We start from the raw sequence: 286,358 nt of genomic DNA, 5'->3' as shown, positions 1-286,358 counted from the left end.
AGGCCTGGATGCAGCACCTGCATCAGCCCTGTCTGGGCTGGAGCTGATCTCTGCAGTTATAAACAGAGCACCATGTGCTCCTGATCTGTGCAGAATGCTTTGCACCAAGGGATGGGATTCTTAATTTGAATCTTTGACAGAACCAGTCTCTTTCTTTCTCCAGATTAATCAAGTGGTTGGGAATAAATCAAGGGTCTCCTGCCCAGAGGTGTGTCTGCGGGTGAGGAATCTTTGCTTTCCACTAGTCTGTTTGCCAGGAATGGGAAACTTCATAGTAGGTGAGGATTTGGGACTTCATTTGCTATTAATACTTCGTCATCCAAGTCAAGTTTATTTGAACCCAGGGCTTCATCCAGCTGGTGTCTGCCTGAGCTTTGGAACCTGGAAAAGAGAGAAGCAAGGGGTTGTGAATAGGCTGGGGAAATGAAGAAAGCCTGATGCAAATAGCACTCCATTCATTGGCCCCCCCAATCCACAAGCTCACAGAACTATAGCTCCAAGCCACAAACAGTTAATATTTCCGCATCTCTTATCCATTTCTGGCCCATATGCTAAAAGCACCAGAGACACACATAAAAAGATATATGATAATAGTAATAATAACAATAATGATAATAATAGAGAAAAAGGAAGAGTTTCAAATTAAGTGATTTTATATTTTTTTAAATATTTATTATTTATTCATTTTTGGCTGTGTTGGGTCTTCATTTCTGTGTGAGGGCTTTCTCTAGTTGCGGCAAGTGGGGGCCACTCTTCATGGCCACGCCCGGGCCTCTCACTATCGCGGCCTCTCTTGTTGCAGAGCACAGGCTCCAGACGCTCAGGCTCAGTAGTTGTGGCTCACAGGCCTAGTTGCTCCGCGGCATGTGGGATCTTCCCTAGATTGTATTTTTACGTAACAGCAGCCCTGAGGTGTTAATTTCACACATCTGGTTTGAGATTAACTTACTAATATTCTTATCAGATATCTTTATCCTGCTTTTCATTTTTCCATTGGTTTCAGAATTCAGTCCAGGAAAGAAAGGGGTTTCACAGACCTCAAATTATTATTATCTTGCATAAGAAAAAACAGTTACCTGCAGATACTAGGGTATGGCCTCTACAAAGTTAATCCTTTCATCACTCAGATTGTGCAGAGGCAATTATCCTATTCCTTATTCTTCATTCAGTACCTTTATTGAACACCTACTATGTGCCAGTCAGTGGAATCCATAGTAAACAGACAAGCTTCCTACTGACATGAAGCTCACAGTCTAGTAATATAAAAAACAAATAACAAATAAACAAATGTCAGATAAAAGTAAAGTGCTGGGCAGGTAATTAAAATGGAGGGATATGTTGTGAGTGACTGTGTTGCTCCTTTGGATTAGGTGGAAGAAGGTGACATTTGTTATGAGAAGTGAATGGCAAGAAGGAACCAGCCACAGAAGGACAGGGAGCAGAGCACTCTGAGTAGAGGAAATGCTTCCCAAGGTAAAGTATTGAGAAATATCACTGAGCCCAGCAACGCTCTGTCTTTGTAAGGTGCATTTCAAGCCCTAATTACCAAAAACCATCTCTCCCTCCCCCAGATCGTAAACACCAACTTTGGGATCAGTGCTACCAAATTTGGAAATGTCCCAGCTATTCCCAGTTTAGTTTCCTCCCTAGCTGTCGCTATACTTCAAACAGGACATGGACGGTTCTATTTCATTCTCACACAATAACAACCCATATGGATCCTTCTTATAGATGGCTACACACTAAAATCAATGGTTGGTAAGCTGTCTTTCAATAACTTAGAGAGTCTTCAATGAAAGCACTGAAAAATAGTGATGTAAATTACCCTCAGTCAGGCTTTGAGGTCTTCCAGGGCCCTTTTTTACAGGAATTTAAAAACAGGCGCATTCCATTTTGCTCTTTGTTAGAGAGCTATTGACAATAAACAGAGTTCAGCTTAGAATTTGTGCTGTAAAACAGAACACTGAACAAACCAAGCTTTCTCACCCAGGGTGACATTTCCTTGTATTCTGCTAATACTTACACAGGGTTTAAGCAAATACATTTGGGAAGTTTATAGGGGACTAAACTCTCATAGTATTAGTTTCTTGAATTCTTTGTTATTTTCACTGCACTGGAGACTGTCCCACAAGCCATTATCAGAATCCACCCATCTTCAGTTCCCATAAATATTATGTCTGCACAGAACTATGTGAACTATTTCAGAGCTGGAATACGAACCAGACTGTGAAAACCTGCTAATGGGAATGACAGAAGAAGAGCGTTAAAACTTAAATGGGAGAAAATTCAGTAGCAAAGAGAAAAGTGGGCTAAAGGATTACGCGTGTGTCAGGGGAAGAGAGTAGCTCAACCCTCAGAGATTGATTATTCAGCCCAAGCTTGATTATTTAAATCCAGCAGCAAACACATGCTGACACCTTCCTGGGGGCACTAGGGTGACTATCATTACAGCAAGTCAAAGAAGCGGAGTTCAGTTCTCAGAGGTCATTCCTGTTGTAGTTGGTACTAATTGTTCCAGGCAATGAGACCAAGGGAAGCTGAGGCAGTGACTGTCAACTATCAGTGATTCCCGGGAAGGAGCAAACTATAGGCAGCTGCTGCTGTGCCTGCTGAAACTGAGAGCTAAATTCAATCTGGAAGCAAGCTTCTGATGCAGGGACTGTCTCCCGATTTTGGCAGTCTCAGCCTCTAGAACATTTGGGAAAAGGCATCATAACATGGAAAGCATGAATTAAATATGAGTTACTAGTATTATACATATGTTCTCTGCCCCCATCTCCCACTCTGCTCCTCAACTGGATCTACTCTTATCCAGATCTCCAATTTAAAACGTCATAACCTCATAGAGAATTTCTTTGAGCATCCAGGCTGAACTAGGAACCCTTCAGAAGCCCTCATTCCACCCTAGGCTTTGCATGTATAGCACTAAACACCATTTGTAATAATATATACTTATTTAGAAAGCAATTGGGGGACTTGCCTGGTGGCGCAGTAGTTAAAAATCCGCCTGCCGATGCAGGGGACGTGGGTTCGAGCCCTGGTCTGGGAAGATCCCACATGCCGCGGAGCAACTAAGCCCGTGTGCCACAACTACTGAAGCCCGCGCTCCTAGAGCCCGTGCTCCACAACAGGAGAAGCCATCGCAATGAGAAGACCATGTACCGCAAAGAAGAGTAGCCCCCGCTCACCACAACTAGAGAAAGCCTGCCCGCACCAACGAAGACCCAACGCAGCCAAAAATAATAAATAAATAAAATAAAATAAAATGAAAGCAATTGGGCTAATATCTAAAAAATAAGTTCCGGAACTTCCCTGGTGGTCCAATGGTTAAGACTCCATGCTTCCACTGCAGGGGGCACAGGTTCAATCTCTGGTCAGGGAACTAAGATCCCGCATACTGTGTGGTGCAGCCAAAAAATTAATTTAAAAAAAAAACAGTTAAATTCCACAAGGATAAGGATTTTTGTTTTCTTCACTGATGGACCCTCAAGCATCTAGCAAAGCCCTGGTAGCTGTTAACTGTTGATTGACTGTTTGGTGTCTAGCTCCCCATTCGAGGAAGACAGAAATCTTGCCTGTTTACTCATCATTGACTCTCTAACCCCTAACACAGCATCTGACAGAATAAATGCTGCTCAAAAAGTACTTCTTGAATGCATGGAAATAACAATAGCTAATACTTATCGAGTGCTTGCTCAAGAATTATGTTCAGTGCTTTAGAGATATTATGTTATTTAAGTCACCAAAATTCAATAATATAGGTATATTATGCCATTTTGGTTGACTAGGTTCAATAATTGTTTAAAAAAATGATCTTATAATTTTCTAATCTGCAATAGATAATAATTGGACTAAATTTTCTCCCCAGTGTCGTAAGTAGTATCTTGGGACCTGAATAAGTGCATTTATTTCCCTAGGTGTCTACTCTCTGGTGGCTGATGAGAGAGAAACTCAGTCTCAGTGCCTTAATTATGCTTAAATTGCTTAGAATTAAATTATAGTCTCAGCTTCTATTCACATTGGGCTTTTGAGGGAAATATATATATCATACATCATTCATAGATAGATAGATACATACATAGATACATACATAGATACATAGATAGTGTTGGGGGACTTCCCTGGTGGCGCAGTGGTTAAGAATCGCCTGCCAATTCAGGGGACACAGGTTCGGGCCCGGGTCCAGGAAGATCCCGCATGCCACGGAGCAACTAAGCCCATGAGCCACAACTACTGAGCCTGTGTTCTAGAGCCCGTGAACCACAACTACTGAAGCCGGCACGCCTAGAGCCCGTGCTCCACAACAAGAGAAGCCACCGCAATGAGAAGCGTACGCACTGCAACAAAGAGTAGCCTCTGCTCGCCGCAACTAGAGAAAAGCCCGTGAGCAGCAACGAAGACCCAACGCAGCCAAAAAAAAAAAAAGATAGTGTGTTGGTTGTATTAGATTAACATGCAACCACAGAACACGGAGAGTTCCCGCTTCTGCCAGAGGAAATTAGAAACAGGAAAAAAGTACTGGCCAAATCTTGCCCAAGATGCTGGTTAAACTGGCTCTGCCAGTGTTTCCTGCACCTGCTTGTGACACCAGTTGGAAGGCAGGCTTGTTCACTCCTCTGGGAACTTTGCCAGTCTCCACCATTCAGCTCCATCTGATCTGGCTGAATCAGGTATAAGACAGTCACTAATCTCACCTCCCCGAGTAAAACCAGAAGTATTTGGGTGGGTGAGGCATGGTCCAAGCAAGGAACAGACCAACTAGAAACAAACTGACCTGTCCCAGAGTGGAAGTAATTCCAAGGGAATTACTCAATATGTTATATTCCCACTACCAGGAACCCATCTGGTGAGATTATTTTACTCTCCTTTACCAAAGAAACTGGTGACCCAAAGGTGCACAATGCAAGAAGTAGTCAGTTAGGGACTTCCCTGGAGGCACAGTGGGTAAGACTCCACGCTCCCAATGCTGGGGGCATGGGTTCGATCCCTGGTCAGGGAACTAGATCCCACATGCATACTGCAACTAAGAGTTCCCTTGCCACAACTAAGGAGCCCACCTGCCACAACTAAGACCCGGTGCAACCAAATAAATAGATAACTAAATGATAAAAAAGAAAAAGAAGAAGTAGTCAGTTTGATCGGGAAACTCAAATGGTTCTTGAATCAGATTTTTACCTCTCCTTGGTTTCTCTGTCTGCTCTTCACCACTATCAATACCACCCTATGGAGAATGAAGAATGAATAGAACTGTCAAAGGAAGATAGGAGAAATAAAGACAAAGCAAGGAGTTTTCATAAAGCTACATATATTCAGGCCTTCAGTCTATGTCCTTTCGACTTTTTGAGTATTAAAATGCCCTCTCATTTATGAAACGATGGTGATAATACGTGGTAATTGTTATCATTTGGTAGAATTAAAAGTTGGCAACCGGGCTTCCCTGGTGGTGCAGTGGTTGAGAGTCCGCCTGCCGATGCAGGGGACACGGGTTCATGTCCCGGTCCGGGAAGATGCCACATGCCGCGGAGCGGCTGGGCCCATGAGCCATGGCCGCTGGGCCTGCGCGTCCGGTGCCTGTGCTCCGCAACGGGAGAGGCCACAACAGTGAGAGGCCCGCGTACTGCAAAAAAAAAAAAAAGTTGGCAACCTATGTCAGTTCACCAACTTTTTAAAAACTTTGCTGGCCCTTGACATCCAACAGTGCGGGAAGCCCTGGGTTACTGTACAATAGTGTCCTCCGAGGTTTCGGGTGAGGATGGGGAGAAAAATCTCCCACGCCTGTGTGAGTAGAGCTATAGGTCCGCTGGGTGGGCTCTGAGGATCCTCTATCAGCAACCAGCACAACTGTGACAGCTGGCTTTGAACAGGATGAATAGTCTTCTCTAGGCTCCCAGCATCCTCTTTCTCAGACTCACCCAAGAGCGCAGTGCTCCTGTGTGGTACCATCTGATAACTTCACTTATGTTCAACTTTAGGAGCTTACTACTCATAAAAGAATCTGTATTCCAAAACTAAGACCTGAAGAGAGAGGCAAATGCTTACTCCAAAGGCATAAATTGCTGAAAATGGATAGTTTTAGGGACTGTAAGGGAGTATGCCTTGATATAGGACGTATCTAATCACACAGGTGGGGATTCATCTGGCCTGTCTGTGAATTACACCCCTCAAGCCCACCTTGACACTGATCCATTTACAGGTCACTCATCTTATAAGACATTTTTAAACTTGAAAATGCCTTCTGCTTTACAGTTGTCAAAGCCCTTTCACAAGAACTACCTAGAGGGCTTCCCTGGTGGCGCAGTGGTTGAGAGTCCGCCTACTGATGCAGAGGACACGGGTTTGTGCCCCGGTCCAGGAAGATCCCACATGCCGTGGAGCGGCTGGGCCCGTGAGCCATGGCCGTTGAGCCTGCGCGTCCGGAGCCTGTGCTCCGCAACGGGAGAGGCCACAACAGTGAGAGGCCCGCGTACCGAAAAAAAAAAAAAAATAGAATTACCTAGAGTGAGCCTCATAACAGTCCTAAGAGGTAAGCAGGGCAGATAGAAATGTCTTAATTTTTACAACTGAGGAAAGCCAGACTTGAGGAATATGAACTGCAGAGCTGAATTCTGTCATGGCTGGAGTTCAGTCATGGCTGGGGTGTGCAAGAGGCCCAGTGTGCACTTGGGCCTTGGAAGACAATGTAGGTCATTGCTCCTATACCTCCTGGCCTGGGCCAAGGCCTCGTTGCTGTGGAAACCTGGTGGGCGGAGGCTCCACTCAGCACTAAAGCAGGAGGTGTTGGGGGAAATCGTACCCATTAATAGTAATCAAGTATTTATATACCATTTGGTATTTCCACAGTACCAACTAATAATCACTATATCATTGCAATGCTCTTAGGTCAAAGCAAGCATGTGGGGTCAATGAGTTCTCCAGACCGCATTTTATAGACGAGGAAGTAGGCTGGGGAGATTAATTGTCTTGTGGTTTGAAGAAATCAGTAGCATAGTAGGACATCACAGTCCTTAAGTTGAACTTGGTCAGCTAAATGGAGCAGCTCAGCCAAACCACTGGGCAGAAAGGGTCTGTGCATGTGTGTGTGCACGTAAGCACATATGAAACAAACTGCTGCTTTCAGCACCATCAAAACTATAATCTATTTGGTGTTTCCTGGGTTAAACACTCCGTGGGCCGCACACCATGGCCCACGACCATGTTTGGGTCATGGTCCAAAGAACAAAAAGAAAAAGAACTAAGAAAAAAAGAGCCAAGTCTGGGAGATGGAAAAAGACATGGAAGCTCTAAGGTTATAACCGATGCCCTTGGACAGAATCATAAAATCCAGTTTCTGTGTTAGAGTCAAAGCTAGGCACTTGGAGACTGTCGTCTTCCGTCTTCCTCCCCTCTTCCTCATCCACACTGGGAAAAATGTCCTCAGCCACCTCTTCCAGCTTTTCAGGTCATTTTCAATGTACAATGCAAAGAGTGCCTCATTATTCCTCTTTTCGTAGGAATATACCCAGATATATTGGCTCTCAGAGACCAAGACACTCTGTATTCCTGGAAACGTGAAGAGAGATGATAGAATTAGAAAGGGATGTTTGATCGTTTAAAAATGATCTTATATCAGATTTTCAAATATTCCCTGGGAGTGTCAGGACATGAAGGAGACTTGCCTGGCAATTTAATATATTTACTGGGTAAATAGTAAGCACTTGCAGTCCCTGTGACTTAATCAGAATGAAGTTCATTATGATAAAGGGCTGTGCCCTTTGGTCCTATTTGCATTAAGCATGCTCCCGATTTCACTTAATTTCACTCTCATCTCTGAAGGAAATTATAGGCTATGAGGCTGGCCTAGGGGTAGGGGGAGGACAGTTAGCAAGGCTATTCACCAGAGTAGATAAAGGGGAAAAGGAGGTAGTAGGTTAAGATTAGAAAAGAGAATAGATACCCTCCTTACTCCTTATCGATTCCAATCTACAAAAATAATTTTACTTTCTTGTTTTTAACTTGAGGTTTGCACCAGCATCTCTCTCTCTCTTTCTGGGTTTTGAAAACATATTATCGGGTCATCTAAACCTTTTATGAAACATCTCAGACTTGTATGCGCATGAGCTGGTAAAGATTTATTATATTTGACACCATAACTTAAGATTTTAAGGAATTCTTTTAGGCACAGCTTGACTGAAAACCCTGAGGCTAGATCACTATCTCTTGTCAGATGTTAACTTGGTTTCGCTGATGGGAGCCCAGGGTAGGTTAAAACTGTTTCTGGAGACATTTGCGCCTCAGAATGTTTAACTTCATCAGTATACTGGTAATATACATCAAGAAATCGGGGGTTTTAAGACCAGAATTCTCCCCCACCCACTCCCCCATCTCTGTCCTCGATTTACTTCTATCTCTTTTGGAAGTCAAATGGCCCCCTGTTTTGAATTAAAATGGGCAGAGAGAAAAGCATAATATTCAACTAGCCCACAAACTGCTCAGGCTGCAGGAAATCTGGGCATATAGGGGTGGGAATACGGATAAATGATGTCATTCAACAGAATTAAGACCAGACGGGAAAATGTAGCCAAATCCTGCAGGGAGTAGCACTGAATCCTGGTATTATTTATGAAAGCCGCCCCCCGTCTGGATTTGCGAGCATAAACAAATGTAAGTGTGAAGGCAACACAGACTCTGGCATGAGGCTGAAAGGGTAAATAGCCTCAGATGTGATGCTGGTTGGGGGGGGGGGCGGGGGGGTCAGAGGGTGAAACGCCAAGTATTGTGCTGTGACTGATGCTGGGCCTGAGGGCCGGGACTCCCAGAAGGGACTTGGTCATAAGGGAACTATGTCATCTGTTGGGTTGTAATCGGTAGGCGCAAGCTGCACGTTGAGCACGTTTTCTCCTGGATCCCATACTCGGCGATAGATCCAGACCTCAGACTCCAGGATCTGTTAGAGAAATAAACAAGTGGGAGACAACAACCAAAACAGCAACACAGCAGAACTGAAGCGGGAGATGAAGCTCCGCCTTTAGAAGTTCCTGGCCAATCGGAAGCCTGTTGCTGGGGCCGGTGTTTGGCCGCCTGACGTTCCCATGGAGACGGAGGAACATTACACACTAAACACTGGGCGACGTTGACGTCTATGCATTATATCCATGGAGACGACTGAGTAAACGTCATCCACCCCCCGCCCAAGTCTCCCCGCCCTCCCGCAGCGCCAGGGGCAGAGGGAGCGACGCCGGCGTCGCCGTCACGTGCTCTATGCCGGGAGCCAGGCCTGGTGGGCGGGGCCTGTTGCTGTGGCTGCAGCCGCGGCTGTTGTTGTTTGGAGCTGGAATTAGAAAGCGCTGAGGCGGCAGTGGAGCCAGAACCGATTCTGGAACAGCGTCTCCCGCCCCCGGGCCAGAGAGGGTTCCCCAGACCCTGGAAAGCCAGGACACCCCCTAGGCTGTCCCAACACGCCTCAGCCCCAGGTCCTGAGCCAAGATCTCTCTGTGCCGCCTGGGACTCCAGACTGAGGGCCAAACCCAGACCACTCCCTCCACCCTTAGTTGGCCATAATTGTCAGGGTGACCTCCGAAACCGCCGTCTCCTCCAGACGGCAGCCCACAGAACAACCACTGACCAAACTGCCTTGCCCAGGAGACAGGAACAAAACCCAGTGTAGAAAACTTCCCCACTCTTGGAGTAAGCCCCCGAATCAAGCGGAATCATAAAGAAGTTTGGATTTATCTTTTATAGTTTAAAAGCAGCAGTACTTTAGACCTTCATTCCTTAGAGCTTCGTTGAAGAACTTGAGGGAGGGGTGCCTGTTCAAGAAGAGTTCTTCTCAAAGGGACAGAAAATTTAGAAGCCCCTGAGGACTGTGATACTGAAAAATGGGAAGGCCTGAAAAACCTAGGTCAATAGGAAATGAAGCTTTGATTTCTACATTGCTTAATTTTGTCTTGACTATAGCTGACAAGATAGCTGAGTGTGAGAAATAGCCTGCCAGCCTCCTTATTCTTCACACAATTCTGGAAACAGTTACAGGAATGTTGCAGCAACAAATGGTAAGCAAAACCAGATCAACTAACAGAGTGAAGGGTTGAGATGACCATGTGAAGGCAACCACCCGGAACAGAAAGTAAACTTTGAATGATATGGCACAGCTGAAGGGTCCAAGACTTTGAATTTTCTCCAGATATCATAATCTTCAAGCTTAGCTGAATTTAAACTATGTCTTTTATTTTTGAGGGAAAGCAAAAAGGATATGAGTTGCTGGAATTAAAAATAAGCCATGGTGGTGAGCACATAGCATCTATTTCTGATGGCAGAAGCATAAAGAAGAAGGATTTCATTAAAATGAATGGTGTCTGGAGTTGTTCTGGGATTCCTCCATTCCTCCACCAACACACATCCAACCCCGTTTTCCATCTCTGACAAATCAGCACCTCAGGATTCCCTCCCTGTTACTCCATGCTAGCCCTCCCTGTGCTCCCATTCAGATACTTACTACCTTCCCACAGAGCATATCTGTTCCCTTTCAACATTCCTTTGCTCCATCCTCTGACCTACCTATTACTCACTTCCCTGACACCCTTCTCTAAACAGTTCTCCCTCAACTCCCTTAGCGGTCTGTTGCCTCTCCCCAGCTGTGTACCCAGTTGACCAGCACTCCCCAAACCCTTGTCCCACCCACCCATCTCCACCATGATGTTTTTCCTGTCTGGTCCTTACTTAAAAGACTGCATGTTATAAAGCAGAAACCAACACACCATTGTAAAGCAATTATACCCCAATAAAGATGTTAAAAATAAATAAATAAATAAAATGAGAGAAAATTAAAAAAAAAAAAGACTGCAGCCTTTTGCAGATGTAGGCTAAACACAGGAGAAAGGGCATAGTGAACTGAACAAAGCCATCACCTGCACTTTAAAAAAAAATCCCCAGATAATAGTTGAGATCCATGACACATATTCAAGCATTATGCAGATTCCGCTTGTCACCGAACTGTGGGCAAGGCGGCAATTTACTAATTCTGACATTTTCAGGGAAGTAATGATAGTTTCTACTTTTTTCTGTCAACCGATGGCCAAACTAGACCCCTTTGCGAGTATCAGTTATACTCCCCTCTACCTCCCTGCAATACTCCACCTAGAGCATAAAGCATATGGTAAAGGGAGAAACCTCAAGTTAGGTTAATGGGAAGGCCCGACTTGAGAGTAGATTAGATTGAATCAGTTTGGGAGTGGGAGTGAAGTGGTTTGTGTTTTGTTTCAGATGGGAAAGTAAAGCATTGATATGATTTACACCCAGACGTATAAATAACCTACCTTACCCTCTAGAAAGAAAGTGGAGTAGCAGTCCTTCTTATCTTCCTTACTTTAAACTCAGAGTTAAGTTAGAATAAGACAGTTTTGTTTACTGTAAGATTCTATCTCTAGATCTCTTTTCCAGTTCTTCAGGCCAATCGAGAACCAGCAAGTGGGACTTCCCTGGTAGTCCAGTGGTTAAGAATCCGCCTTCCAATGCAGGGGATGCAGATTTGGTCCCCCGTCAGGGAACTAAGATCCCACATGCCCTGGGACGTGCGCCACAACTACTGAGCCTGCACGCTATGGAGCCTGCGCACCACAACTAGAGAGAAGCCTGCTCGCCGCAACGAAGAATCCCACATGCCTCAAGGAAGATCCTGTATGCTGCAACTAAGATCCAATGCAGCCAAATAAATAAATATTTTTAAAATAAATAAATAAATAAGAGCCTAGCAAGCCACTGACAGAGAGTGTGAAGTGAGGGAAGAAAACAACTGAAGGCAAGATTGATCTAGTCCTTTGATGTGCCAAACTATATAGAATGTTCTTTGCTTTCATATATGTGATCTCATTTTATCCTCCCAACATCTCTGAACTAGGTCTTCTTGTGCCCATTTTGACAACCAAAGGAACTGAGGCTCAAGCAGTTAAGCAACTTGCCAAAGGATGTGGTACAGAACCAGGTTTCCAACTCAGGTGTCCTTTTTCAGAGTATCTGCTCTTCCTACATCCCAATGAGATGAGGTGAAATGCACAGAAAACCTCCACCTGGGTCACTTCACAAGTTTACCTTTCCACGGGGAGGCTCTAGCCCCTTTTCACAAAATTTATTTATTTATTTATTTATGTTAAATAAATATTTTATTTTATTTATTTTTGGCTGTGTTGGGTCTTCATTGCTGCACGCGGGCCTTCTCTAGTTGCAGTGAGCGGGGGCTACTCTTCGTTGCGGTGCGCGGGCTTCTCATTGTGGTGGCTTCTCTTGTTGCAGAACATGGACTCTAGGTGCGCGGGCTTCAGTAGTTGTGGCTCACGGGCTCTAGAGCATAGGCTCAGTAGTTGTGGCGCACGGGCTTAGTTGCTCCACGGCATGTGGGAACTTCCCGGACCAGGGCTTGAACTCGTGTCCCTTGCATTGACAGGCAGATTCTTAACCACTGCGCCACCAGGGAATTCCCACAAAATTTATTTCTGTAAAATATTTTGCAATATTTTTTACCTATGTTTCCTCATTGGCTCAAAATCCAAGAGGCAAAGAGAGACATGCCCCAGAGCACACACAGCAGAAAGATTTGGGCAAGTTCTGGGAGACTCTGACCTGCCCCAGGTTAGGGAGGGCACCACCTGAGTTCACCAGCACCTGGAGAGCTCTGCCCAGATTTATCTGAAGCTGTCACTTAGGCCTGGCCCCTCCTTCTTCCCCTCTCTCCTCCCCCATTCCTGACCCTTCAAAGAAGCATGTCCAGCACGAATTCCTCCAAACCTCAGATGCCTTTAGGATTTCAAAGCGTCTATAGAGCTCCCTCCTTGGCATTTGTCAGGTCAAGTGGGTGGGAAGTTCATTTCCTGGTCTAGGGCTTGGGGGAGACCCTCCTCCCTCCCATCTTGGCAAGCAGCTCCTGGACGGATCACATAAGCCAGAGGGTTTCTTGCTGGACAGGAATGCCCATGGGCCACACCTTCTTCAGCTCTTGGAGCACCTCGTGTCTGGGCCCCCGAAGGGGGTGGCAGTGCCAGGAGTGGGTTCTTCTGTCTCTCCCTCCAACAACTGGTTTATTGTGACGATGCTATTTGTGTTCTCTGTGTTCTGTTTGACTTGGCAGCTGGGAAGGGAAAAGGCAGCAGGTTCACTCTAGTTTGTACTGGGTGGTTCCTGCAGCCACACCCAGACATTAAAGCCAGAGGCTTGTAGTGGGGATGCCTTTACCTGGAGGCCTTCGGTGTGCAAAAGCAAGGTGTGGGAAGTATTTCCTTTTTATGGGCCAGCCAAGTGTGGCTGGCATTTCACCTATTCCTGTATTACTAACATCACCCAGATTCAGGTCAAAGGGCAGACTTACCAGACTTCCCTCGCCCTAGGATGCGGGACCAGGGGATGGTTGATCATGTTCCTTTGGGCTGGATTACCCGAAGTCCCTACAACCCATAGGCACTTTAACTTCTGGATATAAAACAAAAATCCAAGGTCTGACAATTGTGTTCTACTTTGGGGTACTCATGTTCCTGAAGTTGAAATCTGGACTTTCTTAGAGCATCCAAAGTAGGGATTCTTCTCTTACACGGGGGTAGCATTCAAAGAGAGTGGACTTCAAGACAAATAGACTTAGTCTAGAACTCTGGATTTGCCCTGTTACTTATCTGAGCCTCTATCTAGAACTAAAATCTTTAGCACGTGGGAAATAACAGCTAACACTTATGCTACTACATGCCAGGCACTGTTCTAAGCATTTTTATGAAAACTCATGTAAGCTTCAAAACAACCTAAAGAGGTGAGGAGGTGAGTATTAGTATCCTTTTCTACATATGAGAAACAGAAGCACAGAGAGGTTAAGGAAATTGCCAGAGGTCACCCAGCTAATAAGACAGTGCCAGGATTCCACCACAGGTAGTCTGGCTCCAGAACCGATGTGCTTAACCACTGTGTGGTAGTGCCATTCCTAGAGAACCAACACCATGGCAGTGGCTAGAGATGCCATGGGGAACAGGCACAGACATAGTTCCCAGTTCCCACCCTGTCATCTCCACACTTTACTTTCAAGGTTCCCAAGTCAACTTGAAAAGGGCCTTTCTACCAAGTCTAGAAACTGCCCTTGCCCTGGACCCTTGGATAGCCTTTTGTTGAATGCAGGCATTTCCTAAGTGAAGGTGACAGTCATGGTCATCCAGCCAGGTCCATAGAAGGACCTACAGAAGCGCGCTAGCTTCCATAGGAGGCTCACCTGCCCCAGAGAGCCTGGCATGAAGGAGCATTCTACTGGGCAGGTGGTGCGTGCCTCTCCGCAGGCTGGGGGGCGTGGCAGAGCCAGGCTAGGGTGCTGGGCGTAACCAAGCACCAACCTTGTCCAGCAGACAAGGCCACAGAGCCCTTCCCTGAAGAAAGTGGCCCTGGCCTAGACAGCGGGTGATGAAACCATTTCCTCTTCAAGAGAGCCCCAAGCACATGGCTGCAGGGCCTGGCAAGGCCACAGGCTTTGTTCACCAGGCCGCTCCCTGCAGGGTGTGATAATGTACACTGTGAGCTTGAAACAGTTAGAATTACTTCTTAAATGGAGACAAGGTGTAGCTTATTACCACTGCCCACATTTATGGAGTGCTTAGCATGCCTTATGTGGCTGGTACGGATTCATTTATTTAATCCTTGTAACAACCCTATGAAGTAGGTTCTATTGTTATCCCCACTTGACAGATGAAAGAATGTAGGCACAGAGAAATTAACTTCTCCAAGTCTGCAGAGGTGGTGAGTGAAATTCAAACCCGCGCTGGCTGACTTCTGAGACTGTACTCTTAATTACCCAAAGCAAAATGGAGGTCCTTCCTTCAGAGCCAGTGGAGACATGGGCCCAGGGTGAAGTTCTGAGACATTTCCATATTGGACTGGGGGGTTCAAAGCCCCAAAGTCCGGTTTACCTGGGGATCCTCGGGACTACTAGGTCCACACCTCAAGAAGGGTCATCTGATTCCAGCCCCCAGGCTCTCACTAACCTCTCTGGAGCTCCATGAGCCAGGGATGGCTCCAGTAATTCCCTTAGGCTAACTAGGTCCCATGCTAAAAGTCTAAAACTGGGCTGGAAACTGGCTGACCCTACAAGAGCAGAAAAGGATAGGGGAAGAGACTAGGTACAAAACTATGTCATATTTCTGGGTATTTGTCTGAATATGCCCTTGTCCATCTGTTCAGTGAGTGGGACAGCATCATACCAGGCCAAAGCCAAAGCCCAAACCCCTAAGGCACCCTTCTATTCCCGGCATTTTTATAGCGCTTCCTCTTCCTCCACCTCTTCCCAATAAAACACACACACCTTGGAAACGTTTAAAAACACCAGCCCTGGAGCCAGATTCCCTGGGTTCTAATCCTAGTTCTGCCACTCATTTGCAAAGTATTTATCTTCCAAAATACTTAATTTTTCTGTGCCTCAGTTTCCTTATCTGTAAAATGGGCATAACAATAGTACCTTCCTTATAGTGTGGTTGGGAGGACACTGAGATAATAAAAATGTGTGGCAAATGCTCACTAAATGTTAGGCATTATTACTGTTGTGATAGTTTATTATGTCTTTGCATCCTTCTTTCTCTGGATACGTATTTGTTGAAAACTGACTAAACTAACACTCACTAAGCTATTGTTTATACCCCTCCTACCCTTCCTGAAGAGATCCAGGAATGAGTACTCTTAGAATGAGGAGAAAGGCCCTTTAGACTAGGTCAGGGGTCTTTGGGAAATTCCTTAAAGCCAATTTTCTTGAGAATTTTAATGGGTCAACTTGGGAAGTCAGCCAAAGCTATTAATTTGTAACAGCTGCTGAGAAATTGTTGCCAACACCTCGGTATAGATTCTCCCTGTTGGGCACAGGGGTGAGGCTGAAAGTCATGAAGCCTAAAATAATTGTTGAGCAACAGCAATGTGGGCGATTACTGATGGAAGAATAACTTTCTTTTAAATCTAACCTTCCCCCCCTTGGCTGTGTCCCCAGGAGACTCTCACCTTCCTTTTCTTAGATTATTATCTCAGTCTGACTACAAACCATGTCTTAATAGATTTAACTTCTAACATAAGGGCAATACAAACCCACGTGCCTATTAAATATAAGCTGATGATGATATGGGCCCAGGATAGAAAGTGAGCCACTTAGTGGGTGAGTTAATACCCCAAAGGAGAGTTAAGGTGGAGGGGTACCTTATCTCAAATCTGAATAAAGGAGTGTATTTCCTGTGAAATCTGATGAGAAAAAGAAAAAAAAAAATGTGGTTTGACTCCATCACAGAGTAAGTTACAGTGGGTCTCGCCCTGCTGTAGAAGTTCAAAGCCCGGAGCAGCACATTTGCGGTTTAGTTGTGTTATCCGATTCTAGGGCTGAGGCATGCTGCTTTCAGTTCATGGCTGTAGACTTTCCAGTCCTCTTTTCGGCTCTTACGTTATGGTTTCGGGTTGGCCACACATCTCTCTCCACTCTTCAGATGGAACGGCCGCAAGGTACCCCCACCAAGAGACCATATTCATAGTAGTAGCTGCCCCTGAGGGCTCGCCAGGTGCTAGGCACTGCTTAACCTGCCTCCTTCATTCACGATGCCCACTTCACAGGTTAGGAAACTGAAGCTCAATACAAGTAAAGGAATTGATCCAGGATCACACAAGTAGAAAGGTGTCAATTCCGGATTTCACACCCAAGACCACATCACGTGACTGCCCAAACTGAGCACTTACACACCAAAGGGTGCAGCCTCACCATATCTTTCCTCCTTTGCTTATGCTGTGCCTTGCCCTTTTCTACCGCACGCCTGTGTGTACTGCGTCCGTCTCCACTCTATCCATCCCTCAAAGACCGTCTCCTCTGTTCCACTGCCCCAACCATCCCAGCCCGAAGGAGTCTTTCATCCCTCTGAGTTTTTTCATCTGGACCATCTCCTTTGGCACTTCATTATGCATTATATTATTATTCAAAGGTTTTCTTGCCTAGGCTCTGTCTCCCCAACTAAACTACAAGCTTCCAAAAGTCAAGGTCAGTGTATTCCCCCAGCACTCAGCCTAGAACTCTGGACACAGTAGATACTCACAAAGTGTCTGAACAAATGAAAGAAAGATCAAGATCAATATTCCAAATGTGGCCTCTACACAGAGGTCCTTTTCTGCAGGTGAGAATCATTTTGAGCTTAGATGCTTTCAGTCATAAATATTTTTGCAGTGCCTGGCTCACTAAATAGGTGACCAATAAATATTCAAGGAATGAAAGAAAGAATGAAACTCCAGCTGCATCACTTATGAGTGACTTGGGCAAATTATCTTAACTCCTCCAAGCCTCCTCCAACTTTTCTTGTCTGTAAAATGGGGATAATTCTTGGAGAGTTTATATGACATTAGAGACATGCAAGGAAACTCTCACAGTCGTTGGCACACCATAGCTACTATCATTATCATTATCACCATTAATTATTTTCTAAACCTTTTGAAATGTTTCCATAACTCGAACATAGAGGACTTTGGTCACTGGTCTTATGAGCGTGAGACGCAAAGTTGCTGCAGGTGATCAAAACAATCCTACGCAACCGTACGACCCACAGCTCTCCTGCATATTGTTATTTACCGGGTTTCGGGGGGTTACGTTTTGTTTTTGCTTGTGGCCAAGTCGGAACCCCCATGGTGTCTTCCTATGGAACTCAGCCTACCGTTGCTGCGGGGGCCGCTTTTCCTTTATTAAGAAAAGGAAACAGGAAATCGAATGTAAAACCCTCCGACCGTTAGTATCACGTTGAAGTTGTGAATGTAACCACACCCCCGCCAGGAAATGAAAGTACAGTTCTCACAGTGATGTTCCCTCTCCTTTCGTGGCTGACACGGTGTTTTTCAGATTTTAGTTAGATAGTGCAGATGAAAGGGCTGAACTGTGGGCAGTGGGCTGTCACTGGGCATTTGTTGACTTGGACATAGGTTGACACACAGATTCAATATTGCACAAACAGAGAAGGGATTTTCATTCGCTCATGACACTATGGCTCTATCAGATGTCACAAATTGGGGGTCCACAGGCAGATTCTGACCTATGGACATGTTTTTCTGTTCCAGCCCACATAATGTATTTTTAAATGTGATTCCTTGCCAGTGTTTAGAAATAGTTCTCACGTGTGTGCACATGCATGTCCAGTCTGGGTTTACAGCTTCCCTTGGGGGAAAAATGGTGATAGTGGTGACAGCTGCCCCCTTCAGGGGTGCACGTGTCGTTGGTTCCGTGCAGTAGCCCACCACACTGGTTTGTTTTACCTGCCTGCCCCGGGGGCATTTGAGATTCCAGGCTTGCATCCTGTGTATCTGAAAGGCAGTCGAAAAGCTGGCGCTCTGAGGAGAAGGTCTCATAGGCTCCTGACACCTTGAGTTTGGCCTTCCGTATATTCAAGCCTTCACTTCTACCTATTCCTCCCTGCCCGAGGCTCCTAATTTCCAGGTCACTAGTGCTGGCTACCCCAGATCTAGACAGTTGTTCATCATCTGCCTGAGCAGAAGACAAGTGTGTCATTTCTTTGCTCCACTCCAAGGTAGGTCTGGATGGGAGAGGTACTGACAAGGAAACTCTCAAGGCAACAAATCAGTTGAGGTGATATGGCCCCATCAGATCTTCCTCTGAACTATACATCTTCCTAGGTTCATGTGGTGGACCTCTTGTTTTGCCTCCCAACACTCATTCCTGCTTCTCCTGGCAGCTGAACTCTCATTTTCCTCCAGGGAGTCACACCTCCCTGCTCGCAATCCCTGTGCTTTAAATGGAGTTGTCTCTACCTCTCACTCCACAGATGAGTCCTAGAGCTCCTAGATGAAGCCCTGCCTGACACAGACTCCTCTGGACTTTTCAGTTCCATGAGCTGCTCCCTAGAAACTAGTCCTAAACCTTTCTATATATTTATTCTATATATTTTATTTAAACAATGCATTCACAATGTCACACATTCTGCTTCGCAGTCATCTGTCTTGACTACCATCTTTTTTTTTTTTTAACATTTTTTAACACTATATTGGGGTATAATTGCTTTACAAGGGTGTGTTAGTTTCTGCTTTATAACAAAGTGAATCAGTTATACATATGTTCCCATATCTCTTCCCTCTTGCATCTCCCTCCCTCCCACCCTCCCTATCCCACCCCTCCAGGCGGTCATAAAGCACCGAGCCGATATCCCTGTGCCACGCGGCTGCTTCCCACTAGCTATCTACCTTACGTTTGTTAGTGTGTATATGTCCATGACTCTCTCTCGTCCTGTCACAGCTCACCCTTCCCCCTCCCCATATCCTCAAGTCCGTTCTCCAGTAAGTCTGTGTCTTTATTCCTGTCTTACCCCTAGGTTCTTCATGACATTTTTTTTTCTTCTTAAATTCCATATATATGTGTTAGCATACGGTATTTGTCTTTTTCTTTCTGACTTACTTCACTCTGTATGACCGACTCTAGGTCTATCCACCTCATTACAAATAGTTGACTACCATCTTTGACATCATTCCATGTCAGTTCCCTAATGGGAACTTCAAGTTCTTGGCAGAAGGCTAGGGAAACATTTCTGGACACAAGTGACTTCCAGGGATGACAGCCCACTTGGCTGGTGGTTGAGCTGACCCTAAGGCCTCCAGCAAACAAGGATTATCCACACATCTGAGGCAAGTAACAAATGGACAACAGGATCAGCCCTTAGGATATTGTTGCACTTCTAACCTATTGGCCATTGGTTGAGAGATGTCCACGTGTTACATGCTCCTTGAGGGCAAGGACTGTGTCTTAGTCCCAGTTTTATTTCCAGAGCCTAGTACAGTGTGCTAAATAAAATTTTATTAAGTGAATAGATAAAGGGATCACTTGTTGAATGTTTTGGGGCAGGGCGTCTAGAAATAAGACTCACTTTGAGTCCTCTGTGGAGTTGCTGCTAAGCCCTGAAGGTGACGTGACTGACCTAGTTCCATAAGCATTTATTAATAATGATGTCATGCTGTCGTCTATACAAGATTTCCACACCGTTTCCCGCATTCTTTTGCACTGAGGTAAAACACACACCTTGCATACCATCAACAGCTTTAAAAGGGCACATGAGCTATTACAAATATGGTATAGAAGAGCAGTTATATTGCAGGGCAGAAATTGAGACACAGGTGTAGAGAACAAACGTATGGACACCAAGGGGGGAAAGCAGTGGGGGGCGGGGGTGGTGGTGTGATGAATTGGGAGATTGGTATTGACATGTATACACTGATGTGTATAAAATGGATGACTAATAAGAACCTGCTGTATAAAAAAATAAATTAAATTCAAAAAAAAAAAGCAGTTATAAGTTTGGGATCTGGAGTCAGACTGCCTAAGTCCACATCTTAGCTCTTCTATTGACTAGCTTTGTGGTCTTGGGCATGTTACTTAATCTCTGTGGCTTTATTTCCCCATCTGTAGAATGGGAATATTAAGAATACCCAGCTCTGGATGAATCAGACTCCCTGACTTCAGACTATACTACAAAGGTACAGTACTCAAGACAATATGGTACTGGCACAAAAACAGAAATATAGATCAATGGAACAGGATAGAAAGCCCAGAGATAAACCCACGCACCTATGGTCGACTAATCTATGACAAATGATGCCAGGATATACAATGGAGAAAGGACAGTGTCTCCAATAAGTGGTGCCGGGAAAACTGGACAGCTACATGTAAAAGAATGAAATTAGAACACTCCCTAACACCATACACAAAAATAAACTCAAAATGGATTAAAGGCCTAAATGTAAGACCGGACACTATAAAACTCTTCGAGGAAAACATAGGAAGAACACTCTTTGACATAAATCACTGCAAGATCTTTTTCGACCCACCTCCTAGAGTAATGAAAATAAAAACCAAAAATAAACAAATGGGACCTAATGAAACTTAAAAGCTTTTGCACAGCAAAGGAAACTATAAACAAGACGAAAAGACAACCCTCAGAATGGGAGAAAGTATTTGCGAACGAATCAATGGACAAAGGATTAATCTCCAAAATATATAAACAGCTCATGCAGCTCATATTAACAAAACAGACAACTGAATCCAAAAATGGGCAGAAGACCTAAATAGACATTTCTCCAAAGAAGACATACAGATGGCCAAGAGGCACATGAAAAGCTGCTCAACATCACTAATTATTAGAGAAATGCAAATCAAAACTACAATGAGGTATCACCTCACACCAGTTAGAATGGGCATCATCAGAAAATCTACAGACAACAAATGCTGGAGAGGGTGCAGAGAAAAGGGAACCCTCTTGCACTGTTGGTGGGAATGTAAATTGATACAGCCACTATGGAGAACAGTATGGAGTTTAAACTTACATTTTAGTTTAAAAAACTAAAAATAGAATTACCATATGATCCAGCTATCCCACTACTGGGCATATACCCAGAGAAAACCATAATTCAAAAAGACACATGCACCCCATGTTCATTGCAGCACTGTTTACAATAGCCAGGTCATGGAAGCAACCTAAATGCCCATCGACAGACAAATGGATAAAGAAGATGTGGTACATATATACAATGGAATATTACTCAGCCATAAAAGGAACAAAATTGGGTCATTTGTAGAGACGTGGATGGACCTAGAGACTGTCATACAGAGTGAAGTAAGTCAGAAAGAGAAAAACAAATCTCGTATATTAACGCATATATGTGGAATCTAGAAAAATGGTACAGATGAACCTGTTTGCAGGGCAGAAATAGAGACACACAGATGTAGAGAACAAACGTATGGACACCAAAGGAGGAAAGCCGGGTGGTGGTGGTGGTGGGATGAACTGGAGATTGGGATTTACATACATACACTAATATGTGTAAAATAGATAACTAATAATAACCTGCTGTATAAAAAATAAATAAATATTTTAAAAAAGAGTACCCAGCTCATAAAGTTGTGAAGATTACCTGAGTTGATGGACGCAGAACATTTAGAAGAGCAACAAACAAGCATGCAGCTGGCACTCAATAAACATTAACTAATATCTTCACTAAGGAGAGTCTTGTTATGTGACTTTTAAATAGAAACTAAAATAAATGAGAGGGAATTCCCTGGAGGTCCAGTGGTTAGGACTCAGCACTCTCACTGCTGAGGGCTCAGGTTCAATCCCTGGTCAGGGAACTAAGATCCTGCAAGCTGTGTGGTAAAGAAAGAAAGAAAGAGAGAGAGAGAGAAATGACAAACATGAGATTCTCTACAATTTCTCCCTGAAAATGCCCCATGAGGCCAAATGTGCTACCGATTTCTAAATATCTTACATATTGAGCACAGAATACATTGTTTTAATTTGTTCTCATCCCTGGAAGGTGTTCCATTCATTACTGGTTTCTTGGCAGTTAAAGTACAGGCCTTTCTGGGTGATGGGAATAGTGCTTAATATACATAATCCTTTAATACCCACCCACTGTGTAAACCAAGTACCTCTTCTCCTTGTCACCGTCATCAGCAGCAGAATCTTCTTTCTTTTCCTTTCTCCTTAGTGGCCCAGCGTCATCTCATTCAGGGGGAGCTACTCTAACCTCCACAGCTGTTCTAAACTTGTGAGCATGCTCACAGCCACCCTCCTTTCCTCTCTACTCCCCCGGCTCCCATTCACCCAGGCTCTCTCCACTCCTTCTCTGTCACAGCAGGGTGACTGTCTGGCAGGATTCATCAGCCTAAAAAAAGGCACTGTTTAAAATTCTGAAAGTTTCCGAGAAAATGCAGGTTATGTTCCTACCTTCCCCGTCGCCAGTTTCTTCCTGGGTCCACATCATTATTATTCTATTATCATGAGGCAATTCTGAGAACAGGGACAAAGGACTCAGGAGAACGCGTGTGCACACACATACAGAATTGTCTTTGGAAGATCAGTAGGCAGCTTCCAATTCAGTGTTAAACGGAAATATTTGGGGTAGTGATGCCTTGAGAATGTAGAAAATGTAGACTCTAATAAAGCCCAATAAATGAAAATGGGAATATTGAAACAGATGAACTAAGTGGTGATTACCGTTGCGGAGCACGGGCTCCGGACACGCAGGCTCAGCGGCCATGGCTCACGGGCCCAGCCACTCCGCGGCATGTGAGATCTTCCCGGACCGGGGCACAAACCCGTGTCCCCTGCATCGGCAGGCGGACTCTCAACCACTGCGCCACCAGGGAAGCCCTAACCATCTTCTAAAAAAGTACTTCCTACGTGAAGGCTGAATCAGGGATTTAATCAAAGAGCCTGTCTCAGTGCATTTGAGATCTGATCTATAGTATGCGGCCACCTCCAAACTTGTCTCCACTTTCTCATAATCTAATTTGGTCAAGTGCGAGGTGCTCAGCATGCTGGCTTCTCTCCTATGCCCCAGACCAGCCTCTCCAGGGTGTGACATAGCAAAAGGAGCACCCAGTCCAGTGGGATGGAGCCATGAGGTTCCAGTGGTTGTGGTGGAATCACAGCTGCCTCGATGGTTCTTGGTGTGTCCACGGGGAGGGTGTGGCTGGAGGCCTGGGTTCCTCCATGAGAGTCACCGAGGTCCATATGCAAGTCCCCTCCCCCCACCCCACAGATGCATGGCAGAAAAAGCAGAGCCTGTGTAGACCGTGGGAGAGATGCTGATCAGTGATGGCCGATCATCATGGGGGTACCGGCATCACACTAACTGTTCTACCCCTAGCAACAGTCCCACCTGCCTGACACAGCAGTGGGGCAGGGCAGTCCTCTGTCTTAGGCTTCAGAGACAATCGCGGGCTCACTGGTACTGTTCATGGTCAGATTTCCCAGGACCTGGCCTTTCCTCTTCAACTTCATCGGCATTTCCCACCAACTTTGTCTCTCATGATGTTTGAGGAACTTTTAATTCTGAAGTGTGGCTTCTGCTCAAATTCAGTAGTTCATTCAACAAACACTGTTGAAGACCAAGCAGCAGGCCAGGTCAGGAGCTGCAGAGTCTTTGTGCTCTAGAAACCCATAGTCTAGGCAAGACAGACTGCAGAGTATTTAAGTACCAGGGTAGAGGTGAGCAAAATGCCAGAGGAGAGGAAATTGATCCAGGCATGGAGGGGTTAACACAACTTCCTGGAGAAGTTGATGCTTGAGTTGAGGCCTGAGGGAAGCTCAGGGGGAAAAAAATGACTGGAAGGGCATTCCAGGTAGATGGAACAGTCCATGCTAACACATAGAAGGCAAGAGGGTTTAGCACATTCAGGGGATTAGAAGTGTTTCGGTAATGTGTAAGGGTCAGGGAGCGGAATGAGGCGGGTGGGAGGAGGACCACTTTGGGGAGGGTTGAGAGCCTTGCTATGTGACCTAAGCCAGAGAGATAACCAGGCCCCAGGTTGGTGTGCTCATGCATTTGGGTTTTCTCTGGAGAGAGAAATAAAGAGTCTTTGAAGAAGTTTATGCAGTTGGGTGACCAGATTTGTGTTTTAGAAAGGTCACTTTGACACCAGTTGTGGGGGGCGTGGGGGGCAGGTAGGGGGAGTTGGAGGTCATCGAGGAGACCACCAAGGAGCCAGAGCAGTGAGCTTGTACTCACAGGCAGGGGTGGGAGGAGGGGCATGAGTGTCGAGATTCTGCTTAAGTCAATTATGAATAAACTAAACACACAGTGATTCATTTATACCTTCCCCATTCCTAGCTTCATTTCCCTATCCGGCCCCTACAAGCCCTGTCTTTGATTCTGGTTGGGTTCCCTTTCCTGCTTCCCTTCTCTGGAAGGCTCTGAGGTGCCGGTTCTCTTCAGCCCATGTTAGCAGGCTTCTAGATTCTTCTGGTTTTCTTCAAGGAGAGCTCCCGAGTTCTTCTCTCTAAAATCCCTTAGAAGGGCCTTGACCAGTGGAAGAGAAGGGTCTTCAATGCCTTTCAAAGAGCAGCTAAGAAACAGTGTCGCAATCACATTACTAGTAATGGGAGCCCCATCTGCTGTGGTAGCTGCCGGTGATGGAAGAACCCAAATCAGAAACACGAGCGCCAGCCTGAGACCTCACGTTCTGTTGGGCTCCGAGAGCCAAGCTGTATCCATGTCAAATCTTCACTCCCCCGGGAATTGGATGCCTTTTGGGCTCCATCATGTCAACCAGAATATACCCTGAGATTATATATGGGAGACACGCAGTTCACCAAGTAAAATACATCTCCTTTCCCCTGCTTTATTGAGGGACAGGACAAATACCTGTGTGACAAGCTCATCAGGCTCTGTTAGGCTTGTTCTGGGTGGATAATTTTATTTTGGGAAAACTGGTTCTTTCATATCCATAGACTAATGAGCTGTAGTATGTTCATCCATCAAAATTTACATATTTAAAAATATTTATTAAGATTCAATACCGAGGGAGACAAAGATAAATTAGATATCATACATGACTCAATTAGCCAGCACCTAATTTACACAGTAGTCCCGGGACTGGCACTATAAGGGTTTTTTGATCTACAAGGAAAATTTTCCCAGTAAGATTTGTACCCAGTGATGCAGGAAATGCCATCCTCTGCCATCAACCCATCCCTAAACTCGGGCTCTCACGTTTGTTCATCAAGCTGCTTGCTCCTAATTCCAGAGGGGAAAAAATCCCTGCCATTCAGAGGCAAAACCGTTTGTGTATAATTTATGAAACTCTCGGGTTCCTTCAAAATGAAAAGAGTTACTGAAATAGAAGTTATTCTTATCCCCATGCCAACAGCAGACCCACAACATCATCTCACAAACACGTTCTGTCCTAAAGCTCAAAGCACAGCACACTCACGTTCCTCCATCAGAGAGATCTTTCCGTTTCCTTCGAAAACAAACCTCCTTCATGTACAATCCCCCCTCCCTGGCGTATAAGCAGGCCTCCTCCCCCAGTGAGCTGGCAGGAGCATGCACACACACACACACACACACACACACACACACACACTCCCCCAGCACACACCTCCCTTCTCATTCCCCAAGAGCTCTGGGGGGTGTGTGTGAATGTCTGAACTGATGACATATTGTGACAGAACGCACAGAGTGAGGCACAGCCACAAAGCAATGCAGGTCACAGCAATGGGCTTTATATAACCCAGAGCCACGGAGAGACCCAAAATAGCAGCCTCCCTGCTGCTCAGTTAGTCTCCTCCATCAACCAGGGATAAAATTAGAGCAGGCACTGACGCGCACCTGCGTCTGCGCTGGGACTCCAGGGAGACAGTGGGAACAGGCTCAACACTCTGCCATCGGCCATGCAGACTGCCAGATTCTTTGGGCCCAGTCTATCACCAGACAAAGGTGTGTGTGTGTGTGTGTGTTCCTGTGCATGGGTTGTAGGTGTGCACCGCGTGGAGCCCTGCTCTAAGGAGAACATTTCAAAGGAGTGGCCGAGAGCTAGTGCAAGGAGCTTGGCTGTACTGGGCTTTGAGAAGGATGTTCCAGGCTTTTCCGGAGGAAGTCAGTTCCCACACTAGACCCCATTTTACCTCCCAGTTCCTCTTCACTTCCTTCCATACCACTTCTCTCTGGCCTATATGGGGTCAAGGTTGACTGGAATGCTCCCCCCACCCCCCACCCCCGCTTAGAACCCCACTCTTCAAAACAAACAAAAACCAAAACCAAATCCCACTGTGTTTATTTAAGCCCAATCAAACACACACACCTGGATATTAAAAGGTTGTACCAAGAAATCAAAGGAGGGACAAGGCTGGGTAGATCCAGTTGACCATTCTGTAGACCTCGGGGCCTTGACCTCGTATGGAAGACATGATCCCTGCTCACAGTTGTAGTGGGCAGAAATGCTGCCCAGCTAAGACTGGGTCATTTCGTTTTCTTTTTTGCTTGAGGGAAGGCAGGGCAAAAGATTCATTTCAACAACAACAACACCAGCACATAGTTATAAGTTTGTTGTCTTGATCACTGAGTACCAGACATAAACTCCAAGGGAGGAAACACAGCTGACCCCAAGAACCAGAGACCAGAGAAATTACATGGATAGTACAGATGAGACAACATGAAACTGGGTGTATTTTTTTGAAGAAAGAGTCATCATCCTATACCATTACCTCTGAAATTCTACGAGTACACATTCATTTCCTAGGGGTGGTGGTGGGATAGTTTTCTGTCCTTGGAGTTCTCTTTTAAGTAAATACTTCACAGAGTGGTAACATATTAAACTATTTCACAAGGAGGTATCAATGATTTATCAAATCCCTTTCCTTTCCTGTTTTTTGGCTGCACAGTACGGCTTGTGGGATCTTAGCTCCCCTGCCAGGGATTAAACCAGTGCCCCCTGCAGTGGAAGCATGGAATTCCCAGATCCTTTTCCTTTTAAGGTAACCCAAATAAATCCTGAGCTCCCATGTGGCCCAGGCTCTGCACAGTATCATCTTCCAAAACAAAACAAAACCACACATACATACACAGGAGAAATAATCTAAACTAATTAAAAACTATTTTTAAAATTAATTCCCATTTTATTTAAATACTGAGAAGACAAAAAAAAAAAAAAAAAAGAAGAAGGATCTGATCAGTAAACATAGCCACCCTTCTGAAACTTTCTTCTCCTTCTTAAATGTTATGGCTGCTCTGAACCCCCTAAAACTTCCAGACACAAAGCCCTCATGGATATTTCTCACCCTCTCCCAGCTTCTTCTCTCTTAACTCTTTATTTTGGTGTAGATTGACTAGCATCTCTGACTTCTTCTAGACTCCCCAGTCTGCCCACTGTTTGGCCTCTCCACCCACAGAAAAGGAGGATAAAGAAGCTGACTCAGTAAGCAAGAATCTGTTCCCCCTTGGAAGCCTGGACATAAGGGTCTGGAAGAGTGTGCATATCCATCTTTTTAGACGAACAGAACTGTGGTGCACTGATGGGAGAGATCAGGAATCCCTGGAGAGAGACCTCTGGGGAAAGGACTTTCTAAAGGAGATGGGATGGTGGAGATGGAGAAATGCAAGTGGAGGGAGCTTCAAAGTGAAATTTTCGTCGTTTGACGGTTTTGTCTCTTGCCTACCCTGTACAGTCACCAGGAATTGAAGCCAAGAACTCATTGAAAGAACAGGGTCTTCATGACTTAATATTCTGTCTACCTTTTCTCAATCCCCAAGACACACACCCCAATCTATGGCCCCACTGAACGATTCCATTGCCACTGAACAGGTTTCTTCAAGACTGTGGTCTTCTGTCTTTCCATAATGCCCTTTCCACCCTTCCTGCTTCCCTCCCTACCTTGGCAGCCTAGAGCACTCAGATTCATTCTTCAACACTCAGCTCTAAGGTTACCTATCCTGGCAATTCCCTCTTCCTTCCCCCTCCCCCACCTTTGGTAGGCAGAATTCTGAGATAACCCCCAAGATTCCCACTCTGTGGTGTACATGCCTTGTATACCTTTGTATACCCTTGAGTGTGGGTAGGATCTATAAAGATGATGTAATATCACCTCCTTGATTACAACCAAAGGGATTTTGCAGATGTCATTAAGGTCCCTAATCAGTTGATTCTGAGTTAATCAAAATAGAGAATATCCTGGGTAGGTGACCTAATCAGATGAGTCCTTCAAAAGAGGGATTGGGACCCTCCCTGAAATCAGAGAGATTCTCCTGCTGACCTTGAAGAAGTAAGCTGCCACGTTGTGAGAAAACCTGTGGAAGGAGCCATTTGACAAGGACTTAAGGGCAGCCTCTTGTTGCTGAGAATGGTCCTCAATGACAGCTACAAAGAAAACAGGGACTTCAATCACACAGGCACAGGAACTAAATTCTACCAACAAGCAAGTGTGCTTAGAAGAGGATGCAAGCTCCAGGAAGGAATGCAGCCCAAAAGACACCTTGATGACAGCCTGATGAGAGCCTGAGCAGAGAACCCAGCTAAGCCATGCCAGGACTACAGGTGCACAGAAACTGTGAGGTAATAAATATTTGTTGTTTTAAGCCACTAAGTTGGTGATAATTTGTTATGTGACGATAGAAAACTAATATTAGCCCCCACCCATGAACTAATTAATCACCCTCCAGACTCCACAGCATATTGTACTTGCCAGTATCATAACCCTCCTCATACCATATCATAACAATCCCCTGCACATCTGCCGTCCCATTATCATTGCAATCCTAGTCCCAGTATCTGTGCATGCACACACACGTGTATATGAGGGTGGGGTAGCATTTCGGCAAACCAACCTCATAGAACTGTCCCATGTTTCTTTGGTATAAAATACCTGCCTGACACCCAGTATCTGGAAGCCAATAGGTAGTGATAGTAGGAAGTAATACGTTTGTTGAATTCATGTCATGCAAAAACAAAAATCACTTTTATCTCCACTCACTGGCTATTTTAAGTAGAGGTAATCTTTTTTACCTCATTGTGGGCAGGACTGGCTCAATTCTCCATGACATTTTGTATGTATATAAATAGATGCAATTATTAATGGAATGCATCCCATAATACCCCTAAACCAAGATATTGTTTTAGATCTCCCCTCCAGCTTTAGACTATAATGTTTCTCTTGAATGTTCTGGGAATATCAGATGCTCCATAACAGCGTCTTTAAAATCACATATAATAATGCTGACCCTTAGGGCACTGTGAGCTGCTAGAGAGCCTCTACTTACATATATCCAGGTCTCAACCCTTATTCAAACCTTGTCTCTCCCAGAGGCCTCTAGGACATCCCCCAGACACACCAGAGCATCTCTGCTGAACTGTTAGCCAACAGCCTATATATATCATGCGGATGGTACCAGTTTCATTGTTGCTGTGTTTTCCCCTCAGAGACAATTATACCAGCCGGTCCATACGTTCTGACTTTTGGTTTAGAAAATGCAGTCACTGAAGCCACATATGACCAAAGAAACATGGGACAGTTCTATGAGGTTGGTTTGCCTAAATGCTACCCCACCCTCATATACATGTGTGCGTGCATGCACAGACCTAGACCTGCATGCACACATACCCCTTCTTTATTGGCTCCACCGGTACATAAAATACCTGTAGCAGGGCACAGAGCTTTTTATTTCTCTCTGTGTAAACAGATTTATGGAGTAAAATCTCCTGAATGGGACGCTGGGTACACCCAAGGCACACATTTCCTTTGCCGCCATTGTGCACCGCTGGTCAGCATTCCTTGGCCTTAGAAAAAAAGGAAGAGAGATTTCTCACGGATGAGGGAGTCTAAGCCAGAGGCCTTGGGGGCAGGGACAGAAGAGGAAGTGAGGGTGACGGGTCAGGCACCTCTCTGTGCCTTTTATTCAGGCATTCCTGATGCTTACTGGGTGAACACACCTTTCTCTGAGCCTGCTCCCTTGTGTGCAAAAGGATGTAATAATCATATTTACCTCATGGGGTTGTTTTAAGGATTATATGAAACAATGCATGTAAGGCACACAGCTCACATCTCGGCACATAGAAAGCCACCCAGTGCCCTTTAGCTATTATCATGATTTGATTGGTAATCAAGCTCAAAGGGCGTCTTTCAGGGTCTAAAAAGTTGGGTGGAAGGCCTGCCCCCAGAGCCACTGGTTGCTCAGCAGGTCTCTGGAAGGTAAGTAGGTCTGACAGGCTCCTCACGACAGCCTGTTCCCCAGTCACCTCACCCTCAAACTGGGAGTGGCAAGGAAGGCATTTGGCAAGAAACCCAGGAGTGAGACAATAGGTGTGAATGATGAAACAGGAAGTCTGGTTTGGAAGCAAGCACCAGCAGTGAACCACTCATGTAGAACACGGACCTCAGGCCACTGATCGGGCGCTGAGCCATCATTCAGCTCAAGCTGCAACGGGAAGGTTTGTATCAGTGGCCCCAATAGGAAAGAACGTGGCCCTTCGGGTCACCAGAGGAATAGATTTAGTTGGAGATCAAGGGCTCATTTGAAACAGCACAGGCTTTGGCCTTCTGGGTTCAAATCTTAGATCATTAGTTATTATGTGACCCTGGGCACATTATTCAACCTCTCTGAGCCTCAGCTTCCTTATCTTTGAAAGGGGTAGGGCTCTGGAAGGGTTAATTGAGATAACATACAAAGAGCCTAGCACAGAGCCTGCCCCATCCATAAATGTGCGCTCCCTCCCACTTCCCCTCCCAGGCATCTGCGACACCCCTCCACCCCTTCCTTGTTTCCTGGCTGAAGACAGCTGACCCCTACCTGCTAGCTGGGATGACGCTGGTTCTTGATTATTTGATATTGCCACACATTCGGCCTTATCACCGGTTATTGACTATAAGACTGTCAGCTCCACCTGGCTCCTTCCTGCCAGGTGGCTTCTCCTGACGCAACTGAATAGGAAAAATTCTAGAAAGTGATTTGAAACACTATGAAAATAGGAATAGGGAAAACTATTTGAATTAACTTGGATTTGTATCTCACACCAGACCCTACAAAAAAATTCTGGGTGGGTTAGAATTAAATATGAAAATAAAAATTTCAACAAAATCTAGAAGAAAATAGAACAGCATATTTATAACATCTAAAAGGGGGTAAGGTAGACTTAAAAAAGTGACAAGGACAAACATGCTATATTTTGACACAAGAATAAAGGAAACTTTTGCATAATAAAAGGGTGGCTCTATTTTGGGGAATCTCTCTTCTAACCTATTGATTTATGCCTCTATCCCTTCATCAATACCACACTGTCTTGATTACTATATCTATATATTAAGCCTTAGTATCAGGTAGGGGTGATTCCTTCCACTTAACACATTTCCTTAAAAAAGGTTGTTTTAGCCATTCTAGAACTTTTGCCTTTACATAAATTTTAGAATAAGTTTGTTTCTGTCTACAAAAAAGCATTGCTGGGATTTTGATAGGAATTACAGTAAACCCATAGATGAGTTTGGGGAGAATTGACATCTTTATTGAGTCTTACAATCCATGAACACAACAGTCTCTACATTTATTTAGGTCTTCTTTGATTTCTTTCATCAGCATTTTGTATTTTTCAGCATACAGATTCTGTATGTGTTTTGTTAAGCTTATACCTAATCATTTCATTTCTTTAGAGTGATTGTAAATGGTCTTATGTCATTAATTTCAGTTTCCATATGTTTGTTGTTAGTATATAGAAATGCAATTGATGTTTATGGACGATAGCAAGTTTTGATTAACTATTGGCAGATGTTTGTCTCTGTGGGTGGATGAAGATATATTTATTCTCTCAAAGTCCATTTAATAAGTGGAAATAAGAATCAGAGTAAATAATCATATTTATATGTATATTTTGTAGGCTGATTAGCAATAAGTGAAATTGAAATTAAAAATGACAAACATAAAAGCAGCAAAAAACAAATAACAGTTAAAACGACACAGGCAGGTACATTGAGAAACAGATACAATGTTGAAAGCTCTGTGCACATGGACAATGGTGAAGGGTTGGGCCAGGTTACCCAGGTTACCGGTGGCCTCAGGGTTGATGTGAAAAACTTTCTGCTTAATATTCCAAATGTATGGGAAGCAATTACTTTGAAAATGCATATGTATCTGTGTGCCTATAACACCCCCCTTGCCAAGCCTACTTCCTTAGGGTGCCGAGGCTCCATCCTCCTTATGAATGCCCCGCCTGGTCCTCCCTCCAGTATCTTTGTGGTTCCCAGGCTTCTCTTCAGGATTTTCTGTGGGTTCCTCTTCCTCAGTTCATCTCTTAAGTGCTGGGATTCCAGGGGTTCCCCCCTCAGCGCTCTTCTCTCATCCTCCTCCCCATGCTCCTTGCGTGATCTCATCCAGTCCGTCTGCATTCAGCAGCCTACCTCCCCTGCAGTACTGCAGCAGTTGCCTGATAGGGCCCCCTGCCTTCAGTCTTCATTCTCCGTAATTGCCCCTAGAGAGATCTTTCTAAAATGTAAATCTCTTCTTAAAAATCCCTCAAGCCCTCTCTATCAGTCAGGGTCCAGCCAGGGAACTGATCTAACAGAGCCCATTTAAGATTTAAGATTAATTTCAGATCAATTGTTCACTAAGTCTAAAGTTGTCAACTGAAAAGACAGAGAGAAGGTCAAGGTATCGCTGAGGCAGCAACTCTAGGGAGGAGTTACCGCCCACCCCCAGGGCTGTGGGAACAAAGGGAAGAATATGGGATAATCAATTTCCATTATCGTAATGATAAGAAACAAACTAGTTTGATATGCAAAGCCCTCACTCTGTCTCCCTGTCGTCTCCCTGGTCTTGTCTCTAGACCCAGCACCAGCTTCCCCATCCTCAGCCCAAGTCTGCAGGCATTCTGCTCTTAAAGCTCACGCTGTGCTGCCCCTCCTGCCTGAAACGCTGCTTTCCACACTTTTCCAGTAACTCATCCCTCTAGAAAGACTCAGAGAGGCTTCATGTGGTTCTGAGAACCTTTCCTGACCACTGCCCCCACTTCAGGCAGAGTTCAGTGCCCCCCCTTCTTAAGGGTTCCTTTACAGACTGGTCAGGTCACTGTGTCACTATGTATTATCATTGTCCCTTTACCCATCTATGAACTCGGTGGGGCAGGACAGAGGCAATCCTTTTGTCCTCTTTGCATCTCCAGCTTTCAGTTTGATGACTGGCACGTAGTACGTGCTCAATAAATTGTTGAGTGTTAAAGCTGGACCCACATTGCCTATCACATCCATAATCTCTCGCCTGCTTTCCCTGTCAAATCCATCCTTCCCAAGGGCAGCTCTGATCATATCCGTCCGATAATCAAAAAACTCTTCCGCAGCTCCCCATTGTCTAAGGAATAAAGTCCAAACTCCTTTGCCTATCGTGTCTGGCACTTGTCTCTGACCTTCCTGCCTAGGCTTATTGCCCTCTACACCCCTGCATGCACCTGTGCCCCTCCCATGCCAGGCTACCCACTATTTCCTCAGGACCTTGAACTCTTTCCCTCTGGATCAGAGTTCACTCTGTTACCTTCACCAGGAATGCCTTTTGGGTCTACCTTTGCCTGTCGCAATTGTTCGCAGGCTTCAAAGCCTAGTTCATAGGTCGCCTACTTCAAGAAACCTTCCTGCGTGCTCCTTCAGTGGTAGAGGATAAAGTCCCAAATGTTCAATAGGACCCTCATATCCCTGTGGGGTCTGTCCCTGCTCACTGGCCCAGCCTTCTTTCTTCCCACTTGCCTCCGTGCTCTGTCTGCTCTAGAATGCTGGCCTTCCCTGGTTCCTGGGATGAGCCACGCTCTCTCACACTGCTGAGCCATCGTGTAAACTGTTCCCTCTGCCTGAGAGGCTGTCCCTGCCCTCAATTTCCTGAACTCCAAGTGAGTGTTCCCCGTTACACACTCTCCCCGCACACTGTGTTTGTCCTTTTATGCAGCTCCTGTCCCCATGTCTGTAGGCTAGACTGTGTGCTGCATGAAAGCAGGCCCCACGTGTCTCATTTATCATTATATCCCTGGCACTTAGCACGGGGCCTGGCACACACCAGATGCTTGGTCAATGTAATAAGTGTTCATCCACTGACAAACTCCCTCATGTATCCAATTCTCAGCAGTCTGGAGCAAAGTAGTTATTTGTGTACACTTCTCCCATCTTGATCATAGTTTCTTGAAAAAACCAAACCAAACCAAACCCTTCTTATTTTGGACATCTTCAAAGATAAACAAAAGTCAAGAGGATAATATAATAACCACCCTTTTCCCATCATGCTGCCTCAGCAGTCATCAACATTAGGCCAGCTTTGTTTCATTTGTTCTCCCTCTTTTCCCCACCCTAGATTATTTGAAGGTACATCTCAGACAAGCATCATAAATCAAACACTTCTTGAGGGTTGATGTGTCTTGTTCATCTTTACTTTTATTGTAATTTTTTTTTTTTTTTTTGGCTGTGTTGGGTCTTTGTTGCTATGCGCGGGGCACTACTCTTTGTGGCAGTGCGCGGACTTCTCATTGCGGAGGCTTGCCTTGTTGCAGAGCACGGGCTCCAGGTGCGCAGGCTTCAGTAGTTGCGGCGCATGGGTTCAGTAGTTGTGGCTCGCGGGCTCTAGAGTGCAGGATCAGTAGCTGTGGCGCACGGGCTTCGTTGCTCCGCGGCATGTGAGATCTTCCCAGACCAGGGCTCGAACCCATGTCCCCTGCATTGGCAGGCGGATTCTTAAGCACTGCGCCACGCCACCGGGGAAGTCCTTTGTTCATCTTTACTTTTCATATCGCCCTTAGCTAAACATCTGACCCCTAACAGATGATAAATGTTCATTTCATTAATTAATTAGAGGAAAATGTCATTCATTCGTTCACAAATTTATTGAACAAAGACTAATTGAGCAACCACTATATGCCAGGCACTGTTGGCACTGGGGATAGATTCTAATTGACAGGACACAGGGAATGAATGAATGAATGAAATTTTTAAAGGACCCCAGAGCGGTAAGTACTATGCACATCATTAACACAGAATGATGTGACAGCAAATGATTAAATGGCTACTTAGAACAGGTGGTTGGGGAGAACCTCTCCAGAGGAAGTGACCTTTAAGCTGAGTCTTGCGTGACAGGAAGGAACCAGTCACATGGGCAGCTGAGGGGAGAAAGAGTCCAGAGGTCCAGATGTGAACAGAAACAACCGTAGTGTCCCTGAAAAGGGAGCCGGCTAGGCTGCTGGAGGAACGGGGAGATGGGCAGCGTGGCAGGAGCAAGCAGGCTACATCCTGTCGGGCTTTATAAGCCAAGGCAAGGAGTTTGGACTTTGTTGAAGGCTTGTTGCGAGTCTATTAGAGGCTTTTAAGCAGGGTGATATGATCTGGTTAAAAGATAGTTTGGGCCGTGGTGTGGAGAATAAACCTTCAGGCAGCAGGGTTACTGCAATCGTTTAGGAGAGAATGGGGGTGTTTTGGGAGCAGTGAAGACGGAAGGATGTGGAAGACACGGGAGATGCTTTGGAGCCAGAGTCCACAGGCCTTGCTGGAAGCCTGGAGGTGGAGTTGAGGGCGTCAGGGACACTCCTGGGAGAAGAAAGGTCGCTCTTACTGAATGAGGGAGGCCGTGGCAGGGGAGAGGTGGTCAGGGAGTTCCAGCGGGTGAATAGCAGTGCGCTCATACGTGACACCAGGTGGAGTCAGCTTTGCTCACACAGTTTTATTTTAGAGGCTGCAGCATCAGCCTCAGTTTCCTCTTCCGTCCTATGGGCATGATGATACAATCCTGAGGGTTTGTTTTGAAGGGTAAATGAGAAAGTGTGTGAAGGGCCAGCAGTGTCTGGCACAGAGTCAAGGCACAGTGAATGAGAGTTCTATCTACTGCTTCACCAATGACACATCCAACCCACCAGCCAGTCTGTCTGAGGCTCCCTCCTGGGGAGTGGGTGTACATCCCTCCCTCCCCTGGGAGTGTCCCAATTCCCAGGGAGAACCCATTCACCCACTCATTTCTTGGGTAATTCCTGTACTTTTTGTGCTTCCGGTAGGAAGGGCTGGGGCAGACAGCAGGGAAATTGTCACCCCAGGGCTAAGGTTTTCTCCGGATGAGTGAGACCCAGAAGTCCTGGGGGACCTAGACTTCCCCCTAGAGGGGTAAGAATGAGAGAGAGGAGTAAGAGGGGGCGACTGTGGGCTCTGTTCCTCTGTCCTACGTTGGACCCAGCGTCGCAGGACCCCAGGCACTCACAGTTCTTTGCTCAGGGTCCCTCCCCACCCATCAATGACTCAGTGAGCACAAAGGGCCCCAGGAACTTGCCTCAACTTGTCTTTACTGGAAATACTTCTGGACCTCCCATAACCAGAACCTTTGAGTAGTGCCCAGGGCGTCCAAGAGTCGCTCCTCCCATCTCCTCCTCCCCCACAGAACACAAATGCTAATTTTTTTTTAAGTTATATATGTATGTGTGTGTGGGAGTATATATACATAAATGCATATATGTCATATTTTATAAGTATGTATATGCATAGAAAGACTAAAAAGATATACATTAAAATATTAAAGATGAATTTTCTCTGGGTGGCTAAACTATGAGTGATTTTTATCTTTGTGCTTTTTTGTATTTTCCACCATGCAGCGTTTTCCAACAAGGGCAAAATATTATAAAGAATCTCTAAAATATCTTTCACGATTCTAGTCTGTTCCTGAAACCATGGCCAAGGGGACTGTTTGTGCAGGAGTGACAGAGAACATTCATTCACTCACTCATTCGATGCATTCATTCTTTTGTTTGACAAATATTTGAGTGCATAATGGGTATGATTGCTGGACCCTATGATAATAGCAGACATATAAGATACAATTCCTGTCCTCAGGAGCTTTTAAATTCAGATTTTAAAAACTTAAAGCACTTTGTGACCACCTAGAGAGGGGTGGGATAGGGAAGGTGAGAGGGAAACGCAAGAAAGAGGGGATATGGGGATATATGCATATGTATAGCTGATTCACTTTGTTATAAAGCAGAAACTAACACACCATTGTAAAGCAATTATACTCCAATAAAGATGTTAAAAAAAAAAACCCTTAAAGCAGAATACTCCAAGGAAATGAGTGAGTAATGAGGAAAATAAAGGGTCCTGAGGAGGATGAGATGACTTGCCTCCCATCAGAGGCAATGCAAGAAATGGGGTTTGAACTGGGCCTTAAGGGGTGGGTCAGACTGGGATAAGGGGAGCAGGTGGTAGGATATTCCAGGCAAGGTGAATGGCATAAGCAAAGGCACAGAGGCAGCAAAGGATAAGGGATGTTTCAAAGTTAGCAAATGAAGCACACAGTGTGTCTTGACCACCCATGGCTAACAAGTAAAGGCTTATTTTATACACTCAAAAGTTTTGCTCAGAGTAATCCTGTGAAGTAAATGGGGCAGTAGTCGCTCGCATCTCATAGGCAGGGAAACTAAAAGTCTGAGGAGATAATGGCTTCTATCCAAGGCCTCCAAGTAGCAGTGGAAGACACGGAAAGAGACATTTTTCAGATCTCCTGAAACCATGGGTGCTCGCATCTGGGAAACAACCTGTGGGTAGAGATAGAGGGTTTCTCATCAAGAGAGAAACGAAGTCACTGCGCTTCCCTGGTGGCGCAGTGGTTGGGAGTCCGCCTGCCGATGCAGGGGACACGGGTTCGTGCTCCAGTCCGGGAAGATCCCACGTGCCGCAGAGCGGCTGGGCCCGTGGGCCATGGCCGCTGGGCCTGCGCGTCCGGAGCCTGTGCTCCACAATGGGAGAGGCCACAGCAGTGAGAGGCCCGCGTACCACAAAAAAAATAAAGAGAGAGAGAAACCAAGTCACTAAGAATACAGAGCAGCATTCCATTACTCATAAACAAGTGGCCAAATGAATCATCCTTCTCTGTGTATGTAGACTGTACATCATTGCTTGGGGATAGAGAAAGGTGCAGAATATATATACCATGCTGTCAACGTTCATGTGGGTGGAGGAGGGTGCAGGAAAGAGAGAAGGAAGGTGGAAAAAAGAAGAAAGAAAATGAATTAAAAGTTTTACAAAAGGCAGGGACTTCCCTGGCGGTCCAGCGGGTAAGGCTCGGTGCTTATTTGATCCCTAGTCGGGGAATTAAGATCCCACATGCCACGTGGCATGGCCAAAAAATTTAAAAAAAAAAAAAGTTTTACACAAGGCAGTTGGGAAAAGCATAAGAATGGACAAATACTTTTGTTTCAGGCATACTTTATAATGGCAAAAACGTGAACAACTAAAATGTTTAGGTATAGATTTTACTTAAAATAGTTATGGCATATTTGTACCATAGAAATGAATTTTTTAGTCTTTAAAAAATGAAAAAGAACATACATAATTATTAACATGAAATAGTGTTTAGAAGACATATTTTTCAGTGGGAAAAAATTAGGTAATAGTATGTATAATATGAGCCCAGCCCTTTATGTTAATTTGCTCATGGAAGGGGCTTCCCTGGTGACGTTGAGAATCCGCCTGCCAATGCAGGGGACACAGGTTTGAGCCCTGGTCCAGGAAGATCCCACATGCCACGGAGCAACTAAGGCCGTCCACCACAACTACTGAGCCTGCGCTCTAGAGCCCGCGAGCCACGACTACTGAAGCCCACGCACCACAACCCAGAGTAGCCCCCGCTCGCTGCAACTAGAGAAAGCCCGCGCAGCAACAAAGACTCAAAGCAGCCAAAAATAGATAAATAAATTTATTTTAAAAAAAATTTGCTCATGGAAGTTACTTCAATAATGGCTGTCAATGGCTGTGGGATTTTTTTTTTTTTTAATAAAAATAGATTGGTTTTAGGATGGGGAAAATTAGCAAGAATTCTAATCGGTTTTTAAACTACTTTTTCTTATTTACTGGATTTAATTTCAGGCATTGTCCTTCCTTTATTTTCCTAGTTGATCAATGGTCCCCCTGGAGCGCTGTGACAAGGCTATTTCCTGAGATGCCCCACGTGAGGGGAGACTTGTCCTGCTGCCCATCCTGGGACTTATTCACAACAGATCCTTAGTCCCAAAATAAACAGCCAGTGTGTTTCCTCTTCCTAAAGGGGAAGCAGAAGCTCCTGGTGAGCAGAGGGAAGCGTGAGCCCTGTCTAGACCATCATCCAAGGGGAATTCTGTCCACACAGTTCCCCCTGGAAATCCCCGAGGCCCAGAGCAGCTCCACTGACTCAGGCCACCCATTCTGATGGCATCTCGGAGCCCAGCCCTTCTCCAGCACCCCACTCCATCCCATCCCCCTAAGGAAAGGCAAATTATTCTAGAGGCACTTGGAGCGGGGTGATCTTACAAAAGAGAATTTGCTCAGATAATGAGTCCAATTAGAGCCTCCTAGATTGATAGGCCTGTCAAGTCTAGCCTTGAACCTTGCCTGCAGAAAATCCACTCCTCCCAGCTCTGGGAACACAGCTGGCTGGGACCTGGCCCGAAGGGAAAGAGACGTTGCAGGGGTGCAGGCTAACAGGCCCTGCTTTCATTTCTGAGTAAAAGAATCAAGGAAAGGGATCCTCAACCATGGGCAGCTTGCCCCCAGGAGATATTGGCAATGTCTGGTGACAATTTTGGTTGTCACAACTGGAAGGTGCATGTGTGTGTGTGTGTGTGTGTGTGTGTGTGTGTGTGTGTGTTGCTGACATGTGGAGGGTAGAGGCTTGGGATGTTGCTGAGAATCTCAGAATGTATAGAATAGCACCCTCCCCATCAGAGAATTATCCAGCCCCAAATGTCAATAGTGCCAACCTTGGGAAATTCGAGTCTGAGGGTTGTTATCTGAGTTATAGATGCAAAGAAAAAGGACTCTGGGGAATCCCCGGACTTGGGGAAAACAAAGACCCACTGGAAGGAGGATTTTCCTAAAGATAAGAGCAATGTTTCCAAGCTGTTGGCCCCCCTCAAAATATGGTATAGCTCGGGCTTCCCTGGTGGCGCAGTGGTTGAGAGTCCGCCTGCCGATGCAGGGGACACGGGTTCGTGCCCCGGTCCGGGAAGATCCCACGTGCCACGGAGCGGCTGGGCCCGTGAGCCATGGCCGCTGAGCCTGCACGTCCGGAGCCTGTGCTCTGCGACGGGAGAGGCCCCAATAGTGAGAGGCCCGTGTACCGCAAAAAAAAAAAAAAAAAAAAAAAATATGGTATAGCTCTATTTCAAAAGTATGTTTTAAATAAATGATTGTCTTGAATGGATAAAGAAGATGTTGTACATATATAGAACAGCATACTACTCAGCCATAAAAAAGAATGAAATAATGCCTTTTGCAGCAACATGGATGAACCTAGAGATTATCATGCTAAGTGAAGTAAGTCAGGAGGAGAAAGACAAATACCATATGATATCACTTATATGTGAAACCTAAAAATATAACACAAACGAACTTATCTACAAAACAGAAACAGACTCACAGACATAAAGAACAGACTTGCGGTTGCCAAGGGGAGAAGAGGTGGGGGAGGGATAAATTGGGAGCTTGGGGTTAGTAGATGCAAACTATTGTATACAGAATGGATAAACAACAAGGTCCTACTATATAACACAGGGAACTATATTCAATACCCTGTGATAAACCAGAATGGAAAAGAATATTAAAAAAAGAATATATATATATATATATATATGCATATGTATGTATAACAGAATCACTTTGCTGTATAGCAGAAATTAACACATCACTGTAAATCAACTATATTTCAATAAAAAAGATTATCAGGGCTTCCCTGGTGGCGCAGTGGTTGAGAGTCTGCCTGCCGATGCAGGGGACACGGGTTCGTGCCCTGGTCTGGGAAGATCCCACATGCTACGGAGCGGCTGGGCCCGTGAGCCATGGTTGCTGGGCCTGCGCGTCCGGAGCCTGTGCTCCGCAACGGGAGAGGCCGCAGCAGTGAGAGGCCCACGTACCGCCAAAAAAAAAGAGATTATCAGAAAACATGAAATTATAACAAAAAATAAATTATTACCTTATAAATACTTTTTTTTTTTTAAGAAGAAAAAAGAATGTGGGAAAGAGCAGAGGACGAAGGAGAAAGACCTAGATTCTGGCCACTAGCTTCCTCTGGTTCTGAGCATTTGGTAATTAAAGGCAGACTTCTTTGTCAGGAACCCAGCAAGTAAAGCAAAGGAATAGAATCTATATGTGTCATGTTAACATTTATCATTGTCTGGAACCTTGGAAATATCTTTGAATGTCCCTGAAAAATATATCAACATAATACAAAGTGAACTAGAAATTTAATAACACTTGAGTTAACTCAATTAATAGGTGGTCAAATGTCTGTCGTTGAAGTTGCCTCAGTGAAGATTTGACTAACTATGTCTGCAGGGACCACATCTGCCAGATCTTTGCTTGGCTTCTCCCTGGAAATCTTGGGTACTTCCTTAGATATCTTGAGCCTCTGGTAGGATGCTATGACATGTCCTCCTCCTTGGACTCCTTTCCCAAGATCTGATTTGGTTCACCAAGCATTTACTGAGTCCCTCCAATGTGCCTGGCCGTATAGTATCTGCTGTGGATACATAATACAGTGCATGCATGCTAATTTGGGATTAGCATCTTTAGGATTTGAGACTGAAGGCTTGAAGAGAAGTTTTGACACCTTTTGACTGTCCCTTAAAAAAACAATAAAAAACAGAAAACCAACTACATCAGTGCTGCACTCTCCTGTTGCTGCTTCTTCTTCTTCTTCTTTTTTTTTTAATTGTTAAAAACAATTTATTGTGGACAGTTTCAGACATATACAGCACATGAAAATAACAATGTACCCATCACCCAGCAAAGGACAAGGACGCTGTTGCTTCTAATAGAAGAGGATACTAGGTGAGTGAGTGCAAGCTGGATGGGGCTGGAAGATGATCAAGGACGTCCCAATGGAAACTGTTCGTGAAATTGTTGGAGCTGGAGGGTTCGATCTCAAGTAGGACTATGAGCTCAAGATCTATATGTGGAAATCTTCCACGTAAAGATGAGTCCACTGAGACTCATGGGCAGAAAATAGAACAGAAGCCTAAGGGCTAGACCTTGAGGTGCAATTCATAGTTGAGGGGGAAGGGGAGGAAGTGAAGGCAGCAAAGAAGTTGAGTAAGAGCAACTAGAGAAATAGGAAGAAAACCAGGAGAGTGCAGCACTGTTGTAGTTGTTTTTTTGTTTTTTATTATTTTTTTAAGGGACAGTCAAAAGTTGTCAAGACTTCACAGCATGAACCCTGAGAAAAGGACCTTGGGGTGTAGGGTGACCAGCTGTCCTAGTTCGCCCAAATCTGTCCCAGTTTTAGTACTGAAAGTTCTACATCCCAGGAAACATCTCAGTCCTGGGCAAACATGACAGTTGGGATGTGCAAAGCCTTAAGCTAGATACTAAGTTGGGGCATCAAAAATGAAGAGTTCAGCAGTCAGTCATGTAGACACATACCCCCTAAGAGACCACATCTTAAAAAAATCACATTCTGTATTTGCCACATCCTCTGAGCATCCTCTAAAAACCCTGGCTTGGACACAGGCCAAGGTTAATAAACTGAACTAGTTGGATCCAGTCTTTGAAAACCTTTGTTCACTTTTTGAGGTTTTTGGCCTGGAAGCATTTCCTATCATAAAATTTCGTTAGCCAAACACTTATTTGGCTCCCGTACTGTTTCTCTAAATTGCCTTCACTCAGGTAATTGCTCTTACTCGAAACACAGCTGTCCAGATAGAGTAGATGGCCTTTCAGAAAAGAAAGTAAACTTAAAAACTGATATACCAAAACAAACAACAAAAGAAAACCTGGTGTGCCTGAGAGAAAGATGAAAGAAAATTAGCGCATTCCATCAAATCTATAGGTCGAATTTTGAGAAAACTGCAACAGATTTGGGGAACTACAAGGTACTTCTCTGGCAGAAGCCCATAGCTTTCCAGAAGCCCATAGCTTTTCTGAAGACCAAACATATTGTGGTTTTGTGAGTGGCTGTCTCAAAGCTCTTCTTCTAGTAGTATCTTGTGGTGTTTGGAAATCAGGGGAAACTATGAATGATTTTCATGTTTTCTGGTTTTGTTTTTTACATGTTTTTGTTTCTGCCCATTTCCTTTAAGCCGGAGGCCCAAAGCTGGCAGCCTGTGAGCCAGTTCAGACTGTGAATGTGTTTTCTTTGGCCTACAGGCTGTTTTTCAAATTTTTGAATTAGTTGCCGGCATTTAAAAATCAGGAGATTTCACTCCCCCCTGCCCCACCAAAAAGAAAAAAAAAATCCGGATTTCCTGCTTTTCTTGAAAAATTGGAGGATCTGAAGACACTGGGCTGTACGTCCACATTGCAATGATGTGCAGGAGCTGAGCAACAGCTGCCCCCTTTGGACAGGGTGTGTGCTCATCCTTTGGCCCCATCCCCACCTGGCCTGCTACCTCCCCTTCCTTTACCTACCAGGCCCATCCCAAGACTCCACAGAGAATGAGGCTTCCAAAATAGCTCTGTCATTAGTTCTAAACCATTTACCTTGAGCTGCTTCCTGTTCTACATCCCGACATGTTCCCAGGACTTGAAGGTTCTGATGTGATGACTGACTTCCTGTTTGTGGATTCTACTCATCCCTCTGGTTTGACACCTGGCACCATTCCCTCAGGCTACCTGTGCTTCCTGTCCACCCTGCCCCTGGCCCTCTACACCAGGAAGACCCACCCATGTTCCAAGCTGCTGGCAGCCACAAAAACCAAGCCAGAGGCATCCCGCTTGGTTGGCTCTCACCTCGTATCTGTCCCTGCTCTAATTCCCCACTCACTACTTCTTTCAGGGCCAACCTGGTGGCTGACCATCCGACTTTGTCTTCTGTTTCCATCCTTGAAATCATTCCTTGGACTCGACCATAGAATTCAGCTCTTGTTTCAGCTCTGGGCCTCTCTCTCTTAAGCTTTGCTTGTGACTCTTTGTACTTACAAAATCTTCAACTAAACCCAGTGCCAGGTCTTGGAAATGTATTAGAGTGGTGCTAGCTGCTGCAGCAAACAAATCCCCAACATTTCAGTGGTTTACACCATAAAGGTGTATTTCTCACTCACATAACAGTCAAAGGGGAGTTTTCCTGGCCTTAAGGCAGGACCAAGCCTCCTTCCAACTGTGGCTCTGCTATCCTTGAAGGTCTCAGAACCCTCTTTATCCAGCTAATGAGCAACAAAAAGGAGAGAATGGTGAGGAACCCCTGCTTCTTCACTGCCTTCCAGCCTGGAATTGACACATGTCACTTCCACTCACATTCCCTTGGTGAGAGCTTACCATACGTTCCCACCTAAACGTAGGAGGAGATGGGAAGTATAGTCTGGGTGTGAGGTGCCAATCCCCCAGTGACAGTGTCTGCAAGGGAAGGGAGAGCCTGAGTTTGGGGAGGGCAACTGGCCTTCTCTGCAGAGGCCCACAGAGCTGTCTCCCTGGCTGAGCTGGTACTAGTCCCCATTAAGTGTGGGAAGGAAATTGCACATTTTTCTCCAGGATTATAGAACTCTCCATGGCAGAACTCTCCATGGCAACTGACAAAAACCCAAATCAGCCTAAGGAGAAAGGGCATTTGTTGGCTCTCATAACTGGGAAGTTAAGGGAATGAGGTGGCCTAAAGCGCAATTGGAACCAGACCCTTAACCATGGATATTAGGTTTCTTTTTCTCTTTGCATTTCTGTACCTTGACTGAGGCCCCTCTATCCTTCTGTAGATTTTCTCCATGTGACAGGGAAGGAGGCTGACACCTGCCCTTGCATCACCTCCTCCCAATTCCATGCTCTAAAAGGCAAAGGCCACTTCTCCAGCTTCAAGCTGTAAAAACCACAGAGAAGTCTCTGATTGGACTGGCAGGGGCCACAGGCCTACCAGGGAGACAGACAAGTTGTGAGTTCCTTTCCTAGCACATTGGAGTGGGAGCAGAGCAGCTTAGTTAGGGAAGCAGGTACTGCAGGACAGACAAAGCAATGCATACATAAACCTTTGACAGCACAGCATCTGACCATACCTCTGTGGCCAGCTCAGGCCCTGGGCCTCAGTGCAGATCCCAGGGAGCAGCCCCTTGAGACCAGAGCACACTCATTCTACACTGTTCTAGTTAAAGCCATAGTTTCCATAAGAGTTAATAGGATCTTCTTGACTTTCCATGAATTCACCAGAGTTGGAAAAAGGCCTGATGATGTTTCTTTACAAGACCTGAAGGCCTTGCAAGTTTCATCAAGTTCCATCAAAGGGATATATTTACATAATGAAATATCATTGGAAAACTTGTGTTTTTCAGGCAAGAATTCACTTCAAGTGCTGAAGCATCTCCTTTATTCATCCATCCAACAAATCATTATTTGCCCAGTTAAGAGTCACGTGCTGGACATGCAATGATGGATCAGTTCAAGTCTATGGCCTCACCAGGCTTAGAATCTCTGGCATATAAGCAAACACAGTTGAGGCAAAATGTGATACCATGATCAAGTCTTTAAGGTAATAGTGTTACACAAACAAACAAAGATACCCTGAATCCTGAGTGTAGAATCAAGAGCTTCTCAGGAATGGAAGAAACTCCTGATACGCTGAATAAATGAAGGTAGGAATCAGGAGCAAATAGCAGTCAGAATATCTTGGAGTCATGACGTACGGCAAAGCAATTTGGAGTGTAGGTATCACTGGTATGCTGCCTTGCAGGTGTGCCGTTGGGACCAGCCATCCTCTAACTCTTTCCTTGACTGCCACTGAGTTTTAGTTGGAGATTTTTTCCCATGAACACACATTTCCAATTTTTTATTGTTAAGTCAATGACAATTGTTTTACATTTTCAGAAACTTATAATACCATTATGCAAAGTAAAGAAAACCAATACAGTCTAGCTCTTGATTCTTTTAATAAACTTTTTATTTTTGACTAATTTTTTTTCTTTTTTTTTTCTTTTAGAAATCCTTTACTTAGAATTCTCTTAATGTTTATCCATATTGGTAAATTTCTCTTATAGCAGTTCAAATATCTAGGTAGGAGAAGGACATTTCCAGGGAAAACAGGGAATTTAAAACTTTGTTATTTAAGAAACAAACACATTATCTTCCCCAGATACATCAGAGGGCATGCTAGGATTGCCATTTCAAGAACAATCACTCCTCAAACAAACTTAGAAATAATAGCACTATTAAAATGTTTAAGAGGCTGGTTAACTTCAAAGCATAAATCATATTATTGGAAAGCCAATCTCTACATCATTGTTTCCTGGGAAAGTAGTATGAAGATCATAGCTTTGATAAGCTTCAATAAGCGTCAATATACAGTCCACATCACTTGCTTTAGTTTGTTTGGACCTACTAATTGGTCCAAGACTTCTCCTGAATGGTCTGTTATCAGGGGGCATCCATGGAAGAGTAATATACATATCTGAGGACAGCAAGTAAGGACAGCTTCTACAGCCTTATCAGTCACATTCACACAATACCCCGGATGAGTTTCCTCTAATTTCTTGGCACAAGGTCCACTAACAAGCACAACCACACCACTGTGAGATACCTGAGTAGCTGAAAAATCAACTCTGCAAAAATGGGCAGCTTTCTCCTAATGTCTGCAAGTACACATCAGTAATATCTAAGCAGCCACCTAAGTCAATGATCTTTTTTTTTTTTTTAATTTCGTTTGCTTATTTGTGGCTGCGTTGGGTCTTCGTTGCTCTGTGCAGGCTTTCTCTAGTTGCTGAGAGCGGGGGCTACTCTTCATTGCGGTGCACGGGCTTCTCATTGCAGTGGCTTCTCTTGTTGCGGAGCATGGGTTCAGGCATGCAGGCTTCAGTAGTTGCAGCACGCGGGCTCAGTCATTGCTGCGCACGGGCTTGGTTGCTCTGCACCATGTGGGATCTCCCCGGACCAGGGCTCGAACCCGTGTCCCCTGTATTGGCAGGCAGATTCTTAACCGCTGCGCCACGAGGGGAAGTCCCTAACTTTAGCAGCCGGCAATTGAGTGCAAGAGCAAGGACTCCTTCATCAGTGAGATTGAAGTATCTTTTCAAAGAAGCTTCGTGCAGGTAAGAACAAGGTGAAGCCACAGCTTTGATTCCTTTTGAAGTTATGGAAATTCTGTTTTCTTTTGAGGAATTTAAATTTAATTTCTTCAGTTTTCTGCAGTTACATAGGTGCAGGAGAGCAGTATCTGAAATATCACAGCTTCGTAGATCTAGAGTTTGGACTCAGGATGTAAAATCTCACTGATATTTGAATCTGTTATCTGCCCCTGCACGCTCATTATTTTGAACAGTCTATCTTTTATGTTGGGTGGCAAAGGCTTAATGTCTGTGATATATCTAGAAACATTCTTCATGAAGCACCAAAGTCATCCACTGTGGGCTGGGCATCGCGGCCACCCTCAGGAGCCTCTTCCGCAGTCCCGGCCACCAAAATCCAGCCAGAGACCGTCTGTCAACGCCTGCCCCGCGCGAGACGTTATTTTTGACTAATTTTTGATTTACAGAAAAGTTGCATAGATAATACAGAGAGTTTCTATATATCCCTTGCCCAGTTTCTCCTAACAGTACATTTGTCAGAACTAAGAAACTAACATTGGTACATTACTATTAACTAAACTCCCTACTTTATTCTGATTTCACCAGTTTTTCTGCTAATATCTCACTTCTGTTCCAGGATCCAATCCAGAATACCACATTGAATTTTGTAGCTCTTGTTTTTTAAGGATCATTATTTGTTAGGCATGGGTCAACTCTTCCTCTTTTCTTCCTTGCTGCCAATGCTTCAGACATTTCATGGTTCATTAGCACCTGCTGCAGAGTGTGAATAAGGGAAGGAAACAATTTTGAAATGCAAATCAGCCAAATGTTGTTATTTATTGGTCTGTGGCAGTTAGCTCAGTTGTTAATAAGGCCAAGGTTATTGGCTCCATCTCTGTCAATGAGTCAGCCGGCTTAGCAGTGACAGGGAAATTTTTGTCCTGTGGCCATTATTTGCACCCTAAACCTCGTTCAGCTTCTCTCAAATGCAAACTTTTTGCCGCAATGGGGTAATGGTGGGAGTCTCTACCCTATCTATTACCTTGCTACTCAAAGTGTGGTTCACGGACCAGCAGCATCAGAATCACTTGGAGTTTGTTAGAAATACAGAATCTCAGGCCCCACCCAGATATAAGAATCAGAATCTGCACTGTAACAGGATTCCCAGGTGATGAAGAAGCATGGCTATTCTGCAAATGTTTATTGAGAACCTATCCTATAAATGTGCTGGAGTCACAAAAGAAAAAGGGAAGCATATCTCACCGTCATAGAACATACAACCACCTAGCAGGGATTTAAGACAAGCCAAATGACAATTACAATGTCATATTTAAGCTGAGAGCTGAAAAATAAGAAGATTTAGCCAGTTGAAAGAGGGAGGAAGGTACAGGGGGTTAGGGCAGAGGAAAATCAGGTTAGGGGTGGAGGAACTCAGGGGCAAGGGAGACCATGGTGTCTCCTGGGAACTGCACATAGCGCAACATGGCTGGAGCACCAAATGCCAACACTGGGAACGTATGATGGGGAAGATCCAGAGATTTTCTTCTCTCTGTATCCACCAGCATCATCGACAATATTATTGAGCACCAACTATGTGCTAGGCACTGTGCTAGGTGTTGGGCATATAGGTAATAAATATCATGGTCTCATTAGATATGGGACTCTAGTCCAGGTCAGTTAAATGTTGCAATTACCTAAACAACTGGAGGGAAAAGGTGCACAGTACACCAGAGGCCTTGCAGGTACAGCTCAAGGATCCCCCAGATGGAACAGTCCAAGGGAGGCTAGACCTGCGTTCACATAGGGTCAGTAGAGTGTGACAAATATGGAGTGGGTAAGAAAAGGGGTCCCAACTAAATCATCCTGTAATAAAAGGATGCATGAGTCCCATAGGGCCAGAAGGTGATGCCGAGGTCAACATTAGGCAAGGGACAGGAAGTGTGTTCATTTTTTACCGCTTCATAACAAATCACCACAAACTTAGTGGCTCCAAATGAAACCCGCGTATTAGCTGACAGTTCTGTAGGTCAGAAGCCCAGCAGGCTTGGTTGGGCTCTCTGCTTAGGTCCTCGCAAGGCTGAGGTTAAGGTATCAACCAAGCTGGGCTCTTATCTGGAGGCCCTGGGGAGGAACCCACTTCCAAATTCATCCAGGTATTGGCAAAATCCAGTTCCTTGTGGCTGTGGAACTGAGGTTCCAGTTTCCCTGCTGGCTGTCAGCCAGGGTCGACCACTCTCTGCTCCTAGACACCACCCAAGTGGCCTCTTATATCTTCAACGCCATCAACAGTGTATCAAATCTCCCTCATGCCCTGAATTTCCAACATCCTCTTCTGCTGCCGGCCGAGAAAACTCTCTGCTCCTAAGAGACCATGTGATTAGATCAGGCCCACCTGGAGAATCTCCCTGTCTTAAGGTCAACTGTGCCATATAACATGCCATAATCACAGGAGTCATGTCTCATCATAGGCAGAGATTAGGCTCTCTGTGGGGGGTGGAGGTGGGGTCAGGGGCCATTTTAGAAATTCTGACTACTACAGGAGCTAGGAATCAGATGGAGTTTTGGAATCCTAACTGGCAGGTCTTTGTTCCACCTGAGGCTTATGGTGAGGGTGGAAGTGGAGTCTGCCTTCTGATGAGCTCCCGGGAGGTGTGCCCTTGCACCATTCCGATTGCACACAGTCAGCGGTTGCACACACATAAACCCCATGGTTTATCTGATCTCTTGAAGGATTCTGGTTGTCATGGTTACTTCTGGGGCCAAGCTCCCCCTTCCCCTGAACTAAGTCAGTCTGTGAATCTTCTTGCCATCCCTGTGAAGGGTCTCTGTTCTGTTCCATGACAGCCCAGATCTGGAGCTCAGTCCCGCTTCAGTCTTGGCCCAAAAAGACACTCACTGTGGCCTTGGTGGGAGCAGCAGACCTTACCAAGGTTTGAGACATGCACCCTATCATCCCCCCAAGAGCACTAAGCATTTCTTTCCTTAGAGGCCCTTCATGATGACTGGCTCTCTCTCCTCTCTCCAGCTTCCCATCCTGCACTACTTTACCTCTTCCTGCCTCTCAGAAGCCAACCCCATGTCTCCCTTTATCATATGCAGAGCAATTCCATTTTCAACAGCTCCAGGTTTTCTTCTGCACAGCTGATGATTTGGCTAAAGCTTTGGTGTCACCACTTGTAAAGATCTACCAGATTCAGTCCTTAAGTCAAGACCACCCTCCTCCCAAGTCTTTTTCTTTCCAGGGCAGTGAAGGGGGAGGTGATTTCACATGCTGTGGGTGGATTTGCCAAGTATAGGGAGAGCACAGGGTTGCAGCCCTTCCCCTAGTGGGTTACAGGGAGCGGAAGACTGGAAAGGGAGCCTAGGAGGGTGGAAATCAGGTCCCAACTGAGGGGAATCGTTTTTACTAAAGAAGGAGCAGAGAGTGAGAGAGCAAAGCCTGTTTTAGAAGGCGAAGAAGCACAGAACTGGACCTTGAAGGAAGATTAAGATTCAGGTAAGTAGAGAAGAAGAAGAAACTGCTTTCCAAGCAGAGCCCTGTTGACAGGAAAGGCAGGGAGGAGGACGGTTTGGGGCTTGTTGTCAATTACCAGACCTTTTCGACTAGAGTAGTGTCCTGTCACAGAACATGCTGGGTGTCAAGGCCAACTGATAAAAGGCATAGAACAGGAGGCAATTACGGGACTTCCCTTCCACAGGCGGTGAGTAGCCATTGAGGTTTTCGGCATGTCAGTTTGTGCTACCAAGGTCACTTTTTATTGACTTAGCCAGTACGTTTGCAAATGTATACTTTCAGATTACACAAACCCCGCCTTTACACACACACACACACACACACAAACACACACACACACACACACACACCCCTCCAATTCACAAAAGAGCAACTGTTTGTTAACAACCTGCATTGATCTTGGTTTTTTTCCTTGGGCTTAGTGATTCCTTAGTTCACTGGGAATCCGCAGCAGAGCTGCCACTGACAGGTAATGTATTAGGTGAGATTAACTGGCTTTCAGCATCCAGTTCCACTTTTTATTGAGTCTTCTTAAAAGTGAGAGAGCTATAAACTTTGTTTCTCCGAATCCCTTGTGGCTAGGGTTCTGGTTGATGCACATTAGGCTCCATCCATTAAATGCACTCATGAGAGATGTAAATGGCAGAAGAGAGGAAGGGGGCACCTTTCTGATGCTTTGGCTATGTCTGCTGAAGAGCAATGTCAAAGCCATGTAGACATCTACAGCAGCATCAGTCCAGTGTTCAATTTCCAGATCCATGAGTGTCAAGTGGAACTTGGGGCAGAGGTGGCAGAGATGGTACCTGATCCCTGGATTACAGCCATGGTGGTATCTCAAATCGAGCAGTCTCATTAGTAGCCTTCTGGTTATGGAGGAGTCATGGTTCCCCCAGCAGGTCAGTTCTGCAGTGCTCTGGTTTTCATCCCAAGAGGGAGCTCAGTCCTCCAACCCTTCAGAAAATTATAAAATTATTAATTTTCTTCTGGTTTGAAATACCTTGAGTGGCTTCTGTTTCTTGCTCTGAACCTTAACTTCTGCAGCAAGAGGATATAAAAGCATAGTTTTTCACTAAATAGACTCAAAAAATATTCTTAGGGTTGACGTCCAAACTGTGTTGAATTGAGGGGTCTGGAATGACATGTCTCTTAGCATATGGGCTTTTCTAGGATAACGTTCCCAAGGTGTGATGCGTATACCTCTAATGATACGTAGACCTCCCTCTATGGGAGGATTTTAGATAGTACATGAGTGAACATTTACACAGTTTTAATGGATGCATATTTATTTTTAAATGTTCTAGAAGAAAATGGACAGGTAGTACATCAAATCTGATTTCATGAATCACTGACTTCATGAATATCTTGCTTATCGGAAGGTGAGAGTGGATTGTGAGCGCTCCAGCAAAATATATTAATTAATTTAATGAAAAACAGGAAGGAAAAATAGACAGATGGCACACAGATTTGGCAAAAACCACGGAGACGGTATTCAAGCGACTGAGGTTTGGAAAACCCTTTCCTAGTAGCTCATTCTTGAGTCCCCTTACCGTATGAATGAGGGGAAGCAACTTGAGACCATAAATCCTGTGCTCCAACCTATACCAGGCCCCATCCCAAAGATCACCATTCTCTTTCACTCCAGATATGATGGAAAGTCTATATTCCTCTGGAACGTCACAGAGAGAACACCCAGAACCTTTGGGTTATCACACGTCAAGGCTGGATCAGCCCATCAGTGGAACCAAAGGGTGGGGTGGGGAGGAGAGATTGCAGAATGAGCCTGGCTCCAGGAACAGCATGTATTCAGCACAGAGCCATAAGTTCAGAAATACCAGACTTGGGTGTGTTTGTTATGGAGACTTACTACAGTGAGAGGGAGGGTAAGAACCCAGGATTATTCTCAAAGGGAAAGCTGGCAAAGTCATCTCCCGAGAGCCCCTGTCAAAAGCCACAAACCCCAGACACACTAACAAAATAAGGGGACATCCAGGAGCCACCCTACTTCTCTGTCCTTGTTTTCATCCCTCAAACCTCAGATACTGCAGATATGTATGACGCTAAATGTAATGAGTACAAATTGCAACTACTCAAAAGCTATACCTTGATAAAGCTTAACTGCACCAGCAGAGAGATAAGACAAGAAACTGGATTAGAGGACATTTAGAAAAAAGGGTCTAATAGGTCAGTGATTTCTAAATGCTGGTCTATAGACCAGTGTGCAGCTGGCTACAGAATGATCACCTAAATGGGGGATGGATGAGTGTTTCAAATATTTTTTCCAGCTTTATTGAGATATAATTGACATATAACATTGTGTACATGGAAGGTGTGCAACATGTTCATTTATATACTTATATATGGCAAAATGAAAACCACCATAGGATAGGTGGGTGCTTTAAGATTGTAGATTCCCAGTCACCACCCAGAAAGCATGCTGGTTCAGGTCAGAGATGGACTCTCGGGATTGGTGTTTTTAACAAGCTGCCCTGACAGTTCCGATGTTCAGTCAACTTTTCAAACTACTTTTTTGAGACCTTGTGACTCGTGTCTCGTTGCTTCCTTCCATTCCCCATGGGCCCAGCCTGGTTCATTTCTTCCATGTTGGTTGACACTGAAAGCTCGCTAACACATTCCCTGCCCCTCTCTTATCTTAAAACACTTTAGAGCCAAACCAATGACTCCAAAGGACAGGAAAATCATACAGTAAAGAGAAATAGGATTTAGTGTCTAGAAAGAGCTTTCCTTCTTGGGAAAAGTCATCATGTAACCTCTCAAAACTGCACTTTTCCTCATCTTTAAAAACAGGGGTTAATAAATGTGCCCACATTACTGGTTTGTTATAAGGATCAAACAAAACTATTGATTCAAACACCTAGTGACATGCAATCTAAGCTAATCACATTATTTCTGTGCTCAGAAGCACTCAATGGCTACTGGAGCCTACATGTCTTGTCTGGTCTGTCAAGCTGGCATCTCTTCCTTTGGCATCTCTTCCATCTCTCCCTTTCCCTGTTCTGCAGGATTCTGTAGGACAGTCAGTCCCAAAGCCTCTGCGGTGAGCACATGACCCAAGCTAAGCCAATCAGACTCTGTCCTGGGAATTTAAACTTTGAGTGGGGATTCAGGGATGAGAGGTTTGAAGTTGAGTCATAGATTCATCCTCTGGAGATCCCCTCTCGCTTGGTCAGCTCTTCCTTCAATTCTGTAAACTCACCCATGTCCTTCCAACAGATTGTCCTCTTTTTCATTTCAGCTAACACAGAGTCTTCTGAAGCTAAAGAGCCCGAAATGATACAGCTCCCCATCATCTACAGAATGAAGCAGGTTAACTTCTCATCCTGTGTTACAGATTCTCCACATTGTGCTTATATCTCACGTAATGGCCCTTCCCTAACTAAGCTTAAGCCCCTGTGTAACAATCCCCTGGGAGCTAGCTATGTGACTGTTGGCATTTTATGGACAAGAACGAGGTCTAACTCATATGTGTCCTATGCCAGATGGCTTGACGTATTTCGATCAGATTTAATTGAGAACTAGCTCTGACATTTAAAAGTAAGAGAAGGCATCCTGTGGCTCAGAGCAGAAATACTTCCCAGACACTAAGATTACAGAGGATCTGGGTATCAACCAAGTTCTGGGGATATTTTTAAAAGTATATACTAAAGGACATATCCTATTCCTTTGGCTAGGAATTAGCTTTGGAAGTTTAAGATAGAGGGCCCAACTGATGCTCAATGAGGCCAAATGCTCCTGGATTTATATATTATAATCCTCTGAGTTATGCCTTTGGGTATTCAGAAAGGTTATTTGTACCATCAAGACATCCTGATGACCCACGAAATCTTACTCATAAGTGCTCAGTTCTGGGAACTTAAATCAAGATGTCTATAATTTTTTTTAAAACAAAAAATTCTTAACTGATCTTAACAAAAAATAACTGGTGACAAGACTATCAGCAAATTCTCTTTCCCTTCCTTATCTGTCCTGGTCCCTCTGCTAACATTATTAGCTCCAGTCACCAACTAGCCATTGCTATCTGGGGCCACGTTCACCAGAGATTGTATATTCTCTGATAGTGGAGAGAGGTAATGATTAAGGTAATTTCTCCTTCAAGAATGATGCAATGAACAAGACAACCTTGGAGTCCAGTAAACTGGGGTTTATATCCTACTCTGGCACTTGTTAGTAGTTTAACTTCAACCAAGTTATTTTCCCTCCCTAAGTTTCAGTTTCTTTATCTGTGGAATGGGCACAATAACACTGTCCCTCATCTCCAAGATTCTGATTCCGTTGGTCCGTGGTGCCTGTGGATCATTGGAATTTTGCTATGAGGATCAAACGTATGAAAAGCCAAGCCTAGTGCCTGGTTCTGAGTCTGTGCTCCATAAGTGTTCCTTCCCCTTCTCCTCCAACGCCCTCTTCCCTAGTAACATCTGTTAATTTCCACTCCAGACCTCTAATCACCTTATATACTGGTATATGTACATAAAAACTAGTGATTTTAATATATAAACATATTCTATCTACATATTCATTCATTTGTTCAACAAATAGTTATTGAGAATCCATTTGCGCCAGGCACTGTGATTAAACCAGTTAGACAAGTTCCCTTTTCTCATGGGTCCTACTTGGGACCCATGGGGAGTGATGTGACAGGGAGGCGTAGGTGTGGCGGAGGAGTGCCATGTGGACTGGGCAGGTGAGGGAAGACTTCTCTGAAGAGGGGGCCTGTGAGATCCAGAGGGCAAGGAGGAGCCAACCTGCAACCAGACCAGGGAAGAGCACCCCAGGCAGAGGGCAGAGATGTTGAAGTGGGAAAGGAATAGGATCCGATTTTATGTTTAAAAAGTATCACTGTGGCTGCTGTGTCTCAGTGGATTACAAGAGGCCAGGATGGAAGCAAGTCCACGTGACTACAGCACATCACCCCGGACACGTGGACTCCCAGAGTTAGAAAGGAGGGCAGAGGAGCTCTGGCCCAGAGATGCATATGCAGGAATGACTGACTGGGGGGGCTCACCAGCCTGGGGAACACAGGTCCTCATCCCCACCTGCACAATCAGCTGGGGGCATTACTAACAAAATTTCAAGGATCCACAGCCACAACTACAGGCCAAGAGAATCAGAATCTCAAAGATGGGGCCAGGTTAATGGAATTTTTTTTTTTTTTTTTTTTTAACAAAACTCCCCGGGATATATTCAGAGTTGACAATCATTGTGGCTGGGTGAACTCTCCAGGGCCCAAGCTCTCTCTGCTCCCTGAGACACTTTTCCAGTGTTGGACATCCCATTACTATGATGTTCTTTTTCAGAGCGGGCTAAAAAGCAGCCCCTGGGTAGCTTCCCTGTACCCCCACTCTTGGGGGGCCAGTCAGCAACTCTCTTTCTTCTACCCAACCCCCACCTTCACCCCCATTGTTGCACGCCACACCCACCATCACCCAAGGCAAATTTTGGCATAGGGGAGTGAAGGAAGTACGGAAACCTTGGATAGGAAAGAAGGAGTTGTCAGGCTTCTGGGCACCCTCCCTTCCCACCCCTGCAGGGGCCCCATCTAACAGGCTCTTGCACCCAGGGATACTGTGTAGGCTGCTCAGAGCCCAGCTTTGTGGCAGCAGTGGCGAACACGTGACCAGGAGGTGAACTGATGACTGTCCTCTCCCACCCAGTCCACACGTGCTACCAGAGAATTTGAGAACTGGAAGGGGCTTTAGCATAAGTAGCTTAATTCTAACTTAACTACCGGTGGGTGGGGGAGGGAGCAGACACTAAATATAGTTAGTTTTGTATTTCTGGGGCATTCCTAGAAGCTGGAGAAGGGGGAAGGGAACTTGATCAACTGCATTCTGGCAGGCTTTGTGTTCTATAATTTACAGTCCTCACAAAAGCTCCATGGAACAGATGCTGTTCTTCTCATTGAGAAATTAGGCAACTGAGGTTCAAAGAGGTAAAGTAACTTGGCCAAGGTCACACGGCAGATCAGTGCCCAGGGCTCAGCCTTCATCTACCACTGTACCATGCTCCCTCTTGGTGTCCTTCTCTAAAATCTTCCTTCGGTAGACGGATAATCAGCATCACCTTTCCCCCAAGTCACCCAATTTGAGGCCAGGAGCCAGCTCTCCAATTCCTGCTACCTATGGCCCATCACTCTGGGGCCTCTGCTCCCTGGGTGCCCTCTGCCAGTGCCCAGCCTCTTCTGGCCCCTCTTTCCTCTTCCTCGACCATATTTCCAGAGCACGAAGAAGCCCTAAAGTATTCAGAAAAAACCCAAACATATGGAGGTTGAAAATGTGTCCATTTTGCTTGCATGTTTTGATGCAAGGGCTTAGGGAGGGAACTGGTTTCACTCCTGTTTTGACATGTAACCCATCGCTTTACCAGCATTGCTATGATTTTGCATGCTGACTCCTCAGCCGTGGGAAATTTCCCAGCTGCTCCAGGCCTCCAATGATCTCTCCTTTAAAGGCTCTGCCCACAGTATTAGCACTTACCTAGGAAATCAGCTTATCCTGTAATGTTCTCTTTCTTTTTTTTTTGAATTTATTTATTGAATTTATTTATTTTTGGCTGCGTTGGGTCTTCGTTGCTGCGCACTGGCTTTCTCTAGTTGCGGCGAGCAGAGGCTACTCTTTGTTGTGGCACGGTCTTCTCATTACAGTGGCTTCTCTTGTTGTGGAGCATGGGCTCTAGGTGCGTGGGCCTCAGTAGTTGTGGCATGCGGTCTCAGTAGTTGTGGCTCTCGGGCTCTAGAGCACAGGCTCAGTAGTTGTGGCTTGCAGGCTCTATAGCTCAGGCTCAGTAGTTGCGGCACACAGGCTTAGTTGCTCCACAGCCTGTGGGATCTTCCAGGACAAGGGCTCGAACCCGTGTTCCCTGCATTGGCAGGCAGATTTTTAACCACTGCGCCACCAGGGAAGCCCCTGTAATGTTCTCTTGTCGTTGCATATGGACATGTTATGACCAACCACTGCCACCAACTCATGTTAAACTGAGGGAGGATGTTCTATACTCCATCTGTGTTCCCCAACATCTGAGTTACTATTGAGTTCTTGTTGACTAACTGATTGGCTGATCTGTATACCAGGACCACTCAAATGAAACCTGAAAGGTAGCACCACACCTATTCCTAGACCTCAAAAGAGCAGGGACTAGAGAAAGAAGCCATTCTTTATGCTGTTTTGCTTTCACCGCAGAACTCAGTCCCTGGAGGAAGCCATTCCTATAACCACGATCCTCTCCCACCTGAAGGAAGCCTCCTCCAGCTCCTGGCAGAGCCTTGTCACCTCCCGCGAGAACTCAGGAGCTAACGTCATTATCTCAGGGGCTCTGCCAGGCCTTTTTATCTTAGTTAATTCCCACAGCCAGCCTAGGCAGCATTATTCCCATTTCACAGCTAAGAAAACTCAGGATCACAAAGGGTAAGTAGCTCACTCCAAGGTACGTAAGGACAGCTAGTAAAGAGCAGAAAAGGGATCAGAATCCAGGTGTGCCGGGCCACAAAGCATCAGGGCACCTGATGCTCCTGTGTGTGCTTCATCTTGACCAGATTCACAGCTCTTCAAGGTGGAGACCAGGTTGGGGTTCCCCACAAGCCTTAGCATAGAGCAGGGGCGTAGTGAGTGTTTGCTCAGTAAATTGTCAGAGGAAGTTTACCCTGATTACCTATTGTGTGAGAAACAGCATTGGGGGAAAGAGGAAGTGTTTGCGTAGTGATAAGGCCTGTGTGCCTGATGGTAGCCCCAGGCCCTGGGCCAGGGACAAGAAGTGGGCGGGTGGGCAGCAGAGTGGAGCCTGGCGAGAGGCGCCTCCCTGACAGCGGCTGAAGGGAGTACAGTGGGGGAGGCCAGAGACCTAGGATTTAGTGGAGGACGGGAGCAGCATCCCAAAGGTTGACTGGCTTTGCTTCCCTGGCATCCAGGCCTACAGGTTTCCACCACCTAAAGGGGCTACAGAGACAGGGAGGGAAGAGGGAGGCATGCTCTCAGTGGACACCAGGGCCACCTGGGGGTTGAGGGAGTGGCTGTGTGTGAGGCAAGGGATTTGGGTTTGGGAGCTGCTGGGGGCAGATATAATGCTTTGAAGGTACTCCCCAGGAAGATGCAGGAGAAATATGGTTTGATCCAACACCTCTGAGGAGAAGATATTTTCTTGGAGGACCCCAGACCAAGGAGGCAAAGCATGGAAAACCATGGTTTGGAGGGATCAGAGAAGGTGGAGCTTGATATGGGGAGCTGGTTCCGAGAGATGGCTGGGCCTGATGAGGGCACAGGGTGTGCCTTTGGGGGGACCACAAAAGTAGAGGTGCAGGGGAGCAGAGGGAGTGGGGACCCGAGCGGATGCTGCACATCCTGGCCTCACCGTTCACTGACTGTGGGACTTTGGGCAAGTTATGTAACCTGCCTGACCCTCAGTTTCCTTATCCATAAAATGGGAGATAATAGTACCATCTGCCTTATACCATTGTTGAGGGGGTAAAATGAGATATGTACTGAGTTTAGCACTGTGCCCAGAAAAGAAAAAGATTCAATAAATGTTAGCAGTAGTCGGTGATGGTGAGGTATGTTCCCGGGAGGGAGGAAGCTAGGAATACAGTGAAAAAATAAGCCACTGCCAGCCTATTCTGTTTCAAGACAACTTAAATTTACTGAGTGTATACTATGTGCCAGAAACTATTCTCAATGCTGTAAATATTTTATTTCATTTCATCCTCATCACAGGCTTAGGAGATACTATAATTTTCCTCATTTACATGAGGAAGCAGAAGCACAGAGAGTTTGGGTAATTAGACTGAAGTCACACAGTTAATGGGTAACAACTCGGGAATTCTGATTCCAGGACCACACACTTACATCCTGCCTCTCATCTGCTTAAATAAATGTAAGACATCTAGAGATACAGCAGACAACTGGTCATGGAGTACACAGCAAGGCATGGGGCTTCTCAAACCTCTACTGCGCCAGAATCTCCCAGGGAGGTGATCTAAATTGTGCACACCGGGGCGCCATGCCCAGAAAACCTGACTCTGGCAGCAGTGAGAGTGGTAGGGCTGGGGCAAGGGAGACTCCGTAGGTGATTCTGATGCAGGTGGTCTAGAGGTGGGAGGGGAACACATAGACAGTGCAGCGAGTGACGTGGTGGCTTCTCCTTTGCAAGCCTGCGAGTTCTCCACTATGTTTTGGACGCATGCTTATAAGAAGTCAAAGAAAGGCTCTGTTCTCAGTCTCTGGCTTCACATTTTACAAAGGATGAAGTCAACACCTAGATGGTGTAATTTCTAGCCCCAGGTCGCCCAGTGAGTGGGTGGCAGGGCAGAGCCAGGACCCCTATCTAGAGCACACACCTCTCGTGGGAAGCCCAGTTCATGGCTCTCAGTGTGGGCTTGCCAGGAAGCCCTGGTTATTGTAATGCTGGAATGTTGTTACTTTAATTTCACTCCCAAAGAGTCGATTCTCTCTAATGATTGTCCTTGGTGGTCAGTCTCTTTGCCCCTGACCAACATGTAGGTAGTGGCTTTTGACCTCTGGCTTAGAGACTCTGATGGTTCCCTTCCACACTGCTGGGTCTTCTGCTTTAGGGATGCAAGTTGAGCTGTCTTCAGAAGCCGCTATCTGAAATTGCAGAAGTTGGCCATCTGTAGAACTGACAGCACTGGCTGTGGTCTGTGAAACACCAAATCTTGGAGAAGTACCTCTTTAGAAAGGTTATTAATACTTCCTTTGCCCACGTGCCACAATGATTTTGTGCAAGAAAGAAAAAATAAGAGCCTCCCTCATGTGCCTGCGGAGAGAGCTTCCTCCTCATCTGAAGCCCTGGCTTCCCATTCCTCCCTCTTTGCTAACACTTGAGCTGGCAGAACGTGGCTGGCCCAGGAATGAACCTTGTCCCCAAGCTGGTGTTCCAGATACTCTCCTTACCAGAGGTCTAATTTCGTGTCGTGTTCCAGGAGAAAGGACAGCAGTGCTTGAGCAGGAGAAACAGGGATGTAAGTCAGACTGAGAAACATTTATTGAGTGCACACTGCTTGGAAGGCGTGGAAAGGTTAGATATTGAAATAGGAATGGCCACGGGTTAGGTGGAGCATTAGTTTTCAACTCTGGGTGCATGTTGGATCACAGAGAAGTTTTAAAAACTCCAAGTGCCCAGGTTGCACCCATACCATTTACATCAGAATGTCTGGGGGGGTGTAGTGGAAGTAGCCAGACATCAGTGTTTATTAAAGATCCCCAGATGGTTCCAGTGTGCAGCAAAGTTAGGGAACCACTGAAATACGCTATTGCCCTGGACAAGACCCAGATATTCTGTTTTCAGTGGTCTGCATTGGGTCCTAGGTGGGTCCTAGGCACTGGCAGTCTTTAAAAAGCTGCCAGGTGATTTCAGTGTGCAAAGGTGATTCAAGTAAATAATAAAGGGAAAGGCATGTGGGCATTATCAAGATGCCCACAGCTGGTGGTCTTTCCCCATCTATATGGTCTGTAATCGCTCACAAGATGGAGATTTTGCGGAGGGAGAAAGAGTTTTGGTGGATTTCAGAGACAGCTGGTGATGTTAGACACCAGATGCTGACCACTTAGTAGCCTATCAAGGAAAATGCACTGGAGAGAAAACAAAATTTCCTTAGAACCAGGAGTGAAGGCCAAAAATGGTGTAATCCTCTACTCTAGGTCACCAGGCTTTAAGGTCTCAAAACAGTTTTGAAGTAAGCCCAAGTGCTCTTAGGATCTGCATGTGTACAGGCTTCAGGCATGGCTGTTTCCAGGGGTTTGGGGGTAGATGCCATTTGGCTCTCTATTAATCCTCCTTTGGAGCGCCTCAACTCTGGGGCTACTTCCACAAAGCACTGAGCAATTTCCCCATTTCTTTCTTTCCTTCTCAATACTTTTATTTCTTCTCAGAAGCATAAGTGGCTACAGACATAAGGTAAACATGGGGTCCCTGCAGTTCCCATCTTACCTCCCTGATTCTACCTCCTTCCCCCACTAGAGTCTCATCTTCACAGCTCTTCTTTTTTTGTGCCTAGGTTCTTCCACTCCAACTGGTCCAGTGGATTTCTTTTCATCTCATTCCTGTCTTGGGATTCTGCCTTCCTGGCCTCCAGGACTTCATCTCTCTGCCCTGGGCTCTGGGGCTGGTGTTCTCCATAAGCAAACAGTGCTGATGGCGCAGAGGTGACACCTACCTTCTATTCCTGTTCTTTTCAGCTTTGGTTTGCTCTCAAGACATGTGGGTAGTGGTGACAGTTCATGTCATGGTTCTTAGGTTTTCTGGAACTTCTTCTTTGGGGACATATTTTTTATCTTTTGCTTACATCATTTCTAAAATTCTTCCTCGTAATTTTTTGTTAAATCCAGACTTAATGTTCTCAGCTCATATATATCACTAGAAGAACTTTGATCCCGGCAATAAGGATTTACAGGCTGTAACTTAAAGGCTGGGTCCTGATAGTTTAACTCGACAATGTTCTAGAGACAACACTGATGAAGGGCATTAATTGTGATGGAGGGTTGGTGAGGAGGTCATGCTTCCTACTAGGAAGATAAAAATTCAGCATCATGGGAATCTGGAGAGGAAGATAAATCTTGTTTTTTCAAGCAAAGTGAATTGAGGGGAGACGCTAATTGATGCTACAAGTTTTGCATTAACTATTAACATCTTTATGGATTTTCTGAAAGACTTAAGTTTACTTAAACCCCACAAAAGTTGTATTTTGAATATAAGTGAGGGTAGAAAAAGAGAACCCAGATGAATCTAAAACTTCTTAGTAGAGTGGGAACTAAATAATAAAGATCATGTTTTATCAAATGTAATTATGTCTGAAAACCGGTCTGCAGTTAGGAGCTCTCATTTCTATTCTCAGCTCTAACACTGACTCATCATATGGTTTGAAGCAAGTCACTAAACAGCTTTGGACCTCAGCTTCTCCAGATGAAAAAATGACAAAATACTAGATAGAGGAACTAGCATTTATGGAGCAACTGCTCTATGTCAATGTGCTAAGTGCTTTATATTATGTTGCAGTATTTCATTCAGCAAATATTTGTTGACCACGCAGTGTGTACAGGACATTGTGCCTGGCCTCAGGGAACAAAGCAAAGACCTTGCTCTCTTAGAGCTTAAGTTCCATTCGGGTTGGGTGATAATAAATGAAAAAGAAAGAAAGAAAGAAAGGAAGAAAGAAAGAAAAGAAAGAGAGAGAGAGAAAGAAAGAAAGAAAGAAAGAGAGAGAGAGAAAGAGAGAAAGAAAGAAAGAAAGAAAGAAAGAAAGAAAGAAAGAAAGAAAGAAAGAAAGAGAGAGAGAAAGAGAGAAAGAGAGAAAGAAAGAAAGAAAGAAAAAGAGAAAGGAAGAAAGAAAGAGAGAAAGAGAGAAAAAGAAAGGAAGGACAAGATACTCTCAAATAGTCACAAGTGCTATATAGATAATAACACCAGATCATGTGATAGAAAGTAACCTGGGGACAGGGTTACTTATGTAAGGTGGGAGGTGACATTGGAATTGGGACCTGAACAGCAGAAGCAGTTTGCAGAGCCCAGAATCCATGGGACAAGATGTGGAGAAGAGAGTTCCAGGTAGGCATTAAGTGCAAAGGCCCGATGCAGGTAGGAGCTTACATTGTTTGGAAGGCCAGGTGACTGTAGGAGAGTGAATGGGTGGGTGGTAGGAAGAAGTGATCACTGGGTAAGATGAGATTAGAGAGGTAGGCAGGAGCCCGACTGCAGTGGCTTTGGGGCTGTGGAAAGGTATTTGAGCTTTATTCTGATTGGCCTGATTTATATTTTTTAAAGAAAATCACTTGAGGTGTATTAAGGAACATGATTATAGTGGTGCAAGAATGGAAACAGAGACAACAGTAAGTAGGGAGGCTGTTGTCTTATCTAGGTGAGAGAAGAAATGTTTCTGTAAAGGGTCAGATGGTACATATGTTAAGCTCTCTTGCACACATTCTGTTTCTCTTCCTCACTCTCCTGATCCTCCTCCTTTTTTTTTTTTTTTTTTTTTTGCGGTATGCGGGCCTCTCACTGTTGTGGCCTCTCCCGTTGCAGAGCACAGGCTCCAGACGCGCAGGCTCAGTGGCCATGACTCACGGTCCCAGCCGCTCCGCAGCATGCGGGATCTTCCCGGACCGGGACATGAACCTGTGTCCCCTGCATCAGCAGGCGGACCCTCAACCACTGCGCCACCAGGGAAGCCCCTCCTCCTTCTTTTTTAACAACCCTCTGCAAATGTAGAAACCATTCTTGGCTCTTGGGTGATACAAAAACAGGAGGTTGCCTGCTGGATTAGGCCTGACCAGCTGGGCAGTAGTATGCCGACCCCTAGCTTAGAGAGAAGTAGAAACTGATCAGCATATATTTAGGACACAGAACTGGTAGGACTTGCTGATGAACTGCTCTGTGTGGGGTAGAGTTAAGAGAAAGAGGAAACAAGGATGGCCTCAGTGAAGAAGTAGAAAGTGGTGTCATTTACTAAGATGGGGAAGCAGCAGATTTGGGAATAGGGGGAGAGGGGATATCAAGAGTTAAGTATGAGTTGCCTATTAGTCATTCAAGTGGAGATGTCAAGTAGGGAGCCTGATATAGACTCTGGAGTTTAGGGGAGAGGTCAGGGCTGGATATTCACATCTGGGAGTTATCGGTCTATGGATGCATTTAAAGTCATGGACTGGATGAAATCACACAGAGTGCAGTGCAGAGGTTCCAGAACCAGCTCCTGGGGGACTCTAGAACTTAGAGGACCCATAGAAAAGGTCCTTGGAATCACTCTCTGGGTCAAAGAGTATGACACATGACAAATTGTTTTCCAAAAGGGTCTTTTGCCTCTTCACAGAATGCATCTTGTTTTAGCTATTTAAATACACCCTGTGAGTGGGACTGTACAGACGAATGGACGGGGGCACTGGAGTTAGGAATCCTTGACAGCTTTTGCGTTGGAGCTGGGGATCCTCAAGCCACACCAGAGGATTAGGCTGGTTAAAGGAGGCATCAAAGGGCCATAGCTCTTCCAGGGACTTCCAACCACAGAATTGCCCAGCAAGGTTATTACAAATGCAGATTTTTAATAAGAGCTTCTGATTCACTGTCTGGAGTGAGGTGTGTTTTAAACAAACTCCCTCTCATACAAACAAAAGTTTGCGAAACTTGTGGCTTAAGGATAGACTGGGTGGAGGGTGTGTCCTAGTGACATCTCTTCACGTCCACAGTCTGGGGGGTGGGGGGGTGGGGGTTCAGGAATCTTAGGTGAGACTGGCTGGGGAAGTTTCAGGATGATGAGATGGCAGAGGACTGTTAGGCCAGGAAAAAACAGTTTCTCTAGTTGAGGGACACTTTCCATTTGCTCTCCAATTCAGAATGAGGCCTTTTCCCCAAACAGATGTAAAATGGTACCTTGTTTAATGCTGATGCAGAGTTCAAAAATTCTAGTTCCCTAGGAATATCTACTCTGCCCTCTAGTTACACAGCACAGAGGGTAGATTTTTTTTTCCTCTGTCCTTATATGGAAACAAGATCACATTTTTTCAATTAAAAAAAAAAGATATGAGGACTTTCCTGGTGGCGCAGTGGTTAAGAATCTGCCTGCCAATGCAGGGGACACGGGTTCTAGCCCTAGTCTGGGAAGATCCCACAACTAAGCCCGTGTGCCACAACTACTGAGCCTGCACTCTAGAGCCCACAAGCCACAACTACTGAGCCCACATGCTGCAACTACTGAAGCGCGTGTGCCTACAGCCCTTGCTCCATAACAAAGAGAAGCCACCGCAACAAGAAGCCCGTGCATGGCAACGAAGAGTAGCCTCCACTCGCCGCAGCTCGAGAAAGCCCGCACGCAGCAATGAAGACTCTACGCAGCCAAAAGTAAGAAAATAAAAAAATTTATTTAAAAAAAAATGCTCATTGTTGGTGAAACTGAATTAGTACCTACATTTTGGATACATTATGGATTAAATAAATTTGTTTGAAAACAGCTAAGGAATAATGGAAGAAATTTGCTGTTAGACCTTCTGCTAGGAGCTAAGGAATTAATCTTGCATTCATTGAATCATTATTTATTGTGCCTTCTAAGTGCCAGGCACTATTTTAGATTCAGGAAATAAAGCAAAGAATAAAATAGACAAAAATTCCTGCCCCTGACAAAACAGATATCCTAGTTAGGGAGACAGATCAATAAGTGTGATAAATAAGTAAAATGTATGCAGAAACTAGATAGTGATGAGTACGAAGGAGAAAAATATAAAGGAGGGAATGGGGGACAGGAAAGAGCTGGGGGCCAGGATAAGCGAGAATATAGAACAGGAAAGGACTTAAGAGCTGTGACTGCGGAAAGTAACTCAATTTCCCTAAGTCTCAGTTTCTTCATCTGTAAAATAATATGTAATAGCACCTTTCTGAAGATGGTTCAGGCCCTCAGACTGACTCTGTCACTTTTAAACTATGGGACTTTGGGTACAAAATTTCTCTGGCCTCTCAGAACCTCAGTTTCCTCATCTGTAAAATCAACAGATTTCCCCAGCCTATGTCCCATGGGTTTTGAAAATGCCAAATGAGATCATTAATATTTGTGAAAATATTTTAAAACATATAAGCTATTATTTAAATGTAAGAAATTTAAAGAAAACACACACACAGGTATTTTATGGGTTGCAGATCTCTTGCTGATGGTCAGCAGAGCCTCAGGACTGAGAGTAAACAATGAATTAGATAACGGCTTGGTTCTGATTCCCTGCACTGGCAGGGAAAATGCCAGTGCAGATTATCAGGATGTAGTGAGTAGATGAACAATCATATCTTAGATCAGATATAAAATAATCAAACTAAATGTTCGTAAGTAGACACCTCATAAGGTAATTATTATATGACATTTGTCAAATTTTAAAATGCTTTACAGCTCCTTTATGTTTGTTCTTGTTTTGTTTGTGGGACTTCAGTTCCAGGAAAAGACTGAAAGAAGTTATAAATACAGAACAATTATTTAATTTACTAAGAACAGACAGTCCATCTTCTGGGTATTTCTGTAGATGCTCAATAAACATGAATCAAAGTAGATAATTCTAAACATAGGCTGTGGAGTACTCCTTTTTTATCTTCCTATTTTCTTCAGCCCTGAATATTTGATAGCATCCCCATAATGGTTTGTTAAATCAATAAACATGTCGGTATGCATGCATGCTATAGTGTCTGGCACACAGTAGGTAGTCAGTAAATATGTGTTAAATGAAAGCATGAATGATTACCATGTAAATTTTCTTACTATAGACTAGTCAATTTGATCCCTAAAGTAATTTAAACATTTAAAACACACCAATACTTGCTTTCCCTGCATAACGCTTATCTGGTAAACTGCATTAGGTTCATCTCCCACAGTGGGCTAAAACAAGGTTTTATTCAATTTAAATACAGAATCCAAATTTAGCTTGAATAGTACCTAGCAGAGTAGGTGCTCAATGTTTGTTAACTAAGATGCACATTCAGAAATCAGTTATTCCAGGGGGACTTCCCTGGTGGCGCAGTGGTTGAGAACCTGCCTGCCAATGCAGGGAACCCTGGTCTGGTTCGAGCCCTGGTCTGGGAAGATCCCACATGCCGCGGAGCAACTGGGCCCGTGAGCCACAACTACTGAGCCTGCGCGTCTGGAGCCTGTGCTCCGCAGAGCCGAGAGAGGCCGAGACAGTGAAAGGCCCGCGCACCGCGATGAAGAGTGGCCCCCGCTCGCCGCAACTAGAGAAAGCCCTCGCACAGAAACGACGACCCAACACAGCCAAAAATAAATAAATAAATTTATTTTTAAAAAAAGAAAAGAAATCAGTTATTCCAGCCCAAATACCCGGCTCAGGAGCATGAACTGGACACCTCCAGCTCACATTCACCAGGTGACCTCTACCCCTTCTCCGAGGTTCTGGCCCCCGCTCGTCTAATAGCCAAATTAGAATCTTTTCTCAGCCTCTCGAAGTCTTCCTCTCAAGTGCTCAATGTCCCAGTTGTCTCCAAACCGCTGGGACAACGCACCCTCTGCCCCACGTCCGGTGCGCCTGGGAGGTTGGTGGGCGGGCCCAGCGATGGGCTTTGTGGCTGTTTCCTATTGGGGCTTGGTTGCTATGGTATCACCGACCTTAAAACTCGCGGGCGCTACTTCCGGATGTTCGAGGAGAATTGCTTCCTGGGCTGCCCGTACTTGCTATGGTCGACTGTGCGGTCACAGAGCTTAAAAAAATGAAACTTTTTCCGGAAGCTTCTAGAAAACCTCATTTAACCACTTTAATTTGAAGGCATTACGTGGTATCATACGCCTTCTTCCCTTTAAAAAGATTCACTATACATTTTTCATCTATTTGCCAGCCTCCAAAATGGCGCCGACGGCGTTAGAAGGTCAGAGGTGAGCTACGTGATCCCTCCCGGTTCCGGCGCGATAGAGGCCCAGGGTGGTGAACGGTCTCAGGCACGATGTCTGGTTTCTCTGGCCCACAGGCCCAGCGAGGCCCTTGCCCGTTAGCGTTGCTGCTTTTACTCCTGCTTGGCCCCACCTCGGTCCTCGCCATCTCCTTCCATCTGCCTGTTAACTCCCGCAAGTGCCTCCGCGAAGAGATCCACAAGGACCTGCTGGTGACGGGCGCGTACGAGATCACCGACCAGTCTGGGGGCGCCGGCGGCCTACGCACCCATCTTAAGGTGAGGTACTGGGTGGGGCGGGGAGAGAAGACTGAAGGCGTCGGCGAGGTAGCTGAGGACCCGAGAGTCCGGCGGGCGGAGGCCTGGAGGGCGGTCTGGCCTCCCGGAGCGCTAAAGGGCGAGCTGTCGAGACCGCCCCCTCACCCCGCTTGTTGGCTGTCGCGGGGCGGGGCTGGGCGCCAAAGCTGGGAGCCCATTGAAGGGCCGCCCGGCCTTGGCGGATGTGGTGACAGCTGAGCGGCGACGGCCTTGACTTTGGGTCCTTGTCACGGTCCTATACCTGTTTTGGTCTTAGGTACCTTGAACTGTAACTAGGGTCTCCAAAGAAGTCTTTGTATGCTGATTATGTGTAGGGACCGGCATCTTAAGACACATGGATGCCTGCAGGAAAACGACGGAAGCACTGAAGCTTACTGTGAATAACAAAAAGCTGTTATTTCTTGAGCATCAGCTGTGTGTCAGGTCCTGTGCTACTGTACACATATTACCATTTAGTTCATACACTACCCTACGAAGTAGATACTGTTAGCCTCATTTTACACACGAGGAAACTGAGGCTCAGAGAGGTAGTAGAACATATTGGTGTCAGAGCTGGAATTGATTCTTAGTTTGGGAGTTAAGTAAGGTGACGGAAAAGTGCTGCAATCTTATTCTCTTTTTGTTTTTTATTTGTAATTCCTGTGATTGATTAAAGTCGATTACTGGTCACAAAACGGTTTCAGTCTCTAGTCCTTTCCTTTTTGGTACCCCAGAGTCTGGACTTGGCCAAGTTTTCAGTAAATTTCAGTGATACTCTTGGATGGTGACAACTACTACTATAGTGCCGTTTGGTCCCATATTACATTTAGGATGACCGGGCCTGATCTTTGAAACGTTAATATAATTTGATATGTGTCAAGATTCGATTGTATTTTAGGTAATTTTATTCATTCACTATAAGCACGTGGTTTTTGTTTTTAACAGAATGGGTCTTGAACTAAACAGGAAGAAACATTTTTACATTTTAATAGAGCTTCAGGTATAATAAGACCATAGTTTATTTTTAAGGTATTGGAACCCAGTAGTGGTAACAGATGCAGTTTATATAAACTTTATTTGAGAGATATAAACTATTTTCAGTGCTGTTGCACTATGAGCCAGCCTTTTGTTATTCTCTTCAGATACCAAACACCTTTGGCCAAGAAAGAGATGATGGCATAATTTTATATGCTTAGATACAACATTTTGGGGGTCGTGCTTCTGGCTCTTCAAAGGATGTGTAGTGCATAGAATCAGAGAATTTGAGCAATGAGAGTTTACTCTCATCTTTAGTGTTGCCCCCTCTGATTTGTACTTATGTTTTAAAACCCTCCCGTGGCTGACTATTCTTCATCTGGTAAAATGTAAATTTCCCAGCGTACTCTGTAGCGTTCTTCATGACCTGTTTCTGAAGCTTTGTATGCTTTGTCACTCCTCACTTTGCATTTTACATATGAACCTCCCTGAACGGTACCCTAAACTCACTTATTTTCATCTTATATTGTAATTACTTATATATTTATATCTTGTCTTCCTCATTAGACTGTTAGTATCCTGAGGGCAGGAATTATTTTCATGTTTGTATTTTTCAGAATGTCAGGCATACTGCCTTGCTTCTAGTAAGCACTGAATACAGAAAGCATATAGTGTAGCATAGTCTTATGGGAATTACATCTGTATCCAAGGCTGCTGAAGGGACCTTGACAGCAGGACTCTGCATCTACGCACTAGCATTTTACCATCACACAGTTGCTCTCCCCATGTCTGCTCTGTTCTCTTGCCACTAGCCAGCTTAATCGGACTACTCCTGGCGTCCTTAACCTAAACGCCAAGTAGGTGATGTAAATGAATGAATTGGGCCAGCTATAAGAAAAACAGTGGTGATGTTAAATGGGAGATAATTGGGAGTAGTGGAAACTGTCAGTTTGAAGTAGCCAGTACTCATCTCTTGATGAGGGCCTGTTGCCACATCTGATTTTTCAAATGAAGTCAGAAATCCAGATTTTTATGTGAAAGCTCCTGATTTTAAAATGTCACCAACTAATTCAAATCAATTTTGGCATTTGTTTATTTTCAGTTTTATAGAGAAGAGTGCAGTCAGTCCAGTGTGTACACATTACCCAGATTCAACAGTTATCAGGTTTTTGTCACACTTGTTTCATCTTAACTATTTCTCCCTTCTCATTTTATGCTGAACTGTTTTAAAGTAAATCCTAGATATCTGGTATTTCAGTCCTTGATACTTCAGGATGAATCTCTTAAAAATTATGAACTTAATCACAATGTTATGTGACTATAATATACCTCGCAAAGGTAACAATAATTCCATAATACCATCTAATAATACCCAATTCATATTCAAATTTCTCCACTTGTCTCAAAAATATCTATTTAAAATTAATTTGTTGTATCACTCAAGTCTCTTTAATCTATAGCAGTCCACTCTCCCTCCCCGCCCCCGCCTTTTTTATATGCTTGAAATTGTTGGAGTCAGAGGTCCTTAAATCACGTCCTACATTTTGGATTTGTCTCTGCTTCCTTGAGGTGTCATTTAACGAGTTCTTTCCCCCATATTTCTTGTAAAAGGAATCAGCTGTAAAGATGTAACTAGATTCAGGTTTATCTTTTGGTGAGGTTACTTTAAGGGTGGTATTGTGTACCTCATGTGGCATCACGGCAGAGCACACAGTACTTTTTGTGCCCCTTAGTGCTGCGAAGATAGATCAGTGGGTTCAGTTGGGTGTATTAGTGTCCAACTGCTGCTATAACAAATTACCATGAACTTAGTGGCTCACAACACACATTTATCTTACAGTTCTAGAGGTCAGAAGTCCTAAAATCAAGGTGTCAGCAGGACTGTGTTCCTTCTGAAGGTTCTAGGGGAGAATCCATTTACTTGCCTTTTCCAACTTCTAGAGACCACCTGCATTCTTTGGCTGGTGACCCCTTCCTCCGTCTTGAAAGCCAGCAGCATAGTATCTCCAAAACTTTCTCTTCCTTTCTCCCACCCAAACCTGTCTCCCTCCTCAGCTTCCATCATCTCATCTACTCTGACTCTGCTGCTTCCCTCTTTCCCTTATAATGACCCTTAATTTAATCCACATCTGCAAAACCCCTTTTGCCACGTAGGGTAACATATTCACAGGTCTGGAAATTAGGCTATGGACATCGCTTGGGGGGTGGGGACATTATCCTGCCTACCAAGATGGTAACAGCCCGAAGCCTCCAATGTAAAACTTCCAATTAATCTTTCACTTAGGAAGCCATTGATGACTTATGTAAATTACTTGTTTCATTAAGGTTGTGAAATGATGATTTTCTAATTGTTGTTCCTTTCATATTTATTAGCTGGAATTATTAAAGAATTCATCACTTGAGGCCATTTGGTTACCCTAAAATTTATAATTCAGGAAGGAAAGTCGGGGTAAGTGCAGAGTTTATTCCTTCTTATTGACAGTTTTCAGAGTAAGGAAGTTGCCCGTGTCATTTCCAGTGTAGTCTGAAGAAGGTTGTTTTAAGTATTATACTGAGATCATTTTTTATTGTTGTTTATTTCAATTTTTGGAGTCATTGTTTTAGTCATTTGCATTCGTTCTCTATGCTCACTTGTCTCTTCGGCTCCTGTATCCTTTTGACACAATCCTATTAGACTTTGATAGCTGCCCTGTTGTGTGGAACAACTAGGTGCCGAAGGCTCATCTTTTGTATGTCAAACCCCTGACCTGGATGCAGCTATTCCTCCAAGAAATTGTGGTCCCTTTTTGTGAGAAATGGTATTTTAGAGACCGTTAAGTTGGGTGTCATTTTTAACAGTTTAATATATTGTGCAGGCCACAGACCTATCTGTGGTTTGATCCCACTCCTTAGCATAGTTTGCAACTTTTTCATAGCCTCTGTCCACTTAGTTCTGCTTTGTCTTAAATTTTGACCACTCGTGGCCCAGACTCTGCCTCAAGGATTCTCTCTATGCATCATTTCAGCTTCTGAGTTGTGACTCCAGAGTGCAAGGATCTCATTGGTTCAGCTCCTTTTTTATATCTAAGTCTCTGAACAGCCTGTTGCTTATCTTCTCTTTGGTCATATATCCACCCCTGGTTTAAGCAGCTGTGGTTTGGGTTGAGGTTTGGAGAACTGGACACTTTCTGAAGTGCAAAACTTGGCCAACTGGGCTTGGCATTTAGTTATTGCTCTAATTGAGGCAGTCTCTCTTAGAAGGATCTTTGTGAGTGTAGTGCCTTGATAGACCTGTCTCGTTCATCATCTTCCTATCAAGGAGCACCTTAATGTCCAGTGAATACATCAGTGTTATCATGTATCACACTGTGTTGTAGTTTTGTATTTACCCATCTCCTCAGGTAGACTTTAAGCTCCTTGAGCAGAGGCTGTGTCTCAATCATCACTGAAATGCCTGTGTCTAATACAGTGCCTGGTACATAGTAGGACTTCAACTTAAGGAATGAATGAACAAATGAATTGACACTGTCCTAGCCTCATCTCTGATCTTTACCTCTTCCTTCCTCTTCACCTCTCTCCTCCTGCCTCTAGCTGTTCTGAATACCTTGCAGTTCTTTGAACACAGTGTTCTCTTAACCTGGACCAGTCTTTGCCTGTACACCCCTCTTGTGTGCTTCCATTACATCCTGTTTGTCACAGCTTACTTTGTGAACTCCTTGCTGTCTTATTCATCTTTGTGTCTTCGGTTTAATATACTACGTAGGCATTGTTGTACAACTGAGTTAAATATCTTAGTCTTACTGAGCCTGCATCTGGAGTCAGACAGATTTGGGTTCAGATCCCATCAGCTCCACCATTTAAAGGGTGTATGATCTTAGGGGAATTACTTAACCTTTCTCTTTGGGTCTCTTATATGTAAGATGGGGATGATAGACTTCATAGAATTGTTAGAAGGGCTAATGGAGGTGGTTTCTTTAATTGTTCAGGGCCCATTGTGGTGGGCCATAGATGTTGGTACTCTTCTTTCCTGTCTAGTGAATGAAAATTGAATTGCTTATCTGACTCCCCCACCCTATGTCATTGCAGTGACCAGATAAACAATATTTTAATGAGAGGAATTCTGAGTTTTTATGATTCTCGCATTCATTCAATAAATATTTATTTAATACTTAGTATATGCCATACATAGCTGGGGTTATAGCAATGAATTGCAGACAAGGTCCCTGAGCTCTAGTGGAGAACAAAGACAAAATACAAGTTAAAAAAAATACACACAATGTCAGGTAGTGATAAGTACTATAATGAAAAATCAAGCAGTAGGTGGTAAGGCGTGATTAATGGGGTAAAGTATTTGAGTGGCCAGCGAAGGCCTTTCTGAATAGAGAGAGAAATGGATTGAAATGATGGGTGGGACTCTTTCCGCAAAGATTTCTCCTTCAGGCCCATGTTGGGATGTGTTTTGTGTTAAGATTTCCAATTGAGGTTATCCCTTCCCTACTCATTTCATAAAATGAGGCTAAACCAGGCTAAATAGTTTCAGATTTAAAGACTGCTGCACAGAATTGAAGCAGGAAGTACCAACTCATCATTCATAGTGAATGTAGTTTCCTCATTACTTCAGGTCCATAATAAAAGCCCGTTGTAGGGACTCAGAATCTGTGAATTGAAAACCACATTTTCATAAAGACTAGATGATACCATAATAATTTAATAGATTCCAGTACCATTTATTATTTAGAATGCTTGTTAATGGTGAAAATTGGAGGATGAATTAATTTTAGGGGATGAGATGAGTTAGTTATTGCCTAAGGGTGATTTATGTTTTGGAAATAAAGAGAGAAAGCAATTGTGAGGAGATGTCATAATCATCACTGGAAAGGAAAGAAAAGCCTACTGGTAATTTAGATCACTTATACTTTTTTTAACCTCTTCCAAATAATCTTATTGGTCTAAGGTTTATTTTCATTGTCATTCTTCAAGAGTGCTGTTGCTATTAATAATTCATTTTGCTAAATGAGATTATCTTTTATTTGGATATTACACTCAGTTATGGTCCCTGTGTTTCCCAACTAGCTTACAGATGAGAAAGCCAAACAAGATCATTTGGAGAGTTCAGCCTTGAGTCGTATGCTTATCACAATTTAAGCATAAAAATTATCAGGAAGGATCTTGGCAGTTGGGAAACCATTGGCTTATAACATTTTTTCACACTAAAAGCTGTATGAAAAGAGTGTTTGTGTGTGTGTATGCTATAGCTTTTTATTAAATATAAATTTATTTACTTATTTTTGGCTGCACTGGGTCTTTGTTGCTGCACGCGGGCTTTCTTTAGTTGCGGCGAGCGGGCTTCTCATTGTGGTAGCTTCTCTTGTTGTGGAGCACGGCCTCTAGGCACGTGGGCTTCAGTAGTTGTGGCACACGGGCTCAGTAGTTGTGGCTTGTGGGCTCTAGAGCGCAGGTTCAGTAGTTGTGGTGCACAGGCTTTGTTGTTCTGTGGCATGTGGGATATTCCCGGACCAGGGATTGAACCCATGTCCCCTGTATTGGCAGGTGGATTCTTAACCACTGCACCACCAGGGAAGTCCCTATGCTATAGCTTTAATTGATTTTATTTGGAACAGTTACACTTCAGCTCATGATTACTGTTGTCTGTACTGAGGGCTGATCTTTTTCTGTTAGGAAAAATATGTCTTTTTCAAATTTACATTTGATGTGACTGTTGTCCAGTGGGTTAGAAACAGGTCAATAAATAGATGGTTTAGTACAGAAGGCTAATTGGTACATTAAAATTTAATAATATTAAAATCTAGTTTATTTTTGTATTATATACAGATTTCTAGCTTTAAATTAAAACCTGACTGTGTTTCCTTCTCCATAAAAGTTAAACAATATGTTACTTTATTTATTTATTTAGTACAAAAAGCTTCAGCGTTTATTAAATAAAGAGGAGGTAGAAGATAGATGTGGGAACAGGCCAGGATCCCCTCCTCCTAACTACACATATGCAGACATACAGACACAACTGAGAAAATGACAGGGACAATTCAGGGGACAGACTGAAGGGCAGAGGGAAACAGCATCCTCCGAGAGTGGGCCCGGACCCAAAGGTGGGCTGAGGCCTGGGCCAGCGGTAGGCGTTCTGAGGGTTTATGCTTGAGCAGCTTGTAGATGAGCTCCTGGGCTCCTGCAGGCATGGAAGGGGGGAACCTCAGGTCCACCTTGACGATGCACCGATGCATCTTGTTGTGGGAAGCACTCTCGAAGGGGGGGTTTCCCAACAGCAGCTCATAGCAGAACACTTTGATGCACCACAGATCCACCTTTACATTGTGCATGCGCCCCTCAGTCATCTCTGGGGGCATGTAGTCCAGAGTGCCACACATTGTCTTCCTCCTTAGGGAGGGGGCATGCACAGACCAGCCGAAGTCGGCAACCTTCGGCTCTCCGTGGAGCCCCAAGAGCAGATTCTGTGGCTTTATGTCTCTGTGAATCACCTTCTCCCTGTGGCAGTATATCAGAGCATCTGCCAGCTCCTCCATGGTCGTGGCTGTACACTGCTCAAAAGTGCAGCTCTGGGGGCTTCCCTGGTGGTGCAGTGGTTGGGAGTCCTGCCAATGCAGGAGACGCGGGTTCGTGCCCCGGTCCGGGAGGATCCCACATGCCGCGGAGCGGCTGGGCTCGTGAGCCATGGCCGCTGAGCCTGCGCGTCCGGAGCCTATGCTCCGCAACGGGAGAGGCCACAACAGTGAGAGGCCCGCATACCGCAAAAGAAAAAAAAAAAAGTGCAGCTCTTCTGCATGTTCTTGTAGAGCTCCCACCGGGAGGGCATACTCCAGAATCAAGGAGATCCTTGCCAGTCATAGAAGTAGCTGTAGAGACGCAAGATGTTGGGGTGCTGCAGTTGGGCCTGGATTTCAGTCTCCCTGCGTAGCTGGTGCTCCACACCCTCCTTCTGTACCTGAGACTTGAAGAGGACTTGGAGCGCCACGATGAAATGGCTTTTCTTCTCCCAAGCCCAGTACACATTTCCAAACTTGCCTTTGCCCAGAGGACTCCCAGTCTCAAAGTCGTCAATTGGGAAGGAACGCATTGAGAAGCGTGGGGTCCCACTGCTGTTCTCCACCACCTTCTGGACAGGGGCACCTGTGGGCTTGGCGTTGGAGTGGCTCATGAGGACAAGTGCAGATGGGGTTACAGGCTCCTTCCGGAGGACTCTCTGAGGCCAGACTGAGCTATCTGCTGGCCGTAGGGCCATGCATAGACAGTCTCCTTATGGATCCTTAGAGGGAAAAGGGGAGGGAACTGGAGCCCATGGCACAGCCCACGCCCCTGGCCACTGGCAAACTGGCAAATGACTGAACCTGCCTCTGTTACTTCATTTAAATTTCTCTTGTTCAACAGTTGTCCCCAGCCTTCTCTCTTTTCAGCTGGTCTAGAGAAGGGGGCTGCTTAGAATTTGAAATTGCTATACATATCTTTATGATGACTTCTGAAGACTGAGCCTAGTTTCTAGGAAAAGGGAACAGATTTATAAAGGTAATCCAGTGAGGTGCAGTGACTTCTGTGTTGTTTCTTGTGTGAATTGCTAACTGGTGGTTGATCCTGAGCCATGGCCCCCAAATGCATATGCAGCCTGGCATCCTGGACAGTAGAGCCCTCTGTGAAATCAGCCAGCTGGCCACAGACCAGAATTCGGGCTCTGAAACAAGCCTCCGACTTGAGGGAGATTGATGTCATCTGCTTTATTCTGTGCCCCCAACCTCATTGTTCAACACAACGTGTGGGAAATCAAGGGACTAGTTGTTAAGAAAGAACAAGGCTTTGTTTGTGCCTGAAAGGGTCACGCTGGAGGTTTTACCGTAAATAACTTTGGAACAGTATGAAAAAAAACATTTGATCTGGCTTCACCCCCGCAGCAGTATTGTTAGGGCAGCAACTGGTCTTTCCTTCTCATTCCCCTCCCTTCCTCCCTCTCTTTCTCCAGCTCTCTCCCCCCGCCCACCCCCGCAACCCCCCAGTTCCCACCCCCTAGTCAAGTATGACGTATTGCCTATGTTGAGTTAATGTCGTAAATGCTGATAGAAGCAGGAGGAGAGCATCTATCCTTTATCATACCAGTACCTGGAAATCTTCCATGTCTAGTTTTCAGTACTTCTGTAAGCCTTCTTAAACTACTTCTGTGCTGTGCTCTGCCATTGCTGAATTGTGTTGGAAATTTGAAAGAATTTAGTGTTGCTAAATGCTGCTTATGGCCTTTCTAAGTTTGACTTTGTTCTGGGTAAAATCTAGATGTGATCCTTTGATTTCAGGGGTGCTGTTGGTAGACTTGGTACTTGCTCTTGTTTGAAAGATCAGAGTAAATTTGTTTTCTGCCCATTAAATATAGCTTCTGGGCTGACAGAGTCGTCCATGTTCTTAGTGTGTAGTACTTGTGGTAGTCTCTTGCAAGTATTTCTGATGCTATTTTTCTAGTGTAAAACTACAGCATCTTCAGTGATTTGGTGTTCTTTCTGATTGGACCCCACAGTTTAAGATTCACCGTGAACTATTACCAAATGAAGCATATAGACCCACAACCCCTGATCATTATATATGCACCCACAGTCCTCTCTTCTCCTCTCCCCACACTTAATGTTATTGGGTCCTTCATGTAGTTTATTACTTATTGGGTAAAACACTTGCAGGAATTGCTGAAGTCATCTGGTATTTCTTTCTATCCCCTGTTAGCAGCTAAAATGATTCATTGAATACCTGCTTTGTTAGGCATTTTGTATTTCTTCAGTTTCTAAATCTTACTGCTGCTTCCTTAAGGTTTACCTGTCTGTCTTTTCCTGTCTCCAACCATTTAGGCCCTAGTCACCCCTGGGTTTAGTCGATGCAGACTACTTTATCTAGTTTGCCATCTATTAGCACTTTTAGATTGAAAGTATGGTTAGTGACCTAATTGTTTGTGGAGTTCTGAGTTATCACTGACAAGCAGTTACCATAATAGCAAAAATGCTAACAGTAACAACAACAATGCTAATAATTACACTTATTGAGTGCTTGCCAGCTGCCAAACACTGTTCTAGGCACTTTACCTTTATTAAATTTAATTTTCACAATAACCTTGTAAAGTACATACTCTTGTTCTTATTTTACATATGAGGCACAGAGAGGTTAAGGAACATATCCAAGGCCTTACAGCTAGTAAGTGGCCCAACTGTGATTTGAACACCAACCTGAGGCCTGACTCTAGAACCTTCAGCCTAACTACTATGCTGTACTATCTCTCAAAAGGAGAAAAGGGTAGGTGTTTCTGTTTTGGTTCATTTTTGTTCAATGTATAGGGCTTCTCCAAGGGACTTGGCTGTTTCTGAATTCCTGAGTTAGTCATTCAGGAGTTACAAGGTTTATGGTTAGCCTTAAAATAATATGTGCACATTGTATACTCAGTATTATACCCCAGATTGGTCATAAACCTGAGGAAGACAGAGTGTAGGAGCCTGTGTGAAGGAAATTACATCTTCAGAGTTTCACTAAAGCTGCAAGCTGATTGACCTCTGCTGCTATGGTAGCACACCCAGAAAGACGTGGATTTGACTTTTGGTTTTTAACATATTCTTGGACTGGTGGGGTATGGAGCTGATTCAGCAAATGAAAGCAATGTGTGACCTGTGACATTAGAAATACACAGACTTGCCACCTCCCCCGTAGATCATATGTCATTTTATAAGGGTAGGTATAGACTTGTCCAAATTAACTATTTGTATTTACAACATAAAAAGTATATGAAAATGTTTATTTATTTGCTTGGCTTTGATTATAAATTTCTTGAGCATCTGGAGGTGTATGTGTATATGTGTGTGTGTGCGTGTGCGTGTGTGTGTGTGTGTATGTATATGTATGTGTTTGACTTTATCTTTCTGAATAGTATTTTTTTACATAAGCTTTTTATCTTAGAACAGTTTTAGATTTACAGAAGAACAGTGAAGATAATACAGTTCCCATATACCCCACAGCCAGTTTCCCCTATTGTTAATATCTTATGTTAGTATGATACATTTTGTCTGTCACAATGAACAAGTATTTATACATTATTATTAACTAAAGTCTATACTTTATTCAGATTCCCTTAGTTTTTACCTAATGTCCTTTTTTCCTGTCCCAGGATCCCATCCTGGATATATTACATTTAGTCGTATTTCTTTGGGCTCCTCTAGATTATGACAGTTTCTCAGATATTCCTTGTTTTTGACAGCCGTTTGAGTTTTGAGGAGTACTGGTCAAGTATTTTGTAGGATACCCCTGTATTGGGATTCGTCTGATGTTTTCCTCATGATGAAACTGGAATTAAGGGTTTTGGGGAGGAAGACCACAAAGGTAAAGGGTCATTTTCATCATATCATGCCAAGGGAGCATATTGTCAGCATGAATTATCACTGTTATATTGACCTTGATCATCTGGCAGAGGTAGTGTTTGTCAGGTTTGTCCACTGTAAAGTTACCCTCCCCCCCCTTTCTATGCTGTGCTCTTTGGAAGGAAGTCACTATGTGCAGCCCACACTTGAGTGGGGAGTATGCTTGACCTCCTTGAGGGTGCTTTTTCTAAAATTTCATAAGTTATCTGTGAGTATTCTGCATGGGAGATTTTCTTCTTCTCTCCCAGCTTGTTTGTTTGTTTGCTTGTTTAATCATTTATATCATTATGGATTCCTGGGTATTTATATATTGAATTACAATCCAATACTGCTTTATTTTGTTGCTCAAATTGTTACAGCTTTGGCTGTTGGGAGCTCTTTCATTTGGCTCCTGTGTCCCTTTGACAAACCCCTGTTGTTTTTTGTCTTGTTTTGTTTTCCAGCGCTTCTTTACTTTCTGGCACTACAAGATGCCCCAGGCTCATCTTGTGTATTTCTTGTCCCAGTCCTGGGGTCAGCCATTTCTCCAAGGAGCCCTGGTTCCCTTTTATTGGAGAATGGTATTAGAAACCAAGATCTGGATGGGTAGTATTATTTTTAAGGTATCTTTTCCTGACACTTTTTTTTTTTTTTTCAAACACACTTGTGGTAGCAGCAAGTGGCCAAAAGTAGTCCCAGCCTTCTTGCAACTTTAGAGTAAGGCTGAGAATTCCCTGAGCAGCAAGAGGAGCTAGGATGGGGAGAGAAGTGGTGCTAAAGAGCAGAGGCCCGCGGTTCGCGAGCGTTCATCCAGTTCCTTCAGGTCCCACCTCTGCGTTATTAGGTCAGGCAGATTGTTATGGAGGGTCACTAAAAGCATCCATGTGAATTGTATTTCTATCTTTAGCAAGGCTGTGGTTGAAAGTGGAGAGTCTAATATTGGTCACAGTCCTTTCACAAGAACCTTCCTGATAAACTGTTCTTGTTTAGTTCCAGGAAAATTATCTCTGAAGATAAATTTGTGAGCTTTCATCAGGAAACAAATGATGTGTAACCCAACTTGTTTCTCTCTTAGTCTCGGCTTCCAGAAAACTGAGAGCCAAATTTATTATGCACATACCATTTGCTTAGTTCAGGTTCTTGATAGTGCCTATTAGTTTCTTCCTCCAGGTGAACTGTATTCCTTAATTCCTAATTGCTTTATTTGCCTAGTGTTTGGGCCTAAGCTACTTAAAGATCCTTTTGAAGTAGGCAGGGTATTACCTTGAATGTGTGGTCAAGGAAGGGGGGCAGGCTTCAGGAGCAGAAGAACTGCTCAAGAACCTGTTTTCTCTGGCCACTGCCTAGAATCGTCCAAGAAAATCCAATTCTAAATAAGTCTTGTTTTCCCAGTGGACCTGTATTCTCACTTATTTGATGGTTTTGGTGTGAGTATTCACATATTCTTGACATCAGCTACTGTGCATATACATACAATTAACACTTTCTTCCCTACTTTGTAAGTTGTGAACTTTGGTTTGCTTTTCTTCAGAAGGTGTTATCTAGAAAGAAATCTTTATTACTTCCCATTCCTTGATGTCATATGGGCAAATTTTATGCCTTGATATTACCTTTGGTTAAGAACTTTACAGTAAGTTTTATGTTTTTATTGTTAAGGGGGAATCCTTTAAGGGTTTGCTGTTATAGTAGGTGAAAGTGGCAGTTATCATATTACCAAGGTGGTTCTCTAGTAGAATTTAAGAAGAAAAAATAAAATCTCTTAATTTTTGAGAAACCAGATGATCTTTTAAAGTGATCTGTAATCAGAACATTTTAATTAAAGAAATTTAAAACCATTATTTTGGCCTATTAGACTTTGCCGGCTCTGGCTAGTCACTGAGATTTGCCCAGTTTTTTTTTTTTTTTTTTGCGGTACGCGGGCCTCTCACTGTTGTGGCCTCTCCTGTTGCGAAGCAAGAACCCGTGTCCCCTGCATCGGCAGGTGGACTCTTAACCACTGCGCCACCAGGGAAGCCCTTTTCTTTCTTTTTTAAGGTCAGTGGCTTGGCTGCTTAATAACTGCAAAGTTATGAACTACGTGGGAAACCTACTGATTTTCAGAAAAATTCTGGGATCTGTTAGAATCCCCAACTGTCTATAAGAGCCTAACATGAAGGTTAAATTGTCAAGTTGCCTGTCTGGATTTCCAGGTATCTGGATAGATACCCTTATATAGTTGTGTCATCTGAAGGTCATAGGGAGTATAGAAATGTGGAGACACTGATGGAAATGTGATCATTATCACACACTATTTCCAGGAGGTAAATTTCATGCTGATAAATGGTATAGGCGGTGATGGGTGTTTTGCCTTCAGCCTCTTGTAAAATATTTGCGTCTTTAATACATTTTCAGATGTCATAGAAAGAACCAGCAATGCAAGTGGTTCTACCATGACTATAGTTCCTCAGTACAGTGTAGAAGAAGACAATTTAAACAATTTTTACTCCTTCCGAGAACCAGCTGGAAGTGTGGATTGTATTCGAGTCTTTCAGAAAAACATGGCAGACTTCTTAATTCATTTTGCAAAGTACTCAATGAAGGATTTTTGCCACTGCTTAATAAGAGTTTTCTGACCTGTACCTAGGATCCTTTGGCATCTAAAGAGGCTCCTGTCCTTAAATAATTTTTTTGAAGAACCCTTTTAAAATCTTAGGAGAGGGGCTTCCCTGGTGGCTCAGTGGTTGAGAATCTGCCTGCCAATGCAGGGGACACAGGTTCGAGCCCTGGTCTGGGAAGATCCCACATGCCGCGGAGCAACTAGGCCCATGAGCCACAACCACTGAGCCTGCGCATCTGGAGCCTGTGCTCCGCAACAAGAGAGGCCACCATAGTGAGAGGCCCGTGCACCGTGATGAAGAGTGGCCCCCGCTTGCCACAACTAGAGAAAGCCCTCACACAGAAACGAAGACCCAACACAGCCAAAAAATAAAAAAATATAAAAATAAATAAATAAATTTAAAATAAAAAAATAAATAAAAGTATTCTAGGGCACAGGTATTAAAAAAAATCTTAGGAGAATGCAAAGAGATCATAAGCTATTCTTCTAGGAAATAACCTGGTTGGGCAAATTTATGCCAAGTCTTGTAAGTCTGATTAAGTTGAATTGTCCTTTGTTTGGCTTTTTCTTTTAGTTGATAATTCAGGAAAAGTATCACATGAACAAGAGGCCTTTAGGAATTTTCAGGGCTAAATATTCCCATGCAGATTGTTTATTTATTGCTGACTTCAAGGCCTCTACCTTGTGGCTGCCTGCTAATCCCTCTAAGGTGGAGAATGCAGACTGAACAGTGCCAAGTCCCACTCAAGAGGACTCTCAGACTCTCTGACTTGTACCAACCCAAAGAATCCATCAGATTCTGTTAGTCTTTCTTGGCTTCTGTGCATTCCACTTCCTTCAGCCATTCCTGCTGTGGGGCTATAACATGGAATGTGGAAAGAGCATAGGTTTTAGACCCTGTCTTCAAATCTACCTACACAATTTATTAGCTCTGTGATAATGAACAAGTTACTAAGTTTCTGCCTCAGTAAAATGGGGATAATAAGACTGGCCTCTCTGGGATTGTTGTGAGGATTAAAGACTATGTAGGTAAAGTTTATAACATAATTCCTTAATCCCCGTATCCTTCCAAACCACTCAGTTGTAGACCCCAGACCTAAATCATATAATACTTTTCTTTGCTCCTGCATCCTGGCTGCTAGGTGCGGCCACTAGAAATCCATGGTCCCTGATCTCAGCTCTCACCTCAGTGGTGCCCAACAGTTCTTTTGTGTGATTTTAGCCAGCTTTCTTCCCGTCCTATGCAGAGGTCAGATATCGGTGGCCCAGAAGTTGTTTCTATAGACATTTTTTTTTTTTGCAGTACGCAGGCCTCTCACTGCTGTGGCCTCTCCCGTTGCAGAGCACAGGCTCCGGACGCGCAGGCTCAGCGGCCATGGCTCACGGGCCCAGCCGCTCTGCGGCATGTGGGATCCTCCCAGACTGGGGCACAAACCCGTGTCCCCTGCATTCGCAGGCGGACTCTCAACCACTGCGCCACCAGGGAAGCCCCTATAGACATTTTTTGTTTGGCCTTGAGATAGTTTTTCAAATGTTGGGATTGGTTGTGAGGATTTAAAAACTAGGAGATTTCAAATAACAGTTAAAATGTTTAGGTTCTTTTGGAGAATTAGATTGTCTGAAAAGCTGGCATGCCATGGTAGTAATTGGTTTCTCCCTTGAGACCGGCCTGTCTCCTGTCTGCCACATTGTTCACCACACCCCGTGGACTCGTGCTGGCCCGTTAGACTCAGTGTATGCTGCTTGCTTGGTCTTTGTGGGCATTCACTTTTTGGTCTTGTCCTGTGGGCTCTCCGGTTTTTTTGTTTGTTTGTTTTTAAGTATTTATTTAGTTATTTAGCTTGCGCCAGGTCTTAGTTGAGGCATGCGGGATCTTCGTTGCGGTATGCATACGGGATCTAGTTCCCCGACCAGGGATCAAACCCGGGCCCCCTGCATTAGGGGCGCAGAGTCTTACCCACTGGACCACCAGGGAAGTCCCTGGGCTCTCCGTTTTTATTTTATTTATTTATTTATTTATTTTAATTTATTTTTTTTCTCCATTTTTAAAATTCCTCAGATGTGGCCCCTTCTCTCCATACACAAAGCCTTCATCATCTCTAACCTGGAGTACTGGGTTAGTGTCCTAACACATCTTCTTATCTCTAGTATTGTCCCTCTTGAGTCTGTCTTCACAGTGTTATCAGATTTATCTTTCTAAACTGCAAGTTGAATCGCATCACTCTGGTTTCAAATTCTTCATTGCCTTTTCCACTTTGTGCGCAATAAACTCCTTAGCATGATGTTGTAGTTCTACATGATCTGGCTAGTATCTCTCCAGCCACTTAACCTCTCTGTGCCTCAGTTTCCTCCTGTGGAACATGGGAGAAAAAATACTTCTTACCTGTAGGGTTATAGTGAAGATCAAGTAAAAAATGCATATAAAGGCCTTGGCACAGTGCTCAGCATTTAGTAAGTGTTTAATAAATATTCGCTATTAGTGTTACGATGATACCATGTTTTTGTTCTGTTTTGTTTTTCTGGACCTAAGCCTTCATACTTGCTGTCTCTTTTACCCTGAATGTCTTTACTCCTATTCTTCCCTTGATTGCAACTCATCCTTCATGACTCAGCTCCTGTGTCACCTCCTCCACGATACACTCTGTGACCCTCCATAATCCCATGGCACAGACACACTCTCCACACTGCAGCAAAGTTGTCTCATTTCTTATTCTTCTCCTATTTATACTCTTAAGCCCTTCGAAGATGGGAACCATCTTCCACATCCTATTTCTCCAGTGACCAGTGCAGATCCAGGCATCTTAAATGTTTGACAAATTAATGAATGATCAACATCATTCATGGCAGAAGATACTTGGTTAATATTACTGCTGTTACTCTTAGGGAATTTAGATGTGCCATAAAACCTTTTTTATTAACCCATCATTTCAAGTTTGTCTATTAGTGGTAACTATTCTTTCGTTATGTTTTTCTTCACAAAACTGAAATAACTTTATTTCTGACCATAAGTGATACATGCCTTTGTAGAAAAAAAAATTATAAAGAAATCTCACTGCTCAGAAATAACTAGTGTTATTAAAGTGCTTTAAATATATAGGTTTATATGTATACTATTCAATTTTTATATTTAAAGTCTCATCTATAATTGAATCTTGTTTTACAAACAGCATTAGAACGTCCAGTTTAATATAATTAATCCACTATTTTTGTGTTCTACATTTCAAGTAGCTTCCTGTCTTAGGTCATGAAATGTGCCTTCTGCCAAGACAACCATGTGCTCTAGAAAAGAAGCCTGAGACCCGGTCTGTCATATTACTGTGTCAAGCCCTTGCTTTATATGCGACCGTTCACTTACCAATATATGCCGCTTCGTCTGTGCTTACAGGCCATTCATTCTGTAGGAATGGAGCGGTTTAAGTTTGGAAAACTAGAGGCAACAACCTGGAAGACAGGAATTATCATTTGTGGAAGCCAAAGATGTCTTTTTTAGGAGTAACTTCTTGTTTATCCCCCTGCCTTCCCCCACCCCTTGTAGCCATTAACATAATCCACATAAAATCTGCAGGAATAGCTCTGCCAGATTTTTCCTCCGGGCATGCCTTCTTTTCCTTCACTCCTTGTGTCAGGTGCTCCATTTCCGCTCTCCACCCCTCCCCCCAACCGTGTGTCAAGATTTGTTTTAAACAGGAAATGTGTTCTTATGTATCTTTCTCCTTTTTGTATATTCTTTCAGTAATTATCCACTTCCATTTTCCCTTTCTAGGAAATGATACTGATCTACATTCTATAAAGTGAACTTTTGCTAATAAACCCACTTTATATCAACTATTATCAACTGTGTGAAATTTGCTGTATTTGGGTTTCACCTTCTAATCCAATTCCTGTCTTTGGGAATGGTTGGACCATAGTGATCATAACAGACTGTCTTTTTTTTTTGATAAATTTATTTATGTTATTTATTTGGCTGCATTGGGTCTTCTTTGCTGTGCACGGGCTTTCTCTAGTTGCGGCAAGCGGGGGCTACTCTTCTTTGTGATGCGTGGGCTTCTCATTGTCGTGGTTTCTCTTGTTGCAGAGCACGAGCTCTAGGCGCGCGGACTTCAGTAGTTGTGGCACGTGGGCTTCAGTAGTGTGGCTCGCGGGCTCTAGAGCGCAGGCTCAGTAGTTGTGGCGCACGAGCTTAGTTGCTCTGCGGCATGTGGGATCTTCCCAGACCAGGGCTCGAACCTGTGTCCCCTGCATTGCCAGGCGGATTCTTAACCATTGTGCCACCAGGGAAGCCCTAGACTGTCTTTTATAGACAGTGTTTCTTTCCATTTCTCCAATTTCTATAAGTTCTCTTCCCAAGTATTATTTGCTGCCTGTTCTTACGTACTTTTTACTTTTAGATTACAGATTCTGCTGGCCATATTCTGTACTCCAAGGAGGATGCATCCAAGGGGAAATTTGCCTTTACCACTGAAGATTATGACATGTTCGAAGTGTGTTTTGAGAGCAAGGGTAAGTAAATCAGAGTATTTTCCCTGAATTAAGCATCATCTTCTAAGCAAGTTAGAGCATGAACTTTCTCTCTTGGTCTGGGCAAGAAGAGGAAATGAAAACTACATTTGCTGGAGTGCACACACATATAAGTGAAAGTTGGCGAATTGGTAGAGTTCTTCATGTGCAGGAGAAGGCATTTCTTGAATCCTGTGATATACTTGTCTTGAATGATAGAGTTGAATTTGGTATAGATGCTAGAAAATAGTGCATTTATATGCTAGTGACATGTTTTCTTTGGGATTAGAAGTAGGGTCTGTCTGACAAATAATGTATCGTCAGAAGCAGTTTCGATCTCCAGGGCACTTGCTATTTCCTAGTCCTGATAACTTGCTGTGGCTTCTTCTGTGCATCTCAAGGCCAAGAGTCCTTAGTAACTTTTAGGCTGATTGATTACCTGATGGCTTCTGTGCTCAGTGGTTGGGGACTTTTTCACTCCCTATTCTTCAGCTTCAAGGACACCAGACTCTAAAAGCTGTATGCATTTATACCTGTTATATTACTTGGGACCCTTTGGGGCTGCAGGACACAAAAACATAACTCAAACTGGCTTAAAGAGGAAGAAGAGAAAGACTATGTGACTCTCTGAACAGGGAGGTCTACAGTGTGGTACTGACTTCAGGCAGGGCTGTATCTTGGGGTTTTAACGGTATCATTGGAACCTTACATTGTTTTTAGTGCTTCCTCTTTTTGCTTCCATTTGACTTTATTCTCAGGCTTTCTCCGTATGGTAGCAAAAGGACTCCTGGCAATTTTACATTTATAGAATGTTCAGAACATACGATCCTAGAAGAAAAGCAAGCACCTTTGCCAACACCTCCAACATATTCCCAGGAATAGCAAAAGAACCAGCTGCTTTTAACAGTTAACCAGAAATTGACCCCTGATCTAAAGTGGGTCAGTTTAGCCTAAAAGCTAAGGGAGTTTGCCTGAAGTAAATGGAATAATAGATTAAGAATAGAAAATTAAAAGACTGTAATAGTGATTTCATGACTGATACCCTTCTCCCTGCTCCCACCCCTGCCAGTTCCAGGATGTCTCAACAGTATTCTAGACATTTCCACATGGTTGTGCTATTCTTACCTCAAAACTCAGACATCTAAGACTGTATTCATGACCTACTCTTTCAAATTAGTTCCCCTCACTCATCAGTATTAACACCATCCTTCCAGTTACTTGGGCTCACATATTTGAAATTACATACTTTTGTCTTTTCCAGTCTGTCATCAAGTTATGCTGATACTTCTTTCAAAATACCTCCTGTATCTGCCACCACACAGATCTGAACTCTAATCTTTCAAATCATGGATCTTGTCATTAGCCTTCTAACTGATATCCCTGCTTTTAATATATCCAAATACTGCCACCAGATTTATCTCCTAAAACACATCTTTCATTATGTCAGTCCTTTTTCAAAAGCTTTCCCTTCTTTGTAGTGGCAGTAATATTCCTGTTCTATAGAATGAAACACAGAATCATGAAATTTTCAAGCTAGAAGGGATTTTAGGCATCATGGCTTTTAATAGTCTTTATACTCTTGCTCCATCCAACCTTATCTTCCTCTGCCCATCAGGCCCCAGTCATTCTGGTTTGCTCTGCCTTCTAAACATGTCACATTTATTCATTTGTTGGAATGCTCTCTTCCCATATGAACATAGGTTTACCTTTAGTTTTGGGGGTTTTTTGTTTTTCTTTTTTAATATTTATTTATTTGTTTGTTTCGGCTGTGCCAAGTCTTAGTTGCCCCACGTGGGATCTTTGTTGGGGCGTGTTTAGTTGTGGCATGCAGACTTCTTAGTTGCAGCATGTGGACTCTTAGGTGCGGCATGCATGTGGGACCTAGTTCCCCTACCAGGGATCGAACCCGGGCCCCCTGCATTGGGAGTGTGGAGTCTTACCCAATGGACCAAAGGGAAGTCCCTACCTTTAGTTCTTTTAGAATGCATCCCTCAGCCGTTCTAGTCTGCTTGATATCTCAGTCAATTGATTGATTCATCCATCACTGTTCTAGGTGTTGGGGATATAGCAGTGAATAAAACAGAAGTCTCTGTTCTCAGTGGAGCTTACATTTTCATTGGAGCAAGCAGACAATAGACAAATATAAGTCAAATGGGGGCTTCCCTGGTGGCGCAGTGGTTGAGAATCCCTCTGCCAATGCGGGAGACACAGGTTCGAGCCCTGGTCCAAGAAGCTCCCACATGCCGCGGAGCAACTAAGCCTGCGCGCCACAACTACTGAGCCTGTGCTCTAGAGCCCGCGAGCCACAACTTCTGAAGCCTGTGCGCCTAGAGCCCATGCTCCGCAATAAGAGAAGCCTTGCGCACCACAACAAAGAGTAGCCCCCACTTGCCGCAACTAGAGAAAAGCCCGCGTGCAGCAACGAAGACCCAATGCAGCCATACATTTATTTATTTATAAAAAAAAAAAGAAGTCAGATGGTAGAGGGCTTTGGAGAGAAAGCAAACACCTTAAGATGTTGAGCATGTCTCAGAAACAGCAAGGAGGTCAGTGTGGCTTCCTCTGAATAGTGCATCACTTACTGATTGGATTGTTTATTTAAGTATTTGAATATATATATATCTCACACACACAGCCTTGTGTTGTTTAAGTGTCTCGTGTATATATCTTACATTCCCAATTTTGAACTCTTTGAAGGCAGAGATTATCCTTTGTTCTGAATTTCTGATATGCTGATGCCGTGCATGTAAATGCCTAGGAACTAGTACAAAAATGTGTGTGTATGTATGTATAAATGTATGTGTACACACACACGTTATAGCCAGCGCTCAATTTCTAGTTTCATTTGTGTTTATTCAGCTGTTTATTCTGATGTGGAGACCTGATACCTTATAGTCTTTGGAGCACCTTTAAAAGACTGTCTATTTGTCAGGCAGAGAGAAATTTCAAAGGGTGTTTTTACGAAGGAGACCCTTTATGGCCATGATGTCAATTAAGGGGATGGGCTGGCTGTTCTGTGCAAGAAATTGTATGGTCTGGACTCAGATGGTCTGTGGTTTTGTGGTTTCATTCGTGTTTGAATAATGCTAAAGCTGTGCTGTGGCAAACAGAGATAACGAGAAGAGTCTGTTAGGAAGAGAATATCTTGATCATTCCGACCAGGCGGAGCTGTGAGCTGCTTGGATTTCACAACTTTTTAAGTGAGGAAGGAGAAGCAAATATTTGCATTGAATCTCTTACGGGCAGTGCTGTGATCAGGATTGCACATTAGATTTGGGAGAAGATACCTTTCTGGGTGTCACTTTTTGTTTTGATTTCTTTTTTGGAAACCTAATTGGTTTAATGCTCAGAAGGTATCTGTGACTTGGCTTAGTTTCTTTCTTTTTCTTTTTTAAATAAATGTATTTATTTATTTTTGGCTGCGTTGGGTTTCCATTGCTGCATGCGGGCTTTCTCTAGTTGCAGCAGGCGGGGGCTACCCTTTATTGCATGTGCAGACTTCTCATTGCAGGGGCTTCTCTTTGCTGCAGAGCACGGGCTCTAGGTACGCGGGCTTCAGTAGTCGGGGCGCACAGGCTTAGTTGCTCTGCGGCATGTGGGATCTTCCCGGACCAGGGCTCGAACCGGTGTCCCCTGCATTGGCAGGCGGATTCTTAACCACTGCGCCACCAGGGAAGTCCTTGGCTTAGTTTCTTGATCCTACCTATTCAGTCTTATAAGCTTTCAAATTGATCTTTCTAGTCTATCCAAAAGAACTTCTTTACTGTCTTTTAAACATGCCACAATCCTTTCAATAGCTGTCTTTGTTCATGTGTTCCCTTCTGTCCAGATACTTTGTCTGCCGTCAGGTGCTACCTCTCAAGTGAAGTCTGTCCACAACTAATCTCTTCCCTCTTCTAACCTTTGCTCCATAGCTGGGATTGTCTGAACCATTTTTGTTTTTTCTTTAAAGTTTTATATGCTTTGCATTTTTACTGTAGCTGGTATGCATATTTATGTCTTAGATGCCCATAGAATTATTTGAAGGCAGAGATTGCAATCTCTGTTCTAGCGCCTTGTGAGTTCTCAATGAGTAGTTTTTGAATTGACGTTTCAGAAAATCTCCAGTGTTTCTCAGGGTACAGTACCATTCTCTATGGCTTATGGTCTCAGGAACCACGATGCTTAACTGGCAATATTTCCCAAAACTCCTAATTTCATGCAGGCAGTTTTTAATTATACAAGTAATCAGGTGAATTCCAGGAGATTGAGACTGAGCAGTTTTCTGGGCCTCTTTTGAATCTTTCCCTTTCTCCTACTTGATGATGTAAGACTAGAATTAATTCCTTTTTTTTTTTTTTTTTTTGCGGTACGCAGGCCTCTCACTGTTGTGGCCTCTCCCATTGCGGAGCACGGTCTCCGGATGCGCAGGCTTAGCGGCCATGGCTCACAGGCCCAGCCGCTCCTCGGCATGTGGGATCTTCCCATACCGGGGCAGTGGACTCTCAACCACTGCGCCACCAGGGAAGCCTGAGTAGAATTCCTTTTGATCAAGCTGAATCAGATTATATTTTCTAATATGAACATTGCTCTGTTGGTCCTACTATCCCAAATAGACTTTTCTGTTTGTAAGAAGTATCCCTGAGAATTTTACTCTTACTGTTAAGTTTCTTCTTGGGCTCTTCTAAAGGCTTTGTGGGAATAGTCCCATAACACTTTATTTACCTATTGAAATGGCCTTACATTGACCAAAATGTTTGAAATAAGTGGAATAGTAGACAAATCCTGTGTACTTTTCAGTACTCATATTTGTATTAAGTAAATTCAAGCTTAGCGTATACCGAGTAATCCTTCTCTCAGAATTTCACAGGTCAGCCTTTTCAGATGTGGAAATGTTCCTTTTCAGCCTAAGTTGGTGCCCTCTACCTATTGGTCTATATGCCACTCAATTGTCTGCTGTTGTGACTTTCATTTCCTAATCCAGTGAGCCTGTGTGTTTTCTCTTCCCCTGTTCTGTTCCTCTGTAGTACCAGCTGCAGTATCTTGTGTCCTGCTCCCTCAGAGATGTTTGCCAGCAGCATGTTCTTGTCACTTTCTGGCACCCCACACAGATAGAGGCTTTGTCTGGAATGCTTGTGATTTTTAGCCAGAGCCAGGAATTTTCTGCAGCTGAGTAGGGGGAGGAGTTGCCGCTGTTTCCCTCTATTGAGAGGGTAGGGCTTAGGGAGAGGGAGGGTGGGTGGGTGATTTCCCGGAATTTTAAACATTCCGCACAATGAATCCTTTGATTTCTTTCTCAGGAACAGGGCGGATACCTGACCAACTCGTGATCCTAGACATGAAGCATGGAGTGGAGGCGAAAAATTACGAAGAGGTATGTCCTGCTGTAACAGCCAGTAGAGGCAGTAGCTTGCTGTCTGTGAGGTTTCTGTGACCTAGTCAGGCCAACAGGCTGTGCTTTGCCCGGGAGGCTGTGGTTTTCTCAGCAGTCATGTGATAACCAGCTTGATATAAAAAGTTATGTTAACAGCCTTGAATAATAATTCTGGCTGTGCTGTCAGCCAAATGACTGGACCAACTGTCCCATAGAAATGTTGGTGTGGTAAAACCCAAGCATATGCCATTAGTGCTCTTGAGACGTCTGAAACCAGATATATATTTATAATTTTTAAAAGCTGGAATTCATTTATGTTAATGTTCAAGGTTAAGAAAAGTGATTTTTAAAAAAATTCCTATGGCTTTTATTCCCCGACTGACAGCTACGTATATAGCTAGGGCATAGATTCAGTGCTGTTTTAGACTTGAACAGTTGTGCTGTCTTTGAGAAACACAATAATCAAAAGTAGCTTTTAGTTAAAATAATTTCAAAGAGAGAGCAAGATGGAAGAAAAAACTGCAAGAGACTAGCAGTTTTGCTGACAGGAAGTATTGTAGAGAATAAAAATAGGCATTTATTTGGGTGGTAGGGAGGTGGAAGTGTGCATAGAATTAGGGGAAGGGAGACCAAGCCCTTTTAATCTCAATTATTGTGAGAGACTCTGGGGGCAGCACAAAATGGTTCTTCAAATGAAGAGCACCTTTGAAAAACCACAAGAACTATTTAAGACTGGAGGATTGATCTTTACAGAAAGATAAGAGTGTTTGTACCGAGATCAGTCTTTTTACAGCAGTACCTGAAGGCATGAAGAAGAGGCGGGGTACAGGAAATGTAAATGGCTTTTGAAGAATGTAAACTGAATAAACAAAGGAAAGTTGTTTTAAGTGATTTAAGAGAATTTTCTAGGAATGTTGGAACAGGAGAAGTTATTCTATCTTTGGTCAGAACTTGGAAGGGAAATAACCTAAAATGGAAGATTGGAAGCGACTGGCTGGTTCTACGACAGGAAGTAGTACTACAATGATTGCAGCTCTCCAGGTCTTTCCCCTTTTTTTCCTAGTTCATGTGTGTGTTCAACTGAACAAAACTAGACTGAGTTATTGGTAGGGAATAAACAGGAGCAAGTGATGCAGTTGTGAATGGAAGACAATTCCTAGTGGAGACTTTGATTTGCTTGTTTCTGTCTCCAGGCTAGTTTAAGTAAAAGAAATAAAGCAAGAGCTTCTTTGTTTGATGAACTTAAGAGTAAACTGAAAAATCGGAGAATCCTAATTATATCTAAATAAGATCATGTAAGTTAAAGCACTGTTGTACGGTATAAAACACTAAGAAAAATGTTGTATTATCTTGAGGTAGAAGAATAGGTAAAATGATTTTCAGTTTTTGAGTACTGCTGCTATATTCTCAACCTCAGATTGCATATTAGACATAGCTTGTTTTTCTCTAAAACAGATGGTATTGTGAGTTCACATATAGAATGATGTGGACGTCACTATCGTATGGCATTTTACTTTTTTATTATTTTTTTAATATATCTTTATTGGAGTATAGCTGCTCCACAATACTGCGCTAGCCTCTGTCACACAACAAAGTGAATCAGCCACGTGCATGCATACATCCCCACGTCCCCACCCTCTTGAGCCTCCCTCCCACCCTCCCTATCCCACCCCTCTAGGTCATCACAAAGCACCGAGCTGATCTCCTGTGCTATGCAACTGCTTCCCACTAGCTATTTTACATTCGGTGGTGTATATATGTTGATGCTACTCTCACTTTGCCCCAGCTTCCCCCTCCACCCCGTGTCCTCAAGTCCATTCTCTATGTCTACGTCTTTATTCCTGCCCTGCCACTAGGTTCATTAGTACCACTTTTTTTTTAGATTCCATCTATATGCGTTAGCATACGGTATTTGTTTTTCTCTTTCTGATTTACTTCACTCTGTATGACAGACTCTAGGTCCATCCACCTCACTACAAATAACTCAATTTCGTTTCTTTTTATGGCTGAGTAATATTCCATTGTATATGTGTCACATCTTCTTTACCCATTCATCTGTTGATGCACATTTAGATTGCTTCCATGTCCTGGCTATTGTAAATAGTGCTGCAACGAACATTGTGGTACATGTCTTTTTTTGAATTATGTTTTTCTTAGTATATGCCCAGTAGTGGGATTGCTGGGTCATATGGTAGTTCTATTTTTAGTTTTTTAAAAAACCTCCATACTGTTCGCCATAGTGGTTGTATCAATTTACATTCCCACCAACAGTGCAGGAGGGTTCCCTTTTTACCACACCCTTTCCAGCATTTATTGTTTGTAGATTTTTTGGTGCTGGCCATTCTGACTGTTGTGAGGTGATACCCCATTGTAGTTTTGATTTGCATTTCTCTAATAGTGATGTTGAGCATCATTTCATATGCCTCTTGGCCATCTGTATGTCTTCTTTGGTGAAATGTCTATTTAGGTCTTCCACCCATTTATTTTTCTTTCTTTTTTTTTTTTTTTTAAGCAGAGGTCTTCTTAGAAGCCCATATGATTTAAATTTATTTATTTATTTATTTATGGCTGTGTTGGGTCTTCGTTTCTGTGTGAGGGCTTTCTCTAGTTATGGCAAGCGGGGGCCACTCTTCATCGCGGTGTGCGGGCCTCTCACTATCATGGCCTTTCTTGTTGCGGAGCACAGGCTCCAGACACGCAGGCTCAGTAATTGTGGCTCATGGGCCCAGTTGCTCTGCGGCATGCGGAATCTTCCCAGACCAGGGCTTGAACCTGTGTCCCCTGCATTGGCAGGCAGATTCTCAACCACTGCACCACCAGGGAAGCCCCTTCCACCCATTTTTTAAAAATTTATTTAGTTATTTTATTTAGTTATTTTTGGCCGTGTTGGGTCTTCGTTTTGATGTGTGGGCTTTCTCTAGTTGCGGCGAGTGGGGACCACTCCTCATCACGGTGTGCGGGCCTCTCACTGTCGCGGCCTCTCTTGTTGCGGAGCACAGGCTCCAGACGCGCAGGCTCAGTAATTGTGGCTCACGGGCCTAGTTGCTCCGCGGCATGTGGGATCTTCCCAGACCAGGGCTCGAACCCGTGTCCCCTGCATTGGCAGGCAGATTCTCAACCACTGCGCCACCAGGGAAGCCCCCTTCCACCCATTTTTTAATTGGATTGTTTGTTTTTTTGATATTGAGCTCCATGAGCTGTTTGTATATTTTGGAGATTAATCCTTTGTCCGTTGTTTCATTTGCACATATTTTCTGCCATTCTGAGGGTTGTCTTTTCGTTTTGTTTATGTTTCCTTTGCTGTGCAAAAGCTTTTGAGTTTCATTAGGTCCCATTTGTTTATTTTTGTTTTTATTTGCATTACTCTAGGAGGTGGGTCAAAAAAAGACCTTGCTATGGTTTATGTCAAAGAGTGTTCTTCCTATGTTTTCCTCTTAAGAGTTTTATAGTGTCTGGTCTTACTTTTAGGTTTTTAATCCATTTTGAGATTATTTTTGTGTATGGTGTTAGGTAGTGTTCTAAATTCATTCTTTTACATGTAGCTGTCCAGTTTTCCCAGCACCAGTTATCGAAGAGGCTGTCTTTTCTCTTTTGTATGTTCTTGCCTCCTTTGTTGTAAATTAGGTGGCCATATGTTCGTGGGTTTATCTCTGGGCTTTCTATCTTGTACCATTGATCTGTATTTCTGTTTTCGTGCCAGTACCATACTGTCTTTTTTTTTTTAATTTATTTTTTTATACAGCAGGTTCTTATTCGTTATCCATTTTATACATATTAGTGTATATATGTCAATCCCAATCTCCCAATTCATCACACCACCACCCCCGCCACTTTCCCCACTTGGTGTCCATACGTTTGTTCTCTATATCTGTGTCTCTATTTCTGCCCTGAAAACCGGTTCATACTGTCCTGAATACTGTAGCTTTGTAGTATAGTTTGAAGTTGGGGAGCCTGATTCCTCCAGCTCTGTTTTTCTTTCTCAAGATTGCTTTAGCTATTTGGGGTCTTGTGTGTTTCCATATGAATTGTAAAATTTTTTTTCTAATTCTGTGAAGAATGCCATTGGTAATTTGATAAGGATTGTATTGAATCTGTAGGTTGCTTTGAGTAGTATAGTCATTTCCACAATACTGAGTCTTCCAATCCAGGAACATCGTATATCTCTCCATCTGTTTATGTCATCTTTGATTGCTTTCATCAGTGTTTTATAGTTTTCTGAGTACACGTCTTTCACCTCCTTAGATAGGTTTATTCCTAGGTATTTTACTCTTTTTGTTGTGATGGTAAATGGGATTGTTTCCTTAATTTCCCTTTCTGATTTTTTGTTGTTAGTGTATAGGAATGCAAGAGATTTCTGTGCATTAGTTTTGTATCCTGCAACCTTACCAAATTCATTGATTAGTTCTAGTAGTTTTCTGGTGGTATCTTTAGGATTTTCTACGTATAGTACCATGTCATTTGCAAATAGTGACAGTTTTACTTCTTTTTTTCCAATCTGTATTCCATTTATTTCTTTTTCTTCTATGATTGCTGTGGCTAGGATTTCCAAAACTATGTTGAATAAGAGTGGCTAGAGTGGACACCCTTGTCTTGTTCCTGATCTTAGTGGAAATGCTTTCAGTTTTTCACCATTGAGTATGATGTTTGCTGTGGGTTTGTCATATAAGGCCTTTATTATGTTGAGGTAGGTTCCCTCTATGCCCATTTTCTGGAGAGTTTTTATCATAAATGGGTGTTTAATTTTGTCAAAAGCTTTTTCTGCATCTATTGAGATGATCATATAGTTTTTATTCCTCAGTTTGTTAATGTGGTGTATCACACTGATTTGTGTATATTGAAGAATCTTTGCATCCCTGGGATAAATCCCACTTGATCATGGTGTATGATCCTTTTGATATGTTGTTGGATTCTGTTTGCTCGTATTTTGTTCAGGAACTTTGCATCTCTGTTCATCAGTGATATTGGTCTCCAATTTTCTTTTTTTGTGGTATCTTTTTCTGGTTTTGGTATCAGGGTGATGGTGGCTTCATAGAATGGATTTGGGAGTGTTCCTCCCTCTGCAATTTTTTGGAAGAGTTTGAGAAGGATCGGTGTTAGGTCTTCTCTAAATGTTTGGTAGGATTTGCCTGTGAAGCTATCTGGTCCTGGAATTTTGTTTGTTGGAAGATTTTAAATTACAGTTTCAATTGGGAGATTGGGATTGACATGTATACACTGATGTGTATAAAATGGATGACTAATAAGAAAAAATAAATAAATAAACAACAAAAAATTACAGTTTCAATTTCATTGCTTGTGATAGGTCTATTTATATTTTCTAATTCTTTCTGGTTCAGTCTTGGAAAATTGCACCTTTCCAAGAATTTGTCCATTTCTTCGTGGTTGTCCATTTTATTGGCATATTGTTGTTTGTAGTAGTCTCTTATAATCCTTTGTATTTCTGCGGTGTTGGTTGTGATTTCTCCTTTTTCATTTCTAATTTTATTGATTTGCGTCCTCTCCCTTTTTTTCTTGATGAGTCTGGCTAACGGTTTATCAACTTTGCTTATCTTCTCAAAGAACCAGCTTTTAGCTTTATTGAACTTTGCTATTGTTTTCTTTATTTCTATTTCATTTATTTCTGCTCTGATTTTTATGATTTCTTTCCTTCTACTGACTTCGGGTTTTCTTTGTTCTTCTTTCTCTAGTTGCTTTAGGTGTAGGGTTAGATTGTTTATTTGCAATTTCTCTTGTTTCTTGAGGTGAGATTGAATTGCTATAAACTTCCCTCTTAGAACTGCTTTTGCTGCATCCCATAGGTTTTGGGTTGTCGTGTTTTCATTGTCATTTGTTTCTATGTATTTTTTGATTTCTTCTGTGATCTCTTGGTTATTTAGTAGTGCACTGTTTAGCCTCCATGTATTTGTGGGTTTTTTGGGGTTTTTTTTGGCTGCATTGGGTCTTTGTTGCTGCGTGCAGGCTTTCTCTCGTTGCAGCGAGCAGGGGCTACTCTTCGTTGCGGTGTGCGGGCTTCTCATTGTGGTGGCTTCTCTTGTTGCAGAGCACAGGCAGGCTTCAGTAGTTGCGGCATGAGGGCTCAGTAGTTGTGGCTCGCGGACTCTAGAGCACAGGCTCAGTAGTTGTGGCACACGGGCTTAATTGCTCCACGGCATGTGGGATCTTCCTGGACCAGGGCTTGAACCCATGTCCCCTGCATTGGCGGGTGGATTCTTAACCACTGCGCCACCAGGAAGTCCCTGTATTTGTGTTTTTTACAGTTTTTTTCCTGTAATTGATTTCCAATCTCATGGCACTGTGGTCAGGAAAGATGCTTGATACGATTTCAGTTTTCTTAAATTTTCCGAGGCTTGATTTGTGACCTAAGATGTGATCTGTCCTGGAGAATATTCTGTGTGCACTTGAGAAGAAAGTGTATTCTGCCACTTTTGGGTGGAATGTTCTATGAATATCAATTAAATGTATCTGGTCTGTTGTGTCATTTAAAGCTTGTGTTTCCTTATTTATTTTCTGTTTGGATGATCTGTCCATTGGTATAAGAGGGGTGTTAAAGTCCCCTGCTATCATTGTGTTACTGTCAGTTTCCCCTTTCATGGTTGTTAGCATTTGCCTTATATATTGAGGTGCTCCTATGTTGGGTGCATAAACATTTATAATTGTTATATCTTCTTCTTGGATTGATCCCTTGGTCATTATGTAGTGTCCTTCGTTATCTCTTGTAACAGTCTTTATTTTAAAGTCTATTTTATCTGATAGAGTATTGCTACTCCAGCTTTCTTTAGATTTCCATGGAATATCTTTTTCCACCCCTTCATTTTCAGTCTGTATGTGTCTGTAGGTCTGAAGTGAGTCTGTTGTAGACAGCATATATATGGGTCTTGTTTTTGTATCTATTTGGTCAGTCTGTGTCTTTTGGTTGAGGCATTTAATCCATTTTACATTCAAGGTTATTATTGATATGTATGTTTCTATTACCATTTTCCTAATTGTTTTGGGTTTGTTTGGTTTGTTTTTGTGGGTCTTTTTCTTCTCTGTGTTTCCCACCTAGAGAAGTTTCTTTAGCATTTGTTGTAAAGCTGGTTTGGTGATGCTGAATTCTCTTAGCTTTTGCTTGTCTGAAAAGCTTTTGATTTCTCTGTAGAATCTGAATGAGATCCTTGCTGGATAGAGTAACCTTGGTTGTAGGTTTTTCTCTTTCATCACTTTAAGTATATCCTGCCACTCCCTTCTGGCCTGCAGAGTTTCTGCTGAAAAGTCAGCTGATAACCTTATGGGGTGTCCTTTGTATGTTATTTTTTGTTTTTCCCTCACTGCTTTTAATATTTTTTCTTTGAATTTAATTTTTGTTAGCTTGATTAATATGTGTCTTTGTCTGTTTCTCCTGGGGTTTATCCTGGATGGGACTCTCTGTGCTTCTTGGACTTGGTGGCTGTTTCCTTTCCCATGTTAGGGAAGTTTTCCACTATAATCTCTTCAGATATTTTCTCAGACCCATTCTTTTTCTCTTCTTCTGGGACCCCTATAATTCAAATGTTGGTGTGTTTAGTGTTGTCCCAGAGGTCTGTGAGATTGTCTTCAGTTCTTTTCATTCTTTTTTCTTTATTCTGCCCCTCGGCAGTTATTTCCACGATTATGTTTTCCAGCTCACTTATTCGTTCTTCTGTCTCAGTTAGTGATTCCTTCTACTGTATTTTTCATTTCAGTTTTTGTGTTGTTCTTCTCTGTTTGTTCTTTAGTTCTTCTAGGTATTTGTTAAACATTTCTTGTATTTTCTCAATCCGTGCTTCCATCCTATTTCCAAGATTCTGGATCATCTTTACTATAATTAACTCTGAAGTTTTTTTCAGGTAGATTGCCTGTTTCCTCTTCATTTATTTGATCTTTTAGGCTTCTACCTTGATCATTCATCTGTGACATTTTTTTGCTGTTTCCTTCTTTTTTTTTTTTTTTTTTGAATGAGTGGGATTGTGTTCCTGTCTTACTGGTTGAGGCTTTCAGCACTGGACTTTGTACGCTGTTGGGTAAAGTTGCGTCTTGGTGCTGAGATGAGGACCTCTGGGAGACCTCACTCCGATGAATATTCCCTGGGGTCTGAGGTTCTCTGTTAGTCTGGTGGTTTGGACTCAGAGTTCCCACCACACGAGCTTTGGCCTGACCCCTGGCTCGTGAACCAAGATCCTGCAAGCCACGCGGAGTGGCAAAAAAAAGGGGAGGGGGGAGAACGATGACAAAGAAAAAAATAAAATTAGACTAGGAAACTAGCAGATATGTTAGAAAGAATATAAAAATTAAAATATATTTGAAACAACCAGAAGGTATAACAGAACCACAGTAGTAAGAAAGGAGGAGAGGAAAAAAAAAAGAAAGGTGGAAAAGGCCTTGGCTGTGGAGGGTGGGACCTAAGCAGGGATGGGGTTTGGGTGGTGGGTGGGACCTATGCTTAGGACTTATGCTTAGGGCTGGAAAAGGCCCTGGGGTGGGGGGTGGGGCGCTTAGGCTCAAGGAACAGAAGGGGCTCAGAGGGTGGGGGACCCCACCTGGGAGCTCAGCAGGTCTCCGGGCTCAAGTGGGCAGGGCCATCCCAGAGGGCCCCCTCCCACCTGCCTCTCCTGATCTCCCTGGCTTCCCTCCTATGCCCCCAGGACCCTCGCAGCCCCGAGGGGGCCTCTGAGGGGGTAGGACCCAGCCCGAGAGCCAGGCAGACTTCTGCCTATTGGTCAGGGGATAGCATGCTCCCCACTGATCCGAGCCCCCAAAGGTCCCTTCAGGCGTGGGAAACCCTCCCCCCTCAGCCACCCCTCAGGAGCACTGGTCCTATCTGGCCTCCACTTCTCCTCCCCTCTCAGTCCCCCCACATCCTACCAGTTCGCTTGGGGTTTCCTCCCATCACCTTGGGCGTGGAGGTCCCCCACCAGCATCCTGCAGGCACCCTAGTTTTGGGGAGACGCAGACTCCACGTCTTCCCACACTGCCGTCTTGACTCCACCCCCCCCCCCCACGTGGCATTTTAGAATCCCCATACCTCCTGGAATTTCCATCATCCTTGGACTTTGTTGACACTGGGAAAGGGCCTTTATCTTTCCTGACCTTTTACTTAACCCAAGAGGGGAATCCCTAGCAGAAAGGAAACCACAGTGCTTCCTTTGCCTGCTTCCTGCTTCGGAAGTCTGGCACGTCCTAAGCCTTTCTTTACGCACATGGTTACAACACAACTCTAAATTCTCTGTCTTAACCAAGAAACTCCTCCCACTGCTTTCTTCGGTGGTCTACCTCCCCACTCCCCCACCCCACAAAAAGCAGATCAGACTGAGACAGAGGAGGACAAGTGGTTATTACACAGGCCAAAGACTAGCCCTTTTCTCAGTCTGTGGCTAGACTGCCTTAAACCTTGCTCAGAAATAGCTATTAGTTGTCTCTGGGCTAATGCCTGTGACAAGAACATGGATAATAGAAGCACTTGTTGAGTGGTTAATTACCAGAGAGCACTGAGCCTATGTAGAGGTTTTGAGGCATTTAATTTCAGGCCCTTGAGACAAGGGAGAGACTTTATCTCCAGAGGATTGCGGCCCTTCAGCATCAGTATTTAGATTCAGGAAGGTGGCACATTTCTTTTAATGTTTTTTTCACATCACAGCTCTCCCTCACATTTGCGGACTTCATAATTCTGAAATCCCATGTGGTCCTGTAAGATTCAGTAGTAATCGCTGTCTAAATAGCTGGACAGAGTACCACACTACCTACTAAATTGTTATGGAGGATTAGTTAATGCATGTGAATTGCTATGTAAACACGATACAAATGTAAGGTGACATTATTTGAAGGCAGAATGGTTGCCATTTTGTAAAGAAGCATAGGCTTGTAGTTTGAATTCTTTAAAGAGAAAGAATGTGTATTTCCTCAGAAATAAAGCACTTTTGATTCCCTCCATTGTATTTTAAGGACCTCTCACCCCTATCAGAGGGTGGCATTTGCCCCTCAGAGGGTGGCATTTTTGTAGAATCAGTATGTGAATTGAGCCATTTCTTTTTAGTTTGTGGTCTGTGAACTAGAACAGCGGTTTGGAGGGACTTACTGTCTAATCTTACAGTTGTGGGAATGAAGGCAATTATCCCACCAAGAACGAGCTGCCTGACGTATCCTCTTAACTCTTGGGCTGTGTATGTCCCCTCTTGCTTGGATGTCCACATTTTCAACTCAACTAAAGTCATGTTTTGCCTAGGGGTCTGTTAGTATGCCATTTGCTACCAACAAATACACCAAAAACACAGTTGCACTTGTTGGAGCAACAGCTGAAGGCTTTCCAAAGGTTCTGTTTCTCTGAATGCCCTCATGAAGGAGGAACTCTGGTTTTATATACTTGATCCAAAATCTGTTTCTTGACATAAGTTAAATGAAATAACATGGGTAAGGCACCTGACACATAGGTGATCAGTTCAGTAGATTTTAGTTCCCTTCTCCTACCCCTTCTAGAAACTGCCAAATGGCTATGACCGAGTAAATAGGATCTTTCTAAATTTCATTCATTTAACCCTAAGGTTGGCAGTATTAGCGGGACTTATTTTGCACATTGTTGACCTTTTGACCTTTGTTGAAGAAGCCTGTGATTCACATGCCCCCATGTATAAGTAGACTTGCCTTTGGGTGTACAACTGTCTTCATGATCTTGATTGTGTTAGACTGGATGGTCTCCACTTTTATTGCTATGCTTCTAAAATTTGCAGGGGCTGTGGAGTGGGATGTGGAGATAACATTCATTTGTCTGAATCTGGCTCTCCTCAAGAAGCTTCTCTCTTGAGTTTCTCAGTGTTCCACCAAGGGAAAGAATCTAGTGATTCTCTAGAGGCTGGTTTCACATGTGTGTTTTAAGAAGCAGTCTTTCAGATTTAATACCTTTCCTTGGTACAATTACATAGAACTCTGAACTCTTTAGATTCAGATCATCATTAGAGGAATGGAAGATTTAGATATGGTTTAAGAAGAGTAATTTTACGGTTATTTTGGAGGTGTCATAGATACACAGGGAAAGCTTTTCCAAGCAATACCTATCATTACAGATGAAGAGTGATAGATATTGTGGTAGAGAGAACTTTTTCCTAGGCAGTGTGCCTGGTGAAGATGAATGCTGAGTGAAAGTAAATGCAGAGTGCTCTTAACATACAGGAAGTGTGTGCTTCAGGGGACCAGCAGTACATAGCTGCTATGAGAATGTTGGCTCCTTAAAGAAGGCTTAGAATGGACCTAATGGGTTAGCTATAAGTGTGTACCATGTATCAGGCATGTGGGACTATACAAGGTATATATCATTCTGATTCTGTTGAGTTCAAGATCCAAACTAGTGTGGGGGAAAAGGATAAAAAGCAAAAACAATGTGAATATGACAGTATATGATTGAGTGTTAATTGTGTGACACAAAGTCTGAGTGTTGTAGGGCATTAGGAAAGAGGGAATCAGTGTTAACAGTAGTGGTTAAAGGAGGCTTCATGGTTAAGGCTGGAAAGATAGGTACGATTTGGATACACTGAGTGTGTACGCTTTTGGAAGTCAGGGATTCACTTCTGCTTACATTTTACAGCAGAGCTTTCAGTTTTGATGCTAAATGCTTTGGTGACCGTGGGTAGGGAGTCAAGAGACCATGGTACTGCTAGTCTTGGTCTTCCCCTCAAAGGACTGAATAACTTTATGGAATCATGAGTTTCCTCATTTGTAAAATGATGTCTCTGGTAGCTCTGATATTTTTGATTATTTAATGGTTAAATGCAGCCTACAAGGGGAATGCTACCTCCTAGTGGAGAACCTATGGTACACATTGTCAAATAGGGTTTGCTTTTATCAGACTGTTGGCAAAACACACATCATCCTTCCAACCTTGGAAGAGAAAAGTAGACCAGAATAATGGCCTGCCTTCGTGAGATGTGTAATTTCACATTCTTACAGACACTTTGAACATTGAATCAGATGTTTTGAATAGCAGAACAACAGTCAGTGGGGATATTGATAGAGGTTTTCTTATTAGCTTTTTGTACTGACTGATATAAAGTCTTGATGATACTCTTATTATTATTATTTATTTGGCTGCATTAAGTCTTAGTCGCAGCATGTGGGATCTTCGTTGTGACGCGCAGGCTTCTCTCTAGTTGTGTGCAGGCTCCAGAGTGCGTGGGCTCGGTAGTTGCAGCGCGTGGGCTCTCTAGTTGTGGCGCACAGGCTCAGTAGTTGTGGTGCACGGGCTTAGTTGCCCCGCAGTGTATGGGATCTTAGCTCCCTGACCAGGGATCGAACCCGCGTCCCCTGCATTGGAAGGCGCATTCTTAACCACTGGACCACCAGAGAAGTCCCTTGATGATACTCTTTGAATGCTTAGTCCTGGGCAAGCGAAGAGGGTCTACTTTAAAATACTTAGGATAATTTGTTTTAAAATTTTATTCTATTAGTTATAAAAATTAGAGTAATGCAGTATGAAACCTATGAAGCTTGACTGATAAACTGGACAACTTACCCAGATCCTTGTGGCCTACTATAGCACATTCACTTCACTTTTGATCCAGATAAAACTTAGTCTAGTCATCTGGTTTTCTTCACCAAATTTTTTGTTCCTACAGAATAAAATATAAACTCAGACTTGGATTGCAATTCTAGCTCAACCAAGCTCTGAGACCTTGGGCAAGTTATTTAACACTCTGAGCCTTAATTTCCTCATCTGAGAAATTTAGGAATAATAATATTCACCATATATAGGATTATGTTATTAGGATTAAGTGAGAGTATAAGATATAAAATACGGATCACATTCTGGGTGTATAGTAATAGGTCTAATTCATTATATTACCTTCTTCATCCTCATCCTCAATTTAGCTCCAGCCTAACTTTTTTTTTTTTTGTGGTACGCGGGCCTCTAACTGCTGTGGCCTCTCCCGCTGCGGAGCACAGGCTCCGGACACGCAGGCTCAGCAGCCATGGCTCATGGACCCAGCCGCTCCGCGGCATGCGGGATCCTCCCGGACCGGGGCACGATCCCGCGTCCCCTGCATCGGCAGGCAGACCCCCCAACCACTGCGCCACCAGGGAAGCCCCAGCCTAACTTTTGAGGCTTATATTTGCTGTTACCTATCACCCACCCACAAGCTCGCATGCGCGCACACACACGCACATCTACCTACTTTATGGCTACTCATGGCCTCCTGAGCAGGGCCTGCACTTTCTTCCCTACATGTTTTGGTTTGCAGGTTCCCCTCAGCCTTAAATATCTGTCTCTCCCATCTCTTAAAATCCTGTACACCTTGTATGACCCAACTCCCCCACTTCCTGTTAAGCTTTCCTTTATTCTTCCAATTGTAATTAAGTTCGTGCTACTTTCTTTGCATTCCACTTTCAATGTGTACCTTTGTTGTAGAAGTTAATACATAGTGCTTTATATTATGGTTGTAGCTTTTTAGGTGAGCCTCTCCACGAGACTGTGAGCTTCTTAGGAGCAGAGATCATAATTTATCTTGGTGCCTTGCACATAATAAGCCCTCAAAAAAACACTGTTAGGGTATTAACATGTTAAAAAACAAAACAGAAAAACCTTTTTACATTTGTTTTGATTTCTAGGTTTAGATTAAATGTAGAAATATATTCATTATTTTTGTTATTTCCACTGAGTATCCATGATATGTTAGATGGTTGAAATAGCAAGTTGGTTTTCAATATTGTTTTAGTCTTTTGGCAATTCTTTACGTTCGCTGGATTTTAAACTAATATCAAGAATAAAGGTAGTTATCAGGCAGAGATGTTTTTTAGGGAAAGAGACCTTCATCCCACTCAGGAAGTCTGCAAATAATTTACTGAATTAAGGGCAGGATTGAGTAGGGATTTCATTGAGAAAATGAAATTGACTTGGATGATATGTTATGAATAGAAGTATAGAGTCTACAGTAGGTCCTATACTAGAAAAGGGGTTAGGAAATTGAATGATTAAGTAAACAGTGGCCCATATGCCATATGGAGTACTATGTAGCAGTTAAGAAGTAAGTATGAGGTGAATCTACAAGCACTGAAGTTTTTGCGGTAAGCGGGCCTCTCACTGTTGTGGCCTCTTGTGTTGCGGAGCACAGGCTCCGGACGCTCAGGCTCAGCGGCCATGGCTCACAGGCCCAGCCGCTCTGCAGCATGTGGGATCTTCCCGGACTGGGGCACAAACCTGGGTCCCCTGCATTGGCAGGCAGACTCTCAACCACTGCACCACCAGGGAAGCCCAGCACTGAAGTTTTTGGAAAGATTTTATTAAATGAAAAGAAGGAAGCCTTAGAACAACATATACATTATGATCGCATTTATAAGTATGTTTTTAATTATATTTTCTTACGTACATTTATATATATACAAAGGCGTAAATAGTGTGTTATCTTCTGACAAGGTCTAGAAAGATATACACCAAGTTCATAACCACCTCTGGGAAGGAATGTGTGGATGTGGGGATCGAGGAGCTGTGAAGATGGGCCTTTTGTTTTTGTTTCCTTTGCTTCTGAATAATTTAAATTCTTTAGTAAGGGGACATATTTATATGTTTCTTGTATAGCTAAAAAATAAATGAAACACCAGAAAGGAAAAGGATTGGGACAGGTTTGGGGGACTATATTCTACAAAGGCTATTCTCAGTACCAAATTTATTTTCATTCCATCCTCCTTTTTGGGGTTTTAGGCCTTTGGGCTATTGTCATTTAACCAAAAAAAGGGTGGGGAGTTAGAAGTAGTCTTCAAAGTAATTTTTAAGAATATTATTTTCAGCTGGCAGAGAGAGGTACAGCCATAGTTTCACTTGCAGTTCCTTTTATAAGTTTCTATTTAAGGAGCCTTAAAGCACTTATCTCTAAAGAGGTATCATGCTGTTCCCTTCATACTATCTCATTCAGGAAGCTTTGGAGGGGAAAGCATATACCAGGAGGGAAAATGTTAAACAGCCAAAGGTTCAGCTTATTATATATGTCTTGTATCTTTTTCCTGGGGGGATTTCTTTGCTCTGCACCTCTATATGAAATCAATTAACAGATATATATGGTAGGTTAATGGCAAAACCTGGTGTTTGGGTATTCAGCTAAGAGTGTTAGCTCAGTGTATTAACTAACCATTGTAAATCTTATACCCAGTTAGCTTTATTCTGTTCTGTAGCTAGCTGTCAGTCAAGCTATTAACTGTATCCAACATTTTACAATTGTAAGAAAATGTGCATCCAGTGAAAGAAAACTTAGGTGGATCATTACAAATCCATCACTATATTTTAGGTACCTTAGGACTTCCTTGGTGGCGCAGTGATTAAGAATCCTCCTGCCAATGCAGGGGACACAGGTTCGTGCCCTGGCCTGGGAAGATCCCACATGCCACGGAGCAACTAAGCCTGTGCGCCACAGCTACTGAGCCTGAGCTCTAGAGCCCACGAGCCACAGCTACTGAGCCTTCGTGCCACAACTACTGAAGCCCACGTGCCTAGAGCCCGTGCTCTGCAACAAGAGAATCGACCGTAATGAGAAGCACGCACACCGCAATGAAGGGTAGCCCCTGCTCGCCGCAACTAGAGAAAGCCTGTGCACAGCAATGAAGACCCAGTGCAGCCAAAAATAGATAAATTTTTTAAAATTAATAAATTAGGTACCTTAAATATAAACTCAATTTTTATATCCCTATCTTAACAGCAGTTTTTAGTTTTCTTTTATTTTAAATAACTGTGTCTTGTTCTTCACAGGTTCAATGAAGAATATAGTTTAGTGAAGAGAACACAAGAACACCCTCAAACTATTCCCATTCATCCCACATTAACTGCTATTAACATTTAACAGAGGAAAATAACAAGGAAGGTGAATTGAACAGAAGAGAAGAAAAAGTGGGGAGTTGTATAGAGAATGTATAGGGAGTAAAGAAGCAGATGTAGAAATATTTTTTGAAGAGTTCTCTGTGGAAAAAATGTAAGAGCAACTGGTATATGAATTTTAAGATCTGAAATGCTCTGGTGTTATATCCCCATTTTAATACAAATCATAATCTAAGATTGATAAAGAAAAAACAAATAGAATATGAAATCCTTTCTCTGATCATATATGCCTTTAGTTACTAGATACTCTTGGAGGTTTCACAGTGGTCTGGGGTGAAAAAGGAAGACAGTTTATTTCTCATACCCTTCATTCCTTAGCACACAGTGATGTCCTTGGAGATTTATTTTGATAACTGGCTGTGTAATTAAAAACAAAACACATGGGGACATATGTATACATATAGCTGATTCACTTTGTTATACAGCAGAAACTAACACAACACTGTAAAGCAATTATACTCCAATAAAGATGTTAAAAAACAAAAACAAAAAAACACTCAGTGGATTTTTTTTTTTTTTTTTTAAGCAGAGCTAGGATTCATCTGGGTTCTAGAGCTCTGTTACAAACCTTAAAGTATTGTGGGATTTAAATGAGCAAACCAGAATTCTCTAATTTTGCAGTTTGAGTTATTATCTTAATGTTATAGTTATATGTACTCTCTCATTCCTGTGCATTCCCTATTGGGAATTTGGTGTGTTTTCTTCTCAAAACCACATTTGACTAATACTATGACGCTCACACTTATGCTAATAATATTGCTTATTTCTTAGACAAAAGTGGAAAGGCAAAGTAAAATGCATTATTAAAGTCAGAAATCTTGGAAAAATAATATATCTTATTTTATAGGCTACCATATTATAGTACTACTAAGGAGGTTTTAATCAAAATTAAAGTATGAAAACAGTTTGAGATGGAAACATATAGACAGTAGGGAAGGGAAGAAGCCCAAATTTTAAAATGTGTTAGAATAATGACAGAAGAAATTTTAAGTTTGGCGAAACTTTTAAAAAGACTCCTCTGTTATGTTGTGTTCTTGACTGTAGCAGTTTTTTCAGGGAGTGTGTTCATAATTCCTTTCTTTTCCAGATTGCAAAAGTTGAGAAGCTCAAACCTTTGGAGGTAGAGCTACGACGCCTAGAAGACCTTTCAGAATCTATTGTTAATGATTTTGCCTATATGAAGAAGCGAGAGGAAGAGATGCGTGATACCAATGGTGAGGGGAGGGAAGCTCTTGTTTCTCAGTACGTGCACCGTAAAGGAGATAGATCCCCAAACTTTAAATTCTGGTGTACCTTTTTCTCAGATTTGCCAAAGGGGGTTGTGTGGAAGGATAATTGCTTACTTCCGTGTTGTTGCTCTACAGGTAAATGAGCCTTGTTAGATTTTCAAGGGAATAGCAGTTTTTTCTGTGATAAGCAGTTGACCATATTCTCAGTCAGCTCATAGTGTATCAAACTAATAGTACTAATCTTTGTAATTTTTAACATTTATGTATAGGATAATGCAAATTTAAGAAAAAAACTTATCTGAGATCCTCCTGTAAGGCCTAGGGGCAGAGTGAAGCTAATTAATTGCCTTTTCCCCCTGGCCATTTAGCCTACTGAGCCTCACTTCATTACATTTACACTGCTTTTGCTTTTTTTTTTAGAGTCCACAAACACTCGGGTCCTGTACTTCAGCATCTTTTCAATGTTCTGCCTCATTGGTCTAGCCACCTGGCAGGTCTTCTACCTGCGTCGCTTCTTCAAGGCCAAGAAGTTGATTGAGTAATAAAGCCCAGTCTCCTCCCACCTTGTATCTTAGCCAGCAGAACATCGCTGGGATGTGCGTGGCCTAAGACATCCTACCAGCAACACCATCAAGGCACGTTGGAGCTTTCTTGCTAGAACTGATGTCTTTTGGTGTGGGAGGACGTGGGTTACCACCTACACCCAATAAGTCAAAGAGGGACTTCTTTTTAACTTGGTAGGATTTGGACTGGTTTTGCAACAATAAGACTATTATTAGAGTCACCTATGACAAAAAATAGGGGTTACCTAGATAATGCCAAAGCCAGCATTTGTACTGGGTTTCCTCGTATGATCTGTTTGAACCATGTTTTCTTTCCTTCTCCCACTTGCTCACCAGCTTGGGCTTCCACTCTAGTTCTTTTACCAACATTTGTATGACCATGTTGAACTTGTTTCATTCTGATTGTCCTCTTTGGATTTCTGTGTGACAATACCATTAACTTTCTCTTGACCCTTAGCTGAAATGTTTAGATAGCTTCTGGTGATACCCTTTCACAATTTTATGTCTCTTAAAAGTGTAATGGATGTGACACCTCATAGAAATGAGCTTTGAACTGTAGATTACTCTTAAAGAAAATTTCATTTTAGAGAATTAAAATATTTGTGCTCAGCCGCTTGAACTTCTTTCTTTTTGTGTATTTATGTGTGTTCAGTTCTATGCAGTTTTATCACATGTATGGATGTGTGACCACCACCACAAGATGCACAACCGTTTCATCACATGGATCCCTTGGGGTACCCTTTTATAGCCACAGTCACCTCCTTCCTTAACCCCAAGCCCCAACCTCTGGCACCACTAATCTGTTCTCCATCTCTCTAATTTTAAGAATGTTATATAAATGGAATCACATAGTATATAACCTTTTGAGATTGACTTTTTTCACTCAACATAGTGCCCTTGAAATCCATCCAGGTTGTTGCATATATCACTAGTTTGTTCCTCTTTATTGCTCATTAGCATTTCATGGTGTGGATGTACCACAGTTTAACCAGCATCTGAAGGACATCACTGTTGTTTTCAGTTTTGGGCCATTACTAATAAAGCTGCTGTGAACATTCATGTACATGTTTTTATGTGAACATAAATTTTCATTTCTCTGGGATAAGTGCCCAAAAGAGCAATTGCTGGGTTATCTGGTAAACACATGTTTATTTTTGTAAGAAACTGTCCTGCTTTTTTCAGAATGACTGTGTCATTTTACGTTCCCATTAGCAATGTATGACCAATCCAGTTTCTCCACATCCTCACCAGTATTTGCTATTTTTTTTAAATTTTTTTAGTCATTCTGAGAGGTGTGTGTAATGATATTCATTGTGGTTTTAATTTGCATTTTCCAATTAGTAAATGGTGTTGAACATCCTTTCATGTGTTTATTTGCCATCTGTATTTCTTCCTGGTGAAATATCTGTTCCTTTGCCCATTTTATGATTAGATTGTGTGTTCTTTTTACTACTGAGGTTTTTTTTTAATTGAAGTATAGTTGACTTATACTATTGAGTTTGAGGAGTCCTTATATATCCTAGATACAAGTCCTTTGTCAGTTATGTGGTTGCTTAAATTTTTAACATAACTTATACAAAGGAAAATATAAGTAAAATTTACGAAGTCTTCTTACATGGCAAGTCACTGATTTAATTTCTGTTCTTATGTATTCCATCTAGACAATTAAGACATATGAAGTATTAAAAGGTAACACATCTGGAAGGATCATGAATCGAGTAAATACCTGAAAATATATGTTATAAAAGCAAATCCAATAATCACTTTGGGAATATGAGGTGCCTAAAGGCCAATACTAAGGTAAATAAGAGAAAGAGTGGACACGAATGATCATGTTCATAAATAACAGTGAAAAAATAACATCACTTGATATTTTCCCCACTTCTCCCAATAAAGTGGGTGGGAGTTTGTCCTTTCTGTAATCTCTTTTTTTTAACCCTGCTGACTGTTACAGGGCTTGTCCCATCGCAATGACAAGCATTACAGGACTTAGGGCTCTGCAGCTTGCAGTTAAGAAGCAGCATGTTGGAATTAAAAGAGAACAGTGCTGTCATGACCTGGATAAAGTACAAAGGGGAAAGAGGGAGTGAGTTATGTTGTTAAACTCCCAGGCTGTTCTGTAAATGTTCCAGCTATTGTGAACCCAAAAGCCTTTTTTCCCCCTCTTTTGACTCCCTCTGTGCATTCCTCTGGTGTGGCATAAAAGTAGTTCTGTCATTAATTTGTGCAACATTGCCATCTGCTGTTAAGAATTGATAGATACTGTTTCTGAGAACCTGGCAGCCAAATCTCACCATAAGGGCAGCAGATGTTGAGAAAGTCTATCTGTGGTATTACATATACTAAACAACAGAGGATACATCCAAGCAGGGAAGAGAATAACCAAATTTGTGAGTTAAGATCCATCCTTAGACATTTAAAGGTGAAATACTGTTCTGTACCATTAGCCTAACAAGAAACTTTCATATTTCTGACTGGTGCCTTTTCCCTTTTTAGAAACAATGAAAGCTACTCAGTTGGTTGTAGTCTTCTGTTCTGACAAAATGTCAAAGAAGAAGATAGGAGAGGAAAATACTTTATTTGGCTGATGTTTTGTTCCCACATGTGACTTTGTGAAACTGAAATTCTTTCCTGTCCTTTCCTTTTACTCATGCCAAGACTACAAACTTAGAATTTGTGCTTTTGGTTTAAAGTTCATTGATATCACAGTTTGATTTTATCTAAAAAGTAAAATTATTTGCCTTTGATAAAAGACTAGTGCAAGAGCAAATCAGCTTTAAAAACGAAGATGTTATCTGCTTTCCTCCATTTTTGAACCTGTTATTCAACAAAGCCTGTAAATTATTGATGAAAGTGATAGTTTTAAGTAAGCTTTGTTATACCATTGTCATAAACCCCTGTCATAAGCTGTTTTTATGTTTGTTTAATGGAAAGAGGCATGTGGGATTTATGGATTTATACAGATTCACTTGTAAGTGTTGGATTGGGGATTTTTGTGTAAATTTTCTCAAATAAAGGCTAGCAGAAACTATTTTAGGTGTATTTTTCTGTTACTCGAGTATCTCTTTGTCTGGATTGGCAATAATTCCTCCATATTCCTCAGTATTAAAGTATGGCAAATTATATGTGACGAATTAGAGAAAAAATGTTTATAATTTACTCCAGATGGTTAAAGTTTATGTGAGCTAGTAAAAGTTTATTATACTTTATATATAAATGTATAAACTGTATATAATATGTATATTAAAGTAATAATAATTATACATGTTCAAAAAGACCAAATAGGGTTCTGTAAGCCAGGAATTCTCTGTAGCTTCTCTGTTTTAGAAACTGCTCCTGGAATTATTCCTACAGAGGGTCTTCTCCCTTTCCCTCCATTCTTTAGAATACCCCTCCCAATTTAGAACCCCCCCAGGACTTGCTTTTTTGACCCATCACATCTATGCAAAACCCCACTCCAGCAGGTAAAGGCCATTTTCTCCGTTCCTTTTACTTGCAGTTGAATCTTTTCCATAAAGCTTCTTTTTTAAAAAAATTTTTTTTGTTGTTGTAGTTTTGGTTTTTTTGGGGTTTTTTGTTTTGTTTTGTTTTTTTGTCTTTTTTGCGATACGCGGGCCTCTCACTGTTGTGGCCTCTCCTGTTGCGGAGCACAGGCTCCGGACACGCAGGCTCAACAGCCATGGCTCACGGGCCCAGCTGCTCCACGGCATGTGGGATCCTCCCGGACCGGGACACGAACCCATGTCCCCTGCATCGGCAAGCAGACTCTCAACCACTGCGCCACCAGGGAAGCCCTTTTTCTAAATTTTTAATTTAATTTTTATTTTTGGCTGCGTTGGGTCTTCGTTGCTGCGCGCGGGCTTTCTCTAGTTGTGGCGAGAGGGAGCTACTCTTGGTTGCTTTGCGCGGGCTTCTCATTGTGGTGGCTTCTCTTGTTGCAGAGCACAGGCTCTAGGCACGTGGGCTTCAGTAGTTGCGGCACACAGGCTCAGTAGTTGTGGCTTGCGGGCTCTAGAGCGCAGGCTCAGTAGTTGTGGCACACAGGCTTAGTTGCTCCGTGGCATGTGGGATCTTCCCGGACCAGGGCTCGAACCCATGTGCCCAGCATTGGCAGGCAGGTTCTTAACCACTGCGCCACCAGGGAAGCCCCATAAAGATTCTTTTTAAGAGTCAACCTGAAGTGCTTTACACATTGACTAGCTGGCCTCTTATTTACCCTCTACCTCCATTCTCCCAAAAAACAGTTAATAAATTATGTCAGTGAATGTGTAGTTTATAAAGTAGTGGTTCCCAATGTTTAAGTGTAAATACTTTAAAATCAAAAATGTCTTCTTACTGATATTTTATAGAACATAAATAATGAATTCAGCAAAATGTGTAAGTGAATTTAAATTTAATTGTCTCAACAGTATATATGTTGAATAGCTGTACATGTTCTACAAATTATTAGCTATTCAGTCTGCTACAATGATATGTCATATAGCATGAGCCCCACGAATAATATGAATTTTTCTAGTACCACATTTAAAAAGTAAAAAAAAAAGTTGAAATTTATTTTATTTTTTAAATAATTTTTATTGGAGTATAGTTGATTTACAATGTTGTGTTTTTCTGCTGTACAACAAAGTGAATCAGTTATACCCATACATATATCCATTCTTTTTTAGCTTCTATTCCCATATAGGTCATTACAGAGTATTGAGTAGAGTTCCCTGTGCTACACAGTAGGTTCTCATTAGTTATATATTGATATTTTATATATAGTAGTGCATGCATGTCAATCCCAATCTCCCAATTTATCCCTTTCCCCCTTGGTAACCATAAGTTTGTTTTCTACATCTGTGACTCTGTTTCCGTTGTGTAAATAAGTTCATTTGTACCTTTTTTTTTTTTTTTAGATTCCACATATAAGCAATATCATATGATATTTATCTTTCTCTGACTTACTTCACTCAGTATGACAATTTCAGGACTTCCCTGGTGGTCCAGTGGGTAAGACTCTGTGCTCCCAATGCAGGGGGCCTGGGTTCAATCCCTGGTCAGGGAACTAGATCCCACATGCATGCTGCAACTAAGAGTCCACATGCTGCAACTAAGAAGCCTGCATGCTGCAACTAAGACCTGGCACGGCATGCATGCATGCATAAATAAATAAATATTTTTTAAAAGTACGACAATCTCTAGGTACATCCATGTCACTGCAAATGGCATTATTTCGTTCTTTTTGATGGCTGAGTAATATTCCATTGTATATATGTACCACATCTTCATCCATTTATCTGTTAATGGACATTTAGGTTGCTTCCATGTCCTGGTTATTGTAAATATTGTGAAATTAATTTTAACAATACATTAAGTCTAATATATCCAAAATAGAATGTCAACATAAAATTCAATATAAAAATGTAAAAATGACTGAGATATCTAACATTCTTTGTTCCATATAAAGTCTGGTGTGCATTTTACGGCTATAACACGTCTTACTTCAGACTAGCCACAATTCAAGCGCTCAGTAGTTTCGTGTAGCTAGTGGCTACCACATTGGACAGTGAAACTATAGACTTTGCTAAGTACTTTGGTAGTTTCTTTAATATTACCAGTAACTCTATGGCCCCTGGGAATCATCCATTCACAAGTGAGAACTTCTGCTATATAGCATCCTAACTATTCACTTGTTAAAATATAAAATGGAAATACTGTTTTTTACCAGAAGCACTTTGAAATCAGTTATACCTTTAAAATGGTGGGTATTTCTGGACTTAAGAATATTCCAAAGTCAGATATTTAGTTTCATTTTTATCTAGTACAATGAAGTGCTGAACTTGAGTTTCTGTTTTGTATTCTCTAAGATGGAACAGGATAATTGCTAAGCTTTTTATCTATGCGTTATTAACTAGAACATAATATCAGGCTAACCAAGTTATAGAAAACTGTCTAGTTCCATATTGCAAAGATGCCAGAAAAGTGAATTTTTAAGCTTTGGCTGAAAGCTACGCAGCTCCTCTGAATGAAAGTCAGCACTTCTAGCTATAAGTAATTGTTTTTTCCATTCAACTCAAAAATCACTTATTGATCATCTATTCTATTTAATGTGCTGAACTAAACTCTGGAGTAGACCCAGATAAATAAGAAGCAATACCTATCCTCACTCAAAGTGCCTTCTAATTAATAGGAGGAGGTAGATGGAATGTCCTCTCTCCAGCATGATCTCCGTACTTTCTTTAGCCACCACTGACTTAACATTTTGGATATTCCTCCAGGAAGCCTTCACTAACCCAGCTAGTTTGGCTTGGAAGGGTGCCCCTCCTAAATACCTTTCTAGAAGATTGTACTTTCCTTTTAATAGCACTTATATACGGTTGTAATTGCCTGTTTATTTGTCTGTTATATGGATTGTAAGCTCCAGGAAGAGTAGGAACCATGTTTATTTTGTTCTCTTGTAACCCAGCACCTGACACAAGTTGGTACTCAGTGTTTGTTGGATGAATGAATTGAAAGTTGAAAACTATCTGTACAATCTAAGAACCCCGGAATGAAACCAACAAAAAATTTAACAGGGGTTATCAGTCAGTCAGTCTTGCATTTTGGTTTAAAAACTGTTATATATGTATGAAATAATAACGACCTGATATTCTTTCAACAAATAATTTTTAGGCCTATAATATCAAGCACTTTTCTAGGCACTGATGATACATAGTTGTGAACAAGAGGGCAAAATCCAGGCTTTCATGGAGCTTATATTCCAGTGAATGGTGATAATCAATAAAGTAAACAAGCAAGACATCAATTTTATAGATAAACATTGTGAAGAAAATAAGGGGTGATGTGATCTGGTGGGAGAGCTGTGTTACTTTGCATCACATTGGCTGTGAAAAAGAGAGGTTTGGTTAAATACAAGCACAGCGTAAGTAGATCATCATGAAGTCTGGTACAATAATAGAAAAAATGGATCCAGATCAAGGAAGACAGAAGTCCCTTGTACCCTCCTATTCAGACCCAGTGTGGAAGGTTATGCAGAGTGTAGCATATCATACTTTAAAAGGAACATTGATGGGGCTTCCCTGGTGGCGCAGTGGTTGAGAGTCTGCCTGCAGATGCAGGGGACACGGGTTCGTGCCCTGGTCCGGGAAGATCCCACATGCCGTGGAGTGGCTGGGCCCGTGAGCCATGGCCGCTGAGCCTGCGCGTCCGGAGCCTGTGCTCCGCAACAGGAGAGGCCACAACAGTGAGAGGCCCGCGTACCAAAAAAAAAAAAAAAAAAAAAAGGAACATTGATGAATTCTAGAAAGGTCAGAGGAATGTGAGCTCATTAGCTCTCATACCCTTCACCCCATTCTACCAATTCTCTTCCTCCTGTATTTGCTGTCACTACCTAAAAACAAACCTAGATGTGAGTCTCCTGGACTCAGATTTGCCTCACCAACCATATCCTAACTGAGCACAAAGTTCTAAATGTTCCTCAGATGGATTTCTTAAATCTGGGTCCCTTTTCCACTCACAGTGATAGTACCTCAGCGCTTGTCTCCCAGCCTCCAGTCTTTGTCTTCCATATTGTCATCAGAGTTCTTTGTAAAGTATAGCTTTGGTCTATGTAAGGTGATCATATTGGTTTTTGTCTGTGCTGGGCACATGAGCAAAAGAAGACTTACTAATTATGCGGGGCGGGGGGAGGTATAAATAGGGACATCACATCCCCCAGCAAATCAGGACATATAGTCACACAAATCATATACTCCCCTGCTTAAAAATCTCCAATATTTTCCATTGCCCACAGGAAAAGCCAAATTCTCTAAATAAACATTTGAGGCCTTGTCTTCTGCTTCTACCCCACATATGCCATGGCCTCCAGCCACATTGCCTTCTCTTAGTCCTCAAACATCCTGCTCTCTGAAAGACATCTGGAGCCATGTTGCTGGCTTTGACTCCCAGCTCCCCTCACTACCTATGTAACACAGAGCAGGTTACTTGACCCTTCTCTCTCAGTTCCTTTTGTAGAATGGGAATACTATGAGGATTAAACGGGATTATACATAGAAAGAAAACCTTTAATTTTTTAAAAATATTTATTTATTTAGGCTGGGTCCGGGTCTTAGTTGCAGCACGTGGGATCTTTGTTGCAGCGTGTTTTAGTTGTGGCATGCCGGATCTTTTTTAGTGGCAGCACGCGGGCTTCTCAGTTGCAGCCTGCATGTGGCATCTAGTTCCCCCACCAGGGGTTGAACCCAAGCCCCCTACATTGCGAGTGGGGTGTCTTACCCACTGGACCACCAGGGAAGTCCCAAGAAAACTTTTAGCATAGTGCCAGGAATATAACAATAAATGTTAGTTGTTATCTCTGTAGGACATATTCCCACAATTTTACGATTAAAAAGTAACCTTGGGGCTTCCCTGGTGGCGCAGTGGTTGAGAGTCCACCTGACGATGCAGGGGACACGGGTTCGTGCCCCGGTCCGGGAAGATCCCACATGCCGCGGAGCGGCTAGGCCCGTGAGCCATGGCTGCTAAGCCTGCGCGTCTGGAGCCTGTGCTCCGCAACGGGTGAGGCCACAACAGTGAGAGGCCCGCGTACCGCAAAAAAAAAAAAAAAAGTAACCTTGGAGGGCCTCCCTGGTGGCGCAGTGGTTGAGAGTCCGCCTGCCGATGCAGGGGACTAGGGTTCGTGCCCCGGTCCGCGAGGATCCCACATGCAGCGGAGCGGCTGGGCCCGTGAATCATGGCCGCTGAGCCTGCGCTTCCGGAGAGGCCGCAACAGTGAGAGGCCCGCGTACTGTAAAAAAAAAAAAAAAAAAAAAAAAAAAAAAAGGAACCTTGGATATGTAAAGTTGCCCAAGGTCACATAACTGATGGAACATGTTTTTTCACTGCACTGCAATTTTTTTAGTGACTTTAGGGCGGGGAGCACCCTTTGCAGATTCCCCACCTCCAGATACAGTATCAGGCAGTGCGCAAAGAATGTTGCACGAGGTCAGTTGGTCAAAGATTTGGAAAGACACGTAGAAGGAGAATGTGAAATCTGGAAAGAGAGTGTCAGGAGAGTTGACTTAAAATATTCTTGAAGTTATGTGGAAGATGGAGGGACCCAGCGTAGTCCTGGGTAGGTCTGGAAGAAACAACTGGGCACACTGACTGAGATGACAGGAGGTAAGTATTTCCGCTGGGGGGGAAAAAGGTATAAATTGAGGGGAAAAGGTATAAATTGCTTACTAAACAAAGAGCGCTGTGCGATGTTGGAAGGGACTGTTTCCCCAGTCACTGCCCTTGAGATAGGCCTGGCGCCCATGTGAGACTGGATGACCTCTGGACATCGAGACTGTCTGAGCCTAGAGTCTGTCATACAGAGTGAAGTCAGAAAGAGAAAAACAAATACCGTATGCTAATGCATATATATGGAATCTAAAAAAAAAAAATGGTACTGATGAAACTAGTGGCAGGGCAGGAATAAAGACGTAGACATAGAGAATGGACTTGAGGACGTAGGAGGAGGGTAAGTAGCATGGACATATATACGCAACCAAATGTAAAATAGCTAGCTAGTGGTAAGCAGCTGCATAGCACAGGGAGATCAGCTGGGTGCTTTGCGACGATCTAGAGGGGTGGGATAGAGAGGGTGGGAGGGAGGATCAAGAGGGGACATGGGGATGTATGTGGCTGATTCACTTTGTTGTGCGACAGAGGCTAGCGCAGTATTGTGAAGCAGTTACACTCCAATAAAGATCTATTTTTAAAAAAAACTGTCTGGGGACCTGGCCAGCAATCAGGGGAGGGGTCTGCAGACCCGTCGATGACGCCCTTGCCCCCGCCAGAGCCACTGGACTCCACGCGGTCTCCACCAGGCGCCGCCCGAGGCCTCGACTTCCCGGACCGCCTGGAGGAAATGCAGCCTCGCCGCTAGGCTAAACGAGCGACCAGAGAAAGCGGAGGAAACCCCGCCGGGCCGGAAGCACCCAGAACTGCTTCCGGGTCAAGGGGGAAGGACCCACCATGGAGCCTCGCTGGGTGGCCGGGTGGCTGGGCTGACGGGGCCGCGGGCTGGCGTCTGAAGCGGGAGAGGCGCAGCGCCGCCCGGGACACGCAGGCGGGTCCCGCGGCCGCCGCCATGTCGGTGCTGGGCGAATACGAGCGACACTGCGATTCCCTCAACTCGGACTTTGGGAGCGAGTCCGGGGGTGGCGGGGACTCGGGCCCAGGGCCCAGCGCTGGTCCGGGGCCCCGAGCCGGCGGCGGCGCGGCGGAGCAGGAGGAGCTGCACTACATCCCCATCCGCATCCTGGGCCGCGGCGCCTTCGGGGAGGCCACGCTGTACCGCCGCACCGAGGTAGCGGCCCCCGGCTCCGGCCGCCCCCGCCCCGCCTGCGCGGCCCTGCTCTCCCTGCTCATCGTCCTCGCTTAGTGTTAGGGCCCCGCAGGGTATCTGTCTCGGGGTCTTCATCACTCGTTCAACTCTCCTGCACTAGGAGTTCGTTAGAGCACTGGTTTTACTGACTGGTCGTTTTTGTTTAAATCAGGCAACTGAACAAGTCATTGAACCTTCTCTGAGCCTTAGTTTCCCCATCTGTAAATTGGAGTTAGTGATAGCTACGTACCTTAAACGTAGTATTTACTTTTTAAGGTTATTTTGTGAATCGAACAAAGGTACTTTGCAAACTGTAAATTAAAGTAGTTTATGAATGTGAGGTATTGTCAAAACTTCCTTCCTATTGTGCTGTACAGCTCTCCAAGGTCGAGGTGGAGAGGAGGGGATAGCTTCAAAATTCCCACATCCGTGGCAGCTCCTCTGCCTTTGCCGTATCTTTATGTTCAGATATGAACACGCAGTTGGAGATTTTTCTTGAAGATCATGGGGAAGATTGTAGCGTGTTAGTTTCTTCAGTGATTATCCAGCAGCGTTTATGCGTGGGAAATACTTTTTTATTTTTGGTATATTCTAAGCCATTAGTTCTTAACCTTGGGAGGGACAGGACTCCTTTGAGAATCTAATGTAAACATACCCTCCCCCCAGTCCACTACTGCACACATACAAATCCTTTGAAGAGATTTGTGGATTACTGACCCTCAAGTTCAGAATGTATACTGATTAAAACCCTATACTGAGGAGTCTACTTGCAAAAACTAATCATAAACAGGGTTTGATCACTAAAGTCTTAAAACTCTAGTTTTAGAATAGGTAAGCATCCATGAGAACTTGCTGGGGTTGCTGAAGGCGATTGATCTATCAGTGATCTATCTGTCTGCAGTTCTGGTGTGTGTTCCAAGGTACTTTTAAGGCTAAAAGATGGAGGAGGAGAGAGGTGGTTGCAAGATTAATGTATAAGGTTAGAGTTACTGTTGGTATTCTGTTTTCTTATTTGTACTCAAAATATGAGAATGAGGAGATGAGCTTTGGCATTCCTATTTTATAGTTAAAGAAACTAAGATAGTATATTTAAGGACTTGCCCACTTAAATTAGAAGCAAATCCTGGGCTAGAATGGAGTTTCACATCTCCTTGTCCATGCCTTTCCATTATTATCATGTTGAACTTGATTACCAAGGTTGTTTTAAGTTTGATTGCACTTTCCCTAAAATTGCACAGTATTATCCGTAACACCAAATGTTTATTACATCTGTGAATTTACAAGGGTTTATTTAGAAGCAGCCCTTTCTCTCAAGAAGCGTATATTTCATTGGGAAGACATGTTAGTCTTGTTAGTAACAAATAGCGTTTAAGTTGTATGTGTATATAAGGGGAAAAGAATGGACAAATATTTTAGTGTATGAGCTCTGAAAGTTAAGGAAATGCACAGTGGCAGGTTCATTGATCTTCCCTCAAAGTTTCAAAGGCCTAACGAAGCCATTCTAAAGGATAGGGAGGGTTATTTAGGTGGGGATGCTCCTGGGCTGGGGAGCAGTATCTGTAAGGAATTAGAGATGTTATAAAACGGAGTGAATATTGGGAGCCACAGGTAAGTCTTCATGAAAAGAGGAAAACATGATAACATAAAAGTGACAGTAGAAAGAGAGCTGCAGAATGGGACAGGGTGAGGAAAGTGAACTCAGAGCCCTTAGACCTGGCTTATTCTTATCCAGAAAGGATAAATGAAAATCACTAGAGAGAAATCTAAATTTATAAAATTAGAGGCAATTTTAACATTTCTATTTTACAAGAAACTGTGGTCAGCCATAGGTAACCATTTTCCAGTTCTCTACTTCTCCAATACAATCCTCATCATGACTAGCAGTCTTTCATAATGTCCCTCAATAGAATCTTTGAGACCTACCTCCATCCCATATTTTTTACCTGGAATTGACATCATGTAAATTAAGTGTAGAAACAATGTAACAGAATCTTTTTTTTTTTTTTTTGCGGTACGCGGGCCTCTCACTGTTGTGGCCTCCCTTGCTGCGGAGCACAGGCTCTGGACGCACAGGCTCAGCGGCCATGGCCCACGGGCACAGCCGCTCCGCGGCATGTGGGATCTTCCCGGACCAGGGCACGAACCCGTGTCCCCTGCATCGGCAGGCGGACGCTCAACCACCGCGCCACCAGGGAAGCCCTGTAACAGCATCTTAATGCTTTCCCAGGCCTGCAGTAAATTATGATGCTTGGTCGTATGCAGAACCTTTAAAGTCTGTTCATGTTTAAAGGAAAAAAAGGAGTCAGTCTAGGAAGTTTTCTTTCTAGGCTTACAGATCCGGGTGTGGATTCATTCTCTGCCAGGCGCGAGGAAAGCATGATAGCTGTATTACTATGTTACAGGATGACTCATTGGTCGTGTGGAAGGAAGTTGATTTGACCCGACTGTCTGAGAAGGAACGTCGTGATGCCTTGAATGAGATTGTTATTCTGGCGCTGCTGCAGCATGACAACATTATTGCCTACTACAATCACTTCATGGACAACACCACCCTGCTGATTGAGCTGGAATATTGTAATGGTAAGGTAGAATTCAGTGGGACTTCCTCCAGTGAGACATTCCTGTGCTTATACTTACCTTAAGGGGGAGAGAAAAAGAAGATACACATACAAAGAGTAAGAACTTTAAATGGATTTCTAGAGTTTAAGAGAAATAGTTCAGGCCCTGGAGAGTTTTGAAATGATCTACAAAATGAGGGGAGGGATTTTTACCCTGCATACTCAGATTCTCCTTTGTGATGATAATTCCATTTTCAAATTACTTGTTCAGTTGAATTTTACATTCATTTTTCAAGGTTTTTTCCTTATGAAATGACATTAGTCAAGCATTAGAGACATAGCATGGTTTGACACTTGATATAATATATAATGAAATGGCTTGATATATAATGAAATCTTATAGGTAATATTTATTTATATTGACTTCAACTAAAGCCATCCTATTGAAAAGTGGTCCAAAGATCATAGCTGACTGAAAATGAAAATGATTTCTTTGAACACTTTTGCTTGTAAAATAGCAGTATAGCCTGTTTGTTAAGAAAATAGACCCTGAGCCCATATCCTAAGCTTCACTACTTTTTAGCTCTGTATCTTGCATTAGCAACTTAACCTCTCTGTGCCCCAGCCTCCTTATCTTAAGTGAGCTTGATGATAAGCAATAGTTACCTCCTAGGGTTGTTGTATGAAATGAATATGCATAGTACTTGATATGTAGCAAATTTTTGATAAATACTGTACAAGCTATTATCCTTATTACGTAAGAGAACCCCCAAAGCCCTTTCTTGAGCTGCATGCTAAAGAGGTCCCAGCATGTTCTTCACTTAAATCTCTTAAGAGAAAGCTCCTAGACTTCTAACTTTCTTACTAGATTCTTGTGTACCATGATTGTTCCTGTGTTCAACCCTAAATGTATGAGATTATATTAGAAATTTTTGAAGTAGCAGAAGCCTCAAGTAGCTAACTTCCTTTGTGGTTAGGAGGAACTAGAATGAATGGTGTGTTTATTGAAACTCTGAGTTTAAATTGCAAGGGGAAAAAAGTTGTGAAACTTAACCAGGACTACAGTGTAAGTTACAGCTGCAGGTAGGAAATAAAATGAACCATCATCATTTGCAGTCTGTATTACTTGATAATGAAAGGGAGAAGCAAATTCAGACTTACTCTGCAGGAAGGAGTTAGTAAAGGGAGTAATGATTGGAAACAATCTAGAGTCTCCCCTAAATTTTGGGAAACTTTTTCAGCGTGAAGTGGAAAGAAAAAGAAGTTGATGATATACACCTGTATATACAAAACATCACATCACAGCTGTAACCCAAATGTTCTAATAGTCACACTGAGAGGGTTGCTACCAAAATATTGCAGATTCCTTTAAAAGCAGTTTCGGAAAAGAAAATCATCTGATTTTGAAGACTTTCAAAGTAATTTTATAAATTAGGGCACTATAGAAAGTGTCTTTACTCTCATCTTTTCTAAAAATGCTGTACTTCCCATTTTCATATTGAGTCTCTTCTGTTAGGGAGGGGAATCTCTGAAGAATATTTCAGATATAGTCCTTGACAGATAGGAAGAGTTTTGTAGCCATGTACCCAAGAGCTGAGAAGGAAGAAGGGGTATCTTTTAAGAGGAAGCGGAATCCTTCACTTACTGTGCCACCTGTTAAAACCCTAGGAGCGTTGATCTCTATTAAGCAATTCAAACCTGTTTCTTGTTTTATTGCAGGAGGGAACCTGTATGACAAAATCCTTCGTCAGAAGGACAAGTTGTTTGAGGAAGAGGTAATTCATATTTCTGTGGAAGGAAGCTAGAATTGTAATGTTGTGATTCTTGCATTCTAGTTCTGTATTTACTCTTACAACAATGAAGAGTGTTTTTTTTCCTTTTATTCAGACTCCTTCCAGGCTCTGATTGATATTCATGAGAAAGGAAACCTCTAACAAGGAAGCTGACTATAGCTGCTTCCTAAATGGTTTACCTCCACATCATGATTCTCTATGAGCTTTCTTTCCTGGTTTTGTTACTGCATACTGGTATGCCCAGTTTTCTATACCTTTGCATTCTTCCTGGATTTCTTTCCACAAGTCTGCTTCATCATACTATATAACAATATTGGAACTATTTTATAATGATCTGCTTTTTTTTTTTTTTTTTAAACCCCTACCACTTTTCTTTGCCTACTCAACCTACAAGCAAGAAATGTCAAGTCATGTTGAATCATAACCTCTGGTTGCAGCTTCCTTTGTTTTGTGTGTTCGAGTGTGTGTGTTTATTTATATGGTTTTTTTTGGTTTGTTTCCAGTCCAAGTATAATTTATTTTTTCTCTGCAGATGGTGGTATGGTACCTATTTCAGATTGTTTCAGCAGTGAGCTGTATCCATAAAGCTGGAATCCTTCATAGGTAATGAGTGAAAGAATGTGGGATGTATTCCTTTCCACCAGTACAACCCTCACCTTGGGTACCTCCCATCAGCACTATTATTTTCTTGATTAAGCAGTCAAGGCTTTTCCGTTGATATAATTTAGGAAGGAAACAGTGAGTAATGAGGGGCGTTATCTTCACTTCCTAAAGTTAAACTGTGATCTAGGAAGAATCTCCTCAGTAGCTAAGTACTGCTCAGTCATCTCTTTAAGAAGTATTTTAGAGGTGAGTTCATTAATTCATCAGTAAAGCCTAGAAAGCCACAATAAAAGTGGTATTAGATTGGTTGGAACTCATAGTAAATGTTTTCTCTGAGCAATAAAATGGGCAATTGTTTTTAATTTTATAATTAAGTCTTTTAATTTAAGTAAAAAGGGCTTCCCTGGTGGCTCAGCAGTTAAGAATCTGCCTGCCAATGCTGGGGACACGGGTTCAAACCATGGTCTGGGAAGATCCCACATGCCACGGAGCAACTAAGCCCGTGTGCCACAACTACTGAGCCTGCGCTCTAGAGCCCGTGAGCCACAACTGCTGAGCCCACGTGCCACAGCTACTGAAACCCACGCGCCTAGAGCCCGTGCTTCGCAACAAGAGAAGCCACCGCAGTGAGAAGCCCGCATACCACAACGAAGAGTAGCCCCTGCTCACCACAACTAGAGAAAGCTCGCGTGCAGCAACAAAGACACAACACAGCCAAAAATAAATAAATAAATAAATAAATAAATGATTTAAGTAAAAAGCTTATTCACTTTGTACAATTAATTACGCAGTTTTACCATAGCTTTGGCCAGGGGAAACAGCTTTCTATTCACTTTTAGCTATAGGAGAGAACCATTATAAGAGCATTTCCACGTCATTATACCCTCCTTAAGTGAGTCATGGACCATTGTTAGAGATTAATGTTAATACACTAGCATTTCCCTTTTTATTGATTTGTCCATTCAGTTACCATATATTTCTTGATAGCTGTCGAGTGGCTACAGTTGTGTATTGTTACTTTCTTTTCGACAATTACAAAGAATATTGTTCTGTTTTTTTCACATCTTTCAGTAAAGGAAGCCAGAGTATGAACTAGACACAGTTTATTTGTGTTACTTATGGTCAATTCATCTTTAGAAAGATAGTGATTTTATTTAGGTGATCTGCATAGCCTAATCATTTTGCTGCTGGAATGTGCTGTCTCTTCTGTTCTGTCTCTTCTGTTCTCTTGCCTTAACAAATTTGAAACTTTGGCACCAACCAAGTGTTAAAATTGCCTTGATAATCACTTATTTCAAGGCACAAGTGTTAATTGAAGAGGCAGTACACCTTACAGGAATTATGATTACCTAGGGCACCATTTTTTTTTTTTTTTTGGTCTGACCCTCTCAACTTTTCCTAACGACTTCAGTGTTTTGGGGGACATGCCTGTGCTGCAAAACCACGGAGGATGAAGTTAATTCTCTGCCTCCACTCCCCCAAGTCCCCTTCTCAGTGTTAAAATGTATGAGAAAGTGATGACCACTCTTTGGGATCCCGTAACAACCTGAGCAGTGGTAACACACTCTTTTTATTTTGTAATAATTTGGGGCGGGAAGGGGGATGAGATAAAATAGTTGAGTATATGGGTTTAATATACAGCATCTTTTTTTTTCAGAGATATAAAGACATTAAATATTTTTCTGACCAAAGCAAACCTGATAAAACTTGGAGATTATGGCCTAGCAAAGAAACTTAATTCTGAGTATTCCATGGCTGAGACGGTAAGTATGTGTTATCCTTGACTTGGTTAGTTTTGTTTTGTTTTTTGGTGGCGCTATGCAGCATGTGGGATCTTAAGCAAAGTCCTAACCACTGGACCGCCAGGGAATTCCTCCCAACGTAGTTTTTTTCTTTTCCTTTCCTGCACTGTGAGATATAACTGTACCCCTAAATTTTGCACACTTTTCTCAATATTTTTACAAGTTCTCCATACTTCTAAAGCAAGTCTTCAGGAGTCTTTTTCCTGGACCCACTAACAGTCATTTACATGCTCAGGTGTTTTTTCAAGAGCCATTGTCCACATAACAGCTCTGACATCATTGGCTTTTCCAACACTGACTAGAGACTTTTCTAAAAGCAATAAAATACTTTACCATTTTTTCCAGCCTAGGATCTTTAGTAGATTTCACTTTATCTCTCATTTAATGTTTGTTCTTAGGGTGTTAGACATCTCTGTGTTTCCTTTGAGTTTTTTCTGGTTCAGAAACCCTATATTACAAATAAAGGCTGATGCCCAAAGAACAATCGCATCTTTTTTTTTTTTTTTTTTTTTTTAAATATTTGCAAACCTAGAATTTTATTATTGTTGCCTTGAGCGATGCTGCCATTGCTGGTGCTGCTACTAGTACTTGTCACTCTTCTTTTTGCGGTATTCGGGCCTCTCACTGTTGTGGCCTCTCCTGTTGCGGAGCACAGGCTCCAGACGCGCAGGCTCAGTGGCCATGGCCCATGGGCACAGCCGCTCCGCGGCACGTGGGATCCTCCCGGACCGGGGCACGAACCCATGTACCCTGCATCGGCAGGCGGACTCTCAACCACTGCGCCACCAGGGAAGCCCCAATCTCATCTTTAATATGATACACAGTCTGAACCGCAGAGCTCCCTTCTCACCTGATCCTATGAAAGACCATTTGTAAAGAGTAGACATAAGCTGATCTTTAAAGACAGTAATCTGATCCTTTTAGGACTTATAAAACCCAATTATTACTCTTCTAGTTTCACAATGCTTTGTCTTTAAAAGAACTTGAAAATGTAAACTAATAAAATTAATTTTGTCCTGATGATTATTTTTGATAATGTTGAGATGTGCCTACAAGCAATCTAGAAATATCCAAGGATACTGATAGCCAAGGTTGGGAGTCGGCTTCAGGGACTCAGTTTGCTTGTATGACGGTGCCGTATTGAGTTTCTGAGGAAGTAGGCATGTTGTTGCATGGATTTTTCTCATCAAGAGTAATCCGATAAAACCAAGATTTAACTTTTTTAACCCAGTTAAATGCAAAGAAGGAACGATATGTAAGCCATCTGAAAAACTGCTTTGCCTTGCTGATGAAAGATGGCTGTCAGTTTTATTAGAATTTCCAGGGTACTCATTGTCTCTCATCTTGGGAGAGGCATGACCTCCATTCAGGGCATTTTTTCTCCTTCCAACACATTCTTGAACTCAGAAGGTCTTTTTAAATTTGGAAGAAATTCACTAGCTGTGTTAGTATTACAAATGTTAAATTGAGTCATTTACAAAGTTTCACTACTATGCGTTTCAGTTAGAACTTTTAACCTGTTTATTCAATTACCATCTCTGCACTACCAGTTTTTTTTTTTTTCCATTAGTGAACTTTTACCAAGTATGCTTTTTATAAAGTCTGTGAAGTCTTAAGTGGGTCTTGAATGCCTAAATCCTCTGTGATCCAGGAATCACAGAGCTTTTCTGTCTCCCAAATTACCATAGGTCTTTACCACAGAGATTGTCCCTTTATAATTGGCCCAAGAGATCAGATATGAATAAGATTTCTCTTCATAGTGGCATCATCTCATAAAAACCATTTTGGGATATGCTGATGAATGTTTTGTAATTGTTATCACTAGTTCTAGGAAATTTAATTTAGTTGTTGAAATATTAATATAGTTACCTCAGAAAAGAAGTTATTCTTTGATTGCTTTCTTTGTTGTTCAGCTTGTGGGAACTCCATATTACATGTCTCCAGAGCTCTGCCAAGGAGTTAAATACAATTTCAAGTCTGATATCTGGGCAGTGGGCTGTGTCATTTTTGAACTGCTTACGCTAAAGAGAACGTTTGATGCTACAGTAAGTTGATGTATTATCCCTGCATTGTCCTTGCAAATGGTACAGCTTGGTTGAGAGAATCAGCTTTATCCCTGAGCTTCTGATTTCTTGAACAGAAATCAGCTGTAGGAAAAATAACCAGTATTCAGGCACTGCCTTAGTAGTGTATTACTAAAATTCTATAGACAAGATTTATTTCCAACTTGAATTCCCCACTGAAATAATCATAATCAAGTAGTTTGAGCACGGTCCTTGAATCCATTGACTATAATTTTAAAACTGGCTCTAGGATCGACTGTGTAATGCAGCAATTTAGATAAGCTATTTCATCTCTTATGCTTCAGCTACATCATTTTATAAAAGCTAAGGCAAGTTATATAATACTCATTAAAGTGTTTTGATCTTTTTTATGAAAAATTACACCCTGACTCTTACTAAAGATTGCTACTGTTTTATAAACAACAAATCCCTTTAAGTCTCTTTTCTTTTCCTCTTAAGTAAAGCCCAGTATAAAGCAGTGCTTGCCAAACTTTAATATACATAGGAAATCACCTGGGCATCTTGTTAAAATGCAGACTCTATTTTAGTGTGTCTGGAGCTAGGCCTGATATTCTGCATTTCTGACAAACTCCCAGATGATGCCGATGCTACTAGTCCATGGGTCACAATTTGAGTAGCAGAAGTGGATTCACATCCAATATCCTCTACAAACCAGATGTGAGAACTTAGGCAAATCACTTCATGTCTTTAATCTTCTATTTCATTAGCTATAACAAGGGAAAAAATACATATTCCTCTCATAGAGATGCTCTGCTAATGTATATGAAAATGCAAATATAAGATAATGCAGAATTCTTTGGCCTTTTATGAGACCTGTTTATTTTTCTAAGTGCTGAAGTTTATTCTGATCTATCGTCTAGTTTTCTTAAATAACATAGTGGAAAGAAAATGAGTTTTGGAGTCAGATAGACTTTGGTTGAAATTATGGCTCCATTTTTACTATCCGTGTAGTCTTGGGCAAGTTACTTTACGTCTCTGAATTGGTAATGATAACCTTGCATGGTGTTTGCAAGGGTTAAAAAACATTATATGTGCAACTTATGTTTCTATTGGTCTCAGTAAAGGTGGTGGTGGCACTGTTATAATAATTTCTTATCATTATGAACTTATTATTCATTGCCTTGTCTGTTACAGCAGAGTATCACCTGTATAACCATTATTCGGATATATAAATTAGGAGGCAAATTAGTTGGCAAAGGACATACTTAAAACCAAGGAGCATAGCTAACCTTGCTTTCCTTTTTCTTAGGATTCAGTTGAAGGGTCAGATTATAATATACTCTGAGTATTATTCTGTTGGTCGCATATTATTCTATTGGCTCCATGTTGGCCAGTTGGCTTCATTCTCTGACAGCAGTAATGCATCCCTAACCATTTCTTTTTTTCTTTTTTTTTTTGGTGGTACGCGGGCCTCTCACTGTTGTGGCCTCTCCCGTTGTGGAGCACAGGCTCCGGACACGTAGGCTCAGCGGCCGTGGCTCACAGGCCTAGCTGCTCCATGGCATGTGGGATCTTCCCGGACCGGGGCACGAATCCGTGTCCCCTGCATCAGCAGGCAGACTCTCAACCACTGCGCCACCAGGGAAGCCCCCCTAACCATTTCTTGCTGATATATACCAACGGTTGTAAAAAGAAGTCAGACCTAATTCAGAACTATTGCCATTTCTTTATATGATAGTCACAGGCATCTCAAAGCCCCTGCTAGTAGATTATAATGTCATCTTTATATAACCAAGGACAATACAATAATCATTTTCTCATAGAACCCACTCAACTTGTGTGTGAAGATTGTACAAGGAATCCGGGCCATGGAAGTTGATTCTAACCAGTACTCTTTGGAACTGATCCAAATGGTCCATGCATGCCTTGACCAGGTAAGTGTGACTTAACATATTGATTTCAGTTCAGTGCTTTCCCTTCCAGCCTCAGCGTTTGGAGTATGGCATAGATGAACCTGCACAAAACCACATCCACTTCCCCAGGGTAGGATGTATTTGGGGCTGTATCCGGGAGAATAGGCATTGGCAATTCATGATAGTTGTGTGCTTCAGCCAACAAATTCTTCCTTTACTAATTTGCGAAATGAATTTACCATCTAAATTGTGCTCCATTTTTTATGATCAAGATTAATTTTTTTAAATTGATTTCATAAAATAATAGAGGTAATTTAGAATTCCTAATGTGCAGAATGTTTACAGTTCTAAATGTCACAGTTGCCTTGCAGTGCAGCTCTAGGTCAGTATTATTCAAAGGTGGTCCAGGAACCACAGGCGTTAAAATCGCCAGGGGATGGGGGAGTTTTACAAGAAGAAAATGAAGATTCCTGGGCCCCACCCCAGACTGACTGGATCAGAATCTCTGTGGATAAAGCCCAGAAATCTTTATTTGTAACAGGCACTCCAGGAGATTCTTATGTACTATATATACTGAAATTTGAGAACCACTGCCCTGACAGTTAAAACAAGTGAGGAAGGTACATTCTCATTCACATATAAGTGTTGATGATAGTGAGCATGAAGCATAGAATGTGACATAAGAAATAGGTTTTTTGAAACAGAAGGATGGTATATAGTGATCTTTGAATAACAAACCTCCAGGCTTCTAAGAGGAAGTAAAATGCGTCTTTAAATCCCATTTTGCCCATTCCATTTACTTATTTAAATATTTATTTTGGCTGCACCAGGTCTTCGTTGTGACGTACAGGATCTTCATTGCGGCATATGGGCTTCTTAGTTGGGGCACATGTATTCTTAGTTGTGGCATGCACACTTCTTAGTTGCAGTATGCATGCAGGATCTAGTTCCCCAACCAGGGATCAAACCCAGTCCCCTGTATTGGGAGCATGGAGTCTTACACACTGGACCACCAGGAAGTCCCTTGCACATTCCCTTTAAGTTAAAACTAACCCATTGATACTTTTTAGGATCCTGAGCAGAGACCCACTGCAGATGAACTTCTGGATCGCCCCCTTCTCAGGAAACGCAGAAGGTAAAGAGCAAAGAAGTTGCTTCATTTTCTTTCTGTAGATGGCTGACTATTAGAAGCCTGACTAGAGTACTACAAAGAGAGGGTGGTGTTTCCTGACTTTGCCACTCTGCTGCTATTTTCTTCCAACATCTCTGCTTTCATTGCTTGATGTAGTTCCTGACTTTCAGCTCCTTAACCTGTGCTACTTTGTTCTAAATTAATACTGATGAGACCCTGGAGCCCTTCACTCCTCCCCATCTTCTGTGAGTTCTAATCTAGAGTTTGGGCACTAGAGTGTAGTAATTAAGAGAGGAGGGCTCCGGACTCAGACATCCTTATGTTTGTATCTGAGTTGTGTCATTATCTTTGTCAAGTTATTTAACATCTCTGTCCCTTCGTTTTCTCTATAAAGTGAGGTCGGGTGAGGATTAAAGGAGGTAATGCATATAAAGTGCTCAACATATAAAGCCCAGGGCCTGGCACAAGGTGCTCAACAATTGTTGGATAGTAGTATGGGTTTGGACCAGGTCTTTGCTTTTTAGTGCATTTGTTTAGATGGTAGATTGCAATTGGAGGGGTCCTCTTCAGATACCTTTTGCCCATTTCCTGTAGTCGAGGTTGATTGATTCCTGACAGGTTATTTCCTGAGGTTTATTTAGTGTTAAAGATCTCTAGAGGTAGGAAGAAGGTCCTTTATCCCTCATTTTTTGTAGGAGGCTTCAAACCCTAACTCAGAGGAAGAGGTGTTCTTCATCCTTGTTAAATGCTCTAGTCTCTATTTCATCCTGTTATACTATTTTTTTTTCTGTTATACTATTTTTGCCTAACAACCCTTCTTCCTCCTCTACCAGTTCTTTGTTTTTGAATCTTCCCAATATTCAAACATGTACTGTGCTCTTTTTCAAGTGTTGCCCTTAGATGCATTAAGTGATACCTAATTCCATAATCTCTGCTGTTTGGTCAGTAACCTTTATTCTGTTGTATTAAATTAATCTTTTTCTGGTTCTCCAGTTGATCTCCAGCCAGTGTTTTAGTGCATAGAATTATGTATAATACTCCAGATGCAGCACTGTAACCTTCCATTTATGTTCTTTTCGTATTCAGGCAATATCACCCTTTAGGGCTGGTTAAGCATATTCTAATTCTTTATCTGGCTTATTTTCCAACAATATATTCACTGTTTAAATCTCTTATTTAAATATTTCCATTGATAATGCAATTTTTATTGAGAGAGTTGGAGATTTACATGTAGTACTTTGTTAGAACTTTGTTCTTTGATGGAAAAACAGAAGACAAAGAGCTTTCGAGATAAAGTACAGACACAGGGAATTGTGGAAGTATTCAGGAAGCACTAAGTCCTGTTTGGCTAGAGGTTCTAGACCTGGCGTTCTCAATAGCAACACCTCAGGAACTTTAAAGAAAATGCTTGTTCTTAAGCACCACCCCAGGTCTTCAGCTATAATTGATTTAGGCAGAATGAGAACCCTGAGTTAGCACATGGGAGTGGATACAGGGAAGGAAGGCTGGAAAGGTAGGCAGAGAATGTTAAATGCCAGATGAAGGAATCTGTGCTTTATTCAAGGAATAGTACGGAAGTGTTGGTTATTTATGAGAGGGCAGTTCATGTGGTGAGAGATGTGCCTTAGGAAGAGTTATTTAGCAGTAATAATATCAGTGTTAAATCAGTATAGGACTGATTAAAGTGGATTGAAACTGTGGTGAGACCAATTAGGTGCTACCACAGCCCAGTTGGGAAGTAAAGCTGCCCAGAACCAAGGTGGTGAGACTGGGAAGGAGACGTGAGTGAAAGGGCATTGTATAAGTAGAATCTATAAAACTTGAATATTGAAGAAAGGACGACATCTGAGTCCAAAATCACTGAAGTTTTAAACCTAGTTCACTGGGAGAATAGAGGGTGCCAGTTATAGAATTAGGAGAGTCAGAAAGAAAAGCTGTATTGGAGAAAGACAATGAGCTGAGCTTTAGAGATGTTGAGTTTAGGGAGTCAGTGGGCAGACTAAAGGAAGATGTCAGCAGGTTCCAAAAACGAGCATCAGAGGTTCTCAAGGTTCTCTGGTCCAGCCTGGAGCATTCCTCAGAGACAGAAGGCAAATGGCCCCAGACTGCTGTCCCCCTTGTATTTAATGAATTGTCTAATGCTAGGCCTATAGAACTGTTTCAGTTGTATCGAAGTACTTTCTTAAAAGTATTGTAACATTGTGGGAGGCATATGGTTTATAGAAGATTAAGTCTGTGAAAGGTTTTAAAGAGACACTAGTGCAATATAGGAACTATTATTTCTCTCATGTATCTTTGCTTTTCTTTTGGTAGAGAGATGGAGGAAAAAGTCACACTGCTTAATGCACCTACAAAGAGACCAAGGTAATGCTCAAGAGACTCTTGAAAAGTAATATATCTTAAATTACCACCAGGGGGTCTTTCTTTCTTGGGTCTGGACATTGTTTGATCCCAGTAAGAAGCCTTTGGCATCCTTGCAGAAGCCAACATCTGCTTAAATGTCAAATAGTCATTTCAGAGAAAAGGAAAGCTATAATTTTACCGTCATGCTAAAGTGGACATCATTATCATGATGAATGTTGAAAAGTTGAAAAGTGTAGGTGTTATGGATCAGACTGCTATCTGATCTGGCTGAGCTGTGATGAAGCCTTAAGGCAGGAATTGCAAAGCCTGCTATGTTAGAGGGTTGAAATAAGTCGTCGAGAAAGAACATACTTTCTCATACCATACTTGGCAGTTCTCAGGGAAAAGACTGGAAGCATTTTTCTTTGATATAATTTTTATGTTAAATGTTCCTTTGTTCTGGGGGTTGTCGTCAGGTCAAGCACTGTGACTGAAGCACCCATTGCTGTGGTAACATCTCGAACCAGTGAAGTCTATGTTTGGGGTGGTGGGAAATCCACTCCCCAGAAACTGGATGTCATCAAGAGTGGCTGTAGTGCCCGGCAGGTGTGTGCAGGGAATACCCACTTTGCTGTGGTCACAGTGGAGAAGGAACTATACACCTGGGTGGTAAGTGAAAGCTACGTACTTTAGAACAGTGACGTGCGCCTCAGTGTTTACTGGGCCCAGGCTGTCTAAGAATTTTGTTGGTTGAACATGTGCTGCAGAAGTGGCAGCATGGGATGATGGAATGTAAGCTCTTTTGAGAGTAGGGATTTTGTCTGCTTAGTTCACTGATGTATCCCCAATGCCTGGTACATGTTAGGTCGCTTATAAATGTTTTTTGAATGAATGAATAAAAGAGAGAGAAAGAAAGAGAGAAAGAATTAAAAGGCTTGGACTCAGGAGATTGCATTCTCATTTACCACTGGGTGATTTCAGAAGGTCACTTAATTACTCTGTTCTATTACCATGCATTTCAGAGCAACTCATACCTGTGAAATAGCTTTGTAAACAAATGAAGCAGTGCACCATGTCAGGAAAATTCTAAGACTTCCATCAGTGATTGAAGATGGAATATCTTGAGTAGAATTTTCCTTTGTTCCCCTCTAGATTCTATCCTCTCTCTCACCTCGAACAAACTGCCAATATTTGCTGTCTCTTTTCTTATCTCCCACTCATTCCTCATTCACCTGCAGTGCAGCTTCCATCCCTCCACTCAATTGAAACTACTCTTGACAAAATGACCTATAAAATTGTGAAAATAAAACAGATAGGTACACTTGAGTCCTTGCTTGATCTCCTGTGGTATTTGACATAGTTGGTCACTCCCTCCTTGAAGCCTGGTCTTCCCTTGGCTTCCGCAAGAGCCTGTTCTCTTGACTTTGCTCCTGTCTCTTCTGCTGTGCCTTCTCAGGCTCACTTCAGGCCGCTTTTTCTTTACCTGACCTTGTCTTATCTTAGGTTCTCGGTTCTTCCCACTCTTCCTCCTTCCTGAGGAAGCTCATTTTTTCCAGTAGTTTCAGATAACTTCTCCATGAGGACAGGCTTTATCCCCAGTGTGTAACAGAGTAGACACTCAACTATTGATTGATAGAGAGAAAGAATGAGTGATTTGGCCTCTGTTATAGAGTTTTAACTTGCTGTTATTTCCTAAAATCCTCTCACTTAAAGAACTAGCTTCTGGGGGGCTGCCAGAGGTGGATTGAAATTAGTGCCTTAAAAAACATTTGTGTAAGGACTTACAGTTGAGTTATTGGATGGGAAGAATTACTTATATCTTTAGAACTGTTGAAAAGTCATGTAGGACTATTCTCAGTGCTTTATAGCAGCGTCTTTGACGTTACCAGATTCCTTATGACTGTTACGTATTTCAGGGAAACTGTGACCAAAATTTGTAAAACTTTTATAAGGATTTCCAAGAGGCTGTACTCCTGTAAAAAAACAATCAAATTAGACTACGTAAAGAATTTTTTCATCATCACCCATAATTAAATAGACAGTTCACCTTAGACTTGAAGAAGAAAGACAAAATTGAGAATGGGTCCTTTTAAGGCCCGATGGATATCAGTCTGGATACTTTAAAAATCTTTATCTGTTGGCAGGAGTTTTTTACTATCTACCATTAAAAGGTTTAATCCTCTTACCTTTTTTTTTTCCCGTTTCTATATTTCCAACTGATTTTTTTCCTACTGTTTTTCTTAATAAGTGATACTACAGATTAGATTAAAGATTTGGCGTGAGAAGTTTAAAACTTCACAAGACCTATTTATTTCACAGAACATGCAAGGGGGTACTAAACTCCATGGTCAGCTGGGCCATGGAGACAAAGCCTCCTACCGACAGCCAAAGCACGTGGAAAAGTTGCAAGGCAAAGCTATCCGTCAGGTGTCATGTGGCGATGATTTCACTGTCTGTGTAACAGGTAAGCCAGCAGCAGAAAGCACCCAGGTGCATTTAATGTGGGGTATTTTAGTTAATTCTATGCAGTTTTAGTTGGGATTTTACAACGAAAGACAGTATCCAAAGAACCAAAGACAGTGAGCAAATATTATACACATTAATAACAACATGCCCAACTTGCTATAGCATTAGAGTAGTGATGAGCAAGGAGAAGGCAGGTGGATAACAGAGAAGAGGTAGGATTAGGAGAAATATATCGTATGTCCCAGTTGTGGGGGGAGCAGAAATAACCTCACTACCTAGTCAGGTGTAGATAACGCTGAGTCAGGAATTAGGAGCTCAAATTTAGTTTGGGTCTTGCCATTACTCACTTTATGATGTGTAAAATAGAGATGGCCCCGGTAAAATTTTAAGCCTCTTTAATATATCATCCCACCATTCTTTTTTTAACTGTTACTGTAACAGTACACATGACCCCCTAAATACCAACAACTCTAGGCTTGATAGACAGTCTGTCAGATTTCTCTGATATAATCATCCCATGTGAGCTCATTGGCTGAGGTCATCCTCATTCCAGCCCTGGCCAGCTTTCTGATGAGACAAAATAAGTCATTCCTTTGATGGGTTCTGCTTTCCTTCCTTTCACAGATGAAGGTCAGCTCTATGCGTTTGGATCTGACTATTATGGCTGCATGGGCATGGACAAGATTGCAGGCCCTGAACTATTAGAACCCATGCAGCTGGACTTCTTCCTGAACAATCCAGTGGAGCAGGTCTCCTGTGGAGATAATCATGTGGTGGTTTTGACACGAAGCAAAGAAGTCTACTCTTGGGGCTGTGGTGAATATGGTAGGTGTAGCCTTGACTCTGTCCACTTATTCCCAGGCAGACAGCCTGACCTCTTGCTTGTGTGCCTCTAAACACATCATGCAGCCTCTATTTGAGAAGTGTTAATTCAGTAAAAGAGAATCTTTTTTTTTTTTTTTTTGGCTGCGTTGGGTCTTTGTTGCTGTGCGCGGGCTTTTTCTAGTTGTGGCGAGCGGGGGCTACTCTGTTGCGGTGCGTGAGCTTCTGATTACAGTGGCTTCTCTTATTGCGGAACATGGGCTCTAGGTGTGTGGGCTTCAGTAGTTGTGGCACGCGGGCTCAGTAGTTGTGGCTCGCGGGCTCTAGAGTGCAGGCTCAGTAGTTGTGGCGCACGGGTTTAGTTGCTCCATGGCATGTGGGATCTTCCCAGACCAGGGCTCGAACCCATGTCCCTTGCATTGGCAGGCAGATTCTTAACCACTGTGCCACCAGGGAAGTCCAGTAAAAGAGAATCTTATAGACTATTTTCGTTGGGAAGGAAGCACTCATTTTATTTTATTTTATTTTTTTAAGTTGAGGGGTACAGTAGATTTGATTTGATTTGATTTCTTTCTTTTTTATTTATTTATTTATTTGGTTGCACCGGGTCTTAGTTGCAGCAGGTGGGCTTCTTAGTTGCCACTTGCTGGCTCCTTAGCTGCAGCACGTGGGCTCCTTAGTTGCGGCTCGCGGGCTCCTTAGTTGCAGCTCGCCAGCTCCATAGTTGTAGCATGTGAACTCTAAGTTGCAGCATGCACATAGGATCTAGTTCCCTGACCAGGGATCCAACCCGGGCCCCCTGCATTGGGAGCACGGAGTCTTATCCACTGCACCACCAGGGAAGTCCCTGGAAGCCCTCATTTTAATGATTTTCTTTCTTATGTGTGTCTCAGGAAGGCTGGGTTTGGATTCAGAAGAGGATTATTATACACCACAAAAGGTAAAATCAGAGGCAACTTCTTCCTAGAGCCTATCTAGGTCACACAGACTCCAGTAATATGTCCTCTTTACCTGACTCCTCATATCAAGGTGTTTATCCCTGAAATATTTCCTATCTGGGAGACTGACAATCCGGGATTCCTAATTTAGCACTATGTGGTCTTGTCATCTGACTAAATCATAAAAAGTTGTGAAAGAAGATGCAGCCACTGTGGACACTCTGGAGTCACATCTTGCTTGGGGATGAGCACTAAAATCAGAATGTATAGCGGAAAAGTCACATCAAGCTAAACACACCCTGGATGGGAAATATTGGAAAGCAATAGAGTATCCCTTAACCCAGCACAGCCATTTCCCTTCCCCTTTCCACAGTTGGATACCAAATGAAGTAGTTGTTTGTATTTAGGGGTCATATTGTATGAAATGTAATATCTAATTCCTCTCAGTACTGCAAGAGCTGGCACTGTGAGAGCTGGCATGGGAGCTGAAACAAGCAGAGAGAGCATGGTCACATGCACCCTAGGACACAGGCTCACCCACTGTTCACTATTAACAATGTTTATTTACATTTTAAAAATTAACATATATCTGTGGGACCATTCTCAATCAATAGGATTCACAGTTATTCCTCTTCTTCTGAAAAGACTATAGGAGAAGGTTTGAGGTTTGAGTTTTCAGGTTTCACAGACATCCATCATGTCCCCCCACCATTCTTCAGCCCTATCTAGTTAGCTGCAGAGGGATGTGAGCCTTCAGAAGTCTTGGCTGCTGCCTCAATCCTTGGTCACCTCACTTATTATATGACCAGACTGGCACCCCACAGGGCTACTGAGTTTCTTCTATAACTATCATGGGATCTCTGCATCTCAGAGGACTAAATCAGTAATAGATCGAAGCTTCTCTTTTCCCAGTGTTTTCTGAGAAGTCTTCCTAAGTAGGACCTATTGCTAAAACTTTTAGCTGACCTGGAATTGCCTTCTTTTACTTTATTATAAAACTTGAGCTCCTTGTTGAAAACAGTAGCCTCTAAGCTTCTGGGCAAATCTGAAGAAAACAGAACAACCTTTATTTCCCTGTAGTCATTCTGCTAAATGCAGAGCATCATTTTTGAAAGAATTTGAGGGTTTTTCCCTAATACAAGTTATGTTTGGGAGATTTTCTGATTTTTTTTTTCTTGCAGGTGGATGTTCCCAAGGCCTTGATTATTGTTGCAGTTCAATGTGGCTGTGATGGGACATTTCTGCTGACCCAGTCAGGCAAAGTGCTGGCCTGTGGACTCAATGAGTTCAACAAACTGGGTCTGAATCAGTGCATGTCTGGAATCATCAATCATGAAGTGAGTACCCCGTTTGGTATCCTAAGTACATCATCAGAACTTCTCTAGGTTGGAATTTCTTTGGAAATGCTATTATTGGTTTGTGACTGTGGAATTTGACTTAAGAATAAAGTGACAATCTCACAGACATTATGTCCAATAAAGTAGCCAGCCACAAAAGTGTACATACTATATGATGCCCATTATGTGAAGTTTAAGAACAGGCAAAATTAACTTATGATGGCAAAAGTCAAAACAGTGGTTGCTTCTGGGAAGAGGGGCATAGGTGTTAACAGAAAGAGTAGGAGGGATCCTAGGGTGATGGAAATGGTCCATATCTTGATCTGGATGGTAGTTTTACATTTATATACCTTTAGAAAAATGTATCAAGCTGTACAATATTGTATAGTATGTTATACCTCAATAAATAAATTGATTACAAACAATCAGTGACGGAATTCAAATTCTACCTTATCACTGAAGTAGATACAAGAAAATTAACATTATGAAAAGAAACATTTTTCCATGTATCACCTCTCTAGGGAGTTTTTATGATTACTCTCAAATCACTGATCCTATACAGGCTTATTAAATGTAATTACCATTCCCCTCCTTCAAGAATGTCATAAATTCGCCACTGATATTAAGTACTAGTCCCCTCTTTGTGTTAGTATGATGAGTTTTTGTCATTTTCTAAAGAGTCATATTGAGACAAGTTTGCTGTCTCAATGGAAAAGGTAAGAATTAATTTTTAAGGGCTTCCCTGGTGGCGCAGTGGTTGAGAATCCGCCTGCCGATGCAGGGGACACGGGTTCATGCCCCAGTCCGGGAAGATCCCACATGCCGCGGAGCAGCTGGGCCTGTGAGCCATGGCCGCTGAGCCTGCGCGTCCGGAGGCTGTGCTCTGCAACGGGAGAGGCCACAACAGTGAGAGGCCCGCGAACCAACCCCCCCCCCCCGCCAAAAAAAAAAGAATTAATTTTTAAGCAATCTCTAAAGTAGTGATTGTGAAATGGGAGAGTGCAAATTTGGAGCAGGTCTGGGGAGGGTGTCCATGTGCTTTGAAAAGGCATATTCAGAATTACCATTACTTGATTTGGGTTTTGTTACAACATTGTGTTTGTTGTGAAATTTTAAAGTTACATGGGAAGATTTATTTTTATGCTAATCTAAAGGGGAAAAAACAAAACAAAACAAAACAAGGGCTTCCCTGGTGGCGCAGTGGTTGAGAGTCCGCCTGCCGATGCAGGGGACACGGGTTCGTGCCCTGGTCCGGGAAAATCCCACATGCCGCGGAGCGGCTGGGTCCATGAGCCATGGCCATTGAGCCTGTGTGTCCGGAGCCTTTGCTCCGCAATGGGAGAGGCCACAACAGTGAGAGGCCCGCGTACCGCAAAAAAAAACAAAAAAAAAAGGAACGTGGTTTTTAACAAGTTGAGAATATTGTAGGTAAAATTAGATCACAGTAAACTGATGGGCTGGACAGAGTCTTCAGGATTTTAATTCCTTCCCCTGCTTTTGTTAGGTATGTAGAGTGTATAACCAAGACAAAAGTCAATGATTCTATCCTTATATAGATACCTTCTGGGATGGAGAGTTCATGTTGTGCATACCCTAATTTAGGAATCTTAAAACTTTTGTGGTCAGAAAGTCCTGTCTCATACTAAATTCTCTGATTCCATATTGAGCTTATTTCTTCTTTTATTCTATTGGAGATGAAAAGCTACCTGGCACCTTCTTAATAACATGATTCGCTTGAAAGGCCTTTTGATCACCACGACAACATTTTCAGCCTGTTTCCCCTCCATTTTTTACTTCATGAGTCTTTGCTTTGTGTTCTACCTTGTTTCAGGCATACCACGAAGTCCCCTACACAACCTCCTTTACCTTGGCCAAACAGTTGTCCTTTTATAAGATCCGTACAATTGCCCCAGGCAAGACTCACACTGCTGCTATTGATGGTGAGTTGATGTACGACTGTGTACACAGGCCTTAGTATTTCAGGCTCTTTTATTCTATCAAGTAGTAGTGCTTCTTAACTATATGTACACATTCTCCTGATTTCCCCCATCATCCAGTATTATCTCATTAACAAATTGGGCAGTCAAATAAATGTTTTGTTGGTAATCATTATAAGTATATAATCAATACGTTCCTTAATGAGAATACCACACCTATAATTTCTGGCAACTGTTATTTGTATTTAGCACCATCTATAAGTTTTCTAAGTTAAATAGTACCCATTTTCCACATTTAAAATAAAATATATAATATTGAATCACTTCCTGGGTCTAACTGGTCATAGTTCTAGATGCCCTAGCTGCCCTAGGTCCAGGATTGTGTAGCTAGCTTTATATTTGTATACTCTAACAACCAGAAGCTAGTCTATGGGACTCTGCATTGTCTGCATTTTCCCTCTGTTTCATGACCCATTTGTACCTGGTTATTTATTTTTGCTTCTGTCTCAGAGCGAGGCCGGCTGCTGACCTTTGGCTGCAACAAGTGTGGACAGCTGGGTGTTGGAAATTATAAGAAGCGTCTAGGAATCAACCTGTTGGGGGGCCCCCTAGGTGGAAAGCAAGTGATCAGAGTCTCCTGCGGTGATGAGTTTACCATTGCTGCCACTGATGGTGAGTCTGTACATGTTATTTCAGGCTTTCTGGATAGATGGCTATATTTTAATTTTTGCTTGCAAAAGAGGTGGACTGGTTATTTGTGTAGCTGGATCATATGTTTACTTTTTTATCTGTGTTAAATTGGTGGCCAGTTTTTATGCCTGTGGAGCTTCATTAACTTTTCATGTGTCCAACATAGTGATTGCTGTAAAAAGGTCAGATTTCTAGAAAATGGCAAGTTAGTACTCTTAAATCCCTACTTTTTTTACTTTAACTTTTTTGGTACAATGTTTTAAGAATTATTAAATACTTATATATATACCTTGCCCAGTACCATGTTGGTTCCAATAAATGTTGGGTGGCTAGAGAGGAGAACAACATAATTTAACCTTGTTCCTTGGTTGGGGTCAGCTGCACTGCAGTGATGTCTTTAGGGACTGCTAAGGCTTGAAGGGCTATATACCAGTGTTTCTCAACTTTCTGAATTGGTCTAATGGAATTTTCTTCTCTCTTTCCTCTCAGCTATTTCTTCTCCTCAGCATCCTGCTCCTATCACTTCTCTTCTTTATCGCAGCTTCTGCTAGCCTTCACTCCCTTTCCTCTTTCTTATGCTTTCTTTTTTTCTTTTTTCTGTCTTCCTGTATCACCTTCTAAACTCTCTTGATTTTTGTAGCCACTTCTTTCTTGTGACTTTGTGAACAACAAAAAAACATATTTCATCTTCTTATCTTTTGACTCATTTTGGCTTTTTTTGTTATTGCTCATGCTCTGGGACGTCTTTGTTTTCTTTCAGTCTGTGTCTGTTACTTACACAAGAGAGGTCCAGCAATAGTGTCAGATAAGTGATCTCTTACCATATTTAATTAAGTGAACCAGCCTTCAGAGTAGCACATTAACCTTCCCTGCTTGTCCCAAAACAAGTGGTTTTAGGGAACAGACTGGTTAGTTCAGGCTAGATAAATGGAAATGGTACCTAGAAAGACAGAATCAGGATGTCACTGAGGATTAAAAATAGTATAGCAAGTTCAGTAGCACTTTCTGACAGGTCCTCAGAGAGGTAATGTTTCTTCAGTATCTGTGTACTTCTCAAGTTAAACTTCAGAATGACGAGTATAGAATTAGACTCTGTGTCTGGGCATATTACCTGTTGATAAATGTTCCTCTACTCCTTTGAACTGTACTTGATCACCTCATTCACATAGCAGACATAAACTGAGTGTCTACTATGCTCTAGGTCCTCCTTTAGGCTCTGGGACTATAGAAGTGAGTCTCAGTAAAAATAGAACCATTGTATGATCCAGCAATTCTACTCCTGGGCATATATTCGAAGAAAAGGAAAACAGTAATTCGAAAAGATACATGCACCCCAGTATTCATAGCAGCACTATTTACAATAGCCAAGACATGGAAGCAACCTAAGTGTCCATCAACAGATGACTGGATAAAGAAGATGTGGTACATATATACAGTAAATGGGATATTACCCAGCCATTAAAAAGAATGAAATTCTGCCATTTGCAACAATGTGTATGGACCTAGAGGGTATTATGTTTAGTGAAATAAGTCAGAGGATGGCAAATACTCTATGTTATCACTTATATGTGGAATCTAAAAAATAAAACAAATGGATGAGAATGACAAAACAAAAACAGACTTACAGAGAGAGTGAGAACAAACTAGTAGTTACCAGTGGGGAAGGAGAAGTGGGGAGGGGCAAGATAGGGATATGGGGTTAAAAGATACAAACTACTATGTATACCATAAATAAGCACCAAGAATATATTGAACAGCACAGGAAAATATAGCCATTATTTTATAATAACTTGAAATGGAATATAATCTATAAAAATATTGAATCACTATGTTGTATACCTAAACTAATATAATATTATAAATCAACTATACTTCAATTAAAAAAAAAAGTGACGGGGCTTCCCTGGTGGCGCAGTGGTTGAGAGTCCGCCTGCCGATGCAGGGGACACGGGTTCGTGCCCCAGTCTGGGAGGATCCCACATGCCGCGGAGCGGCTAGGCCCGTGAGCCATGGCTGCTGAGCCTGCGCGTCCGGAGCCTGTGCTCCGCAACAGGAGAGGCCACAGCAGTGAGAGGCCCGCGTACGGCAAAAAAAAAAAAGTTTCAGAAAGCCCCTGTCCTCAGGGAACTCACAGTCTAGTAGGGTAGGGGAGACATACATATAGACAGATTAGTGCAGTCAGGTAGGTTCAGTGCCATGATTGTAGTATCCAGGTCTAAAGCCTGGAGTGTCCAGGGCACAATCCTCTCCCTTTTTTTTTTTTTTTTAGTATTTATTTATTCATTTATTTGGTTGCACCAGGTCTTAGTTGTGGCAGGTGGGCTCCTTAGTTGCAGTTCCCGGGCTCCTTGGTTGCAGCATGTGAACTCTTAGTTGTGGCATGCATGTGGGATCTAGTTCCCTGACCAGCGATAAAACCCGGGCCCCCTGCATTCGGAGTGCAGAGTCTTATCCACTGTGCCACCAGGGAAGTCCCTCTCCCTTTATTATCTAATTGAGCTTATTACCTTAAATCTTCCCTGTGCACTGATAGCTTTAATTACTGTACCTGACTTCTAGACTCACTGATTCAACAGTCCCTTGATTTGGATGTCTAAAGATAAAGTGGCTTTATAGCCCGGTCTTCCCAGGTTGGTCCTGATTCATGCCTACTGTCCGGGCTTAATCGTTAATAGCACCCCCTTTTCATTAAAAAATGCCCTGATTTGTATAAGAGGTAATGGGCATCTCAAACAAACTTACTGTATTCAAAATCAAATTTCCGATCTTCTTTTCAAACCTGTTCCTCCTGCAGCCTTCCTGTTTCAGAAAATGGCAGCTCTATCCTACACCCCACGTCCCATCCATTCACAAATTCTATAGATTATCCTCAGAATATATCCAACCACTTTTTACCATCTTCACTATTACAACTGATCTCCCTGCTTCCATCCTTGGGCCCCTGCAGTCAGTTCTCCTCATGGTAGCCTAGGGGATCCTTTTAAATACCTACTGTTCAGAATCTCTACTAGTTTCCTATCTCAAACAGTAAAAACCAAAGTCATTGGAATGGCCTGCATGACCCAGACTCCAGTCACCTCCTGACCTCTTCTGTGGCCACCGTCCCCTCCTTTACTTTGCTCCAGCTGCAGAGGACTTCTGTGTTGTGTTTGTGATACATACTTTGCACTTTGCTATTCCCTCTGCCTGGAAAGCTCTTCCCCTAGATATCCACCTGGTTCTCTCCCACTTCAATCAGGTCTCTGCTCAAGTATCAACAAGTACTTCTCTGACTACCCTGTCTAAAGTAATGATACCCTACTATTACTGTTTATTTCCAGTTTTCTTTATTGTTTATCTTCCTTCTTAGCACTTAATGCTACCTGAAGTAATTTATTTATCAGTCTCTTCCCACTAGAATGTCAGTTCCACAAGGGCAGCAACTTTGTTTTGTTCTCTGCTCTCTTCCTAGCACCTCAAGCAGTGCCTGTCATGAAGTAGATGCCCAATAATTATTCGAATGAATGACCAAAAATGTTGAATGAGTGAATGAATGGATGGCAGTATGTAGGAGCGGTGGTCATTTTTACCTGGGTGGCATCAGGAGTTGTTTAGGCTTTATATAGGGGAATAAATAGCTTTCCCTTGTTTTGTACATGGTGGAAAATCTTTTTAGCTCTAGGGCATAAAGATGGGAAACCCAAAAGAGTTGGGAAGCCAGTGTTCTGTTCAATTGTCTGCTGTTTAATTTTTTTTGTCTAGATAATCACATTTTTGCCTGGGGCAATGGTGGTAATGGTCGCCTGGCAATGACCCCCACAGAGAGACCGCATGGCTCTGATATCTGCACTTCATGGCCTCGGCCTATCTTTGGATCTCTGCATCACGTCCCAGACTTATCTTGCCGAGGCTGGCACACCATTCTCATTGTTGGTAAGGGTTCCATATGTGTTGGTTAGGATGGCTTTGACAGAGGATAGACCCACACCTAAGTTACTAATGGTCACATTCTGGCAAACAGAAGTGTCCTGAAGAAAAGAAGCTACTCGTGTAAGTCTTAATAATTGTCAGTGATACCATATCTAGTGGTAGGAATAGAACATTGTGTGCTGTCTTATGATAACATAAGGGCTCTGACCCCCTCGCGGTAGAATTTACTTCTAGTAGTCCACTAATTAGTTTATCTGTGCTCATGCTTTTGTGAGAAACATACAGTACACCTTTAAAAAGAAACTAAATCATAACTGCCTCCTGCATAAAGATTCCTTTGTTATGAACAAATTATAAAGGTCTGTGTGAAGGTTTACAAGTTCATTCTTTAGGTCAGTGGTTCACAACCTTGGCTGTGCGTTAGAATCCCTTGAGGAGTTTTTAGAAATCCCATTGTCCTGACCAATTAAATCAGAACCTCTGGGGTGGGACCTAGGCATTGCTACTTTCTAAAGCTTCCCAGGTGATTCCAAAGAATAGTTAAGGTGGAGAATTGCTACATAGTTGAATATAGGGTAGCTATTGGTGCTTGGCTTATAATATTTTTATCTGGTATGAGAGATAGCAGTTATCTCCTAGATTAACTCCCTATCCTAGGCTGTCACTTTTCCTGTCTCTGGCTGTAAACAATGCTTACCTACTGAATATTTTTCCTCAGAGAAAGTATTGAATTCTAAGACCATCCGTTCGAATAGCAGTGGTTTATCCATCGGAACTGGTAAGTAGCAGTATCTCAGATACCAGTGGTTTTCTGAGGTGTGAGTCTTTGGGTTGAATTCCGTGCAGTCTCCCAAAAAAGGAAATAGGAAATATCTCTGGGAAATGAGGAATACAGTGATCAAGAGGGAAGGTCATAGTTTGGTAGATTTCACAATAAGTTATGACTTCTACATTGCAGTCAGAGGGAGAGTACATCTTTGCCACCACACATGTGGGAGTAATTACGTGGCTTGCCTAACATTGTATTGTGACTTACGTACTGTTCCTTTCCTTTCAATGCTAGGGGCTATGGGTTCTGTCTACCCTTTACTTCCATAGTGTTCCCAGGGGTATTCCAGTCTATAGAAGTAGTCCTTCAGAATAAGCCCTTAGAATTAAAAGTTGGCTGAACTTTCAATGTAGTTGGGAAAATCAGCCCAAACCTCTCTAATACTTTTCCTTTGGCTGCTTTCTTCATGGTTCTCTTATTTGGGGCCATGCTAGGAAATTGAATCTGTGTTCCTTCTGGTTTTCCATTTGCTAGGGTACCTGTAGTCTTTGATGTCTCAGAACTGGATTCTGATGTTTTGTGCAATCAAAACAGATGAAGACCCAGAATGAAAGCAGACTAATCCTCCAAAAAGACAGTTGAAAATCTGATCTAGACTTGTTGAGCTCTAGTTTACACAAACACACATCATACCTTTTATTAGTTTCCTTTAGTAATCCATTGCTCAGCATCTGTTTGTGCATATTAATATCTGTCACAAATGATAAAATACCTTTTTGCTAAGCACAGCTGTTATATTAGAGCTCTGTTTTACTAGAACAGTATTTAAAGGAAAACCTTAAGATTAAAAGCACATGTCCATTGTCTGGAAAATAGAAACTCTGTAAGGGCAACGATTTTTGTCTTTTTTATTCAATAATTTTATCCACATTGCCTAGAAGAATGCCTGGCAAATGGTAAATGCTCAGTAAATATTTGTTGGTTGACTATGTTATAACCATCCAATGGAATATTATATGTGTTAAAATGAACAACATCTACAAATATTTCCATAATGTGAAATGTAAAAAGCAAGTTGCAGCAGACTACATGCCTTTTTATAAAGTTCAAAAACAAGCAAAATAAATAATATATTGCTTAAGGATACCTAAGTATGTGATAAAGTTTTTTTTTTTGCAAGAAGAAATGAAAAATACAAAATTAATCAGAGTAGTTATATATAGGTAGGAGGCCAGAGAAGGAAGGAATTCACAAGGCAGATGGAGCAAAACAGGTATTATTCTTGTTCAGCCCTGTCCCATAGCTCTTTCTGCGATAATGGAAATGTTCTATGTCTGTGCTGTCCAGTGTAATAGCCACCAGCCACATGTGGCTGTTGAGCAGTTGAAAGTGGCTCTTGCGACTGAGGAACTGAATTTTTCATTCTGTTTAAATTTAAATAACCATATTTGGCTAATGGCTACCGGATTGGAAACTAATTGTACTTTCATGTAGTAGATGCATGTATGGTTATTTTGTTAGGCATCAAAACTTACACATATGTTAAAAATAGTCTTAATGTGTTTGTCAAATGTAACATAATTTTTAAAAGCCATTTAAAACAAAAAAGGAAGCTTAAGAGGTTATTTTGGCATCTACAGTTCTGCGGCTTTGGTAGGATCACAGTGTGGCATAGTCAGTCCTCAAGCCAGGTTAGCTGGTGATCGTAAATAAGCTTTTACACTTAACTTTAGAATATACCATGCAATTTTTTTTTCTTTTAGCTTTGGCAAATTACTTTCTTAGTTATATTTTTCTTTGGCTCATATTAAAGCTCAGTGTCATTTCCTGACTGTACATCAGCTCATCTTCATTAAATGTAACTTGGAATATGCTGCATGATATTTAAAGAACCAGCCATCATGTTTTTAAAATTCTTACGAATAGTCATTAAAGAATTTAATGAACTTAATGGTTGAGGACTTCTCCATTCAGGTGTTTCCCCAGAAAGGGAGTTAATGGTGAGTTTATCTGGCAACTTTAAGAGGTGTTTGGCTCAAATGTGAAAAAGCTTTGTATATAAGGTGAACCTCTATGAAGGATGCTGGAGTCTGGGTATATCTGTTAAGGCCTGGATGCTGTGGTTGGGGTGAGTATTCAGTAATGCGGTAGAACATTGATAATCTGCTGTGGACATAAGGATAAGCAAGTTTGGAAAGTAGAAGTGAATATTGCTATAAAGATACTGATACACAATACCTTGTATAAAAACTAAAAATTTAGTCCCAAGTATCTGATTTACACTGTTGCTGTTCTGCTTCACGCAACTCTAGGAACCTCTCTGGGGGTCGGTGGGGCTATCAGATGGTAAATCTTGCTGCATAGCAAAGCTTTCTGTTTCTGTGCTGTGTATCTGTCAGTGGTTCAGAGCTCTAGCCCAGGAGGTGGCAGCGGTGGCGGTAGGGGAGAAGAGGAGGACAGTCAGCAGGAATCTGAAACTCCTGATCCAAGTGGAGGCTTCCGAGGAACAATGGAAGCAGACCGAGGAATGGAAGGTTTAGTCAGTCCCACGGAGGCCGTGAGGATCAGTAGTGGGGCCAGCAGCTCCTGTCCTGGCTGGCTTCGAAAGGTAATTCCTTTGGTAGAGGTACCTCTGTAGGGACTAGAAGGGATCTGTTTCCCATGTCCTATCCAAGCGTTTTGCAGCAGGCATCTAGGTTTCTGATTTCTACCTGAACTGAAATCACCAAATCTCTAATCCTTTTTCTTCCTGACAAGAAAAGGTATAAGATGTGCTCATACCTGTATTACTTAAATGAATGGAAATTAATGCAGCCTTCCTTGAAGGCAGTTTTTGTAATGCATGCCTGCAAAGGTTAAGCTTCTAGATTTTGTACTGTGGTTCGTAGAAGTAGAATATTGGGGCAATTGGAATGCCTTATGGTAGAGAAATGCTTAACAGTGGTTATCTATGAGTGATGGAATTACTGGTGATTTTTATCATCTCCCTTTGCCCATCTGTATTTTCACATTTTCTACAGTCAACATTTATAGTTAGAGAAATTTTAAATTTTGTACCCGCCCCCAACCAAAGAGAGAACGTGTAGATTTAAAGCTCCCTCTATAATAAGATTAAACTTGATAGCTACATAGGAATACGAATGGAGGAAGCAGCACACAGTTCTATCTAAAGCTTTAGGTCAGCCTTTAGCAACCTGGCAGTTGGCCTCACTGCCATTACCTTAGAGCTTCCCAACTTACTGAATAGGCTGTGTAGACTGAGTGTGTTAGAGAAACATGTCAGACACTCCAAAATGTTCTTGGATTTGAGTTTGAATTTGCTTCACTGTTCACTCCTCAGAGGAAGGAATGGCAGGATGTTGACAGGTAGGGCGAGCTATGTTGTAACCACAACTGTCCTGCTCCACTAGAGGGTGCTGATGTCACGACAGAGTGAAAGCTATAGCAAGAAGGGAATTTGGTCGAAAGTAAATGGCTCAAACAGAACTGATGAGATTCTTTCTTTTATACATAGGAGCTGGAAAATGCAGAATTCATCCCTATGCCTGACAGCCCATCCCCCCTAAGTGCAGCTTTTTCAGAATCTGAGAAAGATACTCTGCCCTACGAAGAGCTACAAGGACTCAAGGTGGGCTCTGAAGCTCCTTTGGAACACAAGCCCCCAGAAGGAGCCTGGGTAACTGAGCTTTTGCCTTTAAATCACAACTAGGTAAACAGTGGCTGTAAGCTCTGCCCACTTCTCCTGGCCTCACTGTCTTCCCCTGTAGCTTCATTGGTTTCCCAGCTGCCCAGCATCAACTCATACTGTCTGTTCAGTAGTGCTTAAAGCCTGTATGCAAGGCGAAACTGATTTCTGTGGAAAAGTATCTACCCTTTCACATTTCTGATAGGCCCCCATCTTTCTATACCAGATGATTGTCTTTCTTTTCTCTCTGCCTCAGAAGTACCAAAACTGAAATTCCAAAATTCAAATCCAACTTTTCATGACACTGCTAGGGTAGGTTGGAGGTTCTAAATGTAAGTAAGAAATAATACTTGTAGTCTACTGGGGGAGCAATGCATGTATACCTAATTTTGGTAGAAATCAAATTGTGGTAAATATCTCAATAAAACTGTAAACCAGGGATCATCAAACTTTTTCTAAAGGGCTACATAGTAATTATTTTAGGCTATGCGGACCATACAGTCTCTTGCAACCATTCAATACTGATATCATAACACAGAAGCAGCCAAAAATAATGCATAATGAATGGGCATGCTTATGTTCCAATAAAACTTTATTTATAAAAACAAGCAGTAGGCTGGATTTGGCCCATGGGCTATCATTTGTTGACCCTTCCTATAAACAAAGTACAGTAGAAGAAGGGAGGAAAATCCAGGCTAGGATAATTGAAAAGCTTCCCAGAAGAGGAAATAAAGCCTTTGAAACTTCAAGGTAAACATTTTAATTCCTCTGTCAGTTAGCTGTCTTGAATTGTTTTGGCGATCCTATTTACTGAACACCTCTTAAATCTCTTCTAAAGTGTAATCCACTACATTTCATGAATATTGACCCTTTGAATCATGGTACCCTCACTGTGATCAGAAAGACTTGTTCCATCTGGGAAGATCCCACATGCCGTGGAGCACATAGAGTAGAGTGCGCCACAACTACTGAGCCTGCGCTCTAGAGCCCACAAGCCACAACTGCTGAGCCTGTGTGCCACAACTACTGAAGCCCGCACGTCTAGAGCCCATGCTCCGCAACAAGAGAAGCCACCGCAATGAGAAGCCCGCGCACCACAACGAAGGGTAGCCCCTGCTTGCCACAACTAGAGAAAGCTGGCGTGCAAAAAAAAAGAAAAGAAAAAAACTTGTTCCAAACCAAATTGTGCATTCTCTCACTTCAGCATTTTAAATAGGAAGATATCAATGACTTTAAATTTTTTCACAAAGTTCTCCAAAATAGATGATTATTCTTTTACCTTACCATAATGCAGACTGAGGCACTGAGAGTTCTCTTGCTCTGTTACGTTAGAGCCAGGTTCTATTGTAATCCCAGCAGTTTTCAGTTTCTCTTCCATTTACTTTGTGTATATGTGTTTTATATTGTTACTTTAAAAGTAAAATCTGGTAGCACTTAGAGGACATTTGGATTGGGGAGCTGTAGCATCCGGGCAGAACCTCCTATAACCCTTTTCTCCTGTCTCTCTAGCCACCTCGGCTGAATCCCGCAGGAACATGCGCTGGGAAGGGAACACCCTTGACTCCTACCTGTGCATGCAGCACTCTGCAGGTGGAGGTTGAGAGATTGCAGGGTCTGGTGTTGAAGTGTCTGGCTGAACAACAGAAGTTACAGCAAGAAAACCTTCAGATTTTTACGCAGCTACAGAAGCTGAACAAGAAATTAGAAGGAGGGCAGCAGGTGAGAGCATTAAAAGGATAATTGAATTTTTAATTCTGTTTTGAAGAATCACAGAAACAAAACACCAGTGCCTGAAATAGGCTTACTTCTTTGCAAGTACTTACCTTTTGATGATGTAATGTTTGTAATTAATCCCAGATGCTTGGTCCTTCTTCAGGCACCTGGATTAAATCATTTCATCACCTAACTTCCATTGTATATTTGTTACCTTTGCTTTTTCTTCTACTTATTATGAAAAACTTTAAACATTACAGTTCAGTGGACACCCATACATCCACCATCTAGGTTCAACCGTTGTTAACATGTTGCTGTAATTATTTCAAATGTGTTTGTGTCTGTGTATGTTTAAAATATGTGTAGGTATTTATCTGTGTATTTGAAGTATGAGTGTGTGTATGTGCATGTATATTTTTTCCTTTTTCTTTTTTTGCTAAACCATTTTCAAGTAAATTATGAAAGTCATGACATAGCCTTCCTAAATACTTTATTACACATATCTAAAAATAAAGACGTCATTCTTCTGGAGAACCACAGTACTATTATCACACTTAACAAAAATAACACTAGTATTCTCAATTCTCATCTAGTACCCAGTTGATACTCAAATTTTCCCAGTTTTCCCACAAAAATGTCCTTTATAACTGTTTTTATTAGACCAGAAACCAGTCAAGAACCCCCTTTTACACTATTATGTTTCTCATTTCTTTTAATCTAGAACAATTCCATCACCACTTCTACCCCCCCTTTTTTTTTTAACATTTTTAAATTGTTTTGTTCAGTGATCCATACTTCCCTCACTGATTTGAAAGATCACATTTAATATATTGTAAATATCCACATACACACGGGTTCATTTTTAGGATCTCTTTTCTGTTGCCTTGAGCTATTTAATTAGTCCTATTTAAAATACTAGAGTTTTGAATGCCTTGATTCCCAGTAAGGAAAGTCCTGTGCTCCTTTTTGTTCTTTTCTGGGGTTACATTGGCTATTTTTGCACATTGCTTCTTCTGTATGAATCTTAGAATTCCTCAAAAGTGAAGTTTCTCAAAACTCCCTTTGGTATTTATATTGGAATTTATTAGATTTGCTTTGAATTATATCTTTATTTGAGTAGAGTTGACTTGTCTGTAATGCTGAGTCTTCCCAGCCTTGAATAGTTATTTATTCAAGTCTTCCTTTATGTTCTTACATAAAGTTTTATCATTTCTTAGAAGTCTTGTGCGATTATTTTTGTTGTCATCTACTCCCGTTTTTAAAAAAAATTTCCATGGCATTGGTTTGTTGAAGAAACAGGGTCAGTTGTTTAACAGAATGTCCTACATTCTGGATTTGCCTTATTTTCCTGAGACATTGCTTATCTTATTCTTTTGTCACCCTGTCATTTCTGTAAACTGGAATTTAGACTTAAGGCTTGATTGGGTTCAAGTTAAAACATTTTTGGTAAAAATACTTCACCGGTGATGCTGCTTGCGTCGTTTTTTTGTTGTTTTTTTTTTGGGGTTCGCAGGCCTCTCACTGTTGTGGCCTCTCCTTTTGTGGAGCACAGGCTCCGGACGCGCAGGCTCAGCGGCCATGGCTCACGGGCCTAGCCACTCTGCGGCATGTGGGATCTTCCCAGACTGGGGCACGAACCCGTGTCCCCTGCATCGGCAGGCAGACTCTCAACCACTGCGCCACCAGGGAAGCCCCTGAGTCGTTCTTAAAGGGCCATAGTATTGCTCTATATAGAGTGAACTAGGTTAGGGAAATACTGTCAACCTTGGCTTTGCCATTTACCAGGTTTATGTGTTTGGACAAATTACTTTGTTTCTCTGAGCCCTGGTTCTCACCTGAAAGAAGAAAATAGTTGTTGTATGGTTGTTTTGAGAATTAGATGAAATAATGTCTATGAACGTACTTTGGAAAGTAATATACACACTTGAAGTAAGCATGGAGTGATAGGCAGCTGTAGGAGGGAGGAGGATTGTTTTGCCTAGGGCTGTTTGAGTTTTAAAACTGAAGAGTTCTGCATCCCAGAAAATCCTGCGGTCCTGGGCAAACCACGACACTTGGTCACCCTACCTGCAACAAATGTACAGGTGTGGACTTTATCTAAGGTCCTATTATTAAGGTAGTAGTATGAGCTTCTCACAAAACCATGGCTACACATTCTTAGAGGTGGGCATTGAAAATCTAGTCCTGAAATGCTGTAACTAGGTGGCAATGTTGTTAACCTGGAACTGTGTTTTATCTGGACAGGTGGGGATGCATTCCAAAGGAACTCAGACAGCAAAGGAAGAGATGGAAATGGATCCAAAGCCTGATTTAGATTCAGATTCCTGGTGCCTCCTGGGAACAGACTCCTGTAGACCCAGCCTCTAGTCTCCTGAGCCTGTATAGCCTCCAGGAAACTGGAATCCAAAGACCTTCACAGCACACTTACTGAACGCAGAGAGCGCTTTCCTGGCTTCGTTCACTTGCAGACAAGGAGCGCGAGGCGGAGGCTCTGAAGCACTTTCCATGTACACTTGGAGAGTAGCATTGCCTATTAGATAGGATCTAGGAGTGGTTTTGTGTTGGAGAATGGAAGGGCCCCATGGCCCTGGCTTTGTCCTCAGTGACTGCCATAGCAACAGCAGCTCTGTACCTCATCTGGTGATCCCATCTTTGAAGAGGAGACACAATGCTCACCTTAATTTTGCTGGTAGCAGCTTACATCCCACTTACCATTTTCACCATTAATTGGAAGCTGCCTTGGGAATTCAACACCAGGCATTGCACCTCTGGGTGGAGGAGGTTAAAGTGTAAAGCTGGAGTGGGCTAGAACCAGGTGTGGCCCATCCAGGGTCATCTGGAGAGTGGTGAAGTGTTCTAAGCCCTCTCAGGAGCCTTAGTCCAGGAAAGTATGTCTGGTGGAGTCAATCTCCAGCTTGTTTTCAGAAAGTTCAATTATTTTGTGCAGCTAAATGCTTGAGGAGGAGCAGTGGGCTTAGGTTGCTTTTCCTCTGAGGGTTGAGTGAGACTTCTTCAGTGAGGAGTAGAGAAAGAAGGGTAGGTCCCTCCTCGTCACACAGCAGGAGTGTGAGGCTGTGGCCAACGCAGGGTGGGATTTCCTAGCTTTGGAAGATTCCTCTGAGAGATGAGGCGTCTCGTAGAGAATTGAGTCTGTGGGGCAGTAAGAATGGACTTCAGAGGAAACTGTGAGGGGAGGCCCTCCTTCAGCTGCCTCTACTCGGTGTCTTCGAGAGGGCCTAGAGTGACTGAGTCTTCTGCCCCTGAGAAGACTTCTTGTGCCTCTGCCTTCATGGCTCTTAGGGTTCTGATCTTGACATCAGCAGCTCCAACCGCTCCCTTTCTGTATGTCTAGTCAGTGTGTTTCCCCTTTTGGTGTTTTATGAAGCCATATCAGTGAATCTGTATCATCTTTCCTACTTGAGTGGCCCAAAGCCAGCCCCCAGACCAGGTAGTCCCTGAAGCCTAGCAGAACAGGAGGAGCCTGCCAAGTGAGAGGAATTTGGCTGACAGCTCCCTTCTGATCCCCGTGTCTTCATGTCCTTGTAGACAGGAGCAAGCTAGCTTTCCCGGAGAGAGAAAGTGTCCTAGAAATGTTTGATGGTTTTACTTAAGGATGTGAGTGTTGTGTTTCCACCTAGCCTTTAGTATTTTGAGTCACAGGAGCTGCCTTGATGAGTCTCATATCCTACCTCCCTAGAAAGAGCTAAATTAATTTTTGTTTCATTTTTCCCCAACCAAAAAATGAATGTTTGATATCTGTTTAATATTTTGGAAGGACCTGTGCAATGGAAATTATGCCATTTCCCTAAAACTGGTGGTGTAAAGGCTGCTGCTCTGGGAAAACCCCTCAGCTGGGGATGGGCAACTCTATTCAATGGGATCTTCTTTGGTTTAATATTCCCATTGTTTTCTCAATTCTGGGAAGCCTAGTACAATGGTACTAATGTAATCACTGAAGCCTTTTCTTAAAATAAGGGAAGGGGCCAACCCTGGATTAAAGTTACAAGTTCTGGGGACTTGGGGTTTGCAACAAACCCTAACAATGGGTTTTGATTCATCATGTAAATGCAACTTTGATTTTTTTTTTTTAAGGACTGACTGGCCTTTCACGTTCCTGTATCCCTCATGCTCACCACCTCAGCAGGCCTGAGAGGCAGGGTCATTTTGGGTGTTAATCATGAGTATTGCTTCTGCCATGGAACCGAGGAACATGGGCATGTTGCTGAGACTATGGGATGAAAGTGAGCACTGAAGGGAGGGTGAGAGCTGGGCTCTTGGTCCGGAGGGGAAGTCACTCTAGCAGTGGAACGCTGGGGTCGTTTTCTCTAGCACGTTCCCTTGGGAAGTCTAGGTTTGCTGTTAATCTGGCTGAGAATCTAAGTTCTGTGCCTTCGAGACAATTCGCACTTTGCCAAATTGTGCCTGGGATAGCCATATGATTTTTCCCACCAAAAAGCTACGCAAACAGAAACCAGTTCAAAGGTGGTAGCCATGCATCAGATAAAAAGTAAAAGGTGAGGCAGCAGAAATGCCTTTGAATGGTTTTCTGTAGCTGATTCTCTTAAATTGCAACCTACTTTTCTTCTTTATGTAGTGCTAGGTGTTTTAAGTTTTCCAGTAGTATTGCTTTTGAGTTATAGTATAACCTGAGTTACTCCTCTGCTCTGACATTGTTGCTGAAGAATTAGCTTATTGTTAGCCAGATGTTTGAAAGGTTGAGGGTGGAGTGGTTTGACATTTCTGTTTTAAATAAACATTTAAACTCTTAATCAGTGCTATGCCTCAGTGAGCCTACGCATCGACCTTAGTCACTGGGGATAAAACACACAGACTCTAGGCCTTCGTGAATTTTTGCTTCAGTGAGTCTTTATATAAATAAAGAAATAAATGGTCTTGTAACAGAAACAATGCAAGGGACTTTTGCACAGAAATAATCTTTGCTTCTTGCCAGTTTCTTTTTCTTACTAATAGAATCATTTTTGCTGCTACAACTTTTTTTCCCCCAAAACTTCTAAAATATAGTGCTTAAAATGCAGAAGGAGAAAAAGATGAGCCATTAAAAGAGGAAGGGTCATGTCTTGTACTTATCTCCACAGTGGGCTTTTTCAAGGTACTGCCAGTTTATGTTTGTAAAACTGTTTTCCCGCACAAAGGCTGAAGTGTGTTTGGTCTCCCTGGCACAGCCACGTTGTGACTTCTCTTGGCTGAACAGTTCGCTAAGGTTTAGAGAAGAGCAGCCTTAACTCACATTTCATTTGATTTTGCCGTAGATTTGGAAACATTCACGATAGAACAACTCTGGTGCAAGGATGTATTGTAAATGAATTATTTCAAATGAGCATCCTTGGGCCCCCAAAGAAATATTATTCATGATAGTGTCAGGGCAGAGTGGGCTGTAGTCAGGACTACGAAACAAGTTCCTTCCTGCCACAAAGCAAAAAAATCATTTATTGCTTCAGTGATTAACTATGGAAATAAACATGCTGAGCACTAAACCTCACAGAATTACGAACATTAGGGAGAAAAACACTATATCACATCTCTGCTGCCTCCTGTGTAGTTGTGAAAAGTGACAAACTGATGACCTAAAGCAAATGTTGGCCGAAGGTGCTGTGCTGCATTCAATACACTGCATATACTTTTTAACGAAGTGAGTTTCACGGTAAGATTTTTTCTCATTGCTTAACCTTTTGAGCTTTAAAATTTATAACATCTACTTGCACTAAAGTTTCTTGGATAAAGTAGTATAAAACACGGACATTAACAAGCAGCATTTATTTATCCTCTGTCATCCTCTGCTATCTAGGAAGAGATGTAGATAGAAAAAGGTTCTTCTTCCCAAAGATCCGATCAAGCTAAATTTAAAAGGCTAATAGATATTCCTGATATAATCAAAGGCCTAAACATGTTGAGATCGAAGGGAACACTATGGCATTGACTATTCTTTGTTCCTCTAGCAGCATAAGAAAGCACTCCCCACACACACAACATTTGTTCTCCCTGGAGGCCCCTGGTCTGTGACCTTTATAATGTCATCCAGGGCTTCCAGGCCAGGCAGACAAGGCAAATAAGTGAAGCACGCCAGGCGGGGCTGTGGTGATCGTGCTCCACCCCGTCTGGAAGGAGCAACTGATTCTAAATCCCACTCAGTTGGTGCTATACAGGGTGCAGGCCCAGGGTTTCCAGAACTTCCAGTTTCTCAAAAGATACTCCATATCCCAATTTTTTAATGTCAGATTATATTTTTAATACTATGTCAGTCAAATAAAACATACCTGTGGGGCAAAGCAGTCCACAGGCTACCACTGTGTGACCTTGGCCACCACTTATTCTAGTCACCTACTGCTTTTACCATCAAGTGTGAAACTTAAAGTGGGTACCTCATTAAACTTGACTGGAGAATGTATATATTGGGTTAAATATCCAGTGTCTCTCTGTGAGTTTTCTTTGAATGACCAACCAAAAAGCCCTATTATGTGATACCTCTCTTTCTTTGTAACAGTTATGAAGAGCATAAAGCAATACATGCAGTTTTTTAAAACATCATTTTTTTAGCCTAGCGTCTAGCAGCTTCACAGCTAAAGCCTTAAACTTGCATATCAAATTGGTCTGATCTGTTAGCCCAGCCACTCAGCAGAAGCTGCAGAGGAAATGGAACAAGAGTGAGTGGCCATCTGTAGTTTAGTAAATGTGGTTTTGTGGTCTGCACAGTCCCCTTTGCCCAGGTCAGGTTAGTTGATTTTTCTCCAGTGTTTTTTTTTGTTTGTTTGTTTTTTCTGTTTTAACATCTTAATTGGAGTATAATTGCTTAACAATGGTGTGTTAGTTTCTGCTTTATAACAAAGTGAATCAGTTATACATATGTCCCTAGATCTCCTCCTTCTTGCGTCTCCCTCCCTCCCACCCTCCCTATCCCACCCCTCTAGGTGGTCACAAACCACCGAGCTGATCTCCCTGTGCCATGCAGCTGCTTCCCACTAGCTATCTATTTTACGTTTGGTAGTGTATATATGTCCATGCCACTCTCTCACTTTGTCACATCTTATCCAGTGTTTTAAACTAACAATTTGAGTGATACTCTCAGGACAGTAATCTTACTAGTATTTCAGATCTGTTGTGTTAGCTTCATCCTACCTGAACTGATAGCTTCTACCCCATCAGACATTACCTTATCACTTCTCCCATTTGACAAGTCTAAGACTCACTCATTTTATTATTTGTTTAATTTTAAATTCCTCAAACCCATTTATTGAAGGCCTAATTATGAAGGTTACTTGCAGTAGGCATGATTCTGCCCAGAGAAAATTTTAGATCTGCTATCTTTTCCTTCAAAGTTTACTTTCTAGAATAGAAGTTTACTGTGATGTGATCAGCAGGGACATGTGACACCAGAATGTCCCAGGTTGCTTTGATGGTATATTTTGCTGCTTCATTTTAAAAGTCATTAAACCAACCTGATTTGAAAGCAGAGTGCTACCAATAGCTGAAACTAAAGTTCCTTCCTTCCTTTTTTTTTTTTCTGACATATGAAATCCATTAGGAAGGAACAACTGCAGAGACATAGTGTGCTTTTCCCCATCCCTACCCTGTAAAGTATTGTACATAAAGATGAGGTTCCCTTTATTACACAGTACAACATGGGGAGGCTTTAGGACATACTGGCGCCTGAACCTTCCATGCTTGTATTGACTTTTGGCCAGGACCACGTATCAGGGAGGTCATTTGTCTTACGGCAAAACTGTATTTTTTATAAGATACCATGATCCTCTGATACCAACGAGCCAACTTCTTGCAAGAACAAGAGGAGTTAACAGAAGCCATAGACATACATGCAGAGGCAGTGGCAAGAAGGCACAGCAAATGCAGGCACTTAACTAGCACAAACCACAATCAGGCTTGCAAGAAGAGAGCTTTAATGTAGCCTCCTCGCTACTCTTACGTGCCCTCACCCATCAGTTCTTAGGGCAATAACATGAGGCGCACCAGCCGCAGGCGGTGATTTAGTGGGAAGCTGAGGCTTCCTGTTGCCTCCTGCTGCTCAGCAATGGGTCTCTCTCTCTTCACCGATTTCAGCTCTGCAGGCAGACCTGGGAGATGTAAAAGTTTTAGTTCTTTCTGCTCTGCATCAAATTATTCTACTCCCATTTACTGCTGAAGAGAAGCGGAGCCTTCTGGACTATCAAGGAAGTTTCCACTGTTGTCTGCTCAACTGCAGTGCTTCCTTGGAGGTGGAGGGCGGTTCTTGATGGTCTTACACTTAGGAATGTGCCACTCTGCCACCTTGGGAGCAAAGTGGCGGCTACAGTGAGGACACTGAATATAGTCTGGATTTTCTGCAGGCAGGATGGGAGGCAGGTCAGAGGGGTTTCCACCTTTGGCAATTATCTGCTGGACCTCTCGAGCCTGACGGAGGGTACGGATGAAAGATTCGTGCTTCTGTTTCCAGTTGCTCTTCCAAGGAGGTTCAGCCTGTAAGTTGAAGGAAGACTGATCATTTAACTTGGTGTCTATCTCATCCCCTTCCTGAGTCTCCGTTAGAATGACAGTAAGGAAATTAAGGTCAAAGAGAACAGGAAAGAAGCGACAATGATAACTGACTTGCCAGAGTGGAGGCACTTAAACCAGGGGCCCCCAGCGCCCCCGGGGCTGCGGACTGGTTCTGGTCCACCGACTGTTAGGAACCAGGCCGCACAGCAGGAGGTGAGCGGCGGGCAAGCGGCGGGCAAGCAGCGAGCGAAGCTGCATCTGCTGCTCCCCCATTGCTCGCATCACGGCCTGAACTATCCCCCTCCCCACCCCACCCATGGAAAAACTGCCTTCCACAAAACCGGCCCCTGGTGCCAAAAAGTCTGGGACCGCTGACTTAAACTAAGGGCCTGCAAAGGCCGATAGTACTGAGAGGCAAGCCTATTTCCCAGCAGAACCCCTGGGAGGCTCAGTGCTTGGAAATACAGGTAGTGGGAAGGGGGAGGTGAACAGGTTGGCTCCCAGGGCTCCTCTCCACCTTGCACATCCAAGTGTCCAACACTTCCAGCACCCTCTCTGGAGAAATTGAACCAGACAGGTTTCAGACTCAGGACATCCAGGCACAGTGGAGAGCAGGGTTAATCTAGGGGCTGAAAATGGAGATTAAGGGCAAGTGTACGCAATGTATTGTGGAATTAACTGTCAGCTTCCTTCCCCCACTCAGCTCCCAGAGTACCAGACACAGGCACCCTCATAGGAGGCAGGAGTTCTCTGGAGGCACCAAGCAGTTGAGAGAAAAGTTGAGATGCTGATTCTGAGGGACCCCAATTAAAAGGCTCACTGTTTGACAACCCTAATATGAAAGCCCTCAGTCAACAAGCCCCACTTAAGCTTAAATATGAACGGACAGTCAGTAAAGCTCTAACAAGGAAGAGACCAAACAAGTACAGGAACACACATGCATACACGCTCAGGAAGTAGCAACAAAGCAGGTAGCAGAAGAAATTTTTTTACAAAAAATCATAATATCAAAGTAGTGTTAGAAGAGATTTTATCTATGAAACAAGAATATATATACTATGAAAAAGGAATGAGAGAACCAGAAAGAACTATTATAAATTAATACTGCAATAGCTAAAAATAGAACTGTTGTAAAATAATGTCAGAAAAGTTACGCAGAATGGGAAAAAGGATCAAGATGGAAAGTAGAAAAGATCAGAAAATTAGGAAGTCAATCTAGAAAGTCCAACACTGACTAATAGGAGTTCCAAAAACAGAAAGCACAAGGAGGAAATTATTAAAGAAGACAATAAACATTCTTAGAAATAAATATCACTACCCTTGAGATTGAAATGGCCTACCCACTATCCAACACAATCATTGTAGAATAAAGAGAGAACCCTATAAGTTTTAAGAAAAAAAAAAATCTATAGGTTTCATATAATGGAGCAGAAATCAAAATGGTATCAGATTTCTCAACAGTAACATTGGATGCTAAAAGCTAGTGGGAAAATGCCATAAAAGTTCTAACAGAAAATAATTTTCCAGCTAGAATTCTCTACCTGGCCGATTCATCAATCAAAAATAAAGCTATTATATCGATATTTTAATTCATCCCAAGACAAAAAATATGCCTCCCGTGCACCTTTCTTAATAAAGCTTCAGCAAAGCAAGGAGTAAAGCAAGAAAAAGGAAGACACAGGGTGCTGGAAACAGGAGAGAAGCAGAGAGAAGTTCCAAACAACAGGTCTGCACCAGGCCTGGAGAAGAGCCAGTCTGGACTGGAGCAGGAAGAAAAAGAATGGTGGGATGGAGGTTCCAGAAGAAAAAAAAGTCAAACTGATAGAAAAACATTAACAGGTGTCTGATACTGGGCAGATCATTCAGGGGAAAAAAAATACAATTAGGTATGTAGGAAACCAAGCAAATTAAAACATGGGTCAGTTATTAACTCTGGGTGAATGTGGGCAGGGGCAGAATCTGTCCACTCAGCAGTGAACAAAATTTATATGGTTATTATCACATAAACAGCTGACTACTGGTTTAACCCCAAACTGTGATATCACTACAATGGAAGGATAAGGGAAGGAGAAAAGTGGGAGGAGAGGGGATAAGAACCCAGAGTGTCCATAAGAGGTCAACAGATAATGTGCAAAATTGATACATCAAGCAAATAAGTATATTATTTAGAAATATGGAAATGCATACCAGAAGAGCCATCTATCAGAACTGCCTGTGGGAGCCAGACGAGGGGCCAGAGAGGGATGAGGCAAAATACTGTTGATCTGCATTATAGGTCACTCAGTACTGCATGATTTTTCAAATGTATTCAAATACTACTCAGATGAAAAGAATATTAATTTTAAAAAGAAGAAAAAAGAAAAGCAAGTAGCTGCTTGGTGATGAATATAGGAAGAGATGTTATCAAAGGAAAAGAAAGGATCCATCAGGAAAATCTTACTGAAACAGCCAAGGCAAGAGAATCAGAGTGTTAGAGATGCTATTTAGGAACCTTTAGAATTGAATTAGGGGAAAGTTCCTCAACTATATGATACTTATACTTTGATTCTTCATTGTACTGAAGTTTATTCAATTAACACTTATTAATCACAAAGCAGAAAGATATAGTCTCTATGCTCAAATACATAAGGTCTAGTAGAGAGACAAGAGTATGAGTCTGCTGGAAGTTATGTGAATATTAAAGGATAAAAGAAAAATCACCTGTTCTTGCAAGTACACTGAAGGAATAACAGAGAGACACAAACCACTCAGCTTACAAAGGCACAAAGCTTTGGAATAAAACTTGGGACGGTCCAAGGAGAGGAGTCCATCTCAATCCAGATCCTTTCTGCCTTGATGTCCTCAATGCAACATATTTCCTCAAACTGGTTTCCACAAAGCTAGGGCATCTGATCTCAGAAACCCTTTTTTTTTTTTTTGCTTTATTGCTACTGTATTTGGGAATTTAAGAAACACAAGATTCTTTTAGGTTCTGGCCAGAAATAAACCACTATAGTGGGACAGAGAATACCCAAGGGGATTATTGGGTTGACCAGAAAAAAAAACAGGATAGAACAGGAACTGATGATCATATCATTATCTGCAAGGGCAAAATGTTGACTTCTCGTTGGAAACCCGATTTCAGGGAGATCGTCGCTAAACATGGAAAGGACTTTCTTGTAGTGATCTCCCATATCGTATTGAAAGAAATAATTAAGACTGCAAAAGACTTCTCTTAACAGCCACCACATAAACGTGAGTTTTTAAAAGCCCCGCAAATACACACATAAACTGTAAAGTGCTAACGGACAAGAGGTGTTAGCGTGGCAGTGGGAGGGTTGGAAGGAAATGAAAATAGAATAACACTCTCACAGTTTACGAGACTCAGAGCTGGACGGGCTTTGAGATCCTGTGGTCTAGGCTTTCGCACATTTTGATCATTTGCATACCACTTTCACTTAATCCCTCTTACTATTTTTCTTTAAATTCATGATTCCTAGAAATCAAGGGCTTACTATGTTTTACTTTTCTAATACGCATTACAATTACTGAAATAAAAAATGCATGTCAGCATGCCACACTTTGAGAAACACTCATTTACAACCCCAGTGTTATAACCTTGACAAGGTGGTAGAAGCTTCACCAGACAATCTTCTCCAGATCTGACTATCCAAATGTGCCTATGAAGTTCCCCCAAATGTATGGAAGTGTCTCAAAGTCACTTTTTACAACATTTTTCTGCAGCTAGGAATGTTCACCAAAGACGAAGTCCTCTAATCCAGCAATCCCACTTCTGAGCATATATCTGGAGAAAACCATAATTCAAAAAGATACATGCACCCCAATGTCCATAGCAGCACTATTTACAGTAGCCAAGACATGGAAGCAACCTAAATGTACATCAGCAGAGGAGTGGATAAAGAAGATGTGGTACATATACACAATGGAATATTACTCAGCTATAAAAATAATGAATGAAATAATGCCATTTGCAGCAACATGGATGGACCTGGAGATTGTCATACTGAGTGAAGTAAGTCAGACGGAGAAAGACAAATATCATATGATATCACTTATATGTGGAAGCTGAATTGGGCGATTGGGATTGACATGTATACACTGATGTGTATAAAACTGATGACTAATAAGAACCTGCAGTATAAAAAACCAAACAAACCAAAAAAACAACTAATACTAAACTTTCTTTGGGTTATTTGTATGGAAATATGTTAATATAAATGTTTCAGACATTACATGAAATTTCTAAAAATCTTATATGTTCTGGTATAATGTTATAAGTCATAATTCTAGTTATTACTTTAAAATGTATATCTCAGAAATAACTAAATTTCCTTGTCAACTGCATTATTATGAACTTTCATCAAATCTTTAACCGTGGTCATTTTTAAGTCTTTGGTCATTTACAGAGAGTTCTGGGTGTACTCTGATGCTTTTGCAAAAATGTTCCTATAAAAGGGTTTCATCTTCAAGGAATTCATGGAAAAGACTCTGACAAGTACAGGCTTCTGGTAACTGACTATACTGCTGAACTGAATGGATAAGCATTTTCAGAACTCTAATGGAAAACTGATGAACTCATAAAAGTGCTAACAAAAGATCAGGATAAAAAAATTAATTACATGGGACAGAGTGAACTGATGAGGATGATTATAATTTTAGTGACTTTCTGTTTGAATTTAAAAAAAAAATTCCACAAGGACTCAGAGGCAAAAAATATACAAATCAATTTTCACTGCAAAGTAAAGGAGCTGTTGCAGTGGAAGATTACTGGACTGAATGTCAATATTATGACATAGAAAAAAAAATATATATATATATATGTGTGTGTGTGTCATCTTGGGCATGTTACTTAACTTCTTGCCTCATATCTAAAATGGGATAGTAGTAGTATTGTTGGGAAATTATGTGAGATAGTATATGTAATCTAGAGTACTTAGAATGGTATATGGTTAAACCAAAAAAAAAAAGGTACAAATGAGCTTGTTTCCAGAACAGAAATAGAGTCACAAACATAGGGAACCGACTTGTGGTTGCCAGGAGGGAGTGCTGGGGGGGAATAAATCGGGAGATTGGGATTGAGATATATACACTACTGTATATAAAATAGATAACTGGACTTCCCTGGTGGCGCAGTGGTTAAGAATCCTCCTGCCAATGCAGGGGACACGGGTTTGGGTCCTGCTCCAGGAAGATCCCACATGCCACGGAGCAGCTAAGCCCATGCACCACAACTACTGAGCCTGTGCTCTAGAGCCCACGAGCCACAACTACTGAGCCCACGTGCCACAACTACTGAAGCCCGCGTGCCTAGAGCTTGTGCTCCACAACAAGAGAAGCCACTGCAATGAGAAGCCTGCACACCGCAAGAAGAGTAGCCCCTGCTCGCCGCAACTAGAGAAAGCCCGTGCGCAGCAATGAGGACCCAACACAGCCAAAAATAAGTTTTAAAAAATAAAAATAGGTCTTCCCTGGTGGCGCAGTGGTTGGAGGTCCGCCTGCCGATGCTGGGGGTGCGGGTTCGTGCCCCGGTCCAAGAGGGTCCCGCGTGCCGCGGAACGGCTGGGCCCGTGGGTCGTGGCCGCTGGGCTTGTGCGTCCGGAGCCTGTGCTCCGTGGCGGGAGGGGCCGCGGCAGTGGGAGGCCCGTGTACCACAAAAAATAAATAAATAAATAAAAATTTAAAAATAAAATAGATAACTAACAAGGACCTACTGTATAGCACAGGGAACTCTACTCAATATTCTGTGATGACCTATATGGGAAAAGAATCTAAAAAAGAGTGGATATATATATATATATATACATATAACTGATTCACTTTGCTGTACACCTGAAACTAACACAACATTGTCAATCAACTATACCCCAATAAAAATTATTAAAAAAATAAAATAAAGTCTTCTAACCTTAAGGTGTTTACTCTCTAAATGGGGAGAAAAAGAATTCCAAACAATTGTGTTTCATGTATTTACTAAGAAGGTATATCAAAATTAGCCAATCTTGAAAAAATAGATACAGCTTATAGGAGTGGTAGCAAGTCCTAATCTTGGGAGGGGGCAGAATATATTGCAGAGAGCGAAGAATTCTCTCAGGGTAGTGAAATGCTTCATAATATTTTTCTTTATATTTTTCATTCTCTTAAATTTTCTAAAGTAAGTGTTTATTACTTTTATAATCAAAAGGACACACACACACACACACACACACACACACATATTTTTTTTTTCTTTTTCTTTTTTTTGCGGTGCGCGGGCCTCTCACTGCTGTGGCCTCTCCCGCCGCGGAGCACAGGCCCCGAACGCGCAGGCTCAGCGGCCATGGCCCACGGGCTCAGCCGCTCCGCGGCATGTGGGATCTTCCCGGACCGGGGCACGAACCCATGTCCCCTGCATCGGCAGGCGGACTGTCAACCACTGCACCACCAGGGAAGCCCAAGGACATATATTTTTTAAGTCTAGATTTTTGGAGTCATTCTGACCCAGATTTATATGCTGACTGTCATTTAAGACTGTTTGTGATTTCAAGCAAGTTAACCTCTCTGACACTTGATTTTTGAACTGATAAAAGATAATGAAATCTTCACAGGGTTGTGGTGAGGATCATATGAAAAGCTCCCATCACTGTGACTGGCACACAGTAGTAATCAATAAATCAAACGTTAATTCTCACTTTCTCCCCATATGACACATGAAATTTTTTTTAAAGAAAATGGATGAGTATATAACAGGCCTTAAAATGATCCCCACTCAAGGCAAATCCATAAGGCCCTTGTTACCTTGACTGGGGCTGGTTCCTTCCAGTTCAAGTACTGCTCTAGTTCTGTGCCCTTGGCCCGGGCCCTGGAGGAATCAAACACTTTCCTCTTGGAACTCTGCATCCTGCGGCAGACGTTGGAGTGTCTCTCCAGCCTGAGCAAGAGGAACTTTCGGCCACAGTGGCTGCACTCACCCCGTTCTGGCTCTTCAGTGGAACAGCCGGAGCCCGAGGAGTGTGGTGCCCTAGACGAGCTAGAATTGCTGGTGGACCTCCGCAAAGCACTGAGCGGCGCTTCTGAAGCTTGAGAAAACGTCTCCTTCGATTGCCCTGAGACTCGGTCTCGGATGTTGTTATTGCTTGCCACCAGTCTTTCCCTTTTGAGCTTCTGAACTCCATAATCAGAGAACTGGAATGGACTAGATCTTTCTTGAGACCGTCCCCAAGTTTCATCCTCTCCTGTGTCTCTACTGAAGACTTCCTCAGACATGAATTCTGGGGAGAAGATAGGTTTGTATGTGGTATTGCCTTTAACTCTCCTCCCGGGGAGTACCATTCTCTGCAGCTCTCTTTTTTCATTTTCCTCAGCCTGTTCTTTTTCCTTCTGGATCCTTCTGAGTTCCTCCTCTGTCTTCTTCAGCTTTTCCCTCAGAAGAGCCTCTTTTCTGCGGATTTCCTCCTCTAAACTCTCCCCTGCAGCCTCTAGTCTTTGGATCTGCATCCACTCCGTCCTGTTGGGGTTTGCCATGACCCTGTCCTCCTGACTGGCAGCAACTGTACCAACCACAGATGAATTCACCCAGTTCCTTGAACCAAAGCTATTGTATGAAAACTTTCTTGGCTCAGGGGGTCTTGGAGAGACATTCTGGTCCCCATCAGTGCCAGCCTCACCTGTACTATGGGGCTTCCGGTGAAACACAGGTTTCAGTGGGTATGCCCGGTCCACCCCAACTCGCTTCTTTGAAAAGGGGATGAATTCCTGGTTATTTGCTTTGGGATACTGGGATTGAGGGCCTGGTGAGTAAAACAAACACTTTGCTTGGCCCTGGGGATTGCTTCTTGAGTCTTGCTGGCTGATTCCAGCACAGCAGGGATAAGAGTAGCTCTGGGCTTTCGTGCAGGTGTTCCATTTGGGGTGAGTGTAGAGATTATCCAGCGTCTGCTCTTGGTTGCTCAAAAGCTTCTGCTGGACATTGTTCCTCGGGTGCCCCATAGAGGACCGCTGGGAAGAGTCACCTTTTTCAGAGGGGTCTTGCTTAGCTGAGTGGAGCTCTGGAGCTTCCGTTTTATTCTGTGGGAGCATAATGCCCACAGGCAGAGGCAGTGACAACTGGAGACCAGCCATTCAGGGCGTGGACTGAAAGCCTAGGGGAGATTTAAACCAGATGTATGTGAGGAGTTTGTCTGAGGTTCATGTCGGCTGCTAAAGTAAACTGTTTCTACATTTGTCCTACCCACATTTTCCCTTAGACTTCTTAGGGACAGTGGTGCTGGGTCTGCCAGAGCTTTCATTCAATAAGCATTTGGTGAACACTTATTATGTCTTGCGGGTGCTTATTAGGTCCTGAGGATAGAAAAAGGAATGTGATACAGGTGTTCCTGTCACCTGGCTTTCCTTTGTATCAGTACCAGCCTCTGCCATACACAGCATACTCTGTAGCAGGTGGAAAGAGCTATTGGATTGAAAGTCAGTTTTTAGGCCTGTGACACAGGACAAGCAGCTTCCCCTCGCTGGCTCCAGTTTCTTCATCTGTAAACTGAGGGGTTCTCTCAGAGTTACAGGACTCGAATTTAGGGACCTTAGGACTCCAAGTCTAGCCCCATCATTTTATAGGTGAGAAAACTGCGGCCAATTGCTAAGTGACTGGCACAAAGAGCTCTCGGGGCTTCCCTCCTGCTGAAACAATGCTTGACCCCAAAGAGCACAGCTGCTGCAGCTCAGGGCCTGCAGCAGGTGCCTGACTGGCAAACCCTCACCCAAGGAGTTCCCGCGGCACAGACGGCAGGTCTGTAATCTGAGAGGCGGGGACCACCTGATCTGGCCGCCGCGGGTTTTACATCCGTAACGCCTAAGTCGCATTCTGACCTGGAGGGCTCAACCGGGAAGCCTCTACTGGAGACTCCGCTTTGGGGACAAGCCCTCGCTCTACAATCTGTCGGGCCCTTGGGAGGTCAAGGTGCTGACCCCACGTCTCCCCACCCTTCCGCGTACCTGAGGCTCTCGGGGACAGCTGTTGCTCAGGGGAAACCCCAGGACTTAGTTTTCCCGACCACGAACCCTCCCTCCACCGACGGCCGCGCAGGCGCTCTCAGCTGGCCTCTGTTTTTCCCGTTGCCTGGAGACGGGAGAGCGTGGGCGCCCAGCCCCACCTCGCCGCGAATTCCGCGGTGGGTGGGTGGGTGAGGCGTGCGCAAGCGCAGTCCGCAAACCACCGGGCGCCGCCCCGGGCGCGGGCGCGGTCGACCAGAGTGTCGCCTGACCCGGTGTCCCGCCAACTCTGCAGCTCCTTCCAGCTCTGCCCTTAGGGGACGGGGGAATGGGGTGGGTGAGGCTTTTCTGGGGCTCCATCAAAGAGCTTGGATTTTTCTCAGAGCGATGGTCTCAGATCCTGGGGTGTGCCCTTCTCTGGCAAAAGACGGAGCGCCTAGATGTGCCCTCAAGTCATTCTGCCGCAGGATTCCGGTGTCTGCCCCCTTAGCGTGAGTGGGCCTGCTGATAGCCTTTCTTAGCACGTTCGGCTGCCTTGTACGGGCCCCAGGTACGGCTGTATACTATCTCTCCATGCTTTTCCTCGCAAATAGTTTGGAGCTTGCGTCAAATTTTAGCAACTCGGCTAGGTTTTGCTACGCAGAAGGGGGGAAATTTTTGTAGCCAATCTAATTATTTTGATATAATGTTTTACTCTCACGTGGTAACTCTGGCCCTCTCTTCTTAGGGCCCAGGAGTGACTCAGACAAGTGTAATGATAATAAAGTTAACTACCAGATCGAAAATGCTCAGTATAACCTGGTTTCAACACTAAAGATACTCCATAACTTGCTAACATCAGAAGAGAGTTTATTTGTCTTCATACTTCAGTTCATTTGTGTAAGCTGTTTGGAACAGGCAGCTTACTTTTTTCCCTGTAACTACTTAAAAGATTCATGCACATGGAAAATAATATAGACAGCAGTGGTCGGTGTTAATACTTCAACATGTCATAATACAGCTTTTACATGTTATAAAGAAATGCCTTGGTGGTGCTCCAAGGCAGTCCTTTTATGCCTTGTTTTCTTTCCTAGTTGACTCTCCACTGCCTTCTCTGTATGCATTTTCAGACATTTCCCACTCTTCTCAAGGTCCCAGTTATCTCAGCATGGGGCTTGCCTGTCATCAACTCCAGAAGCTCCCCTCCAGCCTGGCAGAATTTCCCAGGGTGCCTCCCTCCATCTTGACTTCTTTCCCTCTTGTTTATGAGGAAGAAGAATCTTTGTCTTTCCTTGAGTTCTCTTGACTTAGTCCCTTTCAGTACCGTCCAGGAATTGACTCACTTTACCCCTGCATCTTGTTAACTTCAAGTTGTATCTATCCACACACGCTTCTGTGGTTTTAGAATATGCTTAACTTTGCCCTGCACAAAAAGCCTCATTTCCCTTGGCCACATCTTTCCCCTTAGGGTCCCATTCCTTTCTCCTCTTCTCCACTTCTTAATAGAAAACTTTACATTTCCTGCCCCCACTTCCTCAACTCCCCCTCATTGTCCAGTCCATTGTGGTCTGGTCCCCTCTGTCCACTTTATTTAACTGCTAGGCTACCAGTGACCTTCCAATGACCCTAAAGACAAAAGCTGCTATTTCTTCAGCCTACTCATTTGACATTGATTTTTCTCTCCGTTGGAACTCTTCTCACTTGCTCCTGTGTGCCTTCTTGGTTTCTTCTTTCATGTCCTTGCATTTATGTCTTTTCCTCACCTTCCCCCCAAATGTAGGTGTTCTCCAAGGCCCTCGTATTTCTCATATAAATGTAGTTTCAGACATTCTCTTCCTTAATGATTTCAGCCAAATGCTGAAATTTCAGGTCTCACCTATGTTTAAATGATATCTAGCTTAGTTCTCTCTCCTTAATTACGGACTCAAATTTCCAAATTCCCATGTAGCACTTGCACGTGAATGTTCCTCAGGAACCACAAACTCAATAAAACGAAGTTGTGATCACCTCCGCATTCCCCAATCTACTTCTCCAGTGTTTCGTCTCATGCTGAAAGCATCAGTCATCTTATACTCCTCCCACTTTGTCACCCCCTCTCTCTAACTGGTCAGCAGGTTCTGTTGAAGTTACCCTGCGATGTCTCTTGTATATGTCCCCTCCTTTACGTTTCTACAACCCTAGGTGAGTTTCTCCCTCACTTCTCACTGGGATGACATCACTCTCCTAACTGCTATTCATCTGCTCCCCAAACCTATCCTTCTGGCTGCTGCCAGAATAATTATCCTGAATACTTCTGACCCCATAATTCTCCTACCCAGTGGCTTCTTCTTTACCTATAGGATAAAGTTGAAATGTGTAGCTTAGCATGGAACTTCAGCTTGCCAGATTAGGTCCAGCCTACGTTTCCAGTCTTGCCTCCCCAGAGGCTAGTCCAGGGCATCTGAACCTTGGCTGTGCTTTAGGACTACCTAGAAAGCAATTTCTGGGAGTGAGGCCTGGGTATCAGGATTTTACAAAGCTTTCCCCAAGGTCCTAATGTGCAGCCAGGGTTGAGAAACCCTGGTCCAGCCACACCTGACTACTTGCACTTTCTTACCTCAGTGGCCTTACTCCAAGCTCCACGTACTGGGAGGTGGTGGAGCATAGCATTCATGGGAGTAGGTTCTGTACTCAGACTGCTTCGAACTAGATCCCAGCTCCATCACTTACTGTTTGTGGTTGTGTAACCTTGGGTAATATGCTGGTTCCTCCAAGAATGCTTTCCCACTCTTCCCAGCCAGAATGAATCTCTGCTCCTTTGTGTTCTCATGATATTTTCTGTCCTTGTTCTAGCACAGGGCTGGCTCATGACGAGCTCTCAGTGGATGCTTGTGGAATCGAATTAGCATGTTGTGCATTGTATTGTCATCATTTGCATGCGTATTTGTCCCTTACACTAAATAAAAAACTCTTTGAGGGCAAAGATTATATACCATCCATCTTTGTATATCCTGCAGTGTATATACATAGTAGATACTCAATAGGTTAATTCTACAGCGAAACTAGTTTTTAAAAAATAAATTTTAAATAATATAAGCCAGTTACTCTGTTCAGCATTATTTTCAAATATTACCAAGCGTAACAATTCAGTTCAGCTTCCCACCCCACTCCCACCCCAACGCCAGCACTGAGGTTGTATGATTCTCCAGGATCTGGATCCTTACTTTGTCGTGGGCAGCTAATGGAATAATGAATCTCCATGGCTCCCATTGCAAATCCATCTCACCTTGCCAAGTCTGCCAACCTGGCATATTCACAAGTGGAATCTTATGTTATGAAGGGATGTAAGGTACACAAGCACTCCAAAGAGCAACAATAAACACCACAGTTTTCCTTCATACACATTCTTAATCTTAAGGGTATCTGTATTCAAATGCCTTCAAGGTGACCCTACTTTTTTTTTAAATTAATTTTTATTGGAGTATAGTTGCTTTACAGTGTTGTGTTAGTTTCTACTGTACAGAAAAATGAATCAGCTATACATATACATATGTCCCCTCTTTTTTGGATTTCCTTCCCATTTAGGTCACCACAGTGCATTAAGTTCCCTGTGCTATACAGTATGTTCTCATTAGTTATCTATAAGGTGACCCTATTTTTTTTGTTGTTGTTGTTGCGGTACGCGGGCCTCTCACTGTTGTGGCCTCTCCCGTTGCGGAGCACAGGCTCCGGACGCGCAGGATCAGCGGCCATGACTCACGGGCCCAGCCGCTCCGCGGCATGTGGGATCTTCCCGGACCAGGGCACGAACCCGTGTCCCCTGCATCGGCAGGCGGACCCTCAACCACTGCGCCACCAGGGAAGCCCAAGGTGACCCTATTTTTAACAATCATTACCCACAACTCCCCTTGACAATTCCCTTCTCCCAAAAGAAATTCATGCAACTTGGTCACTTGGCTTAGATTGACTGATTCAGTTGTGATTATGGGTTATTTTGCTTGTGCTTGTGATTGATGGATTGATTGCTTTAGATAAGCATTGTTTGTAGTTTTCTTAGTAAGGTAGACTCTGGTGGGCCGCTTCCAGAATCACAGAGGGAGAAATAACCTCCACTGGGACCTCCTATACACTTATCTCTGCTGCTACCAATTCCAGACTTAGGCATGACTCAGAATTGGAGGAGAACTGAGAAAAAGGGCAGAAAAGTTGTATGTCTTCTATTTAATTTGTTTGTCTGTTTGTTTATGATGTTTAGTGTTTATCATCTGCCTCCAGAATTTAATCTCCTCCGGTCCAGGGATCCTTTTTGTTCATTAACGTATGTCAACCACCTAGAAATGTGCCTGGCACACAGAGGCTCTCAGTAAATATTTACAGAATGATTGGATTTATCTCAAGTGTTTCTTCGTCTTTGTCCCCGCTAGAAAATGAAAAAAGGCGTGCGCTTAGTGACAGTTGGGGTGAGGGCTCGGTGTGCAGAATCCTAGCCGAGACCCTGGACAGATCCCGCCCCCCCGCCAATCGGAGGCTCTGGGGCTACTAGACACTGGCGTCCCGAAATCCCACCCTCTAGGCGGGCTCTGGGCCGAGCGCGCCGTGCGTGATTGGCCGGCGGAGGTGATGGGCCTGAGAGACAGCGAAGGAGGAGCCGCGTTCTAAGCTACCGGGCGCGGCGGTTACGCCGGGAGAACAGTTGGCCCGCTGGTCTCCCGGGTAGTCCATCGGAGAGGAGGACCAGGAGAGTGAGCCTGGGGCAGGGCCCCGGGGCGTGCTCATCAGTTCGATTAGCCCTAAAATATTAATAGGGCATTCTGGTGGGGGCGCGGAAGCCAGGTTCGCGTGGGAAGAGGGAAGGACGGAGAGGGAGCGGGACCGGGGATGGGTGTAGGGAGGTAACTGGATAAGCAGGTAATTGCCCCAAAAGAGGCCTCTGTGGGCTCCCTTGCCCGGGTGTCTTCCTGTTAACTTCACACACCCGCGCTTACACGTGACCGCTTACTTACTCCGAAGTACTGGCACCTTAAGGTCAGGGAGAGGTCACAGTGGTTAACGATGGAGAGGTGTGTGTGTGACCCTTTCTGCCTCAGGATTGGGGGCCCGGGTTTAGGATAATGAGTCCTTTACTTTTCTGCTTTCATGGTCTCTGACAGGTCTGAGCGTGAGTATGGCAGAAGGGGACACCCTGATATCAGTGGATTATGAAGTTTTTGGGAAAGTGCAAGGTGTGTTTTTCCGCAAGTACACTCAGGTATGTGGCTTACAGGCTTTGGGGACATACCTAGGGTATGAGCATGGGAACAAGAGACATGTTCCTGAAAAATATGCATTGGAGAACCTTTCTGTTTGGTAGCTGGATGGCAAAGAGGTGGTTTGTAAAACAATGGGTATGAAAATGCTTTGCAGTGGATAAAACACAATGCAAATGGAAAATTTGTCTACTGTTATTATTGGTCTTTTCTAACAGTGGTACTTGAGTACCTAGACACATATGGGTGAGCTTCTCTTTTCCAAAGGGGAATAGAGGGCTTCCCCAGTTCTCCCTGTTGTGGCATCATCAAACCAAGTCACAATTCTTGTAGGAAAGTTAACATTGATCAAAGAGATGGCATTTAAGTGACTTTGTGACATTTAATTGCTTCCTCTGCAGCTGCTGCATTTTCTTCAGACCTCTTTCCTTTTTCAACTTCTCCCATTCCCCTATGTAATTCCTTTCCGCTCATTTTAGCTTTTAAAGAACAATTACCTTTTCCAGGTGAAGCTTTTCTAATGAAAATACTTTATCCATTCCAGGGTAAGTAATGGTAACATTGAACATGGAGCCTGGTATTCCTATTTGATATTAGGGAGTAGTTGAGGGGATGAACAAACTATTGACAGCCTCTGTCTTAATATCACTAATCCTCCCTCAATGGGCACACACAGATGCAATCTCGGTTTGCCTTCTGTCTTCTATAGAGGGGTATCAGGCTATTGCCTTCCCAATGTATCTCCAACCCTAAAGATACTGAGTTAAGACTGCAGAACTTGCCAAGTGTCACATTCCGGGGACTGTGGTACTTAAAATTCAAACGTGAATCTTTGAAATATGAATGTTAAATATCACTACCTCTTTTTCCAATTACTTGCAAATCATTTCCTCCTGTTTCATGCTCATATATGAAGTGCCTATTGGAAAAAAAGAATTACTGAAAGTCATAGCAAGAGCTATGTTCCAATTAGCTTTGCTACTAATTACGTATGGTAAGTTCCTGTGATTTAGTAAATGGAGGTGGCAGCCTCAAAGATTAATTAAAGTTGTTGAGCGAAAAGGACCAGATGGCAGTATACTCCATCTTTCTCTACTGCGCCTCCCACCCCTCAATTTAAAGAGAGAATAAAAGAATGCAGAAAAACAAATATTGATTTGGAAAACTGCAAGGAAAATGTCATCCTTTTTTCCCCTTAATTAGACTTGTAGTTTATTCTTGACTACTTATAATCATTTTATTATATATGTTCATTTTAACAATTATTTTGTTTTGCTACAGTCTTTTTATGTGTTGATATCATCTAGCCTCTTAATTTAACTCCATCACTCCTAGAATGAGTGATAATACTTGAAGGGATTTTTTTTTTAAGTTAGAATATAATTCACATTCCATAAAATTCACCCTTTTGGGACTTCCCTGGTGGTCCAGTGGTTAAGAATCCACTTTCCAATGCAGGAGACATGGGTTCAATCCCTGGTCGGGGAACTAAGATCCCACATGCCGCGGGGCAACTAAGCCCACTCACCGCAACTGCTGAGCCCATGCACCACAACTACAGAGCCCACGTGCTCTAGAGCCCTCACACCACAACTAGAGAGAAGCCCGTGCACCACAACGAAGAGCCCCTGCACTGCAACGAAGATCCCGCTTAAGGCAACTAAGACCCAACGTAGCCAAAACTAAATAAATAAATTAAATAAATAAATATTTTTTTAAAATCACCCTTTTAAAGTGTATAATACAGGTCTTCCCTGGTGGTGCAGTGGTTAAGAATCGCCTGCCAATGCAGGGGACACAGGTTCGAGCCCTGGTCCGGGAAGATCCCACATGCCGCAGAGCAACTAAGCCCGTGCGCTGCAACTACTGAGGCTGTGCTCTAAAGCCTGCGAGCCACAACTACCAAAGCCCGCGTGCCTAGAGCCCATGCTCCACAACAGGAGAAGCCACTGAAATGAGAAGCCTGCCCACTGCAACGAAGAGTAGCCCCTGCTCGCTGCAACTAGAGAAAGCCCACACGCAGCACCGAAGACCCAACGTGGCCAAAAAAGAATAACAATTACATAAATAATAAATTTATTTTTTTTAAGTGTATAATACAGTGGTTTTTTAGTATTCATAAAGATGTACACTAATTCCAGAACATTTTAGCACCCCAAAAAGAAACCCCACACCCATTAGCATCACTGTTCATCCCCACAGCCCCTGGCAACCACTAACCTCGTTTCTATCTCTGTGGATTTGCCAGTTCTGGACATTTAATGTAAATGGAATCATACAATATGTGGCCTTTTGTGTTTGGCTTCTTTCACTTGACATGTTTTCAAGATTTATCCATGTCGTAGCTTATATCAGTACTTCATTTCTTTTTATGGCTGGGTAATATTCCATTGTATGGGGAATTCCCTGGCAGTCCAGTGGTTAGGACTCGGCACATTCACTGCCAGGGCCTGGGTTCAATCCCTGGTTGGGGAACTAAGATCCCACAAGCCTTGCAGTGTGGCCAAATAAATAAATAATAAAATAATTGTTTAAAAAAATATTCCACTGTATGGATATAACACATTGTATATATCCAATCATCAATTCATGGGCATTTAGGTTGTTTCTACTTTTTATCTGTTATAAATAATGATGCTGTGAACATTTATGTACCTGTTTTTATGTAAACATTATTTTCAGTTCCCTTGGGTATATATACCTAGGAGTAGATTGCTGGGTCACATGATAACTCCATGTATAACTTTTTGAGGAACTGCCAAAGCAGTTTTCCAAAGCAGCCGCACCATTTTACAGTCCCACTATCAATGCATGAGAATTCCAGTTTCTCCCAATTGTCAACAGTTGTTATTGTCCGTCTTCTTTATTATAGCCATCCTGGTGAGTGTGAAGTGGTATCTCATTGTGTTTTTTTGTTGTTTTGTTTTGAGGTATCAATGAATTTAAAAGGATTTACGTCATATAAAGCATGTTCTCCTATGACCATAATGAAACTAAACTGCCATCAATAACAGAAAACTGGGAAACTCCCAAATATTTGGAAACTATAGAACACATTTTTTTTAATTGTGGTAAAATACACATAATGTAAAATTTGCCATTTTAACCCTTTTGAGTATACAGTTCAGTGACCTTAAGTACATTCATATTGTTATGGTACCATCACCATCATCCATCCACAGAACTCTTTTCATCTTGCAAAGCTGAAACTCTGTACTCATTAAACAATAACTCCTGATTCCCCTTCCCTAGCCCCTGGCAGTTACAGTTCTACTTTCTGTCTGTATGAATCTGACTACTCTAGGTAACTCATATAAGTAGAATCATACAGTATTTGGTTTTTTTCCTGACTTGCTTATTTCACTAGCATAATATCCTTAAGTGTCATCCATGTTGTAGCATCTGTTCAAATTTCCTTCCTTTTTAATTAAGGCTGTGTAATATTCTGGTGTATGTGTATACCCTCATTGTGGTTTTGTTTGCCTTCTAATGATTAATGATGTTGAACATCTTTTCATGTGCTTATTGGCACATGGAAGAAGATATTTCTTCTTTGGAGAAATGTCTCCAAATCCTTTGCCCATTTTTTTTAAATATAAATTTATTTATTTATTTTTGGCTGCTTTGGGTCTTAGTTGCTGCACGCGGGCTTTCTCTAGTTGTGGTGAGCAGGGGCTATTCTTTGTTGTGGCGCGCGGGCTTCTCATTGCAGTGGCTTTTCTTGTTGCGGAGCATGGGCTCTAGGCGCGTGGGCTTCAGTAGTTGTGGCACGTGGGCTCAGTAGTTGTGGCTCGCGGGCTCTAGAGCACAGGCTCAGTAGTTGTGGCACGTGGACTTCAGTAGTTGTGGCGCACAGGCTCTGCAGCATGTGGGATCTTCCCAGACCAGGGCTCGAACCCGTGTCCCCTGCATTGGCAGGCGGATTCTTAACCACTGCGCTACTAGGGAAGTCCTTTAATACATCTTTATTGGAGTATAATTGCTTCACAATACCATGTTAGTTTCATTTGCACAACAAAGCGAATCAGCCACACCCATACACACGTCCCCACATCCCCTCCCTCTTGAGCCTCCCTCCCATCCTCCCTATCCCAACCCTCTAAGTCATCGCAAAGCACTGAGCTGATCTCCCTGTGCTATGCTGCTGCTTCCCACCAGCCAACTATTTAACATTCTGTAGTGTATGTACGTCGATGCTACTCTCACTTAACCCCAGCTTTGCCCACCCACCCCATGTCATCAAGTTCATTCTCTATGTCTACCTCTTTATTCTTGCCCTGCAACTAAGTTCATCAGTACCATTTTTTTTTTAGATTCCATCTATATGCGTCAGCATACGGTATTTGTTTTTCTCATTCTGATTTACTTCACTCTGTATGACAGACTCTAGGTCCATCCACCTCACTACAAATAACTCAATTTCATTTCTTTTTATGGCTGAGTAATATTCTATTGTATATATGTGCCACATCTATGGAAAACAGTATGGAGGTTCCTTAAAAAACTAAAAATAGAACTACCATATGACCCAGCAATCCCACTACTGGGCATATACCCTGAGAAAACCATAGTTCAATAAGAGACGTGCACCACAGTGTTCATTGCAGCACTATTTACAATAGCCAGGACATGGAACCAACCTAAATGTCCATTGACATATCATGGGCAGTTTTTAATTACTAATTCAATCTCTTGTTATAGGTCTATTCAGATTTTCTATTTCTTCTTAATTCAGTTTCTGTAGTTTTTGAGTCTTTCTAGGTATCTGCTCTTTTAATCTAAGGTATCTAATTTGTTAGAATACAACTGTTCATATTATTCCCTTATTATCCTTTTTTTTTTTTTTTTTTTTTTTTTTTTTTCCTTTTTTTCCCTTTTTTTTTTTTTTTTTTGTAAGGTTGGTGGTAATGTCCCCTCTTTCATTTCTGATTTTAGTACTTTGAGCCTTCTTTCGTTTTTTTTATTGATCGGGCTAGCTTAAGGTTTGACAACTTTGTTGGTCTTTTTAAAGAATCAACTTTTGGTTTCATTTATTTTTTCTTTCTTCCTGCTTTCCTTCCTTCCTTCCTTTCTTTTTTTCTTTTTTCTGTATCTATTAACTCCTGCTCTAATCCGTATTATTTCCTTTTTTGTGCTTGTTTTGGATTCAGTTTGCTCTTCTCTTTCTAGTTTCCTAAGGTGGAAGTCTAGGTTATTGGTCTGAGGGTACTTTCTTTTTAGATTGAGACTAGAGTTGATGATTATATTCGTTAAAATGTTTCCAGGGGCTTCTCTGGTGGCGCAGTGGTTGAGAGTCCGCCTGCCGATGCAGGGGACACGGGTTCGTGCCCCGGTCCGGGAAGATCCCACATGCCGCGGAGCGGCTGGGCTCGTGAGCCATGGCCGCTGGGCCTGCGCATCCAGAGCCTGTGCTCCGCAACGGGAGAGGCCACAACAGTGAGAGGCCCGCGTACCGCAAAAAAAAACAAAAAAATGTTTCCAGATGACCATCCAAGCAGAAATATTATTATGAGGGAGAATTAGCTTTTTGGATTTTTCGTAGGAGAAAACACTGCTTACTTGTTTAGATATATATTTAAAACTGAACATGACTCAGCAACATTATGTTATCATTTAAAAATAAAAACAGGGACTTCCCTGATGGCACAGTGGATAAGACTCCGTGCTCCCAATACAAGGGGCCTGGGTTCGATCCCTGGTCAGGAAACTAGATCCCACTTTAATGCTACAACTAAGAGTTCGCATGCCACAACTAAGGAGCTGGTGAGCTGCAACTAAGGAGCCCACCTGCCGCAACCAAGACCTGGTACAACCAAATAAATAAATATACATATAAATGTGTGTATATATATATATATAAAATAAGAACAGAAGCGAGTGCACAAATAAAACCCATACGAAATCCCCATTCTCAACACCAGTCAAAGTTGGGAGTGTTTTGTTCACTCTCAGAGTTCAGATAAATCATATTGCAATTTAAAATTTAAATAAATTAGTTTTGAGCAGTACTGTTATAACCTCCTGCTCAAAACTCAACACAATCATTCCTATAGCTAATTACCATATAAGGTAACTAAGAACTAGGGATAGCCCATTCCCCTAGGTTAAAAGAAGTAGAAGAGTGCAGTTGTTACACAAAGTCAGCTGGATGTGGAGTCTTATTCAAATCCATTCTCTGCATTCTTTTTTAATGCCACAATCTACAACACTCAATCATGCTGTAGGTATCTCTTATTTTTCTTCATTCCTTAATTTCCTCTGTATCCTTTAAACTGTTATTTATTTGACCAAAGTCTCTTGTTCATTATGCAAACATGTCTTTGCTTTGAACGTAACTGATTTGATGAATACTTCAGTTCCTCATCAAACATAGTTTTGCTATGCATAACATTTCCTTTGGCCAACTCCAGCAATTTCCCATATTTACTAGGTCACTAGTCTGGCATTTGGACATGCAATCAAGTTAACTCCCGTTTTCTTTTGTAATCTAACCCCTTCTATTTAGATAGAATGTAACAGTCAATAACTTTTATAATATCCTTAATTGGAAACTTTACAAAAATAAAATTGCCTCTAAAACATTGCTACCTTTCCCCAATTTTCAGTCATTCCACAGTTAGTGATTTAAAGGAAAGAGCATTGGAAAGTCTAAGAAAAGAGCAACTACAGTGATTAGATGATTTTCATAAGCTTATGCAACATTAAAGACATTGTGATTATTTAGACAGAAGAAAGTCAAGTGAAAACAATAGTTAATGTAGCCTCATGAAACTTTGGTGTTTAGAGGCTGATCACCAGCTGCTTTTTCCTTCTCTAGGAGGATGAGAGAAAGTGGGCTTTGGGTGCAACATAAAGACCTTGGGTTAGACAGTTTCTTTACAGTGAGAACAGTGGATTGCCTTGCCCAGGAAATTGTAAAATACTCTCTAACGATCTTTAAAGAGATATTGGACACTTAATCATCTGGATTTGTTTAGGTGTGGTCTTGGTTAAAGAAAAAAAGAAGGATCAAATAGCTTCATGCTTTTTCTATTTAATATACCCAGTAGATTCTTGATTAGGAGCCGGAAAATGAACAAGATATACTCCAGTATCCTAACAACAGTCATCCTTAGGGAATCATTTTGAAAACATCTGATTTGGTCTTAAATCTTTAGTACTTAACCAAATTGACGACATAGTGAAAAATTCTGGTGCCTGGTTTTATAGGGTGGAAGAAGGAAATGGAGTCAAGTGGTCAACACTGCATGTTAAGATCAGCAATGAGATTCTCCTTGCTGTAGTTCTGTTTTGACTGTTCTGGACAATATCAAATTAGTTTCAGTGGCTTGATTCTAGGCCAAGATTCTGGCAAGAGATTGTAGTCTAATTTTGTTTTGTTCAATCTTACTGGATTTCTCTCTCTTGTCTTTTTCTTTCCCTTAGGCTGAGGGTAAAAAGCTCGGATTAGTAGGCTGGGTCCAGAACACTGACCAGGGCACAGTGCAAGGACAATTGCAAGGTCCCACCTCCAAAGTACGTCATATGCAGAAATGGCTTGAGACAAGAGGAAGTCCCAAATCGCACATTGATAGAGCAAGCTTCAACAATGAGAAAGTCATCTTAAAGTTGGATTACTCAGATTTCCAAATTGTGAAATAACGGTCTGAATTTAAATTTTCCAAGATACTCAGTGGTTTTGTTTTTTTATTTTTAATAGGGATAGAATTATTCTGTGTTCAATATTAGAATTTGTAAGTAAGTTATTTTAGTATCAGATATTTGATAGTTACTGTATATTATGTGTATGATGGAAGGATTACAACTGTACACAATTCTAATCAATAAAAACACAGAACCTTCTGTGTAGGATACTTATTTTCTTTTTGGTAAACTTCATTTTGGGCAAAATGAGAGGTATTTACTTAATAAACATCTTTGGGAAGAGAATTTTGAGGTAATTTAAAGAAGTCTGAAAGAAAAAGCAGTTACTTTTAATCATTTCTTTTTAATAGTTTCCATGAACTTTTCTTCAGGAAATTGTACCTAATAAGAACAAATACCACAAGTTCAGTTTGTTAGCTGTTCAAATGATATTTTGGACCAATTGTTTTTCATTTTCTGGAGTTTCTGCTGTCATCCCTGTCCTCTGCATAAGGAATTCACATAAATTGATATTATGGGCTAAATTATCCCCCCCCGCCACAAATTCATATGTTGAGTCCTAACTCTGCATACCTCAGTATGGCACTACACTTGGAGACCGGGCTTTTATAGAGGTAATTAAGGTTAAATGAGGTCATTAGGGTGGGCCCTAATCCAATATGCCCCAGTGTTCTTATAAGAAGAGGAAATTTGGACACAGCCCTGTGTGCACAGAGGAAAGAACATGTGAAGACAGAGGGAGAAAACAGCAATTTTACCAGCCAAGGAAAGAGGCCCTAGAAGAAATCATCATTTCAACACTTTGATCTCAGATTTCTAGCCTCCAGAACTGTGACAAAATAAATTTCTGTTGTTTAAGCCACCCAGTTTGGTACTTTGATATGGCAGCCTTAGCAAACTAATACAAGCAATAAGCATTTTGCTTCATCAGACTTAGATATCTCCTGATTTGGTTTAGTCAGCCATTAAAAAAAGTATATCAGGGCTACCCTGGTAGCGCAGTGATTGAGAGTCCACCTGCCGATGCAGGGGACACGGGTTCGTGCCCCGGTCCAGGAGGATCCCATGTGCCGCGGGGCGGCTGGGCCCGTGAGCCATGGCTGCTGAGCCTGTGCGTCCAGAGCCTGTGCTCCGCAACGGGAGAGGCCACAGCAGTGAGAGGCCCGCGTACAGCAAAAAAAAAAAAAAGTATATATCAAATGCTAATTGAGTTTGACAAGTTTATCATAAATTGCAGTTTTTTAAAATACAAAGTTTCAATGAAAACAGGACAAAGCAAAAACTGTAGGTTGGTTAACGAGTCCCATAACACCTATTCTCACAATGCCCTTAGAGTTCCACTCTCATTCCATTAGAAAAGAAAGCTGTGGTGGTATTGGGAAGATACCAAAAAAGTCAATGAAGGGAGTCTTGTTGTCTTCATCTGTAAATTAAGAATAGAGCTATATAGTTTCTTGGTCTTTTCCAGCTCTGAAATAATACTATAGATCTCTAGATGGAAGGCTTTGGATTTATTAATTAACTGAGTACCTAACATAAGCCAGGCACTGTTCTTGCCATGGGGATACAGCAGCAAACAAAAATAGACAAAATCCATACCTTCATATAGCTTACATTCTAGTGAGAGAAGATAGACGATAAGCAAATAAAATATATATTGAATTAAATGGTCGTACGTGCAAAGGAGAGATGAGAGAAGGGGAAAGAAGAAAAAACAAGTAAAAATTGCTAGAAACAGCTTTTCACGCCATGCTAAAACGGGAAAAGGATTGAGAATTCGGGGTACTAGGGAGAAGAGACCTTGGGACACATGAGTACCGAAGCCGGGAACACCTGGTGCGCATGCGCATTGGGGTGTCACGGACTAGAGGGTGTTCTCAGCGGGGCAGCTGAGAAGCGCATGCTCGCGGGATCGCGCGTGCGTGAGCCTCGCGTGCACGAGCCTTGCGAGTCAACGTGCGCGCGTCCGGCGTCCGAGGCGGTTGGTGTCAGGGAGTTGTTGAGGCGCGATACGAGGTGACTTGGGGAAAAGCACGCGACGAAAGGATGATTCTGGGAGCTCTTCTACCACTGGAAGGGCCCTGGCGACCGCTGCGGGCCAACTTTACGGGCCAGCTGCGCAGGGGCTCCGGGAGGCCCCCTGGCCTGCCTTCAGCGGGGCGCCCGAGCCTGGGCAGGCTGGGGTTTCTGGTTGCCGGCTGGGGTTTCTGGTTGCCAGCTGGGGGAGGGGATGGGGGTGGAGCTTGGGTCTGGCGGGGTAGGCGGCCTCCGCCCTGCTCCCCGAAGCTTTCTTATTAGCTCGGAACCCGGATGGAGTCGTCCCGTTTGTCCCAGGAGCCCTGAAAGGACTGGGATATAATCAGGAAATCGTTGAGTTGGGTAGCAGTCGGAATACGTATTAAACGTTTACCTCTCATTTTTTGCCAGCTGCAAAGTTCATGATGTTAGAAATCGTCAGATCTGCAATTATCGCTCTGATTTTACCGGGTTTGAAAAACTAGCCCTACCACTTGCGAGAGGTCCCCCCCATGCTGCTCTCAGCTGTGAAGGGAGGGGACCTTTAATTGCACTATAATCTTATTTTTTTTACCTGTCAGAAAACTTAAAATCAAGTTTAAACAGCCCCTTGCCATCATGATTATTGCCAAGGTAGTTTGAAGCCATCTGTAAAGACCAAAATACAAAATAATAGTAAGGGCCTTCTGAAAACTTATCAAAGTAATACATGAACAAGATTTAAAAATCAAATACAGAACGGCTTACAATGACAAGGAATTTTCCTGTCCTATCCTTTCCCATTCTTAGTCTGTTTCCCCTGAGATAACTACATTTAGCCAATAATAATAATAATTATTATTAATCTTAATCTCTTCTTGACATAATTTGATTTTATTTCCTTTTGTTCCTTCACCCTAGTTATTACAGTGTCTTAACACTTCATTATAAGTTTTTTCTAAAAGTCATGGTTATTGTGTAATGTATAAATGTTGTGAAACTAGCTTGGACTTTTTTTTTCATGAATAATTTCTAGCTAATGTTTCTTAGCGTAATTTAGGCATCTGTTTTTGGTGAAGTGATTAGCATTTTGAACATGTCTTTGCAGGTCAACTTCAAGTGTGATTATGATTTCACTTTAGGGCATATGGGATTTAGAGAGGAGCAATAAAAATTATGAAATTATGAATGCTGTCTTGGATGTTAAAATCACTGCACCAAACAAGAGCTGTGTGATCTGCCTAGAGATCAGAGCTATAATTTGTTTTGTTTTGTTTTACAATGTGGTTTAGTAAGAGATTTCATTTACCTCAAATATTTCTTTATAAAGCTTGAGAGAAATGGTTGATGCCGTGTAACTCCGAAGCTTTAAATATGTGTGTGTGTGTTTTGTTTTGTTTTTCCTCCCATAGGCAATTATTTCCAGTCAGAAAAGGGAACCAGTGCCTGGCTTTCTCACCAGCTTTCTACCTGCCATGATCAAGTGCTTGTCAGTTGAAGTACAAGCCAGGTTGCGTTCTGGTTTGGCTATATGCTCCTTAGGCCAGTGTGTTGAGGAGCTTGCCCTCAATAGTATTGATGCTGAGGCAAAATGTGTGGCTGTCAGGGTAAACATGGAAACCTTCCAAGTTCAGGTGATAGACAATGGATTTGGGATGGGGAGTGATGATGTAGACAAGGTGGGAAATCGTTATTTCACTAGTAAATGCGACTCTGTACAGGACTTGGAGAACCCGAGGTTTTATGGTTTCCGAGGGGAGGCCTTGGCCAGTATAGCTGACATGGCCAGTGCTGTGGAAATTTCATCCAAGAAAAACAAGTCAATGAAAACTTTTGTGAAGCTGTTTCAGAATGGAAAAGTCCTGAAAGCTTGTGAAGCTGACTTGACTCGACCAAGTGCTGGGACAACAGTCACCGTATATAACCTATTTTATCAGTTACCTGTAAGGAGGAAATGCATGGATCCTAGACTGGAGTTTGAGAAGGTTAGGCAGAGGATAGAAGCTCTCTCACTCATGCACCCTTCCATTTCTTTCTCTTTGAGAAATGATGTTTCTGGTTCCATGGTTCTTCAGCTCCCTAAAACCAAAGACATATGTTCCCGATTTTGTCAAATCTATGGACTGGGTAAGTCCCAAAAGTTAAGAGAAATAGATTTTAAATATAAGGAGTTTGAGCTTAGTGGCTATATCAGCTCTGAAGCACATTATAATAAGAATATGCAGTTTTTGTTTGTGAACAAGAGGCTAGTTTTAAGGACAAAGTTGCATAAACTCATTGACTTTTTATTAAGGAAAGAAAGCATTATATGCAAGCCAAAGAACGGCTCTGCCAGTAGGCAAACGAATTCAAGTCCTCGGCCTCGGTCTAGCCCAGAACTCCATGGTATATATGTAATCAACATGCAGTGCCACTTCTGTGAGTATGATGTGTGCCTGGAGCCAGCAAAAACTCTGATTGAGTTTCAGAACTGGGATACTGTTTTGGTTTGTATTCAGGAAGGAGTAAAAATGTTTTTAAAGAAAGAAAAATTATTTGTGGAATTATCAAGTGAAGACCTTAAGGAATTTAGTGAAGAAAATGAGTTTAGTTTATTTAGTGCCACTCTTCAGAAGCAAGTGTCCTCTGATGAGAAGTGTGACCAGGTCAATTTCCAAGAAGCATGTAATAATATTTTGGATTCCTGTGAAATGTTTAATTTGCAATCAAAAGCTGTGAAAAGAAAAGCTCCTGTAGAAAACATAAGCACACAGAATTCTAGGGATTCGGAAGCTATCAGAAAAAAGACAAATGATTCATTTTTGTATACTTACAAATCCGATGGGCCAGCCCATAGTAAAATGGAGTCATCTTTACAAAACGAAGATAGCGCTTGCTCAGAGTCAAGGATCTTAGAACAAGAGACAGCTGAAGCATCAGAATCAGGAGCAAATGAGAAACATAAAAAGTCTTGCTTGGAACTTAACTCTTCAGAAAATCCATGTGGAGCCAGTTCAGAAATGTCTGCAAGCCCTTTTCAGACACTTTATCACTTTGAGGGGAGTGGAGAAGGTCTAGAAATACAGAAAGTAAGTACTACTGCTAATGGCATGGCTGCCAACATCCTGAAAAATAATAGAATTCAGAATCAACCAGGGAGATTTAAAGATACTACTGAAATGGGATGCCAACCTCTGCCTGTTGAGACAACATTCTCGGGAGCACATGGTGCTCAGAGAGAAGAGAAAAGAAAAGAAGAACCTAGTAATTGTGGAAGAATAAATGTTTTTAGTTATGGGCAAGTTAAATTATGTTCCACTGGCTTCATAACTCATGTGGTACAAAATGAGCAAACTAAATCAACTGAAACAGAACATTTATTTAACAATTATGTTCACCCTGGTTTTGTGAGTGCCAAAGAAACATTTGGAAAGAGAACATGCCATTCATTTGAGACTCCAAACACCAAAGATTTAACCACCACTTTAAGTAAAGAATTTGCTCAACCGCCCAACAAAAGATTGTGCAGAACAAATATAAGTTATGGGCTAGAGAACAAACCTATAGAAACTTATAAAAATTTTGCTATTTTTCAGGAAAGTAGTAAAAAATCGTACACAGGTTGCTTACCACCTGACACATCCTCTTTCACTTGGGGTAGACATGGTTCAAATGGTAGTAAGAACACAGGTAAGTTGATTTGTTCTGCCAAACCCATAGCTCATAAGAAGCTAAGCTTAAGTTCACAACTAGGATCTTTAGAGAAGTTTAAGAGGCAATATGGGAAGGTTAAAAATCCTCCGAATACAGAAGTGGAGGAAAGTATCACTTCAGAAATCACTACCGATCTCAGTCCTCAGGTTGAACCTGACATTCTGTGGAAAGACCAAAACCACTTAGACAACTCCGGTATTTGTAAAATCACTACTGTGAAACATGATGATTCAAATAGTAGTTGTCAACCAGTAAGTCACATGTTTTATTCAGAAAAGTTACCATTCTCCAAGGAAGACAGTTGTTTGGAAGAACAGATGCCTTGCTTAAGAGAAAGCCCTATACCTCTACAGGAGTTATCTCATTTTAACAGAAAGCCTTTGGATGTTGAGAAGTCACCTGAATCACTAGCCTTTAAATTATCCAGATTGAAAGGCTCCGAAAGAGAGACCCAAACAATGGAGATGACGAGTCATTTTAATGAACTTTCACAATCAGATTCCAGTAGGAAAGACAGTGACTTGTCCAGTGGGTTAACCCTAGATTCTTGTAAGTTATTTAAAAATGAGCATAAAAAAACAGAAAGTGGCGACATCCCAGTGTCGGACTCTGTCACACAGGGTAATCCCTTCAATAAAGACAGTGAAACACATGCTAACCGCAATACAACAGAGAACGCTGTGATGTCAGAAACTCCTTTAGTACTGCCCTATGATCATTCTACAGTTATCGGTAAGGATTCAGATGTTCTTATAGCTTCAGAACAACAGATTGGAAGTCCTAACTCTCCGAGTAGAATGTTAGTGCGTCACGGAGAAGATTCCACAGCTGGCCAAAATGGAACTTGTTGTCAGAGTGAGGAATCTATAGCAAGAACTTGTTCTGAAAATGAAGAGTCCAACACATGTTCTTTGGATTGGCAGCAGCATTTTGACGTAGCCCTGGGAAGAATGGTTTACGTCAACAAGCTAACAGGACTTAGCACATTCACTGCTCCCACTGAGGACGTTCGGGCTGCTTGTACTAAAGACCTGACAACTACGGCTGTGGATGTTCTACTTGAGAATGGTAAGTATATGGTGTTCACTGGCATGAATGCTTTGGAAGGTGGGAATAATGGCTGAGGAGTAAGATAATCATGTTCAAAGAGATTATCTCAGCAGATAGAATATTTTGAAGCTTAATTATAAAATGTATGTGAAAAGTCTCCAGGTCTATTATTATGTAAACATAAAAATACAGTGAAAGAATGATACAGAATGGAAGTGTATGTATACGTGTCTATGGGTGTAGGTATGTGCAAGAGGGTGAGACAGTTTTTAATGAAAATGGTGCTATTGATAGTTGAGAAGATCTACAGTGTTTCCCTACCCCACTTTCCCCTCTCTCCCAAACACACAACTCTCTAAGAAATTTGTCTTTAAAGGCACCTGCAATGCCAGCGTGGTATTTTTCTGGAAGTTGCTCTCTGCAGCTCCCAGGTAAAGGGCCAGAATGATCCTGTAATCATCCTAGGTTTCCCAGGAAAATCTATGGCTCAGTACAGTAGTATATTTATAAACTTTTTTTTTTTAAAGAAAAAAACTTGACCATAAATTTTGGGGAATATAGTTTAAGTATGTATTTTTATAATCATACATTTCAAATGTACTTTATTATAATACATATGCTAATAATCTTGATCTGTATAAGTGGCTGTTATTCAGAAAGACAATAATGTGGCTTTTAGATCAGACCACAAGGCCACATTGGAGCCTAGGCTAGGACTCTGAGTTCCCAGGTCTCAGGCAGCATTAAAAGTGACATTGTTTTGGCAGCGTGTTGAGAGCCAGATGCTGGGAGATGGTAAAACTGATTTCCATCTGGCAATAATCTTGGTTTTGCATCAGGATGATAAACACTAAATGTTCATCTGTATTAAAAGTCTTGAATGTTGCAAAAGAATGTAAATAGTATGAAGGTAATTGCACATTAACTTATAATTTCTCCCTAGGATAAGTATCTCTAACAGGAGGCTCTGATTTATTTAAGGTTAAATAAGGCTTTTATTTTTCAATGGTTTCCAGTTTTTTTCCTTGTGAAAAAAATAATCACTGTAGTAACTTTCAAAATATTAAATAGAAGAAAACCCTTTTCTTCAGTACTGCTCCTGAGACTAGCAGGCGGCTCGTAAAGACACACGTGTTTTTCAACGTATGTAGTTTTGTGTCCTGATTTATAGTGAATGCTTATCGGAGGTAAATCTAAGGCACTGGCACCTCATCTTCCTGAAATGCAACTGCTTCTGATGTGGTGACAAAAAATAACTGGATCACATTAAACTGACATGGTTGTTGCTAAAACAAAGGGGGGCAATGTTGGCTGCCATGCTCAACCTAAACATCTGCTCCTGTTAAACAAATCTAGATGTGTAAAACACTTCAACCTGCTCAACGCCTGCGTTAGCAAGTCTTGTGGTGAACTTTTGAGAGTCATGTTAAGTCAGAGATTCATAATGAGAAAGTAAGTAGTTATAGGGTCTAGAAACTAGTTCGAAGAAAAGATGGCTTCCGAGCACCCTCCATTCACAGGGAGGAAATGGCTGGAAATGGCTGGTGCGTAGCAGAACAGTAGGACTTGTTGAACCACCCATAAAACATCACATGAGATGAACTGTTAAGAGGTAAATTTAACTGGACAGAAGAGAGGATCTATAAAGGTAATTTTAAGGAATAGTGTCAAGTCTCCAAGCCCTGGTAGTTTTTTTCTTTAAAATGTCTTTAACGCTGTCCTTTCTGTTAATAGTGACACAACCTTATTTCACCTCACACTTTACTTTTATCATTCTGAATTTATCTCTCTCCAGTTTTTGTCCAACACGTTTATCTTTTTGAAATAATAGTTTCATCATGTTTTGCCCCTGTTTAAAACTGTCAAATTCAGCATTGTTCCTAAAACTCAAATCTTATCATCCTTCAGAGAGGAGGGTAGAATTTGGGCCAGATCTTACTGGACTTTGGAATTTAAGTTGTGAACCTTTCATTCATTCATCTATTCACTTATTCACTCATTTGCTGGTCATTCACACTGTGTTTGGAGCTGCCACATTGCAGATTAACTGGCTTTGCTTTCAAGAGTCCACAGTCTATTAGGGAGGACAGCCATCTAAACAATTATAATATGATGAGATAAATGTTAGACACATACTGGGCACACACACATATAGAGAGACACATATATTGGGAATGAGAGGCATGAAAATTGGGGATCTATTCTTCCTCATTCTGTCTGATATAGATGGCTAATAGGACTAAGCATTAATGCAGATTCCTAAGTTAGCAGAATAATTTCATTAAAGAACTTCTGACTCAATCTGTTGTTTAGTAGTCTGCCTTATGTCTTAATTCAGTTTGTGCAGAAAGAGATTTTATGTAACTTAATTTTTTAATAGTTTATTTTTTGAGTTCAAATGTCTAGGTTTTTCTTTTTTATATTTAGGATCTCAGTACAGGTGTCATCCTTTTAGAAGCGACCTTGTTCTTCCTTTCCTTCCTAGAGCCCGGGAAGAGAGGACTGTGATGAGACAGAATAACAGAGGTAGGGGCATTAACAGAGATTGCCAGAACACCTAGTACATACTGTGCCACCTAGCTTAAAGAAAACAAAGCAGGGTTGTGTTATTGAGCTTGATCAGTGCCAGCTGTGCCTTCCTGGAACCAGGAATTCCCCACGGTCCTGTTTAACAGCAGAACTAAGTAATTCAGTGCATGCATTTAGATCAGAAATTACTTTTCCAGACGAGGTCAATACTGTGTGATCATGCAGTCTGTGGTGCCTTGTGATTGAGAAAATGTTTCTTATTTGTAAAGATTGGAGCTGAGTCCATATTGCATTAGTTTTATATAAGCAAAATTCTTATCTGCAAAAAAAGCTACAGACATTTATCATTTTTCTTTTCTTCATTTCTAAAAATAGATAAGGTATATTTTTACCTAAAAGAAGTGAGGCTACTAATTTGAACTGGTTTTTCTTCTGGACTTGTATTCTGAAATATCTGGTGCAAATAGTTTGGAGAAAAAGCTATAGTGCCAGAAGATACAGTCATCAAGTTTAGTTTAAAAAGTAACAGATCAAAACAATTTAGAGATACAGCAAACGCTGCACATTTGCAGTATGTGGGAACATTGTGTCTGATCTTTGGTCTTGAGGCTGCACCACACCAAGCATGAGACACCATTCACCATTCACCCACTTCCCTGAGGCTCTTGATGCCAACTTTACTTGTCCCCTTTTGCTGTAGCTACTGGGGACGGTGCTGTTGGTCCCGAATCGCTTCAGTCTTTGTTCTCAGAATGGGACAACCCAGTATTTGCCCGTTATCCAGAGGTAGGTCTGCAGCAATTTTTCTTTGCTTGTTATTTGAAAATTTGAATTTCATTTAAATTGGGTATGGACACGAATGACTATATTCATTTGTAATTATGAATGGCAAGTGAGCATGTTTCCAAATAATTTTTTTGGAAATTAATATTTACTGTAGAGAGGAGGAATCAGAATTCATAGCAGTTTGGAAGCTCGGACATTTTGGATTATACACGTGTAACCACTTTGTGAATAGTGAGTGTGTTTACCACTCTCAGAAACCCTGACTTGCAGCTTTGGCCAAGTATTTAGGGTGGTGGTAATAAAAACTGTTATCATTAGATAAAGCAGTGGATCTTCTGCTAGAGGAACAGTTCACCCCTGGACCTGAGTATGCATCCTCTCCTCAGTGGGTTATCACACAATGCGCTTTGTGTGTTGTGATACAGGTGTAGAGTATATGAGCATTTGTTACTGATTCATCAGTTAAGATGTCTTTAAGGACTTGCTCATGAAGCGCAGGCAAATTGTTATTCTGAAAGTATTGGTGTTTGTCAGTAATTTTCTGTATAAACAAAAATTATTATTTAAGAGTAATAATTCATAAAGCCTTTTGAATTTTTATAAGTTCCCTGAATTCAACCCACCTCTAATAGGTTCTGTGAAAATGAATGTTTGTAAGGCACTTTAAGATCTTGGGTAAAACAGTTCTGCAGACATAAAAGATTACAGTGTAAATGACGTTTGATCTGGGTCTTTCTAGGTTGCTGTTGACGTTAGCAGCGGCCAGGCTGAGAGCCTAGCAGTTAAAATTCACAACATCTTGTATCCTTATCGTTTCACCAAAGAAATGATTCACTCCATGCAGGTAAAAGATTGACTGTAAAATCTCATTAAAATATGTATATATATATATATAAAACCTAAGCTAGACTAACTCTTGTGAAATTGGATTTATTGGATGATATAGACCATCCTGGTCAAGGCACATGTGTTCTTTTTAATCTTACTGAAACTTTTATCATCAGAAGAAAAAACGAAGGATTAATTATAATTACAAAGAAAAAAGTGTCCTTTGTAGTGTGAGCAGGTTTGGAGGGATGAATTATGGATTCAGGCTCACAGTTTCAAGGATTATATATTGACTTTCTATATTGACAATAATTTGTATTTGTAAATCAACCAAGTAATGTAGAGAAATTGTCCTTAACTGTGCAACAATGCCCCTTTTTAAATGACCCTCTATTGTGTGAGGCTACAAATGATATGGCTTAGGAGACCCCAGATTGAGGAGTTCCATTAACAGAAGGGACCCCTTCTCTCATCTGCTTTTCTAGTTTGCCCTCTCTCTACGCCACTCAGGCTGTCTTCATCTCCTTATTTTCAGTATGGAAACAAATCAGGAGGTTAGACCGATCTAGGCAGAGCAGAGCCACCAAGGTCTGAAGCCACCGGTGGCTTTTAACTTACTGCTTTAAGGACTAGCTCCTACAAGATGGGTTTCCTTGCTTTTGCATACATTTTCCAATTTTTTTTCAGACCTATTTGTTAGCAATCTCTGGTCGTATTAATAAATCTCTAGTCATATCACCTGTTAATAAGAGTCATTCTGTTGGGAACATTTCAAATCTACTTGAAAGTTTTATTAGCATTAATCCTCTTAGATGCCTCAGTCTGTTTCCTTGTAGTCTCTCCTTTTGTCTTCTGATCACTCTACTTGCCTATTCTTTTTTCCTTCCTAATGACTCCCTCAGGTTCATCAGCACTTGTCCTCAGTCTTAGATATGAATGTTATAATGCAAACAACTTTAAATTAAGTACAGTTTTGTCTCTCTCTATGCAGATAAGCCTTTGTTAATCTTTATTTAGTATTGTACCACTTATTTGAATGTATGGCAGGTTCTCCAGCAAGTGGATAACAAGTTTATTGCCTGTGTAATGAGCACTAGGACTGAAGAGAATGGCGAGGCAGGTAAGAATGAGGTTTAGCCTCGGTAACCAGCTGGTCTTTTTTTTTTTTTAATTAATTAATTTATTTGTTTGTTTGTTTTTATTTTTGGCTGCGTTGGGTCTTCGTTGCTATGCGCAGGCTTTCTCTAGTTGTGGTGAGCAGGGGCTACTCTTCGTTGTGGTGCGTGGGCTTCTCATTGCGGTGGCTTCTCTTGTTGTGGAGCAGGGGCTCTAGGCACGCAGGCTTCAGTAGTTGTGGCTTGCGGTCTCTTGAGCGCAGGCTCAGTAGTTGTGGTGCACGGGCTTAGTTGCTCCACAGCATGTGGGATCTTCCCAGGCCAGGGCTCGAACCTGTGTTCCTTGCATTGGCAGGCAGATTCTTAACCACTGCACCACCAGGGAAGCCCCAGCTGGTCTTCTGACAGCCTCCTTTTAAGGTTACTTTTTTTATATACGACACAGTTTCAATGATTTGGACAGATTAGGAAAAACCAATCTAAATTAATATTATGAAACAACAGTTTTAAAGTCCATTTAGTTTTATATACATAGACATGTATATACATGTTAAACTATTAAGAGTGGTTACCTTGGGAGTGCGAATGGAAATGGGCAGAGGGGAGATTTCATCTTTTACTCTTTAAAATATTTTATAGTCTTTGACTTTTTAATAATGTTTTAATGTGTTCCCTTTATAATAATAGAAAGTTTATATGATGAACTCTGATAGATTTATCAAGAGTTACATATAATCTCTTGGTGACCTGCTTTAATAAAACAACAAGAATTTGTAAATAATAACATTAACTCATTCAACAAATATTGATTGAGTGCCTATTGCATGCCAGGAACTGTGCTAGGGATACAATGGTGGGAGAAAATATTCATGCAAGAGAAACAGATAGTTACACAAACAATTAAAATTTTAACTCTAGTGTTATGGAGGAGAGAAACAAGATGCTGTAAGAATCTGTATTGGGAGATTTGATTTAGTAGGGAGGTCAGGGAAGGTTTTGTGGGTAAAGTGAGATCTGAAGTATAAGTTTAGGTAAGGAAAGGAGGGAGGAGTATTCTGGGCAGAGGGAATAATATGCAATTTGTGCTTTCCTCTCCTTCAGTGATAGGAAGCAGGGCAAGCGCTTCCTTGTGTGAGAGCAGGAGACAGGCTAGACAAGTAGGTTGCAGCCAGATCTTAAAGACCAGTTACAAGCTTTGTCTTCCTCCCAACACCAATTGGAAACAATTGAAGGCTTTTTGTTTTCTTTTTTATTGTTTGTTTTCGCAGCGGCACATGTCACATCACATTTGCATTTTGAAAATACTGCTCTGGCTGCAGTGTGGAGCCTGGAGCGCGTGTCGAGATGGAGTCCCAGTAACTGCAGAGAGACTGTTAGGAGATTGTTGCAATATCTAAGAAATGATGGTTAGCTGGGATCAGGGTAACCTAGAGAGAAAGATATTTAGGAGATAAAGTCAGCAGGACTTGGTGATGGATTGGATATGGGGAAGGTATATCAAAGATGACTCCTGGTTTTCTGACCTATGTAACTGAGTGGATGATGTTGCAGGACGACGAGGTTGGAGAAGAAGCAGGCAAGAAGGGTGAAAATCATGAGTTCAGTCTGAAATCCCTTTAAATGTTCAAGAATGTGTCAGGAATATTACAGGTCTAGGATGCGAGAAGCATTCTGACATGGAGATCTAAATCTGAGCTGTCAGCATAAAGTCAGTCACTGAAGTCATGTGTATAAATTTTATCACCTAGAAGAAGAATGAAGAGTGAGGAGGGGAAGAGAGATTCTGAATCTAGAGTAATTCCGCCATTTAATAGCTGGGTAGAAAAGGGTGAACCAGCAAGAGAGGTTATGAAACAACAGAAATAGGAAGAAAACAAGCAAAGGTTGTGTTGCAAAGCCAAGACTTTGTACTAAGTGCTGCCGAGAGGTTAAGATGAGGACCAAAATTATCTGTTAGGTTTCCAGACAGTGGAGGTCAGGGACTTCAGATGAGAGCTGTTTCAGAGAAGACATAGGACAGGAGAGACTCCAAAATCTGTGACATGGAAGAGGGACTAAGGAGAGTGAGGGTGCAAGGCTTTTTTTTTAACTGGGAGACTCTCGAGCCATTTACAAGGAATGCTTGATCCTGTCAGGCTCTGGAAAAGGCCTGAGTGGCTAAGTCCTGAGCACCACTGGAGGAGGTGGCTCCCGATGGGTAGACCTGCAGGCGAGAGCTTCTAAAGTTTGAAAGCAGTTCATTCTCTTTGTACTTCAAAATATGCTTTTTTATCTTGTTTACAGTATAAATTTATTTAGTAAATGTCACCACAGATCAAAGGTAAAGTAACCAAAAGTTTTGTCGTAATTATCATAAATATAGAATTAGTGAAGGTCAAATTCTAGTAGTCTTACTACTTCTAGAAAGTGAATAGATTGTTTTCTAAAGTTTTTTTTTTTTTTTTAATTTATTTATTTATGGCTGTGTTGGGTCTTCGTTTCTGTGTGAGAGCTTTCTGTAGTTGCGGTGAGCGGGGGCCACTCTTCATCGCGGTGCGCGGGCCTCTCACTGTCACGGCCTCTTTTGTGGCAGAGCACAGGATCCAGACGCGCAGGCTCAGTAGTTGTGGCTCACAGGCCCAGTTGCTCCGCGGCATGTGGAATTCTTCCCAGACCCGGGCTCGAACCCCTGTCCCCTGCATTGGCAGGCAGATTCTCAACCACTAGCGCCACCAGGGAAGCCCCTAAAGTTTTGATTACCTGGAATTCTTTGTTGTTTAACACCAAAATCTCTACTAATGGCACCTGAGACGGGTGTAGCCACAAAATCTCCAGACAGTTAAATTTCTCTTGAGATTCTGGATTGTTACGGTATTGGTTAGCTGCCATCAAGGAGTACTTTTATATAAAGAATTTTTCGAAATCAAAATGTAAGTATTTTTATTGTTGCTCACAAATACCAAAAGCAACCTATTCCTATAATTGAGTTACTTTTATTTTAATAGTTGCACATATTTTTAATGGATAAATATACTATTGTTTTACATTATTGTGAAATTAATGCCATATAATGGCATTTTTTATTGCATGTTTCCACCTATAATAAAATACAGTTGTTCAGTTATGATCCTCTAAAGAATAAGGATTCATTCATTTATTCTGTAAATATTTACTGAGTGCCTGTTATGTGCCTAGTGCTATTATACATGCCAGGAATATAACAGACAAAAATTCTTGCCCTGATGAAGATTCTATTCTGTTATTTTGGAATATCAAAAATACAGCTCTGACATGAGTAAATTACCTTCATATATTCTGCTTCATTCAATGAATGGAAAATACCATGAACATTTTGTAGACTATAAATCATTCCTCCAGAGTCAGGTGCAGGATTGATTTCGTAGGGTCCCTGACTCTTGGTGATTCACATTGGCTCAGGTTGTGAGTTTGAGGTTACTCCCTCATAATTTATTATTTATTCCATTGTTCTGCCCAATACAGGATGTTCAGTATTCATCACAACCAGCTGCAACTCCTCCTATCCTCAAAGGAGTTTAAAATTCAACATTTTGGGGCCTGTTCTGTGGTTGAACATGCTGTCAGAAAAATCATAATCTTTTTATTTTTCAAGTCAGTAGCTCTTACGCCATGAATTTGATGGTGTCATACAAACAATTTTTTTAATCTTTAGTAGAAATAGGAAAAACAGGCATTATCTAGTTTGATCAAATTCAAGAGAACTTTTATTTCAATATAATCAGTAACAATAAACCTCAACCCTTTGGCCAAAAGTAATAAAATTACAAGCTAAAAAGATGTACTAATGTAATAGAGAATCAGTCCTCCTGTCAGTGAGAAAGGGATTTATTTCCCTGTAGGTTTGGCTTTGGGGTCAGGACATTCTGCTTCTCTCTTGCACCTGAGAGTGTAAAGCCTTGCTACTCAAAATCAAGGTCTGTAAATAACATCACCTGGGAGTTTGTTAGACTTGCACAATCTTGTGTCCCACCCCTAACCTACTGAATCAGAATCTGCATCTTAATAAGATCCCCAGGTGATTTGTCTGCTGTTCAAAGTTTGCAAAGCCTGAGTCTAAAGCTAGGCAAACTGTGGCCTGGGGGCCGGATCCAGCCATAACCTGTTTTTGTACAGCCAGGGAGATAAGAATGGTTTTTACTTTTTTTTTTTTAATTGACGTGTAGTTAATTTACCGTGTTACATTAGTTTCAGGTATACTACACTTTTAAATAGTAAAAAAAGAGCAAAGGAAGAGTTATATTTTTCGACACATTAAAATTATATGAAATTAATATTTCAGTGTCTGTAAAAAGTTTATTGGAACACAGCTACAATATTCACATGTCTATGGCGGCTTTGGTTCAGAATGAATATTTGAGTAGTTGTGACAGAAACCATGTGTCCCAAAAGCCTAAAATATTTACTGTGTGGCATTTCACAGAAAAATCTTGCTGACCTGTGATCTGAAGTGTAGTAGAATGCTTCATGGGTTCTGGGGCAGCTTGCGAATCAGGGTCAGCTGACTATAAAATGTGTGGTTTAATGATCCTTCATTGTATCAAATTTGAATTAATAAAGCAAAATCAGTATTTAAACATTAAGAATGTAGGGCTTTCACCATGTTTTAGAAATGAAATACTAATGAACTAAAGAGTTTTTCATCAGGGATACATTTGTTTTCGTTTTTCCCATAACTTTAACTTTGTAGGAAATAAAAGATACAGTTGTTATTGCTCAGTTTGTATGCTTCTCTTATGCTCACGTTGTTAAATAGTTTGAATTAAGCTTTTTCTCCCTCAACGCAACATGATTATTTTAATCTTGACCTGAGAATTTGAAAGCCGGTGGTGCTTGCTGGTCTTCTAGGTGGAAACCTGCTAGTCTTGGTGGACCAGCATGCTGCCCATGAGCGCATCCGACTGGAGCAGCTGACCATTGGTAAGGATCTGCTGAGGACTAGGAAAGATTCGGGACTCCCCAGCAGAGTTAATGTACCTGAAAGAGTTTTTCTAACTGTGACTGTTGTGAAAAAAGATGAATTGTACGTTTTAAAAAATGAAGCTGAAAAAAAAAAAACTGTAAAGAAAAAAATGAAGCTGAAGCCTGCAGGTATGGCTTCTTTTATAATTGAAAGAAGGTAGTAGTTCACTTTACTAATTCAAACATGTGGGTCTTAACACATGGTCAAAGGCATATTTGCTGTATCCTTATCATCAACCCTAAAGATTAGGCTACTCTATTACAACTTTCAGCACAAAGATACGCCCCTCCACATGCCCATGTGATCTTGGTTTACCTTCACAGTTCATCAGGCAGAGACTACCAAGCAGCTCAGAAGGCCCAATATATTGTTTTTATTTTAAAATTTAATTTGTTTTTGAATAGGTAGTATAATCCAATAGGCTCAAGTCTGAAAGGTACAAAAGGGAATAAAATAAGGTCTCTTTTCTATCCTTGCCCTTCATCCAACCTAGTTTCTCTCCCCAGAGGCAACCTGTATCACTAATTTGTTATGGATTCTTCCAAAGTCAATATGTGCTTTTTAATCTTTGCTACCCATTTTTCTCATATGAGGCAGTCTGTTCCCCAAGGTGTAAAATACCAGAAAAATCTTTACTCCTGTGGTCAAGTAATAAAAAACCCAAATGTTGTAGAGTTAGTTGAGGACCTAGGGAGGTATTTCATGGACTAGAATGGCAGTGATGTTACTTCCATGTTCACTTTTCCTTATAAAATGAAGACCTAAGAGTTGGGAAAGATACAATAAAAAGTATTAGAAAAACTTTCTTGCTCTAGGCACTGGACCATTTGAGAATAGTACTGACTGATTCTCTTCAGAGCCTGGGAAATCCTTCTGGAAGAATGAGGGGGCCTTCTTGAGCCACTGGGTTGTGAAGTAAACCCCTTTTATCTCCCCAGTAATCCATATTAGTCAGCCTCTGTTACTGAAACCACATTTGTTGACTATCTACAGGAACATCGCATTGTTCATTTGAATATAAGATTAAGTCTTATATTTCTTATTTAAGAAAATACTGCTAAAATGAATAAACAAACTAGATATTTACTAGTTTGACTTTAATAATGGAAATTCAAAGCCTAAAACTGAACACTGAACATGCTGCTAAGCATTATAATAATTCCATGACTGTGTCTTCATTTTTATCTGAATCTGGAAGACTTCACTTCCTGCTCTTAACCCATTCATCTTTCTCTCAATAGGTTCCTATGAGAAGCAACAGCCACAAGGCTCTGGTCGAAAAAAATTACTGTCTTCCACTATAAGTCCTCCACTAGAGATAACAGTGACAGAGGAACAAAGGAGACTCTTATCGTTAGTACCACCATGAGGTTGTGATGTTGCTAATGTACATTCTCTGGCCAGGGTATAAGCATAACTATTGTTGCTTATCTCAGTTGAGGCACTGAGACCAAGAGAGGTTACATGACTTGTTCAAGGTCATAACAAGTTTTAAGTGGTGGAGCAGGCACTCAGATGCAGGTCGTCTGACTCCAAATGCTGTTCTTTCCACTATATCACAGCTATTGAGTATAGGATAGAGTTTCCCTGATAATTTTTTCCAGCAGTTGGCTTAGAGTACTCTTACCATTTCTTGGAACGGTCAATATTTATGCTGTGCTGTTTCTGAAAGTGAAGTTACTGCAGTAATTGCTTCCATTCTGCTTTGCCTTGGTACATTCTAGATTCTTAGTTTTTGTTACCATAATCATACTGGGAAGAAAGTAAAACACCAGGCCACAAGGAGGGGGCAAATCATACAATGAGTCACAAGATAGGACATTTTCCTACTTCGGGGTGGCACAAATTATTGGAAATAAAAAAGAGAGAATTGTCTCTAAATTTATTTAAAGTTTGGGAATATGCCACTGCCAATAAATCTTTTTCCCTGGGGTATAATTTATATTAGAGGCAGATCCATTTATTTACATTCCGTTAATTAGGACTTCTCAGTTCCTCCCACTGTTAATTTCTCCCTGCTTTTAATGCTGATTCAAAACATTCTTAACCGTTTTATTTGTGCCAAACTTCTTTAAGTGCCAGCAAGGAGAAGTTAGCAATTCCTCAGTGAAGAATAAAACATTTAGGAACAAGACATAGAAACAAATTGACATAGAAACAAATTGATTCTCTCAACGGAAAAGAGGAAAAAAAAATGAAGGTTACTGTAATTCAAAAAGGAAATTTGATAATAAAATCTAAATAAACAACCATGAGTGTGAGAAAAATATTGTACGTTTTAAAGCTTTTGGCAGCTTTTGAGAAACTATCAGGCATTTGGAACTGATACTGAAATGTGAATGAAGTAATTCTTTTACATTTGAGGTTCTCTCTTTAGGTGTTACCACAAAAATCTGGAAGATCTGGGCCTTGAAATTATATTTCCAGACACTAGTGATTCTCTGGTCCTTGTAGGAAAAGTACCACTCTGTTTTGTGGAAAGAGAAGCCAGTGAACTTCGAAGAGGGAGATCTACTGTGACCAAGAGCATTGTGGAGGTAAGACACAGCTGCAAAAGCCGAGAAAACTGCTGAGTGCTAATAACCTCCTACTTTGTTCAGAAATTCTCTATATTCATCTTTTATTCAAGAAGCATTTATGAAATAACCTGCTGGGTGCCAGGTGCCAGAGATTCAAAGATGAATTAGCTCAAGGTGAGGGAGAAGGACATTTAAACAATTATACTATAATGAAATTTGGCCAGCAGAGGTATGTTCAAAAGTGCTATGGAAATACAGAATATTTACTGTGCCCAGGAGGGAGGAGGTCAAGGAAACTATCACAGAAAAGCATTTGTTTTTTTGTTTGTTTGTTTCAGGAAAAGTCTTGTAGAACAGTAGGAGCCTGCCAAGTACAGAAGAGGGGATAAGGTCATTCTAGACAGAATAACAGATATCAGAGACTTGAAGCAGATCCCGTGCTTAGGGAACTACCAGTACACATGGCTCGAATTAAGATACACACAAGGTAGTGGTGGGCCTAGATGAGGCTAGATAGGTTGTCAAGGCCAACTCATAAAGGGATTTACCATATTCAGCTGAATAGTTTGCATTTCATCCTGTAGGCAGCCAATGAAGAAGAGCAAATTACACTTTAGCACTGCATTTTAAATACTTTACTGACGTGTTTCGTTTTTTTAAAACAATTTATTTTGTATTTGTTGTCTTTTCTTTCCTCCTTTCCTGTTTTCTATTAGAGTTTTCTTTATTTCTCTTTTTTTCCCCTCTACTGGTTTAGAAGGGGAATTTTAGCTTGCATATATGACACAGTTTAAAGGTAATTTGTTCTTCTGTTCTCTTCATAAACCGTACACAAACCTTAACACCATTTCTCTTGTACCACTTTTCTCCCATCTTCCATTTTGTTGCCTGTTTTAATTCCACCTTGTCTTTAATTCCCCTGGTAGACCTTAATTTTATAGTAAATGTTTATTTAGCTTAACCAAAATGTTTTCCATTCTTTGTTCACTATTGCTTCTTGCATCCTATTTATTCTTTGTGTTCATTTTTCTTTTCACTGAAGTAAATCTCTTAAAAGTTCTTTTGTTAAGAGTCCAAGAATAAAATATCTTTGAAAACATCTTTATTCCACCTTCACATTTGCATGATTGTCTAGCTAAAAGTAGAATTCCATTTTCTTATTTATTCCTCAAACATTTCAAAAATATTCTATTACTTCTGACATTCTGTTTTTGCTACTGAAGTCCACTGTCAATTTTATTATCATTGCTTTGTAGGTAGCCTGATTTTGTCTCTGGTTGCTTTTAAGATTTCTCTGTCTTTGGTGTTCTGCCATTTCCCTATGATATATCTTTGTGTGGATTTATTTTGATTTCCTTCTTGAGATTCATCTTACATATTCAATTTGGAAAATATAGTTATTATCACTTCAAACATTGCTTCTTCCCCCCTTCTCTCTCTTGCCTCCTAGAGATGCTATCAGATGTCTACTGGACCTTATCATTCTATTCTCCATGTCTTTTGCCTTCTCTTTCATATTTCCCATGGTTTTATCTCTCTGTGATGTATTCTGGGAAATTTCCTCATTTATCTTCCAGTACACTAAGTTCACTCTTCATCTACTGTTTAATTAGGTGTTTAACTTGTCCACTGGGTTGTTTATTTCAATGACTGTTATTTTTTTCCAGAAGTTTTATTTGGCTCTTTCTCAGATCTATCTGTTCGTTTTTCATGGTGTCCTTTTTTATTCATTGTGGTTTCTTAACTCCTTCTTTAGCTCTTTCTGTTTGGAGCACAGGAAAATCCGCATCAACTCAGTCTATCATTTTTTCCAGAAATCTGAATTACTTTAGTAATACTTAAAAATAAAAAGTAGAAGATAGATTTAGTGGATAAAGTGTGGGATACATGGATATAGGAAAGATTTGAGGTAGAGAGCAGTTGAGAGGCTAGTGCACTGGTGCAAGTAAGACAGTATGAAGATTTGACTAATTCAGTAGCAATGGGAATGGAGAGGAGGGACATATTTGAAAGGTAGACTCAAGAGGACCTGGTGAGCAAGAGAATATAAAGGAGATAAAGGAGAGAAGATAAGTAATGATTCTGAGGGTTCTCACTCAGATGACTAGAGGGATGGTGCCGTTGACAGAAAAAGGAAACAGAGGAGGAGAAGTACACCTGGCTAGGGAGTTAGATTATGAGCCTTAGTTTAGACACATTGAATGTGCCTTCAAATGGAGATGTCCAGTGGATGGACAGACTTTGAGATCTAGCACTTGGGAAAGAAGTCAGGGCTGTAGTATCTATTTGGGGGTTAACAGTATACAGTTGGCCCTTGAACAACATGGGTTTCAACTGTGCGGGTCCACTTATACTCGAATTTTTTTCAAAAAATACACACTACACTATTACAGGATCTGCGGTTGGTTGAATTCCCAGATGTGGAACCGCGTCTACGGAGGGCTAACTGTAAGGTTATACAAGGATTTTCTACCGCACAGAGGGTTGGTGCCCCTAACTCCTGTGTTGTTCAAGGGTCAATTGTATATATTTTGATAATATCAGAATCTGGAGAAGGGTCTAACAGACGTGCAATTGTTCAGGGAGAATATGAAGAAAAAAAGAGAGCCAAGCATGGAGGCTGTGGAACACCAGCATTCAGTGTGTATATGTTTTGGCAAAGGTCCAGAAAGCTACTGCTGAAAAGAAGAGACTGTAAAGGATGATTGAAAATATTTGGTCAGAGAAGGAGGAGGAAAACCAGGGAAAAGTAATATTGCCACAGCCAAGGGAAGTTTTAAGCAAGAAGGGAATGGTCAACAGTGGCCGGAGAGTAAAGCCTGAGGAGTTGGATTTGGCTGTCAGGGGACACTGCCTGCCTTTTGGAATCTGTTCCTGGGGTGGGCAGGGGGTCAGGAGTGAGGGAAGGGAGAAAGGAGAGCTAAGGAGCCCTCTCTTTCCAGGACTTCGGCTACATACCAAAGAGATGGGGGCGACAGCTAAAGGTTAAGGGTGTCAGGAAGTGTGGGGCAGGACACAGGTGGAAGAAAGGTTTTTGTTTCTTTTCAGATGGGAGAGACTTGAGCATGTTTGTAGTCTAAGTGTGAGAAGACATTTGAGAGGAAGAGGCAGCTAACATGCCAGCTTTGGGATCATCTTGACTTTACCCTTCCCAGAATTGCCCTTTGATCAGACCACCTCTGCTTGGCTTTCAGCAGCGCTCTTTTCTCCCAACAGAGCTTAGTTTCTCCAAGGCTCCTCCTCCAAATTGTCTTAAATCCAAGAGATAGGATCTGTTAGAATCTTTTATAGTAATTCAATCCTTAAGTATTTAACGAGAAAATTATAATGAAAACTTTTCCTAAAGTGACTTCAAAGAGTACTGGCAAGAAGTTTACCTCAAACTGAAACAAGGCTTATGGTTTCAGCAAGTCTTGATTATGTTAATTCAGGCTGATCAGGAGAGATTTTGTTGATTCTGAAAGAAGCTGGAACAGTTCTGGTATCTTGAAAAAGCGGTAGTTACTTGGATCTAGCAGTTGAAAGATCACTAAGACATCTTTCTGTAAAGTTCTATCCTCTAGCCTAATGCATGAGCCTTTTAAATATTAAATTATCTAGCAGTAGTGTTCAATTTGAAATCGAACATTTGAAATGTGAAATGAATAGAGAATAAGATCCGTTTCCCCTTCTCCACGCTTATAGACTGATGTTTTACAAGTCCCAGATACATAAGCACAAGAGAGAAGAGCAAAGAAGTTAGGTTTGATCTGTATCCACACTAAACTTTGTTAGTGGGCCAGGTACTATGAGACATCTTTCTATTTAGGTTTGTTTGGGAAAATATGTGGCTTTTAAAAAATACATAGTATCTACCAACTAGCTCTTGGTAACTGTGCTCATTTATAAGTATGGTGGACTAGTCTGTAAATGAGGCAGGGAAGAGAATTTTCTTTTTTGTTTTGAAGTTTTAAACTTTTAAATTCTTTTTATTTTTTTAATTGGAGCATAACTGCTTTACAATGTTGTATTCTGCTGTACAATGAAATGAATCAGCTATATGTATACCTATATGCCCTCCCTCTTGGACCTCCCTCCCACCTCCCTCTGCCATCTAGGCCATCACAGAGCACCAAGCTGAGCTTCCTGTGCTCTATAGCATGTTCCCACTAGCTATCTGTTTTACGCATGGCAGTGTATATATGTCAATCCTAATCCCCCAATTTGTCCCACCCTCCCCTTCCCACCCCCCCATGTCCATATGTCCGTTCTCTACATCTGTGTCTCGATTCCTGCCCTGCAGATAGATTCATCTGTACCATTTTTTTTTTCTAGATTCCACATATATGTGTTAATATACAATATTTGTTTTTCTCTTTCTGGATTACTTCACTCTGTATGACAGACTTTAGGTCCATCCACATCTCTACAAATGACCCAATTTCGTTCCTTTCTATGGCTGAGTAATATTCCATTGTATATATATACCACATCTTCCTTATCCATTCATCTGTTGTTGGACATTTCGGTTGTTTCCATGTCCTAGCTACGGTAAATAGTGCTGCAGTGAACTTCGGGGTACATGTGTCTTTTTTTTTTTTAAACATCTTCATTGGAGTATAATAGCTTTACAATGTTGTGTTAGTTTCAGCTGAATAACAAAATGAATCAGCTATATGTATACATATATCCCCATATCTCCTCCCTCTTGAGCCTCCCTCCCACCCTCCCTATCCCACCCTGCCCATTTTGAATTATGCTTCTCAGGGTATATGCCCAGCAATGGGATTGCTGGGTCATATGGTGATTCTATTTTTAGTTTTTTAAGGAACCTCCATACTGTTCTCTATAGTGGCTGTATCAATTTACATTCTCACCAACAGTGCAAGAGGGTTCCCTTTTCTCCACACCCTCTCCAGAATTTATTGTTTGTAGATTTTTTGATGATGGCCATTCTGACTGGTGTGAAGTGATACCTCATTGTAGTTTTTGTTTGTTTGTTTGTTTGTTTGTGGTACGCGGGCCTCTCACTGCTGTGGCCTCTCCCGTCGCGGAGCACAGGCTCCGGACGCGCAGGCTCAGCGGCCATGGCTCACGGGCCCAGCCGCTCCGCGGCATATGGGATCTTCCTGGACCGGGGCACAAACCTGTGTCCCCTTCATTGGCAGGCGGACTCTTAACCACTGCGCCACCAGGGAAGCCCTCATTGTAGTTTTTTAAATTTACTTTTATTTATTAATTTTTGGCTGCGTTGGGTCTTTGTTGCTGCGTGCAGGCCTTCTCTAATTGCAGCGAGCAGGGGACACTCTTCATTGCAGTGCGCAGGCTTCTCATTGCAGCGGCTTCTCTAGTTGTGGAGCACGGGCTCTAGGCATGCAGGCCTCAGTAGTTGTGGCTTGTGGGCTCTAGAGTGCAGGCTCAGTAGTTGTGGCACATTGCTCCATTGTGGGCTTAGTTGCTCCACGGCATGTGGGATCTTCCCGGACCAGGGCTCCAACCCGTGTCCCTTGCATTGGCAGGTGGATTCTTAACCACTGCGTCACTGGGCAAGTCCCTCATTGTAGTTTTGATTTGCATTTCTCTAATGATTAGTGATGTTGAGCAGCTTTTCATGTGCCTCTTGGCCATCTGTATGTCTTCTGTGGTGACATGTCTATTTAGGTCTTCTGCCCATTTTTGGATTGGGTTGTTTGTTTTTTTGATATTGAGCTCCATGAGCTGTCTGTATATTTTGGAGATTAATCCTTTGTGTGTTGCTTCATTTGCAAATATTTTCTCCCATTCTGAGGGTTGTCTTTTCGTCTTGTTTATGGTTTCCTTTGCTGTACAAAAGCTTTTAAGTTTAATTAGGTCTCATTTGTTTATTTTTGTTTTTATTTTCATTACTCTAGGAGGTGGGTCAAAAGAGATCTTGCTGTGGTTTATATCAAAGAGTGTTTTTCCTAAGTTTTCGGGAAGAGAACTTTCTGAGTCTGGTTTAAAAAGAAGTCTATCATGTTGTAATCTTAGGAAGCTAATTTTTTTTTTTTTTTTGCCGCACCGCTTGGCTTGTGGGATCTTAGTTCCCCAACCAGGGATTGAACCCAGGTCCCAGCAGTGAAAGCTCTGAGTCCTAACCACTGGACCACGAGGGTATTCCCAGGAAGCTAATTTATACATAGCCATTTCTAGGAGTAAAGAAATCCTGTGTTTTCTTATAAAGAAATTATTAAATATGCCATATCTCAAAACAGTTTTTAACCTCCAGAGGGTAAACAAATTAGTAGCACGAAATAGTGTCTGCTTTAAATTTCTTTAGTCCTTTTGTAAATATTAACATCTGCAGGGATGTTGCTATTGAAAAGGCTACCCCAGGGACAGAGATATGCAAAGGAGGAGAAATTTCTCAACAAAATGCCTCAGAGAGCAAGCTTTTTGACCTGAAGGGAATTGTCACACACAAAAAAATGCCTGTGGGAACTAAGTGACTACTTATTTTTATGATATTTAAACAAGTGTTATACTGAGTGCATAGTTGTATTGATGATTGTCGTGTATTTATTCTGTTTATGTGCAGTATTAAACATGTTCTAGCTAAGATTATAAATGCAAACAGAGAGCCTCTTAGTGAGAAACCTCCCTGCTATTCAGTTGAGTCATTAGGCTACCAGTTATATAACCTCATGAGTTGATGAGCTATCTCTGGAGAAAGCTTCAGTAGCTAAATACATTCTCCATTCAGTAAGAGTTCTTGCAGTTGTCTTGGTATTTCGTATTCAAAGTGCCTTACAACAAGTAAATTATTTGCATCTAGGTGCTATATTGCTGGAATTCTTTTCTTCAAGAGGCATATTTTAAAGAAGAAAATTGGAATATTTTGTAAATCATCAAAGGGCTATTATAACATAGCAATCGATTAATGCCTGTTTTCCTTTTTCTCCTCGTAGGAATTTATTCAAGAACAATTGGAGGTAAGCTTTTCTCTTATTTTGGGGTTTCACACAGAGACACCGCACACAGAAAGCTCCATTGTCCCATTTGCTTTTCCATTAATAAAGGATGTGTTTATGCATTAGCTACTCCAGACCACAGGAGGCATCCAAGGGACTTTGCCACTGACTGTCCAGAAGGTGTTGGCATCCCAAGCCTGCCATGGTAAGACTCTCGACACACTAGCTATTGAGTGCCTTTGCGTGCTGCGCGCTGGCAGGGTTCAGCAGTTATGAAAGAAGTAGAAGACACGATTATCACCTGCCTCTTGGAGGGTTCAGTTTGGATCAGGAAACAGTACACTAAAAATTACTTTTACAAAGCAAAATACCACCATATATATTGGACCATAATGCAGACTGACTGATATGAGTGGAGCAGTAACTGCATTTTTGAGTCAAGTTTTGAATGAGCTGTGGGACATGGATTCAGAGGAAGGGAGAGATTACTACAGGGGAGGAAATAGCCTGTGCAGAGATCCAGAGGCAGAAACAAATTAGTTATATGAGGAGCAGCAAAGAATATCAGGAAATTAAGCTGGTGAGGAAGCACAGAAACCTAGAAGGTCACAGCAAAACCTTCAGACTTTATACAGAGGGCAAGAATCATTGAGGGTTCTTGAGTAGCGCAATATGATAAAATATAGAAAACGGTGTTGGAGGAACTTACTTTAGGGATCATGACAGCCACAGAATCCCCTGCAACTATCATTTGACCATGGTGGGGTGTCCACTCCAGACACCCTCCCTCCATTTGATCTCTCCCCATCAACCTTCTCCTCTCTTCACTTCCTGTCTTTTCTGGCTTTGTAACCTCAGTCGCTCATTAGTTTGTCTCCTGTGAATATCACAAACTCCTTCCCCTCTTTATCCTATCTTTACTCCTCATATTACCCCATCCCCAATTTCATCATCTGTGCCTTCAAAGTGTATCTTAAATGTCTCCGATGTGATCGGTTTCTACTGCCGCCTCCCTAGTTCTTGCCACTGTTGAGTCCTCTGACTTAGTCTCCTCACATCTATTCTGGCTCCCCTTCAAGCCATTCTTCCCTCAACACCCAGAGGAATCTTTTTGAAACATTCCTCTGAGCATGTCATTCTTCTACCAAAAGCCTGACAATGACTACCCATTGCTCATAGGATGAACATTTTATTCTTTACCATGGCCTGCAGGCGTCTTCATGGTCCAGCCTCTGCCTGCCTCTCCAGTTTCTTCTCACATCCCTCTCCACCTTGCCCTTCACATTCCAGCCTGCTTCCTTGGTCTTGGTCTCGTGTGCTAAATTCTGCGCTTGCCTTTCTCCTCTGTCTGAAATGCCCTTCTGCTCATTCTTCAATTAGCCATGTTTTTCTTAACCTAAGATCTCAGATTAAATATCATTTTGTCAGGAAAGCCTTCCCTGAGCCTCCTAAACTGGGTTTGGTCTTCCGGTTATATATTCTTCGATATTCTATATTTTATAGTACTTATAATTTAAACTATTGCGTAACTGTTTAATGCTTGTCTCACCTATTAGATTGTAAGCATCATGGGGGTGCAGGGCATCCATCTCATTCACTGCCTGGCACACCTCCAACACAGAGTGTATACTTAATAAATATTTGTTGACTGAGTGAATTAATGTATGCATAAAGGCAGATTCTGACAATATGAGAGTTTAGAGTAAGAAGATTATGCTAGAAATAGAAAAAAGCAGCAAATAAAATGGACACTGTAGGGAAACAATTAGAGATCTTGGTGATAGATTGGCTCTGGATGAAAGATGACCTTGATTTCACAAACCTAAGACGTAGGCAAAAATATTGCTCTTGCCTCTTTGAAAAAACTCTGCAGGCAAAATCCTAACAAGTTAAGGGATGCCTGCTACAGGGATTAGACAGACAGTGACTCCATAAGGAAAAGCTGAGCGCAGGTCTGTCCTGAAGCCAATTTCAAGCAGTAGTAAAGTCACATGAAAGGAGCCTCAGAACCACGCTGCTCTTCCCAGATATTGGCTCTGACCCCAGGGCCAGCACCGGTTTCCCACCGTACACACCATACCCTCTTGTTTCTGTCTTTTGTTTAGGGGCCATTAAGTTTAATGACGACCTGAGCCTAGAGGAGAGCTGTCGCCTTATTGAAGCTCTGTCCTGGTGCCAGCTGCCTTTCCAGTGTGCTCATGGCAGGCCCTCCATGCTGCCATTAGCTGACATTGACCACTTGGAGCAGGACAAACAGGTGGAGCAATGACTAACAGGAGACTAGCTCCTATTAACCAAATGTAATCTGTCTTAATCCTTTCCCAATTATGAGAGTTTTGAAAAATATGCATTGGAAGTTTTCTTGGAAGTCTCACCATTTCATCTTCTAGCTCAAATTCAAAATGGAGTTTAGGCTGAACTATCTCATTATACATATGATGCCTTTGTATTTTATAAGTTTACCACATGTACAGACTGATGTATCCTGAACATTTGTTGCCTACGGGCTCTAGGTTTGATAAGATGCAGAAGTTCTCTCTGGGGCCACAGAAGGTTGGTAGAAACACAGCAAATTCACTGCTGGCAAATGTAGCCGAAACAGCCAGTTGCTTGATAGTACTTACTGGAAATGGTAGCCATCTCCAGGGATCTCTAGAATAACGATTTGAGGACCTTCAGGCAGGAAACCAAGCTTAGGACGTTTCACATTATGCTTTGGCCCTGATTGCTCAGCAGTCCAGGAACAATGATGTGGATAATGCAATAAAGGCACCGAGTGGTTTAAACTAAAGAGCATTTTCTGTCCTTGTTATAATCTTAAATGAAACAGAACGTGAGAGCATCATAGGAATGTCTACGTTGCCACTTTCCAAAATCTTTTATTTTGCTTACCTTTCCTGTCAAGGGCTATAAAGTCTTTTATTGCATGGAGTTTTCAGGTGATAATGTTTTCTGACTCATCTATTACATTTTACTCCATTAAGAACTTTTTGTTTCATATGACAGTGAAAAAAATGAAAAAAGTTTTGTCTCCATTCCCGAACAGATGTGCCTCTAGACTGAGTTTTAAGTCCCATTTATCCTAAGGAAATCTATAATCTTTTCCCAATCCAGAAATTAGAAATCAAAACTGATTTGAGTAGCCATAATTAGGAAATACTTATATGTTCCTTGGCTTTTCATACTGCTAACTGGAGTTATTCTCTTTCTTCCCATAGATTAAACCCAATCTTGCTAAACTTCGCAGAATGGCTCAGGCCTGGCATCTCTTTGGAAAAGCAGAAGGATGTGATACAGGGCAAAGCCTGCAGGCATCTGCGCCTCCTTGTGAGCTGCCATGAGAACAGAATTATTGTCTCTAAGGAACCAAAGGGATGCTGACTGTAGGCCTCTGGGCAGAGACTGTGAGCAGCAGGCACTGGCAAGGTCTTGACTGAATGGGCCCAGGGCACCAACCAGCATCTCCACCTTCCCTGAGCAGATGATCCCTCCAGTTAAGTAGCCAGATGGAATTCAAGCCTAAAGACAGTTCATTCATTGGCATCCATGGACACTGGAGGTTGCCCTATAATATCTACTTTTTGTAATTTATTTGGGGATAAAATCTAGTGATTAATTGTTTGATTGTCTGGTTGTTTGTGGGATTTTGGGGGGATGGGATGGGGTTTTTTGGTTTTGTTTTGCAATTTTTTTCCAGCCTCATAGTTTGCACTGATGTGATCTACCTGATGCTGAACTCCCAGGGGTCAAGCCTGCCTTCCCTAGACCTCCCACAGCCTGCTCCCACAGCCCCTCCTTCCCCCCCAGCCTCCTCCACTTCCCTCTGCTGCTGCTTTACATTCTGTATCTCAGCCTTAAAGAGTTTCTCCATGCTCATTAAAAACGTGCTGGGTAGTCTTCCACCAGGCCTATAGTTGGATTATTTTAAGGAGAATAACGGCTGACAAAGAGAAGCAAGGACCAGGATGGAATAGAGCAACTATAAAGCACTGCTCCTCGTTCTTTGTTTTATTGCCTCCTTAAAACCCTTCAGCTTTGGAAAGCAATCTGCAGATTCAGTGCAATCCCTGTCAAACTACCACTGGCATTTTTCACAGAACTAGAACAAAAAATTTCACAATTTGTATGGAAACACAAAAGACCCCGAATAGCCAAAGCAATCTTGAGAACGAAAAATGGAGCTGGAGGAATCAGGCTCCCTGACTTCAGACTATACTACAAAGCTACAGTAATCAAGACAGTATGGTACTGGCACAAAAACAGAAATATAGATCAATGGAACAGGATAGAAAGCCCAGAGATAAACCCACACACATATGGTCACCTTATCTTTGATAAAGGAGGCAAGAATATACAGTGGAGAAAAGACAGCCTCTTCAATAAGTGGTGCTGGGAAAACTGGGCAGGTACATGTAAAAGTATGAGATTAGAACACTCCCTAACACCATACACAAAAATAAGCTCAAAATGGATTAAAGACCTAAATGTAAGGCCAGAAACTATCAAACTCTTAGAGGAAAACATAGGCAGAACACTCTATGACATAAATCACAGCAAGATCCTATTTGACCCACCTCCTAGAGAAATGGAAATAAAAACAAAAATAAACAAATGGGACCTAATGAAACTTAAAAGCTTTTGCACAGCAAAGGAAGCCATAAACAAGACCAAAAGACAACCCTCAGAATGGAAGAAGATATTTTCAAATGAAGCAACTGACAAAGGATTAATCTCCAAAATTTACAAGCAGCTCATGCAGCTCAATAACAAAAAAACAACCCAATCCAAAAATGGGCAGAAGACCTAAATAGACATCTCTCCAAAGAAGATATACAGATTGCCAACAAACACATGAAAGAATGCTCAACATCATCATCATCAACATCAACATCATTAGAGAAATGCAAATCAAAACTACAATGAGATATCATCTCACACCAGTCAGAATGGCCATCATCAAAAAATCTAGAAACAATAAATGCTGGAGAGGGTGTGGAGAAAAGGGAACACTCTTGCACTGTTGGTGGGAATGAGAATTGGTTCAGCCACTATGGAGAACAGTATGGAGGTTCCTTAAAATACTACAAATAGAACTACCATACGACCCAGCAATCCCACTACTAGGCATATACCCTGAGCAAACCATAATTCAAAGAGTCATGTACCAAAATGTTCACTGCAGCTCTATTTACAATAGCCAGGACATGGAAGCAACCTAAGTGTCCATCAACAGATGAATGGATAAAGAAGATGTGGCACATATATACAATGGAATATTACTCAGCCATAAAAAGAAACGAAATTGAGTTATTTGTAGTGACGTGGATGGACCTAGAGTCTGTCATACAGAGTGAAGTAAGTCAGAGAAAAACAAATACCGTATGCTAACACATATATATGGAATCTAAGGAAAAAAAAAAAAAAGGTCATGAAGAACCTAGGGGTAAGACGGGAATAAAGACACAGACCTACTAGAGAATGGACTTGAGGACACAGGGAGGGGGAAGGGTAAGCTGTGACAAAGTGAGAGAGTGGCATGGACATACATCCACTACCAAACGTAAAATAGATAGATAGTGGGAAGCAGCCGCATAGCACAAGGAGATCAGCTAGGTGGTTTGTGACCACCTAGAGGGGTGGGATAGGGAGGGTGGGAGGGAGGGAGACACAAGAGGGAAGAGATCTGAGAACATATGTATATGTATAACTGATTCACTTTGTTATAAAGCAGAAACTAACACACCATTGTAAAGCAATTATACTCCAATAAAGATGTTCAAAACAAAACAAAAAAACCCTTCAGGCAGGTGCAAGCCCACAAGGGGCGGTGGCTGGAGCTGGCGCCCCAGGTGGCACGCAGCTCCGGAGCCTCCGCCTGCCCACGTGAGGAGCTGTCAGCTCCAGCCCCGCTCTGTCACGAGCTTGTTGATCATATGAAAATTCTAGAAACGGGTCCCTTGACAAGACATCTAAACATGTTGGGACTGGATTTGTGGGGGCTGTACACATGGCGACGTAATGAAATTCCAGATTCAAGTGGATGAAAAGGGGACGAGCGCCAGGTTTAAGATTTGGCTGTGGCTCCGATTGCCTCCAGCCGGTGAGCCACCCCGTGGGTAAAAGGGAACCGGCAGAGGAAGACTTGACCATCAAAACACGGACATAGGGCTTCCCTGGTGGCGCAGTGGTTGGGAGTCTGCTTGCCAATGCAGGGGACACGGGTTCGAGCCCTGGTCTGGGAAGATCCCACATACCGCGGAGCAACTAGCCCCGTGAGCCATAATTACTGAGCCTGCGCGTCTGGAGCCTGTGCTCCGCAGCAAGAGAGGCTGCGATAGTGAGAGGCCCGTGCACCTCGATGAGGAGTGGCCCCCACTTGCCGCAACTGGAGAAAGCCCTCGCACAGAAACGAAGAGCCAACACAGCCATAAATAAATAAATAAATATAAATAAATAAATAAAAGGCAAAAGTCCTTTAAAAAGGAAAAAAAAAACACGGACATAGGTACTTGCCTGGTGGCGCAGTGGTTGAGAATCCACCTGCCAATGCAGGGGACACGGGTTCGAGCCCGGGTCCAGGAAGATCCCACATGCCGCGGAGCAACTAAGCCCATGCGCCCCAACTACTGAGTCTGCGCTCTAGAGCCAGCGAGCCACAACTACTGAAGCCTGTACGCCTAGAGCCTGTGCTCTGCAACAAGAGAAGCCACCGCAATGAGAAGCCCAGGCACCGCAACGAAGAGTAGCCCCCGCTCGCCGCAACTAGAGAAAGCCCGCGCGCAGCAGCGAAGACCCAACGCAGCCAAAAATAAATAAGATAAATTAATTTTTTAAAAAAACAAAACACGGGCATAGCCAAGGAACTCTCCTTCCTCCTGTGGCTGCACTGTTCCCTGCTGGCTGAAGGTGCAGCCCAGGCCGCCCTGGCGGATGACACAGGGAAACAAGAACCCAAGGGGGCAGAGGCGGAGAAGAAAGGAGCCCTTGGTGAAGAAGCCTCTGCCAGGTCGTATCAGCTGTTTGCTTCCCCTCTCCCACAGTAAAAGAGCTATGGGGTACACACATGTGCTGTTCACAGTGTGGCTCAAATGCCAGCAAAATACACAGTTTAATTGTTCTGAATCCTGTGGTTTCTTTCAGCCCACATTTATCACCTTAACCTAGTTCATGTATATTTTGAATTATGTATATGATCTCAAAACTGAAATCAATAATGAAGCCTCAAGTTCTGGTAGTCCACGAAATGCACGAATATCTGATTTCACCTGAATCTATTTTGGGGAAGATTACCAATAGAATGTCTTGGTCTAATGATTTGGTAGAACCAATTATTGTACATAAAACATATTTGCATATATGTAAAAAATAAAAGAATGTAAGACAAAAAAAATAAATAAACCTCCTTTCAGAGACTGATATTGTTCATATCCCAAACCAGTAAAATGGTGAAAGTACTATGAACTTGTTTTAGAAAACATTTTTTTGTACTTAAGTATCTATGTGAAAGCAATCTTCATATCAAAAATGCAGCATTTATTCTTTCAACCTAGCCAGATGTATTCTCTACACTTTTTCAGGAGATAAATGTTACTTTGGTCCCTTTCCAATTGTATCTTGGTTGCATTACAGTATGCCTAACTAATGGCCTCATAACTTCATTTGGGACCGGGACTGATCTTTCTGCAGATGCTTGTTATGCCACTCTTAATCTGTACTCCCCCTACCTTTTTAGATGACTTGATTTCTGGTTACTAAGACTCAAAAGACTAAAGTCCTATAAAAGAAAAAAAAAGCAAAAAAACAGCTGGTAATGTTTTTTGCATCTGGGATGCCATACAATGAGAAAGATGTTGCAATGAGAATATCTACTTTTGTATTTCCTGACCAGCCTGCTCCCACTGGTCTTTGTAGCAAATGGAATGATTTTCTTCGTTTTTTAATACAGGAAACAAATTTGTGCTTACGGGAGAAAATTCGTTTGCCGGCAGCCCTGCAGTGAATCTTACGGGAGTGATGAAGTAGTGCATTCACAGAAGGTTTAGGGAAAGCCTTCACTGGTTTTCAAGGGGATCCTCGTAGATCCTTGTAGAACTACGTAATTGGAACCCTGAAGAATAGGCACCACTGGCCTTTATTCTTCTAAATACGTATAAGTGGTTTCATAGACTGGGAGGGCTAGCCTTAGAAAGGAGGGTATTTTCAGGGGCTCAGCCTCCAGGCCCGGTGGGGTGCCGTGGCCTCTGGACCTCTGTCTCCCCTCTCCAGAGCTACATGGAGGTCAGCTGTCCCAGGAGTTTTAAAAATCTTTTTAGGTCAGACCAATCTGTACGATTAAAAAAAAGCGTTACGATACCTCTTATATTAGGGTGATGGGGTGTGATTTCACAAGGTCTTGCTAATAACCTCAAACCCCTGTGTTCTTGAGAAGAGCAGAGGACTAGAAAAAGTTCTCCAAAAATCATGTAACCAATCATCCTGCCCAGCCTGACTCTAGCAATGCACGAGATAATTATCCTATCTTAATAATTTATGAACTCAGTAGCATGTATCAGCATAAAACCAACCAATTAGCCAAAAATATCTAACATTGCTTTTATTGCCTGTCAGGGTTCTGTTTCATTCTGTTTTGTTTTTTAACTCAGGTGCCATAAGAGCAGAGATACATTTAATCTTCAAACACATGACGGTAATCATTAACACCTATATGGTGTTTTAAGGTTTACAAATAATATTTGCATAACTTATTTGAATTTCTTGGCAACCCATGAGGTAAGGTGGTATTATTCTCCCCATTTTACAAAGTGGGAAAGTAAGTTTGAAAAATATTCTCTAAGATCACATAGCTAATAAGTAAAGCTGAGAGTGGTATCCAAGTTTTCTGGCTCCAAGAACAAGAATACTAGCTACCATTTTTTTTTAAAGATGTTACTTTATTTTTAATGTTTATTTATTTATTTGGCTGTGTCGGGTCCCGGTTGTGGCACACGGGCTCTTTGTCACGGGCTCCTCTAGTTGTGGTATGTGGGCTCCAGAACGTGTAGGCTCAGTGGTCACGGCACACAGGCTCCGTTGCCCCGCGGCATATGGGATCTTAGTTTCCTGACCAGGGATCGAACCTGCGTCCCCTGCATTGGAAGGTGGATTCTTAACCACTGGACCACCAGGGAAGTCCTGATACTAGCTTCCATTTACTGAGGGCTCACTATATACCAAATGCCTTGTATACATGATCTCTAATCCTTACAACGGTCCTCTTAGGAAACTAGTATCTCTCTCTTGCCGTGAGACTACTAAACCTCAGAGATGTTAACCGGTTTGCTGAGAGGGAGAATTCCAGCCCAGGTCTGTAGGACTTCACACTGCACACATTCCCATCATTACCCACACTGCCCTATATCTTTTTAATTTATTAGGGATTTATCAGTTTGTAAACCTAGTGGTTTAACTGTACTTGATTCTGGTTAGCGGAGGCTTTGTTAACTTGAGAGATGAGATGTGTAACGAAGCCATTCTTAACGAGTTCCTTTGTCAGTAACACTCATCAGAATTGTATTGAGAAATAAAGGTGCATACCTTCAAGAAGCTTAGCTTCAGTCAGAGAGAGACAAGGAAACTAATGATAGACTAGGTAACTTCCTCTAAGTGTAGGGATCACCCTGAGTTACAGCTATGTCTTTATTATTGAAATAAATGGAAATTAACAATTCTACCGTCAGAATTAAGGCTATATAGATGGCAATAGGAGCTAGTATCAGAAAAGCTTAAGGCAAAGCTTAGAATGTAGGCTAGAAGGAAAAGGAGAGTCTGGGGAGGGGGCTAGGGCAAAGTCCAGAACCCAGCTGGGGATCTGGAACTCCATGAGTAGTTGAGAACGGAGAGGGTCTAGCAACCAGACGTCAGAGCAAGGCAAAAGGTCAGACACAAATGAACAGCTGGGATCTGAGCCTAACAGATCATAAAAAGAACAAGGCAACCATAACAGGTCAGAGCAGGAAGGGGCCCAAGGCCAAGTTCTAGAGATGTGCAGGGGGCTGAGGAAGCCATGCCAAGTAAGAACAGATGCAGCCCATCAGTTCCTAGACAGCACTGACAACCAGGCTCAGCCCGAGCTTCAGGTGGGGGCCAGTACCGGCGTATCTGAAGGAAGGGAAGAGCAGTTTCTGGCACAAAGAACTAGACTCTCCCTACCTGTTTTCCACTGAAGTGCACCTCCTTCCATCAAAACCCTTCACAAAAGCAGGATAACAATGAGAACTGACTGGTATGTTTGCCACTGTATATCGTGCCAATTTTCACCCCTTCTCAGCTGAAGTTGCTCATCAACAGTGAGATGGCAAAAAGGCTCAGAAGAGAGGAAAAGAAAGTCTGGGAAACCAAAAATCTGGATAATCTGCATGAAATAAACACTTCCTTCCTTCTATCTCTCCATTTATTCATTTATTTATCATTCAGTAACATTTAGTGAGTCCCTTCTAAATGTATTGAGGCAGAAATTGTGGAAGAGATAAAGAAAAAAGAAGTTATCTTATGGTTTAGGATTTTTCAAGACCTTGAATCACTTTCATCCCATGCCCATTTGTCACAGAGCACTCAATCTTATCCAGAAACATCTGATAAAGTTCAGGCAACCTGATCAAAGCCTGTGGGAATCTGAGTGTCTTACATCTGAGTGTCTCCATCTATCGAACCAGCAAGCTAGCATGACTCAAGTAGCGGTGTGAAGAAGCTGGATTTGGCCAGACTTTCCCGGTACAACTTGCCTGACTAAACAACTTGCTCTAAGGAGCATCCAATCGATCAAAAAAGAAAAAAAATGGTAGTTTGGAGTTAGCTACTGCTATTAGTTTATCATTACTTAAGTATTTCATGACCTCTCTTTTATAGTAGTTAAGTGCAGAATTTTACATATAAATTATGAATCTTTGGAATCTTGTCAAGTTTTTAAGTAGCTTCCTTCTTCTCTAGGCAGGTCTTAATTCTAAATGTAAGTAGGGACTTCCCTGGTGGTGCAGTGGTTAAGAATCCGCCTGCCAATGCAGGGGACATGGGTTCGAGCCCTGGTCCAGGAAGATCCCACGTGACGTGGAGCAACTAAGCCCGTGTGCCACAACTACTGAGCCTGCGCCCCTAGATCCTGTGCTCCACAACAAGAGAAGTCACGACAATGAGAAGCCCGTGCACCACAACGAAGAGTAGCCCCCGCTCACCACAACTAGAGAAAGCCCGCACACAGCAACGAAGACCTACAGCCAAAAATAAATAATAAATAAATAAATTTATAAAATAAATAAATGTAACTAACATGCCTGCAAAAACACTACTGAAAGGCCCCTTCTCGTCAGCACAATATTTAATTTAAACATTAGGTGATCGTCGTTTCAAGTGTGGTTAGGCTTGAAGGCAGCCCTCTGCTGTGTGTTGTGAAGACTGAAAGCTTAGACTATAGCTCTTTATTGGTTGTAATCGCTTAGCCATTGCACAACATCCTGGAACAACTGTTTGGTGAATGAAAGGATAATCCAAAGCAGAGATAAAAAAACATTTCCAAACCACATTTCAAAATAGCTCCTTTGTGTCAACTAGATGCATGTCTGCAGAGGGAGTTTTTGCAAGGACAGGTGGATAGTGTAGGTCTTTACAATAATTACATCACCATCTGGTACTATCTTTATGGCAAAGCATTCTGATGTACTGAGTTCTACGTATGTGGTATTACAGAGTCATGGAGCTCAATGGTGGAACTGTGAGCCTGGCAGCCTTCATAAACCCAAAGACTGCTGCAACAGATTACTTTGAGAAATGGCTTTGAAGCATATCTGTGAAACTTATGATCTTACGAGTACCGGCATTTTTTTCTTTGAGGTATCACTTTACACTTCAGTTTTTCTTGGTAGAGTATTTTTCAGAGACTTCTCTTAAGAGGCTATGTTGGGAATTTCTATTCCTTATTTGAGTTCCAGGAATTGTGCCTTTCCTGCCCTCCGTCCAAATTGGAAGACATAAACCGTGGGAAAAAGCGTCTTTACAACTGTATTGAGTAAGTGATCTAACTTGGTTTATTAAGCATATTCAGGAAGACTTCCACGTCCATGTAATCCTCTATTAATTTTCCAAGCTACAACAGTTTTTAAATGAGCTTCTGGATTCTGCTGCAAAAGCAGGGGTGAGAGGCAAGCCCAAACAAAGGCTGATAAGGTAGGAAGCTGACACAAACACCTTAGCTTCTCCCTGTTCAGATCAGGTTCTCCCTTTCCAATATTTACTCTTCCTCAACTGGGAAAAGGGAGAGAGAGAGATAGAAAAACCAGGCTTATAAACAGCTTTGTGGGATTTACTTGACTGAGGTTCTAAAGAGTACGCATTTGTGCAGTTCTGTTCTAGGCACTGTAAGTGTTGACCAAAGAGACAGCCTCTACCCTGGTAAACTTCGTCCATCTCAGTTCTGCCTGGGCAGGATGTTGGTGCTAATTTTAGACCCAGGGACCAAGATGCACAAAGGACAAGTATCATAAAGCACTTTTGGAGCCAGAAACAGATTTAAGTTCCTTGACTCACTGCTGCTCTTACCCCAGAGCACATGGTCGTACCCAAGTGAGCTGCCGTCAAGAACTGGTGCCTTCAGAGGAGACAATTGCTCGAAATTGGTAGCTATAAGCCACTTCACTGAGAAAGCGTGGGGTCTTAGATGCTTTAAGAAATAACTGACAGAGACCTAAGTGAGCCAGGCTCTTCTGTGTCAGAGAGCTTTTAGGTCAGTCCTTTAGACTGACCCTCTTCAGTCTTGCTTTTTCCCTGTCTCAGGGAAGATAAGAATCCTAAGGAAAAGATCTGCCCATGTCAAGTAGCTAACAGAGAGTAGAGCCCTTTCCCTCATCGTCTACCTCTGGCCAGTGTTTATCAAAACAAGGTTATCAAATGCCCTGTTAAAATCCCTTGGGTTGCTTGTTAAACATGCAGATTCCTAGAACTTCCTCCCGTACCTCATAGACACTGCTGCAAGAGGCAGGAGGCTGGCTTGTGACAAGCATCCCAGGGGGTTCCCCCTGCACACTCAGTGGACCTTGGACCCCTGTTTTGGACCAAACTTCCTAAACATGGCATCCAGATCATCTGGATAACCTGGGGAGACTTTTTGAAATCATAATTACTAAAGTAGTACACATAAAAAATAGAAACAATACACAAACACACTAAATAAAATTAGAAGCTGTCCTCCTTCTTGCCACCGTTTGGTGTTCTTCTTCCAGACTTTTATCCTATGCATGCATATACTTTGTTTTAAGGAAGTTAGTTAGGGTCATATCATGTAGATTGCTCTGCAGCTTGTTTTCCCAGCTTGATTTTGGTTTTATACAGAATATAAAACAGACTTGCTTACAAATCTATCCCATTCATTAACACAAGGGTCACCACTCAGATGCCTACAAGGGTTCGGCAGACAACATAAATGAGTTTAGTGGACATGGCTTGGAACAGCAGAAAACTGGGGGTTTTCCATTTAATGGAATTAGAAGCTACCCAACTATAGCCAAATGCTGCCATTTGGTAATGTGGGCCCAGAGTTGCCAAATCTTCAGGAGTAGCAAGAAATCTGAATTTGTTTAATGTGTAACCTCCAGATTTTAAAATACTGGTAAATAATTCAAATTAAATACTAGATGAACCATCTAAAATGTCTAATCCAGACACTGATCTCAAGCCACCCTTAGAAACCTCTGTTGCAGTGTATACATAATGTTCCACGGTACATCATACTTATTTTAAAACCTGTCTTGTTTTTAACTAACAGAATACAAAATGCTATATTGCTGGACACTTAGGCTGTGACATTACAGCTGCTACAACGGACATTCTTGTCTGTGTCTTTGTGTGCTTGTAAAAATAATTCTAGAAGACTCAAAATTGCCCTGGAAAACGTTGTACCAATTTACAATCCTATTAACAGTACATGAGGGCGTCCTTTTCTGGGGCACTCTAAGCAGATTCCCACGTGCCATCCCAGATTTCAGATGCAGTAGGTCTGGGATTGTATATTTTCTCAAACTCCCAGATGACTCTGATGATCAGTGATTTTGGAACCACTGTCTTGGATTATTAACAAGTTGTTTGGGATGAATTCCAGTCAATTATAAAGGAATCATAAACACTTTCATCTGCATTTCTGTTTTAGGCTGTTACCTCTGATCATTGCCCTCTATGAAAACACCAAAGGGCTCTGCTGCTGCTGTTGCAGGCGCTTCAGTCAGAGCAGGACAGTAAATAAACCACCTCAGGAACCTTCGAGCAGCCTTTATTGGCACAGCCTCAGAAAAGGCGTGGTAGTCATTTCTGAGCAAAAACCTGTAGCCCAGCAAGGTCTGCAGTGTTGTGTTTAACACACCACTGAACCAGAAAGTTTAAGTTCCTGAAACAGACGCCCCAAGTCACTAAGAGGCTCCAAAATCAATAGGTCAAGCCCTGCTGCTCTGTTGAGACCTGAAAGGCAAAAAATCGTCCTGGATTGCATCCTGGTTATAGGATGACTGAAACGGTGGGGAACAGTATCAGTATCAAGTTTTCTCAGCTTGACTCCAGATCACTCCCCCATTACAAGGAAGATGTGTTTCAGCCGTGGCACTGAAGTCTCCACTCCATTCTGTGTTTGCCTAAGCAGCTTCTGCTTAGGACGAGTGGTGGTCATAGGACATGATCATCAGGATGGTAGAGCTCACTCATCAGGCGGTAGATGTAGGAAGGTGCATTCCCACCAATGTTGGAGATAAAGAGGGTAATGAGCTCTGGGGGAACGTAGTCAAACACAGGGCAATGAACACTGACTTTCTCCAAGATGTCCCCTGAAAGGTAATCACATGAGCGAAAGATAAAACCAAGGCTCCTGTTCTAATAATTAAGTATCTTACAGATTCTAGGCTCAGTAATGCAAGTACACTCGCCACCCCAAGGAAGGGAAACTGCAGCAACATACAAACCAGAAGAGATGACTTCAGATCATGATACACCCTATGCTTATAACTGTCTAATGCCTTTCCATAGATAACCCTTAGAATAATATTCAAATTTGGGATTGCAACCTTCAAGATCTGGCCCCTCGCCACCACACTACACTAATTATAGTTCATATTACTCTCTCTCTTGCTCATTACTCTCTGGCCACATGGCCATGTTCTTCCAACTGGCTAAGCATGTACCTAAATCAGGCCCTTTGCACCAACACCTGGAAAACTCTTTCCTTCATCTTCACATAGCAGGCTGTATTCCTTCAGGACTCAGCTGAAATGCCATCTCATAAGTCCCTTCCCCGGACTAAGGTAGTCCCCTCGTCACTTTCCATCTCATCCTTCGTATTTGTTTTCTTCCTAAAACATCCCATGACCTGACATATTCTTGTCTGTCTTTTGCAACATAATGTAAACTCTGGGGGAGCAGGGCCTATCTATGTTATTCACTGTTACATCCCTAGTGCCTGAAATAGTGTTGGATACACAGTGGGTACTCAATAGTCATAAATATTTCTTGAAAGAATGAATGTTTGGATAAATGGTGAAGTTATTCAATTTCCAAGAAGAATCAGCACCCCGAGTACTATGCTTTGCTCCAGGAGGGTGTTAGAGCCCATGCGAACTGTTGACGAGGCAGCAGGCTCACTGAGCAAAGCTGCCTTCAGAATATGTGAGAGAAATGGACCCCAACACACAAAGGTGTCCAGGCTACAGGCGAGTTTCAGAAGTAACATTTCAGAGCCTGCTTTCTTTGGCAGTCACGTTACCAAAATGACTCCCTGCAGCAGCCGAAAACAAGAACATTTTCTCATTGGGTTGTCGCCTGTGTCTCAAAGAACTTTCGAGGCCAAACCCAGTCAGTGCTGGGTGATCCAACCTGCCATGGCCCCAATAACGCAGCTAAAATATATTAGTTTTAGAAGAAAATGAACATGGATTAGATCAGGACCTCAAGCACTCTAAGCTGCTAAAGAGAAGAGTCCCCACAAGAAGTATGATAAAAAAAACCACAACCTGATGGCATTCGATCCCATTGGCCACCAAAACCAAAACCAAAAGACCGAAACACACATACACAAAAACCCAAAACACACATACACAAAAACCCAAAACACACATACACAAAAACCCAAAACACACAAGCGCGTGTGCCACATACATTCAAGCAACTCTGTACCTTCTGTGAAAGGCAGGACTTCTTCAGGAGCCACAAACTTGTGAAATGAATCTTCTTCATTGGGGAACTGGAAAAGAATTAGGGAAAAAGAAAAAAAAAGAGAGTGTCAGCTCATCTGACACTTCCACTTTTAGGTATACACCCAAGAGAAATAAAAAACATACATCCACAGACATTTGATTACAAAGGCTTACAGCAGCATTATTCACAAAAGCCAAAAGGTAGAAATAACTCAGATGCTTATCAACAGATGAATGGATAATTAAATTGTGGTATATCCATGCAATGGAATACTATTCAGCCACAAAAAGGAACAAAGTACTGTGCTACAACTCGGACGAAGCCCCAAAACATTATGCTAAGTGAAAGAAATCAGAAACAAAAGGGTCCATGTTGTATGACTCCTTTTATGTGAAATATCAAAAATAAGCAAATCCATAGAGACAGAAAGCAGATTAGCAATTACTAGGAGATGGGGAGAAGGAGGAATAGGGAGTGATTACTCAATAGGTACAGAGTGTTTTTCTGGGATGATGAAAAAGTTTTGAAACTAGAGAGTGGTAGTTGCACAATGCTGGAATGTAGTAAATGCCACTGAACTATACAACTTTAAATGGTTAATTGTATGTTATGTGAATTTCACCTCAATTTTTAAAAAAGTAGACACCTATAGATAGGCTGATATGTTCAAAGCAAGTAGTTTCTATCACTGGTGAAATTGCTCTTCACTTAGTAACTTCTTGTATTCAGGCTACAGAGGACAGTCCATGGAACAAATAAAACCAATTCTATGTTTCTAGTTTCAACTTACTTGGCATTTTCAGAAATGGTGTCAGCGAGTGGTGGCAATGTAAACAAAGGGCGTTCCCCAACTGCGTATTGTCCTGACCTTACAATTTTGACTTCCTGAAGCTGACAGGTTGTAACTATCAATGGCTTTTCCTGGATCAAGACTTCTGTGGCTTTTTCCAGCCTCCACTGGGTCTAATCCATTGAGTAAATGCAGACAAAGAGAAGCCCCAGAGTGAGAAAGTTGAAGGCCCACAGTTCAGACCTACACCTTGACTTCCTTCTGTTGGCTAGAGACAGACGAGAGAGCAGATGGAGACAGACAGACATACCTGTGGGGAAAGCTTGAACATAGGTGCACAGACGATGAGTGGGGTGGAATGGTGTTTTGCTGCCAGTGCTAGAGTATGAGTTCCTGTCACAGCTCTCAGGGCACCGTTGGCCAGGATGGTCTTTGTGCCAATGATCACCTTTGGGACAGGAAAGAAAATGTTAGCCATCCTAGGAATAGAGCCCTAAACAGGCCATTGGGCACAAGAGCCGGAATGCTCAGCCTCAGTCTTGGTGTACTGGGGGGTCACATGCTGGTACACCCAAGGGAAAGGGAGTCTAGGCTCAGACCACAACTTCTAGCATAAAAGTGGGTTCGCAAGGGAAGAATGAACATAGTACAGGACAGGAAACTGCAATATCTACTGTTCTTAGCCCTGTCTTTCCTGGAAATCTATCTTTCATACCTCCTGAGAAGCAGGGAGCCTTTCTTCCACCATCCACCACCGCCAAGCTCTCTGAGCAGAAGTGAGCAGCCCTTTACCAGATCCCTAGCAGCTGACACACTTACCTTAGTCCCACTTAATTCTTTTCAATGCTTTAACCAAAATGAGGCTCCTCCAAGTGAGGAATAATGATTCAGATAAAGGGGGAAACAAAATCAGTTAATAGATTAAAAAGGCCCATGTATATATTTTTAAAAGGTGCTAGAAACTTTCCTCCCTTCTCATGGATATTAGGGGTGGGGTGGGGGTGGAGAACCAACATTTTAGAAGTATAATCTTCATGAATTCGACACACTATAACCCAAATACACCCACCTTGTTGACTCTTGACATAACAGCAAAAATGGCAGCATCCGTCATGACAGTCGTCTCAATACCTGTTTTGGACAAATTGACTGCCATCTCATGACCCTGCAATAGGAGAGAAAGGCTGATGCTGGGAGGAAGAGTGAGAGAGAATGAAAGAGCTCTAGGGATTCTGTGATACTGGGCATATCCAACGCACAATTTCCAACAGATAACTAACTCATCTGGTAGGTATTCTCTGGGAAGCAGGAGGAAGCCCAGGGGACTCTAATAAATGTTTATTACTCCCCAGCAGCACTAGGACAGCCACAAAACTGGAAATATGACTTGCTTGCATAATCCAGCAGAGCTGACAAGACAGATCCTAGCTCATTATTTTACAACATCCTTGCATCCTTACATACTTCCTTTTTTGGAGACCTATTATTTACCTAAAGATTGAGTGAGGTTAGACCAAGCATCAGTCATCCTCAAGGTAATTTACCCTATTTTGATTCCTAAAACAACCAATATTTATTTTTTTCTTGGGCCTAGCAGCTCACCCAACTTTCTTTTTTTTTTTTTTTTTTTACCCAGTTCTATGAAAACATTTATTGAGCCTTTATTTTACAGAAGTGAATACCGCTGACTCTCTCAAGGAGTTTTTAGGAGAGGCATATATATATATATAAAACTTTATATATATATATATATATATATATATAAAACTCTAACATGCAGTAATAGATATAATAATAGAGGTACTGAAGTAGGAAGTAGTATAGAGCTAGAATTGATTCATTTACTATTGGAAGGGTTGGGGAGAAGGGGGAGAAGAACAGCCGTGAAAAACAGTTTCCCAGAGGAGATGATATCTAAACTGGGTCTTGAAGGTTAAAAACAAAGGTTTCTTTCTTTATATGGTATGAAAAATATGTCACCCAACTTTCCTAAACCAATGTTTAAGAATGTTAACAGGATGAACTTGAAAATTCCCTTAGTGTTTTACTTTGTCTTCTCACTGTGCCTTGCTTATCAATTCAAAGATGGCATGGAGCCCACCTACCCCTCCTTTATTCTCTCCTTATTTTAAATTTTTCTTAGCAACTCCAGCAGTCCCCGTACCTGACAGAAAGGTGCACACTCTGCCACGATGACATGGAATTTCCTCTTTCGGGCAGCCTCTTTGAGGAAGGCCTCCACTGTTCGGGAGAAGCCAATGGTCATGATCACCTCATTGGAGTGGATGTGCTCCAGAGCCTGGGCTGCGATGTTCTCCGTTGTCCCTTCTGCAAGAAGCCAGTTTTTCAAGAAAAATATGACACTGCTATGCTACAACACAGACAGACACTACAGAAAACAGAAAGGGATGTGCACCCTTCTCTAGACTGCCCACCTAGCAGACCCTGGTAACACGTGGTCAATGGACTTAATGTGGAATGTCACCTTTCCTTAAAAGCCCTGCTCCTCCACGATCTTCCATCTCCCAAGTTCTCAGCCTACCCTCTTGCCCAGCAGCACCCCTATTCATCAACTTACTCCCCGTGCCCCTGCCGGGTCCCAACACCAGCTCTTTACAATTGACTTTGAAGACAATGAATTTAGGCAAGAAATGGTCCAATTTGGGAAATTCTAAAGTGCTGAGCGTGGGGTAAACAGAGCTTCCCCCCAAAGAACTCCTCCTCCAAAAGGTGGCCACAACACCTCCAACTGACAGGGAGGCCACGGTAGAAAAACTGGGGGTGGGGTGGGGGGGTGGATTTGGAAGCAGCAGCTCAGTGCACAGACAGACTCGGCTTCTTCCTCCCCTGGGAACGCTGATTGCAATAAGTATCTACAGTTCTCCCGAGTCACACAGACAAGTGGGTGAAGGTGGCCTGTGTGTATGTGTATGTGTATGTATATGTGTATGTGTGTCTGTATAAAAATTCAAGAGAAAGTTTAGTGAAGGAGGGTCTATCAACTGTGGTTTTCGGGGGTTCATCTTCTTTAAAATAAAAATAAAGCTCTTCCCAAATAGAGTCTCCGCCACAGCAGATCTGCAGTCGATAAGGGGTTAGTCTGTAAGGAAATGTAAAGAGGGTTATCTTAGTCTGCCACCTATTCCAACCCTTCCTAATCAGGATGAGGGCAAACTTCCGAGCACCAGAGGACTGGTAATCTCCCATCTCTGCTGATGACAACTTCCAGGGTCTTCTGTTCCCTCATCTGCCTGCCACCTGTCCTGTCCACCTAGGGATCAGGACTCACCCAGTTCCACAAGCAGCTCATTAATTGCTTCAATGATGTTGGACTGGAGTTGAGCATAATGGGAGCGGAAATCCTCGCTCGAGCCCCCGGATGTCAAGAGTTTGTGCAGGGACTCCTGCTGATCGCTCTCGTCGCTGCGTCCGTGGAGTCTATGGAGGCAACAAGACCCAAAGAGGGAGGTGGGGAAGAGATGTGGTCATTAAGGTAACAACAGCTGCTCAGCTCCAATAAAGGCTCCATGTAAAAAGCGTCACTGGGTCCAACCCCCGGCCCAGGACGTGGGCCTGACCTGCCATACTCCTCCCGGATGATCCTGAGCACTCTCCGCACCATGTTGCCCACAGTGGTCTCTGAGGGTTGAGCGGCCGTCATTCTCCGGCCTTCTCTGCGGATCAATTCCATCAGCTCCCCTGTCGTCCAAAGAGAGAGGGTAAGCGCGGCAAGGGCGCGGTGGGGCCTGGGCGACTTTCCGCCCAGGGATAGGAAACGGAAAGTGGCGAGGGAGGCGATGGAGCTAGGCCTGCCTCACCTGCATTGCTCCAGCGGTGGTCCGTGATGATCCGGCGCAGCAGCCCCAGGGTCTCCCGGGCCATGTCCTCGGAGCTGTGCCGCCCGCCGCCCCGCTTCAGTGCCTCTACGAAACTCTCGATCCTCTCGGACAACTCCGAGCCCTTGGCCTCAGCCCCCGGCATCTCGAAAAAACCCGCCTAGCCGGCGGAATCCACACCTGCACGACCTCCAGACTTGCACTTCCGGGGCAGGAGAGGTCGGCTTCCGCTCTGCGAGGAAGACTCCAGTTTGGGAGACGGCAGGGCCACGCCCCTCGCTGCCACATCCCGCCCCCCCACCTGCCAGAGCCAATCAGAGACTTGGAGCTCGAGTTGTTCAGTTACGGCCGAGCGTCCGCGCGCCTCCGAGGTTGGAGGACCGGAAGTGACCTTTCTTGCCTCCTCAGACGCTGAAGACCTTGCAAGTGAGGCCTCAAGAGGGTGGCTAGACCAGTTGTGGAAACAGCCAGTCTGAACGCCCCCCACCACTACCGGAGGCTACGCTGGAGAAGTTGCCGCCCTCTTTCCCGGTTCCTCAGCTCCGGTGACGGCCCAGCCTCCAGATACAGACGCTCAGAGTGTGCGTCCGGGGTCAGCTACCCCATGGGCCGACGCCCCATTATAATGCTGTTACACTGCGTGTTACTGGTTCGTTTGCGCCTCTGTCTTTCTAATAGATTGAGCTCCCTGACGGCAGGGACAATATATATATTGTTTGTTTGTTTGCCTTTGCCCTTTCCTTTTAAACGTCTAGCACGCATAATATAAGACAGAGGAATCGGGGATGAGGAGATCGAATACCCACCAATAAGGAGATTCAAAGTGGGAGTTAATATGGGAGCAAAGATGATATCCTTCCATCTGGACTACAGAGACTAGAGAGTATAACATAACACCAAGAGCTACCATTTACCTAAAGCTTACTAGGTGTTGGATACTGTGTGTGAATTGTCTCATCTAATGCATCTCTGTGAGGTAGGTCCTCTTATCCTCATTTTACAGATCAGGAAACAGAGCACAGAACTTAAGCAGTTAGTAAGGGGATGCGTTTATATTTAAATCCAGGTGTGTCTGAACCCAAAGTCTGTGTGTAATGAGAATCTCTAATTATTTCCTTAAGATAAATTCTTAGAAGTGAAGTCCTTGGGCACACACATTTCTAAGACTGCTGTTACAGTTGACAAATTGCCCTCCAAAAAAATATATCAATACGAAAATCAGACAAAGATAGTACAAGAAAAGAAAATTGCAGACCAGTGTCCCTCATGAATGCAGATACAAAGATCTGCAACAAATTATTAGCAAACCAAATCCATCAATACATAAAAGATTAATGCATAATTATCAAGTAGAATTTAAACCTGGAATGCAAAGCTGTTTTAATATTCAAAAATCAATTTGAGAAACCATATTAATATTCTGAAAAGTAAAACCACAGGATCATATCAATTGATGCAAGAAGCATTTGACAAAAATCAACAGCCATTGAATATAAAAAGAAAACCACAAAACCTCTCAGACAACTAGCAATAGAAAGGAAATTCTTCAGCATGACAAGGGACATCTACAAAATCCTATACCTAACGTCATACTTTATGGTGAAAGACTGCTTTCTCTCTAAGATCAGGAACAAGGCAAGGATGTCCACTCTCACTACTCCTATTTAATATTATACTCAAAGATCTAGCCAGTGCAATACGGCAAGAAAAAGAAATTTTAAAAACATACAGACTGGAAAGAAAGAAAACTGTCGCTATTAACAGAAAACATCATTGTCTACATAGAAGTTCCCAAAGAATCAACAATAATAAGAAAAAGCCTCCTAGAACTAATACATGAATTTAGCAAGGATACAAGGTCAACACACAAAAATTTATCATATTTCTGTATACTACTGATGAATAATCAGAAACCAAGATTGAAAACATAGTAGCTCCCAAAAGCCATAAAATATTTGTCAATTTTACTGTGTGTTAAGTTTAAAATGTCCAAAAAATTCTATGAGTTTACATGCTTGCTGGCACTTATGTTCTGGCCAGTTTTGGATATTGTCATTATTTTTCCAGGTATAAAGCCGTTAAAAAATAAGGTACATACTATTTTATACATACAAAAGAATATGTGTGTATGTATATGCAAGTTATGAAACTTGACAACAAAATGAACACCCATGGGCCCATCTGTCAACTTGAAAACTAAAAATCTCAAATTCATAGACACAGAAAGTAGAATGGTGGTGGTCAGAGGCTCGAGGGAGGGATTATTGTTTAATGTTCAGAGTTTCAGTTGTACAAGATGAAAGGAATTCTAGAAATGGATGGTTGATGATGGATGTGCATTTATATTGTACAACAATGTAAGTGCATTTAATACCACTGAACTGCACACTTAAGGGTTAAAATGGTAAATTTTATGTTATGTGTATTTTACCACAATTTTAAAACATAAATAATTTGTGATATTTTTAAAAAACACCTAGAATACTGCCAGTACCATCACATCAATGTGTGTACTCTTTTCCTAACCCATTTCCCTGCCTTCTACCACACCCAAGGATAACCACTAAACTAAATTTTGATTGATATTCCTTTGCTTTATGAAAAAATAATTTATATTTACAATTCCTAAACAACATAGTGATTAATCTTGCTTGTTTTGGAGTTTTTTTACAAATGGTATTATAATGTAATCTTCTACAAGTTGCTGTTTTTACTTAGCATGACGTTGCTAAAATTCATCCATCTTGTTATATGTATCTGTAGTTCTCTTGTTTGCACCGCTGTGTAATGTTCCATCATGTGACTATACCACAATTTATGTATTCATTTTCCTTCAACAGATATTTGGGTTGTTTCCAATCTTTTTGGGGGGTGAGAGAATATAAACTATAAATATTCTTTTGTATATCTTGGCATACCTACAAGTGGAACAGCTGGGTCATAGGCTATGTGAACATTCAACTTTACAAATAGTGCTAGTATTCCAAAGTGGTTAAATCAATTTATGCTCCCTCCAGTAGGGCTTAAAGAGTTCTAGCTTACCAACACTTGGTATTATCAACTATTTTGGGGGGTGGGGATGGAATCAGGTGGATATAAAAGGATATATCATTGGAATCTTAATTTGTTTTCCTGATTACTAATGAGGTTGTTCTTTTTCTTCTTTTTCCATATGTTTATTGGCCGTGTGTTTTTTCTGATTTGTGAAATATCTACTTGTGTCTTTTACCTACTTGCTTTTGGTTAAAAAAAAATCTTTTTCTAATAGATTTGTAGGCATTCCTTGTATATTCTGAATACTAATTTTTTTCTTAGTTTATGGCTTGTCTTTTTACTCACTTTGAGATGTCTTTGAACAGAGTTCTTGATTTTAATGTGATTAAATGTATCAATCTTGTCTTTTATAGTTAATGCTTTTTGTGTTTTATTTAGAAAATCCTTCCCTAATCTAAAGGCATAAAGATAATCTCCTGTATTTTAAAAATTGCCTTTACACATAATTTTGAATTACTTTCTATGTAGGGTAAGAGCTGGGATCCAATTTTATTTTCTTTTTCCATTCTTTCTTCAGTGATTTTCAGTGCTACCATTGTACTATGTGAAGTTTGTATATTGTGTGAGTCTGTTTTGGGGCCCTGTATTTTGTTCCATTGCTAAATTTGCTTATCCCTGAGGCAGTATTACATTATCTTAATTATTACTGTCTTATTTTTTTTAAAGTCTTGCTCTCTGGTAAGAAAAACTCCCTTACCATATTCCTTTCTTTAAGAGTGTCCTGACTAGTTTTGGGCCTTTGCTCTTTCATATATATTTTAGAAATAAATTGTCTATTTCTCAAAAAAAACCCCAAAACACTGTATTGAGATTTTGACTGACATTGCTTTAAACCTCTATATCAATTTGAGGACAATTGACATCTTTAAGATACTGAGTCTTACTATCCATGAACGTGGTGTATATCTCTTCTTATTTAGGTCTTCTTTAATGTTGTCCAGTAAAATTTTAAAATTTTCTCCATTTAGGTCTTGCACATCTTGTGTATAAAATTTATTCCTAGCCATCTTATATATTTGTCACTACTGTAGATGATTATCATTCTTTTTCATCATTGCCAAATTGGTAGAGAAAATACAGAAACTCCTTTTAATTTTCATTCCTTTGCTCATTAATCAAGATGAGCCTTTTTCATGTTTATTTGCCATTTGCATTGCTTCTCTTATGAATTACTGGTGCATGTGGTTTGCCCATTTTTCTAATATGATGTATAGCAGACATTCTGATTGTTCATTCAATATCCATTTTTCTCTTCCTTGTTAAAAATAACTGATTTTGTTTTGTTTCTACCCACAGGGAAGGTGGTTTTAGCTTATGAATAAATCCTGATTGGTCTAAGCCAATCATAGTAATTCCATTCTACTTTTTTTTTTTACAGATTGGTGTAGAATAACACACTTTCTAGTTAGTGAGATGTAAGGAAAATCTGTTTGGGACTTCCTGGAAAGATTTCCCTGTTCTTAAGAAAGAAACAGACTACGTAATCTCTTCTATTTCTGGACTTCTTGGATGAGATTCCTAGAGTTAATGCAGCTATCTTGTGACCATGAGGTCTTAAGACTGAGGATAATGTTAACATTCTGAGGATTTCAGAACAGAAAAACAGAAAGAACCTAGACTCTTGATAATGTCAATACTTAATGGATAGTTTACATATATTAACTCTTCATCCTTAAAACAATCCTTTGAGACAGATACTATTAATATAACCATTTTTAAAAGAGGAACCTAAGGCATAAATAAGATAAGTAACTTGCTCAGTGTCACACACTCAGTAAATGGAAGGGTTGGGATGTAAACCCAACAATCTAGCTTCAGAGCCTGCACCATTAGTCTATATATCGTGGTGCCTTTTTCTTAAAGTTGTGTAAAATCGACAAATTCAGAAGTTGCCCTACCTTTAGACTTCTTATTATATGAAGTGATAAATTTCTCTATTGCTTATATAATTTTAATTGGAATTTTCTGTCATTTGCAGCCCAAAGCATCTTGATTTTGGGTATTTATTTTTTCTAGTTGACTTATAAGATATATTTATATATTAAGGATACCAACTGTTTGACTGCAGTTTATGTTGAAATATGAGTATTTTTAGAAACTTTGCCCAATTCTCATATGTTGCTGTGGGATTGTAAATTGAAACCTTTAATAGGACAATTAAAAAAAAAAAAAAAGCAAAAGACTTTAAAATTTTTTTTCATACCCTTTAAACCAGCATATTTATGTCTAAAAATTTATCCTAAGGAAATAATCAGAAATAGGCACAAAGATTTATCCACAATATTTTTCACTGTATTATTTATAACACAAAAATAAGAATATTCCGAAAATTCAAAATTAGGAAATTGTTTGGAAATTATAGTATGGCCATGCAATGGAATATCATGTTTTAGAAGAATATTTAATGACATAGGAAGTGCTTAATGATAAGGAGAATTGTTGACAACATACTGTTAAGTTTCAATCACTCTGGAAAATAGTTTGGCAGTTCCTTTCAAAACTGAAAATGGACTTACAATGCAACGCAGCAATTACACTCTTGGTCATTTATCCCAGAGAAGTGAGCACTTATGTCCAAATAGGAAGTTGTACATGAATGTTCATAGCAGCTTTATTCATGATAGCCCCGAACTGAAAACTACCCAAATAAATGTTCTCCGATTGGTTAATGTTTAAACAAACTGCAGTACATGCATACCGTGGAATACAGCTCAGCAGTAAGAAGGAACTATTGGTGTATGCAACAACTTAGATGAACCTCTAGACAATTACACTGAGTGAAAACCAATCTCAAAAGTATACATACTACCTAATTCCATTTGTGTAACATTAATGATAAAACATAATTATGGAGATAAAGAATGGATTCATGGTTGCCAAGAGTTAGGGATGAGTGGGGGGATGGGATGGGTGTGGCTCTGAAGGCATGACACAAAGGATTGTAGAACTGAGTTTCTTGACTGGTGATGGTTATGTAAGGCTACACATGAGTCCATGTATAACTAGTGAAATCTAAATAAGTTCTATGGACTGTACCAGTGTCAATATCTTGGCTTTGATACTGTACCACTGCTGTATAAGATGTTACCATTGGAGGAGGCAGGGGAAGAATGCATGGGCCTTGGTGTACCTTGCTTTCAACCTCCTGTGCATCTACAGTGATTTCAAAATAAATAAAACTTCATGAACCAGGATTTATAAAGGAAAAACATGTATTTAAAAGAAAATCATAAAGTATTACATTACTCTAACTGTAATTGTTAAATGACTCAGTGCTAAAATAGATAATAAAAGAGAATTTATTTAAGGTCTGCAATTTTTCAAAACAGGAGGATGAGAAAATAGTATAATTGGTGGGATCTCAATTTCATTTAAAATATTTATATGTTATTCATATAAATTATAAAAATACACACACATACATACTTACACACACACACACCTATACACACACATATACATCAAGTATCATTATCTATATGTCTACATATACCTATATCTATTTTTCTATGTGCAGGTGTGTGTGTGGTTTTGTATGTGTGTATAAATGACGTATACCAAGATGTTAACAGTGGTTATCTCTGGGTGTTAATGGTTACAGGTTTATCAGAGACCCCTAGTTGCCTCAAAAGCCATTGTTCTATGATAATAGGGTTTTACCTGGGCAAATAGCCACCCAGAAAAAGGACTACATTTCCCAGTCTTCCCAGCAGGTAGATGTGGCCATGTGACTACATTCTTACCAATGGGATGGTATGGACGTGTTGTGTTGCTACTTATGAGAACCTTCCCTAGGAGATAGCCGTCATGGGTCCTTGGCCTCTTTATCCTTTTCTCTTCTTGCTTCCTTTCTGCTCTGCTAGCTTAGATTATGAGGATGCAGGCCTCACTGCAGGGAAGGCAGAGTAGTGAGCTGGAAGGAGCCTGGGCATCCTGAGGCCTCCGTGAGAACTCCCATGCCAGCCTGGACTTTTGGACTTTCGTGTAGCTTTGAGCAAAATAAACTTCACTCCTGTTTAAGCCATTGTTATCTTGGGGTTCCTCTCACTTGCAGTCACACCCAGTCCTAACAAATGCAAGAGTGGTTTTTATTTTCATTTGTGTACTGTTCTGTATTTTCCAAAATTTCTGCAATAAACACACCCATTTATAATCAGAAAGAAAAGTTATTTGTAAGTCAAAGAAAAAAATCCTTCATCAGGCCCGTTCTCTCAATGAGTAAGATTATGTTGACCAAATCTTCCAGGTTTTCCCAAAGGATCCCAATCTCAAACATTCTGGCTAATTGTCTGCATAATTATCAAATCGCAGTTTCCAAACTTAATTTGGAGAATAAGGTGATTATGATGATAATTCTCAAGTAGGGGGAGGGAAGCTGACCAAAATATTTGTGTCTTTCTCCTGTTCTAAAGAATCTCCTTTAGGCCATCAGATCACTTCCTTTTCCTGAAGGGCTTTGACTCAAGGCTTGGGCATGTGAATGCACTACTGTTTTTATCCTTCTCTGATTGTTTTGGTGGATAAGTCATGTCTCTACGCAACCTGAGAACAAGTGCTATTGTAGTGGACACCTGTTGTTTTTGTCTGCCCTGCACCCCCTTTCCTTTGGGAACTGCCCCTCCTCATCGCATGTCATTCAGGTGAAACTGTCAATCCCAGGGTCTCCTGGTGCCCAGCATGGCCCCTCACCGCAGGGATGGCACACCACCCAGGTCTAGTCAGTCACCCACTTCCATGATGGCTGGTTTTGCAAAGCCATTCAGTTCTTCCCTGTGATTTGCTATACAGACCTGGAAGACAGCAGGTTTCTCTCCTCTAAATCTGCTCTAGGGAAGTTGGCTTGGACTATCAGTGGCCAGCTTTCCTGCGTCATGGAGAAAAGCTTGTCTGAAGGAGAAAGTCAGGCAACTGCTCCAGGAGAAGCAGAAGTAAGCAGAGACAAGTCCTAGAGCAAGAGGGGAAAGAGCAAATGGAGCCTGAAGGTGGAGCCACCCTTGGACTTCTCAACATATTCCCCTTTGGCTTAAATTGTTGAGTTGCTAGAGCCTTGACTATGTTTCTCTTTTGTCCTCCAAGGGACCCAACCCTATTCTCAGCTAAGGTAGAAGTTTATTATTATTTGATTGATTCTGCTAAACTAGAAGCTAGTCTTGGTCTAAATGTGGATTTATATTTTTTGGAAACTGGCTCTGTTCTTGAGATTCCCTGGCACTTAAATGTGGTTCATTGCTAGGAATTGGGAGGGAAATTCTACTGACAGACACAGTGGTAGTCCCAGAGAGTGTGATTAGAAGAAACTACTACCACTATTGTTATTAAGACTGTATTAACAGTTGCTCTTCATAGAACAACATACTCAATAGGCAACAAATATTTATCGAGCATATAAGTAAATATAAGCACCACATTGCATATTGGAAAATAGCCCCTGTAGCAGGGGAGACTCAATAAGCAGCAGCATCCCTTACAGTTAGAGGATCTTGCCTTTTAGTTAAAGATATTCATATTCCTTATCTCTTTTGGTCTCTAAAGACCCCTATGAAGTGGGCTGGCTCTGGTCAAGAGATCAGTTATTCCACAATTGACAGGTCCATCCTAAGTGAGAATTGTACCAAGCACGTAGGTAGACAAAATCAAATAGTCTGTGATTCTGGGGGAAAAAATGTGGAGACCAAGGCCCACAGTTATCCTCTTAGCTATGGTAGCAGTGTAATGGAATGTTAAATGTTTAGATGCTTGGGCTTGGAAGTCATGTAAATCGCAGTTGAAATCTTAGGTCTGCCCCTCCGAAACTGAGTGATGTTATCTGTCAGTGGAGATGATAATAACAGTGACGTTTGATAAAGGGTAGTGATCTTAAAGATTCAGAGACATTGTACTACTATTGATCTTTAAAGCAGTAGGTCTGGATACCCATACCCATAATCAAGAGAATTTTTAAAATCTCTAATAAAAGGTGATTCTAGTATACTTAGAATTTTGAAGACCAGATAGTCCAGACAAAAATAATGCTAGCTTTTATTTCTATAACTCCTCTCTTCAAGAATGAATCAGTTAGTGTAACTACCTGAGAGTATTTCAGAACAGCTACAGACCTTGCATGATGGGGCAGCCCAGTCAGGAAGCCTGGGTCCTGGGTGCTAGCACTTCCTACCACTTTTGGGGCATAAGTGACACTTAGCAACTAACCTACGGGCAGAGGCTGCTGGTGGCTTGCAGGGGCCCAAGGCCCACCGTCTCCCATCTGGCTCCCCTTCTTCTTTCCCTGGAATAGTTTCTATCCCTGGTTTGAGGCCTGTGGCCAGGAACATCCTTAACAACAGACAGTGATTGTCTAACTGCAGAGGGTAGTTTGATTAACTGGTTCCTGACCAGAGTGGAAAAAGGAGAGGCAAGGAGGCTTCTCAAGCGTGCTGTCTACATTGTGCAGAATGCGGCAGATGGGGAGAACTGAACTGAGTACTGAGATCAGAAGGTTCTTTCTTTTTTTTTTAATTATTGTTTTAAAAATATTTATTTTTGGCTGCATTGGGTTGTAGTTGCAGCACGCGGGATCTTCATGTGGCATGCTGGCTTCTCTCTAGTTGTGGCGCACGGGATCACTTGTTTGTGGTACGTGGGCTCTCTAGTTGAGGCACGTGGGCTCAGTAGTTGTGGCACACAGGCTTAGTTGCCCCGCAGCATGTGGGATCTTAGCTCCTTGACCAGGGATCGAACCCGCATCCCCTGCATTGGAAGGCGGATTCTTAACCACTGGACCGCCAGGGAAGTCCCAGAAAGTTCTTTCTAATCTCAACTAATTTCACTTCTTAGGGCTTGAGTAATAAGAATCACGGTGTCCTCCACTTACTAAGCACCTGCGTTGTGCCAGAGGCTATGTATTAATTACATCGAAACCGTCCAAGTCTCTCCAAGGTAAATGTTAACTTCTTCATTTTACACTGGAGGGCACCAAGGCTCAGAGAGGTTAAATGCCATGCCCAGGCATATAGCCAGTGAGACAGAGCTTAGCTTCTAACCCAGGTTGGTCTTCTCCAGTGACTTCCACAGTGCCTGCTAATTCCACAACGTCTATATCCTTCATGTTAGAGTGGGAGGAATGGTCTTTAGGGGTCAAATGGGCCAGAGTCCCACCAGTCCCTGAGGTCTTCAGGATCTTGGGGATATAAAGCGCTGTGTCCCTACCCTGTCACATGAATAAGGAGCCAAAGGATGAGACTGGAGCTGATGCTGAGAAAGCTGAGTGGCAGTCCTCTGAGAGCTGTGCCCTAGCCTTGCTAGGATGCCCTGCACACAACTGAGGGCGCTGGGGGGTGGGTAAGGGAATCTCCCTGCCAACCCCTACCCCCTGAAGGGAAACCTGAGTGGAAACCTCCCAGGGCTCACAAGCCTAGCCTGGGGTGGATGCATCCTTGGAGCCCAGTGGCCAGGCGCACCCCGTGGGAAAGCCTTGGCCCTGGCCTGCCTGGGAGCCACGGTGGTGCCGCCTCCTGCCCACGGCTTGGCTCAGCGGGTTCCCAAGTGGCTTGACTTCCTGCCCCCCTCCACCACCACCCCCCACAGCCCCCAGGGAGCCAGGGAAGCCACTGGCAGAGTTGGCTCTCAGCCCCCAGGCCTCCCAAAGCCCTTTCCCCCTACACCTTGGGGCCAGGTTTCCTGCAGTGGAGCGGGAGGAGAACCTCCCATCTCCCTAGGTCTCTTTAGGGCTGACTGGCCCCATCCCTACTCCTGCTGCTGCACACTGAAGCAACACTCTGGGCTGCAATAACAGGGCTTTGGATATGGGCTGTTGTTTTTGCAGCTGGGCTGGGGCGGAGCAGCAGCTGGGAAGGCTTCTCGGGTACCGACCATCTGAGAAAGCCCCGAGCCCGCATTCCCACTATGGCTGGGACAGCCCCTTCAGGCTAGCAACTGTACTGTTCCTACAAAGAGGCCCCTGGGCAAGGCTCAGAGTGTGAAGGGAAGGCAGAGAAAGAGGCCAGCCAGGGGGGAGCGAGAGCTTAGGGGAGACCCTGGGCCTTCTCTGAGCCAGCCCTCGCCCAGCAGGCTGTGCTTCTCCCCTCATTTTTTCCAACTGCAGCTGGACCGAGCCTCCCCCCCACCCCACCCCCGCACACATCTGGCAGATGCTGAAGCAAGCTTCCTTAAAACAAACAACAAACAAACAAAAAATCTCATTTACTAGGGACAAAATGTCGGAAACTAAAAAGAATAAAGATCAACCCGTAATCCCTTCACTCAAAAATATTCATTAAGAACATTTTGATGTATTTTCTATGACCTCTTTTTTCTTTTAAATTGTGGTAAAATATACATAACATAAAATTCACCATTTTAACCATTTTTTAAAGTAAAGTTTGTTTTTAAATGTATATTCATATTCTTTTTAAAAATTATTTATAAAATTATTTATTTATTTATTTTTGGCTGCATTGGGTCTTTGCTGTTGCGTGTGGGCTTTCTCCAGTTGCGGCGAGCGGGGGCTACTCTTCATTGCGGTGCGCGGGTTTCTCATTGCGGTGGCTTCTCTTGTTGTGGAGCACAGGCTCTAGGTGCGCGGGCTTCAGTAGTTGTGGCACACAGGCTCAGTTGTTGTGGCACGTGGGCTCTAGAGCACAGGCTCAGTAGTTGTGGCACATGGGCTCAGTAGTTGTGGTGCATGGGCTTAGTTGCTCTGCAGCATGTGGGATCTTCCTGGACCAGGGCCCAAATCCGTGTCCCCTGCATTGGCAGCAGATTCTCAACCACTGCGCCACCAAGGAAATCCCTATATTCATATTCTTGTGCAACCATCACCATCTCCAGAACTTTTTATCTTCTCACATTGAAGCTCTGCACCATTAGACAGTAACTGTCCACTCCCCCCAGCCCCTGGCAACCATTCTATTTTGTGTCCCATGAGCAGTGTAGGAAATCCAGAGCCTTTTCCTTCCTTCACCACACGTTTAGCGCATTTCTGAGCACTCATGCGCCTGGCCCTGAGGAGCCAAGGCTGCTTGTCCATGACTTCTCTTTCCCTAGAGAAAGACGGAGGCCTCCACCAGCAGGGATTCATGTACCCAACAATCTGTGAGTGCCCCCTGGGCTCGTCTGTCCAGTTGAGGTGCCAAGTCGTTGATGGCCATGCAGTAGAGTGACTCAGGAGAGAGCCAGCCTAGGTCTGGAGCCTACTCAGAGAGACTGCAGGGCAGAGCTGGCCTGGGAACAAGGAAGCATCTATGGGGTAGGGGTTCAGGGTCTCCATCCTAGGTGTGGCCTAAGTTTGGCCCAGGACCACTTGGCAGACCCCTTAGTGACTGCTCAGCCAATCCCACGCAAAAGGATAGCCGTTTTTTGAGGGATTACTATAGGCTAGGCCCAATGACTCCTCTCACAAACCCTAGGCAATAGGTACCTCTATTGTCTCCATTTTACTGACAAGGCAAGTGAGTTCCACAGTCATTTGGTACCTTGTTCAGGGCACACAGCTAGTGTGTAGTACAGCTGGGATTTGTACTCAGGTGTCTAACTCTAGACCCTGTGCTCTAGACCAGGGGTCCCCAACCCCCGGGCCATGGACCGGTACTGGTCCACGGCCTGTTAGGAACCAGGCCGCACAGCAGGAGGTGAGCAGTGAGCGAGGGAAACTGCATCTGTTGTTCCCCACCGCTCACATTACCGCCTGAACCAACCCCACCAACCTGCCACCAGTCCATAGAAAAATTGCCTTCCACGAAACTGGTCCCTGGTGCCAAAAAGGTTGGGGACCGCTGCTCTAGACTATTCCCATTTCCTGCTTCTTCTCACAGGGGCTCTGCTGGCACCCAAAGGAAGAGAGAGGGAAGGGCTGTGGACCAGTGATGGTCTATGGGGGTGGGATTTGGGTCTGCCCTCTCTGCCCAGCCTGGTCCAATCCTAGACCAAAGACCCCTGGCCACTGGGAATGGGGAGTGCTCTATGCCCCAAGGGAACCTGGGTGGGGCAGGGATGGGGGCAACTGGAGAGGGAGCAGCTGGGGACCGCACTGCACACAAAGAACCTGATTGTGTTGCAGCCTCTTTTGTTTGGGAAAATGAGTATCACGAAGTCATCTTGTTTTGGACAATCTGGTGTCCCAGAGACCCAAAGCCAAAGAAAACATGGGCTGAGGAACCGGAGCCAGCAATGCTGAAGCCTGCAGGTGAAGCTGGCCCTTCCGGGGTTGGACAAGGGAGCTCCTGTGGGTTCTCAAGCTGGAACCTGGGTGCTGACACCCAGAGCAGGCTCCTTGCCTAAGGCTCCTTGTAGTCCAGTCAAAGGCCAAGCCTTGAGCTAGGAAAATTAATTATTCCACAGACTGATGGGAGCAAGGGATCTGAGGTGCTCAGAGCCCCCCACTGAACCCCAACCTTGGCCTGCAGGCAGAGGGGCCTCACCACATCCAGGAGTCACTGGAAGGCTCAGAGATCCACCAATTCCCTGGGCTCCATCCCTCAGCCTGAGGAACATGAGTGAGATGAGGCCGGTTGGGGGCCGGCCAGGCCTCGGGCAGTCACAGCACCCTACAAGGCAAGGGAAGGCAGCTCAGTGGGAACCCAGGCGGGGAGGGGTGATCTTTTTTTCCGGAACAGGATTCCCTGTGGGGCGCAGAGCAGAAGTCAGTAGGCTCTAGAGTTCTGGACATGCCTATTTGACTCGGCTCAGGTCAAGAGGGCGGCCCACTGGCCTGGCCTCACCAGCCAAAGCCAACACAGGAAATGCCAAGCAGACCTCAATGTCCAGGCACCTAATTTGCGCTGGTTGGCCGGGAGCGCCTGCCTCCCCAGCACCACTGGGACTGGGAGGGAGCAATGGCGTTAGTGCTCAGGGGACGCACAGTCTCCAGGCCTTTCCTGGTGGGCCCTCCACCCCGGGGCCAGGAGGAGCCAGGCAAACACACAGGAGACCAGCAAGCAGCGAGAGGAGTCAGGCGTTACCCTGGACGGCGGCCACCGGCTTGTTGTTGGGATCCAGTTTCACACTCCTGCTCCTTCGAGGAGAGCTGTGAGGGGTCACCCCCTCCTCAACACCCTGGGAAGGAGACTGACGGGCAGACAGTTGTTAGCGCACCGCCACCATGGTGATTAAGGCTGCTGTAATTGGCCTCGCAGCCAGGCAGGGGCCGGGCCTGTCAGCCAGCAGCCGCCAGGGTCTGCGGAGCAGGGGAGGGGGCCACGGCGCAGGGAACAGCATGTGCTATAGCTGTTTGCACTGATCGGATTAGTTTGTGAATTGACATTCAATCCTCCTCGGTGATTTTCTTTCTGGGGCCCCAGCCAGGGCCAGAACTGTGGGGGTGGGTGGGTTGTGGGCAGGGAGGAGACACGGGTCTTCCGGAGCTCTTTTTATTCAGGCACCAGCTGGGGCAGGGTCCAGGGCGAGGGTCCGCATCCTAGGTGTGGCCTCAGCTTGGCCAAAGAGTCTTCTGCAGCCCCTCAGTGACTGCCCAGCCAACCCCATGTGGAGAGACCTGCTCATCTCTTGCTGGAAGGGCCCCTCATCCCCATATGCCCACTGGTGCCTGGTACCGGTCGAGCCTTGCAGGTGCATTCTGTACTCCCAGGTCCAGCATAGTGCCTGGCACAGAGTAAGTTTGCCAAGGATATTGGCAAAGTGAGTGAATCGGTGTCCTCTTCCCCAGTTGGTCTGAGTGCCTTGTAGGAGAATCTCTGTGATCCCCTTCAAGGTCTGGGTGGTCATTGTGGGAGCATTTTTCCAGACAGTCTGAGGAATAGAGAGCTCTTGGGCCAGCGGCCCTGCCCCTGCTTCTACAGGCAGCATTCCTTAAGTCATCTCTGATGGGCTGTTGTGCTACACTTCGGCCAAGTTCTCCTTTTTGCGTTAGTGTGTGTGTGCGTCCATGCATACGGCTGGGGGAGAGTATGTGTGCTGCCCTGGAGGAACACTTGATATTTTCTTTCCTCTACATCCTCTGTGTTCCCTCCCTTGGAGGTCCCAGGCAAGGAGGAGGAAAGCTAGGTGTCTGGTGTGGAGGCCTCTGGGTCATGACCTTTTCAGAGCCTGTCTTATTTACAACTTCAGTCTGAGGCACAGGCCAGGCTGGCCTCCCACCTGCCTGTCCCGTCAGTCCCCTCCCTGAGGGGTGCCCCAAGCCATCTGTGAGTAGGAGCTGGTCCTGGCTGCTCAGGGCCTTGGCTGGGATAAGGGGCAGCGCCCTCTCCACAGGAGGATATGTTGGAGGCCAGGTAGCTGGAGCCCTAGAGGGAGGCCCATCAGGTCAGCACTGGTGGGCAGGGGCAGTGGCCAGCACCCACCAATGGTGTCAGGTGAGAAGTGTCCCTTCAAGCCTAGGAATGTATGTGCCCCAGGCACATTGGGGGCTGAAATACAATCCTTCCTTCCCTCTTGCTAGGTTTGGTTTGAAAACCCCTTCCCTGCCAGGTGACCAGCCCTGCCCAGCCCAGGCCTCCAGCACCCCAAGACCCTGAGCATGGGTACAGCATGGGCTCCTGGGGGACACTGGAGGAGAGGCACCACAGCACTGACCCCGTACCCCTCCCTAGCCTGCTGCTTCCTTCTCATTCTCCAGCCCCTTTCTCCCACCCCAGCCCCTTTCTCAGGGGTTTTCCAGTCTCTGCTCCATCATATCCATTCTCTGCAGTGAAGGGGCTGGAAGCTGTGGCAAGATGAGAATAAGGCCTGGCTGTGCAGCCTGGGACAGCCATTAAACTGTTCTGAACCTCAGTTTTCTCATCTTTAAAATGGGAGTGAGGAATATCCACACTCTGTTTACTGCCTTAGAGGGATATTGACGATGCATTGTTGAATGAAAACAGCAGGATGTAGCACAGAATGCATTGAAAAGGTCTGGAAGACATCCAATAAATTGTAGACAGAGGTTATCCAGGATTGTGGGAGTTAAGGGAGGGACAGAGCAGTGAGTGCAATTTTTACTTAATATACGTTGATATTACTTGAATTTTATTTCAACAAGTATGTACCTCTTTTTTTTTTTGGCCATGCCGCATGGCATGTGGGATGTTAGTTCTCCAACCAGGGATCGAACCTGTGGCCCCTGCAGTGGAAGTGCGGAATCTTAACCACTGGACTGCCAGGGAAGTCCCCACGTATGTACCTCTTTTGTAATTAAAAAATGTAAGGGTTCTAACTTAAAGGGCTATTGCCAGCTTTAAATGTTAATGTACGTTTGTTGAATGAATGAATGATGGATGAAGGCCCGGTGCATGTCTGGCTCAGGACATGCTTCTCCTACCCCCACCCCCGCCAAGCCAACTCAGACTCCCCACTTATCCACCTTCTTTTCCTGAAGGGGTTAAAACAGCAGCACTTCCAAAGCAGAGTAAACGGAGTCCAGAAGCCCCTAATGAGGCCTCAGTGGGATGTGTGGGGTGACATGGAGGCGGCACCCGCCCGGCAGGCCACTAGGCCAGCCCACTCTGCTCAACTCAAGACCTGCTTCCAATTACCCATGAAATCTGAGCTGGAAGAGACCTATTAAAGCCCCATTTAGTTTGATCCCCCTGGGGGCCAGGGATCTTTTCCGGCGACATCCCCCTCCTTATCCGACTGGGACTCCAAGCCCTTTGGATGTTATCTCCTCCTGGGTCAATATTGTGACAACTCCAGCTGTGACCCAGGCCACCCTGGAGCCAGAGCTGATCCGAGCCTGCTGTGGTGCAGGGGGCCCCAAACCCAGCTCCCTTCCTACCTCGAGGCTCCCAGAGGTAGCAGGCAATCACGGCAGGCTGACCACCTCCTGCCGAGCCCAGCCCAGCCTCTGCCCCTCGTTCCAGGCTGGTCTGTAGGAAACGGCTTGATGGCTCCTGGCCCACCTGTTCATTCCCATGGGAAGCTCTTATTGGTAGGGACCATCTTTCACACATTCCCAGTCGTGCCTGGTACAAGGTCCCATGTTTCATAACACCCGTTACATAAGAAATAATAAATAACGATGATGAATGACCTCCTCCCCACATCCCTGAGCTCGCCTGGGTCAGACCTCCCAGGGAAGGCATGGGGGCTCCAGAAGGAGGAGGGGGGAGCCCAGGGTGTAGCGGGCACTCACCCTCCTTCCACACCCTCCCCAGCATCTCTGCGTGTCCTCTCCCACAGCCACTCCCTCAGGAGCAAGAGGAAGCCACCAGGAGAGGCAAGGCAGGGGCCCCAAAGCCCCTCAGAGGAGGGGGACCCAGCACAGAGGTGGTGGCCCAGGGCACGCTCTCACGTTCAGTTGGCTTTGGCTCCCTCAGGACCACCCTGGTGGGAGCCTGTGCCCACCGAGGCCTGCCCTCTCCCTGCCCTCCCAGAGCACCCTGACTTCCCGAGGCACCCCTCCCAGTTTGGGCCTCTAAACACTGTTCCTGTGGGTGGAGGCCCAGGGCTACACTCCAGGGACCAGGCAGGCGGGACTGGGCTGGGCCTTTGGGGGTGGTCTGCTGGGAGAATCTGTGGCTTCTTTCCCGAATTCTGGAGCAGCAGGGAGGGAGTAAGGAAGCCACTTTGGGGGCAAGGCTGGGGCAGCCACTGGGAGGTGAGAGGAGGGCAACAGGAAGTGGAGGATAAGAAGGTTTTGGCGGGAGAAGAGGAGGGGAGAGATCTTAGGGGCAGTGTCCAGAAGTGCGCCTGGCTTATCCTCTCCCCAAACTCCCCTCTGGGCCCCCTCAGAGCTGCAGAGGACACCCAGCCAGTCTCCTGCCTCCGATCCCCCCCACCACCCCGTGGATGGATCTGGATCCTGTTTGGGGGATCTTTGTGGACGTAGATTTTTTGGCCTTGGTCAATGAAGGATGCTCTTTCTTTCGGTCTAGCCTAAGCTTCCTTGCTGCATTTTAAGCCTGTAGCTTCTCGTTCCACCTAAAGTGGGTTCACACAGATGGACGCTCCCTCAGCATTATTAACCTGTTGCGTTGTTCCTCTAAAGTTCACTCCCCAGAGGAAAGAGGAACATAGCCCTGGCATTCTCCAGGTACTCTGGCCCTGTCACTGTCCCCACATCCAGCATCCAATATATGCCGCTTCTCACAGGCCCAGGGAGGGTTCCCATTGCCTGGGACAAAAACAGAGCCATTACCTCTTGCTGGACCCTTCCTGAGCCCTCCTAGTCCTGGTTACTGGCTATGTGGGGGACAAGGGGTCCTGAGGGCTGGAGGCCAGGGGCCAGATCACCATGGGGCCAGACCCCTGCCTCTCACAGCTGCTCATTGCTATGGCTGGGCAACCGCACAGGAATGCTTCATTTATCTCTGTCAAAAGTCAGGATGCAGTGTGCAGCCCCCTCCTCATGCCCCTGGAAGTTGGGGGTGGGTGGCGCATGGAAGGCACACTGCCTGGCCTTGGCCTTCCCCAGTACCCGTGGGCAGGGCAGAAGGAAGCACACCAGAACACGGACACCTGCATGCACAGACAGATTCTCCTGCAGATGTGAGCACATGCCTTGTACACACACACACCCACAAAGCACATGCTTTGGCACACGAGCACAGGGTCTCCTGCACAGGCTCATGTGCACACACATTCACACACCTGTACACACCCACTTTCACACAAGCAGAGGCACATTCATTCCCACACACTTCCAAACCCACACATAGCTCCCCACGCACGTATGCTGCCTTATATCTTCCCCTGAACGTACATATATTCATCTGCATACAATGACACATTTCATGTGTACTCACATGGGACATTAATGGAAGGTTCAGCTGCTGCTTGATTTACATTATGGAGTATATGATGGAAGTTGTTCAAAAGCCATTGGCTCTGGAGAGCACGGGAGGGGGTGGAAGAGGAAACCTGGGGCCCCAAGGGAAGTTTCTCTCATGTCTGTTTGGGAGCCATCAGCCTCCCAGGGCACCAGGAGACCCCAGGCCTTGCAGAGTGGGTAGAATTTCAGTAGATAGGCATGGAGCTGTGTTCCAGGAAGAGGGTCTGGCCTGAGCAGGGGAGTAGAGAAGGGGGAGTTTCAGGCCAAGTTTGGGGCAAGGCTTGGGGATGGCTTGATTGGAGGGAAGGGTTCTCTGGAGGGTTCATCCTAGGGGATGATGCAGCCAAAAAGTGCAAAAGGCTTTTTGCAGCAGGGAGCCATGGCAAATGTTTGAGCTGGAGAGTGTCAAGATGAGAGGGCTCCTTAGCTAGCTTCATGCAGTCAGTGCTTTGTGCGATGGGAGCCCAGAGTGGGGAAATGAGCGATTCTGCCGGGTACCAAGGGGAAGGAGCAGGACAGCCTCATGTCTGACATGGGCCTCCAAGCTGGCAGCTGGGGGCGGGGGAAGGGCTGTGCTCTTATTCACATGCACCCCATAAAGCCAAGCACAGATTGTCTTGAGGAACTGAGCTATTCCATCTATGCTGGAATCAGGAGTCCAGGCAGCTATGACCAAGTCTACCGGGACATGCAAAATGAGGCCAGTGAACAGTGCCTGATGCTACCCTGGGGCAGGTTGACCCGACCTCAGAGAGGAAAGGAAGTATTCTCCTGAATGAGGGAGAACCATGGGTTGAGGACACAGGAGGAGCCTTCAGGGCCAGCTGGCTGGCCTTCCCAAGGGACCACTCATGTCTCAGGGTCACCCGGATAAAGAACGGGTGGAGTTATGGGGAGCACCTGGCTCTGATCCTTTGACACATCTCCTCCCTTGGAAACCTCACTAAAGACATTCTAACCAACCTCCACCCACTGGTGACCCCACCATCCTGCTGAGATCTGTGGCTGAGAGGCTCAGCATTCCAGGCTCCAAAGCCACCATGGCCCCATTTCCAGCCTCCATCTCTTCAGAGCGGGAAACACCACATCCCAGCTGTCTGACCCAAATCCACCTGGAGGCCAGCCAGCTTGGCTGAAATCCAACTTAGGCCAGATCCAGGAGACACTGCTGGGAAGAGGCAAGGGCTGGAAGGAAGCTGCAGGGCCAAACCCTTTCTGGGCCCTACCCCGTAGGGTTCTCCCTGGCACACCCATGGGCTTGCCCATTGCCATGTAATTCTGAGCCGCTGGCCCCCGGGGGCTGCAGGCTTTAGGCCTTTCTGTGAAGTCCTAAGTGATACAGGTTACCATAACAGTGGGTGGTTGGACCCCACCCTGATTGCCAAAGGCCTGGAGGTCTGGCTTTAAGCCCCACTTGGGACAGAAGTGAATCTGGTTGAGAACCCAAAGTCCCATCTTGCAGATTTGAAAGCTTGTCAACAGGCTTATGCAGAGACCCTCACTCTGAGAACAACTCCCTCCTTCCTCCGGGCCCCCCGTATCTCCCACCCCCACCCTCAGCCAACAGACAGCATCAGCAGCAACAGCTGCTGCAGCCCTCGGGACAGCCTAGGGCCACCACCACCCCTGCTGAAGGTGAAAGGAGCTTGGGCATGTGCGGTGCAGGGCTGCTGCACCCTCCTTAGTTCTGGGGAGCCGGCACCTCTCATCCTCCAGACACCTGCCCCATGGGTCCCCAGCCCCTGAGCAGGCTCTTCGCTCCCTTCCCTCTGCTTTATCCTCCATCCATTCAGCTCCCAGCCAGGAGACGCTTTTCTGATGCCCATGGCGTCTGGCGCCACAACTGGTCTGCCACATTCCATGCATATTCCCTCTCTGCCCCTTTTGCCGAGAGAGGAGCCAGATGGATGCAGAGTCAGGGTCAAGAAGCAGGATAGAGACAGCCAGAGGACACAGCCACCGAGACGGTCCCCGAGGACATCTGGTGACAGAAGCAGACACAGAAGAGGATGGCGAGACAGAGGGCCAGGGTCAGGTGACTCCCACTGAGCAGCCCACGTGAGGGTCGCGGTGGGTGCTCCTGTGTGGGGGCGGGGCCAGTGCTGAAACAATCTCATTAAGGGCTGGCCCCTCCCAGCTTCCCCACTGCTACTGACCGCCAGGTCTGGAGCTCGGCGGGGTCACCTTGTGGGCAGGTGGTTAGGGTGGGGAAGGGTATGCGCTTTGGAGTGAGATGCTTGGATCCGGCACTCACAGGCTATGTGACCTAGAGCAAGTGCCTTCACCTCCCCACGCCTCGGTTTCCTCAGTGAAAATGGGTCTGCTGTTGTAGCCATGATTCTCGAGAGAATTGAATGAGTTAACATTTGCAAAGTGTTCAGAGTTTCTGGCACCGAACAAGCGATCTCTAGGTTAGGCTATTATTACTCTCATTTTCTGAGCCTGATTTCCTTGTTTGTTAGAGGGAAATAATAATACATGCATCCCAGTGGCTGTGGGGAGTGAGTGAGTAGATGTCAAGGCGGGGTCCTTGAAGGCACTCTAACTTGCCTGCCCCCGGGGCCAGGGCCCACCCCACGTCCCAGCCCCGAGCCTGACTGGCCACAGAGGCCCCCAGGCAGGCCTCATGCCCAGCCAGGCAACAGGTGGCAGGGCCGGCAGAGCGCAGGTGCTCCGCCTGGGGGTGGTGGGGGACGAGGGGGGGTGGTCCCTCCAGTTTCCTCCCCACGCCCTGCTTCCCCCAGCTGCTGGCTGGGCAGGCTGTGCCTGGGAGGAAGGCTGGGCGGAGGGAGGCAGCAAACGTGTAGCCGGGGCTGAGTAAGCGCCATTTCCTGCTGCCCCCGTCAGCAGCTTCAGCAAGGGTGGCCAGAGGGCGGCTCACAATGCTTGCTGGGGCAGGCGCTCAGCAACGCGGCAGGGTCACTTCCCTGAATTGTCTTGTTCGCTGGCTCCCCCCAGCACACCTGGCAGGCCTGCCTGCCTGGGGAACTGTGGGGTGCCCAGCCAGGCCTGAGAACATCATCCTGGGTGGCAGCCAGTCCCCAGCCCGCAGCAGGCCAGGAGGCAGGGGCTTGGCTGGGCATTTGCTCTGGGGTCTGGACACAGCATGAGGCTGGGGCTCACAAGAGAGCCAGACGGGGTCTGAGTTTGGCCCTAGCCCACTGTGCCCTCTAGCAGCAGCAACAGGAGTGTCCGCACAGGACTTTACACCAGGACTGGATTGGGGCCACCGTCCCTGAAGCCCTTACTGGCAACATCTCTCACTATCTCGGTGGGCTTGACGTATAAAAAACCCCAGCAGACACTCAGCCAGAACAAATGCAAACAGCCAATACTCACTTGGAGAACTCACTCGACTGCCCAGTGACCAAGGAAATGTATCCAGAACAAACCTGAGACATGACCTTCCCAGATCTGATGACAAAGGTGTAAAAGAATGATGATACTGAGGACTGCCAAGGTGTAGGGATCTCATCATCCTGGACATTGAAGGGAGGAACGGGACAGCTTTACTGGAACTCGACAATAAGCATCAGAAGGCTTTGACCCAGAAATCCTAGGAATTTAAGGGATGCGAGCATGCTCCTTGTAGCGCTGTTAATAATGGAGAAAACATTAGACATTGCCTAAATGCCCAATTATAGGTAGATTTGAAAAGAAAAATTTAATCACGCAGTGATAAGTCTTCCCTGGGAGTACAACCATTAAAAATGACGCCACATTACAGCACTCTCAAACTTTAATGTGCACAAGAATATCCCTGGGATCTTGTTAAAATGAATATTTTGATTCTACAGGTCTGGGGTGATAGCTGAAATTCTGCATTTCCATCAAGCTCCCAGGGGAAGCTGATGTTGCTGGTGCCTGGACCACACTTCAAGCAGCAAGGCTGTAGAATTTTTACTACTAATATGAAAAGACATTACCAAAATATGATAAAATGAAGAATAGCGTGCTACAAACAATATGATGCCATTTTTATAAGAGATAAGATATGTGTGCATAGAAAACAAATCTAGAAGAATATAAAACAAAATATTAATAGAGGTTTTCTCTGGGTGACACGGTTGGGTGATTTTTATTTTATTCTTTATGTTAGTTCGTATTTTCTACAATGGATATATGGTCATCTCTCGGTATATGCCAGGCACTGGTTCCAGGACCCCCCGAAGATGCTCAAGTCACGTATATAAAATGCCGTAGGGGCTTCCCTGGTGGTCCAGTGGTTAAGACTTCACCCTCCCAGTGCAGGGCCCCAGGTTCTATCCCTGGTCAGGGAACTATCCCGCATGCCTCCGCTGAGAGCCCCCATGCTGCAACTAAAAGATCCCGCATGGGGCAATGAAGATCCCACGTGCCGCAACTAAGACCTGGCTCATGCCGCCAAATAAATGAAATAAATAAATGAATATTTCAAAAAATAAAATAAAATAAAATGGCATAGTATTTGCATATAACCTATGCACATCCTCCCATATACTTTAAATTATCTCTAGATTACTTACAATACCTAATACAATGTAAACGCTATGTAAATAGTTGTCAGTATGCAGCAAATCCAAGTTTGCTTTTTGGAACTTTCTGGAATTTTTTTTTACTGAATATTTTCAATCCGTGGTTATTTGAATCCTTGGATTCAGAACCCTCAGATGCGGAGGGCTGACTGTATACTGTTTAATTAAAACAGAGTGACTGTTTATACCCCTAGGCCACACCCTGAATGTAAGAGGTGAGTCTCAATGGAAGGGAAAGCATTGCTGAGACCAGTTATGAAAATTGCATCCCTTGGTGCAAGAGCCAACCCTGAGCTGAAAGGCCTGGCCAGGCAGAGGCCTGGGAATGGGGTTCTTTGGACCTGGACCAGGAAGAGACTGCAAAGTGTAGGAGGAACCCTAGGTGGTAGGCTTGCAGATGAGCTGTCCTCATGGAGGCAGGTACAGGCCAGGAACTGAGGCCCCCATCCCAGGCCCTTGACACTGGAGGGCAGATGTCTATCTCAGGCTCTGGACAGTGAGCCATTCCCCTTCCCTCAGTGTTTGTACCTCCTTTGTCCTTCCTTCCCCTGAGTGCCCACTGGGACCAAAAATGTGGGAGCAGAGGGCATCAGGAACAGAGAGACCTCCATGAGAAGGTGAATCCTGTTTCAGGGCAGAGATCAGACTCACAGGATGGCTCTTCCAGAAGTTCTTCTTCCAGGACCAGCCTCTGAGGGTCTGGGTTTGCTACAATGCAGGACAGGCTTCCCACACAAAGTGATGCTGTGTTCACCTGCCTGAGGACAGGGTGACTAGAGAGGACCATCAAGCATTTGCAAAGTATTTTGTGGGGTAACCTGCTGGATGACCTTGCATGGGCCCTGTGACCTTCTCTACATGAGTTTTTGCAGCCATAATAGAGAGGAAAATTACCCAGAGATCTTTTGGGCTGCATAACGCTGTGAGCTTCATATGCTTGGGGAAAGAAAAAAAACAACACACAACTCTTTGCAAGTTGGAAAAACATGTACCAAAACTGAGAAGCCTGCCTATCCTTTTTGTTATTTTTCAGAGAGAACATGACTTGAGGCTTCCTTGCCAGTGAGAGTCTGCTCCCCAGACATTACACCTACCCTGACTATGGGATTGGGATGTTCATTTTTCTATGCCATGGGTTCTCAAAGTATGGACAGCATATGAGATGATCTGGGGTGTGTTTGAGATGATTTTAGCTAGCCTTTAATAGTACGGAGTCATGGAGTAAGAAAATTTTCCCCTTTCCAATTCTCTTTCCATCCTTCTAATGAGTTAAAAAGAAAGCCTCAGTTAGGGGCTAATGTGTCTCTAACAACTCATTAACACTTGCTAAATGTCCTTTTTAACAAAAAAGAGCAGACCTTAGGCTCAGAGTCTTCACTGGCATTATTCAGCTATAATTTAATTTATTTTTACAGTTACTTTGCTATTTAAGGTAGTGATATAAAGTTTCCTTTAAATTTTTTTTTAAGTTAAAATAATCAATCTAAACAAACAAATACTAGTGTAGGTGGTATTAGGATACAGCAAGCTTCATGAATGTGGCACATGGTTATGAAGATTTTTGGTCCTTGGAGGGATACGGCACACTTGCGGAGAGTGATCCCTCCAATTGACTCTTCTGAGACCCCCTCACCCATCACTGCTTATACTGGCTCTGGTCTTAGGGGTGACTCCTCAGCTTTTCCTCCTAGTGCTGCCAGGTTTTGAACATCACAGGGGCTGAAAGTGGCTTAGTTCTTGGACTCTCCCCCAGTACTACCTAGAACAGGGCCTGGAATAGGATAGATGTCATTCAAAAAGGGCTAAGAGGTCTGAGGTCAGAGGTCAGACTCCATGCGGCATATGGTATTTGCCATTATCCAAGTACCAAGTGGGAGCTGGGAAACTGAGTTCTGGTCCTTACCCCTACGCTCATAGCTGTGTGGCCCTGGACAAGTCCCTTCCATCCCCTCATCTGGCTGCTTCACGGGGTGTTTTCAGCACACTAAGTATGTGAAAGGGGTTTGAAATCAGGAAATCTCCGTAAGGTTCATTAGTATTATTATTGGCCGAATCACAAATCCACTGTCATTCAAAACCTTTTGCATACAGAAAATAAGACGTGAAGATGAGCCTGGAGGAAAAGAGGGTGGTAAGATGCGGTGAGAGGCAGCAGGGCTGGAAAGGGAGGATGCCAAGGACCCTCCTTCACACCCTGATCTAGGTCTGGGGATACCTGGAAACTGCCCTCTGTGACTTTGAGAATAGGCCTCCCTGCCACTGGGGCTCCCCAGCACTGTCCAGCACAAAAAAACCTGGTCTTTGGGGTCACGTGTCTAGTATCACTTGACAAGTTCCAGCTCCGTCACTTACTGGCTAGATGACCTAAGGCAAGTTACTTAACCTGTTGGTGCCTCATCATTCTCATCACTAAAATGGGGCAATGGCGACTCTCAGGACTATTGTGAGGATGGAGTGAGATCGCACATGTGTACAAAAGACCTGACACATAGCAAGTGCTAAGTAAATATGGGTTCCAGAGAACTCCTGCAGGTTCCTGGAAGGAAGGGAAGTGATTCACAGTATATGACATCATCTGGATCATTTGATTCATAATTGGGGAGAATTGGACTCACCAGAGCTGTTCTGGTCTAAAGCTAGAGCTGGAAAGTTAGAGAGTTAAAGTGCAGCTGTCAGCTCCATCTCCACTCCCATCTCCCACCTTCACCACATAATACCCAAGGCAGGCGCCAATTCTGCCCCCTTAGGGTCTCTTGAGCTATAGATTCGAGGCCCCTGGTATTCTCCAAGATGAGGGGAGCTGGAGGAAGAGGAGGATCTTTGGAGGAGCAGCCAAGTGTTCTTTGACTCATGAGAGAGCCGGGGGCCCAAGGGGCCAGCTGGAGGTCCGCTGTCTGTCTGCTGAAAGCTCTGCTAGACTTTCTGTCTCCTCCACCCCTGGGAATCCAACCATAAGAGTAACTAATCTGGCTCCCCTCTGCATCCCTTGTCCCCAGCACAGTTTCCTTCTTGTGCTCTCTGGGAGAAGATGAGAGCTGGGAAAAGAGGGATGCGGCTGGGGAGGCAGGTCCAGCTCAGCTGGCCCACAACATCTGTACCCTTAACTGTGGCCTCCCCATGCCTGCTTCGAACTGAGAGGGGATTGGAGAGCGCCAGTTCTCCCTAGGAAGCAGTAATCTGACTCACTCTCCAGGATAAGCCATGGACGATAGCAGTCTTTTTTCCATAAAACTCATATAGAACTGTGGAACTCATGTTCTCACCTTTATAAGGCAAAATGTGGAGTAGCACATGTGTTAACAGAAAACTGCAAAATAATGACGACTTAAACAAGATGGAAATTAATTTTCTCCTCACATGAAATAATTTTGGAGTTAAATAGGCCAGGGCTGTTATGAAGACCCTGCAAAGTTTTCAGGGACCCAGTTTCCTTCCAACTCATCTTCAAGGTGCCAGATGACTGCAAGGGCTCCTACCATCATATTCAAGTTCCAGGCAAAAGCTTGGCAGATAGAGAAGTAAGACATGCTTCTTCCTTTAAGGAGACTTTCCAAAGGTCAAACCCCAAACTTCCATGTACACCCAAAACTCTAAGAAGCCCTAAGGGGCAAGGATTGCCAGAACTTAGGCATAAAGTCACTGCCAGCTCCAGAGATGGCTGGGAAGTGAACTCTTTTATCTGGGTGGCATTGGGTCCCATCCCGTCTCCTCACACAGCCACTGTCCTGATTCAGGCCTCTCTCAACTCTATGATAAGCACAGATCTGGTCTTCCTGCCTCCAGGCCAACCCTCCACATCTGGCCATGTCACCCCCTTGCTCAAGAACCTGCAGTGGCTCCTTGAAGCCCTTCGAAGAATAAACTACAAGCTCCCAGTATGACCTGCAAAGCTCTTCACAATCTGACTCCAGACTTCCCTTCCAGACTCATCTCCAGGTACAGATGCACACCCTCCGCACCCTGCACACAGTCCAGCCGCACCAGATTCCTCTATGTCCCTCAAAGGATCTATACCTCACCAAGGTACTCCCCTTGACTACAATGCTCTTTCCACCCTTTGATTCCTGATAAACTTCCATTCATCTTGTGAGATGCTACACAAGCATTACCTTCTCCATGTGAAGCCTTACTTCTGTCCTCTGTGGACCTCCCGGAAAGTCTCTGGAACACTCTCTCACATGTCTGAATGCCCTCGAGAAGACGGCCATCTAAGGTTCAGAGCCGCCCACCCGCATGCTACCACGGGCCTGCAGCAGCGGCCTTGGAGGCTTTGTTTTGCACAGACTTAGTATTGTTTAAGACAGCATTATTAAGCCCTTCGCGCTGCACCGGAAGCTCCTCCAGCACCGTCGCTGTCTTGGTGTCCCCAGCAGTGAGCCCAGGGGCTGGCACTGAGCAGGGCTGAATGAGCGAAGGACCCACAGAAGACGCAGCTCCTTCTCTCTCCCATTGTAGCTCAGAGCCCTGCCGATTCACCGGCCTGGCCCCCTCCCTCCGAAGTGCAGAATGACAGCTTGACCAAGGACTAACACTCTTAGGGATGACATTAAAATGGAACAGATACGGGCCCTCACAGCAATCCTCACCCAGATCCACGCCGTTCCAATTATGAGATGTTTAGTCTATACTGTCTCCACTGACCTTTCGCCCCATAACAGACAACGTCATTCCTGACGAGAACAGAAGCCCCTTGCCACCCCCTGGGCTCCCAACACTGGGGAAGCACCGAGCCAAGAGTCTGGGTTCTTCGTCCCCTGCCAGCTCTGGGAGGCAGAACGGAGGACAGACTGGCTGCCCAGACTCCGCAGCCTCTGGACATGGTGCTCTGAGGGTGAGGCGTGGGGATGGGGCTTCTGGTTGCTATTTTCTTCTACCTCTCCCCAAGTGCCCCACCCCCATCAAGTGCTAGGAAGTCCTTCAGTTACTACCCAGAAAGCAGGCAGGACGTTTTTCCTTTGGGGGAGTCCCTGCAGAAGACTTTTGTCACACTGCCACCTTGACGAAGTGGCTGGGGCATTAAGACCTCCTTCCCCAGGAAGCATTAGGCCCTGGTTCTAGGGCCCATCTCCCTTCCCCTTCCAGCTTCTGGGTGGGTGCCTCGTCTGGGGGAAGGGACGGTCAGGATTCTCAGGCCAGGGAGGTCCAATATTGATTTTGATCCCCCATCCCTACACATACACGCACACGCACCAGCAGCCTTCTCCCCACTCTTTCTGCTCCCGTAGCACTTTGCAGCTTGACTCTGGTTCTATAGAGGCTAAGTCATAATTAACTGTGATTGTCTATGACCTGGGAGCATCTGTCTCCTTAGGTGAATGGTACAGAGAAGGGGCCCGATGGATGTGGGCGCCCTCTCCTCTCCCATCCTCTCCCACTCTGTGGAGAAGGAGGTCTCTGAGGTTGGCTCCACCCCTTGAAGGGCAGAAGAATAACCCAGAAGCCTTGCCTCCTCTGGGATGGTTTTCCTGCCATCCGTGGTAACCATGGTGACCATGGCGAGGTCTGCTTGAAGCTCAGTGGGGGTAATCTGGCCCACCTCGTTCCCCTCTCCCCAGGAAATGATTATAGCAGCTGAAGTTATTAAACACTCACAGTGTACCAGACACTCTGCTATGTGATCGACTTCCACTTTCTCACTCAAGCCACACAACCAGTCTCTGAGATGGGGTTAGAAAGCTGAAAAGACTTGCCCAAGGTCACACAGCTAGAAAGAGCCAGGCTCTTAATCCCTGCCTGACGCTCCTTCCTTGCACAGCCTCAGCTAGTCCTTGCCCATCCCTCTCCCTTCTGCTGCTTGCCTGGAACACAAGAGGTACTACCCCGGCGGGAGCTACTACCCGCCATCATCCCTCAGGCCTCCTTGGTGGAGTGGGGGAGGAGAAGGTTGACCTGCCACCCAAGCCACCCAGCTGTTGCAGAGGCAGGACAGCCCGGAGCTGTCACAGACTCTCCAGTTCTCAGAAAGCTCTGTTCCACATCACAGCCGATTAGTTACAAATTGCTTCCTCTCCTCGTGTATCACTTACACAACAGAGAGAAAGGGGAGATTGTTCCTGAGGACAGTCTCCCCGGGGCCTCGCACCAGGGCAGCTGGGAGACACAATGGGAAAGAGAGGAGGGGCTAGGAGGAGAAAGGGGGAATAGTCACAGGAAATAGGATGTGGGGGGTCCCAGCAGTTGGGAAGGGACCCACTGTGTCCACCCCGGTAGGCAGCAAGAAGGCAGGGGACCAAGGCTTAGCAAGGGCCCTGAGCTGTGAGCGCAGAAAGGGGAAGCAGCTATGGTACCAGCTCAGAGGCTCAGTTCCTGGAAAGCAGCTTGCCAAGGACCCCCAGCTTCGGAGGACAGCCCCTGATTGGGTAGCCGGAGCACAGCAGGTGCCCGGCCTCTGGATTTCTCGAGAGCTTTGGACACCCTGGGATCTGAACAAATGCCCTCCCTCAAAGCAGCTGGCCGGCCCTCCAGCCCGTCTGGTTTCAATAAAGCTCTTCCAGTCTGGAAGAGCCTGGAAGGAAGTTCAGTGTCAGTGAGGCTGCTGGACACGAGGTGCTGGCTGTGGCCCCAGAGCCTCCCTGTGCCCTTGGTGTTCCTTGACTTTGCTGCCGCCACTAAGCTACATCCCTCCGTTAAAGCAGAGGGCCAAGCATGCACAGAGTACCCCTTTGTCATTCCACTTAGCACAGCTGAGACCAGCTGGCATTTTCACAAAGGGCTTTACTAAAATACTAAGGGAGAACAAAAGGGAAATAATTACAGAAAACACAAAAAACCCAGGCCCGGCTGCCAAGTTCCCAAAGTACGGGTTTCTGATCCTTTGGTGATGACACGTTGCCCCAAAGGCCTGGGACAAGGCCGCAGGCACCTTGCCTGGCCGCCCTTGTTTGCAGCCTCGTGGTGGGCGCCATCTTAGTTTCCAGCCCTGGGAACCACTGGGTCTCCCGTGGGCTCTGCTTTTGTCTCCCTTCCAACTCGGACCCGCCCTAGGGCCCTAGGCCTCCCACTGGGTTCTGGTTTCTGGGCCGAGGCGTGAGCCTTGTCCCCTGGGGGCTGGCAGGGCTGTGGTGACCATCCCAGGGCATGATTACATGGCAACGGGAAGTTGTTTTCCCACACTTACCCCACCAGAGAGGCCCACACAAGCTGTCTTGAGCACAGGGTCTAGAAGGGCTACCTCTGAGGGCTGAAGGACATCTGCGTAAAGAATGAGCAGGCTTGGGACGTTTTCCCTGTGGAGAGAGGAGAGAGTGCTCTGAGGATGGGCCCACCTCAACAAACATCAAGTAAGCCCCTACTGTGTGCCGGGCACTGCACAGGGTGCTGGGAATCCAAGGGTGAACAAGTGTCTGCCCTCTCAGATCTTACAGACTGAGGAAAGACAGACCAGCGTCTGGGCAGTGATGGTGCTGAGGGCCAGGCACCGCGATGGGAGGGAAATTCCAAGTGCTGGGGGAGCCTAGGTGAGGAGTGTCTCACCCAGTGGTGGCAGCCAGGGAGGCCATTGGAGCCTGAATGAAGTGCATGGAGAGGAGGAGAGAGGCTCAGGGTTGAGGCTGAGGAAATCCCAGCCCAGAAGGCAGGAGGAGAAGGCAGAGAGGCCAACCAGCCATCTTCTTGCTGGTGACTTTGGCTAGCTGGTGGCTGCGGCACGTCCAGCCTATAGCGGACGGGCCTTCAACCTGCGCTGCCCGCTGCCGCTCTCCCTGCCAGCCAGGAAACAGGAGATTCTAGTCCTTGGACGCTCTGCTGCTCACCCACCTCTGGCCACATCCAGATCTGGGGCTCAGGGACAAGGTCAGAGGGAGTGTGCTTCTCTAGGGCCACCTGAGATGCCACTGCAGAGGCTGATGCTCGATGACATCAAGGGAGAAGGAAGAGGTCATAGTCGGGAAATAGATCAGAGGGTCAAGACTCCGAAGAGGCCAGGCCAAAATGAGAAAATGAGTCAGGAAGCTAAAAGCCAAGAAATAGGGATGGGTTGACGCAAGCGTTTCAGGCTAAGACCATGACTAATGCAAGGTGTGGGAAGCCCTGTGTTTTAGGGCAGCCCCGGAAGGCAGCCCAGCATGCAGGACTAGAACCCATGGCTGCTCAGGGTGACTACTGTCATGGTCCAATCAGTGTTTCTACGGCCTAGACCCTTGTGTTTACCTGTATTTACCTGTGACAGGGTCAATTCCAGGCCCGGGATGACAGTGTCTGTCTCCCACACACCAACCTTCAGAGCTTGTCAAGCAACCACTCTGCTCCAGCAAAGGGAAGATTGAGAAAAGCTTTGGGACACCAGCTCTGCCTTCAAGGTATTTGCTACCTGCTTGCAGAGAGAGCTTGTGCTCACTGGAAAGAGCGCTGGAGAAAGACCTAAGCTTGATCCCCATCTCTGTTCCTTCCCTGGTAGCTAAAGGTCTATGGCCCAATTACTTAAACTCCCTGCACCTCCATTTTCCCATCTTCAAAATGGGAATATTTAAAACCTACCTCATAGGGTTGTTATGAGAATTCAATGAGTCGAAGTGCTAAAAGTGCCAGGCACACTGCTTGACACATAATAAGTGCTCAAAAAATACTTGTTCTCTCCCTGAAACAACAACAAATGATCACCATCCTACAGCTAAATGTTGAGTTGTGAACGCTGATGCTACCAGTGCTCAGCACCTGGATCTACTCAGAAGGTGTCAGGGACAGCTGGGGACTGATTGCCTGGATGGTGATGGTGAGAAGTTGCGTGTGTGTGTCTGTGTGTGTGCACGCATGTACATGCATGCACACATGCACATCCACGCGCACGCAAATCCCTGCATCCTTTTTCTCCTCTGCATTTGGCAGAAGCATAAGATTCTTCTTTTTCTGTCTCATGTCCAAGATGGTGAGGACTCTACTCTGCAGTGTCTTTTTTTTTTTTTTTTTTTTGCGGTACGCCGGCCTCTCACTGTTGCGGCCTCTCCCGTCGCGGAGCACAGGCTCCGGATGCGCAGGCTCAGCGGCCATGGCTCACGGGCCCAGCTGCTCCGCGGCATGTGGGATCTTCCCGGACCGGGGCACGAACCCGTGTCCCCTGCATTGGCAGGCGGACTCTCAACTGCTGCGCCACCAGGGAAGCCCTGCAGTGTCTTTATATCTCTAATAAGAATCAAAAGTTGAATTAGAAATCATGCCTAACAGCTACCATTTCCTGTACCCCAGGTGCTTTAGCAGTCCTCACCTCTGAGGTAAGCACTGTTATTATTCCCACTTTAGATGGAGGAAGTCTGGGCTCTGAGGAGTAAAGGAAGTTACTTGAAGTTATACAGCTGGTAAGGACTGGAGTCACAATCCAGGACAGCAGAGCCCCAGCACACCTGCCCTGGACTGGATGTGAGTAACAGTAAACCTCTATCTGACTCATGGATATTCTGAAAGTCTAATTGGTTTCCCCTAGCCTACCCTAGCTAATTCATCTCGCAACCCAAGAAGCCAAGTTTAGAAGGATATGGTCTCCAGTTTAGTGACAAAAAGACTGAGGTGCACTTGTAGGAATCGCAGACACTGCCCAGGCATCAAGCTTATTCCAGAGTAGAAAGGGAGCTGCAGCGTTCCCACCCATCTGTACCTACCCACCACCCCCCTCCTCGGCCCTGGCTGTGAATGTAAACTTCAAGGGAACCACCACACCACATGCCAGTGCCTAGAACATAGTAGGGCTGAAGCAATACATGTTGCATGAAAGGACAGATAAATGAAAACAAACACACACAACACGTACAATCTATGCACCCTTATACATACACAGTTATAGGCAAAGGTGCCCAATGCATAAGTGCTCAAAACACTCAGTTATAGACAAGCATATACAAAACAGATACTTCAACACACACACTCATACACAAAACACACCCATGTCCACATTCACAAATCCAAAACATGCATATGTATACACAGATATCATGAGCAAGCATATATGATCCAGATATGCACAAACACACATCTACTCACCCCAGCGATGCCCAGACATCCTCCACCAAGACCCTGGGCCCAGGAAGGAATCTGTCTGCTCCATGAGCCTTAGCATGTTGGAGCTTGTCAGAAAGTTCTTTGCAGCCCCCCCTTAGCTGGCTGGTGACTGGCCCCTGGCTCCTGGACCTCCGGGTTTGGGGCCGGCCAGGCAGGAGGCAGCATCTCCGGCAGCCCCGCGTGGGTGGGCGGGCAGGCAACGGACGCAGAGGTCACTGGGGTGAGAGCTGGGGCTGCCCTGGCCTCTCTTTTCCTGGCTGGAATGTGAGATGTAGGGGCCACCTCTCAGGCCTCCCTCCTCTCTCCCAGCCGCCCACCAGCCCCAGGCCCAGGCCAACCCATGACCCCAAATCCTGCCAGGTTCTCGTAGCCAGGAAGTGTGCGCGGAGGGTGGTGGTGGTGATGAACACTCGAGGACCGTGGGAGGCATACACAAATAACACAGAGATGCACAGTCACACACAGAAGCTGGCCCGGATACTCACCCACGAAGACACACACACAAAGACACAGGCAGGCATACAAGTTCACAATCCCACTGAATGCACATTAGACACACTTCCAAACACAGAAGAAAAATCAGGCACATCCATCACACACACACACACACACACACACACACGCAATCACACACACGCAATCACACAGGCATACAGAGATACCAAGAGACCAGACGCCCACAAAGCGACATTTGCACATACAGCAGATGCACACAGACACTCAGACCACACAGAGACTCATAGCACACGTGGATCTTCACAACTGCACGCAAATGCCCACACACAGGCACAGAGACACGCACACACAGACCCCTTCCGGCAGACCCCTGCCATGTCGGAGCACTTCCTCCTCCTCCCGGGACCAGGAGGAAATGCTGCACTAGTAGGCCACTCTCCAAGCCACATGTGGCCGGCTTGCAGGCAGGGCCCGGAAAACTGCTTGCCACAAGAGGAAATAGTGCTGAAGCCCCCGCCAGGTGCCTGCCGTCTGAGTGCCTGGCCAGGAGGATGGTGCATGGGCTGAAGAGACAGCCACATGGCATGGGTTTTGTCTCTGTATGTTAAACACGCACGCACACGCACGCACACACACACACTTTTCAGGAGTACATATGTATGTACAACGTATACAGGGAGGGGCACTCTTGGAACCTCAGTTTCTTCATCTATAGCATAGGGTTGATAATTCTTTCACCCTTGAGGATTATGGGGATGGCATAAGGTGGCACTGTGACGTACCAGAGCAAATCACTGCCTTCCTGGGGGTATGGAGCTGCATCTCTGCAGAGGCCTAATGTCAGGAGCCTTGTTCGCAGGCGTTGGGCTCCACACCTGGCTGCCCCCGCCCAAGGTGGCCGGCCTGGAAGAGCCGGAGCCAAGCTGGGGGCCCCTCTCCTGGGCCAGCACTGGGCGCTGCCTGGCTCAGCCGGCGCCCCGGGCAGCAGGCTCCGAGCGTCCCGGGAGAAGCTGCGGGCTGGGCTCCGCCGGGCGGTGAAGCCCGCGTCTGGAGGGCCCCTTCCACGCACTGCCGCCCGAGCTCGCTCAGGTCCGCGCCGCCCGCCCGGCCTCTGGCCCCGCTCGGCGCCCGGCCGCTCCCTAGGACTCGGGTCTGGAGCCTCGTCGGCGGTGGGCGGGGCGGGCCTGCAGCCCCGCCCCCACTCGCGGGCCCTGAAACCCAGCGGCCGACAAGCTTCAGTCCCAGAAGGGAGCTGCTGTCTGAGGAAGAAGCTGCATCTTCACTCGCCAGCCACGAGAGGACCTGGGGTCGCGCCGGGCGCCCGACGGACCCTGCTCAGGGACCCGCCTGCCCCACACCGACCGGCCCTGCCGGACCCTCCGCACCAGGTGCCCCAGCCGCAGCCTTACCTGCGGGCTCCAGAATCCCCAGGGCTTCTAGAGGATGCTCGGGCCACCGACAGGGACCTCGGGGCAGCAGTGAGGGGGGGCACCCAGCCCCCCATTCAGCTCCTGTCCTCCTGTGCCAGGGGCTCCCCCGGGGTACGAGCATGGTGGTTTTCCCTTGGAGCCCCCTGGCTTGGTACGTCTGAGAAGATGCCTGCCATGAGGCTGTTCACTTGCTTCCTGCAGCTCCTGGCTGGGCTGGCCCTGCCTGCTGTGCCCCCCCAGGTAAGACCCCCACCCCCCAGCCTGGCTTCCCTGATCTTCCCACCCCCAGCACTGGGAACAGGGGGCTCTGAAATCACAGACCCACTCCCGGGAGCAGCACCTCCAAGGATGTCCACACACTTCCCACGAGCCAGGCTGGACCACGTCGTCTGGGAGGAGTCCGCAGGCAGGGCTGTCCCAGACCTCAGCTCCGGGGTCTGTCTTGGCGGGGGCGGGGAAGCCACAGGGAAGGGAGGGAGGTTTCCTGTCTGGCCCTTGGAGCCCTGGTGGGTTTGCTAAAAGCATCTCTCCACTAATCCCAGGCGGGTCCCTGGCCTTGTGGTCAGGGTCGAGGCCCTGTGACCAGGCAGGCGCCCCCAGGACCTCTGACCTGGCCTGGTGGAGGGAAAGCCGGCTGAAAAGACTACTGGTGGGGAGGCTGGGCCCTGCCCCCCACCAAGGCTCCAGGCTGAGCCCAGGGCTCCTGGGTGGGCTGGGGGCAAGACAAGGGTCCCACTGTGCCCTCTCTCCCGGATGGGCAGCTGGAGGTCCTGAGTGCAGGGCCTGGGGAAGTGAGCAGGGCCCTTTTCCCAGGAGCTGGGTGAGTCTGGCTGTGAGCCAGCTTGGGCAGCGAAATCCTGACAAAGCCAATGAGCTCCCTTCCCACTGCGCTGTCCCACTGCCCTGGGAGTCCCAAGCCCCAGCCCAGAAGTGGGTGGGCTGGGCAGTTCCACGGGGCGGAAGGGCCATACCACCCGCCACCCGCCGCCCGCTTGCCTGCTGCAGGGCTGGTCAGAGGTGTCACTTTACCGGCAGCACCGCCTCCTGGCGCCACCCGCTCCAGCGCCTCGGCTCTCACCAGCTGATCGCTTCCCCCTGGGCTCTGGCACCCAGCCAAGGCGAGCTGCACAGGGCCCAGCAGGGCTGCCTGGGGGCTGGGTAGAAGGGAGACCCCAAAGGATCGCCAGATCTTTGGGACAGAGCAGGCAAAGGGTCTCCAAAAGCTTCCAGCCTCCCACCCTTTCTAAATGAGGAAACTGAGGCCAGAGAGGGGGTGGGATCCACGGGACCCACCCAGGGTCCCTTGAGTTTTTCTCGTTGCACCTGGAAGGAGCCAGCCGTGAGACAGGGCAGAGTGTGTGCAGCGGGTGGGAAGGAGCTCAGAGTCAGAGGGGCCTCTATGATCTTACCGACACACTGGGCCCCAGAGCGCAGAGGCCCAAGGTGGTCCCCCTCATCTCTGCACCTTTCTGTCCACAGCAGTGGGCCTTGTCTGCTGCGAACGGCTCATCAGAGGTGGAAGGTAAGCTGCCTGGGCCCAGGGGGCGGGGGCGGGGCTGGAGGGGTGGGTGCACAGCTCGCCAAGTCCTCACCTCCTGGGCCTCTGCAGAGGATGGGAAGGGTTGGGAAGGGTGGGTGCAGGCTGATACTGAGCTGGGGAGAGTCTGCAAACTGGCTGACGCCCTGGCCGACAGAGTTGGCAGGGCCTGAGAGATCCCCCCATTGTGACCCAGAGGCCTAGAGAGGTGTCTTCCTGGGCCAGGGTCACCCGGCGCACAGAGAGCAGGGCTGGGGCCCGTTTACCCAGGATTCGTCAGGTTGGGGTTCATCAGAGCCCCTTCCCAGCATGATGTAAGGGGGGCAGATGGGGTCTTGGAGGGCAGTGCAGGCAATGAGTGCCAAGGGCCAGGCTGGGGGTCTGTGAGCTGGATGCAGTGGTCCAGCAGTCAAGAGGACCAGGGAGGGGCAAGAGGACCTTCCCAGCAGCCAGCCCTGGAGGAGCTTCAGGGACCTGACGAGGCCTTTCCATTGATTACAAACAGACAGAATGAGTTGTGCCTTCCCTGGCCCCTCCACTCCCCACCCAGGGTTGTATCAAGAGGGAATCTTCAAAGGGTGAGACAATTTGCCAAAGAGACATACGTGCAGAAGGCAGGAGGCCCATGCCAGGCCCCCTGCCTTGCCCCTCCCTCCCTGCCTCTCCAAGACGTGCTGCCAGGCCACACACCACTTTCCACGGAAGAAAGGGAGCATGTAAGGACATGCACATGCACACGCGTGGTGACCTCTGTGAGCTGGGAACACCCTCCCTCTACTGCCTGTAGCCAGCCTCTCCTGGGCCTGACCATGCTCTGACGGCTGAGTCCCAGGCCCCTTGGGCACTGAGAAGGTGGGGGTGGTAGCAGATGTTGATTTCATTGATATCCTCTCCCTCCCCCTGCTTGCCCTCTAGGATTGGCACAATATTATGCTCTCTGGGATTTGGAGAGAGACCCATCACCTACCTCCACCCCATGGCCTTTTTGATGCTTTTAGTATATTTCAGATAACAGCTATCAAAGAAGTCTGAGCCTCAGTTTCATCATCTATAAAATGGGAGCATTAAACTACATGATATCTAAGGTTCTTTTTCTCAGATTGTAGGATTCTCTGACTCCATGGAGGAGACACAGGAGTATATTTCTCCCAGGGACCCGAGTGAGGAGGGACCCGGGAAGTATCGATCCATTAGAACAGCTCACCTGTCATCCTGATCAATTAGGGAGCCTGTATCATGACCAGGGAAAGAGCTTTGGACCCCAGTTATCAAAATCCTGAAAATGCCATCCCCTCCTAACACCAGACAAGAGACAGAATGGTCTGTGCTTTGCAGCCGCAGACGTTGATTTTTTACTATTACTATTCATGGTAATATTATCAGGCATTTACTATAACTCTGTGCCACAAGCTGTGAACTAGGAAGGCACTCGTATTCTCCACGTTTTATAGATGAAGGCTCTGAGGCTCACAGAGGCCCTTGCGGTCACCTAAAGCCTTGGACACTCTTCAGTACATGTGACAGAGCTGGAGCGCGTGGCACCGAGCCTCCCCACGGCTCACAGCTGAGCAGGCATTGAGCAGGGTGTCCCCTGCCGCAGGCTGGGTGTGTGCCCCACCGGTGACCACCAAGAGGATACCTGCTGGGCTCGGGCTGGTGGCCAGTGGCTCTGCCCAGCCCGGTCCCCCCACCCTCCCAGTGGCCCCCCCCAGGAGCTTGCTCTCAGGATGAAACACTTCCCATCTGGGGTCTCCTCTGTCCTGGGTGGTAGGCAGCTGGAGCCAGACGGGAGGCTCACCCAAGGGCTGGCAAGAGAGCCGAGAGCCCACTTTTTGGCCCCGGGAGCAGCCAGGCGCCTGCCTCGGCCACAGCCTCCCGTTCCTCTCCCTGCACCCCGGCCTCTGAGCGGGTCTGGGGCTGCCCTCAGGAGCAGCTGAGCAGAGCTCTTTGCCGAGGGGCTCAGCCCACAGCTGGGAGCGGTCACAGCACTCCCTGAGCCAGCCCCTCGCCCAGCCCCCTCTGTTTCTCCCACACACCCAGACAGCAGCCCCAGGAATGAGCTGCCCCCTTTCCTGGTGTCTGCCAGGTAAATCAGGCCCAGCCCACCTCCTTCTCAGCCCTCTCCCAACACCATCCGGCCATGAGGCCCAGAAAGCGGTGGGCTTCAGGGCCCCGGAGCCTGGGTCCTGTTGCCGCAGTCTGCATGGTGGGTGAGGGGAAAGGAAATCCCTTCTGCCTCCTAGGCCCTGCGGCTCTGCTTAACCTGGCGGTGGCCTCATGGCCCAGCTGGGTGGAGTTTGCTTGCGGGATGGTAGGGGGACGGGGTGCCCCTTCTCTGCTGCTCTCCCCCTCCCTGATGGCTGGTCCCGGGGCAGGACCCTGAACCTTCTGTGGCACTTTGGCAGCTGGCTATCCCTCTGCTGTTATTTATGTTTTCCGAGGCAGAGATTAAATGTTCAGAGTTGTGTAGTGCTTATGAAGGTTTTAGACTAAACACGCACTCATAGAGTTACAATAGGGAGGTGCTCCTCTGACCTCTCCCTGCAAAGGCTGGCTTCCCTGGGGCTTTGGGCTGACCTGGAGGAGAGGGCCTTGTTTCCCACTTGGGTCCAGGGAGAGTGACCCAGTGGCCTGGAGAGGCAGGATCAGGGAGGTCTCTGGTCTCCCTCCCGTCCCTGGGCCCAGCCCTAGTGCGCCCTAAGCAGACAGGGCAGAATGGAGCAGCAGACGCTCAGATAAGCACAGTTTATTGCTCTGTGGCCGCTTCAGCCAGCTCCACGTGGACACACTGCCTCTTGGGTATTTTCCACCGGCTTGCAGCCTTTCCCAAGGGCCTCTGCTAGGGCTGAAGTTTATTTTTCCTCTAAGATTACCCTGAGACTCACGTCCTCGTAGGCTCAGTAGAATGGACTTCAGCCCCTTCTGCCCCTAGTAAGGGACATGGAAGGTAGTGAGGGGCTGCTAGGAGAGGTCATTGCCCTAGGGCAGAGGCTGCAGCGTCCCCAGGTGGCCCAGCTTCCCTGTCCTCCCCCACCAGCTGAGGATGACCACCAGGTACAGGGCAGGATGACCCAGGACTGGAGATGTGTCTCTGCTCACGGTCTCACAGCTGGGCTGGGTTGTGTGCACAGAATCACAGACTGCCTGTCAGATCTGGGAGAGCCCTTAGCAACCATCTATTCCCAACCTTCTTCTTTTTCCTCAGCTGAGGAAACTGATATACCCAGAAAGGTGAAGTGACCGCCCCAAGGTCACACAGCCAGTGTAGGGCCAGGACTAGAAGCCAGGTCTCCTGGCTCTGGCTACTCACTTCCTGTGAGCCTCTGTTTGGGACCAGGCCCCAGGCCCTCCCCTGAAGGAGCAACGTCTTTTGAGAGACTCCAGATCAGCCCGCAGAAGTTCCTGGTCAAGACCACCAGGACATCGTGGAGGTCAGGGATGTCCCTGATAACCTTCAGTGAATTCTCATCTAATCAATCAGTAATTACTTAGCCTGTGTTTACTGGGTGCTTGGGTCCGTGTCTTCAAGGAGCCTCAACTTGCTTGTAAAAAAGATAAGAGCCACCAGTGACGGAGATAAGGCAAGCCCTTGGGGCTGAGTTATGCTCAAAAAAGGAACATCTGTTCACGCTGGACAAGTAGGAGAAGGCTTCGGAGAGGAGGAAAGGAGGCGGGCCTGGGGAAGTGGGAAGTGGGCTTTATTTGGTTAGAAACGAGAAGGGGGCAAGGAGCATGGACCTCAAGTGGGAATTAGGATGATGTGGCCCCGAGCTCTCACGAGGGTGGCCTGACCGAAATGGAGCACGGGAATGGGGCATGTTGCTGACTGCAGTCTTGGCCACCAGGCAGAGGAGCTGGCCCAGTGTGGGCAGGAAACAAGGACTAAGGGGAAGGCTAACCCTCCCTGTGGGACTCTGCAAGCCAGTCTTGCAGAACTGACTGTTTTCTGCCAATTCCCCAAGACTGAGGAAGCACCAGGTCAGGGCTAAGAAAGATCCAGAGGGCCTGGGGAGCTGCCAGAGCACGCTCCTCGAAGCTTCAAGGCACCGAGGCAGATGCGGCCCCTGACTTGAGAATAGAGCTGAGAGCTCAAGACACTGAGAAATTCCGTTCCACTGGGATTTCCATCCGGCAGACGGGTTGGAGGTCCAGCTGTCATCCCAGAGGGATCACATCAGGAGTTCAGAGCCGGGGGAGCTCACATAGGCAGGGGGCTTCCTGGAGGAGGGGGTGTGGGCTGAACCTGGGAGGACCCGCAGGGCCTAGGCTTCAAGGAGCAGGCCCCTCCTGGCCTGACGCAGCTGTCTGTGCCTCCTCGCAGTGGTGCCCTTCCAGGAAGTGTGGGGCCGTAGCTACTGCCGGGCCCTGGAGAGGCTGGTGGACATCGTGTCTGAGTACCCCGGCGAGGTTGAGCACATGTTCAGCCCGTCCTGCGTCTCCCTGCTGCGCTGCACGGGCTGCTGTGGCGATGAGAACCTGCACTGTGTTCCAGTGGAGACGGTCAATGTCACCATGCAGGTAAGCGGGCTCTCCTCCTCGTGTCCGGGCCTGCCCCTCTGTCCACATGCTGCTCAGAGGGCCACAGAACCTGCCCCCGAGGGGGCCCGGGAGGGAAGGAGGGCAGGCCAGGGTCACAGGACTGGGACTTACGCCCAGGCCTATCCTCTTACCACAGTGCCCCTCCTTCCTGAACCCCTGCCCCAGCTTTGAGCCCCCTCACCTCCTCCCTTACCAGCTTTCTCAGCCTCTGGCTTAGCCCTGCCCCAGGACCTAGGATATCTGGTTGAGGTTGGAAAAGAAATCTGTTCGGATTCAAGATGTCCCTGTTTATACCAGGGACATTTGGCATTTCACGCCCTGAGCTTTCTCACACACTCACACCTACAGTGGTTTTTTGAGCACTAGTTGAATAATGCCAAGCGCTATGCTAGGTGCTTCAGAAATGTTACCTCAACATTCGATCCTTGGAGCTAAGTGATATTCCCATTTCACAGATGAGGAACCTGAGGTTCAGAGATGTTATTTCACTTGCTCAGCAGGTGGAAGAGCCAAGCTTTGAACATAGGTCTCGCTGCCTCCAGAGCAGGGGCCCCCTTCCTACACTATTGCTATGCTGGTGGCCCTGGGACGGGAGGGACAGGGGCCTCCCTCAGCTCCACATGCAGGCGGGAGGGCTATTTGCCCCACACTCAAAGCGAAATGAGGGTGTGTAGTCCAAAGGCTGGTGGGAAATAGGGAGCCTGGTCCTCATGCAAGGGGAGGCTGGAGGGAGTATTGGAAACCCCAGGCCGCCCCCAATCCAGTCACCCAACCTTCCTCTCCCCTCAGCTCCTGAAGATCCGCTCTGGGGACCGGCCCTCCTACGTGGAGCTGACGTTCTCTCAGCATGTGCGCTGCGAGTGCAGGTGGGTCCTCGGGTGTGGCAGGGACAGCCCCCACGAGCCTGGCAGCTTCAGCCAGGGGCTGCCCGTCCCTGCTTCCTAGTTGAGGGAGACCAGGGAAATCAGCGACCAGTGGCAGCTGCTTGTGTCTCCCCATCAGCCGGTTTTGCCCAGGGAGCTGGCCCCAGCAGCTGGACCACAGCTGCTGAGAAACCACAGGGATGGAGGGAGCCAGGGTCCCTCCCAAACTTGCCAAGCTCAGGGCACGCCATCTCCCTCCTCAAGCTGGGAGGCAGCTGCCACGGCCCTGGAAGAAGTGACTGGACTTAGTTCTAGGCCAGGCTGGTGCCCACGGGAGGGGTCAACTGGCTGAGGCGCGCAGATACGGACAAGCCCTGGTGGGAGGGAAGGGGCAGAGGGAAGGAGCTTTCTTTAAAGTCGCTCCCCCACCCGGGAGAGCCTGTCACCAGCACATCTTGCTGCTGGTGCCCAGGGTACTCTGAGCATTAGTTACCAGGAGCAGCAGGCCTGGCACTGCCAACCAGGTACAGGGAAGAGAGAAATGGGCTCAGGTGCTCTCCTGGTACCCCTGGGCCATGGATGGAGACACCAGACAAGAGGTCCTGAGCCCTATCCTGGGGCAGGAGGAGGGGGAGGACCACCATTTATGGTGCATCTCCTCTGTGCCTCGCCACGCATTAGGCACCTGACTGTGTTTTCTCATTTATTCAATAAACATCCATTGAGCACCGACTGTATGCTAGGCACTGTCCCAGCTCCTTGGGATACAGTGGTGAGCAAGAGAGACCAAGTCCCAGCTCGCCTAACAACCCTAGGAGATAGGTACCATTGTCGTCCCATTTTACGGATGAAGAAACTGAGGCTTGCTATGGTTACATGATTTGCCACAGCTAGTGAGTGGACCCCAGCCTGTCTAACCCCTAAGCTTGCCCTTTTTCTTGCTACCTCTCGTGGCCGTTACCACACTCTCCAGGAGCCCCGGTACTGCCCTGGGCTTGGTCCTGCCTACTGTCCTGGGCTCTGGCCACCCCTTTTGGATCTGTACCACTGTTAGAGGCCCTGCCCCAATCTGTTTCCTCCTGTCCCCCCTTGCCAGGGCTTGGCCATATAACAACAGTTCAGTAACAAACCCTCCCGGGCACAGTGCTTGACAGTGACCTTTCACCTTCCACATCACCTTTGCCCTCACAGCCTCTCTGTTGGGGCAGACAGATGAGAAGACTGAGGGTCCAAGAGTGTCTCTGACTGGTCCCAGATGGCAGAGACACGACCAGGCAGTCCCAGGAGGCGCTGGTACCCTGCCCTGGCTCCCAAGGGAGATGGCCAGCCTAGGGAGTCTTCCCTGACCTCAAAGCTTGCTGTCGCTGCGCTGCCCCATGCCCCCACTCTGGCTCCCAGGGGAGACTGAGGCCCTGTCCCCTTCCAGAGGGCTGGGCAACAGGGCCACCTTTCTTCTCTCTTCTGGGTCAACAGCCACAGCGCCCGGAGGCAGAGCCAGGACAAGCCTGGTGACTGTGGGGCGTTCAATCAGCTCCCCTCACCCCACCCTTCACCCTGGCCCCCTGATGTTGCCTGCACCGTCACACATCCTCAGGGTGGGGGGTGGCGCGATGTCCACCTGACAGGTGGCCTTGCGCCTCATTCACTGTCAGCGAGGAAACTCCCAGAGGGCACCCAGGAAGGAAGGGCAGATGCGAGGGAAGAAGTGAACAGAGAAAGGCAGCAGAGAGCAGACTCATTCCCCAGATTTGATGCCAAGAGGCAGAGGAGAGCAGAGGGTGTGGAGAGGACCCCCAAGAGGGCATTCACACCTCTCTTGGTGGGGTTACCAGAGGCTAGAGTGGGAGCGGAAGCCCCAAGGCCTCTGGGCATCTCTCCCTAACTAGCTCCATGCTACCCCCTAGTGGCTTCAGTGCCAACTACAGGACCAGCGCCGGTGATGTCCGAGGGGGCTTAGCGGGGCAGGGAGCCCCCGCTTACTGCTTTCCTGATTCTCCCCTGCTCCTCTCTGTTTTCCCAGGCCTCTGCGGGAGAAGATGAAGCCAGAAAGGTAAGCAGCCTGGCTGGGGCACCGGGCTGTTCTCAGGCCTGCCAGCCCCTGTCCTAGCATGGGGGTCCCCAGCCACTCTGTCCTGACGCTTTTGGCTTATTACAGGAGGAGACCCAAGGGCAGGGGGAAGAGGAAGAGAGAGAAGCAGAGACACACAGACTGCCACCTGTGAGTGCGCGGGGGGCCCAGGGATGGCAAGGAGGCTGGGCCAGCGGGGAGCCCAACCCTGCCAGCAGGGTCAGTGGTCGGGGAGGGACAAAGCCAGTGGTCGGGGGCCACAACCTAGAGATTCTAGGGCCTAGGAAGCCTCAGGTGAACCAGGACAGGAACCAGGAAGCCTTGCTTCTTGTCCTGGCTTAGCTCTAAGTTTCTGTGTGGCCTTGAGCAGGTCACGTCACCTCTCTGAGCCAAGTTTTTCTCTGTGTGTAGAATGAGGGGTCAGGGGGTCCACCAAGCATTCAGTCGGTCTACGTTTACTAAGCACTTACTGTGTGCCAGGTACGTCAGTGGGCAAACCAACAAGCTTCCTGCTCTTACAGGGCTTACATTCTAGTGCTAAAACGTCCAAACACTCAGCCAGGGCTACCTCCTGGTGGCCCTGGGGAAGGTGTAGCCCCTCACCGGCTCCCAGACCAATATTTCTTCCACCCTCCCAGGGAGCCTTGGGGTCCACTCGCTTCCCTTTCCCTCTCCATGTTACCTGCCCATTTGGCTTCACATCCGGAGGACTAGGCTGGAGTCCAAGCCTGAGTGTTGGGAGAGCAGGATTAGAGAAGGGAAAACCCAAATCTGTGAGAGTAAAGAGTAAAAATAAAGGATTTCATCATGCACAGTAACTCAGTCACACCACGGTTCTCCTTCAGGGCCTGTCTCCTTCCACCAACAGGACTCAGGAAATCATTTCATGCCATGGGACTGGGGCTGGCCAAGTCCTACCCCATGAGCCCAACCCTGCACGAGCGGAGACCTCCACCCCACTCTGTGAAGATAGGGATGCTGGGGAGGATTCTGGGTGGGTCCTCTGCAGGCACATGGCACTAATTTCTCCCCTGGGCCCAAGCAGCGACTGGGGGAGGAGCTGGCAGTGTAGTCAGTGCGGGGCTCCCCAGCTGGGCAGCCCCAGATGGAAAGCGGCCTGTCCTCTATCTGCTAGGGCAGCAGTCTTCAAACGTTTCATTCGGGAATCTCTTGAAAGAAATTCAAAAACTCACGTGCTCCCTTGTTCACTTTTAAGTTGACATTGAACTTTTTCATCAAAATTGTAAATAGTTGCAAAGGATGTAACTTCTGGCCGATCATGAATATTAATATTTTAATATAAAGCCATTATATCACTCTCCAAATGTATCCTGTGGAATAAGCCATCCTAATTTAATACCATCATCCACTCTTAAAAAAACTGAACAACAGCAACAAAAAAAATACATGAACGCTCTCCTTTGATAGTTGAATATTTCCATTGCTTCTTTTTTCCTTGAACTTGTCTTTCCACTTTACTTTCCCCACAGAATTTCAGCCTAATGTATTTTTTTTAATATTCAAATGTCTTTTATTTATCACCTTGTCATATTTATCTGCGACAACAATGGTTTGAATTATTTTAAATTTTCTGTGAGCAGAAAACTCGAAATTCAATTTTCTCTTGGAATGAATTATCACAATAATTATTATCAGTAGCAACTGATCAAAACAGCACAAATACATCATATTTTACTAGATGCTAAACGCAGAAGTACAACCCATCTTATTGGGAATGCACCTCAATGAGATGGATGCAGCTACTTCTTTTCAATTAGTTAATGAACTCAGTAACGAATGTTACCTCCTGCCAGACTGAGGCAGGATTCAATAGTAATCCCATTCCTGTGCATCGTTTTTTATAGATGAAAAGACTGAAAAACCATGTTCACATAAACAGGTAAATGGGACTGGAAGTCACTCAATCACTTGAACTCCTTCCAAGTTGTTTGCCAAAAACCTCAAGGTGATCTGCTACAAAAATTACTTCTCATGACAGATTAACTGACAATTCGGTTAAGCTGTTCTTCAATTTTGTTGAAAGCAGACTTGGAAACCACCCCACTTGCAAAATGCTTGCTTACCCAGTCAGTCACCATATTTCCTTTCTCAACGCCTACAACAATGTCTCAGATGGTTATTTTATTCAGTGTCCCCTCGAATCCTTCTTACCTTGGGGAAAAGTACTGTAACAGGATTTAGAATGGACAAGATGCTTCCTTCCTTCCTAAGGGAGAAGGGCAACTGGGAACAAGATGGTGGGAAGCAGACCTCAGGTGGAGAAGATGGGGGAAGCGGACCTCTCACGCAGACAGTTTTCAGGCAGAGTACATGGGAAGGCTGAAAACGAATTTCTTTAAAACCATCAGTACATACACCTTGGAAAACCTTCACGTACACCTAGGGGTTCCCATATCCTCGTTTGAAGACTGCTGTCCCAGAGTAAGCAAAGGCATTGATGCATGGAGCCAAATTGCGTTCAAAGTAGACTTCGTCTCTGACTAACTGTGTGACCTTGGGCAAGTTTCTTAACCTCTCTGAGCCTCAGTTTCCTCATCTGCAAAAGGATGATAGTGCCTTACTCATGGGATATTTTTAAGGGTAAACGAGAAAGTGCTTAGCGCGGGGCTGGGTACCTGGGTGCGTGCTTGGTGAGGGGTAGCTCCTAGATGCTTCTTGGCCTCGTGCAAGCAGAGATCCAGGCTTCCCATGCTCCCTGTCCAAGCTTCCCCTCTGGGTTTGTCCCCCCTCCCATAGGAGGGACCCCACCCTCCACACTGGGCTGATACCCCCTTTCTGTGTTTGATCTCTGGCAGGTGCGGCGATACTGTTCCCCGGAGGTAACCAGCCCCTCGGAGGAGAGAGACCCCACACCCAGCTCGAGTATTTATTACCGTCACACTCTCAGTTACCTCCCTGCTGGCACCTGCCCTCTATTTATTAGCCAATTGTATCCCTGCTGAATGACTCACTCCCTCCAAGAGGAGGGGCAGGGAGGGACAGGACCCTCAGGAATTCAGTGCCTTAAACAGAACGTGAGAGAAAGACAGAAGACAGACCCATGTGGCTTCAGCTTGGGAAGAAGCAAGACGTGTGGCTTTGTGAGGGGCAGGCCAGGCCCCAGAGGCTCCGGGGGTCACCAGGGGGCTGGAGAGGGAAGGACTGGAGACCCACCGCCTGCCCCCCGGCCTTGGGCTCCGCATGGACCAGCAGCCCTTGCTGGGGGAGCTCCTGGCCGGGGTGGGAGTGGAGAAGCCTGCTCCCACTGGCCCTGCTGGGAGAGTGAGCAGGCAGCAGCTCTGCACCCTCTTCCTGGCAGCAGCTCTACCCCTGGAGATCAGAACATTCAGCTGTGGAGAACAGTGGTTGCCTGGGGGCCTTGGCCACTCCTTGTCCCCTAGGTCTGGCCTCACATCTTGCCACTGCTTGTGCTGGGACATTGTTCTTTACGGCTAAGGCGTCACCATCCTGCCCCTCCCAGGGACACAGGCAAAGAGTGGCCCCAGGCTGGACATGGAGCGAGCTGCCCCCGCGTGGCTGTTTGACCACCAAGCCAGATTCTCTTGAATAAAGTATTTTAGTCTGGAAACAGCTTTCCAGGGGAGTGTGTCGGCCAGAGCAGCGGGCAATAGCAGGACATGGAAGCAGGACAGAAGTAAAAGGGACCGTGGGCTCCAGGGCTCCCCGGGGGTAGCTCGAGCCTGTTGCTGCAGCTCCCTGGGGCATCTTCTCCCAGGTGCTTTAGGCACGACCCTGAGGCCCACTCCTCCCGTAATGAGGGGTTCCCAGGATGGAGGCTTGGCCCCAAACTTGGGAGGCCCTGACCCCAGCCACCCCGATCACCCTCAAATTCAAGAGCACAGTCCCCTTCCTCTCCCCGCCAGGGCCACCCTATACCCAGCCCAGTGCCCTACCCTCTGGACCCTGAGTGAATGGGGGCTCCCAGGTGCCACAGATTGTGGCCCTGGGGGACTGAACTGCACCACCTCCAACCCACGCTGGCTGCTGAACGCAGGGATTGGCAGATGCTGCCTGATCTCTTCCTCCTTTGACCTCCTGTCTTCCTCTGTCTTCCTCCTGAACACCTTGGCATGAAATGAGAAAAAAATGTTTTTTCTTTTTTCAATCCCATACACTTACTCTCTGATTCCCTTCTGCCTTTGACCCACAAGATGTGTTTGTTTTCCTGTTGTGTTTTGGGAAGGGGAGCTCCCTGTTCTCTCTAATTGCAGGCTCCTCAGACAAAGCCACAAGGCCCGGGGGCAGGGGCCCGCCCCAGGCTTTGGAAGGAAGCCAAGGACGCTCCAGTGAGGTAGGTGGAGTGGGGAGGCCCTGCTGAGGCCCTTGGTGGTCTGTTCACCGAGGCCTGGGCCCCCCTGGAGGACAGTCTGGTCAGAATGTGCTTCTGGCTGGTGATCACAGAGTAGGGGTGGGCCAGCCCCGGGGGACACGCTTTGCAGAAGAAACGCACTTTCTCTCCAGCTTCTCCACTCTTGGGCTGGACGCATTCCCCGAGGCGTTGCCTCTGAGGGACTGAGAACTGAGAAGAGCACCCCTCCCCCTTAGGCTCTGATGTGGCCCCAGGGACCCTACCGCAGCCCTTGCAGCATCTCCAAGGCTCTCAGATTCACAAGTCACCCGCATGGAGGTCTGCCTCCCCACCCAGACCAGCCACCTCTGTAGAGAACTAGACAGAGACCAGGGGAGCATCCAGAGGCCAGAAGCAAAAGTCTGCATCCGGGCCAGAGCCTCACAGCAGGAGTCAGTAGGAAAGGAGCTGACTGTCCACCTGACTACACTGGCCGTCCTTTCAAATCATTTAGGACATAGAGGGCCCTTTTCCTTTGCTCTTTATATATTTGTGGAGCCCCACCTGTGTACCTGACACTGTCCTAGGCACCAAGGACTCAGTGGGAAATAAAACTCCCAGGACCTGCTCTCATGGATCTTGTATTTAGTGGAGAGACAGACCATAATCGTGGTCCAATAAGGATGTTGGGTGGACTTTATTCTTTTTCAAATTGGAGACTGGACCATAACTTAGGAAAAAGGGGTCTTGAGTATCCCACACTCTAAAACAAAGAAGAAGCAATTTGGGGCTGGACACATCTGCCTACAGGATTTATTAAGAGATGGCTGAAGTAATCCTGCTAGGCTCAAACATCACCCAGCATCCCCTTCCTCAGTCTCCATAAGCGGAGGACCAGGGAGGGGGAAAGGAGAGAGAAGGAGGGGAGGTCACCAGAGACCTGGGTTGCTGGCCCCTTCTCCTCTCCCTGGAGCTGGATTTGTCATTCAGATTAGCCCATGTGCTAGCTGGCTGGGAGTTGGAGGAATGGAGAACTGAATAGTGAGTAACAGAGGATGGGGAGAGGGGACACCTCAGCACCTCCAGTGGGAGTTTCCAGGGGGACATAGGGGAAGGTGAATGGCCACGAGCCTCCTTTCCCGTGTTCTCCCAAGAGGGATACGTGCAGATGAGGAAACCCCAGAGGCTCGAGGCTGTGGACCTAGGGTTGGGACAGTAGCTGAGTGGAGGTGTCAGGTATAGATCTGGAAAGGGCACACAGTAGGGAGCAGTGCGTGGGGTAGCCCTGTAGTGTGCAGTGCACCCACATGAGAGTGGACATCTAGACGCCCGTCATACGAGGCACATTCATAGCTGGAGAAGAAATGGCCACAGCCAAGAGAAACTTTCCCCTAATTTCTCCTTCCCGGCCCTGTGAAAAAAGAGAAAGGGACTTTGGCGAGGAAAATAGAGAGGAGTACAGGGGCAGACTACGCCTCTCCCCGCTCCCTTGAGCCAAGTCCAGGCCCTGCCCAGGGGAGAGAAAGGGCTTAGTCTTAAATTGGATGGACCAGCCTAGATGGGGCTGGACCTTTAATAAATTAAAGTGACAGGAACATTAGAAGGTCTGCCCAAGATGCTATTAAGAAACAGGAAAAGGAGGATCAACATAGTTAATCTACAAGCAATGATGAGAGAAAGAAACTGGTTTGTTTGTGCTCCCACGGTTTGCTCAATAAGCAATCTATACATGTAAACAGAGAAATTAACGAGAAAATGACTTATTGCCAGAATACGGTTCTGGCATATTAGAGATGGCCCTTCCTTTGAGTTGACCTGGGTCTGCTTTGATCAATAGAGTATAGCAGAAGGGACTTTATAATTGTTCCAAGTCCTTTAAAGAGCACTAGCAGCTTCTGCCTTGGTCTCTTGGAACCCTGGGCTGCCATGTAAGCAGTCCAACTATTGTGAGGTCACCATGTTGGAAGGAAGCCCAAGCTAGCAATTTAGATACGTATGGATATGTAGGCAGGGGTAGCAGCCAGCTTCCAGTTGCTCCAGCTCCCAGGCATTACAGTCATCTCAGCTGAAGCCCCAGACCCCATAGAGAAGAGAGACATTAGCTGTACCCACTGTCCCCTGTTTGATTTCCTAATCCATAGAATTATGAGATGTAATAAAAACAAAGTGTCTGGGGGCAGTTTGCTATGCAGCAATAGGGGCTGAATGGAAAATAAGGAAAGGTGATGAGATAGTGTTTGGGGAAGGTTCTCTAGACCAGGAGGTCACGGAAGGCCTCTCTGTGGAGGTGACATTTATGGTGAAGTTATGGTCATGTGAAGATCACTCCAAAACAGGACAAGAGCCCTTTGAACAGAAAACACAGCTGATGCAAAGGCCTAGAAGGAATCCCAGTGTGGCTAGAGCGTGATGAGTAAGGAAGGAAGGGCCAGGAGATGTGATGTTAGAGGTAGGCAGGTCATGAAGGGCTTTGCAGGGTAAGGAGTTTGAATTTTGTTGTAATGTAGAGGGAAACCACTGGAGGGTTTCAAGCAGGGGAATGAAGTGGCATTACGTACATTTTTGAAAGATCACTCTGCCTTCCATGCGGAGGATGGACTCTAAGGGCACAAGCCCAGAGGTACAAATACCACCTCGAAGGCTATAGCAAATCCAGACAACCAATTATGGTGGCTTTGTCTAGGAAGAAGCACATGGAATGGAGAGAAGTAGAGTTTGGTCTTAATTATGCATGTGGGCTTGTTACTCCGATCATTCATTCATTCATGAACATTTTTTGAGTCTACTAGGACCAGGCATTTTGTAGCAGATACATGTGTGAAGGGGCAAAATATGTTAGCACATGAAAGTCTTTCCAGCGTCCCCACTTACTAAAGAAAATCCCATTCTGGAAGAAATAAGGATAAAGAGAGAGGTCTTAGCTGGAAAGACTAAGTTGTCTACCTGAGAACTAAGAGAGAGAAGGCACGATTCTGAGAGAGAAATAAAAGATGCCAGGGCCAGAGCTAGAGAAAGAGCTTGGTGCTCTGCTTGGAGCTTCTGATGATTTAAGACAGCATGGGGAGCGAAGGAAGGGTTTGGGGAATGTTGCTACACTTCCCTAATGCTGAAGGCCCTAATGTTCTTAGGCAGAAACCCAACCCAGTGAAACACCTGGATTAGCTAGGATTACACAGAGATAGCTAAGACATTGTCCCTGCTCCTAGAAAAACTCGTCAAAGGAATCAGATACGCACAGGTGATCACAACAGAAGGAAAGAAGGCCACATAGCTTCAGCAAAGGCAGATGGAGTGCTACTAAAGAAATCCGAGCTGAGGTGATTTACCCATGGAGAAAGTCAGGGCCAGCTTTGCAAAGTCAGTGACATTGAGGAATAGGCAAGCCTGAGTGCAGGGAGATGGCTGGGGAAGGTGTTCTAGGTGGAGGCAACCCACTAACAAAGACCCAGAGGTGCACCCCCTCCCCCAAATCCAGGGTAAAAGCCAGGGCTTTTCCAGTGGTTCAGTGTGACTGATGCATAAGGTAGGTGCAGCAGAGGAGTGATGGATAAGGCCAGAAGGTGGGCTGGGCCCCAGGCGCCATCCTTGGGAGTCAGGACTTTGGGAAGCAGTGGGAGGCACGGAAGTGTTTTAGGCAGGAGGGTGAGGTGATCTTGGAATTCCAGGCTGAAAGAAAATTTACAAATAATCCATTTCCATACCCTCATTTTGCAAATGAAGAAGCTGAGGGCCAGGTGCGTCCAAAGCCGTGGAAGTTAAGTGAGTCAGAATTTCACAATTGACCAGTAAGTGACAGGAATGGAATTGAATCCAGATCTGGATCCAAACTCCGTGCTCTCTACCCCTCACCGCATCATCTCTCCTCAGGATGGAGCGCAGAGGAGGGGAGGGGAGGAGAACTGTGTCTGCTCCAAACCTAAGAAGCAGGCCAGACATCTGCGTGGTGGGTCCACAGAACGGGCCCCTCTGCACACACTGGTGGGAAACCGAGGCTCCAGACAGGGCGGTGACAGGACAGAGCCTTGGTGTGGAAAGACGGCTCTGTCAGCACCGGAGCCCGGCAGCTGTTTTCCTAGAGAAGGCCGACCCTTCCCTTTCCTGAGGGAAGCCTGGAGTGTGCTCTCCCTACCCCGACGCTGGCTGTGACTGAGGCAGATGAGGGCCTGGTCCCTGCTAGCCATCTGTGGATCCCACCTCACAGGCCACGGGGCTCCAGGCCAAAAAGATAGTGTGTTTCTAGCCCCTGAGGTAGCTTTTTACCATGGCAACCACCAGGCAGGACAGTCCGGCGGGGAGGAGGGTGAGGGCTTCCCCACGGGGCTGGGCACCCTCCCACCCGCATTCCTCCCACGGAGAGGGCGTTACCTGGGTGACGGGCAGAGGGCCCTGCGGCCATACTGACCGTCCGTCGAGGCACTTTGGAGAATCAGCCCCTGTCCTCACTGGACTCGGAAGAGGAGAGTCCCCCACCGCCAGCCCCCATCTCTAGGCCTATCCCTTCTTCTCTCCCATCTAAGGCCCCGGCTCCCCCACCCCCACCCCCACCCAGCAGTCAGCCCGGGCCCCCCATGAGTCACCGTGTGAGCCACTCAGCAACGGGAGCCTCTGTGCTCACACAGCCAGGCCGGCAGCCCTGGTTGTTTACAGACATGTAACCGCCTGACGCCCCCAGCGGGGGTCTGAGGTTTAGACTGTAATGATGGTGATATCCGCCCCTCCTTGAGCTCTTTATCCCTCCCAAAGCTGTCCCTGCCACAGTCCTCTTCGGAAGCCTGTGAAGTCTTTTCATTTGCCAGACAAGTTGGAAGGAAGTACTGAGAGGGTGAGAAATCTGCCCGAGGAATTCCAGCCCCAGAGTCTCTGGAGGGTCCAGGGGGCTGACAGCTGGCCGCGGCTGCCACACAGCGAGGCAGAAGCTGAGGCCTCGTGGGCTCTGATCGGCTCATGGACCCCGGGCCAGCCCTTTGGGGTCGTGGAGGTCATCACTCAGGAGGGAGGGCCCAGTCGGAACCTGAGGGTAGGGGGGAACCTGAGGGTAGGGGGGCACCCGGGAGCTATGCCTCCCCCACCCCAGATCACTGGAAATACAACTTCTCACCAGACCTGCGGAGGTAAGGAGGGGATAGCACTCTTCTCTCACAACCAAGTCCTGAGTCCAAATCCAGGAAGCTCTGGGTGCCTTTGGGATCCTTCTTTAGAAACCAGTCCTGGCCAATCAGGATTAGCTGTAGCACAAAGACTCCCCCTGGGCTGTTTCACTGAGACCCTTCATCTTCATGTATGTGTGGACTGCCCTGCCATCTCTTCCCTTCTCTTTCCTTCTCTTCCCATCCTCTTAGGAAAAGATGGATTGTTATGTGGCTATAGTAACAAGTAACTCTTAGCACCAGTTATCTACCCGGCTTCTTCTACGACCACTTGTTTCAGTAACCATGCTCCTGGAGCCGCACGCTCCAGCAGTCATAGCCCACCCTTCTGAGAATAACCAGTCAGCAGCGATCTCACTCCATTGAGGGTGCTTCTAGAGCCAAAGGTCGACCATTCCTAAACACTCTGAAAGTTGACCCATCGCTGAACTCCACGCTTCCCCAAAGCCTATATGAGATGACCTCTCCCCCTTGCTCAGAGATGCCTTTGCAGGTACAGCTCTCTTAAGCAAGCAGTACACTCAAGACTCTTCTTTCTGATAGTGAGCGGTCACATCTTCCTTTAAAACTCTGCCCCCCACCCAGATATTTCCTATAACCTATCACAAATTCCTCCAAAATCCAGAGAACGAGCAATACATTGTTTTCAGCTTTGGTATAAATTTGGCCTAAGCTGGGCCCACAAGTGCTTTCCTTCTTATCCCTCTGCCCTCCCCCAGCATTCCAGCTCCATCCTGGACCCACATGGAGCATCCACAAGACAAATAAACCTCTCTTTTGATAAAGTGGATCACTTCCCTTGGCATAATTTTGGGCATGTTGCGTTATGTCAAATGACCCCCTCCTCCTCCCACCACCAGGCATGAAGACAGGGAGAAGGGAGGAGGTGGAGGAGACATCCTGACACCGAAATGAGATCGTAATATATTCATGATGTTATAACTTGCTTCTTAAACTTAATATGTTGTAGACATTCCCCACAACGATAGATATTCTTCTACGATATAGTTTTTTAAGCACTGAATTGCTTTGCGTCACTTGGATATCCCGTAATTTGATTACTTGATCTGTTGCTGGATATTTAGTTTCTCTTTGTTGTTGTTGTAATAAACAATACTATGATGAACGTCCTTGTGGATATGTCTTTGTGTGTAAAAGTCTTTCCCATCATAAAAATAACAACAGCAGCCGGAATTAAACCCAGACTTCAATGGCACGTTCACCCTCCAGGGGCCTCCCTATCCCAGTCTTGTGCTTTAGATCCACGTGTTTTGAGATTTGTCTATATTTTCAGTCTCTTTCTTGGCATTTCTACTCACTATCATAACACAGCCCTGCGAAAGTGATTCCAGCGATTTCCATGGTGCCAATCAGAGTGTCCAGTTTTCATCTTACCCAACAGCACACAATATTCTGAGAATTAAACTCCCAGTCCTTTCCTCAGCCTACAGGCCTCCATGAGGTCAGAGCCCTGTCCACCTCCCCAACCTCATCTCAAGCCATGTCCCCTCTTTCTCTAAAGCCTAACACACTTACCTTTTCTTAGTTCTGGGAATTTGTGGTACCCCCCTCAGGGCCTTTGCTCATGCAGTTTCTTATGCCAGGAAATCTTTCCACCCTCTCACGCCCAACTCCTTACCCTTGCTGACTAATACACATGCATCATCCACAACTCAGCTCAAAGACACTTCCTCAGGCAAGTTTCCCAAACATCCCTCCGCATCAGACTAGGTCTAGCCCACCATTAAAGGCTATGGAGCACTGTCTACTTCCTTGTAGCATTAATCACTATATGCTGAAAAATAATTATATATTTTCATGTATATATATATATATATATATATTTCATATGTAATTTTTTTTTTTTTTTTTTTGTGGTATGTGGGCCTCTCACTGTTGTGGCCTCTCCTGTTGCGGAGCACAGGCTCCGGACGCACAGGCTCAGCGGCCATGGCTCACGGGCCCAGCCGCTCCGCGGCATGTGGGATCTTCCCGGACCGGGGCGCAAACCCGTGTCCCCTGCATCGGCAGGCGGACTCTCAACCACTGCGCCACCAGGGAAGCCCCCATATGTAATTTTTAAAAATTAATTTATTATCACAAATAATATACGAGTTTACTTTGCCCTTTAAAAACATAGAACATTACGGGTATTGCAGAGCTTTATTTGACCACTACCCAGCTCCTCCCCCAAGTCTCGCTCCCTGCCTTCCCCCACTTCCTAGATAACATCACTGTTATGAGCTTAAGATGATCAGCATCGTGGCTCAGAGGTTCGGTTCTGGAGCCAAACTGCTAAGATTTGAGTCCCAGTGCTTGCTCCTACTTCCTATGTAACCTTAAGCAAGTTACTTAATCTTTCTCTGCCTCAGTTCTAACATCTGTAAACTATGGATTAATAATCTTAACTAATAGGGTAGGATTAAGATTTATATGAGATGTTCCATGTTAAGTGATTGGGGTAGTGCCAGGCTCATAATAAGTGCTGAGTAGAAGTTAACTATTACTACATGTGATAGTTAATTTTATGTGTCAGCTTGACTGGGTCATGGGGTGCCCAGATATATGGTTAAACGTTATTTCTGGATGTGTCTGTGAGAATGTTTCCAGACGAGATTAGCATTTGTATTGGTAGATTCAGTAAAGCAGATTGCCCTCCCCAATGTGGATGAGCGTCATTCAA

At 44.2% G+C, this 286,358-nt stretch overlaps 7 protein-coding genes, 1 long non-coding RNA gene, 1 other non-coding gene and 2 pseudogenes across 26 annotated transcripts; 6 read left to right on the top strand and 5 right to left on the bottom strand.

Annotated features, from left to right (window-relative positions):
- The first annotated feature begins 22,047 nt into the window (after positions 1-22,047).
- On the top strand, positions 22,048-22,120 carry TRNAE-CUC (transfer RNA glutamic acid (anticodon CUC)). The gene has a single exon. It is a non-coding gene; the product is annotated as a tRNA-Glu (tRNA).
- A 24,356-nt stretch (positions 22,121-46,476) lies between these two features.
- LOC113627753 (protein AMN1 homolog) lies at positions 46,477-47,548 on the bottom strand (annotated as a pseudogene).
- Positions 47,549-67,911: 20,363 nt separating this feature from the next.
- On the top strand, positions 67,912-112,833 carry TMED10 (transmembrane p24 trafficking protein 10). Its single transcript, XM_027120066.1, has 5 exons — positions 67,912-68,372; positions 86,708-86,819; positions 92,096-92,169; positions 109,098-109,224; positions 109,660-112,833. Exons 1-5 carry the CDS (start codon positions 68,148-68,150, stop codon positions 109,779-109,781), a joined length of 660 nt encoding a protein of 219 aa, XP_026975867.1. The 5' UTR covers positions 67,912-68,147; the 3' UTR covers positions 109,782-112,833.
- On the bottom strand, positions 74,883-76,583 carry LOC113627483 (aurora kinase B-like; annotated as a pseudogene).
- A 6,934-nt stretch (positions 112,834-119,767) lies between the features above and the next one.
- NEK9 (NIMA related kinase 9) lies at positions 119,768-158,925 on the top strand. Of its 3 annotated transcripts, none has more exons than XM_027120064.1 (22): positions 119,769-120,117; positions 122,538-122,715; positions 124,413-124,468; positions 125,019-125,089; positions 126,747-126,852; positions 128,805-128,936; positions 130,739-130,849; positions 131,899-131,963; positions 134,274-134,324; positions 134,780-134,972; positions 136,623-136,767; positions 137,394-137,594; positions 138,485-138,531; positions 139,711-139,866; positions 141,698-141,806; positions 142,314-142,475; positions 146,235-146,405; positions 147,121-147,180; positions 149,571-149,779; positions 150,686-150,799; positions 152,366-152,575; positions 154,814-158,925. In XM_027120064.1, the coding sequence occupies exons 1-22, from the start codon at positions 119,899-119,901 to the stop codon at positions 154,934-154,936; spliced, it is 2,889 nt and encodes a 962-aa protein (XP_026975865.1). In that variant the 5' UTR covers positions 119,769-119,898; the 3' UTR covers positions 154,937-158,925. The 3 variants fall into 3 exon arrangements, with proteins under 3 accessions (XP_026975866.1, XP_026975865.1, XP_026975864.1); XM_027120063.1 differs by having other exon boundaries at positions 150,686-150,847; XM_027120065.1 differs by lacking the exon at positions 128,805-128,936 and having other exon boundaries at positions 119,768-120,117; positions 150,686-150,847.
- A 1,540-nt stretch (positions 158,926-160,465) lies between these two features.
- ZC2HC1C (zinc finger C2HC-type containing 1C) lies at positions 160,466-170,221 on the bottom strand. Of its 2 annotated transcripts, XM_027120061.1 has the most exons (3): positions 170,021-170,221; positions 167,831-169,173; positions 160,466-161,038 (listed from the first exon to the last, which is right to left on the bottom strand). In XM_027120061.1, exons 2-3 carry the CDS (start codon positions 169,151-169,153, stop codon positions 160,775-160,777), a joined length of 1,587 nt encoding a protein of 528 aa, XP_026975862.1. In that variant the 5' UTR covers positions 169,154-169,173; positions 170,021-170,221; the 3' UTR covers positions 160,466-160,774. The 2 variants fall into 2 exon arrangements, with proteins under 2 accessions (XP_026975862.1, XP_026975863.1); XM_027120062.1 differs by lacking the exon at positions 170,021-170,221 and having other exon boundaries at positions 167,831-170,012.
- A 94-nt stretch (positions 170,222-170,315) lies between these two features.
- ACYP1 (acylphosphatase 1) lies at positions 170,316-183,078 on the top strand. Of its 3 annotated transcripts, none has more exons than XM_027120059.1 (3): positions 170,316-170,567; positions 175,126-175,223; positions 182,647-183,078. In XM_027120059.1, exons 2-3 carry the CDS (start codon positions 175,140-175,142, stop codon positions 182,860-182,862), a joined length of 300 nt encoding a protein of 99 aa, XP_026975860.1. In that variant the 5' UTR covers positions 170,316-170,567; positions 175,126-175,139; the 3' UTR covers positions 182,863-183,078. The 3 variants fall into 3 exon arrangements, with proteins under 3 accessions (XP_026975860.1, XP_026975861.1, XP_026975859.1); XM_027120060.1 differs by lacking the exon at positions 170,316-170,567 and adding an exon at positions 174,642-174,717; XM_027120058.1 differs by lacking the exon at positions 170,316-170,567 and adding an exon at positions 174,665-174,808.
- Positions 183,079-184,751: 1,673 nt separating this feature from the next.
- MLH3 (mutL homolog 3) lies at positions 184,752-212,887 on the top strand. 5 transcript variants are annotated; one of them, XM_027120053.1, is made up of 13 exons: positions 184,754-184,881; positions 186,273-189,621; positions 192,031-192,129; positions 192,833-192,918; positions 193,658-193,762; positions 194,794-194,866; positions 199,725-199,796; positions 201,081-201,192; positions 202,217-202,376; positions 209,264-209,287; positions 209,393-209,471; positions 211,372-211,523; positions 212,485-212,887. In XM_027120053.1, the coding sequence occupies exons 2-13, from the start codon at positions 186,336-186,338 to the stop codon at positions 212,605-212,607; spliced, it is 4,371 nt and encodes a 1,456-aa protein (XP_026975854.1). In that variant the 5' UTR covers positions 184,754-184,881; positions 186,273-186,335; the 3' UTR covers positions 212,608-212,887. The 5 variants fall into 5 exon arrangements, with proteins under 5 accessions (XP_026975857.1, XP_026975854.1, XP_026975855.1 ...); XM_027120054.1 differs by lacking the exon at positions 199,725-199,796; XM_027120055.1 differs by lacking the exon at positions 192,031-192,129 and having other exon boundaries at positions 184,762-184,881.
- Positions 212,888-220,701: 7,814 nt separating this feature from the next.
- Positions 220,702-230,307, bottom strand: EIF2B2 (eukaryotic translation initiation factor 2B subunit beta). The gene is made up of 8 exons (XM_027120044.1): positions 230,072-230,307; positions 229,832-229,952; positions 229,543-229,691; positions 228,418-228,581; positions 227,323-227,418; positions 226,564-226,701; positions 225,443-225,509; positions 220,702-224,100 (listed from the first exon to the last, which is right to left on the bottom strand). Exons 1-8 carry the CDS (start codon positions 230,232-230,234, stop codon positions 223,943-223,945), a joined length of 1,056 nt encoding a protein of 351 aa, XP_026975845.1. The 5' UTR covers positions 230,235-230,307; the 3' UTR covers positions 220,702-223,942.
- A 12,875-nt stretch (positions 230,308-243,182) lies between these two features.
- Positions 243,183-264,659, bottom strand: LOC113627476 (uncharacterized). Its single transcript, XR_003435563.1, has 3 exons — positions 264,565-264,659; positions 260,457-260,565; positions 243,183-243,663 (listed from the first exon to the last, which is right to left on the bottom strand). It is a non-coding gene; the product is annotated as an uncharacterized LOC113627476 (long non-coding RNA).
- On the top strand, positions 264,653-284,797 carry PGF (placental growth factor). Of its 9 annotated transcripts, none has more exons than XR_003435560.1 (9): positions 264,653-265,452; positions 266,692-266,734; positions 271,071-271,267; positions 272,078-272,154; positions 274,172-274,201; positions 274,307-274,369; positions 275,065-275,213; positions 277,036-278,531; positions 278,786-280,383. XR_003435560.1 is itself a non-coding variant. In XM_027120047.1 (9 exons), the coding sequence occupies exons 2-9, from the start codon at positions 265,378-265,380 to the stop codon at positions 277,161-277,163; spliced, it is 762 nt and encodes a 253-aa protein (XP_026975848.1). In that variant the 5' UTR covers positions 265,071-265,170; positions 265,311-265,377; the 3' UTR covers positions 277,164-284,797. The 9 variants fall into 9 exon arrangements, 7 of the variants coding, with proteins under 7 accessions (XP_026975846.1, XP_026975847.1, XP_026975850.1 ...); XR_003435559.1 differs by having other exon boundaries at positions 278,702-280,383; XM_027120047.1 differs by having other exon boundaries at positions 265,071-265,170; positions 265,311-265,452; positions 277,036-284,797.
- Positions 284,798-286,358: the final 1,561 nt, after the last annotated feature.

Source organism: Aethalodelphis obliquidens, unplaced genomic scaffold (genome assembly GCF_003676395.1).
Source record: "Aethalodelphis obliquidens isolate GAN/ISIS:26980383/991018 unplaced genomic scaffold, ASM367639v1 scaffold21, whole genome shotgun sequence".
Lineage (NCBI taxonomy): Eukaryota > Metazoa > Chordata > Mammalia > Artiodactyla > Delphinidae > Aethalodelphis > Aethalodelphis obliquidens.
The sequence above is the reverse complement of the archived record's forward strand: the minus strand, read 5'-3'. Positions and strand labels throughout refer to the sequence as shown.

Bases quoted from the DNA above. Each gene is read 5' to 3' on its own strand.
- TMED10 (XM_027120066.1), top strand. From the start codon at position 68,148: ATGTCTGGTTTCTCTGGCCCACAGGCCCAGCGAGGCCCTTGCCCGTTA. The intron at 86,820-92,095 runs GTAAGTAAATCA...TTTCTTTCTCAG, and splicing joins AGTGTGTTTTGAGAGCAAGG to GAACAGGGCGGATACCTGAC. The intron at 109,225-109,659 runs GTGAGGGGAGGG...TTTTTTTTTTAG, and splicing joins AGAGATGCGTGATACCAATG to AGTCCACAAACACTCGGGTC.
- NEK9 (XM_027120063.1), top strand. From the start codon at position 119,899: ATGTCGGTGCTGGGCGAATACGAGCGACACTGCGATTCCCTCAACTCG. The intron at 124,469-125,018 runs GTAATTCATATT...TTTTCTCTGCAG, and splicing joins ACAAGTTGTTTGAGGAAGAG to ATGGTGGTATGGTACCTATT. The intron at 152,576-154,813 runs GTGAGAGCATTA...TTATCTGGACAG, and splicing joins AATTAGAAGGAGGGCAGCAG to GTGGGGATGCATTCCAAAGG.
- ZC2HC1C (XM_027120061.1), bottom strand. From the start codon at position 169,153: ATGGCTGGTCTCCAGTTGTCACTGCCTCTGCCTGTGGGCATTATGCTC. The intron at 161,039-167,830 runs GTAACAAGGGCC...TTCAACTTACAG, and splicing joins AGGAACCAGCCCCAGTCAAG to GCTGAACCTCCTTGGAAGAG.
- ACYP1 (XM_027120059.1), top strand. From the start codon at position 175,140: ATGGCAGAAGGGGACACCCTGATATCAGTGGATTATGAAGTTTTTGGG. The intron at 175,224-182,646 runs GTATGTGGCTTA...TCTTTCCCTTAG, and splicing joins TTTTCCGCAAGTACACTCAG to GCTGAGGGTAAAAAGCTCGG.
- MLH3 (XM_027120053.1), top strand. From the start codon at position 186,336: ATGATCAAGTGCTTGTCAGTTGAAGTACAAGCCAGGTTGCGTTCTGGT. The intron at 209,288-209,392 runs GTAAGCTTTTCT...TTTATGCATTAG, and splicing joins TTATTCAAGAACAATTGGAG to CTACTCCAGACCACAGGAGG. The intron at 211,524-212,484 runs GTGGAGCAATGA...TTCTTCCCATAG, and splicing joins ACTTGGAGCAGGACAAACAG to ATTAAACCCAATCTTGCTAA.
- EIF2B2 (XM_027120044.1), bottom strand. From the start codon at position 230,234: ATGCCGGGGGCTGAGGCCAAGGGCTCGGAGTTGTCCGAGAGGATCGAG. The intron at 227,419-228,417 runs GTACGGGGACTG...CTCCTATTGCAG, and splicing joins AGTGTGCACCTTTCTGTCAG to GGTCATGAGATGGCAGTCAA. The intron at 226,702-227,322 runs GTGGGTGTATTT...CCTGTCCCAAAG, and splicing joins TTATGTCAAGAGTCAACAAG to GTGATCATTGGCACAAAGAC.
- PGF (XM_027120047.1), top strand. From the start codon at position 265,378: ATGCCTGCCATGAGGCTGTTCACTTGCTTCCTGCAGCTCCTGGCTGGG. The intron at 271,268-272,077 runs GTAAGCGGGCTC...CTCTCCCCTCAG, and splicing joins CGGTCAATGTCACCATGCAG to CTCCTGAAGATCCGCTCTGG. The intron at 274,370-275,064 runs GTGAGTGCGCGG...GTTCTCCTTCAG, and splicing joins AGACACACAGACTGCCACCT to GGCCTGTCTCCTTCCACCAA.